Source organism: Equus asinus, chromosome 4 (assembly GCF_041296235.1).
Source record: "Equus asinus isolate D_3611 breed Donkey chromosome 4, EquAss-T2T_v2, whole genome shotgun sequence".
NCBI lineage: Eukaryota > Metazoa > Chordata > Mammalia > Perissodactyla > Equidae > Equus > Equus asinus.
The window spans coordinates 50,530,978-50,819,335 of NC_091793.1; the positions used below are offsets into that span (position 1 = coordinate 50,530,978).

The 288,358-nt window shown below is 37.4% G+C and overlaps 1 protein-coding gene across 1 annotated transcript; it reads right to left on the reverse strand.

The window, feature by feature from the left end:
- Window positions 1–2,514: 2,514 nt before the first annotated feature.
- On the reverse strand, window positions 2,515–208,336 carry OTOGL (otogelin like). The gene is made up of 61 exons (XM_070507248.1): window positions 208,212–208,336; window positions 207,409–207,550; window positions 151,277–151,457; window positions 146,291–146,388; window positions 145,251–145,290; window positions 144,234–144,282; window positions 139,615–139,681; window positions 137,895–137,993; window positions 136,175–136,329; window positions 124,709–124,830; window positions 121,429–121,634; window positions 116,453–116,580; window positions 115,989–116,095; window positions 112,243–112,349; window positions 111,900–112,025; window positions 110,275–110,383; window positions 109,121–109,167; window positions 108,577–108,722; window positions 107,339–107,462; window positions 105,545–105,722; window positions 102,306–102,430; window positions 99,067–99,276; window positions 96,602–96,767; window positions 95,256–95,330; window positions 92,841–92,893; window positions 91,121–91,283; window positions 86,874–86,981; window positions 85,984–86,122; window positions 72,405–72,539; window positions 67,250–67,399; window positions 64,919–65,038; window positions 62,079–62,195; window positions 61,038–61,194; window positions 60,419–60,445; window positions 55,780–55,947; window positions 53,780–54,058; window positions 51,686–51,803; window positions 47,160–47,239; window positions 46,811–46,852; window positions 43,112–43,185; window positions 39,187–39,364; window positions 38,778–38,920; window positions 38,512–38,535; window positions 38,327–38,419; window positions 36,058–36,247; window positions 33,126–33,340; window positions 27,852–27,993; window positions 26,125–26,310; window positions 24,499–24,711; window positions 23,933–24,037; window positions 23,450–23,557; window positions 21,968–22,069; window positions 21,392–21,496; window positions 21,266–21,306; window positions 15,206–15,269; window positions 13,918–14,096; window positions 13,356–13,460; window positions 11,030–11,149; window positions 9,594–9,639; window positions 5,082–5,161; window positions 2,515–4,419 (listed from the first exon to the last, which is right to left on the reverse strand). Coding segments are annotated over exons 3-61 (7,056 nt in total). The 5' UTR covers window positions 151,279–151,457; window positions 207,409–207,550; window positions 208,212–208,336; the 3' UTR covers window positions 2,515–4,218.
- Window positions 208,337–288,358: the final 80,022 nt, after the last annotated feature.

A 288,358-nucleotide genomic window follows, 5' to 3' on the forward strand; every position in this document is an offset into this window, starting at 1 on the left:
AATCCTAACCCACTTGTTGGGCTACAGACTCTCAGTCAGAGTCATGCTTCTTCTACATCTTGCAATCTTCTGAATCTACATGTTGTAACCACAAATGTTCTCAATAGGTTAATTTTAAGAAATTGTTGAGATATCTGGATTTCAATAGTTTTCTTTTCTGTATAATGTGAACATTAATCTTGACGCATCACATGGTAATTGATTGCTTAGAAAAAGCTCAGAAACCTTCTTTCCACTCCTATTAAAGGCCTCCATTCTGCTTTTAGGCATCAGAGACTCAAAGTACCATATCTGCCTCTTCTCCTTTCTAGCTTTCTTGAATGGAATAAATTAGTAATTAATTTAGAGTTATCTCTTGAAACTAACAGGAATGAGAGATTTTGTCTTAATAATTTAATTTTAAAAGATGGAACCAAAAATCTCAGATTACATTAATTATAATATTCTTAAAGATGGACCCTGGTGAGTTAAAGTTTGCAAAATTATTTGTCCTTACAGGACACACTGTAAAATCATCACTAAGAAAATGGACAAAGGAAAAATAGACAAAAGAAGAAATATAATAAGTATATGAAAAGGTTTGAATGCAGTGGCATACTCAGACATATTTGCTAATATATGAGCTGACATTTTCTGCTTATTATACCAACAAAGACTTTTATCTGTGACTAACTAGTGTTGATGATGATAAAGGATAAAAGAAACAAACTCTCATATACTTTTGGTGAGAGGAAAAAGCTGATTCAGCAGTTGTGGAAAACAAATTAGGCAATACACATGGAGATTCTTCAGGACAGAGTGGTTAAGTTCGTGTGCTCCAATTGGGCGGCCCAGGGTTTCCCTGGTTTGGATCCTGGGTGCGGACATGGCACTGCTCATCAAGCCATGCTGAGGCGGCATCCCACATAGCAGAACTAGAAGGACTCATATCTACAATATACAACTATGTACTGGGGCGAGGGGGTGCTTTGGGGAGAAGAAGAAGAAAAAACAAAAAAGATTGTCAACAGATATTAGCTCAGGTGCCAATCTTTAAAAAACAAATGTTGATGCCATTTGATCCTTCAATTCCACTTCATGCAGAAGGATTTAAGATGGGGACAATTAAAAACAAACTTAATATCCATCAATAGACTGGTGAAACAAGTTGTGATATTCACTTAATGGAATACTATGTAGCATATAAATTTCTACTGCAGAAAACCTTTTAAGAAAAAATTCTTAAAGAAATTAAAAATTATAAAAAATAATATAACCTAGAGATCATTCCACACCAATATACAAATTTCTCTTTCATTCTTTTTTTTAACAGTTGCATACTATTAAATTATATGGGTTAATATTTATTTCCTCAACTCTTGCCGGTTCCAGTCTTTTGCATTACAAACAGTGCTGATGAATAACCTTGCATAAGTGCCATTTTGTGTTTGCACAGTTATTTGTCTAGGGTATATATCCTAGATAACTTGGTCAAACCAAAAAGCACCTCTAAATTTTAGTAGACATTGAGAAAGCCTCAGTATTTCAACTATTTTGTGTCATCATCAATGACATATGAAAGTACCTGTTTTCCCAGAGCCTTAAAAAAATAAAAGTATAATTAGACTTCTGAATTGCTACTGAAATCAGAAAGTGTATTTCAGTGTAGATTGAATCTGAAATGTTTTTATTAAAATTATGCTTTATCTTTTCATTGTTAAAGGATTCACTAGTATTATTTCTTTTTCTTTGCACTAGCAGTGCAAGTCCTTGCCCATCTTTCTATTGAGTTGTCACTATTTTCCTCTTGGGATTTTTTAGGGGCTCTTTATACATAGGAAGATTAGCCTTTGTCAGTGACACATTGCAAATATTGTGCTTTGATTTTACATTTTTATTTTGACTCTATGACACTTTTTGTCTTGCAGAATGTTTGTCTGTTTTTAGTTTTCCTCTTGTTACATTTATCAATCTTTTCTGGATATTGAGCCAGAATTAGAATGGCTCTCACTGCTCTAAGGTTATAATGAATTTCTCACATATTTTATTTTAGAACTTCTACTTTCTTTCTTTTGTTGGACATTTAAATCTCTGATTCATTTAGTATCAATCCTGATGTCAATGGTTGTATGAATCCAAATTTCTCTTTGTCCAAGTTACTATCCAGTTGTCGCAACACCGTTTATGGAATGTCCATTTTGTACTCCTCTGCTGATTTGAGGAACATCTTTATCATGTACTACATTCCAAAAAGCTGTGGGCTCTCCTTCTGGACTTCCTCATAGGTGTGGGCATTTATCTAATGCCTACTTTCTCACTAGACTCTAAGTTGAGTTGCATGAGAGTGAGCACTGTGTCTGTTTCATTCTGCCGTGTCCTCAGAGCTTAGAACAGCACCTGACACATAGATGGTGCTCATAGGCATCTGTTGTAGTATTTGAGAGTGTTTGCGAAGTTCTAGGAGAATGTTTCCCTTTTTCCCAAAAATAGGTTTAAAGATGATTTAATATTTTCAATTTAATGACAAATATTTTACAGAGCCTGAAAGTAAAGAAGTGGGTGGCAGATAATATACAGTATTATGTGCCTCATGTGAGATACACAACAGTTTCTCTTAAGCAAAATGTTAATTTATTTTAACTGAAAACATTTAATTCAATCTATATGTTAACAGGAATCAAAGAATATCAAAAAGTGAATGCCTAAATGAAACACTTCTATTAAGCACAAATAAGATAAAATCAATTTTTATACACAGTAGACACTGGAACTTCATTGATGCAAGGTTCATTTCATTCTTTCATCCATTTCTGGGTATCCCTGTAGGTGCAAAATATCTAGTAAGTTGCCATTTTTCTGGTAAGCATGATTTTGAAAGGGAGCAAATCAGCTAGCTCAAATCTGAGCCTCGTCCATCAGGCCTGAGCATCTGCTTTTCAGTGCAACTTTGCTGTTCTCTTATTGATGTTTGACTTCATTTGATCCCCACAACAATCATATCATATAGAGCATTCTCTCCTTTTTACAGACAAGGAAACTCAGATAACTATGTACCATAAGTGGCAAAGAATTTGGGCATTTGCAAAGATCTCAGGATATATTTTTTGCAAATTTCAAAAATCTACTGTTTTTAAAAAGTGCAACATTCTGTTGTAGAATTATTAATACATTCAAATCATTTTATTTCATTCTTCATTGGCGAAGCAGCAGCATGAAAAGCAAAATAGCATGCAACTTCAATAGTATGCATATACATCTCAAAAATTAGACATTCATGAGACAGGGAATAGCTAACTAAATGTTAAATACTAAAAACATACTTAATAACAGTTTTAATGGTATAAAAAATAAAAGCCCAAGATATCCCTCTGCTATTTAGCAACTGATGCTACAGTTCCCCATTCCTTATTACTGGGATAACTATTATATGTATTTATATACATATGTATGTGTTGCATTTTTTCCTTCTTTTTAAAGGCATTGAATTTAAAATTCTTTCTTCTGTGCAAGGCATACTCTTCAAGAATAAAAGCTTCTGTGATAGACACTTTAATACACTGTTCAGAAGAAAAGAACTTGGGACTGGAATAAGAAAGACCTAGACTTAGCCCAGTTGTTAATGTGAATTCACTATATTGTTACACCAAATGAATTTGCACAAGTCACACAGCTTCTCTGGTTAACTGATACTCCTGCAAAATGAAGGGAATTTGCAATAACATCCCTAATATCCATTCAGGCTTTAAATAATCTAAAATCTTCTAATTCCTTGATCTGTCTCTAAGCACACCACTCTTTATGACTATCCAGATGCCAATTTTAAATGATTACATTTACCAAGCTGTAGAGATAAAAGAATATCTTAATTTGGATAGTTATAACAGACTTGGCAAATAAAAAAAAATAACTACTGAGTGAAACTGAAAGGAATTCTGCAAAATAACCTTCTAGTTGATGACAATATCCCAGGTCTGTGGCATGTAGCAATTATATACATAACAGCATTTCAGCTGAACAACTTAAAATCATTTGATTCTCCAAAATAGAGAAAATCAATAAATCTAATTTTTCCATGGAAATTGTATATATTTTGTACCAAGTGTTAAATTGCCATGTCCCAATAGTCTGAAAAATACATTATTATTAAACAGTATCAATCCACCCTGTGCCTAAATAATAGAGATAAAAGTTAACTCCATTCAATGTTATGATGTTGCACAGAGCTCCCGGAATCCAAGTTCAGTTCCACTGGCATGTGCAGTCGATGGGTTCCTGGAGAGTGTGCATGATTTCAGTGCCATTTCCAGAGCAGTACAGTGGCACAGTCAAGTTCCGCACTCCATTTTCACGACAACACTTGCAGAATCTTAGATGGCTCTCAATATTGATGTTATATATGGTAGCTGATGGGCATTTTCCATCACAAGATGCGACATTTATCTGTAAGGAGAGACAGTGAGGGAAAAAAGCTTAAAAATTTTAAAAACTGGCTATTTGATTCTACTAGGAAGTCAAATGAAAGCAAGACTTTCTGCCTTATCACTTACTCTCAAGCTTCTGTATTGCAGAGATGGCAAAAAAATACTAGGTTGTAACTTAGTAACTCAGATAAGTCAAAGAGATTCATGGTGATGCCTAACACAGCAATTCTGATGTAACTCAAGGTATGAAATAAGACACATAACTAAACAGGTGTATGGACTATATTAATCACCACCTAATGATTCTCTCTACCCTATATTATATCATGGCTCAAATAGACTATAGAATTAGATAGGTCATATTAAGGGGGTGAAGTTAGAACTAGGACTATTTTTGCTGAGTAAAATTGCATAGTCAGGAAATGTAGTCAAATGTATTTAAGCTTAATTTCCATCTCTCTGGATTGCAATTATCGTTCAGAATTGTTGATTATTTATGCTAAGAATAATTCACACTGTTTCACAAACAGAATATTTTAATATTAGAATGTGGGAACAATCTCAAAGTTAAATATTGTAAGTGTTGGCATTTCGTTGGCTTACAAACTTATTAGTGCCAAGATACACATACTTTTAAAAGACACGTGTGTTTTATGTAACAAATGATACTTTTCCACTTACAGAGCTTTGACTTATACAGTCCTGTCTCCTTATAATTGATTTAATGATCACTCTCTGGCATATTCTTTCTTCTCGTTTGCCTGATAAAATATAAAAAACATTTATTCATCAAAAGGCCCATTTCAAATTGTTTCTTAATTTAGTTAAACACATGAATATATTTAAAATAGAAAATTGATATATTTTTATAAAATATATTCCTATATCAAGATATACTAAAATGTTACTCTTACATATTTTATGTTCAATATTTATATTCACCTTCTAAATAGATTCTCTCTTATATTTTCTAGCTTTATACTCATCTCTTTAACTTATTGTCCTGGAATGATTGTCATAATTATAAACAAAAGTATTCCACACATGCAATAATGCTAACACCAACCTGTGTGTGGTGTATAGATAAATCGACAGACAAAATATATACTTAAAATTCTAAAAATATAAAATAATTTTTAGAATGAATCATGGCATGTAGAAGTAAATATACATATACATAATCAAGGCATCTGTACATATATTCATAAATCTATTTTAAAATTAAAAACTGATAGATTTAAAACCACATTATCGTCATGGATATTAATATAAAATCATGCATGAATGAAATTGAATTATTTATCAACTATGTCGAAACTTATGGATGAATCATATTACACTTGATTTTATGGCTCTGAAATGACCTCTTTGATTTCAGATGAAAACAGTTTGTATTAATTAATGTTACATTAATATGCCTCTGTGTGTGATGATTATCACTTGATAATACACCCAAGAATATATATTTAATGCTGTATGATAGTAGATGCAACCCCTGAATCAGGACGCAAAAGACCAAGGTTCTTCCTTCACTCTGTTACTAACTTGCTTCGTCACTTCAGGAAAGCCATTGAATCATTCTGCTGAGTTTCCTTGTTTGCAAAAGACTGGAATTAGATCTCCAATTTTCAAATGAGTTTAGCCACAAAAATCTTTATTTAAATAAATGCTTAAATGAATTCGCCACACGTAAAGTATATAAAAATTAAGCTACTCTGGATGAAGTGGAGATAAGTAGCAAAGATTGCCTGAAATTAAACTGTCCTTTGTCAAGGCCACCCATGACCTCCAAATTGCTAATTTCAAAGGTCACATCTCAGTTCTCATTCTACTTGACTTCTCAGCAGCATGTGACCCAGTCCATCACTCCCTCCTCCTTGGTAATGCTTTCCGCACTTAGCTTCCAGAGCACTCTTTGGTTTTCCTCCCATCTCATTTGTCGCTCCTCCTCCATCTCCTAAGCTTGTCCTTTCTCTTTTTCCTGACCTACCACTGTATTGTGGCCCAAAGCTCAGTGTTGGTGGCAGAGGGCAGTCTGTTTTGTACCTTATGATGCTTTCACTCCATGGTTCCTTCATTAGCCTTCTATTCTAATGTAAGTTTAAGAATAAAGAAATCATCTTTAACATGACCTATTAGGTGCCTTCCCTCTTTGTTCTATCACCTTTGTCCCCGTGCTATAGGCGCACTTGACTATTTCCTCCACTTTGAATACTCTTCACTCTTTCTGGCTGGCTTCCCAAGGACATTCACTCTCTGCTCAAATGACACCTCCTCACAGAGGCATTCTCTAACTACCCACTTAAATTAGCAACCCAGTTCCCCTCACTCTCCATCCCTTTTTTTCTGCACTGTTTTTCTTTATATCACTCATCACTGCCTGACATAATAGTATATATTTACATATTTATTGTTTCCTCCTTTTCTAGATAATATGCACTGTGCACGCAGATATTGTTTCATTCACTATTATAATCCCAGTGACTAAAAGAGTGTCTGGTACCTGAGAGGCACTCAATAAAAATCTGTTTAATTCATTTGATGAATGAAACTGGGACAGCATAAATTTATTGTTAGTTGGCCAAATCTGTTTGTACTAAGAATCATCTCCTATTCATTCCACAGAGACTTTATTGTAACAGATTTTGTTTAGCACAGCACCCACCATCCACATCTACAGTCTCTCTGATACAGCCTGGTCACCAGAAAGCAGACTGCAGGCAAGGGTTCTCTGACACCAAAGCAGAAATACATCACAAGTTCTTATATGTCCAATGAGAGAAACTGAGGTGGCTTGTTATTATTCCGCAACTTCAAAGAGCTTGGCAAAATTGAAAGATCCTGGGACCAGGCACTGGAGAGGCCTAAATCTATTACTGACTAGTGCGATCAACTTTTCTGAATCTTCATTTCCTCATCTGTAGGGGAAACCACACCTACCTCCCAGAACTGTGGTGAAGAATAATTGTAGTGCTGTCTGCAGTGGGCTTAATAGTGTTGATGTGTGGCAGGAAATGAATGGTAGCAATATGATCAGTCACACAGATCCTGTTCACCCTCAGATAACATAAATGTACTCACTTCTCTAGTAAGTAACATGGGGCTACAAATCCAAGGACTTCATATTGCAATATGATTCTATTCCTGTATCTCACACCTAAAGAAGAGTCTACACTTGAGGGAGCAGAAGGAAAGAGAAATGAGATCATAAAAATATAAGCTTGCTCAGATTCTGGAGCCTAAATTTCATTCCTTAAGTTCCTGATACAACGACTATTTGATACATATTAGTTTACATTTGATTCAGAGAATACTGAATAAAAAAATTGCTTATTTCTAATGAGCATAAAATTTTTAATTAGTTTGTGTCTGAGCTCTAGCAATTAAAAATGCACAAGTGCTTTTTTTTATACATTATATTACCCACAAAAGTCCCAAAAAGATAACTGTTATAGGTTGAATTGTGTCTTCCAAATATTCCTATGTACCTCAGAATGTGACCTTATTTGGAGACAGGGTCTTTTCAGAGGTAATCAAGTAAAACTGAGGTCATTAGGGTGGGCCCTAATCCAGTATAACTGACATCTTTATGACCGGAAATTTGGAAACAGATAAGTGGATCAAGAGAACACCAAGGGAACATGAAGACAGTCATCTACAAGCCAAGGAGAGAGGCCTGGAACACCCCTTCCCCCGCAGCCCTCCGAAGGAACCGACCCTGCCCACGTCTTTGTCCTAGACTTCCAACCTTCAGAACTGTGAGCCAATAAACATCCGTTCAGTCATCCAGTTTGTGGTACTTTGTTATGGCAGCCCCGACAAACTAATACAATAACAAATTAGACATCAAGCCATCTTACGTTGAACTTTTTTGTTTGTGATGGGTGTCTACGTATGTGTTGGATTTGTTTTTTTATAACTCATGTAAAGAAAATCTCTGTCATACTAGCCCTGCCAATGATCAACAGACATCAGTCAGCCTCTGTCCTCTCCCAAAACTTATCCTGGGGATGTTCCAGAGTATCATTAGTGCTTAAGAAGCAGGCTGTGCAATCAAGTCTGGAGTCGAATCCCATCCTTCACAAGAGGTATGACTCAGAGAGTTACTTACCCTCGCTAAGCTGAAAGTCAGGATGAATGCAGAACCTATTTCATTAGAATTTTGTGAGAAATAAACAGCCTATAGAAAACTTAGGATAGTTCCTGATTTATACGCTATTATGTTCAATAGTATATATTATAATTATGTTGTATCAATTTTTTAACATATTTTAATATTCTGTTCAATATGACTATCAGCTTTAAATACACAAGACCATTTTTACATATTTATGGGATTTAGTCCTTGATGAAAAAAGTTCAGAAATCTCACTTGAGAAGCCTAATAATTTGTATCTAAGAATCCAACCCTCCATTATGGCATTATTAACCTGAAGTGTATTGTACCCTTTTTTCCGAAAGCTTCTCTAAACAATTTTAAAATTATTATCTGTGCCAAATTTCCTAAAACTTCTATTTTTATTTTGACATAAATTCGTAAATACTTTAAAAAGAAAAAATGAAAATGGTTGCATGAATACCGCTCTATTCTATTTTAGTCCTTAAAATCATTAAAAATTACTGAGAAATAAACCTTATAATTCAAATTAATCTAAAATATAGTGCATGCACATAACTTTATCAAAATAAGTATGAGAAGTTTTATATGTAAGGTTTAAATACAATTCACTAAACTGGCATTTCTCAAATGTATTATACAGAATCATAGACTTGTTCAAAAAGGTTTGGAAACTACTGCACTCTACATCCTTATTGGAGTCACAGTGCCATTCTCATCAAAATCCACTTTGTGTAGTTCAGTGTGTTCCAAGCACGTTTGACCCTAGGGCACCTTTGAGCTTAAAACCTATTAATATTCTATTCTATACCCTTGGTAAATGCAACATTAAAGAAATTTCTAATACATAAGTTAAAATTCATCCTAATTAAAAACACTTTACTCATACTCCAGAAGATAAAGACTAAGTACAAAATAATCAACCACATGACACAAAAACATTTAAATAATATACATTATAGCATTTGCTTCCCTCCTTGCATCATAAGAACTGAATTTTATGAGAAAAATCATAATCACAGTGAGCAATTAAAATTAATCTATCAAATTAATAGATGTAATATGTCCTCACTTACAGATCTTGCAACAGCCTTCATTATAGAGCTTTACAATCCCTTCATTCTAGGAGGAGAGAAGGAATAAAGTCAAAAATCACAGAGTTCGTTTATTTCCTCAGACTAGAAATAGAAAACTAAATTTCTCAATATTTTTATTAAATACCACAAAGCCTTTATAGGAAAATGATTGGAATTTAACTATTTCTAATAAGAATTTCTTTGTTTTTAAAATTAGGAGCAGATATTTTGTTTAAAATTTTATTTATTCATTAGTAATATGAAAAGGAGCACAAAAAGATTAACTTACTTAAAAGAACACATTATAAATACCATAAAAAAATTTCTTACTAAAGCAAAGTACTAATAGGCACTCTAAATAGAGGCCATTATGTTTTTTAAACTCCTCAAAATAATCTAAACTATGCTATCAGACTAGACTGAGTTCCTGAAAATAACTGGAGTGCTAAAATGACATATCTTTTTCTGTAATATTTTATTATTCAAAAAAATTCTCCACTTCAGGATGACTCTTGCCAAAGACAAAATTAAGGAAATTTTGTTGATTATCTTTTGGAATTCTTACAATAAGTTGTTAATTGCTTTTAGTTACTTGCTAATTGCAATTCAAATAAAAGAATAATTTACTTTATAATAATGAATCTGTGAAATAAGACGATGCCTAAGATTCTTCCAGGAGATGGAATTCTATTACTTTAGTACATATGATATCTATCTAACCAGCCTGCTAGATAGCCATCGCCTGTAAAGGGGCACGTCTCGGAAAAAACAAAATCAATGAGACCATGCTATTTCTCTACACTCAAGAAAAACATTGCCTCACACAACAGAGCAAAGCTCAACTTTCATTAGGGATTATTATCTCCTAAATAATTAAAGCTACAAAGAATCTTTTTTAAAACTTGTTATCACTTTCAAAAATCTACTCTCTCAATGGACTCTTCTCTGAGAGAACAGGGAACTGGGAGAGCAAAACTAAAGGGTCAGTAATGCAGTGGCCTGTGCTCAGAGGAGCCAGGACAGGCTTCACTTAGGCCAGCATGCATCAAAATTGAATGCCATCATAAATCCGGCTGTGTGCTTAAGAAAGAGAAAATTGGCCAACCTCTGATTGATTAGTTTATTAATCTAAACTGAAAGAAAGACTAGGTCTGCTGATCAAATGAGTTTTCAATAATTCTTTGGTCTACATATTAAAAACCTAGAGATAACATAATATCCATTCAGGAAGAGTGAAAATTATAAGAAACACCATACATAACTCAAAATAGCAAACTGAGGGAATATAACAGAGCTTTTATACATCCATAAAAATAAAACATTCACCAAAATAAATAAGCTACAATGTCTGTATTTATGACCTTGGAAAGCATATTAATGTGTGTTTTCTAAATTATATTTAACACTAATTTTCTTAGATATAACAAAGTACAAACCATTTTGCACTCTGTCTCATTGAAAGGAGGACAGACCATACTGTAGTTCAGAATCATTGTCCCTTCATCCGTCTTCACACACTCGTACGTGGAGCAGTTATAATGCCAGGTACTCCCCTCCTAAAAGTAAACAAGAAAGTTGCTGTTTTGTTTATTAAAATCTGCTACATTTCTTAAGAAGAATATTTCCTATTCTACTGAATCAAAAGTCAAGTCAAGACGTAGAGAGTCTCCTGTGACATGAAATTTACATCCGGAAATGTCCCAAAATGTATCTAAAATGGTTAAAAATACATATGCATGTAATGTGTGTGTGTGTTTGGTTTCATACTAGAACTGAGATGTTAATGTGAAATAAAGCAACAGAAAGAAGCAAATAGGTATCTGTTTCTATTAAAAAATTAGCTATTTAATTTGGCCAAGTGTCAAAGGTCTTGCTCTAATATTTCCTCACTAATTATAAAACAACAAATCATATTACTTAATATGCCTCCCTTCTTGAGATTTGTTTATTCTTCCTTCCACTCCCTTATCAGCAACAAATTAAAAAGTCTTTGGATGATAGTGATTATTGACTTAGGGTTCTAGTTTTTATACCTTATGGTTATTTAAAAACCTATTCCTATTCTTCTAACAAATTTTTAAACATAATAACTGCTTATTTCATTCCTGACTTCAGAATTCTTATTTAGAAGTAAAGTCAGCTGAAAATAATTATTATGTAATTATTGGGCAGTAATTGTTGATCTATATTTTATTTTATAACTTGCATTTTTAAATGCTAGTCAAACCCTGGCTTGAAGATTCCTTAGGGACCAGTAAAGAATTTTGACAAACTTTTTTTCCCTAGATTCTGTTTTAACTTATGGATATCTTCAGGTATTCTATGAACTTCAATTGGAAATTATCTACAAGTCCAGGTCTAAAAGAAGATAAAATATTCAAATTCAAATAGTAATTCTAATATTCAATTCAAATAGTACCATAAAATTTATCTGAAATAAAAAATTAGTTGTACCATAGAAATTACATTTCTAGATAACTAAAGCTTATCTTTGAAAGAGCCAAGAGTTAATGATCCTGCTGTATATTTACCTATATTGCATACTTGCTGTGTTCTTAAAAAATATTCAGAACATAATTTAATTTTTTATTCAAATTTCAGGGATAATACTGAGAATACTAATTATATATGCCAATCGTTCCTGGATTGTTGACATCTATAGAGTTTATGTTGCCCTGTTACCAAAATCCCCAAATTACTGTATTTTTTCAAGTAGTCTCTGATTCCTTTTCTCTCACTGACACCTACACCTCCTCATCATTTTATGTTTCCTTTTTCAAGACTCTTTCTTTAGAAAATATATTACAAAACAGATAAATAATATCAACAAGACTGTTTAAATCAATAACACTACTTTGCACATAATGGTAAAACAATAGGCTATGGCACAAGAAGATAATTGTTCATCTTTCTTATTTAATAAAATGTACAGAATTGGAGATATCTGTTTTTCTTTGGGTATCTCAGCAATCCTATGTAATTAAGAATGTCAGAAATAAGACCTCCAGAAGATTAAACTGTTAATGGAAAAAAATTAAGCATAGCAAAATAAACTGGAACTACTTTCAGGTGATGTAAATTATAAACAGAATTTGTGACCCTCCTAAATCTGATGGCGTCACTAACAACTGCACTAATTATGAAGTTCTCTTCTCCTGTTCTAGGCAGGGAGTAGGTCAGTCTGCACACCTGTTAGAGTTATTATGAGATAATGAGAGAATTCTGAATAATTTTATTGTTTTTGATGGAAAGATGTGGTATAACAATGACTTTTAGAATCATATTTTTTTAAATTGTCAGATATTCTAAAACTTTTCTCTTATTTATCCACTTAAATCTTCAATATGTGAAATAATAAAGTGCTAACATCTTGGATTTCAGATTTCTATTAAAATGCTTCATTTCAAGTGAGTGGAAAAAAACCAATATTGTTCTTTCCATTTGTAATGATTAGAAATACGCATTTCTCAAAGCTCATTCCTCACATCTGGAAAAAAGTGAGGATCTATGATAAAATAAGTTTGAGAAATGAGTTAAACATGTTTCCTTACAACAGGAATTATCAGATACTTTAAAATGTGACAAATGTAACCGTGTCTTGTGTGTTGTCAGTATGCTGTATATGGGTGTGTTCATTGTATGTAGAACTCTATATGTTTGTGTGCATTTTTCAAACTTATTTGACTTAAGAACTTATTCTTAAAAAGTAGCACAGAGAGCTAACCTCCAAGCGATACATTTTAGGAAATAAGGAATTCATACCTCATATATAACTGATGTTCCATTTTCCCTTTGAAATTTGCAGGACACATTTTTGCAGGTACCACAACAGTCATAATCACTTGGAGATGGAGTGTATACCTGGTGCTGTGTATAATGATAATACATTAAATTAACCACACAACAATACTAATATTTTAATGAATTAGTTCTCGATGTGCTTCCCATATAACTATATGCTCTCTCAGAACACCTGGAAGCATTTCTAAGGTTGAATTTGAGGCACTTCAGATAATAGTTGACTTTATGTGGCTATATAGGAAGTGAAGCAAATGATATCCTTTACATCTACCAGCCAAGATTCATCAAGTAGGTGTAGCAACCTCAGGTCAAGCAAGCTGTAATAGTAAGACCCCTGAAGCTCAAGGTTATACACAGAAAAAGGAAAGTCTGCATTATATAGATATATTAGACATTAATAGATGACAGAAGAATGATTTGAGTATATATTCTTGACTTATGGAGTAGTCACTAGTTCAAATTCTATAGCTGCCATTTTAAGATCGATTAACTCTCACCAGAATGACTTATAAAGAATACTTACAATGTCACATTCTTTTGAACAATTCACCATTGTAAAATTCAGAGTGTGAAAGCCTGTATGGTTATCTTTTTCTTCCAGACACTCTATTGTATAACAAAAGTCTCCTTCCAAATACTTTATCATAGATTGGCCAGGATTCAATACTGATACTTCTTGAAATACGCACACATCATCCTTTTCTAAGAAAAAGAAATAGTCAACAAGAAAGTACTATACTGAGGATGTTATTAATCAATCACTGGAACTTTTATTTAAGTCTATGTTTTCATTATGATGTGGAAATTTTTCAAAACCAATGAAGATCTTCACCTTTATATGTTGTTAATAACTCAAGAGCTTACTTAATAATGAATGCAGCACATTTATTCCTTAACCTACAATAAGAAATTAATCTGTAAACTCAACTGCTGTTAAATGTTTGAACTTCCTCCAAAAGCTATACTTTATAGCAGATTCCAGAATTTTATACGTAAGAGATCATCAATCTACTTGCTGTTCCCTCTTCCGGAAACAAGACATGACCATTTTGGGGAGTGGATATAGATGGAGGCAAAATCGAAATCAGTAGTAGCAGGTCTCTTCATCATGGGACCGTGTGACATTTTATGGTTTTTAATTGTTATTTTGAGAGAAAAATTTCAACTTTATTGTCTTGCAAAATAAATAGTTATATAAATAATACTTCCTGATGAAGGTAGCTGATTTAATACGCTATCATACCCTTAAAGGTGGCATATTGAGGTGGGCTAGAATAGTGATGAAGAATTCAGCTCAGAGGCTCTTTGTGACTCACCAACACTGAATTTGGGCCTTATTTCATATAAAAATACATAAGTTTCAAGTTGTTGAATGAAAGTTTTATTTTTTATTAACCTACGAATACTTAATATGAAGATTTATTTCACAGAAAATTAACTCTGCACTTTGCAAAATTAACATCAATAATAATAAAACAATGAGCAAAAATCTCACTTTTAGATGTTGCCTACTTTTTAAAAATTAAATATTATTTAAATATATTAAAAAGAGCTCTAGTATGAACTTTAAATTCTGTCAAGCCTCTGAAAAAGTATTCATTTTTCTCTCCTATTATCAAATTTCTCAGAACATTTAGAGATATTACAAAAGAAGAAACTAAAAAATAATAGACATTTTTATACTCAAAAGCTGGTGAATGGCTTAAAATATGTAACACATCTCAAAGAAAATCATCTTTAATTTGTTAATTATCAACAACAGACACCAACAGTATTCACTATCATTTAAAAGTTACAAAAAGCATAGTTACCACAGAGATACTTCACACATCCACAATCACTCTGAAAGTTACGGTCTATTGTAGTAAATTCTCCCTATTAAAAAGATATTGTTATTATATGACAGATCGTATGGCTTATTATATGACAATTATAAAAAAAAATACACCATATAACATCTAATGAGTTCTCTACCACACAGCCAAACACATAGCACGGGCTTAATAAATATTTGACAATAAACAGGCTTGGATTAACCCAGTGGTTGTTTAATTAGCAGCCCATGGAAGACATTTACAATAAACAATGTGATCACGGATCACTCAGTCTCTTTAGACTTTAATTTCCTAATCTATTAAATGAGTGAAGGTGGATAAGATGATCTTTATGGTTTGTCCTAACTTTAAAACTATATTGTTTGATTCTGAGCTTCTAGTGGGCAATTTGAAATAAGAGAACACTTGCTAACCCTGGAAGCTTCACTTACTGGAAATGCTCTTGATCTGTTCTATAGAGCTGGTCCAGGGCTCTGGTGTCTGCGTGCAAGCAAGGCTACTACAGCATATAAAACAGGAGAAGAGTATAGCGCAGTGATCAATAGCACAGACTCAGGGATGGGAACGCCCATGTGCCAATCCTGGCTCTGCTACCTGCTTGCTGCGTGATCTAGGACAGGTTACTTAGCCAGTCCACTCCTCACTTCCCTCATTTGTAAAATGGCGATAATAATACTGCCTACCTCTTAGGAATGTTGAGAGAAATAAATGAGTCAATACATGTAAAGAGCTTACCAAAGGGCTGACACACAGAAAGTACTATATAACCTTTAGCTGTTAGCAAATTGTTGCCATGACCAGTGCTTAAACTTTGCCCAATTAGGAATAGTTTAGATTCGTCTCAAGAGTAGGATCAGGCTTAAAAGTTTCAAGAACTGCATTTTAAGCATCACTTTTCATGGCTGTATTTAACTTTCATATGACATTAGTAATAAAACCAATTTGATTCTTGACACAAAAAATGATTCAAATAAATTCATTGTAACATATAAAAGGCACTTTTCCCCATAAACTAATAATATCTTACTTTTTATAGTCTTTTATAAGGTGTAGTTTCATAAACATTAACTCATTTGATGTTTTATGACTTTTAGTCATTACACAGTCCCAATGGGATTCGAAATAAAGTGTTGTAGAAATATGGACTTAAAAAATAATAATAAATCAAGTTCTCCCACTGCACGCCTACTCCAAAAGATTAGATAAGGAGGTATCAGGCTCACACCAACCCTTTTAAGTCACTTAGCCACCTCTTCTTCAACAGTGAAAGCCACAATGCCCACTGTGTCCTCCCAAGCTTTAGTTTAAATATTCTATTCTCCCCATCTATACTCATTTCCTGTGAGATCTTATCCATATATCTAGTCATACTTTTATTCTTACTCAATTTCACCTAGAGGAAATATCTCCTTGATTCTTCTGCCAATACGACATCAAATATCGTGGTATTTTTTACTCTCAAGCACGCACTTCTCTCCTTTAAAGTCAGTAGCAAAATCACCTTAAGTTGTCTCCACTTTTGGGCTATTATGAATAGTGTTGCTATGAATATTCATATACAAGCTTTTGCATGGACATATGTTTTCATTTCCCATGGGTATATATCTAAGAGTGGAATTGCTGGGTCATATAGCAACTATATATTCAGCCTTTTAAGTAACTACCAGATTGTTTTTCAAAGCAGCTGTGCCATTTTACATTCCCACCAGCAGTGATGAGGGTTCTGATTTCTTTACATCATAGTCAACATATATTATTATCTGACTTTTTAGTGGGTGTGAAGTGCTATCTTACTGTAGTTCTGATTTTCATTTAACTAATAGTTAATGAAGTTAAGGATCTTTTCTGGTGCTATCGGCCATTGTATACCTTTACGTGGACAAATGTCTAGGTTTATCTATACAACAGAATATAATTTAATAGTAAATAGGGATGAAGTACTGATACATGCTATAACATGGATGAACCTTGAAAACTTTACGCTAAGTGAAAGGAATCACAGAAGACCACATATTATATGATACCATTTAAATGAAATATTCATAATAGGCAAATCTATAGAGATAAAAAGTAGGGTAGTGGGGCTGGCCCAGTGGCATAGTGGTTAAGTTCGTGTGCTCTGCTTTTGCAGCCCAGGGTTCACAGGTTCATATCCTGGGCACAGACCTACACACTGCTCATCAAGCCATGCTGTTGCAGCGTCCCATATACAAAATAGAGGAAGATTAGCATAGATGTTAGCTCAGGGACAATCTTCTTCAAGCAAAAAGAGAAAGATTGGCAACAGACGTTAGCTCAGGGCCAATCTTCCTCACAAAAAATAAAAATAAAAATAAAAAATAGTAGATTAGTGATTTCCCAGAGCTGGGGAGGTTGGAGGGAAATAAGGAGTGCCTGATAACAGGTACAGAGTTTCTTTCTGGGGTGATGAAATTATCCTAAAATTGATAGCATTGAGGGTTTCACAATTCTGTGAACATCATAAAAACCATTGACTTGTATACTTTAAGTGGCTGAATTGTATGGTATGTGTTATATTTCAATAAAGCTGTCATTAAAAAAGAAATACTGCAAAGGCCTGACATACACTCTTTACATTGAAATACATTTGTGGTCTGTGTGAATAAACCACATACGTGATTTTAAAAAGATGTATGTTCTTTTTATGTTTTATTTATTTATCTATTTTGAGGAAGATCAGCCCTGAGCTAACTACTGCCAGTCCTCCTCTTTTTTGCTGAGAAAGCCTGACCCTGAGCTAACATCCGTGCGCATCTTCCTTTACTTTATATGTGGGACGCCTACCACAGCATGGCATGCCAAGTGGTGCCATGTCCACACCCAGGATTCAAACCGGCGAACCCCGGGCCACCGAGAAGCGGACCATGCAAACTTAACCACTGCGCCCCCCGGCCGGCCCCAAGATGTATCTTCTTAAACACTGAAACTAGCATGTAGCCATCATTCAGAGTGAGGACTCAGGAATGATGGGTCAGGTCAGTGTGTAGAACCATGAATATTAAAACTAAATTATGATGCATGCGCGGTCACATATATTCAGGTAAGATGTTCAAGGATACTGAAGCTACTACTTATGTTTTTGTGCCAGCACAGTGCTAATACAGAATATAAGAGGCACTCAGTACATGTTTGTAACGTTGGGTAATGTCAAAGTTTGATTCAGAATTAATATTCAGACCTTGAAAGTTGAGCTGGAAATAAGCTAGATGGGCCAGCACCTAGAACAAATGTTGGGGAAGGAAAAGAACAAGGGAAAGGTAGAATGGTAGAAACTCACTAGAAGAAGAAAAAAAACAGGAAAAGGGAAGGACAGACAGGAATTAGTTGGTTGATTGGTGGTCAGGCCAAGACAAGCATTAAAGTTCCAAAAGAAAGCAGAGGTAAGGCAACAACCACATCATGGTAAAAGAGTGAACATAGAGGCTTCCACCCAAAGAAGCTTCAAAGGACCCAGAACACAGGAGGCACAAAATCCCATAGGAGGAAGGCCTAAGTTCATATTGCTGTGTTGGAAGTTACTGAAATGCCTCAAAATGCTGTGTTGCCAGGGGCGCTCTGAATGAGGCTGGGAACAAATGGAATCCCAGGGTCTCCACTCTGAGCTGCATCTCACGACATTAGAGCGTTTGTCCAAGGACCCAGTACTCTTGGACCCTTTGTGTGTGAGCCTTGTAACCTGAAAGAGTTTTTAGGTATCTCCCTCTCTCTGTCTCTCATACACACACCCACACATCCACATTTGTAAAATATATTACAAAGGGCCAAAGTCTTCTCTTTTGCTCTTGAATTCAACCTGTCTTGCTCCACCTCACTATACACAAGGTCCTCATTCATGAATGGCTGTGCTAGGCTCTTGTTGATCTCCTATCATCTAATGTTGTCATGCCCTTACCCTGCTACACAGGAATAGCAACATCTGCTCCCTCAAACATCATTTTCATCCAAAGTCCCATCCTATGCAGGAACCTTTCCATCTCCTATCATATTAAATCTGCACTGAGTTCCTCAGTGTAGGACTGTGCTTTTTAGGTGGCTGGTACCATGACCACACCTAATGGGTTTTCAACAAATGTTGGTTGAAAGAATAACTGAAAACAGTAAATGAGTAAATCAAATCTAAATTCCTCAGCTTTGCCTTTAAAGCCCTCCCCAACTCAACAGTCATTCATTGTTCCTCCTCTCTTTAGCTCTTTCTCAAGGAGAGAGAGTCCTGTCTGGACTAGTTCAACTCTTTTCATCTATTATTCTTAACCTATCACTTTCTTCCAAACTTTTCTTGATGCTCACCTTCCATAGAAAGTTCCATGATGATTTACACTTTCTGGTTAACTTTTGAGTATTGGGTTTATTTTTCAGTAATAATTATAGCTGGTAGATATAGAACCCTTTCTATGTGTCAGGTACTAACTATTTCATTTGTATTAATTTATTTCATTCCTATAATGTAAGTATTGTTATTATTTTTATATTACAGATGAGGAAAGCGAGACACAGCTAGAGAGAGGCAAGGCCAGGAATAGAAAGAAAGCAGTCTCCACCTGCTTCTGTTATTGTTTAAATTTATACTTGGCTGCACTTTGTAGGGGAAATGAAAGAGGTAAGGCACAGTTAAGAATAAATAAATACACACGAAATAGCCCTTGGTTTGAGTCCTGGAGATCTCAGCCAATCATTTACTCTCTCTAGGACTCAATTTTCTTACATATAAAATGAGTTAAAAATACCTACTTGGTGAAGATTCAACGAGATAAATATTAAACGTGCTGTGTAAACTGGGAAGGACTTGAGAAAAACACGCTATCATAATTCTACTCTTTTTGTTAAATGTGTATAAAGTGCACACAAAATAATCAAGTGAGACAATTTTTATGAAACTTATTTAAAAATTATAAACAAATCATAGATGATAACTCATCATAGAGTAAACATTGGATTAATGCTTTTTAAAATATAATTTAATTTATTTATTTGACATAAGAGCTGTGCATAATTAACGTATACGACTTGATGAAATTGGAGAAAAGTATACATCTATGAAACTATCAACACAGTTTATACCACAGACCTATCCATCACCTCCAAAAGTTTCCTCCCACTCTCATTTATTATTATTTTGTCATAAGAACACGATGTAATATCTACCCTCTTAGCAAATTTTTAATTATATGGTACAGTATTGTTAAGTATAGGCTCTATGCTGTGCAGTAGATCTCTAGGACTTATTGCATAACTGAAACTATGTACCCTACTTTTTAAACAAAACAATGCCATCCTGAGGGGTTCTATTACTTTAAAAAATGTCTCATTTATTCCCCAGAATATAGCTTTGACCTGGAGAGTCTGAATGAGCTCTCTAATGATACACATTGTTTAAGATGGAAAAGAAAAAAAAATGCCTTTTGAAAGAAAACTTATCTTCTCTGACATATAGGGCCAGGAATATGTTATGTTTCTCAAGTCTTATATCATGAAGGCAAATAATTCACGAAAATAAATTCTTGTAAAGCATCATGGACTGCACCTAATGGTTAAATAAGTGACATGTGAGTCATAATTATTATTTCTAAAAATTGAATCTTTGGAATGTCCTTAAGGTTTACATATTCATAGAGAACTCTTAAGAAGCTACCGACAGTTACATGTGTACTCCCCTCCTCCTCCACAGCAGATGTATTATTCATGCACTTTCTGAAATAATCACTGAGGGCACCTTTCAATATTGAGATAATATTTTTTTCAATGTTTTGTTTCATTTTAAGACCAATGAACTTAAGTAGATATAAAACTAGTAGATTTAGTCACCTGTAAAAAAAATAAGATATTGCACTTTCCTACCTCAAGTAAAATGTAAAAGGTTGGCTGCTCCCTAATACTAGAGCACATTACTTTCATCTACTTCAGCACCATTTAATGAAAATAATTCCATTAACTTTGAGAAGAATTCAGAAATGAGAGAGATAAAGGAAGAATAATCTGATTTAGATACGACAAGCCAATCAAAACATGTGTTCTCACCACTTCACAAGTTGGCATAACCAGGTTTTCACAGCTACATTCTAAAAGGCAAAAATCAGAATGTTTATATCGATCAGAATATATTAATTTATTGTAACAAAGCTTTAAAATTTGAAAATTAGTTACCACAATGCCACGTTGGACAACATTGACCAGAGACATTTTCTTTCGCAAGTTTCATATCTTCTGCACAGTCGAGCAGTGGCTTAGGACAAAGATTTGGCTCACAAACTAAATAGGAATATCACAAGGGTAAAGATTAACTTCATGTAATAGCCAGTTCTCCCTACCTACCATTTAGTTCACTGCCATTACTGATGTGGTGCATGGACTCACATCTTCCCAGAGCTGCCCCTCCCACCACCCAACTGCCACATGTTGATGAGGACAGAACTAACAACACATAAGAAGGTAAACAGTAGGAGAACTGGAACCGCTCATCAGATTAAGAGCCCTGTATGGAATCACCTGGATATCCAGAAATTCTAGGATGATGAAAAAGTCATAGCTAATCTATTTTTAGAAGGTAATAATATTCTTCAAGAAGTGCTCTTAGATGTATGAAAATATTACATATATTTAACATACATTTAATATATCAGAATTCAACTAAGGTCTGATATAACAGTACAACTAAGATGCACTGGGTTTCTTAAATATCAGATATACCTAAATATTTTAAATTAGTTAAAATATACTTACCACAGTAATACTGAGGACAACAGAAGTGTGTGGTATTAAGATCCACAGTGAGAAACTCCCCATCAGTACATAGTAGAATTGGTTCAGTACAGGATTCACAAACTAAAGGTAAAAAAAGGCCAGAAGTCACAGCCAAGCTAAAAACAAACTATTATCTCAAATTACTATACACTTATGAGATGAACATAAAATACATTATGTATAATAAAATAAGAAACAAGGAAAATAAGGCTTTAACAGACAGAACTTCTTATTTAGTCATAAAAACAACAGTATGCCTGAGCACATTGCTTTTGCTTTCCAAGCATACTGACATAGAAGAACGCCATCTTACCAGAAATACAAGGCATTAAGATTTCTGGAGTAACTAGTTCTTACTAGTATCAAAATTTCATTAATTAATTTATGTTTTCTTAATTCACTACTTTTGATTACTTCAATTAACGGACGAACAATGTAGTAGACACTTGTCTTCTAGAGCTGTTCAGCATTCCTCTGTCAACTTTGATAAAATCTCTGAGCAACCATGAGGAAAGCCCCACCTACACAGATTTGGAGTGACTGTTGCAGAGGTGCTTGATTCTCCCAGGCCTCTGTGTGGGAACAACCCATATTAGATGAATCAGAATCTCTCTCTATGGCATTTGAATCATCAACGGAAGCACTCCAGGATAGGAAATTCATCCATTGCTGACTCAATCATTAGTGACTCAACACCTAGAACAGCTGGTTTCTCGCCTTCCAGGGCTTGAAAGATCTGTTTCATCTTGATCCTGCAAAATCTTGATCCCCAAATCCTTCCAATAATTGATTGTGCTTAACCTAGCCAGAATCAATCAGTTTTTGCCACTTGTAGTCAAAAAACTTTGGTACCAAGCAATGTGTTCTGATTTTCCTAAGTACATCTAAAACCAATTAATCACCAAACAATCTTTGATATGATAATTCACTTGAAATGGAAAATAGAAAATTCTCTGTTTTCCAATGTCCAGTTCATTAGACAGAAAATATAGCTACATATACAGTCATCTCCCAGACACCCTTCATTTCTACTATTCTTTTTTGAGATCATCATAGCTCACACATGATATACAGGAGGAAAATTTTAAATAGGTCCTATAATGTTTTAGCAGAGTCCATTATTCTAGTTGATTCTTCAAGGAAAGCCAGGACTAAATTTTTCACCAAAAAAGAGCTAAGTGCTAGCCTTCTTAAAGAAAAAAAGCAACTTGATTATATTATTTTGATCATGTTTTGATTGATACATATAGTCTTTATTGATACGAGAAAGTAACACTAATTGTAATGATATGATGAGTCATTTAAAATGCTGTACTTTCTTTTCTATTGTTCTTATTCAGTGGAATTCCTATGAATATAACAGCAGAATATTGGTTACCATCAGTCCCATGAAATTCACATAAATAAGAGATTTTCCCTACATCCTTCCACTTTCAAGAAATCATCTCACAGAACACTCACCACAGACAGGAGAAAAACAGCAAGACTCATCCTCTTGAACTTGCATCGTGAATTGATCTTCTCTGCATTCTGGTATTGAAATAATGGGGCATTTGAATGGGTCACATTCTGCAGAAACACAAAGATACTTGAAAATTTGTATAGAGGGAGATGATAAAATAAATGAAGTAGTATGGTTTAGTTCTCTTTGAATATATGAATTTATATATAAAGCCTGCTATTTCCTATATATTTCTGCTAAGATTAAGATATTTGAAATGAGTTAATTATCTACATACACACATTTATATAATATATAAATTTAAAGTTTATATATATTTATAAAGAAATTGCAGGTTTACAAAAACTATCTTTAGGAAGACAACTCCACAAGCAGTCTTTTATAATAAATAATTTCCTTGTTGACACAAAGAATGAGAATCTAACCCACTACTCTGAATAGACAATGACTCTTGTGCTTATTTTCCCTAATTAGTTACTCACCGCATTGGTACTGCGGACAGCAAGAAAGAGGGCTGTGGCCAACGGTCAATTTTTGACTATCTGTACATGTTGGAATGGTAGTTTCACACAAGGTCATGTCACATCCTGGAAATAAGAAAAATAAGCATTAAAATATTAGTGAACATAACTAATATCTTGTGTTTCTAACTCAAAGCAGGGAAATGACTCCACTCTGCATGTTTTTATACTGCAATTAAACCCACTTAGCTCATGAAATAGGTCATATGTGAAAAGGCAGCAGATTTAAGGTTTATTATTGTCTTCCACCCTGGATTGCCAAAAGGCAAAGATTCCCAGATCCTTTATCTTGTATTACTGAATATTATTAATTGCTAATAGCCAGAGATTTGCGTGTGTGTTTGCAAAATCAACAAAACCATAATGAGGCAAAACTTGTTTTAAGAAAGTGCAAGTGACATTTATGGCAATACTTCTATTGTAACTTCAACTGTTATATTTTCTTTCTATACCAAGCATCACACACGCCCTGCTTTTTCGCAAAGAACATCCACGTGTTTTGTGGCTTTAACTGACTGCATACAAACCGCAAACTTCCTTTGAACAGCAGGTCCACACATCAATGGTGCCCAGGACAACTTCAGCTTCTCGTTCACAAATTGGAGAGGGCTCTTCATCACAGTCAGGTTCTATGGGAATAATGCTTCCATTCTCCAAGCATTTGTATAGGGCACATTCGTCAGTGCCCCCATTCCAAACCTCCCCAGCAGCGCGGGGTCGGTCTTCCCAATCAGTGCAGGCTTGAAAAGATCAACAATGTTATATCACCAACAAGCTGGGCACTAAAACAAATCAAGCTGTGATGGGTTGACGTCAGACCGTGACTTGGCCCAGTGACATCGATAACATGTTACGTATCTATTCTTTCTCAGATTCCTCTTTTCATTCATCAGCAACTAGCTTACATTGTTCTTTAATGAAATTTTAGATGTAGTCCACAGAAAATATTCTTGACTTCTACAACCATCTGTAAATTTGCATCTCCTCTCCTAAATAAGATGATTTTTTAATTATTTTTGATTCATTTTAAGTCATTAATACAATTTATTTAGCTTTGACAAACTCAGTAATGTAAATTTAGTTTAAAATATTAACTGATAAAAATGCTAAAAATTGGAAAACAAGTTAGTCCCTACCTCACATTAACTTTTTTGTCATAAGAAAATTCAAAACATTTCAGTTTCAAAATGTAAATGTGGTAAGTAAGCAATCAAGAAAAATATTTAGTGATTCTATTACTTTTATCATTAAAGTTTTACTTAGTGATATATAAGGCCCTCTGGTAGTTCTCTTAAGGAATAATCAAAATAAATGTAGTGGCCACCATATCCTCAGCCCCCAGTGAACTTCTCTTATATGGTGCTACTTACTGTGGCCAACCAGGCTCACAGGTCCCTAAAAACAAATACAAGCTTGCCTGTATATTCTCAAGTCTTCCACAACTCCTTCCTCCAATGGCAAATACAAACTTGTCTCTGAAACTATATATGCATTTCACTTCTACTTGCCTTTCCCTTTGTTAGCTAAGTCTCTTTTCTTCTGACGATAATAACGAGCCCTATGGCTGATAAAGTACTGTACTGCAATTTTCTACTTTTTTCATTGGCAACCACCATGGAGATAATGTGTCAGAATAAAATGGTTTGAAAATGAAAGTAGAAATATTAAATGTTTTCTCCCAGATGATGACACTATCTGCCATTTCTTGTCTGCTTATTTTTCTCTAGGCACTTGTGTGAAATGCTTTGTAATATTTATGTATTCCCACGCTAACCTTATGGGATAAGTACTACTATTTTCCCCATTTTATAGGTGCAAAACCTCAGGCTCATAGAGGTAAAGCTGAACCACTAGTACATGGAATAATTGGAATTTGAATTCAGCCCACATCCTACGCTCTTAATTCTTAATTTGTCATGCTCGTGTCCAGTTATTACAGGCATAGGTAGAGATTAAAACACATCATCATCATCAAAGTTCCTAATTTTGGTAACTTCAATTGAAATCATATTAAATTCAGACTACAAGTAAGCTTGTTTCCTTTCCAACACCTGGGTGAGCTTTGATCAATCTTTCTCAGCACATCTCTCCAAGACCTAAAAATGCGTTGTTTGCTGCATCCCTCAGAAGTCATTTTGTACTTCGTTGCTCACCACATTCTTTCTCTGGAATGCACTGAGTTGAATCTGGCCTGTGAAGGATGGTTCCGTTATTGCACACACAGTCTTCTCTTAAATTCATACATGAAGAGTGTCCATAGAACCATCTGTTCAGACATGTTCTTGCTTCACAAGTTGGCACACAGGGTTGATAGTCCTTCCCTTCTGGGCAACTCAGAGCTGTGAATAATACAGGGCAGAATTTGCTGATGATAAAAGTAACCCATTTGAATTCTAGTGAAAGGAAGAAATGTCAGGTTTTTTTCTGAAAATGAATTTTGCACATTTTAGTCTCTTCAAAGTCCATTTTTCATTTATTATGTAACCATAAATTAGAAATAAAACTATCAATGGGTATTTTTGAGCATCTTCCAGGCATCCAGCTAGTATAGTATTATGTTATGTTATAGTAGAAAAAGTTCACCTGATTTATATCAAATAAATACGACCAATCGGTAGCCCCAATCTAGTTGACACAAATATAGAGACAACCATGAAGAAGTTACTGTTCTGTGCAGAGAGAAGGGATATGACAGTCTACTCATAATAAGCACAGAAACACTCTTGAAATATGTAAATCAACCAGTTATAAAAAAGAAAAATGTCACATTTTTAGGTTTAATCCTTCACTGTCAAAAGAAACTACCATTGCTGAGCAGTTTCTCAATGCTGTTTTAGATAATTCTTGTGGATTTCCAGTAATCTTAGAAAGCTATGCAGTTAAAAAATGAACACACAGCTGTTGGGGGTGTAAACTGGTAAAATCTCAGTGGAGAACAATGTGACTGTCTCGTGAAATCGAAGCTGTCATACACTCTCTCTGAGTCAAGAGACCCCACTCTTGGACAGTGGTTACCTCTGCAGGAGGAGCAGAGGCAAGGCTGCAGGGGACACACCAGGAGCTGCTTTGCTTCTGAAGTGCACTCACGGAACTGGGGTTTGTGATATGTTATTCTTTATGCATTTGTTTTCTGGGGAAAATGAAAACTTTTATTTTATCTTGGGGCATTTTACTAACATTCATTTGTAAATCTTTGACCATTTAATCCACTTAATAATTCTTAACTTAAATTAACAATATTTTCTGTAAAATGTGCCCAGGATTGGTGACAGGTTTCATAAAATTTGTATGGAAGCATTACAACTTGATGAGAAAGTGTGAGCCTGAAAAATAAAAATGGGCAAAGAACACATACAAAAGAAAAAGGAAAAAGAGACATGTATTTGGAAAAATTTGGAAGCTGGAAATCAATCAAAGAAAGCCAGAAAAATCGGTTTCTAGGATGTGGATACTATGTCTGGAAAGGAGGAAAAGCAGGTAGAAAAATCTCCATCTCCACTTACTAAATGGATCAGGACAAACTGAGAAAAAGAGGCAGGTTGAATAGAGACAGACAAAACGTGTTGGAAGATACAGAATTAAAATCTCTCTTCAATCCTCTGTGATTTCTTCAATATTTCAATCTACCTTCCTAACTAATATTTTGTGGACTAGGTTTTCTTTGGGGAGAATTGAGGCCTCTTTACGTTTAGAACAGGATGAAAACAGAAGTTGCCCATGTGGGAGAGCTGACCTCTAACTTCTCAGTTATATTTACATGCATGTTATTCTTATGAAATTATTTTGTGACGAAAAGTGAAAAGAAAAAGGAAAGAAGGGAATGCAAAAAACAGAATATCATTCGATAGTTGGAAAACATTATTTGAAGTGTAGTACTCACGGCAGTAATCAGGTGTTCTCCACTGAAGGCAGATGTCAAACTTGCTGCACAGAGCTGCATATGCAGAAAGCGCGTCACACTCATAGTTCCAAAAATAGGTATAATTGATCCACATCTTTTCACAGAAGTCCTGTGGTGAAACCTAGAGATACATTTTGCCGTGGGATAAGTTATATTGTTTTCTTCCTCCAAAGACCCTAAGCTAGACTAAAACTATTTTCAAAACTTCACAATATTGGATGTCACCTCTGAATCTGAAATATTTTTAAACAAATTTTAGATAAGATAAATATTGTCTGTGTTAATCTGCATAAATCTATCTTATAAAGATGGAAAAGAAACAGAGCACATGATCTTTTATATAATAGATTTTTTATATAATAGATCTTTGATAAAGTTAGAAGCTCCTGAAGCATTCTGAAATAATACATGGCATTGTCCATTAAATGAGGTTATCTTTGCGTCTCAAAAACATGTGTATTAATATTGAATGTTGATCAAATAATTTATATAATTTGGCACATCTCAATTTAATTAGAGGCTCATTCCTTTTTCTACAGATTGTTTCATTTTGATCTAGAAATGCCTGAAATTTAAATAATTGTTACAAATAACTTGTAACAACATTGATTCCAATTTTTCTCTTCACTCATGCATTCAGCAAACATACTAAGCATTTACATTTGAATGCTAAATTCTGACACAGGTCGAAGTCTCCTTGGTTGAATCTCCTTAGTTTCCAAGCACTTCACTTTACAGGGATCACTTGCTATGGTCATCAAGAACTTCCTGTTTGTCAAATCCAGGGAACACTGATATTCTAAACCCTCTCAACCTCTCAGAGGCCTATGATGCCATGAACGCTCCCTGTTTCTTAAAACCCTCTCCTTTGACTTTGAGGGCACCATATTCTATTGCCTTTCCACCTGTACAGCGTTGTCTCCTCTTCCTGCCTCTCATTTTGGGTGATTCTCTGTTGAGAAACCACTTTCAATGGTTATGTCTACTCACTGCAAATGCTCTTCCTGGGCCCACCCCTGCCCGTAGTTTATACCACTGTCTTGGGCATTTAAATCTTCACCTTGTTTTCTTCATAAGTTGAATAGAGTTAATAAGAAACTTACTACTACTTAAGATTGCTGTGAGCTAATATATGGAAAGTGTACAGAACAGACTCTGGCACATCATCTGTTATATACTAATGATTCCCCTAACTTGATCTCTGGCCTCAACTTACATCCTCTGAGGTCCAGAATTATGTTTCTAAGTTTTTTCTGGACATTTTAATTTTGAAGTCCCACAAGACATAACTTGTCCAAAACAAACAAACAAAAAATTGTATACCTTCTCCACTTAACACACAAAAGCTGATTCCCCTGTATCCTCCATTCATCCATTCTTTTATACACACTTTCATAATTTATTGAGCACCTAACTACATATCAGGCAACATGCTATACATGAGGAGTACAAAGATGAATAAAACAGATCTGTTCTCTGCCTTATGGATCTCACAGTTTTAAAAGACTTTGAGTAGGATCAAGAGAAGCTGCCATGCTAACATGAATCGGAGGAGGGAAGTATTCCAGCAAGTATAAAAGTCCATTGATAGTAAAAACTTTGAAACGTTCAAAGAGTTGAAGGGAGGCTGGAATGCCTGGAGCTTAGAAGCAAGAAGAGTGTAGCACAAGGAGGAAGCTGGAGAAGCAGGCGAGACAGAGCGCAGAGGACCTTGTAGACCCTGATAAGAAGCTTGGAATGTATGCCAAGTATAAGTGCAAGACACTGAAGGGTTTTAGGTAGAGAAATGATACAATCCTATTTCCATCTTTAAAATATCAACTGCCTGCTCTCGGAGATTTGTAAATGAGGATGAAAATGAGAAGCCGGAAACCAATTGTGAGGTGAAGTCATTAGACCAGGTAAGAGGTGACTGTTGTTTGGATTAAGATGTTGGCAGTGGTGATGCAAAGAAGTGTACAGATATGGAATATATTTCGGAAGTAGAATCAACTGACTTGGTGATAGCTTGGAAGGGACAGATGGAGAATTAAAAAGGTATCAAGGATTTCTTGATCTTGATATGTATCCAGTTTAAGCCAGAAACTTGAAGTCTTCCACAATCATTCACTCTCCCTTAACGCTCACATCTGATCAGTCCTTAACCTGCCCCTTCTAAGTCCCAAATGTCTCCCTAATGCTGTCTCTCCTTTCTAGACACACAGCTACCTCTCCCACTCTCCTCTTGACCAACTCAAAGCAGATTTGCTTTAAAATAATTCAGCAGAGGCAGGGCCTAAGCAGAAGGAATAGGGAAGATAGATGAAAACAGAGAGTCTATTGATTATAGTGGAGACATAGGAATCCTTATAGTAGCCCCATCATATTTGCGAATGTAAACCTCACCAAAATAAAAGATTAAATAAACAAATAAAAAACTACCCAACAGCCTTCTACTTAGCCCCCCTGACAACCTGCCTCGTCCATCTTCTTCAGGCCTTCATACAGATCTATCAAGTAAACTGTCATGTCCTTCCCGTCTTTTAGTTTTTTTTCCCTTACAGTAGGACTTTCATCTTAAAAGCAGAAGGTAGAAGAGAAAATTTGTCCCTAGGTTGATTAGAGTTCAGCCCAAAGAAGTCACCATAAACTAGACTTTTCTTTGAAGTATTTTTTGAAGTCATGCAAGTTTTACATTCTGGTCCCTAATAGTCTGAATCTTTTAAATATAGTACTGTCTTAAGATTTGAGGCTTTGAGAGAAAAAGAAATACGTTCTACCTATCTCACTGACTAATGGGCAATGCTATTGCATTCGATCTCTCAGTATCCAATTTGAGGTAAATGGAAGAGATCTGACACCAACTAACAAGTCCAGCATCAAGAGAATACTATGCCTTCTCAGCCTTAGTTTTGCAATATCCAAGAACTTATATGCTTAGAAACATGCGATTAAAAAAAGACACTTCTTCCACTCTGCCAGAGTGATCACTGAATTGTGATGATGAGAAGGCAGCTAAAGAAGTTGTCTGACGATGTGTCTTCAGGATACTGTAAGTACAATCCTTACAAGCTTTGAAAGGGTTTCTCTTACTATCTCAAGGAAACCCTGATCTAAACACTTTGGGCAATTAGGAGTCTGAATACTAGGAGTTCTCACATTCAGTTATTCTTATCTTATTCTCAAACTTAATTTTCACTGTAGTATTTTTAAATATTCAGTCTTGAAGAAAAATACCTGCTAAATAACCCAACTTTGTGAGTTAATACTTTACCATTAAGGCTAAAATAATTCATTTGCATTATTTAGGTTTTACTTTTTATCTTCAGTTTCTGTGAGGAAAAATTATACTTTCAACTCTGACTGTAAAAAGCTTATAGCCAGTGCCTTCCCCAATTAAATTGGTTTATATCTATGTAGCCGACCAAGCGGTCAAATCAACTTTCTATTTGATTACACGTTTGTCAAAAGAGATATTTGAACTGAACATTTTGAAAAATTATAACATTTTTATCACAGCAATAAACTCCCTAAGAAAATACAGAAGCAAGACGTTCCTGGTAAAGAGAGTGAGGGATTTGATGAAAATCTTGATGGAAAACAAGCCTGACCTTCCAAATGTTTCTAAAACTAATCCTGAAGTAAGCTTCTGAGCCAAGACTACTTACTATCTACAAAAATAAAACAAACAAAAAATTCTGGCAATTGTCCTCAAACTCTGGATGATTGGTTTTTAGACATTCTCCTAGGAGTAGTTTTATGTAGTTGTTGATTTGAATTTTCCAACATAAGACACAACACAATTTGGGGCTCATTTGCATTTTCAGAATAAATACTACCCATATTTTAAGTAAGCATTAAGGTATCTACTGTATTTGTTAGATTGGCCACATGTGCTGGTGGCCAATTCCTCATGTATATCTGAGCTGGAGCGTTCCTTTCTTTTACCATCAAATTCACTGGGAAGATCCTAAGGGAAAAGCTGGGGCTGTCGCGGACTAGATGGTATCTTGTGTTGCCTCACATGCTTTGAATAGTCAAACTGAAAACTCCTGATTTAATCAACCCTTCCAAGTTGCCAGTTAAAAATGCAGTTTTCAAAAATCATTATGCTTTAAAAAGACAGTTTAAAATGACACTGAAATAAGTTTTAAAGTATTTGCTTTTTTTCCCATTTTTACATACATGCATTTAAAAATGTAAACATTTAGAGCAGATTTGCTTCCAAATCTCCAAGTAAAACTGAAACTCCAGAAAGATCCACCATTTTCAGCCCATGATGAAAGGCACCCTTTGCCTTTTCCGCCAGGGAACCGCAGGGCAGGCTGAGAACTATGGAGTCTACACGGAACGTCCTTCACCGGGACCCCTTCCTGCTGCAACAATTCCCTCCCTCTCCTGCCCAGACTCTTGCCCTCTGTATATCCTGCACTAAACTCTTTCGGTGTTTTCCTCACATGGCCTTTTACACCATACTTGCTCTTGCACATGTGATTTTCTCTGCCTAGGTCTCCCTTCCTCCCTCTTCTCTCTGGCAAACTCATCCTTCTAAGTAATTCAAATGCCTAAAACTCTGGGAAGTCTTCTCCAAACATGGGCTCCTATGCCCCTCCATATTGTATATTGTGATGTGTTTTTTCACATCTTCCCTTCCCACTAGACTCTGTAGGGCAAGAGGAGGGTCTTATTTATCTTTTTATCACAGGAGTGGAACAGTGCCTAGATGGTGCCAGATGCTCATTAACTTTGCATCAAATGATTCATGAAATGCTGTATTTGTCTGTCCTTTGTCCCTGATAACAGATCACTTTTTAATAACCTAGATTACTTAAAATATCTACTAGTCACCTAAAGTTAGAGAGTAATGAAGAACGATTAAATTGAATATGTGACAGGTTCTATACAAGTATCCACTTAAGAGGCCAGGCTCACAGAGAACTGATTAAACCGTCACTGTCATGGTTTCTATACTGGGTTATCAAGCGACACCGATCTCTTTCTCCAAGAAGCATTTATTCATAGGATGGAATTTCATTTTTCTTGAAAGCTGTAGATATACTTCTGAAAAAACATAGCGGAGAAAAAAATAATTAACCCTCCTGTCGCTGTAAGTCTATAGACAGTAACTGATTCTGAATTCCAAAGCACACTGACAGACTGTTGAGGATAACCATTCTCAGTAGAAGAACATCACGGCGAGAACAGGAATTTATTGGCTTTTACTCTCAACATGTCTAACATGATGGCTCTTATTTATGGTTGCTTTCGACTTACTTTATCGTGGCATGGAATGAAACCTTTTCTATTTAATAACTCAATGCAGTGGCTGCAATTGTGATCAGTACAATTCCTAACAGGTCTTCTCGTTGTTACTTCAAATGATTTCTCAATTTCCCAGCTCTCAATAAATAATTCTATGTCTTCCATATTCGTAATAATTGTGCCATTTTGCATCCTGAGGTCATCATCTGGATCTTCATTGCAAGTTCCTGGAAAGATATATCACATTTAGAGGGAAAAATTTTTCACTTAAGCCAAATGTAGGCAGCAGCAATAAATCATCTTAATAATTGATTTAAAATGAATGAATTATTTACTGAATGAGATGCTAAATTTATGCCCCTTGACTTTAACATTGATGAATTTTTAAAACTACGTATCTGATTCTTTGATAAAATAGCATGGAACTGTCTTAACCAGATAAGAAAGAAACCACGATCCTAGAAGTCAAAATATGTGAAAAGATCATAGAAGATGAAGAAAGAGAAGATTGATTCTGCTCCTACATTCTTCCACACTTACCTCTAATTTCTAATTTAAGACCTAGTTTTTAAGCTCGCCAAAATACTCCCCAGAATAGTGGACATTTGGTGATCGCCTCCCAAGCACCCATTCCCTCAGGAAAACCTTGCCTGAAAATGTTACATTTCTCTTTTTGGAAACTGTCCCTGCTCTGTCACCTAGAGCACCACACCACTCCAGGAGAGGGCCCTGATTGGCATAAAAGGTATCTTTACTCCTTTGCATTAACAATTGTTACAGGTAATCCAGGCATAAACCAGTCAGCTCATGGCAGTCACCTAGACACATAGATTCACTCAACAGTAGGACAAGCATTGCCAAACTCATAATCTGACCTAGGAAATCTAGCACATAGACAACCTCCCTTCTTTGGGATGACATAACCTATTGATGGCTTATGATGCTTTGATTTGCTACAGCCTCTAGTTTCCTTGAGGAAGGCTGGACTGAGGATGGAGCTTACACTTCTAGTGGACTGCAGAGCCAAGGGAATTACAGACAAATGGACCTAGCACCCTGATCATACCTTACCTAAATCCCACCCTACTTTAAGACATCGTATTTTTTAATTCCCAAGGTCCACAGCTGTAAAAGATATGAGTTAAAAACTTTTTGAAAATATCACATCTTAATCCTCAAGTAGTTATGTCAAGATCAATAAAGGCTGATGCTGCCTTAGTTGCCCCACCCTTGTACATTCAGGGGACTGAGTGCCGTGCAAAAGAACAAAAACAAAAACAAAACTCAAGTTAAGTGAGCTATACTGTAAAGCAGCTACTATTTTTTAAAGTCTAAACTCTTCTGGAGAAAGGTTAATTGCTAGCAAAATATGTTTTCATTGCAACTCCAGCCACCACCCCTGCAGACTTGACTGTGTTATCTAGAACGAGGTATCAATATTGACCTCCCATTCTGATATCCATGCTCAGTTCGGGTCATACTACAACTTTATTGGTCAGCACCCAGGCTAGTAGTCCCAACAGCACCCAGATTTCCCTTCAACAAACCTCCCCTCTCCTACTGGTCATGAAGTTTGGGGATAACTTTCGGTTAGCAGAATGGTGACCCTGGCCCCTTCTCTCCAGCGATTACTTAAGAATTCAGTTAGCAGAGTGTCTGTCTCCATAAAAGCATGAGCTGGCAGTAAAGGAGGAGAAAGGAAAAAAAGCACGAAAATCAAACAGAAATCATGGCATACAGAAGTGATAACTCAGAGGAGAAAATATGCATTCCCAAAGTCTCTTGTTTCTTACTCAATAGCAACTATTGAGTTATGATGAATACTTGATAGTGTGTATACAATAATAACTATTTCCACAATGATAACCTTAAGTCACCATAGAAGGTTGTGCTATGTTTAGCATACTTCAAACAGGCAAGGAAATATGTAAACCATTTTAGCCAAACTTTCCACTAAATGGGTTACATTTTTAAAAAAGAAGTTTGGGTATTTCACATAATTTGTTGAGGCCAAGGACACTCAGAAGGTGTCCACAAACTTTTGCTCAATTAATATTTAGTGAGGTGAAAATAGGTATCTTTGTACTAAGCTAACATTTATCGACTGTGTGTATTAAGCAACATGTTAAGTGTTTTACATTAACTTTCACATTCAATTCTAACAACAGTCTTGAAGGTAGATATTACTATTCCCGTTTGAAAGATGAGGAAACTGATGCGCACTTCAGAGCACAGAGCCAGAAAGGGGATAGCTCTGCTCAACGTTCCAGCAGACGGCAGAGCCAGTAGCATCCTTTTATTTCTTTATATACATAGACAGATTATTAATTCCTTTCCATTGGCTGATAACTATGCATCCATGTAACACAGTGTGGTATTAAACCTAAGCGTAAAGGCACATGGGAGTTTTACACTTAAGAACAAAACTGAGACCAATATTCAGAACATTGCGTTCCTTGTACATAACTTTCAAGATGACTGAACTTGAAATCAGGTTTTCCTTGATTTCAAACTTTAAAAAAATATAAGGAAGAAACAAAGTTGTCTTTTTAATCTTTCTATGCCTCATTTTTATCACTTATAAATTAATACTAGTGCCTACTTATTAAGGCTATTCTTAGAATTAGATGAGTTAAAAGTATGCAAAATAATACCTGATATTTCATTAATGCTTAATGAAGATGAGCTGGTGGGAATACAAACAGTACTATAGAAATCGTGGTAAGCCTATATTTATTTCCATAAAATACCCAAACTCAACTGTTATTTCTTGTTTTTTAGCCCATTGATTGAAAGCCATCGCTTCCTTTGGTATTCACATGGGGAACTGAAAGTTAACATCACTTCCCAAATCCAAAAACTAGGGCGAGATGGGCTAAAATGGTGTAATGTGAACAGGAAAAATGAAGTTAGAAGAAATCGAGATTTGAAGAGCTGTGCTCACCACAAAGTCCTTCTGTGTAGGATGACAAGTTAAATCGAAAGCCAAAATGAATGTCTGCAATGCCTGTGAGATGAGCCCACTTGATGATCAGTCCGGCTGGAGTAGTAATCACATACATGGAGCCAGAATCCTCTATGGACAGCTCTTCCTTTGAAAAGGGCAGAGGCACAACGACAGAATTCACTTCCACCTAAAATGACATAGCGCACTTATCAGCTAGAAAAACATTTATGCTTAAATACACACTCCTTAAAATTAGGTGAATTTGGTTTACTCCATTTCTTCTGATTTAATATAGACTAGTTTTTTTAATTTTTAAAAGTTTATTCTCTGTGGCTGCTGCAGCCTCTCCTAACTTCTAACTCTTTTATTGTTCCTTTGCTGTGTCGTGCTATATTCAGTATTTGTTATATTCAGCATTTATGTATTCAGTATTTATATACTGAATTTGTTATATTCAGTATTTGTTCTAAATTGTCCTTTATTTTCTTTAAAACTCTACTTTCTTCTATGTTACGTATTCTTTTCTGTTTCCCCAATACATGTTGATTATACCATTATCTCCTACGATGAATTTAAGATAATAAAGTCATTTTCAGGATGTTTTCTTTAATCGAGATTCTTTCTTTGATCTTCTAAATCAGTGTTTGTTTAACTGTAACATCCATAACCATCCTCTGTCAAGCTTGGGAAAGATTAAGATTCCCAGCAATTCTACCTCCTAGGTTTGGATTGCATTCTAGACTCTATAATTTTAGCACGTACTCTTGGCAAAACTAATGGAGGCAGTACAAGGCTTATAATTTGAAAAACAGTGCTTTAAATAATGACAATGACATGCAACCATGAGCTGTAACAAGCAGTAAATTTCTCAAAGTTATACCCGACCAACCATCCAATTTCTTATCTTTATATCTTTCTCATGGTGCTGCCCTTGGGCTGAAACCTCCTTCCTCTTTGCCTGGTTAATTTCTACTCATTCTTTAAGATTTATGTTAGGTGTCACCTCCTCCAAAAATACCTATTTGACCCTCCTAAAAACTGCATTAAATGACACTTATCTCTGTTTCCATGATATCTTGGTCATAACTCTGTCACCTCCTATTGCCTTTTAATTGGCAGATAATGGCACTTATGCTCCCCACAGGCAACTACAGGTTACTTGAGGTCAGGACCTGTGTCATCTTATCATGCAAACTCTCACAAAATGATTTTCTAAATTAATAAGTTTTTAACTGAATACATGACCAGTGATGAGTTTAGTTGAGGCCAAAAATAAGCCCTTTTGCCCAAATGCTCATAATAATAGCATTGACCAGGTTTGAGTTTAAATTTATTTCCCATCCACTTCCTGTTAATATATCAACCTCACCAAAATCAAAAGTTTAAACAAATACTATCATCCAAAAAAGTAAATCATTCACATATTTCATGTTTTACTTAAAATTAAACTTTCGAACACCTTACCATATTTTAGGCTCATTTTAATATTGTTTCCAGTCTAGAATCTATCTGTGCTAACAGATAGAATTATCTCCAGAAAGCATAGAATATCTCAGCCATTTTGAACAAAATCTTTGCACATTATTTTCTTACATTTTTGAGAGAACCATTTATATCTGAGTGAAGCATCCAGATTAAAACTTACTCTTATCTGGTAAACATACATTCCTTGGGTTAAAGGTTTTATTTGTAAACCCAAATGACTCCTTTCCAACTTTTTTTTTATAATGCACTGCTCTTCTTCAGTTTATTTCAATAAAGTTAAATATTCCTTCATTTTTTTGCTATTTTAGCTATCACTTACTCACTGAAAAATCTATGGCATCGATATTTCAAAACTGCTCCTTCCATCTGTTCTTCTCTCATTGGTCTCCTTTCTGGTATTCTTGGCAACTACACTTTTCAACCTTATGAACCCTCTTTTTCACATCCTCTCCACTTTGTCTAATTCGAAACACTAACGTTAACCGTGACACTAATAAGCCTGGCCGCTCACGATATCTGAGAGGGTTTTAACATATTTAACATGACCGTTACAGTTAACCTCACAAGGGGAGAAATATTTGCAACAGTTGGCACATTATGGAAGCAGGAATATAATATCACGACACGCATTTTTAGACTGTCTGTGAAAAGAAGGATGAGTCACAATAGCAACGAAACTCCACTAATAATGTTTAATTTTCTCTCTTTTTGGACATAATTGTACTTCTATAATTTCTTAATTTCTTCTAATGTGAGGATATTCTTAACTTTATATTCCTACCTTTCTTGCTGCCCGATTGACAAGTACTTTATGTACAGATGTTGTCAAATTTAACTTCTTAAAACAAAGTCCAGACATTCTTCCAGAGGAAGCCTTAGTTTGAAAAAAAGTTAAAACTTTATGGAGTTAAACATAATTTTAGCAATAAACAGAAGGAATTCACTAAACACTTTGCAAATACTCACTAGCTTTTTAAATGAGTTTCCATTCTGAAAAAAAGTAAACAGAAAGACACTTTTAAAAGAAATGTATTACTCGACTTTTAAAAACAGTATTTGGATAAATATTACATACTTCTAATACATTCGCATGAAACATTTTTGTTTTAAGTACTGAAAGATAAATCTCAGCGAGCTCTTGAGCCCCTTCTTGCTCTGAGAATATCTAACGTTGTAAGGTGTCTCAGCTATAGATTTATGAAGAAATGACGAAAGAGTGGATTATGACCTACCTGATTCATGGCACATTTTTCAATATGAGCAATTACAATTTCCCCAGGAATTCTGACTAAGATATAAGAAGCCATACTATATAAAGCAGCATTGTTGCCATCAAATGTGATAATGCTCAGCTCTGACAACATGGAACACCGACCTAAAAAAAATGGTCAAGAGTGGATTTAGTCTATTAACTAATTATTTGTATTTGCAGTAATAATTACACCGCTAAAAAAATCTTTTAAATTAGTGTTATTATGTTTGACAAGAAGCAACTCTAAAAGTTACATACTGGGAATGAAAATCATAAATCAAACGAAGAAAGCTCAACATCAACTTTGGCTTGATGAGGTGATCGGTTCAAAAAAACAAGCACCTCCCTCTGTTTGAAAATTGATTGCCATGTAAGAAATACACACTTACAAGGACATTCCCACTCAGGGCAGCAGATATCGCTGTTCACTTGAACGGGTCTTCCCCGGAAACCACAGTCAGGCATCACCAAGTCCTTCGGGCAATTGAGAGACCAGTTGAACAACTTCCATTCCATATTAAGGCATATATATTGGCTACAATTATAAACAGGATCAAATGGTTGAGGCTGTTAATAAAAAAAGAAAATTAGTGGGTTTTTTCCATTTTGAACTAATGCTTTCAATTATTTTTTAATTTCCCATTCACATTGGCTATAATGCACATTTTCTAAATATGAAAGTTTTTGAAAAATAAACAAAATTTCACTACAACTTTCTTTGATGTAACCTCTCTAAAATACTCGGTATGGACTCCATTGAAGCTTTACTGTAATATTGATCAGATTTCAGAATTGCCCATATGCTCAGACGTCTGAGCAAACTGAAATCTTGTCCTGAATTGTCTAGATCAGTGTTTTGGAAGCAGACTTATACTGTTGCAGTCAACCTTTCATATTATGTTGTTCAAAGCTAGTATATGATTTTAACTTCTGTTAATGTCAGTTAAAAAATTGCAACTTAATACAATTCGAATATTTCATTAGAAATTCATATGTGAGAACACTTTGACAGCACCTGTATAGAGTCATTATAAATTGATTTTTATATATAACTCACATACATCTAGATAAAATAAATAAGTGGTAGGTTTTTCACAGTTTATAAATTGCATTCTATTTAAATTATGGTAATAAGTATAGCAATGATAAACATTTATACAACTTATTATGTTCTAGACATTGTTCTAATTAACCCATTTCATTCCCACAACAACCCTCCACGGTGGGTACTACTATTTTCTCCTATTTCACAGAGGAGGAAATCAGGATGAAGGTCAAAGCAACGTGCCCACAGACCCATAGCTAGCAGGCAGCAGAGTCAAATTTAAGCTCAGACATTGCTACTCTGGAATCTGTGATCTTTTTGTCTTTTTAATTTCAATTTTATTTTTTCCAGTTTTGTTAAGATATAATTGACATAGATTACTGTATAAGTTTAAGGTATACAGCATAATGGTTTGACTTACATAAAAAAACGATTACTGCAATAAGTTTAGTTAGCATCTATCATCTGATATAGATACAATAAAAAGAAAAAGAAAAAAAAGAAATAAAAAGGTTTTTCCTTGTGGGGAGAACTCTTAGGACCTCTTCTCCTAACAACTTTCCTATATATCCCACAGCTGTGTTAACTATAGTCATGTTGCACATTACATCCCTAGTATTTCTTTATCTTGTAACTGGAAGTTTGTACCTTTTGGCTACCTCCCTTCACTTTCATCTCCCCCTACCACCCACCTCTGGTAACCGCAAATTTTCTCTCTTTTTCTATGTGTTTGGTTGTTTTATGGTTTGTTTTTTAGGTTCTACATAAAAGTGAGATTATACAGTACTTATCTTTCTCTGTCTGACATTTCATTTAGTATAATGTCCTCAAGTTTCATCCATGTTATTGCAAATGGCAAGATTTACTCATTTTTTATGGCCAAATAATTATCCATTGTGTGTGTATATACATATATGTCTTTATCCATTCATCTGTCGATGGACACCTAGGTTGTTGGATTCTGTGCTCTCTACCCCTGAACTATGCTGCACCTCAAGGGATGGAGGCAGAAAAATTAACATGAATTTAGCAGCTATTATATGCCATGCACTGATGAAGTAGCTTATTTCGTTTACTTCTCCTTAAATTTTGGGGCTCAGTTTCTATCATCTCAATGCTAGATGTGATTTAAAAAAAAACAAAGTGAAGGAAGGTTAAATAATTTTCTAAATGGTGAGACTATTAAGCAAGCACTTAGGAATTTAAGAGCCAAAGATAGGCAAATAATCAAGGTCAGTTTTCCAAAAGTTTCAGTGTAAAAGTTGCATCAACTGTCAGGTATCGATGTTGCTTTCCGTTTAACCAGAAAAATGAAAATAACTGAAGAAAACTAGAGCCCCTATAACAACATCTAAACCACCTAAAGGAATCTATACCTTCCACCCTACTGAAATGATCTTCAACAAGGTCACCGACGAACACTACATCACTAAATCCAGTGATCAAGTATAAGACCTCCCCTTACCTGACCTACTAATATACTCACTACAGCGTATTACTCCATCTTCCTTAAAGTCTTTTCTTTCCTTGCCTTCCAGATGACTCGCGATCTCCTGTTTTCTCCTATTTCACTGATTAACATCCTCTGCAAGTTCGTCTCTGTTTCTCAGTCTATTACAGTTGTAGTGGCCTCCTCTCTTTTCCGTCTGCACTCCTTGTGCGATCTCATCCAGCCTCATCACACTAAATACCACTTATGCACTGAGAATTCCCAAAACTTCCTCTTAGCTTGGCCTTTTCCCTAAACTCTATTTATGTCCACCAGATCTGTATATCCACAGCTTTTTGATGTCTAAGAGGAATCACAATCTTTACAGGGCAAAACCGAACTCTTGGTTATACCCACCCCAGACCCTCACTTCCCACAATTTCCCATCCTGCTTAATGCCAACTTTATCCTTCAGTCACTCAAGACAAAGTCTTAGAATCCTTGATGCCTCTCTTTCACTCACACTCCAATCTAATCCTTCAGCAAATTCTACGACCTCTACCTTCGAAATATATCCAGAATTCAGGCATTTCTCACCATCTCCACCGCTATCACCTGGTCCAGGCCACCCTCCTCTCGCCTAAATTCCTACAATAGCCTCCTAACTAGTTCTATTGTCTCTTTACACCTACTCTCAACACAGCAGCTAAAATGATCCTGAAACAAATCAGACCACATAATTCTTCTGCTCAAAAATATCCCTTTTCCACCTGTGTCATTTAGAATAAAATCCACAGCCTTTACAATCATCCACAAGGCCTTACATGATCTATTTCCCACAGTTTTATTCCTTCCTTACTTAATGGCCTCCTTATTATTCTTTTAAGATGTTAGGGACCTTCTCACCTCAGGGCCTTTGCACTTGCTGCTCCCTCTGCATGAAACCCTGTTGCCCTGGTTCTCTGCATCATTCTCTCTCAATGTCTTCAGATCTTTTGCTCTAAAGTCAATTTATCAGTGAGGATTTTCTAATCATCTCCTTGAAAATAGTTTTATTTTTCTTCTGAGCATCAAACTCTAGCATTTTATATAACTTAGTAATTTATTTTGCTTATTGGCTGTCATACAACCTTCACTAGAAAATAAACTCCATAAAGGCAGGAATTTTTGCCTGCTTTTATATTATTTTATCCATGGTATCTGAATAGTTTCCAGCCAGAAATGGTACTAAATAAATATTGACTAAATAAATAATCAGTTTCTCAGAACAAATGGCAAATTTGGAGTAAAGAGATATCTGCTCAAGTCTCAGCCAAGAAAATTACTAACTCAGGGGTTCAAAGACCTTACCTTTTTCACTTACCAATGTATCTTTGTCATCCTCAGAGTGCCTAGCATATAGTAGCTGCTTAATAAATATTTTTGAATGCTTGACTTATAGAGAATCACAGGTTGGATAATTTTTTATTATAAATAATTATTACTAAAGAATGACACAATTATTATTATTAAATTAATTATTTTATTAAATTAATAATCAAATTAATAAGTTGAATTATGCTTCATTATTATCATATTTTATTATTATTAAAGAATCACACTTAAGACTTCATTTGTATTTGTTTTTCTTAGTGTGACCAGAATCTAATTAATAGGAAATATCTGAATCAGTTAAGAAAATACAACTGTTAAAATGTCATGCTTATTTCTTAATATCTTTTGGCAAAGAAGGACTAGAAAGCATACAAAAGTAAGTTTAATAGCATTTGGATAGTGATACGGAAACTTGAACAAACACTATAAGGAAATGACAAAAGCTGAAGAGATGACCCAGTCATACCTCACATTCCACACCTGTTGTCGGTGTGAGCATGTCAAGCACCGTGAAGTCTGATGGGGTGGTCACTTCTGGACCTGTTAGAAGCGAAGACGTCCTTTCCATTAGCGGAATGGTATCTGTCATGTATGGAATTCACATGTGGTAGGAACCATGCTAAGAAATTTTATATGGATTATTTCACTTAATCCTTTCAAAAACCCTGTGAAGTAGATAATATACTATTGTCATTTTACAGATAAGCAGACTAAGGTGTAGAGGGGTAAGCTGGTAAGCATCGGAGGCAGAATTTGAATTCAGGAATTCTGATTCCAGAGCACTGGCTTTTAATCACCATTCTATAAACATCTTCATTATCTTGATGGTGTCAACACAATTGTTTCGACAATTGTTATGACAAATGATATCACTAAAGATTGCTCAGGACTTACAAATTTTGTTGCACTTTTTAAATAAGTAGTGAGGCTGATTCATTTCCCTTGATGAATCTCTAGAATATGCTCCTTTTAAGCAGACTAGACGGTGCTGCAGACGAGGTGGAGACCCCAGTTGGTGGATGTGGTGAAGGAGTGATCCACGGAAAGGGAAAATTCAACTGGTAAACACATTTGTAAGGCACCTTCCAGCTTTTTGTTAGTGCTAAAAGTATCTCTAAAATATCCAAAGTCTGAAGGACTCAAGAAGAGGCAAAATGAACGCCTGAAACTCTGTCTAGCTGTAATTGCAGTATCCATCATTGATACTGTTTAGGAATGACTGTCTTAGTTTCTGGTTGCTTCTGTAACAAATTAATACAATTTAGTGGCTTTAACCATCACTAAATTGTTATCTTGTGGTTTAGGGAGTCAGAAATCCTAAAACCAAGCAGGGCTGCTTCCTTCTGGATGCTCTACAGGAGAATCTGTTTCCTTGATTTTTCCAACTCGAATACTTTGGCTCATGGTCCTTCCTCTGTCTTCAAAGCCACAGCATAACATCTTCAACTCTCTCTCTCTTTCTCTCTCTCTGTTTATTCTGCGGTCATGTCACCTTCTCTGACTCTGACCCTCTTCTCTCTTATAAGGACCCTTGTTGTTACACTGAGCCCACATGGATAATCCAGGACAATTTCTCCACCTTATCATCCTCATTTCTGCAAAGTCCCTTTAGCATGTAAGTTCCCATATTCACAAATTCTGGGGATTAAGATGTGGACATCTTTGGAGGGAGACATTATTCAACCTACCGCAATGACATAAGAGAAAACTTTTACTTTTTTAGTTAAATAAATTCTATAAATAACCTTTTGTACTTATCTTATAGTTTCTAACTTACAGAATAAAGTAGAACAAAAATGCCCATTCCTTGGTCCTATGAGCAGTGTTCATGATATATTAGATACTGCATCTTCTAGAGAATATGATATTTTTATGGACTTAAATATCTTCATTCCAATCATCATAAATGTTTAAGCAAAGAAAAAGGAGACAAAGTTCTAGCCCAAAACAAGCACAGAGTCATGGAAAATTCTGACCACTGGGAGCTAAAGTGGTCTTAGCAGAAAAGGAGTACATTGTTTTCTCAAAATTGTCAAAAGGTTATAAGCATTGTGTGGGTGCAGAATTGTAACAGTCAAGCTGTTTTTATAACTATAACTTTGTAGTAAGTTTTGAAATTAGAAAGAGTGAGTCCTACAACTTTGTTCTTCTTTTTCAAGATTGTTTTGGCTATTCCAGCTTCCTCGCATTTCCATATGAATTTAGGGTCAATTTGTCAATTTCTGCCAGGAAGTAACTGGGATTTTGATAGGGATTGCATTAAATCTATAAATCAATTTGAGAATATTGTCACCTTAGCAATATTAACTCTGCCATGAACATGGGATGTCTTTCCATTTATTTTGATCTTTTTAATTCTTTCAATCATATTTTGTAGTTTTCATTGTATAAGCCCTATGCTTCTTTTGCTAAATATACTCCCAAAGATTTTATTCTTTTTTGATGCTATGGTAAATGGAATTGCTTTCTTCATTTCAATTTTAGATTGTTCATTGTTAGTAAATAGAAACACGATTGATTTTTGTACATTGGTCTTATATCGTGCAACTTTACTGATTTATTATTTGCTTATTTATTAGTGCTAACAGGTTTGAGTGGCATCCTTAGAATGATCTATAGACAACAGCACGTCATCTACAAATAAAAATTGCTTTACTTTCAGGGTAGTTTTCTTATTCCCGAGGGTCATGAAGTATAATCCATATTCCTTACATTTAGACTGTGGTGGTTTCAATAGTTTCAGATGTTTGAAATATATATTGAATATTGATTTGAGGGGATATCAGAGAATTCAAAGTAGACAGCAGCACTTAGAATTAACAGTCTATGCCCTAGATGTTAGGGTGTGCAGTGTTATTCAGGGAAAGGACCTCTAACCACTCCCAAAATATGCTTTAAACTGTTTTAAATTCACTGATGCCTAAAATTTCACAGCTGTAGAGTAATTCCTCATCTCTGCAAGGGTAACAACAATACCTCTCTCCTAGAGTTCTTATAAGGATAAAATGTATGTAGAGTGCTTAGCCCAATGCCTGGCATATAGTAAGTACTCCACAAATGGTAGCTAATAAGCGTGGTGGTAACAGTGATGGTTGTAGCGAGGCTATTTATTTTGATGATGTCTCAGGACTCATTAAAATCCTTCAATGATTCACCATTGCCTTCAGAATAAAAATCCAAGTTTCTTACCATGGACCCTTTGTGATCTGGCCTTTGATAATCTCTTCCACTCCATCTCTTCATGCAATTCCCTTCACACTACATGCCCGAGATGCACTGACCTGCTTGAAGTCCTTCTGTGTGACACATTCTTACTCAGTTCCAGGCTTTTGCACGTGCTTCCCCTTCTGGCTGGAAAACACTTCCTCCATCTCCCAGGCTACCCAACTCCTACCCTCTGTTCCCCATCTGAGATCACTTCCAAAATAAGCATAAGCCCTTCCTGTTCGCTGCCTGTGCTTGTCCCTATTGTAATATCACAATAGCCTATGGACTATCAGCTGTTTTAGGGTTGGGGCTATAACTTGCTCACCATTCTCCCTTCCTCTCCCTAATGGCAGGACAGGGCATAGCAGAGTTGACACACAATTAAAGCTTGTCAAATAAATTAAAGAATAAAAATCTGAACTTTTCTAAATTATAATCTCTGGAGAAATCATACATTAAGTTTTCCAAGCCTTGCTGCGAGTGGATTTATTAAATCCTTTCCTGAGGCAAGTTTCACAGTGAGGGAGGGAAGCGGGGTCATGAGCCCAGATGCCTACTACAGAAGCTGGAGCAGAACCCAGGAAGCAGGAGGGAAGCTCTCAGAGGATGACTTCATTTGTGTTAACACTCTTTAAAGTCAACTTAATCACTGTGAAAATTTAAGCAAGATTCAGTAAAGCCTAAATTCTAGGAGAAAATGTGAGAGGAGTTGTCATTATTTATACCAATTAAAATGGATAAAGGGGTGGACCAAATGCAGAAGCCATTCAGAAACTGTAGCTTGCTGAGCTGGTGAAGAGCTGCTTATGAAACCAAAGCAACTGCTGGGTTCTCTAGTAGATGGGATGGTACCAATACCAGCAGCTGCTACAAGTGTGCCAAGACTTAAATTACATAATGCTAATTTTAGTGACTAAAATTGTAACAATTCCTGTAAACATGGGTAGAGATGGCTTACCTGGTGGCACTACTGCTGGCTCTGTAGGAATCAGAGGTATGCCTACAAAGAAACACAGATACTCTCCCTTAATTTGTTTGCTTACAGTGACGCCCACATAGTTCACACAGGGATCTTCAGCTTCGAGGAAAATGTTTTGGGAAAGAGAATGAAGGAGGAATGTTAGAGGGAAGATTTACATGGTTTAGAAAGGAATTAGGAACCAAAAACTATGAAAAGGATGTTAAAGAAGAATCTCACGAAAGTTTATTATCTGTCTACAACTTCCATTTATAACCACTTGTCGTCAGAGAGAAAAAAATATTTGAGTTCCTCTTTTCAGAATAAATTAAATAAGATTCACACTTACAGTCTCCTGGATAAACACATTTGAGGGTGACTTCATCAAAGATCATATTTTTGGGGCAGTAAGGCAAGCATCCTTCAACCCTTCACATGAAAAAAAAATCAAAGTGAAAAAAGCTTAAAATAGAAAAGATACACTGCATTTAATACATGCAACTAAGATATATTTTTCCTAAAATTCTTCTCTTCTCCTTGTTAAGCACTAAGGAATGCTCCACTTACTACACTCCATTATGTGAACTCATTTTATGAAATCACAAGCTAGTGGATGATAAAAGGATATCATACATGATTAAGGCAGAATTTGAACTCAGAAAATTCAAATCATACACTTATGTTTGGGACACACTAAGCTCATGTTCAATAAACGAGTAGACATGTAGCAGAATCATTTAGTGTGGTTTTCATCTATAGTCATTGTACTGTTACTTCCCACTCCTGTGCTTCCCCACACTCAAGAAGGTAGACAAGCTCTTTGAATATCCTTGCCTTAAGGATGTTGGTGGAATAAAAACAGAATCTTCAGTGGCTCTCTCTGCCTATTGTTAAGGCCCAAAGTCACTGAAAACACATGAGGACCCTCAGGGTGGCAGAGATGGAGGCGGGACATGGTTTGTCTTTGACAACAAGGCGGGAGGAGTAGAGGCTGTAGTTCCTAAGAGCATCAGGACCTGTGCCCAAATTTGTGGCAGTGTCCCGGGAGAAGATGGCTGTTTACAAGCCTAAGGAGACCAGATTTCAAGCCCCAAGCCATCTGGTCTTTGTAAGGATATCCAGTTCTTGTGTGTGGCACAGAGGCAAAGCAAGAGTTCCAAATTTCAAGAAGTCATAGGCTTGGGTATCATGGGCCAAAGACAGGAGGGACCATCCTGAATGTTTTTCCCTTAAGGGTATTAAAGCCAAGATAATAACTGAGATTACACCTTTCTTCTTGTCCAATTGGTGCTCAGAGTCCAATTTATTCTTATTCAAAGGAAATAAATGTAATCCTTCATGTACAACCAATTATTAGACTCATACATACTAGAGAGAGTTGATGCACCATTCTCAACAATTTATGCGTTGTTATAAAAAGGCTTGCTTATCTGCCTCTCAAATACCCTAGTCAGCTATAAGAATATTTTTAATATTTTAAAACATTTCCAGGAGCTGGCCCCTTGGCCGAGTTGCTTAGTTCACGTGCTCTGTTTCAGTTGCCTGGGGTTTGCTGGTTCGGATCCTGGGCACGGACCTATGCACTGTTTATCAAGCCATGCTGTGGCAGCATCCCACATAGAAGAACTAGAATGACCTACAACTAGGAGATACAGCTGTATACTGGGGCTTTTGGAAGGGAAAAAAAAAAAGAGGAATATTGGCAACAGATGTTCACTCAGGGCCAATCTTCCTCACCAAAAAAAAACAAAAACAATGATGACAACAAAAAACAATTCCAGTTGCCTCATCTGTAAAGCAAGAATTTGGACTAAAAATATTCAAGGCCTCTTTCCAATACAGGATGGAAAGGAACTTGACACTAGAGTAAGTGTTGCCACCAGAGGCCGCTTGTTCATGGAAGGGCATCCAGACACTTTAAAAACCAAGAAAAGCTAATTTCCCTTTTAACATGAAACCCACTTAGTCACCTCTTGTATACTAACGATCTTTTTAAACATAAACAGCTCAGCCTATGTGACCAATTCTTTATTTCATAAAATGAACTTGAACCATAAAACTCTAACCAGTATATGATATTCCTGTTCTACTCTAAACTCTCAGGCAAAAAAGAGAAACTAGAGTTACTAGATTGCTGAAAAGACTAGGGCCAGTTGATTACCGTTAAGTTAAATAAACATCATTTTTATGAAGAATCATTAACTCAATTATTTGCAATTGTTTCATGTAAGTCAAAAGCACAGCCATCCTCTTAAAATATTTTCCAAAATCAGTAACTTATTCCCTTAAAATGACTCCATGGTCGCACATAGCAGGTTCCTGTTTATTTTGTCATACTGTTGGTAATCTACTCGACTTCTGACTGGCAAAACGGACGCAGAACGGTTCTTGTGATAGGTATAATATACAATAGGAATAACTCTATTTACATATGGGCTCTACAGCACGCTAGTTGGCATCTTTTCTCATAAAAGTTCTCATTTCCACTAGATATTTTTATTTTTAACACTTGCTATGTGCCAGAAACTGCAATCGTCTAGAACGAGGGTGGTGGTTCTGTTGGGGACTTGGAGGAGGGGTACAGGGCTTTGTTAAAGCCCCAGCTCAGTACTTGAGTGTCCCCTCAGGGCTTCAAGTATGAGGAGGAGCAATAATTAGGCGCCTGGGTGCAGGAGACGGGGAGAAGTAGAAAGGAGATAGTGATGAAGGCAGAGATGAAAAACAGCTTGGCGGGGTGAAATTCCATCCTGACGCTCTTCTCTGTGTCCTGACCATACCAAAAAGGAAACTTCGGGACAGCTACACACCAAACAATGGAGGCATTGAGAATCTGGATTCAACCACCTCCAAGACTGAGTACGCCACAGGAAGTAATAAACTAGCCAAATGCCACTTCAAAATATAACTCCATTTCCTCCCCAGCGCCGGGGCCAGTCATGCTCTCTGCTCTTCCTTCCTTCCTTTCCTTTCCTGCTCCTCACTAATGGGCCCAGTTTTTTCCCCCACTCCTAACGGCTACGTGAGGGAAAGGAGATAGGTGTGTGAGTGTGAGGGGTGCAAGTGAATGGTGAAGATATTTCCTTTCCAGAAAGAATCGGTTGTTCTTATTTTCAAGAAAATAAACAGAAATATCATTTCCTTCTCTCTGCTCCCACAGCACTTGTTACCCACCAGGGTGTAGTAGCTCAAACCCTGGCTCTGCCTACAAACTGTGTGACCTGGGGCAAACTGTGTAATGTCTCTGTGCCTCGGTTGATTTTCTCCTCTGAAATGGGAATAATGAGATTACCTATTCTATAGTCATGCTGTGAATACATAAACGTGGTAATGGTTGTTGTTATTCCTCTAGTCCTCTTTCCGCTGTATTGGCACTGTCTGCTTTTGTTTCTGTCTTCTTCCTAAAGACGCGGAGCTCCCTGAAAGAGGGGCTGCATCTCATTCGTTCACACTCCCAAGACCGTCTGTAATGCCAGTGTTTGTCGTAGAATAGAAGCTCATAAACGCCTAAAGTAAAATGACTCTTAAAAATATTCCCTCCTACTAATGTTCCATTCCTCTCCTCTTACAGCAAAACTCCTTTAAAAACAAAAAAAAAGCTGTTTACATTCTCTGCTTCATTTTGCCTCTTCTCATTCTCCAGATTGCCAAATTCAGTGAACATTTTTCAGTTTCAAATTTAAAATGCTCAAAACCAAACTCCTGACTTGTCCTCCAGACGGCTCCTCCCAACGTCGTCCTTACCCCCGTCAGCGGTAACTCAGCCCTTCCATTAAACTGAGTCGTTTGAATTTGCTTATATTTGACCAATTTTGACCACAAAAGTGGCAGTTTCATAGGGTCCTGAAACCTACAAATTGCTGAGACTCAAACTGGGGTCCTGAACTTCTCTTTCTCTCACAATTGATATTAAATCCATCAGCAGCCCGAGTGCAAAATATACCCCGAATCTGTTCACTTCTAACCTCCAGGGCTAGCAACCTCCTCAATCAATTCTCCTTCGTGTCTTATCTGTATTACCAACCAGTTCTGCCCTTGTGTTTCCCCTCCCCAACACTCAATACAAGAGCCAAAGTAAACTTTTTAAAACATAAGTCAGATCGTGTCGCTCTTGTGCTGAAAATACACCAGGACATTACTCAGAGAAAAAGACAAAGTCCTCACAATGGGCTACAAGGCCCCATATGATTTGCATACCACTATGATTCTCTAGTCTCATCTCCCACCTCTCTCAGTTTTGTTCACTTTGCTCCAAATACCTGGCCTTATTTATCCTCAAATACATTCCTACCCCAGGACCTTTGCACTGTTCTCAGATTGAAAGGCTCTTTCCCCAGATATCCAGTGGCCAGTTCCCTCCCTTCCTTCAGCTCTCTGAGCAGATGCCAGCTTGTCAGCATGTTTTTCCCTAACCAGCCTATATTAATTAGCAAACACACACACGGTTGTCTCCCCCAAGATGGTCTCCCCCATCTTCCTTTATTTTTCTCCATAATACATATCACCATCTAACAATATATTGCATTATATATTTACATTTTTATTTTATTCTCTGCCTCAATGCACCAAGATGTAAGCTACCTAAGGCCAGATAACTTCATCTGTTTTGTTCAGTACTATGTCCCTGGCAGCTAGAAGAATTCCTGGCACATAGCACATATAGCAGACTCTCAGTAACTACTGCTTGAATAAAATGAAATAAATTCATGAATGAGTATATGTGTGTGTGTGTGTGTGTATATATATATATACACATATATACACACATATATCAGATACAAATTATTCTTGAGAATGTTTTTTAATCTAAAAACATTCACTGAGGGCCAAATCTGCTAATGCTGGAATTTGCCAATTGAATAGTTAAACATGACTTACGGTGGAAGAAATTTACACGCTAGTGCTTCAGGGTCACTACACGTTTTAAAACAGGGAGTGGCACAAGGTTCATATCTCCATTCACACATCCTCCTGTAAGGCACTATTGCCTGGATTTCTGGGGAAAAAAATAAAGTTTAGATTATGTATATTTTTAATGTACAGCTTGAAAAATAGTGATTTACGATAGTAACTCTTCTAAAGTTTGACTCCTCTTTGACCATAATGCGTTGGGAAAGACAGGGCTGGTAAAAAAAAAAAAAAATGCCCTGTAATTGCTTTGTGATCAAAGCATTTCACGCTCAGGTTGAATATCTAAATGTTAGTCTATATTCCAAATATTTAAAAAAGCAAAGTGTTGGAGGAGGCAAAGGAAAATTCTCAATCTTCCTTTCTTTCTGTGTAGTGGGCTCTCATTGATCTGCATATCATAATAACACCAAACACCTGTTTGGAATTTTATATTTTGCAAAGTAATGTTTTGTCCGTTATTCTATTTTATCCTTGCAACAACCCTGTTGAGTAGATATTGTTTCCATTTTACAAATGAAGAACTTGAGGCTCAGAGAAGCAAGCGGCTTGCCGAGTTCAAGCAATTAGGAAAATGGCAAGCCCAAAGACATGTTTCCTGACATCAAACCTAGAGACAACACTCCATCTTTGTTCTTCTCAGAGAACTTAGCATATTGCCTTGTAGAAGGTAAGTATTTTTTTATGACAAAAAAATAAATGAATGGATTTTAATAATACATGTTTGCCGTTATCCAACCTCCCTTGACTGAAGATTTTTCTCCTTCAAACTCTGCTCATACCCTCCCCTTCTCACATCACAGATCAGTCCTCCTGCTGCAGTCCAAAACTATCTCTGAGGAGGAGAGCTCCATATGGGAGAACATTCAGGGGAAAGGTTATGTTTCTTGCAATCTGGATACAGAATTCAGTTCCAAGGTATGGGAAGGAAAATAAGACTTTCTGGAAGGTCTCTATGCATCTAAATAGTAGAATAAGTGCTAGTCCTGGGTTACTGGGATCATGAGTTCTGGGAGAAGATTAGTTCTAAGACTAGAGTAGACCCCTAGAGTTTCCAGATTTAGGAAGCCCGCAAAGATAAGCTTCTGAGACTCTGATGATGCCATTGACTGCAGTTGTTCAAAGCTCAGGTGGGGCCAGTAGGTCTGGTGCTAATGGAGCAGATTTCTAGATTGTAGGGGAAACAGAGGCTTGTGAAGTTCAACTCTGAAGGAAATTCAAGTAAAATTATCACATCTCTCTATAGAATGTTGTATAGACATGTCATTGACTCTTTTCTCATGAATATAGGAACCCTATTCAATAGACAAAAATTTGTGGCTCAATTTGAATTCTCTAAAATCCAGACTCTCTTGATTTATAGAAATTTATCCACAACAAAAAAGGCAAGTGACTAGCTCTCTTAGACTGATTTAGAGAGTTGGTTAGAATGAAACAATTTTTTTGGAGACCAAGGCAGATATCAAACTCCTAGGTTTTGAAAATAAAGCATAACTTTTACACACTGGATGAGGATCCTCTCTGAAATTCAGAAAATTCAATAGCTGTAGAACTATAAGGGTCCCTAGAAATAAGAACAGGCTTCTACTGAACCAGGGAAATCTAGAAGTCTGTGGAACCGGACACCCTACTATTCAAAAGACAGAGATAAATATGTTGTCTTTATCATTAAGAATCAGGTTACTGAGAAGTTGTCTTCTAGGAAACAAAAAGTACATGGAAACACTAGACACCCATGAGACATGGGTGAGCTCCAGTTCCAGAGTCCAGAAAGCACTGAGAGTAACAACTGGGGCAACAATTAAACATAACATTATTTAAGGCTGTTCTAAGCATTTTACCAATTAATTTATGTAACTCAATATCCTATAAAGTAGGTATTATTCTCTCATTTTACAGATGCGTAAACTGAAGGACAGAGAGGTTAAGAAACTCACTCAAGGAGTGTCATACAACTCTATCCACTTATACTCCATTAAGAATGACTTAAAAGTCAAAACCTGATAAATATTCTGCCATTATGTAAATTATCTATTCTCCTTTTGAATTATCTATTCAGCATACCTTCTATGCTGAAGCTACTTGAACGTTTAAATTCTTCAGAATCATCATATTTTGATGCTTTGATACTAGAATCTGTGAGTATGATGAAAAATCCTTTCTTGCTATATAGCTCAAATGCACTGTAACCAGGAATCCAGAGGCCCTGATGGTGGAAAAATGTGGCTCTCTGATGAAAGGCTGAATTTGCTTTCCACAGTTCCAGACTCAGAGTGTCATCATCATGGACATAGAGAAAGTAGTTTGGCCTTTCAGCAGATTCCAAGGAAACAAGTGCCAGTGCTGTAAAAGATAGAGCAGAGTGTTTGACAACCCCTGGGTTCTCTGGAGAAAGCAGATCGTCAACAGTGGGATTATAAAACTCATTTATAAAGTTGACAAAAATAGACCTGAGCAATTGCCATACATAATTAACACCAATCTCAACAATTTCAGAAATGAATTATAAGATTTCAAAGAAAAGGAAGTATTTTAATGAAATGAATAAGTGACAGCTCCAAAAAAAAATCAGTCTTTGATGAGTTCTATTTTTTAAATAATGTATCATGTCCTTGGGGAAAAAAAGAGATATCAACTTAGGACCCCAGAACGTATACTTTCATACAAGTAATTGAATGATGAATTGGATATATATTTGTACTTGTAGGCTTTAACATTTTCAAAGGCATGCAATCTACAAATGGCTAAGCCAGATGATAGAAAACAATAAGAGAATAGAGAAACAGATCAATTTAGGCATGGCACTGCATTTCAATATCACTGGGTTCTCAATGAGCAAATGATCTTGCAAGTGATTTTAGTGCATTAAGAAAAGACTATTTGCTCAACACAGTTGTCTATTCCCCAATAGATGATCAAATGGCTAACAAACAACTACAGAATTTAAGAAGTGTTATCCTTTTTTGTGATGTGCTTTAAATGTTTCCCTTATGTTTGTAAATCCCATGGTATAAAAATTTTTTAATTGAGATTTTTGGATTTAATTTCTTCGGCCTTAATTTCTTTAGGTCTTAGTTTCTTTAAATCCACTAGAATTTTTCTATTAAATGTATTAATTATTGTAAATCATACAATGAAGAACTCTCTCAAATCCAATATATTATTCCAAAGGCATTTATTGTGTCCTAAACTTGCAAGTCCCTCTGCTGACCACTGGAAGATGCAAATAAGAATAAAAGAAATCTTTATAAGAGAAAAAATATATAACACATAAATTAGAACTTCTGTGTGCAATAGGTGTTTTCACAGATTGAAAAGAACTAAAGGAGCTCTCTTTACAAGAAAGAAGCAATTTATTCTAACTAGAGAATCAGGAGATTTCTCAGAATAAGCGAAAGTTAAGTTGGATTCATTCATTCCAGAAATATTTCCTAAGCTTATACAACACACCATGCGTGGTTCTAAGGAGGGCTAGTAGAGTAACTCTGTAGCCTGAGCATATCAGATCAGAAGAGGACAACCACCACCAGTCAGAGCAGGTGCCAAGTGGATATGATCACTATAGATCTGCAGGTGCAAACCAGTAAGCATGGGCCAGACACCAGGAGAGACAAGGCCACAGAAGGATAACAGTCTCAACAACTGTCTAGACTCTGATTTATGCTCTTCATGTTTGACTTCTTTGATGTCAAATCACAGTTTTTTTTTTACTTTAATCTGGTGTTAAATTCCTTCAAATGTTAGCTATCAGTGGACTATTTTTCAAAAATTTCAAATTAAGTTCTGTGATTAATGCTGCGAAAATTTAAGCTGTGCTTTATTTGGGACCAAAAACTCAATCAAACAATGACAATTCTAACATCCATATGCCAATAGATACACAAAGAAATGATTTCATATACAAAAGAGATAGGAGGTACCAGTGTCTCACTTTATATCCTTTAGGGCCCCTAGAAAAATGCCATAAACATATTAGATCCCAAATTAATATTTAGTGGATGAATAAACGAAAAAAAGGTAAATGGAAAACTAAATTCTTATTTTCCATTGGAAATTATACTTACATGATGCTTTCTCTTTGAAAAGACCTGGAGTGATCATAAAACTAAAAAATAAATTGCCATGAATACTACTTCTTGGCAAAGAGAAAACGCTTTTACTGCTTATATTGGCCCCCAGAACAAGGCCACTCTGCCCATAACTTGCCAGCATGTAGGGTCCTTCTCCAAGCCCTATTTAAATACAAATAAGAGAATTATACATTGGCATAGGATTTTACATTTCAAGTTGTCATTTCAATGGAATGAATTTTAATAACAAAAGATACTTCAAAGATTATTGAACATTTAAACATTTGTCACTAGTAAAATAACTGAACTGTTTAAAAAATAATAATTATAATGATTTAGAATATATACATTATTTAAATTATGTAATTTAGAATATACATATATATATATACACACTCACATACAAATGCGTATATGTACATGTAACTCAGTGCCAGAGATGAGGTTGATTTAAGCTTTATGGACCTCATGTTTTCTCACCTAGATGAAAGAGTTTTTCTAACTAACCTTCTACTCTAATATTTCAAGATTCTACTTTCCTTTAGCAAACATAAATTTAACTCTATCAACGGGCAGATATTTTGACAGTCTTCTAAAAACCTTCTCTCCCTAGTAGGTTGTGTTACATGAAAACAGAATTCACAGACATGATATACAACATTCTACTGTTCTGGGAATTATTGAATTTCACCAGAGAGGCACATTTGTAAAAAAGAAAATAAGCTGAAGCGCAACAGAAATCGAAGATCTTTTTACTAACTCTGTCATTGTCCATGCTCTTAAATCGTTGCATACAAGGTAGGAAATATTTACTATAGTAAAATAGAACCAAACCTGAAATTCAATCAGAATAATTTTTCTGCAAACTTCATCTTATAAAGAGAAGTATATAAATTATAAACAAGTTGACTAATAGTAAAAAATTTTTATGAGTTAGATTTCATGATAATAAGGTCAGTTTACTTTCAACCCTATCTCTCTGCCATTTAATGTTCTTAATATAACAGAAATACTACAAACTTTGAAGTTTCTTCTAAATCATCAAAATTGTTACATAAGTATCAGCTGTAGACTTTTTACAGGTACATGTATATTTTTATGTTGTAAGTTATGTAAAATGCTAATATACATGTAGTAGTTGATATCATAAAAGATTAATCTGGTTGTTTTCAGTGAATTTCACTTCTCTTCTTTTCTTTAATTTTATCTCAAGGACAATTTTCCTTTCCCAGTCTACTTTTAACACAGAGGGAAATAAAAGTTCAAAGAAATCCAAGGAGTAGGTTTTTTCCCTTTCAGGATGAAGACACACCCTGAGAGAAAGGGAGAAGATTATTTGACTAAAGGGTCAAAAGCCTTTCAAGTAGAAAGGAGAACGAGAACCAAAATTTCCATCATGAGGCCCAGGAGAAGAGGCAGAGACTCATAGGATAAGTTATCTTGCAGTGTTGTCTCTTCTACTGACTCATCAGCTGGGACACCTCATTAGTGAACAGCTAGAGGCACTTCAAAGGAATGAGGAAAAGAGCTTTATCAGGGTCTTGGACACCTTGAGTAGAGATGGACACTTGAAAGAATTTTGCCCCTACACCAACAGGGAACTGAGCAGACACAGCGGGGAATTTCTCTATGAGCCAGGCAGCAGTGAGGTCCCCAACGCTGTTACAAATGTACACAACACACAGTGTTTCCCCATGAGCCCAAATCTACAACCACCAAAGAAAACTGTATCATTAGTCTCCACCACCTACTGCCTTGTCTTCTAGGAAAGACAAAAGGAACAAAGACTTCCAAAATGCAATTTACTTCAATTTATAAATATATCGATTTGTTTAAATATATAAATAAGTAGATAAATATGTAAATCATCATGAGATACAATTCAAAATGAAGAAGACATATATAAACTACAACTTGGAGGTTTGAAATGCCCTCACAAATATTCAGCATTAGAATAGGAGAAAGGAAACAGGCACCTAAACAGAATCTTCTCTCCCTACTGCACAAGCCCCTACTGCAGCAACCCTGAGACAATTGTTGTCTGAGAAATCCAATGGTATAAAAATCGAAAGCTTCTGAATTGACTCCCAGTTGATTGATATCTTGCGTCTGGATTACTTTCATGCATTTTCACCAGCAATTGACAGACAAAAGTCATTGACTTTATCATTAATTTTCTGCGGGAATAAGTATAATTTGACCATCTGCTAAAAGCAATCATTTCCTGCAGTGGTTGTTTAAACGCAGCATTAAGCATGTCCTACCTAATAAAATCACTCTGAACTTAAAACTTGCACAAGAATCCTTAGCAGGATATTGAAGTCTTTACTCACCTATGGCAATAACAATAAACTCTTTATATTTTTAGCAAATGTCGTAAAATGAATATGAAGACAATACATACAGTCTCTGTATTAAGGATTATTGAGATAATTTGTACTGTTACCTCTAAATTCTCCAACTCGTTTTTAATTTTCCTCCTACAGAATCACAATTATTTATGTCTGCATTAGTTTTAAATAATAAGTATTTCAATAACAGCGTCCAGTATGTAGTAAATAAAAGGAGAAATACGTCAGCTATGAATATCCAAAGAAGACTAGGTAAATTTACAATAGCTGTGAAATTATTTGGGATGAAAACAATTAAGAATAATAATTTAAAATAATTTTCTTTTCATTACTACTACCAACAATTTCCACAGTTCTATATTCTCTTTCAATCATCTACCTTCATTACATTATTTTTACAAACTCGTACTCTCCTTGGCAGATTGATGCTTTTCCGTATTACTGTGATTATAGGAAGTACATTCCCCGTCACTCCTCTGAGTCTATCAGTGCTTCCGGAAGGCCACGTGCCCTGTGTCCATCCTCTGAATATGACCAATGCAGTGTTACAAATGGAACTAGAAGAACTGGTTGGAAGACTCGTGTAACACATTAGAGACAAGAACCATAGCTAGAAGTGCACCAGACTTGTTGACAGAAAGGAAAATGCACTAAGTAGCAAGAGGTAGAAATTGAATATTCACAGAAAATTCTGCTTCTGGAAGGGACTGCAGAAGGAACACTGGAAAAGACAAGGCACAGATGGAGATTTTCACAGCAGAACTGTGTGAGGCAGGAATTCTTAAGTGAAGGAGTTATTCGAGCATTTTCTCAAATTGATGTCTGTGTGTGTTGTGTGGAGCACATGATAAAGATGTGTGGTGATCCTTCTTGGACCAGGATGTGCTAACCACACACTAGGCAGTGTAGCATAGAGTCAGGCCCCTTGATTCTGAACTCAGATTGTTTACGAAGTCCAGTTTACGACATTTAGGCTAGGTGACTTTGGCCAAGTTATTTTCTCCCTCTGTGCTTCAGTTTCCTCTTCTGTAAAGTGTTAATAACACTTATCGTAGTGGCATTTTTTGAAGCTTAAATTATATGGTATAAGTAAAGTAAGTAATATAATAAAAGTTATTGTTATTATTACTGTTATTAACATTAGGCAATCAGTCTCATTTTAAGCATGGAATTCAAAGGATTGATGTGGACTGTGTTTGGGTGTGTGTGTGAGTGTGTTTAAAACCCTAAGAAGGAAATATTTTTGGTTTAGATTTTCTTTAACTATCACAGAATGTTTTTAATGTTGAATTTTTTCCCCCATCAAACTTCCATAAATGTAATAAAACAACCGAAAACTCAAATGTCCATTTTCTTGTTAACTCATCATCTCTATTTCTCTAAAATTTTCTGGCCTTCTTTGGACATTTATAGCAAGCAGATTTCTCCCTGGCTCAATAAATTACCAAACATGCCTTGGGTGGGTTGCTTGGGTCTTTTTCAATGGCTCAGCTTTCCTATAACTATTACTCTAACTTGTCCATCATGGGTCCAGAGCTTGTCCAGTCACTGGCACTGGTCACCTTCCTGGATCATCATACCTGTCTGAAATTAGGTCTAAGTGGCTATGCCTTCCTCATTAAACAGGTTTGATGAAAAGGAGGCTCCAATTCTGCTGACTCTTGGCATTTTCACCGAGGATATAACCTCTGTCTTTTACATCTAGGCCTTAATTTTAGGCAGCACCTCCTCTTACACTTCTCATTGCAAATTTGGATGCTTGATGGGGCTAGGAGATTTCCATTACCATTACTAAAAAGATAAGCTCTCATTCCGACAGTATTTAAGTAATTATTTTTGCCTACAGAGAGAGGCAAATAAATTCTTTATATTATTATCATCACATTTATAATTTGTTTCTTTGATTTCTAAAAAGTAATAAAAGTTTTCATAACGTCTATATTTACATATAATGGTAAAAGTTATGCATTTGGTGTATCTTTCATCCTTTTTACCTAAAAAATTAGGTAACTTTACTCATTCATTCATTCATTTCATTCAAAAATTATTGAGGGACTCAGGTGCTGAGAACTTAGTTACACGTTCTTTTATTTTGCAGGGAATAAATTTTAATGCAAATACTTCGAAATTTAGACATATTTTAGCACGCAAAGGCTTTCATTTAGCTATATACCAAATTATGGACTAGTCATACTTTGTTCCCAGCAAAGTTGTTCAAAAACTTTCAATCTGAAGATACATTTAATAAAATACTATAGTGATAGTTTTTAAATGCCACATACCTTCATTGTAATATTCACAATCAAGTGCTAAAAGAAAAAAAAGAAATATTAAACTATATAATACTCTGACCACTTACCTAAATGTGTGTGATAAGGTCACATGTTTATCAATGACAGAGTGTAAGAACGCAGAGTGACATCATTATTTGGGAACTTCCTTTGAGCAAAGACAATTCTTTAAGAGTGTTGTGTTGTAACTAATGAAATTTCATAAGATCAATTTATAGGTATGACAACTGGAAGTGTTACAATCATAAGCTTCTCTTCAGATGACTTACCGTCTACACAAGTAAATGAAAAGTTTAAAGAGTTAAATCTGAAACCAAATTCAAAATGATGTTTTTAAAAATATGTTTCCTATAGTCAGGACAGTGAAACTTCACAGCCATAAGAAGAATGGAGTCATAAACAATTTCTCTGAGGATGGTTATCTTAAATTTTTCTTTTTACAAATCCTTTAGCTATACTACAATTTATCTCCATTGTGAAGAATATAAAATTTAGTCATCTTAAGAAAAGTCTATTTCCAAGAGTCCCATGGTGCTAGTTCTATGATAAGACAATTAATATAGATCTTCTTATAAGGTTGCCACCTATGATGGTCTAAGTGGGTACTCACAACAGATAGTAGATGACCTCCAGTGAACTGATACCCCTTCCTGACAGCACTTGTATGCATACGCTGCTACGTTCGTGCATAAACATTCACAATCCCCACCAAGATTACAGTTGCATGTGTCTTCATGGCAATTTTTGGCAAAAGAAGTAACATCAATCTGAAAATGAAGTGAAAGATGAAACAGTTTTGGTAAGTACTAGCTATAATTGATTAAAATTCAACCTTCTAAAAGAAAACTAACTGATAAGAGTTTCAACACTTGAAATTATCAGCTTAACACTGCCACCTAGAAAATTCTCAATATCTTCACCCTCTATATTGCTCAAAGGAGAAAGGAATTGATTAAGCCAATGTAAGCTCAAAGAGCTAGCAAAACATGTAAGGGTATTTACAAACCAATACAATTTCAGGATCTGCAATATAACAGATTAATATTTTGTAGATGTTCATTGTTTCCTTATTGGTATATTCACACAGAATTAAAGGAATGTTGTTACCAATTGTACTTTTACTTGATTTTTATGAATATCAAACTATTTTCTAAACTTCTATTGAGACCTAAAAGTTTTCTGTTAGAAAGGCATTTAGAAATTTAAATTTCTAAATAAATCACATCCCATCATGTGATGGGCTTCTAAACCCATTTTAACTGTGCCATTAGTAATACTTTTAAATTAAATTTTGGGTTGAGGAGAAGAATGCCTATTTGGCAATATTATCTGGAGAAAAACATTTACAACTTTGGTCAATCATTTATGGCTTTGATGATGTATGTAAAAATGCTTCATACACTAAAACAGATTATTACAAATATTCTGTACAAACGTATGTTGTTAAATAAGATGGATGAGGAAGAAAGTAAATCAACTAAATTCATCACTTCTACAGAAAAACAAACTACCAACTTTGTCCTCCTACCAATGGTTAGGCAGTACACCTGAAAAGCCAATGGCCAACTCAATTATTTGTCCTGTTCATCTCAATATTATAGATGCAGCAGTACCCACATGAATTTGGAAGTTTATTAAAGTATTCATTTACCACATTGTGGCAAGGAGCAAAAACATCACTGTACAAGATGGAGCACTCCTTCTTGGCATAAGGAAACTTGTTTTGATGTGCTTCACAGGGTTTAAATGATTCACTTGGGCTTTCACACTGTTGAGAAGATTAAGGGAGAAAAGAAAGTTTTCAAAGGAGTGATTTCTGAAGCTGAACCCAGAGTAACCTATCCTAACTTCGTCCATCACAGTCGCATCTAACATATTCTGCTTCTTTTAGACAGACTATACCTAAAGCACCTGCATTCAGCCAACTCAATGTTAATAGCATACATTACTTTTGAAAACAAGTAAACATACAATTAAAATCATGCAATATTAGAGAGAGAGAGCAGAGGTCAATAATTTTTAAGTTGTCTTAAATGTAGCATTTACGTGACTAAAAAACAAATTACATGAACAAACGATTTTCTTTCCTTTAATTTTCACCTCTTTCATTTCTTCACAAGCCATCCATTGAGGAGTTGTACATAGTCATGTGTCTACAGGCTCACCTCCCATACACTCAGCAATTTGCTCTCTGCCTCTTCTAATTCACCTCCCTGAAACCGCCCTGGCAGGGTCATCATGAGCTCTTCATTACTAAATATAAAAGCAGCTTGTCCAGTCTTCATCTCACTGGACCTTTCGCTACCTTTGATTCTGTTTGTTACTTTGCCCCTCTTAGACATCTCTCTCATTTGTTTTCAGTAGCACCATTTTCTGCTGGGTTTCCTCCTAATTTGTTGGCTGCCCTTCCCCATTCTCCTTCCCCCTCTCTTCTTTGCAAAGCTTGATCCTCAAACCTCTGTTTTTCTCGTTCTATACACTTCTCACGGCTTCAACAGCCTGAATATACTAGTCACTGCCAAATCCATATTTCCAGCCCAGGTCTCTTTCCTGAATCTCAAAACTGGACATTTCCACATAAACATCTCTTTCACTTCTCTGTCAACACATTCTACCCTGTACTTATCTCTACACCGTTGTCCTGTCCCCACTGTCCCCCACCCTGCCTTTGCCCTGCCTCAGGGAAGAGCACCAGCATCTACCCAATAAGCCAGGAAGGTAAGAGACTTTCTTGAATTCTCCAGATCCATCCTTCCTAACACAACCTTTCAACAGATGCTGATGATTTTAATCTTTTATGTCTCTCAAATTCATATAGTTTCCTAAGTCTCCACAGACCTAACATTGCCAGCTGGATTATAAGAGCCTCCTAACTAGCATAGGGGTTTAAGTCCAGATCCTGGCACTCCCACCTTGCAGCTCCATACTTTGCACTCCTGCCGTTCCCTATTTCAAAGAATCCCCCACCACCATATTGAACTTCTTGAAATTCCCATTAGGCACCATCCTACTCTAGTCTTCCTGACACCTTCTCAAGGCTGCTCGCTCCTTCCTTGCTATACTCTTTCCCATCATCTTCACTTTTCAAGCTCAATGGCACCTTCTTCAGGAACCTTCCTTTGACCATTATTAACTCCACATTGTGCTCACCTCTATCAAAGCCCCTATCTCATAATTTCCTTGTTAATTTTTCTACTTTATCTACTAACCTAGACTCTACATTCCTTAGCGACAAAGGCTGCATTTTAATCGTATTGTGTGTTCATATAACCTGGAAAACACTAAGTGCTAAATAAAACTTACTGAACAAAAAAATTTTATATTCGGATTTGTCCATGACACGGTATAAGAAAACATTTTTTAGTGAGTTTAAAATTCTTTAATTAGTCTAAATATTTAAGTATTATTATAAATTAACTTTTACTTAATTCATTTAAAAAGAGGCAAGTTTTTCTTCAAAAACTTCTAAATGTAACAGGATCTCTGATGGCTGTAATAAAAAGGATTTTGTTTCTCTCCATACAGTGGACATCTTATACAAGAAAAAATAAAATCTTCACACTCTTCAGCTTAGACCTAACTGAAATACGCTGCATAAATTTTACTGAATAGATGTTTGCCCCAGTACTCTTTTATTTTTTTGAAGAGATTTAGATATATTAAATAAATTAGACAAAGTAGTAAAGTAACTAACCAAATAGTAACCAATCAGGAAATTGTGGACACTCCTTTCAGTAGAAAGAAAAACAGGCTAAAAAAAGGTAGAAGATAGTAGAACCAATTTCCAATTTGACTCAATTTTCTGAGTTCATCATTTCTCACAGTGTGTCCCATAAAACACTCTTTCCTTGAAAACTAATACATGAAATATAGCTTCTGTGCCATTAAGTTTGGGAAATACTTCAAACACTCCCTCTCTTGGGTGCTTATGATGCTTCAAGAAATCCTTCAAAAAAGAAATATATCTAATAATTTATTCAAACTGCTCCCAAAGGTAGTTGACCACAAATCCACTCCCCACCTTTCCCCACGCCCCCACACACAGCCATGTTCCAGAGAACAAATTAAGAGTTAACAAGTTAAGAAATTCTGCCTTTATTTATTCCTTGCTTTGAGTTGGCAAAAGTTACATCATTCGAAACACAAACAGATTGATAAAGCATTTAGCTATGGAATGAAAAGTGTGAGATTAGAAGATGTGAATGTTGCCTCTGCTTCTTCCTAAATTTATAATATTAGACCCATCATTTAACCTTCCTGAGCCTCAATTTCTTCATCTATAATATGAGGAAATATCCTTCATATTGCAAGGTTGTCACAAGAATGATATGAGAAGATAAATGAGAAAGTGGTTTGTCAACTGTGAATTACTATACAAATATTACATAAAATAGTTTTACGTAAATAATTTTTCTTGTAAGAGTCATATGTTCCAGTGAATAAATATCAAAAAATATTTGTTTAGTTCTAAAACACATGTATTCAACTTACCTGTCCCAATGCCCAGCTATATCCAAATACCTGGGCATTTCTGACTTCTAAGTTATTAGATGTGGTCATATCATTTGAAGTACATTTGTCAAAGTTCCCACATAATCCTGAGAGTTTGTTCTAAAGTAAAAGAAAATTAACATGGAATATTCTATGCTCATTTTAACATTTAAGGACTCATGTTCATTAAAATTTTAAAATAGACATTTTGAGAATTTTCACAACCATTTAAAACATGTTTCAAGAAGGTGGAATTTCATACATATTTAATTAAGTTTAACAATTATTTCAAATTCTCAAAAATGTTTTATCATTCCCTAAATTTTATCTTTCCACCCTTACCAATGTCTTAGCACTGATACAACTAACAACATAAGTAACTTGGAAAAGTATAATACAAACACTACAGTATGTCTGTGTGTGTATATATATATGTAAATAAATTTTTAGTGATGAAAGATCTATCTCCTGACACGTTTAAGGTTTTATAACACTATATATGTTGAAACAATAAGAATAATTTAGTTTTCTCTACATCAGATTTGAAAAGCACAACATTCAAAACATAACTTTTAAAGAAAAAGTTAACTTTAATATTCACAAATCATGCAACCATGAGACACAATAATGGAAACCCAAGTTTTACCTAATTTTTGTAAAGATTGTTATGGGTTGTGAAATGCTTACCACAAGTGCCATATGGATTATTTACATCAACAATGTCCAATGCATTTTCTCAAATAATGTGAAAAACTTCATTCTTAGGGGAAGAAGGTAGACTAAGAGTACAGGAAAGAATGACCTTCTAAAAACAACGGAAATCCTCCTTAAAACTTTGAAATTAAACAAACTGAGCTCTCTCTTCATACTAGAGAATGGAATATAGCCTTTCTTGAATGGTGAAGTAGGCGGCCTGTGTTTCTGGCAAAGCTGACAATAACCCTAGTATTACAGCTGCCATGACCTCTGCTCTCAGCAGGCACAATATCTATGCAAAGACAGCATCCACTTCCACCACCGGTCACCCAAAGATTTAACGCAGCAGTAGGGGCCATGTATAAAAATAAATGGCTAATTTGTTTCCAAAAACTAGGGAAGGGAGGATAATGATGGAGAAGAGTAGAGAAAAATATTTAAAGAAGCATAGCAATGACAAAAGTATTTCATCTTCACCAAAGAAATGCAAGAAGCCAGCAAACACCTAGGAATAGATCTTTGGCCTTTATCTCACTTAGGGGAAAGAAAATGTCTTCAATATACAATTATATCTCAAATTTGCAATATATTAAAATCTTTTAAATGTGTATTTTTTCCATAGTTTTATGAGAACATGTTGTTACTATCCCGATTTTTCCCTTACTTGTGACAGATTATATCCACAGTCTCAATTTCAATTTCAGATAAACTGGATTTTTAAAATATATCAATGTTTTAAAAACAACTTTAAAATATTTAAGAAAATTTTAAACATTTAAAATAAACATATTTAATAATACTACAACATTTAATAGAAAAGAAGATTTTAAACAATTTAAAATACAAATTGCTGAAAATTGGAAACAATCCAGATTGAATCTTCAAGCATGAATAGATAAAACAAACTGGTACATCCACACAACAAAATGTTACTCAGCAGGATAAAGGAACAAACTATTAATTCAGTCAACAATAAGGATGAATCTTAAATGTATTTTGCCAAGTCAAAGAAGCCAGACCCAAAAGGCTGTATATTGCAGGATTCCATTTATATTATATTTTGAAAAGGCAAAACTATAGGGATGGAAAATGGATCACTGGTTGCCAGGGGTTGGAAGGTAGAGTTAGGAGGTGACAATAAAGGGGCGACATGGGAGAAATTTGGGAGTTGATAGATCTGTTCTATATAGAACTGTGGTGGTAGATACACAACTCCATGCATTTGTCAAAATCCATAGAACTGTAGATCATAAGAATAAATTTTTTACATTTAAAAAAATAATTTTACTATAGGTAAACTTTAAAAAATATCCAAAATGTGGAGGAAAAGATGGAATGTAGATTGTAACAAATGAATCTAAGTGTATTATAAACATATCACATGACCACACTGAAGGGGGTGGGAAGAAGGAAGCTGACCCAAGTAACTTTGGAAAACTGGATACTGAAAAGTTAAAGTCAAAGAGAACTGAACGCAACACTGTACCTGGTAGGTAAAGTTGTTCTACACTGGTGAATGAGTTAGTAATTCTGAAAATATAACCTAGTTCTTAAAGGAAAACATCAATCATTTTATTTCCATAAAACATCAAAAGGTAAATGTAATTTCACTTTTTGCATCTCATTTGGACCTACCTTCCACTGTGGTCCAACTTTGATATGAATGGTTGTCTTTGTATCCCAAAGAAGAGTGATATCTTCCCCTGGAAAGTACACTACTATGTAGTACCCTGCCTTCCAAAGCTGGTATGTAGGTTTATTTTCCAGAAAAAACCCTGATCGTTTCTTAAAAAACAACAACAAAATAAAGAAAAAAATGAATTCATCGTAAACATTAATTAAGTTAATAGCCACCAATAAATATCCACGTACTAGTATTTTTGCTTGGCCCTGTCTTTTATGAATTCTGTAGTAAAAGACAAAACAAATGCATAAAATAGGAAACACATAAAATTGGTAATGAGACACAAACTGGAGATGGGCTCAACACAGATAAAAGAGCAAAGAGGAAAAAGTGTTTGAACACGGAAAAGAGATAAACAGGGCGTGGACAGAGAAGACACAAAGGGTACATCTGCTGACTCAGAAATTCTATACTGATGATGAATAAATGATTTCTATGTAGGACGTTGCCTGCATAATTGAACAACAAAAGCACAAAGTGTGTGTGTGTGTGTGTGTTTGTGCATATATATACAGACATACACATACACACACATGCACACATATATACGTGGCGGGGGAGGAATGAACTGCCATCAAAGGGACAAAGGACTTAGGAAGGCTTCCTCAAGGGGTGGATTATGAACTGATCTGTACAAGGCCATACATCGGAAGGTATACGGGGCTGGAAAAGAGAATGGAGAAGAAATCACTCCAAACAAAAGGAATCACTTGAATAAATGCTTAAGGGGCAGGAAAGTCTAAGATTTGTTCAGGACTAAGGAGAGCACCAAAGGACAAGAGTATGGATTCCATGGCAAGCATAGTCTGAGATCCTTTGCAACCAAGACACCTGTATAGTCAAGGGCGGTTATTCCATGCGAAAAATATTCTCAATACTTTTGAATAGGAAAGTGACTGACCATGTTTGTAGATTAAAAGAAAATAATTTATGTGAAGAAAGTATAATAGTAGGGAGACTAGAGACGGAACCCATTGGGAAAATTTAGAGTCTCTTTAGCCTAAAATGAGGATGTCCAATATTCTTTATGAGCAGGGGCTAGTCTCTATAAAAGATTACACTGAGGGGGCTGGCCCCGTGGCCGAGTGGTTAAGTTCGCGCGCTCCGTTGCAGGCATCCCAGTGTTTCGTTGGTTCGAATCCTGGGCGCGGACATGGCACTGCTCGTCAGACCACGCTGAGGCAGCATCCCACATACCACAACTAGAAGAACCCACAACGAGAAATATATAACTATGTACCGGGGGGCTTTGGGGAGAAAAAGGAAAAAATAAAACCTTTAAAAAAAAAAAAGATTACACTGAGTTTGACACTGAAATTAACTCATATAACAACTTCAAAATTACATAGTTTTCAAAATTACATGGTTAAATCAAAGTAAGTAAAACAAATTTATCCAGAAGCAAAATAAAAATTGTGAAGAAAATATGAAATCGTTTGGTTATTTTTCTCCTCCAAGTAATAATAAAAGCATAGTTTGGAAACACTATATTGCAGTAGACATTTTTATAAAAGTACCACAGGGAAAATTAAATAAACTTAGTCATAGCCATGATAAGTTTTCGGTCTCCTAGAGCAAGGTCATATTTATAAGTGCTCAGCATATTGTATATGACAGTATATATTGTGTATAACTGTATATGTTATTAACAGATGCTACCTGACCTCAGTTCCTTCTACTCCAAAGTGCCAAGCTGGAGGTATGGGGCAAGGCCCTGGGTGCCTGTGAGGGTCTGCACCCAACCTGGGAGTTTCCTTGTGCCTTAGTGAGCAAGGCATTAAATGATAAAGAAAAAAACATCACTACAGGTCAAGAGAGACTGCAAAACAAAGGAAAAAATTGTTTTCCTGTTTTGGACTAGGGGCCCCGCATTTTCATTTTTCACTAGGTGCATGCAATGTGTAGCCTGTCCTGCCCCAAGTCACTCTCTGCCATAGAACCTATTTTTATTGTTTTGATTACATTTTTCAGTGCCTTTCTATTATCGGACCTGACTTTGGCTTTATTATCCATCTTTCCCCCATGTGAATGTTAGCTTCTTGAAAGATGTATTTTGTCAAGTTTATGGTGGCATCCTCAGCTTCTAGACCAAGGCACGACTCATATATTTTTAACACCTTCCTGCACTGGCCTGTTCACAGGTCTCACCTTCCAGCAACAATTAAGGCAAGTAAATGAAATATTTGTAGCTTCTAGCTCCTTTTAAATCCATGAAATATTCTTTCACGTATTTTTCTATTAAAGTTCCCTCAGATTGGTTGACTTACCACTAGAACACAAAATGAATTTTGGATAAAGCATCTTATGATCAGATTTCCTTCAGGTTGGTTTTGCATCAATTATCCTGATATAAAACATCTTTCCTATTTGCCTGTAGAGGTAAAATCCTTCATTTTTGTTAGACAGGGCAGTTTACGACAGGACAAATAATCCTTCTGGTCAAAAGGAGATGCTGTTCTCTTTTTTCTCAGATTAGGAAGTAAGGATGCTTCTCCTTAGAAGAGTGAGATATTATGAATTGCCCAATATAGACACCTCCACCTCAGATGAGAATCATAGCACTTTAAACAAACTCTAGCAATGTTAGAAAGAGAAGCTGTAACTGTGGAGAATTAAAGCATTTAAAATACAGCTTAAATAAATTCACAAAATGTTTATATCTTACATATTTGATAAAATTAGAAGTGCGCATTTATTAAGAAAAAAAGGTTTATTTTCTTTCCTTAAACAAGTAACCCATCTGCCATAAAATAAATGGTACTTATTTTCACTTTTCATGTTCAAGAACAAACACTAGCAGGGGATTTGTTAGGATCAAACTATTTTTATGACTTTTCATCTTCCTTCATACATCATGACCTCCGTGAAGGAGATTCTTCAGCATCTGCTTACAGGTGAAAATTGGAGTTGAAAGTTACACAGAGCTGTAATTACCACTTCAAAAATGTGTCCAACTGTTTTCATAAGAGCATTTACCATTTTCTCTTCAGTTTTTTCTTTTTTTTTGAATCACATCCCTATTCTTAGAGAGAACCTTCACCTCTAAAAGAATATCTGGCTGGTGGTTATACTAAACTGCAGCAATTAGTTCAAAAGGATGCCAAGGTGACTGCAGAAACTCTGTTTTGCCCAAAACTTGATCGCTGCCTGGTTGGTCTCAATGTTTCTGACTGAAATAAAAGGTATGTTCTAGAGCACTGGTTCTCAAACGTTAGTGTGCAGAAGAATTTGGGGTACCACTAAAAATCTTGATTTTCATTCTCAACCTCAGCCATTCTAATTACTGAGGTGGGGCGAAGAATCACCTCTTACAATAAATATTCCAGATTATTTTAATGGAGAAGTTTTTCACACCAAACTTTTAGAAACACTATTTTAAAATCTAAAAAAGAAAAAAAAGCCACTTTTCAAAGGCCCTATGTCAGATCATGTCACTTCTCATCTCCAAAATTTCTTACTTGTAAAATAAGTGCAAATATCTTACACCATTCAAGAGGCTCTGTGGTCTGGAATCAGCCTCCGTTCTACTGCCCTCGCCCCCACGCCCCCTGCCTTGAAGTCAGTCTGGACACTCCTCCCCGAATCTCACTGCCACGCCCTCCCTCCACTATCCCCATACTCTTCAACCAAACTCAACCACCCGCAGTTCTCCAAACATGCCATTTTACCTTTCAGTTCCGTTCCTTTCAACACGATCCTCCCTCCGTATTAAATGCCTCTCTACTCTCTCTTTTCATCTGGCTAATACCTACTCATCCTTTAAGACTCAGTTCAAATCATTTAATCTAGAGCATGTCTTCTGAGCCTTCCAAAATAAGGAAGGTGAAGAAGAAGAGGACAGACTTTTCTTGCAATTCATTCTTTCATTTAACCCTCATAGGAACTAATGAAGTCGATTCTGTAAACTTCCCAAATTGCCAGATGGGAAAGTTGCAGCTTGGAGAGGTTAAGCGTCTCGAGGGCCCGCCCAAAGTGACACAGCAAGAAGGTGACAGAACTGGGGTTCAAAGTCAGCATCGACTGCCTCCAAAGTCTGTGCTCTTCACAACTACCCCAAACATCCACGTTGGCTTAGGTCTTCTTCTCAGGGATTCCCATACCATCCTATACACACCCCTGCCATGGCACATCACACTGCACATCCTTATTTACTTGAATGTATTCCTCCCCTGAGTATAAGCTCCTTAAAGGCAAGCATAGTGTCTTTACATTGTGTTAGTTCCAATAATTAACATAGATTTTAGTACACAGTAGACATTATGAATAACGAATGAATGAAAGTTATTCATTGTTTCAAATTGGGCAGGCTCCAAAGATACAAGGATGAACAAAGGAGACAGCGGTCCCAATGGTCCAAATTCTCACAGAATTTGTAGAAAAATGGAGAAGATAGACAGCCACATAGGTAATTTCGCTCAAGTGTGATTCACGTATAACAGGGCACTTGATGGCATGAAGGAGGAGCTCCCTGAGAGAGATGAGATGAGACCTATCACATAGGAATAAGTCAAATGGAAAGACTGATCCAAGTGGAAGCAATGGCATTCATGAAGAACCAGAGGTGAGAGAAAGAACATAGAGCATGTGAAGAACTGAGAAAGGCTCCAACTTCTGGCACATGTCCTAAAAGCAGAAAGTGATGAGAGGTGAGTTAAGTAGGCAATGGGATTGATGAGTCCTTGAAAGGGCAATGGGAAGTCATTTGAAGGTTTTGAAGCACTAGACTGACAGAGGTTTGATTTTCATTTTAGAAAAATCACCTTGGCTGCAGTGTGGCAGGATGGATTAGAGAGGAGGAATGAAGACTGGAAACCAGGAGTCTAGATTGGAGGATGTTGAAGTAATCCAGGTAATAGGTGAGGGTGGCTAGGGCCAAAATGGTGACCATGGCAATGAAGACAAGAGGAAAGAACTGGCACATGGAGCAGTGGAGTGTGAAAAAGAGATAAGTCAAGCTTGACATACTGAAGCCACATAAAATGACAAAGAAAAAGAAATCTAAATCTTGTAATCATTTACAGAGAAAAGTACCCCAAATTGTTTCTATTTTATTTTCAGTATCCTTAGGACAAGTTAAAATGATCCTAAAAGAAATAATTCACTAACCTGTTTGTAAGGAGTATCATTCAGGTAAATTTCAGTGTCTCCAACTGAAATCAAAACACTTTTAGAACAAACAATGTCATTATCAAAGCATTTCTTGTTCTGGGCAATGACAGATATATCTGAATCATCTGCACTCTGAAATGTCAAAAATATTTTATTAATACAAATGCATAGTATTTATTATTTTTAGTTATTTGTTATTAACAAATCTTAAAGAAGACTGGGATTTACAATGGATTGCATTGAAATTGAAATACAACTTACCTCTAAAACAAAATCATTTTGCTCTAATAATGTGAAGAATTTTATTAAAATATACCAAGATAGCTAATCTGTAAATACTTATCTCTAATATCTCTGTTAAAATTTTGTTCTAACTAATCATTTTTCCCATTTTATTACTACAGCTCAAATTTCTCAATCAGTTTTTTTTCTAATAAATACCCAACAAACACATGACCCTCAGGGAAATTTTAAAATAATTATTTTCATTTCAGACATCTCTTGTTTTACTTTAAAAGAGTTTTCTGGCTAAATAATTATTTGCCGATAAGTTAAAATTGAAATAGAGGGGCCACCCTGTGGCTGAGTGGTTAAGTTTGCACTCTCCGCTTCGGTGGCCCAGGGTTTCGCTGGTTCGGATCCTGGGCGCAGACCTGGCACCGCTCTTCAGGTCATGTTGATGTGGCGTCCCACATGCCACAACCAGAAGTACTCACACCTAGGATATACAGCTATGTACCGGGGGGGCTTTGGGGAGAAGAAGAAGAAAAATAAAGATTGGCAACAGATGTTAGTGCAGGTGCCAATCTTTAAAAAAAAAAATTGAAATAGATACAAAACTTTGGTACACATTCGCAAATAAAATAGTGCATATCATGTGAGGGCTTCCTTTGAACTTCATGTATGTCGTCTCATGTAATTCTTATCATAATTTTTTGAATTAAGTAATACGTCCATTTTCAGATCAGGAAACAGAGGTTAAGGAGGATTAATTGATGTCCAAGAACACTTAGCTAAATAAGAGCAGAGACAGAGTTCAAAACCCTAGTTTTTTCTTATGCCATTTGTAGAGAAATTAGGAAGGGTCTAGCAATGGTTAAGGAGGAAAGTCAGTTGTAACTTATGTGGAATTCTTAGTTTCAGAGAATATCATTTAGCTGCACACACTCTACATCTAAGCCCCTCGCTTTCCTTTGACAACCCTCCACTCCACCCACCAAGAACACTCTCTAGAATCAGGGTTCTAATTTTGTGTCCAGTTTCATGATAAGTTTCTGTAGTTCTACATACACTGGAAATTCATTGTGAAATGTTGCTTTTGAGTATCTGTAATTTTTCTAGGAAGAAAGTCCACGTTTTTGGTCAAATTTTGAAGCAGTTCTTATCCCTTCAGAAGTTAAAGCCACTGCTCTAGGAGCCCTTCCACTAACTTGGAGAAGGTGAGAATTTTATCAGAAGGAAAATGACGTTTCTCTTTGAACTCAGTGTCCAATTTTCAAAGGCACACGTGTATTTCCTGAATCCTTTTCATTTTTAGGCATATGGACCAGTGTTTATCTTCATTGTGAGAAAATTCTTTAAATGTTTGGAAGTCATACAGGTCTTGATGGAAATTCTCCACACTTAGTTTTTCACATAACCAGTAATATGAACCCTAGCTCAATATACCTCTTGGCTTGGCCAAATTCTTCCCATCTTATTGGTAATTATTATAGCATAGTGCCTAGAGGGTAGGTTTTCGACGAATGATGTTGACAGAGTAATTAATGTGTCCCTCTGTGACCCATTTTTCCTTTCTTCATAGGAACTGAGAGCTTTTGCTTATTCTTAAACAATACTTTCACAAAGCATTGCCTAAATTTTGAAAAGGAGAATAATAAGGGTCATTAAGATGATTATGGCATTGTACTACTCAAAAAAAATAATGCTACATTTTTCTGCCTTTGTGAATGATTTTCAAAGAAGAAAAAAGTATAAAATTCAGGGTTTTGTTTTGCTCTTTCTCTCAGGGATAGTTATTTAGATTAAGAGAAGTGAAAAGTTGGCTTAAAGGCTTCTATTGCCATTACATTTCTATTACTATTAATTAAAGTGCCTCAATGTTTGCCTTATTCTTTATATTAAATCAGAAATGCCAAGAAATATTCTATATTGTATGGCCTGCCTTATAATATAATTTTATGTTGACACTAACTTGAAACAATATCAATTCCTAAGAGTCATGTTTCTACAATTTCCATTTCTAATGTATTTTAAGTTAATATTGGGTTTGGAGATAATGCTACACAGTTGCTAAGCAACATGGTAAGCAATAATTACAAAGCTAGAGGGAAAAGGTCAGCATCAATGTGCCACACGGATTCTTCAAACCCTTTATTCTCAGGTACTGAAAACATTGATAGAGAATATTCTCCCAAGTAATTCTGAAACATAAAATGTCAGCACCTCTCAACGTGGTATATTATTTTACTCTACATGTTTCAGTCTAATAACCTGCCACAGCCCCAGCCCCTTTTAAGGGGAACTAGCCCACACAAAGTTCCTGCTGATACAGTAGCTGTGGGCGGTCATGTTTTATATCCTATAGCTGACTGGACCCAAAGCAGCACATTCATTGATGGCCCAAGGAACTTGGAAAAAAGACAGCTCTAGCCAATTAAATATCTCTCAAATTTGAACCAGAAAACAGCGATTTTAAAAAGAAAAGCTTTGTAGTAAGACCTGAGGACGAATAGACAGAGATAGCTAGAAGGTCGAGTAGGGGCTGAAAAGGGGAGAGCAAGCTTAAGCTATGGAGGAAGCAGAACAATGACTGAACTGAAGCAAAGACAGAGAAGAAGTACAGAAAGGAGAGTTACACAAGCAAGCCCGAGCAAGTAGAGAGCAGAGCAGCCACACGGAGGTTGTCCAAGCTGCATGAACGACATCAGAGCATCCACGACTTCCTGCCACCCAGGAGGCGAAACCACACCCCTCAGTCATCACCTGTGTGAAGTGCACTGTCCTGTTCAGGCTTTTCCTCCAGATGTTATTGCCCTTAGGGTTTTCACGCAAATTACCACAGCACCCCCTACTGTTTGTTTCCTGAATAGCAAGCGCTTAACCAGAGTGCCAGAGAAGGAAAACCATCCTAAGGTGCTGGGTCACTAGGAAAGAAATCTACTTGAAAAACGCTGATAAGGAAGCGAGCTATAATGAGGTGAAATACTCCAGGACCAGTGCCTCCCCCTCCCGTGAGACTTCCCTATTTACTGTTTCTCTAATCAAAATCAGTTACATTCCCACCGCTGAGCTTTCGTTCCACCCAGTCTTCTAGCTTCCTGTATTAATGATTCCCCCAAATGTAAATCAATTGAGGGTAAAGCTAGTCTTAATAAGTGTACCTTTGACAGCTCCTAGTATAGAGGCATGAAGTGTAGACTTAATTAATTAAAAATAGAAATATAGAGAAACAATTACTGGAAAACCTATGCCAAAGTGCTATTGAAATGTGTTAGATTTTAATACATAGGGTCTATTATCTAAGTATGCAGACTATTACACTGCAAAGTAAATACTGCACTTTACTATCTAAGATTAGTAATGGAAATAAATCTTATGGATAAAAGATCACAATCATCTTGCTTAAAATTTCAAAGATAAAATATTTAAGAATTAACTTACATGGATAAAGTAGAAAATTATTTAAATACTAATTTCCTGAAAGGGCATTTAAAGAATTAATTCAATAAACTCCAAGATTTTCATCTTCTTATTCAAATAGATTTAAAAAATATGCCGAAGTATTCCACAAAGTTTTATTCATTTAATTTTATTTTAAAAATTAAATAAAATTAACATAGATTTCATTTCCATTTTAACTTTGGCAGTATTAATGTATCAGAATTGGAGGGTATTTTATCTGAGATTTTACCATATAATTTAATTTAATTTAATTTAATTTGAAACATTTCTAATTTTGCTGATATACAAATGTTTAGAAAACTATAAAAAACTGATTTGAGTTGAAAATATCCACTGCAATATAGACAAGATATATTATACTAAATATCAATAAACATCCAAGTCGCTGTCTTTCTGCCTCTAACTCCTTTGTCTTCAGCATGTTTGTGACATACACAATATAAGTGAAAACTGCATTGTTAGGGGAGGTCATGGAGAGGACATGACATCTGGTTGACCTGGAGGCTGGACCTGGACAATCAGAGACTCCCCACGCCCCACTCTGTCCTTGGAATGTATGTTCTGTCCACTATGCCCACAGCCAGAGCCATTTTCAAGGACTCAGCCTTGAAGAGATTGCGTTGGTGGGACGATCTGGATGGCATACATGACTGAACCCAGCTCAGGCCTCTAGATGAACTTTTAAGGTTCTGGCAGGTGAGTGTAGAGATCTACTCTCTTGTGGCTGCCCAAGACAAGCTTCCTATGTAAGCTCCCTGGCTCATTAAAACTGCCACCTATGCATCTGGAGTGACCTGCTCTCTCTTCCATCTCCACTTGCCCGCCCCATGCAGGGACCAGTTCAGATTTCATTTGGGAAGCTGTGGAGTTTGCAAGCCAACACGCACTCGGAAGACAAACCACATTAAGAATCTCATTTTTAGGGAACAACGATGATTGGATTAAAGACGGTTAATACATACAAACGATTCCTATTTGAAGAAAATTTTAAATTGGCTACCCATCTCCTGAATCTAAAACTTTCTGATAGTTTTACAGTAGTTTTTCTTCTATGAAACTAAGCTGGAAAAAGAGATTTGGAGACAATCAGAGTTGGTAAATAGGAAGTCAGTGAAGAACAACAAAATATTTTTTTAGGGAAAAAGGCTATCACCGATCACCTTTAGGATGGCCAAAGGAAGGAAAAGTAAGAGAAAGATAGTACATTTATCATCTTTTAAAAGAAATACTTATGTATCAATCTTAGAACGTTTTAGGGCCTCAATTTGTTCCTTAATTTTACTATTTCCTTTTTCATTTAATTATATTCCCTTAACATAATTTAATTTCTTATTTGACTAATTCCATCATCTCTTTCATAACTTCTAGAAAGTACAAAATATTTTTACTTTATGGGGAGTAACTTTTATTCAGAATGAAATCCTCATCTGATTTTTAAATGCTAGTTCTTTTTTTCTCTTTTTTTAATATTTTGCTGAGGTGCCACAATATTGTATAATTTGCATTTATTTTTATTTGACAGAGAAAGCTCTATTTCTATTAGGATCTTTATATTTGCCTGAATAGAGTGCAATGGATTTGTCTTGACTTCCTTTCCTCTCTGTTTTCATTTCCTATGGATAAATGAATAAATAAAACAGGATCTGTACCTTCAAGGTACTATGAGATCAGAAGCAAAAAGTTTTGTAGAGGACACAGGTGTGGAAACTCAGAACCTGTGAGCACTGGTGTTTTAAGATACTCTTGGGGAAAGGAGCCAGCAGAGGAAACTGAGGAATGGTCAGAGATGAAGGACCAGGAAAAGCAGTAGAATTACCTCAGAGAAAACCAGACAAGAACGACTTCAAGAAAAAAGAAAAACATTTAAAAGTTTAACTGGATTTTGCATTTAGGCCATCATTGACTTTGACAGCGGCATTTTTTATGAGTTTTGTGATTAGGTGATTAACAACTCTCCCTTACCAGCCCAAAGTTCAAAGGAGGCAAGACCCACATCTATTTTGCTCATCATTGTGCCCCCACTTCCCAGTCTAGGACCTGACCCACAGAAATCACACAAGGAATATTAATGTGGAAGATGATGCATGGTGGGGGAATTTGAGAGCAATGAAATTAGAAGAGTTTCAGTGGCTTAAGGAAAGCATGAAACATCTGAAATATCACCTGAAGAGAATGTTGAAAAACCTAACCGAGAACAAATTATAAGAAGAAAGCTAGAAGTGTTTGGGGTTTGTCACAGATTAAAGAAGTAGAGTTTGGCTCTGAATCTGGGAGTTGGAATATTATACTTCCCATTTTTGCTGGACACATCCAGTGTTCTCTTTTTCTTTGAGTTTATAGCACAAGTTAAGGTACTGTTTGGTTTCTCATCTCTTTTTTCTCTTAAACAAGTCAATTCAGGAAATACAGATATGATATTTGTCCTATATTTGCTTCAACACACTTAAAAAATAATGTGTTTTATAACTCCATCTGTGCATGTATTACTTTGATAACATTACAAAGGGCAAATGTTGAAGAAAAGGAAAAGATTGCTGAAAACATCCAAAAATAAAAGCGTATTCATTATAAAAAAACAATAATGTGTTATATTCCATGTGCTATTCATAGGAAAGGGTGAACAGCCTTGAAAATGAATAAAATATCAAAGAACCTGATTTTTAAAGTTTGACGAGCATCGACAAAGCTATAGTAAGCACTTATTCTGTACCTAAAACTAGGTTACATTTAAACTCCACAAGCCAGGGATGAAAAAGAAAAAGGACTTTAATATCTCTTCAAATGTGAAGGTCAAGTAACATTACACTTTTAACATAAAGGTGAGTAAGTTTTAACTTTTAAAAGTCCAGTTGACAAATAAAAGAGAAATTTTTATAAATTAGATTACTAGATCCTCCACAGGGCCCAAAGAAATAACAAGTTTCACCAGATAAAAATGTGTTACAAATCACAAAGATAAAGCCTGGAGTCTGTACTCAGAACGAGGAGAAAAGAGAGCTGCTTGACAAGGAAGAAAGAATTATATCTGCTATTCACAGAACTGCTACCTGCCGCTGGAAAAGCAGAAGGAAATGATGGTGCTGGCAGCCATTCTATCCTTCTCAAAGAAACGCTGATTCTTCCAGAAAAAAAGAAAGCTCTGCCACGGGAAGCTGGGCAGATGGAGTAAGCAAAAAGACATATTACTGAAGAAAATTTGAAACAGAAAAAATCCAACCATTGAGAAATTTACTATCTGGCATGATAATATTCAAAATTTCAAGAAAATTAGGTTGCATTGGTTGATCACTAATTTATCTGTTGTATGAAAAAACTATCTGCTCCATGGCCAAATAAAATGTTTCTTGGCTTATCAAGCATATGTTGGTCAAACCATCGTAACCATTGGACCTGGTTCTGGTTTTACTAATTTTGGTAAAAATGTCCTTTACAATATAATAAATAATTCATTAGTATAATTATAATTAATTATTAATAGTAAGTTTTCTTTTGCTTAATTACCAAATTAAATTCAGTAAAAGCTAAGTTCTGACATCCCTCGTTTGTAAGCACATTTTCTTTTTTAAAGAACATTATTATTATTTTTTTTAAAAAAGAGCACTTCTGCTTTGGCAGAAAAAAAGGCACATATAATTCTAGAACTTGAAATTCAGACTTTTAATATTCTTCATATCTTAATCTTACTATATGAACCCTAACGATAAATCTTAATCCAGGTGTTAAATCAGTGATCCAAATTTCATTGCTTACTAAAAGACTGAAAGAATATTTCCCATGATGTGTCTTGTCACACATAGGCAGGCATATCTTATTAAAATCTGAAATTGAACATGATGTATTCATTTTAACAGAAGGATGTAGTGGCAAATTAAAGTCATGATAGGAAATCAGGTTTATAAAGCCTAAAAGCCAAAGTTAATGGCTCTTGCCTACTAAATGGAATGGTACTGTTACATTGCAGCACTAATTAAAAAAAAGACTGTTACAATAGTTCAGCATCAAACACGAGAATATACTTTCATTCTGCCAGGAATCAGAGTTGAGGCAAATATTCTCTCAACGTACTTTCTGAACACTCATCACTTAAAAATACAGTGCTAAAGTGAAACCATCATTATTTGCAGATGACATGATTTTATATATAGAAAATCCTAAATAATCGACCAAAAAACTGTTAGAAATAATAAATGAATATGGTAAAGTTCCAGGATACAAAATCAACATACAAAAATCAGTTGCATTTCTATACACTAAAAACGTAGTACCAGAAAGAGAAATTAAGAATACAAACCCATTATAATTGCAACAAAAAGAATGAAAACCCTAGGAACAAACTTAACCAAAGAAGTGAAAGATCTGTACACTGAAAACTATAAAACATTGTTGAAAGAAGTAGAAGACACAAAGAGATGGAAAGATCATCTGCGTTCTTGGATTGGAAGCATTAACATAGTTATAATGTCCATACTTCCTAAGGCAATCTACAGATTCAGTGCAATCCGTATCAAAGTTCTAACAACACTTTTCACAGAAATAGAACAAAGAATCCTAAAATTTATGTGGAAAAACAAGACCCTGAATAGCCAAAGGGATCCTGAGAAAAAAGACCAAAGTTGGAGGTATCACACTCCTTAATTTCAAAATATACTACAAAACTATAGTAACCAAAACAGCATGGTACTGGCACAAAAACACACACACAGATCAATGGAATAGAATCAGCAGCCCGGAAATAAACCCACACATCTACAGACAGCTAATTTTCGAAAAGGAAGCCAAAAACATACAATGGAGAAAGGAAAATTTCTTCAATAAATGGTGATGGGAAAACTGGACAGCCACATGCAAAAGAATAAAAGTAGACCATTATCTTACACCATACACAAAATTCAACTCAAAATGGATTAAAGACTTCAAGGTAAGACCCATAACCATGAAACTTCTAGAAGAAAACATAGGCAATATCCTCTTCAACATTGGTCTTAGCAGCATATTTTCATGTATCATGTCTGACCAGGCAAGGGAAACAATAGAAAAAATAAACAAATGGGACTATATCAAACTAAACAGCTTTTGCACAGCAAAGGAAACCATGAACAAAACAAAAAACAACCTAACAATTGGGAGAAGATATTTGCAAACCATATATCTGAGAAGGGGTTAATATCCAAAATATAGACAGAATTCATACATCTCAACAACAAAAAAACTAACCACCCAATTTAAAAATGGGCAAAAGATCTGAACAGACATTTCTCCAAAGAAGATACACAGATGGCCAATAGACACACATGAAAAGATGTTCAATATCACTAACTATCAAGGAAATGCAAATCAAAACTACAATGAGATATCACCTCAGTCCTGTCAGAACGGCTATAACTAAGAAGACAGGAAACGGTAAATGTTGGAGAGGATGTGGAGGAAAGGGAACTCTCATACACTACTGGTGGGAGTACAAACTGGTGCAGCCACTATGGAAAACAGAATGGAGATTCCTCAAAAAATTAACAATAATGTTCCAGCTATTCCACAGCTGGGTATTTATCCAAAGGACATGAAAACAAGAATGCATAAAAGATATATGCACTCTTATGTTCAGTGCAACATTATTCACAATAGCCCAGACTTGGAAGCAACCTAGGTACCCATCAAGGGACGAATGGATAAAGAAGATGTGGTATATCTACACAATGGAATACTACTCAGCCATAAAAATCAATGAAAGCTGGCCACTTGTGACAACATGAGTGGACCCTGAAGGTATTATGCTAAGTGAAATAAGTCAGAAGGAGAAAGATGATCTCACTCATAAATAGAAGATATAAACAACAACAAACAAACACAAAAAGACAGAGATTGGATTGGTTATTACCAGAGGAGAAGAGGGGAGGGAGGAAGACAAAAGGGGTGATTAGGCAGGTGTGTATGGTGATGGACTGTAATTAGTCTTTAGGTGGTGAACATGATGTAATCCACACAGAAATCGACATGCATAACGATGTACACCTGAAATTTATATAATGTTATAAACCAATGTCACCACAATAAAATAAATAAATAATAAAAATACAATGGTAGATACTATGATTTTTCTACTGTGAAGGCAAATGAGGGGTTGAGGAAACGCCAGGCAGAACACAGATCAAATAAGTAGTTATTAAGAGTTCACCAAATGCCCAGTATTTTGCAAAACGATTTGGGAAGCAAAAAAGAAATGCTAGGCACGGTCCCTGCCTTCACAGCTTCAGAGTTTTCTTAGAGAAATTTGTCCTAATACAGACTACATGGAGTAGACATGTCTTTATTAACACAGGTAACATTTAATAGGCCATAAATATTGTTTCTTAAATGAATGAAAGATAATGCACGAGCAAGGATCATTGTCACACATAGGAAAATGTTTGTAAAGATGGCGCTACGTGAACAAGCTTTTAAATGCTTTTAGTAAATATTTTTAAACAACTTTTCTATACAAAAAATGAAAATAAACTTTGACATAACTTTTGTTTTACTACTTAAAGTGATACTATAAAAAGCATCTTTAACTAACATTAGTGATACAGTAGTCCCCTCTCATCCTTGGGGGATAAGTTCCAAGACCCCCAGGGGATGCCTGAAATAATGGATAGCATTGAGCCCTATCTATATTATGTTTTTTCTATACATATATACCTATGATAAAGTTTAATTTATAAATTAGGCAGTAAGAGGTTAACAACAATATCAAATATTAAAATATTAAAATAGAACAATTATACAATATAGTATAATAAAAGCTACTGTAGGTCTTAGCAACCTCAGCATACAATTTTTTTCCTTCCTTATTAAGTCAAGAACTTTCACCTTTTCACTTAAAGGAAGCACTTTACAGCTTCCCTTTGGCGTATCTGAATTGCCAAAGCAATTCTCTACTAAAATCAAAAGCACTATTCTTGTTCTTTGGGGGCATTGTTAAGTAAAATAAGGGTTACTTGAACCCAAGCACTGTGACACTTCAATAGTCAATCTGATAACTGAGATGGCTACTAAGTGTCTAACAGGTGGATAGTGCGTACAGAGTGGATATGCTGGACATAGGGATGATTCACAGCCTGGGTGGGTCGGAGCAAGAAAGCATGAGATTTCATCATGCAACTCAGAACAACAAGCAATTCAAAATTGTTTATTTCTGGAGTTTTACATTTACTAGTTTAAGACCCTGGTTGACTGTTGTTCCTCAGATAAGAGAGGATTACTGTATATGCAATAGGAACGTGTCATAATTGCCATGATATTATCAACAATACTTCCATTTTCTGGAGGTGACTTACAGTTTACTATTCAGAAGAAGAGGGAAATTTCAAAAATAATTATAATCAGTTTTTTTTGGTGGGGGGGGTTGTGAGGAAGATTGTCACTGAGCTAACATCTGTGCCAGTCTTCCTCTATTTTATGTGGGATACTGCCACAGCTTGGTTTGACAAGTGGTGTGTAGGTCCATGCCCAGGATCCAAAGCTTTGAATCTTGGGCCACCAAAGTGGAGTGTGCAAAATTAACCACTACACCACAAGACTGGCCCCTGAAATCAGTTTTTTAAATAAGAAAATACATCCTTGCTCCTCAAACCATGGGGCATGGACATGGAGCATTGGGGTAGCTTGCTAAAAATTTCAGAATCCAAGATCCTGCTTCGAACCCATGGAATCAGCATCTGGATTTTAACAAGATCTCCAGGTGATGTACATGCACCTAAGGGCTAAGAAGTGCTGCTCTACACACTTCATGTTGAGGGCGTGTATCTGCTTTTATAACAAACATTAGATGACTAATTAAGTGTGAGCTTGTGGTTTCTACCCTCTAGTAAAAACTATTAAAAAATTGAACATGTAATTTTTCGGCCTTTATAATGCATAATCGTGCTAGTCCCTATGAGGAGCCTATTAGAAGTGTAACATATAGTTCTGACATAAAATGATACACAATCTAGTGGACTACATATAAGACAATAGAATATAATGAACTGTTTACTTTTGATGTGATGACTGTAAATACAATAAGATGCAAGAACAGGACAGATAAATGTGAACTGGAAACATCACTTGGAGGGAGCAGAGGCAATCAGGTACAGAAAACACCCTAAGAAAAGACACAGAGGAGGAAGAGAGCTAACAGAGACCCTTGAAAGGTTATCATTGGAATTTTCACTCTATGGAGGCTGGTAATCAGGAGTTTCTGTAGTTCTTAAAAAGCAATGACATGATAAAATATGAGTTAATAGAATGAAAAAATGTATTATTGTAGGGATGAACTTGATTCAGAAAGACAACCTAGAAGTTGACGGTCAGAGCTGTACATGTTGATTTGGAACTCACCAGCCTGTAGGGATGGAAGAACACACCAAGCATTGGGACAAAAGAGCAGAGAGCCAAGAACAGACATCCCATTCAGTCAACATTCAGTGAACGTCCCAGCATGATGCTCCGTGTTGGTGAAACAATGATGGCTAGACTTGCTCCTTGCCCTCAAGGAGCCAACTCAGTCATCTATGGTCTGGGGCTTTTGAAAGAAGAAAAGGCGACGAAGAGACGAAGGAGGAACCAGAAGAGACATTGATGAGCTCCAGGAGCATAATATCCAGCAAGTCAAGGGAGGAGGGACCTTAAAGGAGTGTCAGAGGTGCTTAAATATCAAGGGAAATGAGGATTTGGTACAAAATCAGTCTGATACATTTTGAGAAAGAGGTATCAGTTTATGTAGTCAAATCTCGAAATCGTTATCTGCTTTTCCAAACTTCTCAATTTGCAACCTAAGCAATAGCTTTGTTTAGGTTTGGAAAATATAGATTTTACTGTTCATTTTTTATTTAGTAGAACTAATACAAAATAGAAATGTGTCTACTTTCTTGACATATTCTTAAAAAGCAAGATCATATGCAAACTTCTAATTACATAAAAGCCTTATCCAGAAAAAAACATGTATTCAAGAGACTCACAGGTTACCTTGTTGGAGGAAAAGATGTTATTTTGCTTATTCTTGTGCAGCTTCATTCTAAAGATTACATTTTTCATTCAGAAATTTAATTCTGGGGTCAGTGATGTCTAAATAAAATTTAGGTATACAGAAAACCCAAATGTATTATACGTGTGGGAAGTTTTAAGGATCTTATCAGGTATACAAAGTCCAGGATTTACCGAAGCATATCATCAAAATAGCATGTCTAGAATTGAGAATAATGTCTTTTGATTGCTACAACTGTAAACAATACATAGTCCAATACATGATTCAAAGTCTTATATTTGCATTCACCAGTATAAGCCAATAAAAAAATAAAAAGCATTGACATTTATTGAACAGTTACTGTTTATCAAGCACTATCTGAGAGTAAATATATATTTACTTATTTAATCCTATATATATTCCATCATTTAATATACGTTTATCTCACTTAATCCTAAGAACTAATTCAGGAGATAAGTACTGTTATTATACTCATTTTACAAATGAGAAAACAGAGGCACAGAAAGTTGAAGAATTAGCCCATCACTTACAACAATTAAACTTTAGAATGAGTCAAGGAAACCAGTTTAAAATTGCTATAACTTTTTTTTTTGAGGAAGACTGGCCCTGAGCTAACATCCGTGCCCATCTTTCTCTTTATATGTGGGACACCTGCCACAGCATGGCTTGATAAGTGGTGCATAGATGTGCCCCCGGGATCTGAACTGGCGAACGCGGCCGAAGCAGAGTGCACAAACAACTGCTAAACCACCAGGCCAGCCCCATAAAATTGCTATAACTTTTATAGATTTTATTAATGATATATTGATTTGATATACCATGGCCCAGCATACTTGTCTTTTTACATCATCTTTACACAATTGCAAATAAAAGTAAGTAATTGTGACATACCTTTATCAAAAATACCTGGCAATCACTGATAAAGTCATATTCCAGTCCATCAAAAGAATGATAATGCCGGTCCCCATATATTGTGCACACTGCCGGGCATGGATAATACGTGCAATTGAACATTCCTCGTCGACAAACACTATTAGAAAATAGCGCCAGTTATCTTTCTAAGAAACTCGGCTCTGATTAGTATTTTTTAAGCGGTATAGTGGAAGGTTTGTATTCAAGAGCATTCACTGAGCCAATAGGCCTTAAAAATATTGCCAATTTATTCTGATAACATTTATTACATTGACAAATTAGGCATATGTTTACCACTTTGTTTAAATAAACTATCAGACACCCCAACCAAGCTTAGAAATTGTGCCTGAGTCACACTGAAAACAGATGATGGAATGAAAAACTGAACACGGCCCTGCTGGTAGCCAGAAGACCACACTGTCATCTCCTATATTTGAGTAAATTTAAATACCGTAGACATGACGTTGTTCAAGAACTTAGAATCTTTACCCACATTTTAAGGCAATTATATTTCAATTTTATTTTATGGTAGTCTTCTGGCTTATTTCCAGACAGAAAACCTTCCATTAAATGTGACCTTCTCTGGGACATTTTTCACTTTCTTATGAACTTGAGATACTTTTTCTTATTAAATTTTCAAATTGTTATATTTCACACTTTTCTTCTGGGCTGAACAAATATGCATAAAAATAGTGATATGATGCCCCTGTAGATAGTAGCTTCCCACCGACTCTTGGATGCTTTTCAAATCTTCTTTACTCAGGCTTGGAATGTTTGTTTGCTGAAGGCAGTCACGTTAAGTAAATCCAAGATGACGGAAACTAATCATCTCTGAGGAAAAGTTTTACGAAATAAATGGATCTCGTTACCAGGTATAACACGGCGTAGCAATGACTTCTCCCGAGAGGTACTCCCAGTCTTTCCAGATGCACGGACAGCCTTCAGGAACATAGCACTTCCCTTTGTGCTCTGCCATTCTGCCAAAGGAAGAAGTAAATGCTACTGAGCGTGAACTACTCCTTTCAGTTTTAAAAAATCAGTAATCTTGTCGTATTCAAAACCATCTACATTTATTACAGCAGTCACAGGCATGTTCTATCTGACCTACAGAGGGGTTGAATCGCATCTTTCTCTCCCTTTTCCCCACACAGCACCTTGCGGATCACAGTAGGAAATAAATGCCGAGCAAATGTTTGGATGCGATATTTTAACCTTCTTGTTATCACTTGGTACAGTAAAAGGGATACAGAAGCTTAAATTTCTGGGTAAAGTGAGCTACTCTGAAAAAACATGTAAAGAGGAAGTGAGGGCCCTTTCTTCAATATTTGCTACTTCAGAGGAATGAGTCTGTGGGTCTAACAATTTATCCATAAAATAGTGAATTATGAGATGGTTAACATTTTCTGTTACAGGATAGAGAGAGTGATCAAAAGCTATTACAAGTGATTAAAGTGAAAATCATGAGAGTTGAGTTAAGATGTGTCTTGAATAAAAAACCATTATATCAAGTGTTTCACATTCTTTATTATTAGCATATCAAGTTTTGAATGCTGATTTCCTTTAAAGTGTTATTTCCTTCTTAAAATATTACCCCATAAGAAAGCGTCTTAAAATATCTCTGAATATAAAAATTAAAACAAAATCATTACTTATACTTTCAAGGAAGAATTAATTTTGGTGTGATGTCAAAATATTTTGAAATGATGATTAAATAAACACATTATATATAATATATATTTCAATACCCTTAATATAAATATATACATATATTTTTCAATATTCTTAAAATCTGTTCCCAAAAGTAGCTTTCATCAACAATAATAATATAACATTACTAATAAATATATAATAATTTATATAGCAATATAACCATAATATAATAAAATAATTTAAAATAAATAATAGATAATAAAATATTAACACTAAAATTCAAAAGTAGCTACCAAAAATAGATAAAATACATAAAGTCTTTTTCTGAATTTCTTTTAAAATATCATAATTCAAGGTTATTAAAATTAACATAGAAGTCAGGAATCCTGAATTCTTGCCCCGTCTCTCAGATGGCAATAATCACGTGTCCCTTTAGTGCTCTGCTTTCCTTCTTATAGCTCATCTAGCACAGTACTGTAACTCCTTATTCAATGCCTATGTTGTCCACTTGACTTTAAGCTCCACTTGGGCAGGTCATGATTATCTTGTTAACAGTTGTGTTCCGATGCCTAGCACATAGCACACACTCAATTGTTGGGTAAAGGTGAATTAACGAACCTATCTATATAAAAGATGCATCATCTCATTTAGATTTCTCTCTTTCAAACAAAAATGCCCTAGAGTCCGTAATTTCTCACCTCAGCCTTCCCAAACTTCCAGCCCCTTTCCCTGGGCATTGCATCTCTCCTCTGCCTGGAATACCCTTCTCCTCCCTTGCTCTGCCTGAAAGACTTCTTCTCATCATTTAAAACTCAATTTAATGCAGTCTTTTCAGTGTGATCCTTTATGTCCCACACTCCCTATACGTAGCAAGTTGCACAAACTTATATTGAACAATTCATCACAATGAACTGCAGGTACTTCATTAAATGTCTTACAGAGACAATTAAAACAATAACAAAAACTACTATTTTTGAGTGCTTCCTATAGCCCAGCCACTATGCCAACCACCTCAAATGCATCACTCACCCATCTAATCCTAGTGACTACCCCATAAGGTAGATCCTATTGTTATCGTATACATATATGTATTCTAGCACTTGCCATCCCTGTGGCTTAACACAATGTCCCAAACATCAGGCGCTTCATAAAAATTTGTTGTCCAACTGTTTGGATGAGCGATCCCTCACCTCAGTGACCCACAGTCCCTATATACCTGCCACAGTATGGTTTTAAGTGGTTATGCTGATGACTGATGAATTTTTCATAACTAATCAAAACTAGAAGAAGAAAGAAGAAAGCTGTGAGTCACTTTAAGTTACCTGCTTTAAACAGGTTTGGGCACTGGGGTAAGTAATAAAATAAACATTTATTGAGCATCTATCGTAAGCCTGGTGTACTGTATATACGCAACCATCCATGACATGGATACTCAATCTAGAAAGAGGAAGCTGAGACTCCAAGTGGTTAGTTAATTTGCCCTGAGGTACTTCAGCTAATAAGAAGGAGGGCCAGTATTTGAACCCACTTCTTTAGGACTCTTTCCACTACATTACTTTCCATTTCTTTAATCCACAGTGATTTCTAGGCCAAGGTATGTGGTTCTTTTACACTTGATGAACTGCACGCACTATGAGCAGCCCCATGAAAACAAGTGCTACTAGGCTTATTGTCCTAAAATAGGCCAGCCAAGGTCACATGGAAGACAATCCAAATCACATTATCATAAACATGGTAATATAGTAGAAACAGCTTTATAATAGAAAGCTCGGTATAATAAAATTATTTCCAAATTAGAGACCTCTTAGTCAATTCCAACTATATTTATTTCAATACAATGAGAGAAGGTGGGAGAAAATTTAAGTTTTTGTAATGAAATTTGACCAGTAAATAAATAAATCATTGTCGGACTAAAAGTCAAAGGTGACAGAAAAAAAGGTATTTTTTAAAAATAATAACATTGACCACAAGCATATGAAACAAAATTAGGATGTAGCTTTATCTAATCAGCCATGCATCCCTGAGTCATAATCCAATCAAATAAATCAAGCGATGATGTAGATTTCAATTATTTTACCATAATAAAGGTTTAATTTCCCTTGTCCTTTTTACTAAAATGTCTTCCTTGCTCATCTGCTCTATGGCCTGATTTCTACCTGCCTTTATTTTCCCATGAATCAGCTTGTTCTTTCAACCTCCTTCTACATCCTTACTTTCAAAAGAGATTGATACAGTCCTGAGTTACTTGGCTCTTTGACCTTTTCCAGATAGGGAGCGTTTAGACAAACTCGACTCCCCTGGGAAACAAACTACAAAACCTTGCTCTTCTTTGCTCTGGTTTATATGAATTGAGCCCAGGAATCCCTTTGTGTGAGTAGGTTCATCGAGGAAGAATGGGTGACCTGTTTCCCTTAGGTGCCCTCCCTCTGTGCACGGCCTCTATTCATTACAGAAGAGGGAGGGCCAGTGAGGCCAGGTTATATGTGTGCCTGCAAGGAAGCCACTAGCCACCAGACTCTGTATTTGCCTTTCACATGTACTAGGCATTCTTGCTACTAAAGGAAATTTACAAAGATAAGTGCAGGTTATGTTGTCATAAAATAGTGACCCATATTTATTGAGTGTAGGCACACACATACACACCACATCTCACAATGCTTAACTGAGGCTTTTTTAAAAATTATTTTTGGTGAGGAAGATTGTCCCTGAGCTAACATCTGTGCCAATCTTCCTCTATTTTGTATGTAGGACGCTGCCACAGCATGGCTTGATGAGAGATGTGTGGGTCTGCAGCCAGGAACCCTTGGCCACCGCCAAAGCAAACCTCACAAACTTAACCACTACACCTCTGGGCTGCCCCACTTAATTGAGGCTTTAGAGGAATTTGCAAAAAAAAATCACTCAGCTAACACAAGCAGAGCAAGGATTTGAACTCTGGTGTGTCCTGAAGTCAGAGCTCCTACCGTTACCCACTGCCCTATGGAGGCTGAATACATAATCTTCTGCAACATCCATGAGATAAAGCAGCTGGACCACTACTATAACTTAACATCAACAACTGTAACAGCACAACAGAATACACAAAAGTATGCACTTAATGTGTTTTGAGTGAAGAGTGGCTCACTATCACTTTCCCAAGATTGCCATGAATCAGGGAGTAAATGCCAAGGCCCTCCTGAAATGAGTTCTCTCCTTGATTCACTGTAGTACTTTAATAATATTGCACACGTAGCATATGTGTGACATTATTCAATCTCGTGATGTGTGATATGTAATCTCTCACATATATCATATGTGATATGTCACATGAGCATAGAAAATAATTACAATAATCTTCTAGTTATCAACCCAAAGTTAACCACTGTTGAGAACAACAATTTTAGCTACTTCTGTAAATCATGTTAAGTGCTTTTGTGTTTTCTATCAAATCCCAAGTGTTTGGAATTATCAAGAAAAAGAGGCTTACCCTGGAGCACAAACACAGCCACTTATACAGGGTGAGGATGGGGCGCAAGTGAAGTTCATGGCCAGGTTTGCACATGTCGTCTCACAATTCACACCACCAGCCGGCAGTTCAGGGTTAGGAAACCCACAGTCAAAATACTCTTTTCCTTCGGGGCAGACGTGAACTTCAAGGACAAGGCACAGACAAAATACCCTTAACTCTGCATTCGTTCCACGCACAAATAATCATGATGACACGCATTTGTCATCAAAACAGAATTCACCACAGCTTGTTTTACCAGTTATTATTAGAGGGTGCTCTTACTCTGCGATGTTTGGTTGTTGAGCCTACAAATCTTCCTCAGCCAGATTTCCCTTAGTCATCCAAATTTCCAAAACCTATTTCGAGTTTGAGAACCTTAACCGCCTTCCATAAGGCAATAACTGAACAATTAGTATATAATTTTATGAGGTCAAGAAACAGGGTATTTTGATTAATTAAAACATATATTTCAATTTTTGACAATACAGTATATTAAACTGTTACAAAGCCAGGTGTTTATAACGAACACACGATACTCGTGGATCCTGCTTCACCTGAGTAGTCATTTACATCAGTCCTCACTATACAGTAGAAGCGCAGAAATGGACAAAATTATAGGCAGGATAAGGGCTGTGTCTTCCTCCAGAAAGCCTTTGGGCTCAGAGGGATTAAATAATGTCCCTTATTGGGGCCAAAAGGATCAAATCTCGTGGATTCCTCTGGGAGAAGTCTGGTCCCGGGCTTCTCCTTCTTCACTTCCGAGCCACTCTGAAGCACACGGGACAAGACAGGCATAGCCCAGGAGCTCCTGAATACGTGTGTGGTCTATGAGCACACCCTGTAAAGAACCCCTAGGTGGCCTGAATCCTCACAAAGTAAGTCCAAGGCATGTAATTCAAAGCTAGTTTAATATAATAATATACACATGACTGTGCAAATAAGTAACAAAGCAATAGAACACAATTAGTTTTATTAGCCTACACTCTTCCCATCCATTAAAATCAAGGAAAGTAGTGTTGTTTATTATTTGCCTAGAATTTCTCCACAGTGATTAAAAGTTTGAGGCTTTTTGTATGGTTAAAATGAATAATATAAAGGGCCCCCTAATATATCGGATCTCCAGGAATGATATGCACATGTAAAATGATATTCTCATGAGAGATGGCAGTAGATGCCATTTTACATGTCACTTTTACATGGCTGCTAGTCCCAGAGCCTTTGTTATTCATAATGTTGCCGAGGACCCAGTGGCACTGGCATCAGCTTGGCCATCAACAGAAATGTCGAATCGCGGGCATCACCCCTGACCTACTGAAGCAAGGTGCCCAGGTGATTGCGGGTACGTTAAAATCTGAGAAGTGCTGGTCTGGAGCACAGTTTCTCCACGAGTGGGTTAAAGCAGGTGTCTGGATACCTGGGGTGGTTCTGGGGTAGGCAGCATTTAGGCAGCACCCCTGGGTTGATCAGCTCTGTCCCTAAACAGCCTTATATATTCATCCCAGACTGTCCTACAAGTATTATAATTCCCAATGTGAAAAAAAAGTAGGAACCAATGGAGCACAGTGTTGAGAAACATTCCCATGGCTTTATTCCAGCACATTGACAGGAGGGCTGTCATGGATTAATGACTTCAGGCAGAAGAGTGGGGGCAGGACTAGAGCCATATTCTCCCTAAGGAAAGCATCTGTCTAGATCTTACCAGTAGAGGGCGTTGCTGGTTCATCACATTTCACAGTTCCATTTGAACACTGGCTAGTGGAAGTAAACAAACAGTTAATGTATGAACCCATACCTCAGTTTTTTCTGTATTTCAAAAACAATATAACTTGCAAGAATTGATTGAGTGCATATACAAATGATATTTTTCCCACAGAATTTTTTACAAATAAGTTATTGGCTTACTTCCAATTTGAAGAGAGCTATTTTAGTTCAACACGTTTTTATCAAACACTTATATGTGGGGGACACTGTGATAGACATGGGGGATACAAAGACCAGGATTCACAGTCTTTACCCAAGTGCTTATTTTCTAGAAGGAGAGAAAGACATACAAATGAATAATTTATGCAATGTGACACATGTAACACAGAAATATGTTTAAGATTTAGAAGAAAAGCAGGAAAATTTTTACAAATCTGTTGGCAATTGACATTAGGGCAGTGAAAGAAGGTAAGGTGTGGAGAATTTTGAAGACTGGGTGGAGGTTATGGCACAGATGAAGTAGGAAGGCTGGAACACAGTGGAGAGCAAGCCGTACAGGGTGGGGCAGTGTCCTATCCAACAAAGTGCACTGTGGGAGGTGACAGGAGATACAGACGGCAAAGAGTCAAAGGCCAGCTCCTACTAAGATGCTAAGACTTTATCCCTTGGGTGATCCACGGAGGACCCTAAACAGAAAAGTGATATAGTTGGTTTGAATTCTGGGAACGTCATTCTGGCAGCAGTGTTGAAGATAGAGTGGAGTCACATCTTGCACCTTAAGTTCTAAAGTCAGGGCATAAGGTAAAAACCCAATACAGGCAAAATTAATCTTGAAAATCCCTTAAGAAGATAGGAAACAACAAACTGGTTCTCACTAACTCCAACATAAACAGTTTTTTCTCCAGCTTTGGACCAGATCATGTGCCCTGTATTTGAACCCAGATGAAGAAGCTGACGTGTAAGGACCACATCACATGAAAAATAGGCTCATGCATCATCTAACAGTAGGATGTCACTCAGAAGTGTGATTTGCTCACACCATGAATGGCAGAGAGGAACTGAGACAGAAGCTCAGGTCACAGATACAGGTCTTCAATATCATAATCATTCTGGGACACAAGGCTTTTTCAGAGGAATGGCAAAGGAGGTCGCTATATTAATGGAATTATTTTTCTCATTGAGGAAGGATAATTCCTTTGTTTTTGCCAAATTTACTTAAACAAATTCAATTATGTTAAATTCAAGAGGGTTGTGACATCTTGGTAGAATGGAAGAAGACAAAACTAGAGGCAAGAAGACTGGGTAGAGATGTCCAGGGAAGAGATGGTGAGAGACGTTAAGGCAGTGGGATGGAAAGGAGGGGTGGGTTTCAACGATCTGCAGAAAGTAAAATCCACAGTCATTGAGGGTTTATTGGCTCGGGGTGTTGAACAGGAGGAAGGGGTCAAAAATGACTCCCAGATTTCTGTCTTGGGAACTATGCTTGGTAGTCCAACCAACTAGAGAAAGATCCAAGAGCTGGTTGCCTTTGTATCTTGACTGAGAGGTAGAAGGTAAGAAGGGAGAGGGAGATAACAATAAAGGGAAACTGAGTGTAAACAATATCCTACCACGAATATGAAATAAGCTGCAAGCGAAGTAGGCAGTAGAGCAGGCACCGCAGAGCCAGGCTGCCTGGGACCGAATCCTGCTTCACTACCGAGTGGCTTAACTGCCTGTGCTCATGGTCCTCACCTCTAAACTGGGGACAAAGCTATGGTACTCATCTCTTATGGTTACAGTAATTGGTGCCAGGACAATAGAAGGTGCACAATAATGGTCACACATCACCATGGTTACTACTATCTACCATCTGTTATTACCTGTGCATCCTGTGGGGCAACTAAAAGTGGGAGCCTAGGAGTCAGATACAGATCCACGTGGACTGCTGCATGGACAAGGCTGCATTTTTAACAGACAGATAACAACCCGAATGAGTGTTATCCTGTGAATAAGTGTATATCACTAGGATCCATGTTCCCAGATAGGCAGTACACTGACTCCAGCATGTGACATGTCTACAACTGTTTTAGAATTAGAGTTTTTGAGCCAGTGGTTGAACAACTAAACAAAACTCCTGAGTAACAGGCAGTGTTTGAGCCCCCGTCTCAGCCCTGACTTCTATCTGAGAACCAGACTGATCCACGGGCTTCCCTTCTGCATGACACTTCAGTTCATAGCTCTTTTCTGCAGTTCTAAGTGCGAGACTTAGGCATTCCATGTCAAAACAGAATATATGTGTATGGCTTAAAAGGTTACATTAAGGTTACCCTTTTTTTTTTAAATTACAGAAGTCATATTTCAATTTATGGTTTTGCTTAGGAAATCATATTTGTACATGTTGTCAAGCACAATCACCATCAATGAAATCTACCATAAGCCCGAGGGTGTTGGGATGAGCTCCCCAGGTTGATAAACGCTGCCCCTATAATGACACCGGCAGTGAAATCTATAAGAAAAAAAAAAGATTAAATTAATAAAATAGGATTTTTTTTTTCTTGGCGAGGAAGACCTGCTCTGAGCCAACATCTGTTGCCAATCTTCCTCTTTTTTTCTTTTTTTTCACTTGAGCAAGATTCGCCCTGAACTAACATCTGTGCCAATCTTCCTCTCTATATTGTATGTGGGTCACTGCCACAGCATGGCTTGAAAGTGGAGTAGATCCATGCCCAGGATCTGAACCTACGAACCTGGGCTGCCAGAGTGGAGCATGCTGGACTAAACCACTATGCCACAGGGCCAACCTTGATATAAATGTTTTAAAATACAGTTAAATCAAGTGGACTCTATGCTCTGTATTGGTAATTTAAGGCACATTCTAAAGATGACATTATTCTATGAGACTGCTTGCAGCTCTGTGATACAAGTGGCAGAAACCATTTAAATGTGAAGTCTTGTGTAGTTTCAGAGTTTGTTTTCTAAATACAAAATCTATATTGTTTTTGTCACAAAACAGACCATGTTGTTCTAGTCATTAAAAAAGGTCCCTGGGGGCCAGCCCAGTGGCATGGTTGTTAAGTTCAGCTTGCTCCACTTTGGCGACCTGGGGTTCGTGTGTTCAGATCCCAGGTGTGGACCTACACTGCTCATCAAAGCTATGCTGTGGCAGCAATCCACATGCAAAATAGAGGAAGATTGGCACAGATATTAGCTCAGAGCCAATCTTCCTCACCAAGAAAAGAAAGAGAGAAAAAAACAGAAAAATAAAAAGGTCCCTGAACTCACTTCACAGGAACATAACTGATAAATTATTTAGCCCTATGTATAAGACAAAAGTCTTTATCTCATATGAGATTTGACAGACTTCTGAGTGCCGACAGACGTTACAATCCTGCCATTAAAATCTGCCACATAATGGTGAAACATAAACCTTGTTATTAGAAATAACTTCAGGATTAACCATCAGCTTCCTTAGCTCTTTCCGTAGCTATTTGTAAACACCTACAGGGTAAAACTGAATAAATCAAGGTAAAGACACTAAAAAATATTGAAGAAACAACTCATAAGCGGATCTTTGCATATATGCACACTTATTCTATGGAAAAAGTGACCATCCAATAGTGGAGAAAATTTATTTTTCCAAAAAGTGGTGCTGAGTCAATAAGATCAAAAAAAAACAATAAAAGAAAAGAAAGAAAGAAAACAAGGGTGAAGCCCATCTAACCTGTAAGAGAAAAAGAGATAAAAGCTGGATTCTGCCAACCCACTTCTGTGACTTACATGGGCACGCAGAAGCTGAGTGTGTCTTCGTAGTACCTGCCTTCAGGACAGTTGCAACCCTCGGCACAGTCGTCGCTGCACTGCTCCGGGGAGGAGAGAGAAGTGCAGGCGCGGCGACAAAAGGAGGCGCAGTGATGGTACAGCATGCCCTTCTGGCACACCACCCCTGAGGACGAAGGAGCATCCACTCAGAAAGATTTCCACAGGGTACAGAAGCATTTTATGCTGGGTTATAGGCCTACGATAGCCAGCGCTGGTGGTCTAGTGGCTAAGATTCACACCCTCACCACCACAGCCTGGGTTCATGTCCCGATCAGGGAACAGCACCACCAGTCTGTCAGTGTCACACTGGGAGCCTGCGTGTTGCTGTGATGCTGAAGGCTCTGTCACAGAGATTTGAAACACCAGCAGGGTCACGCATGGTGGACAGGCTTCAGGGGAGCCTCCAGACTAAGACAGCCTAGGAGAAGGACCTGGCCACCCAGTTCTAGAAAAGGCCATGAAAACCCGGTGAATAGCAGCTGAGCATCATCTGATAGAGCTCAGGAAGTGGAGAAGATGGCGCAAAAAGACCCGGCAGGGTTCCATGTGCTGAACATAGGGTCCCTAGGAGTTGGAAGGGACTCCACAGCACTAACAACAAAAATAGGTCTATGATAAACATAAATCACGAAAAAAAGATATCTTACATCAATAAACCTAGAACATTACAGAATCCTCTAACAGAAACAGATAAAGTAATTATTTGCCTCAATAGAAGTATAACAGAAGAATAAAATTTCTATTCTGAAACATTTCTGTGGACATTCCATAACGTTCTTTAACAGCCTGTACCATCATTTTTTTAATATTTAAGATATTTTATGTCTAAATAAACTTCCTGTTCTCGCATTTTAAATCTATTTACTGGTATATTGACATCACCTTCTTTATGACATTACGTAAACCTAAGTAAACTTTTAGTCTTCTGTAAATCAGACAAAACTTGACTTTATTGATCTATACTCATAGTTCTTGTTTCGTGCATTCTTAATGATGGTAATAGTTTTTTCTAAGTCCTTCCATTTCTCTTTAGACCAAACTGAACTGATTACAGTAGGCAAACTAAAATAATCTAAAAATACACTTGTACGAACACCTGGAAAATGCTGGATAAAACATTATTGAAATTATGTTAAATGTATAATTGACCGTGTGAGGAAAAAAATGGGGGAATGCAACCTCCCCAGATGCCAGATGTGAAGAGGAAAACAAAATCCAGAATTTTGATTAGAGGAAGAGAGGATGCATCCCAGTAACCCTGGACCTTACATTTAACTGGTGTGGGAATGGAAAATAAAAGTTGGTCCTTTACAATGCAGAGGATTGAGAGATCCTTAACTTGGACCCTCAGAAAAGCTCCATCCTCAGTTGGAAAGATGGACTACAGCAGAGATCAGCAAACTTTTTATGTCAAGGGCCAAATAGTGTATAGTTTCAGTTTTGCAGGCCGTACAGTCTTTGTCACAACTGCTCAACTCTGCCTTTGTGGCTCAAAAGCAGCCATAGGCAGTACACAAACATACGGGCAACAAACTTTATTTACAAAAACACAGGAAGTTCAAGGGTGTAGCTTGCCAACTCCTGGACTAGAAGAAATCTGCTCACGTACAAGAAGACGCCAGGAAAGCTTCTCTAACTCTGTGGGTCTGTGATGAAATAAGGAGTCCTCTGAGAAATCAAATCCCAGAGCTACATCCCATACAAGTTTGGTGTATGAATTTACATTACTTTTATAGTTACATTATTTTTGTCTTCGAAAGCCCAAGCTGAGAAGTTAACATCAGTACTGGCCAGTGATACTCCTGGAGTGATAGGAGAAAGGTTTCTGAAACCACTGAGGGGGTGGGCAGGTGGAGAGAGTAACGCTCGTGAAACTCAGGTCACAAAAGATTCTAACGTGGGGGAAGCCTTGTTAAAAATTAGGTTATAAAAATATTATAGGACACAAAAGAAAAGGAAACAATCTACTATGAATGAGAAGAAGAGACACCATAACCGTGAGGATTCCAGCCCCAAGAACTTGAGATAATAATTTCCTGTAGCATAACTTGCCCATTTAACTTTAAATCAACTGTGTCACTATATCACATAATGCTTTTCCACACTTTCCAATACTTAGATATGACATTTCTATCATAAGAATTTTTTCAGATTTTCTCTATTGCATATTTCAAACCATACAGTTACACTTTAATTTTGGTTATAATAAAAATAGTCAAAAGTTTTTGGTCTTATCCATCAAAGCTCCAAATTTAGGAAAGGAAGCATTTCATTTGTTTTTCATGTTTGCACATGATAATACTTCAAATAACTTAAGCCATATTGACCTTTCATTAAAAAAAATAAAAACAGTAACTACGAACACAAAATTCTCTAAAGCGTTATCTAATCGTCTTTATCTGTGCCATCGCCATCATACTCACCACAGAATGAAACCTGAGCTCTGAAGTCGATGGGAACACCACGCTGGCCACAGAGATGGGCATAGTGGGCAAGAGCATTGCACAGGCAGGTGCTCCCACACTTGCATGCATCATGGCGGCACAGCTGATGGTACAGTCCAGGGCTGATGTACACGTGGCAAGGAGCAAAGAGCTCTCGGTGGATAACATCACAGTGTGCTGCGTATCCAACTAACAGACAAAGAGCCCCATTAGCACCTCATTTACTAGTCTAGAGCTTACCTCTAAGTATCAAATTCCAGAACCATCCAAGCATTGTGCTTTCCTAGAAATACTCTGTATAGTATATTAGTTTCAATAAAAGCCAATGTTTCCAGCTTATCCTGATTTTGGTGGTTTGTTTTTACTTTGGGTAACATTGGTGACAGCACTTAATCCATGTTCAATAGTTTTTTAGCAAAAAAAAAAAAAAAAGGTATTGTGTTATACCTGAATAACCTGAGTAATGTGAGGGTTGATAGAAGTGGCCTCAATCGCTCCATTGCCTGAGGATCATCTTAGGAAATCATCTCAATTCTGCTGTAAAGAATTAGTGAGTATTGGGAGACATCTCCAGACACCCACTCACGATAAAAGTGGGGCCAGATTGTGGATGTTATGGCAACTCCCTGGAATACACAATTATCCAGGAAGGATTGGGAATCACCTCATTCCAACGGAGTCTCTGAGGTGAATGGTACTGTGGCAGATGCCACGTAAAGTCATTGAACACAGTGTCTGCACAAGGCATAATGCACAATGCACAATGTCTGGCAAATGTTAGGAGCTCAAAAATGTTTGATAAATGAATCTATGAATGCACAAAAAAATGAATAATGAATAGAAATTAGAGACTGGAACATATTCTAAAGGCCATAAGATATAACTACCAAGCAATTTTGGTGGTAGAAGTATAATCACTTCTTGAAATTTGTTGACTTTTCCCTTGAGAATGACTGATCAGATACAATTCTTTGTGGGAGTAACCAAGATTTTCAGAACAACTTAGATGCCGCCTTTTGAAAAAGGCTAGCCCTGTGACTCCTTGATGTAGTGGACGTGGGCTGCAATGATTCCCTCACAGATAAAATTTATCAGTCTTTGAGTTGTCATTGTCTTTGAGAGACTGGATGAACTGGCAGAGATCAAAATTACTTCACTACTAAGAAGTTATACTGAACTTATTTTGTTGAGTATTTTACATATATTTATTACTGGTAAGGAAACAGATGGTAATTATCTGAGTATTGTATTTTTGCATTGTTATGCATGTGTATATAAAATGAATGACTTAGACTATAACAGCATACTGTTGGCATGGGTACTCCTAATCCGCAGGAGCTCCTGAGCAAAGCAATACATCAGAGGGGTTTTACTCTGAGCCCGAAGGATTTATAAATCAAAAAATATCACTACTAGGGCCGGCCTGGTGGCACAGTGGTTAAGTGTGCATGTTCCGCTTCCGCAGCCTGGGGTTTGCCGGTTCGGATCCCGGGTGCGGACATGGCACTGCGTAACAAGCCATGCTGTGGTAGGCATCCCACATAAAAGTGGAGGAAGATGGGCACAGATATTAGCTCAGAGCCAGTGTTCCTCAGCAAAAAGAGGAGGATTGGCAGCAGATGGTAGCTCAGGGCTAGTCTTCCTCAAAAAATATATATATATATTACTACTGACATGAAGTAAAATGGGGGTCTCAAGAAAATCCTTGTGGAAAAATATCCTTCAGAATCCACATCAGAGTTATTGACTTTTACCTATTTATTTTCCTTTTTGGGGGGATCTTTCTGAATTTGCCTATTTGAATTTTTTTAAAAAATAGTTCGTGGCAAAGGTGAAGAAGGGTAATATGTGAAACATATGTCATAGAAGACATGAGATATGAGGCTAAAAGTGATTAAAAAAAAAGTATAACAAAATAGCATATTATAAAGGAGATCGTTAAAGAAAAGACCAGAAGGAAAATAAATCGATCAATTAGACTGTACTCCAACTTCTACATGTTATTAAAAAAATAAAGTTGCTGCAATATCAAGGAGGTAACCAAGAAAGTTTGAAACCAACTGAGCAAGGCTAATAGAAAGAGAATGAGTAGATCTATTAGTAGAAAGTTGAGGACAGAATAGGGGGAAAAGTATCATTAAATGGGAGTGAGAATAAACACATTATAGAATCATAGAAACCAAAAGACTTTAGTCTAGTCCCCTTGTTATAGATAGGAAAAATGACCAAAGAGGCTAGCAATCTTCCTCAACTTTAGAAGTTGGCTTAGGTAAAAAGGCACACTAAAAGCAAGATTATCTTGTGTTCTTTCCAGGACACCAAAGCTATAAATCAATAATAAGGACCATGTGAGAATCAACAGAATCCTCCCCAAAAAACCACTACAAAATCCAGAAATTGTACCGGCTTCTCAGGAGTACTCAATCAATATTAATAATGTATAAAAAATAACTACATAGAAACAGTAAACTAGGCAAAATAATTAAAAGAATAAACTAAAATTATAAAAGTATCTACTTAAGCACACACATTAATTATTTTCACAGAGATTTAAAAAAATAATAATAATATGTCATCTTTGAGCAGTGAAATAGCCTTTCACATGGTTTGCTCTGGCTTTAGTAAAAACAAAAACACAGCCAAAAATCTTGGCACGTGAGTTGCAGTGTCATTGCAAGTTGGAACTCTGGAGCATGACCATCTCAGATTGTTGCACACTTGATGGCACTAAACTTCCTTGGATCACTGGCTTCCTCCTCATGAAGGTATGTTCTGTTAGAAGGAACTCATAATATGACAGTAACAAACAGGAGAATCCACGTGAGCTGTTATGCTATGGAACTGAAGTCAAACATCCCCGGACTATAGCAGCATTATTAGAGTATTTCTAGAGATTTTCCTTTAGCATTTGAAAAATCTGAAATCTTCAAAATGCTAGTCCATCTTTTGGAAGAATTCAGGGATGTTTAAACCCCTAAAATAAGTAAATTTATGAATGTAAAGTGATAAATAGTTATTTTCTGGACTTCTTTTTAAAAGTAACCTAGATTACATAAAGAAACTTATGAAAAGGCATAATAGTAAAGAAAAATACAAAAGGAATGGAAGTGATTTTATCATAATGAAGAAAATCAGAATTTAAAATCACTCTCTAATTTTATAGGATTACAGTAATACACAGAACTTTCCCCTAAGTTTACATGCAGAAAGAGACTTACTGTTCTGTTGATTAATGTTACAGGGGTCCACAACAGGAACATGAAGAGGCGCAAAACAGGTGGAGGAAACTCTCCATGCGTTTGCATGAAGTTGTGGGGTACCTTCTATCATGCCTGATGGAGAACTGGAAAGCAAAGGTAATATTCATCTTAGTGTTTCCCATTCATTTCATTCGCTCATAGTCTTCAATGTTGAAAAGAGACAATATTACTTTTTTAATTTTACAAAGAATCAGAGCTTGAAATAGTCTATTTTAGAAATATGTATATGGTATTCACTTCCTGTTAATGAAGACTTTCTAATGTGTCGAATTGTGGACATGCATGGTTTTATTTAATAATTGTCTCAGCCTTGTGAAGAAAACATCATTATCTTCATTTTAGAGAGAAAGCAAAGAAGTTCAGAGAAATATTAGCACTAACAGCTGATAAGTGTCAGAGCCAACATTCAAATCCACTTTACACTGATTTGATGAAACATCACTCACACAACCAAAACATTAGTGTGTGTGTGGTTTAGGGCACATGGGGAGACGCAGAGGTGAGCAGCTCACGTGATCCTTTTCAGGGTAAAGATAAATGTCCCAAATGTCTGATTTAATAGTTCAGTTTCCGTTGTGAGGCCTGAAATACTGAGGTTCCATCGTAAAGCTGGGCAGACGAACCAAATGAAAAGTGAGAGACTGGTATAAAAGACACCCTTCATCCGAGTTTGCTCACTTCTTTAGTTCCCTCAGCAAACCAAAATGAGAGAGAAACATTGACCTTTCCCGAGACAAGCTTATAAACTACAACAATGTCCAAGAACTAAACACTAAAACGCCCCCTCCAGCAGCCATCAAGATTAATTAACTCATCGGCCAATGTTTAGTAAGTGACAATCCCTATTGGACACTGTGCCAGGCACTGTCAAAACTACTTAGAGAATCAGGGTGGACTAGGTCTCCCGAAGGAAGCTTTGGCCAAACAAAACCTGACTAATGCAAGCCCTCCCTGCGCTAATTGCTACACCATGGCCAAACAGTAGAGCAGGCTTTATCTCAGCTCTCTACGCGTCCTAATAAATTACCTACTTGGGCTACCATTTACCTCCATCACCATTAAGTATATGGGGTTTCTCACCACAATGACTGAGGCAGGAGGAAAAAAGGAAACTGTACAAGCCATTCCACAATGCCCAGCTCCTGACCCCACCCTTTCCCCTCTTCTTCCTTTTCCTATTCCACAAAATCAGACCATTCTAGAACTGTAAGGAATTATAACCAACACCTAATCCAAAAATCTCATTTTGGTGTTCAAATGAGAGCACCGAGACAAAGAAATTGCCGGAGCTGCACTAACTCTTCACATTCCTTCCCTCTCCTTCCCTCTCCACCCTACAAAAGACAAGGAAATACGTCAAGGGGATGGGTGTAGTCAGGGTTCCCCAGAGGAACTGACAGAGCTTGGCTCTCTTCTTTCATTTAGTTCACTTAGAACAATCAATACAAAAGAAATTACGAGCTAAAATATAGGTCCATTTATTTATTGCATTTCATTTTATAAAATAACTTTTCAGCTCACCATAGTTAACTTACTATAACAAGGGATACAAGATAAATTTTCGAGTAATTAATATTTTCCATTCCACTCTGTTTGCCGATTCGCATTAACCTTTGTGAAGTGAAGAATTTTAACTGCTTAGGCTGGAAAGCTAAACAATGTTCGAAAGTTATCTCTGACTCTGAAATATTATCCTGCACTGTTATCACGCCTGAATGTTTATACACGGAGGAGACTGGTGCCTCAGAAAGAGGCAGACAGATCTGCCATCTGTTAAACATTGACTGCTAACCCATTTTGACAAACAAGGAGGAGAAAGAAGGTTTAACATCTTTTCTGCACATCGTAGCCAAGTCACTTAACACAGTTTCTGTTTTGCAAACGTGATAGAGATACCAATATTCTGACCTACAAATAAATAAGACAAAAAGCCAAATAACCTAAAACCAAACTCAACACACAGGAGACAAGATAAAGAAAATTCTCTTTTGAAATTTTTAATTTTAAATGCCAGTTCTCCTTGCCTATTCAAATTCTCCTCTTGGTGCCCCATTAAAAGTTCTACCTGTGTCAAATTCGCCTGTCTATTGCATATAAGGTTCCATGCTTGTTCCTAAGAATACAAGGACTGATCCTCATTCTCCAAGCCCTTGTAGTTAAGTGGGAACCAGAGAGTTAAACGATGGATTTTTGTAGATAACACAGAGTTAGAATTAACTTTATCTGGTGGGATATGAACTCAGTTTTTGAAGCACATAATGTCTGAGTTGGGTTTAACAATAAACGAGGGTTCACAGAAAGATTAGGAGGGGGAAATAACCCCAAGAAGGAAGAGGAGCACATGCAGTAGTTCAAAAAGAAACAGCATGGTATTTGGAGAACTGCTTCTCCATGAAACATCCGCTGGCTGCCCAGCCCACACTGAGCCACTCAAAATTCCTGCTGTGCTTCTAGGCACCACCATACAGCTCAACACTTAACTTTTTGAAATTACCTCAGTATTTTTATATGTATTGTTGATCAGTACCTTGCTTAGTACTAATTGTTTCTTAAAGGTTTTTATCCCCTCCTCATCCACAATACAAGCTCCTTGAGGAAGAAAACCATGTAATACTCTTCAATTGCCCCTCAGTGCTCAGCACAGTAACAGGTGCTCAAAGCGTTTCTGCAAAATTATGCACAGCATCTTCTCACATGCAGGAGAGAGTGCTTTGTCAACACAAGGGGTACAAATGTACGGTATTGCTTTTCTTCCGGTGAAACACCATTTAAAGTATAATTTACTGTCATTAATGCCAAATGATACTAGGAATTTTTTAAAGGCAGTGAGTTTTCGGTAATGAAATCCTGTTAAGTTTAATCAGCGGCAGAGGAGAGAAGAACACGTGGTTAGTCTATGGGTTGGCCCACAGGCTCTGAGTCACGCTACCTAAATTCAAAGCCCAGCTCCACTGTATTTGAGCTAAGTGACTTTGAGCAATTGGTCACTTTGAGGCCTCAGTTAGTTTCTTTATCTATAAAACAGAGATACTGATCAGAGGATTGCTACAAAATTTAAATATGATGTTCCATCTAAAGCTCTTGGAACAGTGATGACTAAGCTACTATTAGTTAAGCAAACATTTTTTATGAAAGAATTTATATCCTCTAAATTAGTAGTCATTAAATTACGTTGGTGATACAGAAATCATACTTACAGAAAATCATCCCTTATGTTCCCATTAAAAGTGCCACACAGACCTAATGTTCTTCTTTTCCATGTACTAGTGAGCTGAATATAAATTCTTTCCCCATCTATAGCAAACAGAATCTTTAAACCAAATGTGGTTTTTAGAAGAATAAATAAGGATGACAGAGTTTGAATTTCAACAATGCCTGCAGGAAAAGAACACACATAAATCAATTTTAAGACTCGTAGGCAGTGTTCTGAAATGCTGGGGTGTAACAAAGACTTCTTCCAAGAGACTGGGCAGGGGAGGCAGCCTCCCAGTTCCCGGCCTGGTACTCCAGGGCCATTGGTTGCCACCTATGCCTGCTTTCTTCTCCCCATTTCCCTTCTGTTCCACCTTTCTGGGTCTTCAGCAGATCTTTTTAATAGTTTAGCAGGTCAATATGTTATTATCTGATCTCTTTTGCTTGAAGTGTGTGTGTGTGTGTGTGTGTGTGTGTGTGTTTGTGTAAATTTTTCCCCGAACTCGTCATCAGTCAATAAGGAAGTAGCACTTTCTTTAAAAATTCCCCATTCCCCTGAGCTTGTCAGCAAAGAGGAGGAGCACAGTACTTCAGAAGCACCATTTTATGAGACATCTTTAAAGACAAGAAACTTGGGTTCAAAACTGAACAAACGACTTTTGCCACCAGAAGAGTTGCTCTTCATGTTCCTCTATCTCTGGCACAATTTCTGCCATCAATCAGGCCACTAAAACCAGAAATCTCAGAATCCTTCTTTGATCACTTCATCCCCCTCATTGCCCTGCCCCAACCAACCTCAATCCAATCTATCACCAAGTTCAGACCACTTTCTTTTCTGAATAATTTTCAGTCTATCTTCTTCCCACCTCCCTGTCACTGCCCTGGATCAGTTGCTCCTCACTTCTTACACTGTTCTTCATGTCTCCTGTCTAGCACCTTTCAAAGCTACTTCTACACTGTTGTCTTAGTAGTCTACCAAAAAAAAAAATGACTCTTTGACAGTCATCTCATTAAAATTCGTTTATTTGGTTGAACCATATGAGATTGTCATCTTTGTACATGAAAATGGTTAAATAATGATAATTTCATATTCAATTTCATATCAAGTTCAACTTCCTTAGCAAGACACTGAGTAGGATAACCATGTAATTTGTAATGCAAACCGGGACATTTCTGAGAGTGAAAGAGAGTGCTATTCATAACCATGCTGGAACACAGGAGGAACAGGCCCCATCCCAGGAAAACCACAATGTACGATGCCCTGTATATAAGGGCTTCCCCAATCTCACCCCCACCTATTTACCTCTTCCCATCTCTGCACGTTCTCCACTTACCGTCTTCAGGCTGTAGCAATGCCAAACCAGGCATTGTTCCCCCTAAACATACTACACGGTTCTACGCCTCCTTGCTACGCACAGAATGTTTTCCCCATCTCCTTCATCCTGGAAATTGCTCAGCTTTCAATGCTCAATTAGACATCTCTTCCTTCAGAAAACTTTTCTGACCATACCTGCATACCTTCCCCAGTGTTAGGTGAGCCCCAAAGTCCCTATGCATATCTGAGTTTATCATATTTTATGCAAGTGGCTATTTACTTGTATTTCTCCCCTTCCAAACTCTGGGTCTCTTGAGATAAACACTTGGTCCCATAAACACAGTAGTCTCCACTATGTCTAGCTGAGGACTGGAGACATGTAGGTACTCAATAAATGCTAGGCTGGTCTTCAATGAAGAAGACTCCATTTGGGTTGTTGTTGTTTTTAATGAAAGAGAAGTACACCATTAGCATTTCTTCTTACCGTTCAGATTGAAGCCTTGGTTAGGACTGGTGAGGATTTGTCCTCCCCTACTAAGGGTCACTTGTTTGTTAAAGTCATCCTCCAGAATTAGAGTTATAGACTGAAGGCAGACCAAGCCAAGGTTCTGCATAAAAGTCAAATTATCAATTAAAGGAATGAGAGAGGAAGAGACATAGAATCAGACAGGGACAACGGGAGAGGGAATGAGAGAAAGAGAGGGAGAGAAAAGAGAAAGAGAATGGTAAATAAGAATTTCTGGTATATAGAAGGTTTGAGTATAAGTAATAAAATAAAGTAGTTACTACATCTTATTATCAATCTTATGTAGTCCTATTGCTAATAAAATATATTTTTATATACTATATTAAATATACCATATACATGCATACACTTTACATAGATAATTAAATAAAATTCTTTTCAATAAAGTGCCAATAATTATGTTTTCCATAGCACATGTTAAAATACCTCTCCAAATTCATTTGGGATATATTAGACATAAAAAAGTCCAATATAGAAAATAACAAACAGAATTAGGATTCTATGTATAAAGCTAATTCAGACTCTGACTTACTGCAAAGGAAAACAGTCAAACTGAAAAAAACACAAAGTAGCTCAGCATTTTGTCAGAAATAAACATTTTATCTTGGGATACATCTAGAAAATTAAAGATGTGGCAAAATTTTGACTACCTGATTTAGAGAGATGAATGAAAGATCTGGGTTTCTTTATTTACAAATTAATGATATGTTTATTTCAAGAAAAGATCCAAAATAAATATTCCAGTATGCTAAGGGATTCATCATATCTATTTAGAATGATATGAAACCTGTTCAATTCTTTCAAAAATCATCTCATTAGAATATTGGTTTTTGAAGTAACCAAAAATTTAGGCCCATTGTGCAATCTTGCATGAAATGTTACAAAAACTATGCATACAAATACCATTTTTTAAGAGAAAAATGCAATTATATATATAGTATTTGTCATACTTGTTTTCATATTTTAATATCTCTGAAATTAGGATACATTATATAATTAATGGTATAACATAGATTATCAACATTTTTCCTTTCTTTGTAATATGTAGAATAATAATGCATCTTAACAATCAATGGTGTCTCAGTTTTGAGGAAAACGACTATACCCATTCATGTTACCATTCTTAAACTAGATATGAAGTTTGAGTGAAAAAGGAAAAAAAGAACATTCCTTTGGTCACTTTGAGATGTTCTTACCTGCTCACAGTGAGCTTTCTGTAAAGTGATTGTGAATTTATCTTTTCCAGTTCCTTTCACAAGGATGTACTGGCACATTCCGATGAAAGAATAATGTCGACCATCAAAAGTTGTAAAATGAGAATCACCCACAACAGAGCATTGAACTACAAAAAAGAGAAAGAAGTTATGTTTATTTTTAAAAAGCAGGAAGTCAACTTAGGGAAAATATTCATGCATCAAAAAGAATAGCTAAAGCACTTAAAATTTACTAAATTTGACTAGTTTGACAAACATTAAGTTTTATAATTTAATTTAAAATTGATTAAATGATAGCTCTTCCGTATAATTTTGTTTTGCAATATTTATTTTATTTAATAAATTTTTACCAAAGTTCCCTGCTCAAAGCTATCATTTATTCAATTTTCCATTTATCCTCTGAATACTTGGATTTATAGACCATTGCCTCTCACATATGAGATGACCTCATAAAAATCAGTGCTGTCTTTCTTCCTGATTTAAAGAAAATTGAAACATTTTCTTTAAAAAAATTGTAAAAGATTACCTGGACAGTCATGCTCAGTGCAGTTCCAAACTCCACCAACACAGACACTAAATGAAATTATAAAAATATTAATAGACTACTACAGAGAAACTGTATTAATATTGCATCAATTTGTTGATTAATGTACCAAAATATATCATGTTTATAGATTCAGAATAATCTGACTTGCAAAACATCTCTACAAAGTTTCAATTAACTGATAAATTTGGGTTGGCCAGCACCTAAATTATTATTTGTTGTGTGTCATACATAAAAGTCATAAAGATGATACAAAAAGAGTCCAGAATAGTCAAGAGCAAAAATGCTAAGCAAACAGAGAACTTCTGGTTTTGTCCTTCTCTCGCTAAACTTCTCTCGCTTAAACTAAAAAGCTCACACACAAAAATAGTATTTACCTACATTATTAGAGAGATATACATAAAGAGTTAAGATTAATAAATTAACTCATCTACTAAAAATTCAGAAAATTGTTTTTGAGGATCATCAGACATTAAAGAAATAGTAAAGATATCCTCTTGTGTAAAATAAATTCTGCCTTCTATCATCAAAAAGACATGAGTTTTGGAGGACAGAAGCAGTCTTTGAAAGGCAGGAACTCAAATCAGTATCTAAGAAGAGGCTTAGTTACCCAACTGCATTTCAGTTATGTACACAGACTCCAAAGGGAAAGGAGCCTGATAACATTTAGACCTCTTCTTCTTTCCAGACTGCCCTGGAGGCATTTAATATTTGCCTCTAATAGTCTTAGTTAGCTAACTTACTAGGAAATTCTAAATGTCTCTAATGGTGGCCAAAAATTGGTGATATGGAGAGCCACTTTTTAAAGTATTCGGTAGAGAAGGTCAGGAGCACCATCAAGGTCTAGGGGTAAAATTATGTGCAAATTAATGGTTATGAATAACAAGAAAATGCAATGGACCCAGAACACTGATATAAGATTTTATGGAATTACCAAGGAAAGCGAGAAGAATTATGTCATAAAAAACACATAGATGCCCCCCATCTCCCATATAGACTTTAAATAAAATGCAAACTGTGTCTTGGAATTTTTGGAAGAAAATCAACAATAAGTATATTCCTTTAAATATATGTCATGGTAAAGTTGTCAACTAGCCAAGCACTCAGGAATAATTGGCGGTACATTGATCACATACCATTCAGTACATTCTTGTTCAATTTTTGAACCAACTGAATAAGCTAATCCATGAAAACTGCACGGGCAATTTTCCAAGGAGATGCAAGTCCCATTGTCCATTATGAGGCCTATTAAGGAAAAATATACATCAAATTCTCAAAAGAAATAATAAAGATTATACTCTTTGAATACAATAATTCAACCAACTTTTATTGAATATTTGCTCACACTAGGTACTGAAACACAAACTACTTTCAAGGAAGTTACCGATAGCCTGGTTTGGTCTCAATCAGCAGCTACCTCTGTTTGAGTGATTTTCAACTTTATCATCCCATGAGTTGCCATCAAGAACTCAAAGTTCATACAGAAGAAGGGCAACTCGTGCCTCCTTGCTTTTGAGGGAAGAAGGGAGGAAAGGAGGGAGAGAGTATATTCTTGATTTAATTGTTTATCTCAAAATGAGAGATTTGCACTATCATCATACAGATAATGAAGAGCCAGGCAGTGCCCCTCAAAGGACTGGTACCGTGGACCTGCATTTGTTACTTCTCTCTAATGAGTACAGGTGGTTGAGCCAGAATGTAAATCAACCGCATCACTAAGCACACTGTTTCATTCAGCGAACCTTCTTTTTTCAGAGTAAGACTTTCTAGGTGAAGGAAGCATTGATTTATATTCTGGTGCATGGATTTATATTCTAGTGCAAACTCCTTATCTCCTCATTGACTGGTAGCAAACAGTTCAGGCCTGGCACTGGTCCACAGATCATACTTTGAGTAGCACTGACAGAACAATGGACTGAGGTCAACAAGTCTTGTTCCAAGTAGTCCCTACTCACATTAAGTGTATAACAGTGGAAAATCACTTAACATCTCTGGGATTCTAGTTTTCTAATCTGTAAAAATAAAACCATTTGAGTAAATCCTCTTGTTCTTATAAATGTCTATCAGTATTGCAGAGTCATTCCTAAATTTAAATCCCATCTCCATCACTTGCTATGTTACTTCTAATTTCAAATATTAAAACTATATCAGGGGGTCAGCCTGGTGGCGCAGCAGTTAAGTTTGCACGTTCTGCTTCAGCGGCCTGGGGTTTGCCAGTTCAGATCCCGGGTGCGGTCCTATGCACTGCTTGTCAAGCCATGCTGTGGCAGGCGTCCCACATATAAAGTAGAAGAAGACGGGCACGGATGTTAGCTCAGGGTCAGTCTTCTTCAGCAAAAAGAGGAGGATTGGCAGCAGATGTTAGCTCAGGGCTAATCTTCCTCAAAAAAAAACTATATCAGGACTAAAATTTTGTCTTGCCAAATGTGCAGGCTTTTATTTTTCTGAACTTGTTTTCTTCTTTCAAAAATTAAAATATATAAATCATTAAATATCTTTAAATATTCAAGAGAGTAAAAGATTTGCCATGGGTAACTTCAGGACTCCAGATTCAACATTCCCCAGGAAATTTACAAAGTAATAAGCCTCGTATTAAAGAAAAGCAGTCATTTCTCCCAGTCACTTCAAGGACCAAATTCTGCAAGGGTAGAAAATTGCAACAGCCTTAATGTCCTGAAAGAAGACGTTATTATGTGATTCTCAGATCACTGGGTACTAGCTTCCATGAATGCAGACATAGTTTCTTTCATGAAGCACTTACCATCTGGGCAGTAACATCCATCAAGACAGTGGAGATTGCTCCCAAGACATTGTTTCTCAAACGTGCAGGTCGGTGGACAGCAACTGATACAGTCCCGATGGACAAAGCTGTCATCACATTTATCAGCTGAAACAGGCAAACAGAGGAGCTGTAAGTCAACATTATTCACCTCTCTTTCAAAAACATCAGTGTTTCAAAAAGTATGCAAGCTTACCAATGTTATTGCATCAATAACAAATCTTTACAATTCATGAGTTTTGAGTACTAGGTTAAGTTTGAGTACTAGGGTAAGCCTAAAATAGCAAAAGTCCACAAAAAGGGTTTGGAAAATAAGAAAACATACTGCATGCGGGAAAGTCATCTCTCCAGTCCTGAATAGGATAGCCAGCATGGGAACAGGCTCTAGCATACTCAGTGGCCGCTCGACAATAGGTATCATCATCATCAGTTCTGGAAAGTGGAAGGACAGAGCCAGAATCATACAGGAAATATTGACAGAAACCGTGCCTTTGAGTTCCTGATCCCAAGAAATGCTGAGTACATGGTGAATACTCCAATATTAATTGATGTCAGCACATACATAATATTATTTATTATGTACAATAATACAGAGAACACGTAGACACAGGATCCAACTAAAAGGGCCTGGGTAAATTGTCTTCACCAAAGTCTTCCAATAGTTTGGCCACTTTTCTTTTGAGCCAGGGGACTACCTATACTGAAAAAGATTTCTATTTTAATTATGACATTCTTCTCAGAATCCTTGTATGTATTTTTTTGCTCCCACACAAAGCATCCCAGACCTTTTGGAATTTAATAAATCCTATTATAACAGATAAAATTCTATCACAACAAAAGTATCAGATATGAAAATTATTTCCAAGACATCGTGCTCTTGATAGCCTACATACGGTAATTAACACCAACGCTAATAATCTGCAGCATTTGAAAGACTGAATAGATAGCATTTAAGTTAAGATTTAAAGGCAGATTTTTAATTCTTTCTAATTTAAATTACTAAAGCTGGTTACTTTTATAATATTGCCAAGAGCACATAATCTCTAATCGTTTTCTTAGGATCACCCTAGGAGCTCCCCCAAACAGAAGAGGTCTGCCAATTCCCAAGGCAGATTAACAAGACACCTAAAAAATAAGCAGGGCTTATAATAAGGTAGTGGGCTTGTTCTTTCAACCCAACTCAAATTCAAAATTGAATAGTTAAATATCTTACAAGATAATTACCTTAAGAATGTTGTATTTTGTGAATCTTAGCATTTTCATATCTTTATTGTAAGAGTCGCCTGTCTCAAATTGCACTTATCCTGTGCTACTGTAATTGGAGTCTTGCAGCTTATATAGTCCAATTAACTGAGCTTTAGAAGGAATAAAAGACTGAGCATGTAAACTTCAGAAGCTTGGAAAATATTCTAAACCTCCAAACAAGAAAAGTCTCTGAAAAACAGGGTAAGCTAAAATTGTTAAATTCCCGGAAAAACATTAAGTTTATGATTTATCTTAAAATATGTACCTTGTTTCCTACAATTAATGAAGGCTTTGAAAGTTAACAAAGTAACTGAATATTGTTTTCCCCACCCAATGCAACTGTTATTAAAATTGCTACCATTTATTAAGTTTCTCTGTTACCCTAGGAACTGTGCTGGGCACGTGACATATGTCATCACATGAAAACTCACAACAATCTGGCAACAAAGAATCCTCTTTTAGAGGAGAAAAAATGTAGGTCCAGTCCTGGGTGAAATACTGAGAGCAGTGAAAGACCAAGGCTGGAGGATTCTCGTTTCCATTTTATCGATGCCCACTTACTTGGTTGATAATGCCCTGCTCTGCCCCAAACCTGTCTCTCCACCTCAAACGTACCTATGAAGGTATCAGCAGATTTCCACTGTAAAAGGTATTTCTCTATCTTGCTATTTTTATTTGCTCTGGAGAAAGCAATTAGGTTTCAAAATCCAAAGCCTAAAGACATCAAAATCTCTAAAGACAACAATGTTAATTTCTGAATGATGATATTTCAGATGAAGTGAGTGTGGCAGAGACTGTTTCCTCCCCAGTTCCCTCTTCTTCTCATCAGTATTAGAACTCCCAAGTTGTTGCTGGGCGTATGGCTGCCCAGCCAAAGACGACATCTCCCAGCTGTCCTGGCGTGGAGGTGTGGCCACGTTTTTGTGTTCTGGCCAGAGGGTTAAAAATGGGAGTATGCATGAAACTTCCAGGCAACTTCCTCAAAAAAGCTGACAGCCCTGTATTTCCTTTTCTCCTTCCTAAGGGCTGAAATATGGACAAGGTAATGGTGAGCCAATCTTATCCATGAAATTGAGAATATCTTAGGTTCTAGGGGATGACATAGCAATAGTATCACTAGGTCATTGGAAAACTCATGGAGCCGACACACGGTACAGGTACGAACCCAGGACCTCTTACCAACTTGGACTTTGTATGAGATAAAAATAAGCATTCAATTTAATTTAAGCCATTGATACTTTGGCAACTGAAGCAGCCAAATAATATGCTAACCAATAAATGGAGAATGACTTTCCTGGATCTGCTAAATGGTACATCATATCAGCTTGCTTGAGAAGCAGGTGCTAAAGATGATGATGAGAAAGAAAGTGAAAATACTATTGGAAAATGGTCTAAGAATGAGTCATCAGGGAATAAAAGGACAATTTTCAATTCCTTATACGTGCTGAATACAGATTCCTTACAGGGATCCTCAAAAAAGAGACTGAGTGAAAGAACAGAGATATAACAATATAGCTCATAAATAAAAAATAAAACCAAATAGGGAACAGAGTGTTGCAAAATATAGAGCAAGGCCAGTATACAACATTCTAGGCAGACGAGTAGCTCTTTCATAACTCCTGCATTCGTTCATCAGTCCCTAAAGTTTAGAGACTATAGATATAAACAAATATAATTGCATTCTACTCAAAATTAACAAGAATCCCAAATAAGCTTATTTTAACATCTGGAAAATATCATTGTCTTCATTATTTTTCTAATAATCTCCATTTAATCAAAAAAGTAGTTACAAATAAGGCAATTTCATACTACCTCAACCTTTCCTCTTTGCTCTCAAATTTGATAACCTTAAACCTCTAAACGAGCTATCCAAGATGCCACTTAAGTGGTTTACTCAACCAAAAATTAGTCTAGTTTTTTACAACAAAGTTCCATGTGTCATTTAAACTTCTGGGGATTCTTAAAAAATTCAGATTAGTGAAAACTTCTTGAGAAATTCTTTAATGTTAAAGACGGCTAATCACACATTTGGTAAATTTTTGAAAAAAAATAGAAAGGTCTTCACTTCAATAAAGGGAAATTTATAGGAAGTTCTGCAATGATGAACATATTACGATGAGTTTCACTGAATTTGCTCCCTAAACAATCACCTAGTCTAGGTGTTCTCAACCTGGGAAAGAACGCAGGAGTCTGTCACATTGGAGGAGATAAATACTACACGTTTATTTTCACTAATCTCCAACTGAAATTTAGCATTTCCTTCCATTGTACATACAGTAACACATCACAATGTTCTTAGCAGTATCTGTGACTTTGTCATCAATACATCTCATTTTGCCTTGTTTTCATTTCTCATTATAATTGCTGCAGATATCTCAAAATATTGTTTACACTCATTGCTATGAAAAACTACAGTAGTCATTAGACCTGAAGTTCATATAAAAACACATATATCAGAAATTCACTTCTTTTACTACTTGGATAACTCTACTTCAATATAATACTTCCTTTGTAACCTCATGTATTTTATTTTGTGCATTTAAAAACATCATTTTGAAAAAGAGTCTATAGACATCTCTAGCCTCCCAAAAGGGATAAGCGGCACAAAAAATTTTTAAGAACTGCTATATTCGGTTCATGCTGCTTATATACAACACTTAGACTGTGCCTGTTATCCAGTAAGCTTCTTATAGCTGTTAGCACAGTTTGTTTTACACTTTCCATTATATTTTGTGAACTGCTGAGATGGCTAAGCTACAGGAGTGGTTTTTACTCTTCCTTGTGGATAAAGAAAATTTTATTGCAAATCCTAATCATGTCACTTACTTGCAAAGATCATTAACACAGCTGGCAATATATAAATATGGATCAATATATTCATGGCAGCTCAAAAAAGGAAACTGCAACAGTATCTGACACTTGAAGAAGATTGCCTGTGTAGAGAAAGATGGCCGTCACCAGAACATGTTTAACCGTGAGTGTACTCTCATTTTTTCTACTGATCTATTGGCAAAATTCTCTCTTCCTACTGGTAAAGAGAAGATAATTTATGCTTATAAATATAACCAACATTTTTCTAAATGTATGTTTTCATAATGAGTACTGTTTTTATGAAACGCATTACATTCACTATTTCTGAAATACCTTGATTATTCCTGTTGCAGTTACACTTCCTGAATTTAACATGTGAAATTACGTAGTGTTTGCACTAAAAATGCTTAACGTTTAATATACAATACAATATATGTGTATTATATCCAAGATGCCCCAATTTTTCACATCAAATTTACCTCAAATGCTGGCATTCCACTGGAGCATGGATTTGGAAAATCTGACTCTGTGGGTACACATTTGTTGTCATCTAGCGTTTGCACCAACCAACTATTTGCAAACATAGCAATGTCTTCTGTGTAGTCCTCTATGTCACAAACACACACACAAAAGTATGTGTCATAGCATCGCTTTCCACAAAGACACAGTTCATCAACATAAACTTTCTGGTCAAAAAGTTAAACTCAGTAGCTTTATAATTACCAATGATATTAGACTATAAAATTACTTTAGCATAATAAAAATAAATTGAACAAACTCTACGTACCAAATAAAAGTTAATATTGTTGGACAAGAAAAAGCAAATTTCACTGAAGCAACATGAGAAAGGATGGAAAGTAAGTGGTACAACATGCACATCAGTAAAGCTCTAATTAGCCTACAGCTTGTGCTGCAGAGAGGAGAAAAAATACGCAGAAAACTAAGTAAAAGTTTAGTGTGAAAATTTTCAGACAGTCCTGTCATTATATTTGACATCAGTCATAATCTTACTAAAATTGTAGTTCCGTTTTTGTGGTACTTCACAATAAAAAAAAAAATCTTTGTTAGGCCCTTGTGGAGATTTCAGAGGACAGTCACACAGACAAGGAAAGACTAGTAAAAACACCTGGAGAAGAGAAGACTAAGAAGTGAATCCATTTCATCTGAATATGATGAACAGTGTTTCTAAACATGCTCAGGAGAGATTGCTCAGAATCCTGATACCATCCCAGCACTTCTCAGAGGCAAGATTGAAGAGCTAATATGCGGGCAGCAACAGACAGAGAGTTGATGGTGAGCACTCTGGGCTCCCTAATCCAAATCAAGTCTAAATTGTCTCAGCACCTGGCCTGGGAACAAGTTCAGGGCCTGACATGAAAAGTAATCCTGCTCCACACTCAGGCAGAGGCTGAATCTGAAATCTCAAGGACTTAGCAGAACCAAACAGACGATATCTCGAAGATCCATCTGAGACAGTTAGCTTTGAGCTTCAGCCTGTGAGTTTTAGGCTCTCCACCACTTAGATTTACAGAGCCACAGGTCTACCATTGATGACGAGCTACTGCACCACTAGAATCAAAAATCTCAAGGCAAGCGTTTGGTCACTCGCTCTCCGATTCTTCAAGACGGAAAGACGTCTGCTTGCTCTTAGCAATTGGGAAGATTGTAGGAGTTCATCCATAAGAATGCTTTGTTCTCTTAGTGTAAAATCCCAAACTTTACTGTGGCCTGGACAGTAGAGACTTTTTTGATCTGGCCCCTGCCCTCCCCTGATTCCCCGCCTCCTCCACCCACTCCTCTCAACCCCGCCCCTCCTACATCTTCTACTCCCGTTCTCCCTTAGCCTACTCCATCACACTAGTTTTATACTGTTCTTCACCCAAGCTCATCCCACCTTGCTCTTGCACTTGCTCTTGCTCCTCCTTCAGAATCCCTCTTCCCTCCAATCCCTCCTCTGCTCCGGCCCTAACTTCATTTAGTCCTCTGTTCAATATGACCTCCTCAGAGAGCCTTCTCTGCCGCGTGATCTAAACTACCACCAACACACCCTGTTGTCTCTCTCTCTTAATCTCATTTCCCCACTGTCATTTTCATGGCTGCTACTGCTCGCAAAAATTATACTTTAATTTATCTTTTTATTTATTTTGTCTTCTTCTACATGAAGGGAGAGAGCTTGTCTAAGCTGTCTTATTGCTGTAGACCTGGTTTCGTATCTGGTATACAGTTGGTGCTCAAGATACATTAGCTAAATAAGTGAATGAATAAATACAAAAGAGTTTGCAGTATTTATTCAATAGATTATTAGACCTCTAGAGTTTTCACATTTGTCTGGCCCACTTCCTTATCTCTGATATTGTTGGAAATGTTACACGTTGGACCAAGCACGAGTCTGATCTAATGTACTTATTTTAAAAAGGAAAAACTGATGTTCCCTCTAAGTAGATTTATAGTCACATTTCATTTCAAAACAGTCATTTTTTAAAAGTCTGCAGAATCAAAAGCATTCCTAAAGGCCCACTTATTTCAATATTTATGCACAAATTTTAATGTAACTAAATAACCTGGGCAATCCACTAGAGTTCCCTTTAGTTCCAGCTTTAACCACATACTGTATTTAGCTATTTTTACTACACTGTGTTAAAAAAAGAATCACAAAAGTTGGTTACTATGAGCCTTTAAATCCATATGAATTGGTGGTCTGGGAGCCTGAAAAACTAAAATTAAAGTGTTTCATATGAAATATTGCCACAAATAGAGTGATTTATTGTCCGTATTGGGACACTTTTGAGAGTGAAAGGGAGGCACGATTAATTATCACGTGGGAGGAACAAGAGTAAACCAGACTTCTGGGCTGATGTGTAGCTAGCTGTAGACATGAATGATGGAACCAGAATCTCAAGTAGACAACACATTAAAATCTTTCTATATCCACAGAAATTCTGAAAATCCTCATTTGTTTGTGAAGTCATCCCCGAAGAATGAGTATGAATGCAGAGAGAAATACAATTTTAATCACTGTTAAGAGACTATGCATTCAATCAAACTACCTCACTGCCTCTAAAGATTTATCTAATCAGTAAAGTACAGGCTGAGTTTCAAGAAGGTACGAGGCTTCTTAAAGCTAAAGGTAATATGGCTCGTCTATAGACATTTTCTTGCATTATTACAGTATGGGAGAAAATCGGAGGACATGTTCTAGTCACATCCCTATAAATTATTGTAAGTTAGTTTTTTTATTACTCTGCGTAACACTGTGCACCATATAAAATTGAGAAGAAGCTGAAATCTCTCAGCTCAGGCAACTCCACATATTTTCCAGGGTGCTTCTTGCCTTCTGCCACCTCAGCCACAATGCAGTCCACTTGCCTCCTGCGTCTTCTCCCATTTATAATCTGCTAACAGTCTTTTGCATGCTGCCCCACATATCTCACTGTGAAATACCATTTTATGTTTCAGGTTATCAAACTCTGTCTGACTCTTAACTCAAATCCTGATCTGAGTCTCTCTGCCTCAAACAAGAGCAGATGCTATTTTCTATCCTGACCTCTACACCTCAGATGTCCCAGGGGAAGTTGCCCATAGCAGTCTTTTCCAACTTTAATACTGAGAATCAATTGAGGATTATTTTTTTCATGAAGCCTTAATATAGAAGAAAAAGAAATCAATAATTACCATCTGATTGTTCTGCTTGAGTCCAAAGCCCTCCTTCCTACTAAAGTCTCAAGATTCCAAGGTTGGGAACCCTCTCATTCTAAATACCCAAACGGATGCAGAACACCAATCAGTGATGATCTGGATACTGTACATTTGCATTGTGCTCACAGATTTTGAGCACTTCCACTTACATTTTTTCTCATTTGATCCTCACAGGCTGGGAAGACTCAGGGGCATTATAATCATCTCCATTTCACGTATGAAGAAACTGACTCCTTGGAGCCCCACTCTATCCTCTAGCTACTAGTAAACTAATCCTGATGACGCTTTATCCATCTGGGATAAAATGTTTGCATTTTAACAAGAGCCTCTTAAAGCAATGTCTTTAATCAAACATTTCCATGTTAGCTCCATTATAGGCTTATTGAGAACACTTGGAGATGATAAATTAGCTAAAATGTATTCAGTATTAACTATGTGCCAGGCACTTGTACTAAGTATTTTGCATGGATTACCTCATTTAATCCTTGCAACTCTATGAAGTATATATTTATTATATCATTAAATTCAGAAAGTTTCATAAGTGGCAAAGCAGAATTTGAATCCCACAGTCTGACTCCAGAACCCACACTCTAAGTAGGACTTTCACCGTCCCTTAAAACACAACATATGGGTGACTCTTCTTTCTTAATTTTATAATATAAAACAAAAAGCATTATATAGTGCTTTAAGATTAAAAGTCAGTTTCTCACACGTTTATCTAAGCATAGCATTGGGAGCCAGTCTGATATGTAATCCACCCTGACAGCACCATTTACAAGCTGTGTTACAATGGGCATGTCCCCTTGTGTCCTCATTATAAAATTAAGAAAATACCACCCATCTTACAGGATGTTGTAAGGATTTGGAATAACATAGCTATGTGCTCATATTAACTATTATTATAAATAGTATCTAGGTATATTATTATTATTACTGACAACACTGTGAATTCAGAATTATTTTAACCCTATTTTACAGCTGAAGAAACTAAGCATCAGTGACATTAAATGAGATGCCTCAAATTATATAACTTATAAGAGTTGGAACAAGATTCAATGCCAGGTCTGCTGGTACTAAGAAGAATAGTCCTCTTTCTGTGTACCTAAATCATGGTTGTGTCCTGTGACTCTCTTATTCTGTTGCCACTGCACACAAGTACCCAAATTGGAACAGACCCATTTTTAATAGCTCACCGAGATTAGTTTTATGACTTAGAATGTATAGATGAATGATATCTACATCATTATACGTGATAAAACTTTTCCAAGTTATTTTTCAACTTTTATAAATTATGTTCACATTTTATCATCTTTATAAAACTGTTATTTGACAGTCATTTAATTTATTCCGATCAAGACTGGATGCAAAATAACTTTTGGCCAAAAGTAGACAATTTTTTCCCAAATAGGTTTGAATGACTAAAATATAAGCCTAAGAAGGAGAGATGTTCACTGACGTTTGCTCACTGATGTATCACAAGCTCCTACAACAGTGCCTGACACAAAGTAAATGCTCAGTTAATATTTGGTATATGAGTAAATCCTGTATCTTAATTTGGCAAGTGTAAACTAGCTCATGGTTTTCAAGAATGACACAAAAATATCTTCCTATTTGTTTCACTTCAAATCACTAAAGCAGCCAAGTGACAGCTGCCAATCTTACTCAACATAGGACAAGTGGTGTCCTTGGGTACCAACAGCTTGATCAGTGAAGAAAGAACACCTCAGAAGTACCGACATGTCTCCTCTGCTCCACGTACCTTCTTGAATGACGAAATCATCAGATTGAATGCTATTGTAGTTTCCACATAAGCCACACGATTTCCCTTTATGCTTCTCAGACAATTTGAGGTAAATTCCAGATATTCCATCCCAAGCCAATGAAAAACCAAACGTTGTTTTCACCAGAATGTAGTCAGCTAGTTTCTCAATGGAAACTTGTCCAATTGTCTGAGGCAATGTTAGACTTGGAAAACAGAACAAAGGCAATCTAAGAATTATGATGAAGGATCAATTACAGATGATCTATTTCTTTCTGGAAGCAATTGGGCTAATTAAATTAAAGAGAATTATTACTCAAAATTATTGAATAAACTTTGCAGATTTCCCAAGCATCCATCCTATAGAAAATCTCAACTTTTTTTAATACAATATTGAAATAAAAAGACAACAAAAATGATACTCTTGTCTCTATACTGACTTAGATTTTACAATTACAATTGAATGATTCTTTCAACCAAACAAAAACACACTTCTGCTAAATAAATTTTTTAAAATCTGGAAAATAACATTGTTTATTTAGAATAATGAGAGCATAAATGTATTTATTTTTTATCTAGAGACTTCAAGATAATCTTAAAAAGCTGCTTAACTTTTTGAAGTAAAGACAAACAATGCTCAAAACATGTAAACATGTTTCTCAAGTTCCAATTCTGTTTAATTTTATTTTAAATTTGGCTGCAAAGAAATAGGAGCTTCTACCCCCAAAATGCCATCTTGGTATAAGTCATTGTTTTCCACAAGAAAAACATCTAGGCAGGATTAATTATAATTCATATTTTTAATGCTGCAAAGTACATTATTAGGAATATAAAATACTTTATCATACAGCATTGTATAGAGGTTATATCAATGATTTTTAAATTGGGTACAATTGGGCCTCTTTAAAAGGGTTACACTGAATATTTAAATCTTGATCCAATGTCTAGTCTTTCCACTTTTCACAAGCATGGACACATAAAAGGAGGCAGGTGGTATAAGAAAACTGAAGAAAACTAAACAATTGGACGTTTTAAAAGCACAGTGAGTCCCCTAGAATATTTTTCAAAGAACAATAGTCTCCTTCCATCCACAAGTATGACCAAAAAAGCAGGTGCTAATAATTAAAGAAATGGAAGGGGGGAAAAATCATTTTCACTAAAATAGCCGTGCTAAATGGAATTACAAACTGTAGAGGGAGTGCGAAGGTAGGTTAGTACGGACGTTCACAATTTCTCTCAAAAACTTCAAATTTATGAGTTCCGTCCCAAGAAGAGCATGGCTACACGGGACAAAGCTATAAAACTCAACGTGCTCATTAACGAAAGGAGAGTCTCCAAAGAAATAGCTCAAAATATCTGTCACTATTTACACAAACATGTTTGCAGATAATTTTTTACAGAGCATTTGCTATAAGAGTAGGAAAAGTAATTAAAAATTTACATTGGAGAATAAATAAGAAAACTCTAGTAATCTATTCTTATTAAAAATTACGAGGAATTCATAGTAAATTTATGGTAGAAGTCAGTATGACTAATATTGTTTGAATTTGCAAGTTTGTAGCAATGGGAAGTGAATTGTACGGAGATATAGATGTTCTATTGTAGTTTTTTTTTTGTTTTATCCTTGGTTATTTGGTCTCTTTCACAGTAAATTTGACTAAGTACACAATTTTTTTAAAACAAAAGGCACATAACTGTGATTATCCAGATGTCTATAACATAAAAGCATGCTAGTAGAGATGGGGGATAATTGTAAAAATTAAGTAATCCGCCACAAATTTAAGAACTCCCTGCAACCTATGCAGGAAACATTAATAATGCCATCTAAAATGAATTCACAGAGTAATGCTGAAAATTACTCATGGGTTCACCCAAACCCTTCACTTCATAGGAGAGAGAACTGAAGTCCAGAGAGGACCACAGGCAGAGACTCACACATTTGATTGCATTTTGGCAAACGTTTCTCTAGCCCCTCCTATGGGTTAGGCCCTAGGCCAGGTAGGGCATTACTATAAGCTGAATAATAAGAAAACCATCCTCTTTGTATCATACAAGTTGAAATCCTCAAAGAAATATTTTCTCAATTAAAATTTAAATATTATGTCCTAGATTTAACAAAGGTTTAATACTCTTGAAAATCTACTTGAATGACATTTTTGTTTTATAAAACATAATAATTTTTTTAAAGTGCCCGTGATGTTACCAAAAATCCCATATAAAGAGTTCTAAATTACTATTTAAATTCAGCTTCAAGAAACAAATATGTAAATGCATTATCTTCCCATTCAAATGGCTGAGCTTTCTCTTATAAGAAAATGAGAAGTACAGAACCCAATTAATTAAGAAAATAGGCCCCAGAGAAGCAGAGGGGCTGCTCGGGGCTGCCGGCGCCCGGCTCCCCTGGTGCTTCCTCCAACGCCCTTCTGCTGTCACCTGCTGCTCTCGAGGAATCTAAACTGAGAACAAAGCACATAGGTTGGTAAGACCATTGCGCTGGAAAGAATCATCTTGGTTCAAACACTTGCTGGTGAATTCTGAATGATGAAGGGAATGGTTCCATCCCACAATTTACTTTTCCTGGCATAACTCAGCCAAGAAATATTTAAAATTGAGTATCTCTGTAATCATTTAGATTGGAAGGTGGATTATTCCACAGTATTCTTAGTTTAAAATGTATAAAACTTTCTGAAAAATAAATAAACATCTTCTTCCCAAAATCTCTCAGGTCTTATTCTTGTTAGCTAGGAGGGCAGAAATGGGTTCCTCTCTGATGTATTCAAGAAGGCTGGTCTTTCATTGGCTCTGAATTTTTGTCAGAACACTAATGGAAAATCTCAAATGACATCCAAACTTCAGTCACATGGATTTGGAAAGGACCTCCAGAAGTTTAGTTTTATTTTTAAGTTTCTGCTTAAAAAAAAAAGAAAGAAGGAAAGAAAACATTTAAGAAAGTGGGCAAAAATAATTGAAGAGTCGAACTATGAAGATTTCTCTTATGAAGATTTCTTTTAAAAAAAGGTAAGATGATCTTATCTCCACCTGTGTAAACAGATTTGTCTCCTGCACAAACACTGGGAAGTTTAAGCTGGTGAGATTCCTGGCCACCTGGCTGGCCTTGGAGCCTCTTGACATTTTGATGTCTGGATGACACAACTTTAAGGTTGCTGTAGAAGAAGAAATCCTGTCTTCCCACTCTCCACAATTTGCTTCCAGTGTGAGATGTTTGGAAATTCTATTACTGCATGGTGTTGTTTTCATTATATCATTTATCATATCTTACCTGATTCCATCCTTTTTTATTTCATGCCCATAAATTCGAATTTCCTCTTGGTCTGAAAAGAACAAGCTGATTGACCGATAACAATAATACACTGAACCAAGGCACTTAGGACTATTATGAACCTTAAAAGGAGAAAAACAAAAGACAGCATAGGAACCAACAACAACATGTACGTATGCTTTCATTTAGTTACTAAATTCACAGTGTACATCTGTGGTTCTGTAGCACTGTTAGTCCCTAACGCTTTACAAAACTATAATTACATTTAGGATTTTCAAGAGAAAAAAAATATTTACCTCAAAAATTTAACAATAGAATTAACCTCATAACATACAAGTTAATTCAACATATTTTTTAAATGATCTGAATCTTTACATGGTGGATGTTAATATTCTAAAACTATATGGTATGTATTGGAAAAACTTAGTTCTGGTAGGAACACAGTAGAGCACCACAAAGAAATACACTTGTAATTTTCATGACCATAACCTGTTAGAGAATCATGAAATAGAGCTCCAAATGGTGTTCTACATAGAGCAGTATGCAAAGGTTGCAAAAGTGGCTATAACCTCACAAAAAATAAAATTTCACAGACACTTTAGGGAAGAGAGATTATTTCTCAAAAAATTGATGAGAAAATTACTTTACTAGTAAAAAGTAAAAAAAAAGCAAGGAAGAAAAGAAGACGAGAGAAGAGGAGGAAAAGAAGAAAGGAGGAGAGGAATGTTACATTCTCTTATTCTATTCCAAAATTAATTTCAAAAGGCCCAAAAAGTAAAATATACACAATGAAACCATAAAATAACTGAAAGAAAATATAGATAACTTATATAGAAGGAAAAGAACTTTCTAAGCATAAAGGTGATAAGAAAAATAGCCAATGATAAGATAGACCTTTAATACTGAAAGAATGTAATGTATATTAATTTAATGATTAATCAGCAAATTTTATTGATCACTTATTATGTACCAGGCACTGTTCTAGATTCTGAGGATGTAGCAGTCAACAAAACAGATAAAAATACCTGCCCTTATGAATCTTATATTCTATTAAAGGAAGACAGCTAGCAAAATATAACTAAATGTAGCTAAAATATATACTATGCAGATGACATGAAGGAGAAACATTAAGCAGAGAAAAGGGACAGAGAGTGTGTGTCAAGGTTTAGGGGACAATTTTAGATTGAGTGACCAAGAAAAGCCTCACAGAGAGGGGAAACTCTCTAGTAAAGATGAAGGAGGTGTAATAGCCAGTCAAATGGGTATGTAGAAGACCACTCTATGCACAGGGAATAAAAAATGCAAAAGCCTAAAATAGCAGTATGCCTAAAATGTTCTCAGCATCCAGGAATCCATGTACCTGACCCAAGGCAGGATAGCGGAGGATTTTTCTCTGGGGAAACAAAATTGAGAGAGGACAAGCAAATACTGCTATTTGGGGCTTATCTAATGTATCCAGAGGTTCCCTGTTGAGTCTCCCACCAAATAAGCAAGCCCCCATCCATATGTTCAAAGCTTCTAAAGAGCTTTTAGAGCCTAATTCTCAAATGTCACCAAAAATTCAAGGATCATTTGATAAAAGCCTGCAATGTGAGTGATAGACACCCAATAAATAAACAAAAGAAAGGAGATCAAAGGAATCAAAAAACATTCAGAAAAATAAGCTTCCAAAAATCCACAATTAATATCTTCAGAGAGAAAAGTGAGTAGATGCCATTCATGAGACAAAAATAAAATGCTGTTAAAAATAAAATTCAAGAAGACAATGATGTCAGCATCATGGCTGAGTGAGCTCTCCCCTTAGACTCTCCCCTCTCAGATATAATGAAAAGGACATTCATACACCAAAGAGGACGTTCACATGACACAAAAGTAGTCTGAGAGACCTACCCAGCCATATGTCTGAAGGTGGAGAGGCTGGATCCCCCAGAGGAAGTGGCAGGAGGTAAGGTGAATCTTCTCTTCCTCTCAACTGGCAGTGACCATGGGACTGTGTGCAGCTCTGAGAGGAAGGGGGGGAGGGACAGCCCTCCATGGGAACACCATTGCTCTCCAAGTTCCCTTACAGCCCATGGGAAAGCCCCACACAGAGGTAATTTAGCTATCACAGGGAGTCTTCATCAAGCTAGCACCCCAGAAGAGCAGATAGCAAGGGCCCAGTGAGAATGTCCCTGGAATCACACAGCCAAAAGAAAGCATGCCTCCACCCTCCTGGTGCTCCAGCTCAGCGGTCAGCCAGAGCACATACAGACAGAAAAGCAGTCAGCAGCTTGGGGGATCACACAGGCAAAAGAAGGCACCCCTCCTCCACCCAGGACTCCAGTCCAGCATTCGGCCAGAGCACTACACACAGGGAAAAGCAGTGAGCAGCTGGAGCAAGGGAGCTGCAGATCGTGGTGGGCTCAGAATACATAGCTCCTGACCACCACCCAGTGGCAGCAAGTGAAAGCTGTGACCAGATACTACCACTATGCAGGGACGCAAATCCATGCCATCTAGCAGTATGAAAAAATATATTAAACTCTCAGATAAGAAGGGAAATGAGAAGCACACAGAAATCAACCTTGAAGGCACAGAAATTTATAATCTAAATGACAGAGAATTCAAAATAGCTATCATAAAAAATTCAATGAGTTACAAGAAAATACAGAAAGACAGTTCAATGAAACCATGAACTTCTTCACAAAAGAGATTGAAACTATAAAGAAGAATCAATCAGAAATGTTGGAGATGAAAAACACAATGGATGAGATAAAGAAAAGTCTGAACTCCCTAAACAATAGAGCTAATATTATGGAGGACCAAATTAGCAATTTAGAGGACAGAAATATAGAAATGCTTCAGATGGAGGAGGAGAGAGAACTAAGACTAAAAGAAATGAAGAAATTCTCCAAGAAATATCCAACTCAACTAGGAAATGCAATATAGGATTATAGGCATTCCAGTTGGAGAAGAGAAGGAGAATGGAGCAGTAAACTTGTTCAAAGAAATAATAGTAGCAAACTCCCCAAACCTGGATAAGAAGCTGGAAATACAAGTGAAATAAGCCAATAGATTTCCTAACTATATCAATGTAAAAAGACCTTCTCCAAGGCATATAGTATTAAAGCTGGCAAAAGCCAATGACAAAGAAAAAATATGAAGGGCAGCAAGGCAGAAGAAAATAAGTAAGGCAGAAGAAAATAAAGTACTCCCTATCAGGCTTTCAGTGGATTTCTCAGTAGAAATCTCACAAGCTAGGAGAGAGCAGAATGATATATTCAAAATTCTGAAAGACAAAAATTTTCAGCCAGGAATACTCTAGCCAGTGAAAATATCCTTCAGATATGATGGAGAAATAAAAACTTTCCCAGATAAACAAAAGCTAAGGGAGTTCATCACCACAAGACCCCCATACAAGAAATTCTCAAGAATGCCCTCATACCTGAAAAAAAAAAATGGGAAAGGGGCTACAAAGCCCTGATCAAGGAGACAAATAGGCAGGCAAAACCAGAAAATTGAAGCTCTCTATCAGAACAGGTCAGTAAACACTTAATTATAACATTAAAGATAAAGAGAAGGAAAACATCAAAATAAATGTAATCTTTTCATTTTAACCACAAACTCACAACACAAGGTGGAATAAGATATGACAATAATAACTTAGAAGGGGAAGAGGAAAGGGATGGAATCAGCTTAGTCTAAGGAAGTCAGAAGCTATCAGAAAATGGACTATCTGATCTATGAGATTTTTTATACAAACCTAATGGTAATCACTAAACAAATAATTAGAGCAGAGACACAAATGATAAATAAGGAGAAAACTAAGAAAACCAGCATAGAAAATGACTAGTCTGAAATACACAGGGCAAGAAACAAAGGAAATGCAGAATAACCAGAAAATGAGCAGTAAGATGGGAGCATTAAGCCCTCATACATCAATAATCACTCTAAAGGTACATGGATTGAATTATCTAATCAAAATATACATAGTGGCAGGATGAATTAAAAAACAACACCCAACAACACACTGTCTCCAAAAAATACATCTCAACTCCAAAGACAAACACAGGCTCAGAGTGAAGGGATGGAAGATGATACTCCAAGCTAATAGCAAACAATAGAAAGCAGGCATTGCCACACTTAGATCAGACAAAGTAGACTTCAAGATAAAGCAGGTAAAGAGAGACAAAGAGGGGCAGTATACAATGATAAAAGAGACACTCCACCAAGAAGACATAATATTTATAAATATTTATGTACCTAACACAGGAGCACCAAAATACTTGAGGCAACTATTAACAAACCTAAAAGGAGATATTAACAACAACACAATAATAGTAGGAGACCTCAACATCCCACTTAAATCAATGGATAGATCATCAAGACAAAAAGTCAACATGGAAGTAGTGGAATTAAACAAAAAACTAGATCAGAAGGACTTTATGGATATATTTAGAATGCTCCATCCAAAAACAACAGAATACACATTCTTCTCAAGCGCACATGGAATATTCTAAAGCATAGACCATATGTTGGGAAACAAAGCAAGCCTCAATAAATTTAAGAAGATTGTAATCATATCAAGCATCTTTTGTGACCATAATGCTATGAAACTAGAAATCAACTACAAGAAAAAAGCTGGGAAAGGGACAAACATGTGGAGACTAAACAACATACTACAGAACATCCAATGGATCATTGAAGAAATTAAAGGAGGAGTCAAAAAATATCTGGAGACAAAAGAAAATGAAAAAAACCATACCAACTCATATGAGATGCAGTAAAATCAGTCCTAAGAGGAAAATTCACAGCAATTCAGGCCCACATTAACAAACAAGAAAAATCGCAAATAAGCAATCTTAAACTACACCTAACAGAATCAGAAAAAGAAGAACAAACAAAACCCAAACTCAGCAGAAGAAGGGAAATAATAAAAGTTAAGGCAGAAATAAATGAAATTGAACAAAAAAGAAAGTGTAAAGGATCAATGAAACAAAGAGCTGGTTCTTTGAGAAGAGAAACAAAATTGGCAAACTCTTGGCCAGGCACACTAAGAAAAGAAAGAGAGAAGGCTCAAATAAATGAAATCAGCAATGAAAGGGGAGAAATTACAATGGACACTACAGAAATACAAAAAATTATACGAGAATACTATGAAAGACTATATGCCAACTAATTGGATAATCTAGAAGAAATGGACAAATCCTTATACTCTTACAACCTTCCAAAACTGGAAGACATAGAGAATCTGAATAGATCAATTACACATAAAGAGATTGAAAAAGGAATCAAAAACCTCCCAAAAAATGAAAGTTCAGGAACAGACAATTTCTCTGGAGAATTCTACCAAAAATTCAAAGAAGATTTTCTACCTATCCTTCTCAAACTATTTCAAAAAATTGAGGAAGATGGGGCACTTCCTAACACATTCTACAAGGCCAACATCACCCTGATACCAAAGCCAGAGGAGGACAACGCAAAGAAGGAAAATTACAGGCCAATATTGCTGGTGAACATAGATGCAAAAATCCTCAACAAAATATTGACAAACCAAATACAGCAATACATTAAAAAGATCACACACCATGATCAAGTGGGATTTATACCGAGGTCACAGGGATGGTTCAACATCAGCAAATCAATCAATGTGATACACCACATTAACAAAATAAGGAATAAAAACTACATGATCATCTCAATAGATGCAGAGAAAGCATTTGACAAGATCCAACATCCATTTATGATAAAGACTCTCAATAAAATTGGTATAGAAGGAAAGCACTTCAACATAATAAAGGCCATATATGACAAACCCACAGCCAACATCATACTCAATGGGGACAAAATGAAAGCAATCCCTTTGAGAACAGGAATAAGACAAGCGTGCCCACCCTCAACACTCTTATTCAAAATAGTACTGGAGGTTTTGGCCAGAGCAATTAGGCAAGAAAAAGAAATAAAAAGAATTCAAATAGGCAATGAAGAAGTGAAATTCTCGCTGTTTGCAGATGACATGATTTTATATATAGAAAATATATAGCATGATACTGGTGCTAAAGCAGACACACAGCTCAATAGAACTGAACTGAAAGCCTAGAAATAACACCACACATCTATGGACAGCTAATCTTAGACAAAGGAGCTCAGCATGTACAATGGAGAAAAGGGAGTCTGTTCAATAATGGTGTTGGGAAAACTAGATAGCCACATGCAAAAGAAGGAAAGTAACCATTATCTTTTGCCACACACAAAAATAAAGTCAAAATGGATCAAAGGCTTGAAGGTAAGACCTGAAATCATAAAACTCCTAGAAGAAAATATAGGCAGTTCTTCTTTGACATTGGTCTTAAAAGGATCTTTTTGAATACCATGTCTACCCGGACAAGGGAGATATAGGAAAAAATAAACAAATAGGACTTCATCAGACTAAACACCTTCTGCAAGGTGAAGGAAACCAGGATCAAAATGAAAAGACAACCCACCAACTGGGAGAAATTATTTGCAAATCGTATATCCGACAAGGGGTTAATCGCCATAATATATAAAGAACTCACACAACTGAACAACAAAAAAACAAACAACCTGATCAAAAAGTGGGCAGAGGATATGAACAGACATTTTTCCAAAGAAGATATACAGATGGCGAACAGGAACGTGAAAAGGTGTTCAACATCACTAATCATCAGGGAAATCCAAATCAAAACTACAGTAAGATATCATCTTGCACCTGTTAGAATGGGTATAATCACCAAGACAAAAAATAAATGTTGGTGAGGTTGTGGAGAAAAGGGAACCCTCCTACACTCCTGGTGGGAATGCAAACTGGTACAGCCACTATGGAAAACAGTATGGAGATTTCTCAAAAAATTAAAAATGGAAACACCATATAACCCAGCTATCCTACTACTGGGTATTTACCAGTAGATTTACCAAAGAACTTGAAATCAACAATTCAAAGAGACTTATGCACGCCTATGCTCACTACAGCATTATTCACAATAGCCAAGATGTGGAAGCAACCCAAGTGCCCATCGACTGATGACTAGATAAAGAAGATGTGGTATATATATATACACAATGGAATACTACTCAGCCATAAAAAAGATAAAATCATCCCATTTACAACATGGATGGACCTTGAGGTTATTACATTAAGAGAAATAAACCAAACAGAGAAAGACACGGTATGATTTCACTCATATGTGGAAGATAAACAAACACACAGACAAAGAGAACAGTTTAGTGGCTACCAGGAGAAAGGGGTTTGGGGGGGGATGACACAAGAGATGAAGGGGCACATTTATATAATGACTGACAAATAATAATGTACAACTGAAATTTCACAATGTTATAAACTATAACAATCTGAAAAAAATGAAATTCAAGAAATAAAAGCAAATGACTGGATATTGACAATATGATAGGAGAAACTTATAACTGAAATAGAATGGTTGGAGGATAAATATCTGAGAGTTGGAAAGAAATCCCCCAAAATGTAGAACAAAAAATTAAAAAAGGGAAAAGAGAGATGAATCAACAAGAAAATTAAGGAATCAATTGCTCAGTTCAGCAGCTCAAATATCTGAATAACAGTATTTCTGAAAAAGAGGGAGGAAGAGAGGAAATTAATAAGCATTATTCCACTGTGCCGGCCCTGGGGTGTGGTGATTAAGTTCCACTTTGGTGGCCAGTGGTTCACGGGTTTGGATCCCGGGTGCAGATCTACACACTGCTCATAAAACCATGCTGTGGCAGCATCCCGCATACAAAATAGAGGAAGATTGGCACAGATGTTAGCTCTGAACCAATCTTCCTCACCAAAAAGAGAAAAGAAGAAGTATTATTCCAGAACTAAAGGATTTGTAAAGCTAGAAAGGGCCCATCAAGTACTTAGTACGGTGAAAAAAAAACACATAATTATAATATCTCAGAACTCTGGGGATAAAGAAAAGATCTAAAAGCTTCTGAAGAGAGAGAGAAAGAAAAAAAGGCTGTCTGCAAAATAATCAGAGATCACAAGGCATTGAATTTCAGAATTCTGAAAGTGATTTCCAAATTACAGTCAAGATTCAAAACTCTCCGTCAATACACTCCTTCTAGGAAAGTATCTTCCTTTTCCAGTAGCCAAGCACCGTCCACATGTTCAGAGCATCCAAAAAGCTTTTAGAGCCTATCTCTCAAGTATGAACAAAGTTCAAGGATCAAGAGACATTTCACAGGACCCAAGAAACAGGGGAACCAACACAGGAGAGAGAACAATGAAATTCTCCAGGAGGCTGGTGAAAAGAAATCCCATGGGAGGCTCAAAAGCAACCAGTGTCGACCAGAGTAGGAGAATGAATTGAGGAATGGACGTCTCAGAGTGGGAGAGAGAAACTGAGAGGTTGCCTAATGTATCTGCCACACTGAGAAGAGTGATATAGAGATGGGGAGTTTGGAGGTGAAAAAATAATGATTGGAGTGTAGAAAATGCAGCAAACAAAAAGTGGGATAACTTAACTCTATAAAAATGTACAAAGAAGAGAAATAAAATAACCTATTGGGCTCAGCTATAAACAATATTTATAGGAATATTGTTCAGATATGTACAATATGTAAATGACAATAATGTAAAAACCACATACAGTTTAACCCACAATGATGATAGTAACTCTATTAGGAGGAGGGAAGGAAAGAGAGAGAGTGTGTGTGTGTGTGTCTGTGTGTGTGTCTCTGTGTCTGTGTGTGTCTGTGTGTGTGTGTGTGTGTGTGTGAGTTAGGGACAGGAAGGATGATGTTGCTGAGAAGAGTCCCTATTTTCCATAGTAGGAAGTGAATGAACAAGACCTACCGTTGAAAAATAAAGAAATGATAGCATATTTTGACATGAAAGATAAAAGCCAGAAGAAACAGCTAAAAAAGTTAAAGTAACTGCCTTTGGGAAGCCAGATTTAAGCTGGAGTAGGGAGTGAAGGAAAGCGGGGACTATTTTTTTGCTTCATATGCTGTGATGAAATCTTTTAAACTATGTACATGTATTATTTTCACAAAGATAAAATTGAATTTAAAGAAGGAAAAACAATCAGGAGTATAAAAAAGGATATATGTATAAATATGTTTATTAAAATATTTTTTAAATATTGAAAATATTTTTAATCTATTTCTAAAACAGGTCATAACGAAATAATTTGAGTATTCTCTAAGTTGGAAAAAATACAGCAAACAAAATTTGTGTTCGGCAATACCTGACATGGAAGAAAGTTCTTGATACAATATTAGGTGAAAACATAGGATAGAAAATTATACATAGTATGATTTCAATATTATAAATGCGTATAAAGTCCAGAGGAAAAACTGCAGAATATGTGAAGCCATTAGCAAGGGAAACTCTTGACGTAATTCTAATATTATTTTTTAGTCTTCTCTGAATTTTTCAAATTTTCTAGAAAAGAAGTGAACTACTGCCATAATCAGGGGAAAGATGACATTTAAAATAAATGGATTTGTTGACTTCGAAGAAAATTCCACAAGCCAAAACAGGGCCAAGTAGAAACAACATCTTTGAACTCTGGAAGCACAGTTCAGCATTGTGTGCTATCTCAAAGGACAGATTATCTAGTTGACACCTTAATCCTCAAAAGGGTGAGCCACTGAACAAGAACGTTCAATGAGGGAGTCAGAAGGTGTTTGAGTGATAAGCCCAGTGACAGAGTGGAGGAGTAAAGGATAGTAGGTGACTGAGAACAGGAGCCCTGTCGTCCTCAAGACACATCCCACTAACTCCCCCACCTACAGAGACCTCTGAATTTGTATCCTTATGCCTCAGAAGTTAATTTTCAATAGACTTCATTTCCTTTCTGGGTCACAAGGATTTGTTGCTATCAAAAAGCTTCAGTGTCTTCTCCAAAGAAGATATAAGGATGGACAATAGACACATGAAAAGATGGTCATCACCACTAATCATCAGGGAAATGCAAATCAAAACTACACTAAGCTATCACCTTACACATGTTAGAATGACAAAAATATCCAAAACCAAGAGTGACAAATGTTGGAGAGGTTGTGGAGAAAAAGGAACCCTCATACACTGTTGGTGGGAATGCAAACTGGTGCAGCCACTATGGAAAACAGTATGGAGATTTCTCAAAAAGTTAAACATAGAAATACCTTATGACCCAGCCATCCCACTACTGGGTATCTATCCTAAGAACCTGAAATCAGCAATTCCAAAAGTCCCATGCACCCCTATGTTCATCGCAGCATTATTTACAACAGCCAAGATGTGGAACCAACCTAAGTGCCCAGCAACTGATGATTGGATAAAGAAGATATGGTATATATATATATATATACAATGGAATACTACTCAGCCATAAAAAAGGACAAAATCATCCCATTCGCAACAACTTGGCTGCACCTTGACAGTATTATGTTAAGTGAAATAAGCCAGACAGAGAAAGACAAACTCTGTATGACTCCACTCATAGGTGAAAGTTAACATATAGACAAAGAGAACTGATCAGTGGTTACCGGGGGAAAGTGGGGTGGGGGGAGGGCACAAAGGGTGAAGGGGTGTACCTACAACATGACTAACAATAATGTACAACTGAAATTTCACAAGGTTGTAAACTGTCATAATTTCAATAAAAAAAAGCTTGTGTCAATTTTTAATATTTGCCTCACCAAGGAGAAGAGGAAAATTCAGGCAACTCCGTTGTAATTTAGAAGGGAAAGAGAAAACAGATTCAAACAAACGAGGGCTAGGGGGAGTTTCAGCTTTTGAACAGGACAGCACAGCAGTTTCTTGATTGTGCTTTGAGATACCTGGAAATTCAGGGGAAGAGAGTAGGTAGGGAAAGAGGTCCCAGATTACCTTACTTCAACTAGAGCTACGCTGCAGCTTGCATTTGGGGGTGTCTCCTAAGAATCCTTTTGAGTCAAGAATCTGCAACTGAGAATTAACTCTCTGAGTTCAGTCATATAGTGTCAATGTAGCTCGCAATCAGCTCCCTCTCTCCACATCCTCTAGTCTGCGCTCATGTACTCCATTTCATAAAAGCCAATCTCTGGTTCATGCTGAGCGGTGCCGTTTTAAAAAATTAATACAGATGGGCATCACAGTGGAAGTGTCAAAGGAAGCACGTAAGAGTAATCTGGATGGTGCCTGAAACCACTCTTTCTTCAAAATGTTCAAATAAAACCCGAAGAATGGAGATATCAATTAGAGTTGATCCTAAGACACCCATGATATAGACATTTTGGCATTGCCTATAAGTCCCTCCCATATGGATCCAAACCCTTCTCCCAGTTCTAGGCCCCATCTCAATAGAACTATTCTCAATATAGCTGCAAATTTGGTCCATCCTATTAAAAACCAACCCCACTCCTTTTGCAGTCAGGGCCCTAAATATTTATGCTATGATTATTACATATTTTCCAGTACTTTAAAAATACAGACTTTGCAGAAATAATTTTTTAGGTTAATGATGCTCTAGGATCACCTACCCATACAGTGTACTGAGGCTCCAAATTACCACAGTCCTTTGCAAAAATGTAAGAACAGTTTCCTGGGAAATAGTAGTAGATGCCATCAAAAGTTTCAAAGTGGTACTGTCCCCAGGTTTTGCAAATCCCATCTCTGCCACTGCCCATGTTTGGCACTGGAAAGAAATAGGATAATATTTAGTAGAATAAAATAAATTACATCTGTGCCTGGCAAGGTTCAGTCATAGAAGGTGATTCTAATTTTCATTAAAATAAATATTTTCTTCTTCAGTGGTCAATATCACAGGAAGAAATCACTAACATAAAATTACTAGTTGCTCTCAAAACTAGTCAACTCCCCTGAAGATAAAACATGGTCTCCAAGTTGTTTTGAAGAAAGGATTTATGTTAGAAACTTCCTTAATTTTTGCTTCGTAAGGAAGACTCTGGAAGAAGGGCAGTAGGGAACACGATACAGTAAAAGGAGGTAATAGTGACAAAGAAAATATAATGGCTCAGAGAAGAAAGAAATCTCACCACTGAGTGTCCTAAAATTTGCACAGGCAGCATTACAGTGTCCCAGTCCTTGCAATTCTTTCAAAAATTTCTTAATATCCACAGAGAAAAATAATCATGACAAAAGAACTCATGTTTACATGCCTGGGACTTGGGGATGGGGAGCATTAGTCATCCAAAGTGTGCTGGAACTTAGGAATTCATGACCTCAAACTGGCCAGATTTCAAGCAATGTTTGCCTTAAGTCACACAACACATCTCCTGTTGTCTTCATGTCTCTCTCCTCCCTTGTGGATAGGTCTCTCTTCTATTTTGATTCTCTGGACCCTTCCATTTAGAATGATATGGAAATCAATAACTTTTTCTTAGCACTTAATATGTGTAAAATATTTTAATACCCTCTGTAGGGAGCATAAAGATAAGGCATAATCAGGGTATCTTTTTTTTTGTAAATTTTACTTAGATTTATTAGCTTCAGCGAACTTTGGCCTTTTCAGGAAAAAAATACAGAGTTCATTATTCAGGCAGCTTTCTCTGACAGCATGTTTTATCTCTGTTGCATATTTTCAGAGAATCTTGTACTTTCCTTGATAGCATACATTGTAAGTATAACGAATGTGTGTCTGCTGTGTGTTGGTAGCCTCCTCTAAACTGTAATCTCCAGGAGGGCAGGAACATGTCTACATCATTCACTACTGGATCCCCAGTGCCTAGCCTGAGATCTAGTAGATCTAGGAATACTTATTAAATAAATGAATATGTTTTGGTAATTATAGGATCCTTTCGTAGACACTGTGGATAAAAATATTTTAGAAGCCCCTCCCCTTGAAGAGCTCTCAATACTATTTCTATTTTATGTACAGAACATATAATTAATTCAAAGTTAAAGGGAATGAGTGACTCCAAATAGCAACTCTAATTTATAAAGTAAAAGACAAGCGAAAGAGAAACTGGTTTTAATGGGCTAGTACAACATAAAGTAGAAAAAAACTCTTGAAGAAATTGTGCTTGAGGAAACAATAGAGATGAGTGAGAAGGGAAATAGAGTGGGCATATCTATTTTCTTACATTGTTTCTACATCACCGGGAATGAATTGTGGCCACTTTAGGTAATATACAATATGATCGTTCCAACTCCCAATGGATGAACACTAATATAGCAAATTATGCCTTAATGTTCTCTTCGGCATCTCATAATTCTCTCGTAAGCATCCCTGAAACTCACCAATCTGGCACCTTGTCCCAAGCGCCTGAAATATTTGACAGTCACATGTACCAGTCTTAGAACAGAAAGCTCCGTTAAGGCATTCATGAGGACAAGAACCTGAGGGACAAAAAATAAATTATCTTCTGGCGTGCATCCGTTCTTATAAACATAATATGTCAAGATTTAGCTTGTACTAACTGTGACCACTACTAACTCAAACAGAACCCTGGGCCTTTTGCCTTTGATGAGCTAAAGAATTAAACTGGTCAAGTCTCTATCTAGTTCATTTCATTATGTGTGCAGTGAAACAAGAAAGACAGGCTTTCACATCTCAAACTACCCTGAGAGCAAAGGTTAGCCTCCTTCAAGCAATTGAAAGGTCAAGTTCCCATGTAAGGAATCCCTGTCCCAGATGATGAGAACCAGAAATACGCAAGCTGCAGATGATTCCGTTGATGGAGTTTGGCACCGGCTGCACGTCCGATAGACTCCTTCTCCAGGAGCAAGTGCTGTATTATAGAATACGTCCATCATTATTTCGAGGGATAAGGCAAAGTATAAAACTCAAAAGGAAACTCCATCTTCAAAGAGAATGATTAAACACTTCATTCGAAGTTTGTGTATTACTCCTCGGGCTTAATTACAAATGACGCATGCTTTCTGACCCATACATAATTTTAATGGGGCAGAAGACAAAGTCACAGCTGGTTGTCACCAAAAATATTCTTTCTTTCATGAAGAGAAAAATTGCCCCAAAGGATTATGTTGAAAAGAGGAAGCAAAAAACACTGAGCTCCTGAACAAGTTTTAAAAATGCAAATGAATCACAGTGAAAAATTTTCCTCTAATAAGGAGAGGACAAGAAGCTACTGGCAAAACTCATGCAGGAAGGATTTAAGTAACACAAGAGAACTATGGTGACGTCTTTGAGCGACTATAAAGTATTACTAAAGATTGGACCTCTCTGGAATATGTTAAGGTCGTGGAAGACATTTATCTAACTGTAATAATTTAATGATAGTTTTGCCAAAGACAAGGATTAGATAATGCTATTAACCTTCCACCTTAAGATCCATTGATCTAAAATATCTCTTTATGTTGCAAGACGTACAATTCTCTAAGGATATCCTACCTGAGGAAAAATGAATGGTTTCAACTTTAATTGTAAATGTAGGTCAGAAGTGATGCTTTACATAAACTTAAATACAGTTTTAAAATTTTATCTTAGATCACAATCTCACATTTTTCCAATGAATAAACATCTAAATATTTAGATAAACAAATATATCTCCTTCAAAACTTTATTGACAGCTCTGTTTATTCTCCTGAAAATAAGGATCAAGCAAAAACTCATCAAGAGCCTTGCTATTTTAAATGCAAAAAAAAACTCAAATTAAATTTCACACTACCATCAGCATTCTGCTTAATGGAAATGGGAAATTGGTAAGCAAAAATAAAGATGTGAAGGAATCAAAAAGCAAGTAATTGATACAGAAATAGGTTTCCGATACCCAGTGATATCTTTCCTGGTTATGTAGTTATCAGCTTTGTCTAAGTATTTAACCCTGCTTATTTTCAAATATAACTCAAATTTCTATATGAGCTGAACTTCAACTATCACTAATATTATCACCACCCTGGCTCAGGTTCCTCCATGTATGACATGAAGTCATAAAGACTTGACTCAATATATCCCCCAAAAGGAAAGCAAATACAAAACCATAGGTGCAGCACTGACCTTTTATTTTGCTCTCACCCCAATTAATACCTTCATGGAAAAAATATCTTGGAGAAGTTGCTTCAAACTTTGAAAGAAAGAAATAAGAATTCAAGAGGGTTAAATTATTGAATTCAAGCCAAACACGCAAATTAGAAAACCTGGAAAACAGCTACAAATACAGAAATTGGAAAGTGCTGACTCTATGTTTCCTTGGATTATTGAGGCAAAATCTCCATGAGGCAGAGAGGGGCTCCTGTGGTGTTGGAGTTAGAAGACCTGACTTCAAGGTTTGGTTTGGTTTTGCACATGACTTTGACAAGCTCTTTATCCCCTCTGACCTCAGTTCTTCTCCTGCCTCCCTACTCTACTTAGGAAAGAGCCTGACCTTTTCTAATCTAATCTTTGGATAAACTGACTGCTTTGCCTGCAGAAGTACTTGCAAGTGTAGATGGGTCTGGAGAAAACGCCTGGGCCTGAGGTACCAACAGACAGTCATGTCTCCCCTGCCTGCAGCCCCATCTGTGAAGACACCATCCACAGAAGCTTCTACTGCAGCAGCATGAGTGGGTCACCCTCAGTCCCCAAGGAATGGACACTTGAAGTTCATAGAACATTTAAATATATCCTTTTTACAGATCCCGAGGCACTACAGAGTAGGGTTAAGAGCATGAATTATGGAATCAAACAGACTTGGATTAGAGTCCTGATTCTACCGTTACTAATTCTGAAGTAAGTTTCCTAACCTCTTAGTGCCTCATTTTACTCTTCTGTAAAATGAGAACAATGGTACCTACTTCATTGTGCAGTTATGATAATAAATTAAAACAATGTAAACAAAGATTCCAGTATACTGCCTCAAACATAGAAAATTGACAATAAAAAGATTTATATTCACCTAAGCAACCCAGATAAAAACCTTAAGACTTTTAGAGGTCAATATAGCTTAGTTGCAAATAATTGTAGATTGCTAAAACTAATCAATTATGGATTTTTATTCCAACTCAATGCCAATTTAGTGTATGGTCTGATTCAATGTCCTTTCCAATAGCATTTTTCTAGTGTTCACCAGAAGAATACACACTGTCAAAATTTGCCACATGACTGTCCGGTTGAGCAGCAGATGATGTTAGAAACACTGGAAAGAGTGAAGGATTCAAAGAAACGGGAGGGGATGGAATGTGACTTCAATTAGAAAGTCCCATCTCGGCAGATTCTGCTCTCCTTCCCTCATGTAAAGTTTTCTTTCGGCATTTTCCATCCCACTACTTTTTCTTTTAACAGGCAAACCTGCCTCATGCTAAATAAAAGAACTCCCACACACTCTTCCCACTTGAAGACTCCTTTCTAAACTCCTTGCCCCACACTATGACTCGAAGTTCATTGTCTCCTGCTCTCATTCCTTGCAGCTTTTATCCTCACTGCACAATCTCCTCTTTTTGCCCTTGCCTCAGTCTTCAAACTTAGACTCACAACAATCTCTGACCTTGATTCCCCCAAGTCAGCAAGTCTCATTCTCTCTTCTGCCATGTTGCTTCCAACTTACTGACTCTAACACAGCCACCAATATTACTGGGCACCAAACTCTTCCTGCTCTGGCTCTGGTGAATCATCTCTGATACTCACTGAAAGTGTATAGTGACTTCAACTCTTCTTCATACAGTCTTATGACCTTAAGAAATTGTTTAACTTGCTCAGCCTCAGTTTCCCAATCTATAAAACGGAAAAACATTAGCTGCCTCAGAATTGTTATTAAATGAAATGGGATAAGTAAAGCACCAAGAATAGTGCCAGGCACATAATAAGGTTTGTAAACATGTTACCTGTTTTTATTATTAGGCAAAAACTGAACACATTGGGTAACACTAGACCAAGGCAAGAACATATATTTTGGGTTTTGCTCCATATCCTCTCATTCAACTCAGGCTACACCTTCATGGAAATTACAATGACTACCTAGCACACCAGCCTCCTGGTTACAACAGCATCCTAATAGCTACAGCTTTCTATGCATTATACACCAATATTTCACCAATGCTAAGGCATGACACACAGCTTTTATTTTTTTACCAAATCTAAACTCAGAATGTCATCTTACATTTATGATTGGGAGCACTTTTACTTTTCATGTCATATAAATGATGACAAATAATTGATGATGTCTTAGAGTCAATGAACAAGTTATACAGAAACGACTTCTTTACAGACCTACCTGCACTAGACATGGAGTTTCTAGATAACGAGCACTGTTACTCAAGGTTCTATTTCCAGCCTAATCCCTTGTATGTGGTCAACAAATATCAACTGAACTGAAAATAAACATTATTTGAAAGGGAATGATCTGCTTCCCAAGGCTGTTTAGAAGCATGGCTATGAAAGATTCTGTGGATGCCTCTCCCCACATCCTCTCGGCCCGCCTCAAAATTCACTGCATCTGGGTTTCTGTGCACATTGAGATCCTCCAACTTCAAGTACCAGATTCTTTCTCTATCTCTGCCTGAGGAGAGAGTCCAAGCAGGACACACCACAGAAGTGTCTTCCAGGGGATTTAAGGCCCCCCCAGGGGCCACCCTCAACCAATGAGAGCCATGAGCTGGTGGATAAGTACCCGAGCTTCCTCCATCCCTTGGAGAAACAATTCTAAAGCACAGTCTACACAGCTCCTCAGAGGGGCCCCAACAGGGCTGAGCCTGAGATGCCTAAAGCAGGAAGCCCCTCATTAACACATGCTGTATTGGATTTCTCCCTTCCTAGTCTCACCTTCCCCTTTCCTTCACTTGCGCAGCACATTCCAGATAAATTACCCATATCTAAGTCTATGTCTCAGCTCCTGCTTTCAGGGGAAGAATTTTTGAAATGCAGTACAAATGCAAAGAAATTCCACGCAGTGCATGCATTTAGTCACATAACGGATAAAAGAAGACAGCCTATTTTTCTTCCTTGATGATTTCATCTCTGCAGGAGATGAGAAGCACAGAGAAATACCACCTTTAGGTGAGAAATCACTGCAGCGTACAACGAAACCGTTGACAGAAGTGCGTCTACCCCTTCTTTGCTTATTGTTCATCTCATTGCCAACATATTTCTGAATCCTTACTTGCACAACTATCTATCCAGCAGTGTTCTGTCTTCCTAGAAGGGGGCAGTGGATCTGTGGACAAGAATGACCTTATAACAGATGAAATTTGGTCCTAAATGGTACAACTCATGATTATGACCTCCTTGTCCTTCTTTAACATTTCTTCTTTTAAAACTTTTTCAGATATTAAGTGATTTTGATGTACGTTCTCTAGCTATAGGAAATAGAAAGGCAACTGTTCTGTTGTTGATTCTCTCTAAAAAGGAAATCAAGACAAGGTAAGTGTGTTCCTCACTTATTAACAGATGGGAGGTATTAAGGTAACTCCCTTGGGGTAAATGATACAAATTCTAAAAACATCTAAAGAGACAATAGTATAACCCCATCCATAGGTCACTTCATGTGACAACTTTGGGGTAGATTTCACAGGTTCTTCAATCTAGTGGGTTCACCAGAATGCAGCTTTCTCAAAATGAGATTTTCTTCTGAGCCATGCTGATGTCCCTTTGTGGTTAATATGGTCTACCGGCAAACGTGTGAAATCACTTCACATAATGCATAAGTACTTAACTACACAAAACACTCTTTTAAGAAAAAAAGTATTTCCATTCCTTAGACAATCCTTTACCCATTCTAATACAAAAAAAAGTTCTCTACTCTTGATAAGAATAAATTAATTCTGTCTTCTAAATTGTCACAACAGCATATCAATTCTGGTTCGCTTCCCTTTAATTAACACCACAAAATACACAAATTCAGGCATCCATCAGAAAATGCTAGTAGGGATTGACTGCAATTCAGCATTCAACAAAGACTTCTTTGAATATATAAGCTATTTGCTATATAAATACTCAAATCATATTACTTCCCAAAGAAATGACTTTATTAAGTTAAGATTCTCTATTTTACTGTCCATCTTTTATAGAGAAATATTACTAAAAACCCACCCATTTGAACATTCCAACCATTGTTTGAGATACAGCAATTATGTTATCTAATATCCTTTAGGATGTTGGAACCCAGGTAAAAAGTTCTTCTCAAATTCAGTGCTACCCCACCCCACCAAAGAGAAGGTTTTCTCTCCAGAAGTGCCTGTAATTGAGATTGATCAGACAATCGAAAAGCCCTCAGTCAGGACACCCGGACGCCTCTGATGCCCTTTTGCAGTACTTAACTCAGATCATTTGTACCTTTTTCTGTCCACGTTTGGTTGTATTTGTTCTGTTGTCATTGTTCTCACTGATAGTGTGCTTAACTTTTAAACTAATCAAAATTTTCTGGCAAGTAGATGACACTAAGTCTCCCACAAATGCTGTGAGCCTATCAGTAGGTAAGAAGAGCAAAAATGCACTTGACCTCAAACAAGTAAATGTGAACTAAGCATGAATTTGAGGGTCACAGAAAAGCACTGGAGAAGTTACTTCGCCTCTTACTCCTCCTTCATGTTTTGTTTTTAGCATTTTATTCCCCTCCACAAAGCTCTCATTGTTGAAGTGATAGGAGAGGCCCAAAGCAGAAGGTATTATTCTCTGCCTCTCTCTCTATCCGAGGCATAACCTACCTGTGCTGCTAAAAGAGCTCTTTTCTGCCGATTTTCATTAAACCCTTTTCTGGAAGAAAACAAAAAGAACTTGTATAGTCAAAGGCCTCTAGGCAACCTGAACTAGCCTTTCCCAAGGGAGAGCTGGTGTTTTCCTCCTGATTTCCATCACTTTATCAAAGAAGTCTTTCTTGGTTTCACATTTAAAAGGTCCCCCTCCCCCTTTTGGAGGGGTTAGATTTGGGTGGTGGCGCTGTCTCGGTTTACAAAACTTGGGAATGTCCCCAAATCTCTCTGGTCTCTGATGTAAACTGAATTTTAGGAAGAAACTTCAAGATAGAGAAATAAACAAAATAGTGTAACATTGTAGCGCCAGCACACACGATATTTTCTCTCCACATGACTTTATAAAACTGAGGAGGTAAGTATTTGCCAAGCACACCTTCACTTTTTTCAAACATAATACTTAATTCTCTCCCTCTGCATGTCATAAAGGGCAGACTAACATCAATGTGAGCAAGCACATCAAACTGTGATTTGCCAAAATCAAAAGGCGAATAGATTTGCTTTTCATTAAGCAGATCGGTTTAGTCCAAAAAAGGATTTTCATTATTTACTGCTACAACTGTTTTATTCTTTTTATCATTGAAAACTGTTTTACTCTATGTTAAGAACACAGCACATTTCATCAACCATGTATATTAATAATAACGGTATAAAAGGGGAAAATACTGCATATAACTTCTTTACAAATCTTTGACCTGAAAATAATGTTTCCTCAGTATCTACGGTCATTGGACACCACCGAGAGCTCCTCTTGTAATTGGAAGGAAAGGAAATATTCTGCTTCATAGATAAGGAACTGAAGGCACAATCATTTTTAATTTGTGGAAATGTTTTAAAGAACTACATCTCATGCCCTTATTTTGTAAAATATTTCAGTTATTTTTTTTAAAAGCAGATACAGTTTCCTGCTGAGCTTTGCTTGTTCCCGTTAACTTTATGGTTTAGAGGAGAGAAAAAACAAAAAATACTCACTTTGATAATCCCGTCAAGATGGATGATGCACAAATATATCCTGCCAAGAGAAATATATGTATAAGAATGAAAAAGAAGTTGCCCAAACATCTTGGTCACATATTCTGGCTATTAATAGATCATTTTAACCTAAATTCTAAAACTTAGATTGAGTTTTGCTGTTAGTTATTTTGCACTTTCTGGAGGATTTTGACCAGCAAATTCACTGTGAGACATCAGAGTGATGGGCAATCCAGAAAGAATGGGCAGTGAACCTAGCTTTACACAGAACCATGATCCAGTGGGGCAAGCACTAGACTTGGAGTCAGAGATCCAAGTTTTAGTCCTGGTCCTACCACTTAGTAAATGCTACCGAACATATCACAAATAGCAGCACTGGGCAACTTGATCTCCAAAGTCCCTCCAGCTCTCAACGTTCTGTGACATTTTCTCCTTGAAGTTGCAGTCACTATTAGGATTGGAAGACAGCGGCTATGACTCCTCCAGTCTTTTACACTCAACTAATTTCCCCCACTTCCCCTACAAGCTCTAAAATATGCAGTCCTTTTCAGGGATTGAAAACTAGCAACTGAATGTAAATAAACGCTTTCCCCATAAAAATATTTTATAAAAGTTAATTTATAAATAAAATTGCTATGAAAATAATCAAAAATCAATTCTTAGTCCCAAATATCAAAGATCTTATAACGTCTTTTTACTATTCTTTGGGTTGATGACATGAAGACAGTTTTACTCAATTTCTCTCTATTTATTACAAAATTTCAAATGTTAAGCTACCCAGACAACTATGCATATCAACAGTTGCATATCAGAATAAAAGCATGATTTTAACATTTAAAAAAGAGCCAAAAAATGAAACTAAAAGTTCCAAGTTATCTACATTATTAAGAATCTTCAAAATATGATCTGGGTATCATTTAGTATATATCCACTCTAATGACTTCAAAGTACTTTACAGTATAACAGGAAATTGTTCCTATCAGTTACAAGAGACATTAAAATGCAATAAAATAAGGTGAAAATTGAATATCAGTTCTTACCTTGTATTAAAAACAGCAGTATATGAAGCAAGAATATACTCCAAGGTATCATTAAATTGAGTTTTCTCACAATGTTCATTTCAGTGTAGCCTTTCTCCCTGAAATGTAACCAGATTGTTGGTCTTTACTATGATGGCATCTTAGGAGTTTGCGTTTTTGTAGAGGACTCAAATTCTTATAAGTAAAGCTTTGTAATAAAGTAATTCAAAAAGGAACTCCAGGCTTTCTGACTACATACAGCATCTGAGCTTTACACCTCGCAGGCGCCTCCTTGGCTGAGTCTCATTAGTGATGCGCAGGAGCTTCTTGCCTGAGCCGGTGTGAGTTACACCCTACCCACCTCCTGCACATCACATGCCTCTTAAGCCTATATTACCTTTCATAATTTCTAAAGACAGCAGCATCAAACACAAAACTGTTGATATCTCCTGATCTCATGAGACAACCATTATTCCAATTGTTGATCTATTCTCGGTTTTATTCATAAAATAATTACTGTCCTTGGGGGAAAAAAAGGTGAAATAAAATTCTATCAACTATTCCTCAAATGTATAGATGTTCTCATAAATTTTTCTTTAAGAATGTAAAAATTAAGAATTTAAGATCTTAATCCTTTTTCACTGCCTGCATGATTGCTAATTCCATGAGCCAAAAGATGTTTGCCTATAAATTCACATTTTAGCCATAAAAGCACACACAAACTTCACTAAAATTGTAAGTAGATATGTGCCTATGTATACACACACACACACACACACATGCTTGCATGTGTACACTCATTTTAAAGTTTTGATAGATGGGTTTAAATAATTTAAGTATAGTACGTGTTTAATAAATATTTATTGAAAAGTTATAATTCTAAACAGATAAGCTTAGTTATTTATAGTTACATCTTAATATTGGTCCAAAAATATTTACCTACTAGCCACAATCAAAACTATAAAACATTCTAGATACTTAAGAAGATGTTACTACAGAATAAATTTAAAAGTTAAGCTTAAAATTTGTTTAGAGAACCATAATTTTCTTACAAATAAATTTTAAAGTTAAGCCCAGCAATTTGGCTTATGCAGAATGCTTATTGATTTTTTCTGGAAAGGGAGGAAATGTATACGACCAATATACATTACTGAGTCTCTCCTTAATTTACAATAATTTCTCTTGGCTTCAAAATTTCCCATATAAGTCAACCTAAAACATGAAGAATCTATAAATCATGCTTTAGGACTATATTTTTCCCAATCCAGCAATTTAAAATTTTTCACAAGTGGCACACATATGGAAAAATCCCAAATGAAAACCAAAGTTAAATTTTGTGGTTCAAAAAAATAAACATTTTGATAATACACATAGCTATTTCTAAACCCTGCCAGAACTTGGTGAGAAAGGATTAGTAAACAGCAATATAAAGGCATGTGAAAAGCATTTTATTTCTAATATAAACTTAGATATTTTATGTACTTAATTCAAATGTAATAACTCTGAACTTTTCATCTCAAATTTCATACAATATTTTTAAACTTTTGATTTAAAAACATTACAGCCATTTTTAGTGGTTAAAGTTAAAAATTCCAAGGCTATACCATCTGGCATTTTTATTACTGTTTTTCTGTTTTGAACTACATGCATTTAAAAACTGTAAGTTGTTTTGTCTGGTAAAGAAAATAGAAGTTACACAGGAATTCTCAGGCTGACCATTCTTCTACAGACAGAGGTTTAGTGTATGCCTTCTTTCTGTTCCTCCTCCATCCAGGCTCGTAGGAGGTAAGAGATTAGTAAAGGAGAATGAACAATGGCAAAGAAAACAATAACAGAAGTCCTAAATTCTTTTTCAACCAATCACATTATGAACTCATTACATTGAATGGTAGGCTGCATGAAAATGGGCAAAATAGACTTCCATGAATAGCTACAATAGAACAGAGAATTTAGATGAAAGATTAGACCCAGAGCTACATAAAAAGGAATTTATGACTACTGCTACATGTAGTTATTACTGTCAAAATTTAGCTGACAGCTTTTATGTTTCATTCTACCCTTTGACAAAGGAACTTTGGCAAAAAGTGAGCCAGCTTGTGAAAAGAGATTAAGTTCATAGGAAGTCCGAGGAGACTACATAATGCATGAAATCAACAGTTCCCTTTCTGCTACAAGAACACTGCACATTTTCCCACATGGAATATGATCTTTAGAAAGTTGACACCTGACAGCCTACTGGCCTCAACACACCACATTAAAACAACTGACAAGAATGGGAAAATGTTGCCCTTATAGTTTACACGTCAATGATTCTAAAAAAGGTGGGAGAGGGAACATTTCTAATGAAATTCATCATCTTTGAGAAAAATTAATCTTTTTGATGATTTATATAACACTCATTTTTCATTAACTGAGATCAACTAGAAAGTAGATAACGTTTGATTCCCGTCATATCACATTCTACTAGTGAAATGCAATTATTCCTCACTTACTTTACTAAACCTAACACATTTCAGCTTCAATGATTTTATCCAGAATTTTTACCACTGAGCAAGCGAAAAGAATCCTATATCTTTGACATGATTTTAGCCACTCTTAATTTAACTGTCTCATTATAAGAGAGTTTTGCAGCATTCTATTTATGCTTTCAGGAGGTGTGTTGCTGGGCAATCTCTGGGATGTTTCACATAATTTAATTTACAAAAGGCATTTATTTTAGCTTTTCTGAATAAAGATATGATTACGTGTCATAAGCGATATCCGTGATTGTCATGATTTCAGTTTAAAGCTCATCCTTAGAAGTTAACGTGTTATATTTTATACGGACATTAATTTTTCAAGTTTCTAGAGTGCCATTGATTGGCAATATCTAACTGGTATCTTCAAAGAAGTAATGTTCCTACAATGAAAGCTTCCTCTTGTCAACATTTTAGTATCAAATTCAAGACACAATACCAGTATTTCCTGCAGTTCTCTTCCTGCTCTAAACTACCATAGCACCGTGCATTTACACTATATAGTGCAATATCTAATGCACTAGATAGATAACATTATAAATTACGTTGGTTTTTCATGTTTTCAATTCCACTTTATATCTTCAATCATGCTAGATGTATTTATTTTAGAATTGCTGAGACGATGTTATTTGAGTTTCTCGGGAGGAGGAGAGTGCTAGCTCTGTTGTTTGTTGTTTGCTTCTCACACTTAGGGTGGATTACCTCATGAGTTTCATAATTTTGAAATTTGGGTCCATGTCTAGTAGGGCGTTTTCTACGGGAATCCTTTACTGCCAGGGTTGAAGAGATGCCCCTCCAAAACAGATTTTTGCCTCTATTTCTTCCAATTGCTCCAAGGAACTTCATGTTAATTTTTCAGTTGAGGGTTCCCAGGCTACAAACTATAAACTCAAATCCCAAACCCAAAGTGAAGGAAGGCCAAGTCTACTTCCTGCTGTGTTTTTGGCCTCAGTTGATATCCCTTACATCCTTGTGAACTCACTCAACCAATTAAAAGAATGACTATTTTATTTTATTCAGCATTTCCATGTATTCTATATCTGGCAAATCTTTAGATTCTCTAATCTGCCATATTGCCAAAAACAGAAACACCAACTAGAAATAATATATGCTTTTATTTTCCAGGCTGCTACTTTATAAATTTGCAATTTACTTTCTCAGATGAATTACAAACTTGTACTATGGAGCTATCTATGATTCACAGGTAAACTCTTACCTAATTTAACTCTTCTGCTAATTTTATCCAAGCTATTCAAAACAACTATAAATTTGTAAACAAGGCATATCAAAACGTCTCATATTTGGATCAAATTACTTAAAATATGAAGAAAATCCTGTCAAATTCCTATATTCCACGGTTGAATGACTTCATATAATGCCAAGATTCTAACTCTGATATCGGACAGCTTGACTTATAACAATAGCCACTGCAACGGCTATGGAGTGGCAAATAGCAGATTGTCATCTTCTGCCTTCCCAAAACTGGCAAGGTTGATACAGAAAAGCTGCCTTTGGAGACATGGCATCATTGTGGTTTTCAGCAGAGCACCAATCAGTATAAAAACATCACTTAGAAGAAACTAAGCTCTTCATTGTGATTTGAGAGTCACATAAAGGTCAGATCAGCCCCCAAAAATGTTCCTCCGTTATCTTGACATGACCTCTTCCCGAGCTCCCAGCCTGAATTAGTCTTACTGAGTTACTTGCAAAATTGTTATCATTATCTCCCCAAAGCTGCAGTGAAAACACTCTAGTTCCCTTGGAAGGTTTTTTCAGTCTTCTCTTCTAACAAGCTAAGTTTATCAGCTCTACTTTAGAATACCGTAGTGGTTCTCAAAGTCCGTGTGCAAAAATCACCTAGGGAGCGTGTTAGAAGCACAGATTCCCAAACCCACCTCCATTACATCCTGTGTTTTCTGATTTTTGAGTCTAAGGGGATTATGCATCTGGATTATGCTAGAGAATCTAGCTTTAGAGAAATTAAATACCAAGCTAATTCTTTCTGGCAGTAAAAAGGAATGCAAATGAAACACAAATATGGGAGCACCTAAAAATCTCATTGGAGGGGAAAGAAGAAGCAGCTGGAAAAATTAAGTGGAGTTGTTGAAGGCCAGCCTCACTACCAGCTGGTGAGTAGTTTCTTGTTTGGGAAGAGGAAGTAGGTGTGCTTGTGAATTGGCCTACTCTTTCCATGCTTCTCATGCAAAGAAACTCCTCCCAGAGGCCTCACAGCCTCTGCTCCACTGGCAACACATCTTGATGAGTCTCTCTATGATAGGTGGGATAACAGACTTCCCAAAGACATCCATGTCCTAATTCCCAGAACCTGTGAATTTTACCTGACATGGCAAAAAAGACTTTACAGATGTAATGAAGTTAACAGTTCCTTTAAGTTAATTCCCTGTGGGTCCAATGTAATCACAAGTCCTTCTAAGTGACAGAGGGAGTCAGAGGGATCAGAATGAAAGAGATAGGAAACTAACATACTCACATTCTCTGGCCACCAGGAATAAGCACTTGATGCTAAGCAAAATAAAATATGGTGGTCCTGGGGCCAGCGCAGTAGTGTAGTGGTTAAGTTCATGCATTCTCCCTTGGCAGCCATGGATTAACAGGTTTGGATCCTGGGCGCAGACTTAGAACTGTTCCTCAAGCCATGCTGTGGCAGCATCCTACATAAAATAGAGGAAAATTGACACAGATGTAAGCTAAGGGCCAATCTTCCTCACACACACACAAAAGAAAAACAGGTGGTCCTACAACTGATCCAATTCTCTTTCTCAGGTATTGAAATATAAATAACAGAGATAAAAGTCACATGTCATAAGGTTGTGGGCCCTAGACCTTTGTAGTCACATAGAATTAGAGATGGCAGCTATTTTTCAGTTGTGTGCATGCTGTTAAACAAACAAAGAAAGCTATTCTACAAGAAGTAAGAAAATGGAGCAGATGTTCAGAAGGAAGCAAAGAAACAAATGATGGAGAGGATGCTTCACCACAATCTCGTTTCCATGACTACACCAATCCAATAACTTTTTTTATTCGTATTAACTTGATTAGAATTTTATTCCTTGACATGCAATAAGCCATGACTGAGACAGAAGGACTGAGAAAAAGGAGGATGACTGTGACGGTTATCCTCTGTGTCAACACGACAGGGCCACAGGGTGCCCAGATATTTGGTTAAACATTATTCTTAGTGCCCTGGTAGGAAGTTTCTGGATGAGATTAACATTTGAATTGGTAGACTGAGAAAAGCAAATTGCCCTCCCCAATGTGAGTGGGATTCATCGAATCCACTGAAGGACTCAACAGAACAAAAAGGTAAGGAAGGGAGAATTCATTGTCCTTGTCTGCCTGTCTTCAAACTGGGACATCAGTCTTCTCCTGCCTTCATGCTTGGACTTAGACAGGAACTATACCATCAGCCCTCCTGGGTCTCAGCTTGCAGACTGCAGGACTTGCAGTGGCCTGGGTTAACTCCTCCGTGTGGATGACTCCAAGGGCTGCCCTCCACAGGTCAAGCTCATATATTTGATCTTGTAAAGTTAATGAGCCAAGGACTCAAGGAGACTTGGACGAGGGCTCTCAGTCATTGACAAATATCTCTTCCTTTGTATTCTGAATTCAAGTTGCAATTACAACAGTTTTGAAGATGAAGAAAAAGGAAGACTACACAGAGCAATGGATAAATCACAGGTCGTATCTTCACAGAGAAAGGCAGAACATTGACCATCTCCTCCCTACCTTTCCTTGTTTCCCAAGAGTCACTTTTACCTGTGGAAACATGGAACTGAAGCTGGGCACTAGTTCACGTCTCAGGAAATTGCACTCTTGCTCTCAACTACCGCTTGGCACTTAGCATTTAACTAACTTACATTGCCATTTATCTTTTATGAGTCTGCCTGTCACTTCTACTAGATTAGTAGGTGATTGAGAGCTGTGATCCTGACTTACACATCTTTGTGTGTCTCACAGGCCCTCAAACAGTGTTGGATATAAACTAATGCTTAACGAGTACTGTTATTGCTGATGGTAATAATGACGTTGATAAGCATCTCCCTTTCCTGATATGTTTATAGAGGTTGGTGGGTGGATTGGAGGGTGGGGTGGCGTGTGATAGGAAATGAGGCTAGAAAAGGAAGCAAAGTCCAGATCATGGAAAGCCTTACGTTTCAGGCTTAAATAAAGCGAACTTGCTCCTGGAGGCAATTGAGATCCATTAGAAGTTCTAGTGACCATTTTCTTAAAAAGCTCTCTGATAACAAGATGCTACATGAAGTTGAATTCAACATTTCAGAATCCAACAACTGGCTTACTTCCTGGTTTGAGTTTGATTGCTTCCATCTTCACACAAATATCTCCCAAAGAACTCTCCTTTTCATATAGATGAGACAACAGAAACCCCCAGACGCAGGCAGAGGGAAAAAAATAAGAGATAATGAAAATCATAAATAATTATTAATATAAGTTCTGGGGCATTTACTATGAGTAAGCACTATATTAGGTAGTATGAAGATAAAACATATATAAATCATCTCTTCAACTAATTTTGTGAGCACTATAATTCTAGGCAGAAGAAATAAGGAAATGAATATGATAGCCTCTCTCCTCAAAGATTATAGTCCACAGAGGTAAACAACATTACAAATAATCATAAAATTCATTATTTAATTGCAATTGTGGTGTGTGTGCTTAAAGTAAGTAGAAGATGCCCCGAGAGAGTCTTGCAGGAAAGGGGCGTGTCAGGAACGACTTCTAAGGAAAGGTTCCTTTTAAATTGAGGACTGGAGTTGGCCAGAGAGAACCAAAATTTTACCAGGTAGAGAAAACAGCTTGTGTAGATGCCTTGAGAGGAAGAAGCTTGGTAGGTTAGAAGAAATAAAGGGCTTAGTGGGGCTGGAGCAGAGTGAGCCAGGGAGAGAATGGTGCAAGGCTGGGATGGGGAGCAGCAACGTGAGGCCATTCAAGTGCTTCCGGCCATTGTAAGAATTCTGGACTTCACTCCAGGAAGAACAGAAGCTAGTGGAGAGTTTGGAGCAAAGGAGTAACATGCACATGATTTTATATGTATATGTTAGTGTGTGTGTGGGTATACACACATACGTATGTGTGTACAAATGCACACACATGATATACATACAGATAAATGCACACATATGCTTATTATAAATTATGTATATTTTATTTATCTATTTGTTTGTTTTAAGATCACTCTGTAATCAAGGAAAACAAAGGTAAATTCAGGAAAACAGCCATAGGAGATGACTATAGTCTGGTTTAGAGACGATAGTAATTTGGACTAGGATGGAAGATGTGGGAGTTGAGAAAAGAAACTAATTCAGGAAACATTTTGTAGCTAGAGTAACAGAATTTGTTAGTTAATCAGACATTGGGCCTGAGAAGAAAGAGGATGTAAAGGATGATGTTATCTGGCACGATTAATCGAGTGGATGGTGAGGTCATTTACTGAGATAGGAAACACCAGAGAAAGAGCAAGTTTGCACCAATGTGAAGTCTATAGAGAGCAGTTTTGTTTGTTTACTTAAAAGGATACAGGTAATTATTTAAAAGCTGGTAAGGACACCACAGAGAGGGAGATATTGAAAACACAGCGATAGAGGTTACTCAACAGAGAACATTTCTTGAGCAGTAGGAGAGCCTTCTCTGAAGGAGCATATAACCCAGAAGGTGAGAGAAGTTAAATGTATGCAATGGGGATAATACTTTAAATATATAAATATTTTTGCTCTTTTGCAATTTCATGTGTATGTCCTTCTCCCAAGTTAGAATGAGGCATGCATCTGCCTTGGGGATTCAGGTTATTTCAGCCAGGAAATGAGGAGGAAAAAAGAAAATATAAAATTCAGGTTCAAACATACAAAACAGGATTTGTTTGTGTGCAAAAAGACAATAACTTTAAAAGCCAAGTTTTTGCAAGAAAAAAGAAGATTTTCTATACTATTTATCTCCCCCTAAAATATATCAAGGGCAGGACTGAGGGACTGGATCGTAGAGTTTTATATGATGGAGTTCGCAGAGAGGTTAGAGGAGGAAGTCGTTAAATCCCATCTCTCACAGCCGGAGGGACTATGGGGAGGAGAACGGATTGGAGGCCGGAAGGAAGGTGGCTCCGCAGCAGCCAGGCTAAGGGAAGGAGCAGAGTGTTGACAAGCAAAGGGAGGACCTGAGTCTAGCTCTCCTGCGCAGCCCTCAGTGCCACTTGGCAGGTGAGACCACATGCCTCCACGGGACACTGTGGAAGGCGATTAAGGGTCTGACCTCAGAGCTGCAAGAGGGCCGCCATCTTTAGAAAGAACCACCTTGGAAGCAGAAGTCTGCAGGTCAGACTGTGTGGCCAGGGATTCACAGATGGAGTTCAGAGGGTTCCACAAAGCCAGTGCGAGCTGAAATAGAGCCCAGAATCATCAGAGAAATAACCAGATGAACAAAGCAGGAGTTACAGCAGCTTCCATCAGCAGTTGCTAACATCAGCAGGACACTAGGGATAAGACCAATTGTACAGCAGAGGTCGCTAGCCCAAGCAGAAGCCCAGACCAGCCCCTTGTGGCAGAGACCACACTCCTGCAGAGAACACTGTACAGACCTAAGAGCCAGCCTCCCAAAGACACACAAGGACAAGTGAGCCATTCCCCACCCCTAGATGAGGCGGAAGGGACTGGAATTCTGAAGGACATTTCTCTAAGCCATCCAAACAAAGCAGTGGATAGTGGTGATACATTCATCCACAGAAAAAATAGAGAACTTAATTGTTCATTGCACATCTGACTGTGGTGTTGGTAAATCTGAGGCCCCACTACATTTATAAATAACGACATTATTACCTTGACTGTGATAGATGCCACGTGAAGTGGGAAGCTGAAAAGCTATAGCATTTTAGAAGACAGAACTGAGATGTGCCGGGGACAATTGCATTTACTACATCCTGTGAAAGACCAGAGGAGAGAAAATAAGCAATGGATAGGGAAAGAGGGGCTGCAGCCCAGTGCTCACAGACACAGCAAGGCCCCTACTCCCCATCTCATCCACACACATCCCCTGCACACCAAACACCAGGGGCAACTCGGGAATCCACCTCCAGATCCCACCTCACTCGTTAGTGGAGAAAGAGCCAGATTGAGCTCCCATTATTTAAGAGACTGGAACCAAACCTTCAAGAATGGCCTTTTGTGCACTCAGACTGGCCAGAGCAGGCATGAACAGGCATGAAAATGGTGTGAGATGCCACAATTCTCAAGAATATCCTTTTTTGTTGTTGTTATATCCAGTAATGTGCTGATAAATGCTTAACAACCAGCTCAGAGGAAAGGGGAGGGCCCTGATTTACAGCCTTTGCGGATTTCCATGGTGTAAATACTCCCACCATGATCAATTTGAGCTACCAATGTGACTTCATAAAATTCCTGCAAATTTACTCATTGGCTTTCAAGAGCCAGTAGGAGATGGCCCCAGCACACCACTGTGACCCAGTTAAAGAGCCATGAGAGGGCATTGTCTATACCAAAATCTAATTTTTTTCATTTATTTATTTTTAGATTTACATCATAATATATTTCTAATCCTGTGTAGATTACATCATGTTCACCACCCCAAAACTAATCATAGTCCATCCCCTCACATGTGAGCTTAATCACCCCTTTTGCCCTCCATGCTCCCCCCTTCCCCTATGGTAGCCACCAATCCAATCTCTGTTGCTATGTGTTTGTTTGTCGTTGTTTTTATCTTCTACTTATGAGTGAGACCATATGGTATTTGACTTTCTCTCTCTGACTTATTTCGCTCAGCATAGTACCCTCAAGGTCCATCCATGTTGTCACAAATGGCCAGATTTCATCACTTCTTATGGCTGAGTAGTAGTCTATCATGTATAAATACCACATCCTCTTTATCCATTCATCTTGATGGGCACCTAGGTTGCTTCCAAATCTTGGCTATTGTGTATCATGCTGCAATGAACATAGGGGTGCAAGTATCTTTATGCCTTTGTGTTTTCAATTTCTTTGGATAAATACCCAGCAGTGGGATAGCTGGATCATATTCAAAATCTAATTTGAATGGACCTCACCAACTGGTGAGTTTTTACCTGCACTTCTACTAATTAGCACACGTTGTGAGCCTCCAAAGGTTTAAGAAGTCAAATATTAGTTTGAATTAAATTGCATAGATTTCATTTTTATTTAAGCTAGCTTATATCCAGGAAATTGATTTCCCTTTCACCTGAGCTTATATCTTATAGGGTAATTTTTTTTCAATTGCGCTATGACTTCACCAGAAACAAGACCCTTGTAACAAGTACAGAAAAGCCCTCTGCTGGCTCCCTTTTGAAAGTCAACATGCATGCTCTCAGGCTCTGGAGCTTTCGTTTCCCTGAGTTGCCAAGCTGAGCCAAACTGCAAGTTCTGCCTTAAAATGCCATTAAGATAAGAATGGCCTAACTGTTTCTACTAGATTTCATTGTTAAAACATGAGACTCGTCAGTGTATAAATCATATCAAACCACATTATTCAAAAGATTAGTTATAACAGCCTGAAGAACCTTTTATAAACATCAAACTCCTTTTTTAAAAGTTATATTCTGAGATATAGAAAGGAGAGTGAGTGTCTACTTGCTGGCTGCATTAAAAGAAATTACATTAAAAAGAAAAATGAGGTTTTTGTAACACATTTTCTAAACAGCAGGGTTAAGCCAGATGATTTTGAGAAGGCATTTGATTGGGGGAAAAAATTTTAAAGGCCTGATTATTTCACTGTTATTTTAGTCTGACTCACATAATTCTGTTGCTTGTTACTTATACTGCTTTACCATTTTGGAGAATTTTTCCTCATTTCTAGTAGGAAAACAAGCAACAGTTTTATTCATTTTATATAACATTTAAGATTTAGGCAAAAACCTGAGCAAAATAAATCAGTATTACTTTTCTCATCAGAAAAAATAAATGTAAATGCTATACTAAATATAATTTTAGAGTACTCTCTGGTATAATACTATATAAGGGAAAACTTTTCTTATTTAGGCAACAAATATTTATTATAATGTTGTCACATTATTCTTAGTAGAATTCAAAATTTGTCATTGCTCAAAAGATCCAGAACATAGTACTCTGATTATGTTTCTGGTCAGGGCAACTAGAAAAGAGTAGTTTTATTTTTTCTATATGAATCAGTCTTAAGTTACTCTTGGTGACTTAAGGTGACTCTGTTGGGTGATTTAATTTGCGATAAGAAGATCTGGCTTCATTGTCAGGTGGATGGTAGCTGGTGGATTCACTTAAGGTTCTTTAGTTGCAAGTATCAGAAACTTACTCTGGCCAACTTAGGCAAAAGGACAATTATCAGAAGGTTGTTGGAGATTTTATGGAACTAATAGGAAGACTGAAGAATCATGTTTAGGTTTTGCAGTATATACATATACCAAATCATTACATTAAACTTATACAATGTTATACATCAATTATATCTCAATAAAGCTGGGGAAAAAAATTATGCTTAGTAAAATGAATATTAGATTATCACCTAAGACAAGTGAATTCCAATTGTTTCATATTTCCTTACAAAAACTCTGCTTAAGATTTGAAGTCCCCTGAGTGTCTGATTGGGTCACATTCCTCACCTTTGGCTATCCAGAAGGTGTTTCAAGGGACACCTCGGCTGCCATTACTAGCTTTCCAAACTTCCATACACTTGGGGGAATATAATTCGCAAAAGAAAATCAGTGTTGTTAGGAAGAGGAAATAGATGCTAGACAGCTAAAACAATAAAGCTTTGCTACACTGCTTATTGAATTTTGTCTGTGCCATCACTAACTCCATCAATATAAGAGAAAGACAACTACTTCTCTGGGTCTCAGTTTCTTGTTTTGTAAAACGAGGAGACTCCATTAGTTGACTTCAGATTTCCTTTCTATATTTCACATTCACCTTTACTCCTTAGGCAAACAGTGAAGCTCCCTTTGGAAAATGCGTCCATCTAGACAAAGGGACCTCTCCGAGCCCGTGTAGTTGTCAGTCCTCACCATCCCTCCCTCTCAGTTATGCTCAAGTCTTCAGAGGACATCTGCAGCTTTCTGGCACTCGCACTTGTCCAAGTCTCCAGAACGCAGTGGATCTCACTTGGAGGATTTAAAAGTCAAGTACATTTTACTCCAGCACACGTGAGGATGAGTTCTGTTGTCTGAAAAACAACATTTCCTTTACTGAAGAGTAGATGTTCCAGGAAATACATGCCAAAGTTAAGAATAAGATTCTTTAAATTATTTCTGCTTAAAATGAAGTTCTGAAGTTCCTTTCATAAAAATAAGACTTATTTATCTTAACAAAGAAAAGGCCTGGTGCTCCATCTAGAGGACGTTCTGTATTTTCCGGATGAAGGGGCTTGGAGGGACCCTTAGTGACGCCCAGTCCTCTACGTCTTGCTGTGCTCATCTCACCGACGAATCCCATACCGCGCAACGGGGTGGCCATTTCCCTTATCTCCCAATTTCAACTACTTGCTGAATAATAACTTTCTTTTTTACTCATGAAATATTTGGGTACATACTATGTACTCACTGTGCTTACTTTTGGGAGTCTCATGATTAAAACAATTTAAACATAATTTCTAACAACCACTTACAAGTTTATTATCATTTTCATCAACTATCAGAAGCTTTTCTTTTTAATTTGACAGATATTTCCCCTAATTTAAAATATAATAATACATTGGACAAAAATATACATGTCCTTTTTCCCTTAGAATTATACAGCACTTTCCTTCAAAAAGACCTGCCCTTTAAGAGAATGTACAATTTTTATTTTTAGTGACAAGAGTTTCAGTTGGGTAATGCTTCACAGAACGTTGGAGAAACTTCCTTTTTTTGTAAAATCCAGGATCTTATTTTAGTGAAAGCAATGTTTGCAGCATGGCAATTCACTTTTAACCAAATGGAGCACACACATAGCCTCTATTTTCCCATAAAATTCTGTGAGAAAGTAAGGTCATATGGTGAAGCAAAAAAGGAGGGACTAGAAATAAGGATCTGGGAGAGAATCCTGGGAGGGGTTGGCTGGCTGATCTTGGCCTGTGGCCATCTCTGTCAGGGCAGTGTAGCTAACCACGGCGGGACAAGCAGCCTGGGCCCTCGTGTTACTGCACTGGCTTTGTTAGAGGTAGAAAGCAACGACACAGCAAGGTCTGTGAGAACGGAAGCATCACTGAGCAAAAAGTTTTACTCTGGGGTCTGACTTGTTACAGGGGTCTCATCAAAAAGTTCACCAGGTCCTCAGGGTATCCAAGAGAGAAAAAACAATGTTTCAGAACTTCCAAGACACACAGGCCAGGGAAGTAGATTTTCCCATAGAAGGAAAGAGCGAGGGGGAGCGGACTCAGTCTCCTTACCTCTTTTACAAACAATTTGCTACATATTCTCGAAAATAAATTGTGGTCCTTCTAAGGGATGGCTAATGTAATAATTTATGCAGAGAGATGAGTTTCTTGAAAGCAAATCTGGACGAAATTTTATTTTAGAATTCCTTCATTGAAATGGAAACCTTGTTTAAGCACACTATAGTATTTAAAGCCGGTACAGCAGTCCCTGTACCCTCTCTTGCCATGTGAACAGAGACCAGGATAATTTGGTCAGTGTCTCAGAGCTAGTGAGTAGCAGAGCTGGGAACCTCCCAGCGGCTGACTCTGTGCCATCATTCCTCCACAACTATTACAATGTAGTCATTATAAAACTACTTTAACACCAAAGCCCTTACAGAACCACTTGCTGATAAAATCTTAATATCTCATCTCACTAAGAGGTCAACTGTTGGGATGCAGCATTCTTATTTTGAAGGAGAAATGACAGAACAAAACTTTATAAATTGTAACCAAATTTGGTTCTTTTGAGTAAATTTGAATATATTAAGAAACGCAGTAAAGCGTTTTTAAAAATTCACTTAGTGCTTCCCTGCCTTGTTCCAAAACAGTATGTGGGCAGTATCCAATTATTTTAAAGTCATAATATAAAAACAAATTTAAGGATGTGGTATGGCCAGGGTGGATCTGTCCTAGAAGGTAAAGAGAGAGTGGCCTCCCACCCAGGGATGAAACTACCCTTGTCTCCGCCCAGCCCCCTCCCTGATGCTCTAAGAACTGGCCTGCCCAAGGTGGGGAGATGGCTTCCTCTGTGCACTGCGGCCTCACCAAGGCCCGCACCTCACCAGCCTGGGAAAAGCCTGAAGGATACAGTAAAGAAAGAACTATTTTTAAAAAGGGGCCACTAAGAATACTAACACTAAACGAAACTTGGATTGATTCTCAAACTGAGGAGCAACGGTTCGCTTTCCCCATGGTTTTGGCAAAAGATAAAGTCATGAATAGATTCTTCCCAAACTACGAATATTAATTTGATGCCAGTGATAACCTGGATGCCCAAAAGGAAAAGTAGACATCAGCTTTAATTATTTTTTATGCTTCTTTGAATTTCCTTTTATAACTTCTAAGCATTAAAATATTCTAAAAATAGCACTAATTGAAGCATGTATTTTACTGGACTGGGGAGGCTCTTCGGTGGGTCACTTAAGATTCGAGACACGTCCTGCTCCTAAATAAATAGCTCAGCAAATATCAGTGTGCCATCGAGCAGCCTAATAAGTCACATCCAAATGTAATTTCAGTGACAATACTTGCTATTAATGCCATTATGTGCCAAAATAAATCATAAAAACAACAGCATTGTCAGATGCCCAAATTACAAAGACAGAGTCTATAATGTTTCAACCTGCTATAAAAACAGTGCTAGAGGAGCTGTGGCCAGCCCATCAAGAGGCCTGTCAACCTGCATCCCCTACTTCCGATCACCCAAGCTACACTGAAGGTCTAGTCAAACCTCAGGGAGTAGTAGAATCCAGATTTGGTGAGTCTTTCTATTATAGTCAGCTAGTTTCTATCTCTACTGAGCCTCTTCCCACATTTCTATCTGATTGTTTAGCTTCACCTAAAATTATTTCTAAGCAAAGAGGACCACCCTGGCAGAAAGATAGGAATCCATAGGCTTGCTGTCCTTGTGGAATAATGTGGTCCAGGTGCATCAAATAGTGGTTCCCAAACCCAGCCTGCATATTTAGAATTCGCTTGGAGAGCCCCAACCGGACGAATGAAATGCTGCTTTCTGGGTGTGGGACCCAGGCGTTAGTATTTTGTTTTTTAGGCTCCCCAAGCTATTCTAACGCAGCTTTGTGGATGGAGACACTCTCTGGCGAGCATTCAATGATACTGACTTTTGCAATCGATCCCTTTTGGTCATCCAAACAAACATATTCCAGTTTTAGAAGCCACCTAGAAATTTACTTCTTCCAAGAAATGAATTAACACTAAACAATTTTTGCTAAAGGGGGCAGGAGAGGTTAAAGGAAAAGCAAGAGCAGAAGAAAGCCAATTTCATTCTTATGAGACTTAACCAATTTCCCAGCTGCTGGGTCTTGTTTGGTCAATTGGTCAAAATTGGATTCTCTTTGTTTTACTAAGAAGCATGCTTGCTATCTATGCTTCAAAGAAAATAAACATTAAAGTTGAAGACAGTGTTGAGTAAAAAGATTATTCAACTGGGACTCACAAAAATCTGGATCACGTTTAGCAGTTAATAGTTGTGGGACATGGGACCTTGAACTTCTCACTCTATGTCTCATTTTCCCATCAGAAAAATGGAATGATATACTTCTTTCTTCCAAACTCTTTATTAATCTCAGTATCTATTTGTGATCAATTGATCAAAATATCTTAAAGGATGCATTGTTCTTCACATTGCCAAAAGTGGTGGTAGACTTTTTCCCTATGTACTTATATGATATTAGATTAGAGAGATCAAATTATAAAATCCTTAGAAGATTAAAAACAAATAAAATAATTAAAGCAGAGCTGTGGGAAAGCTTTACTCAGACTAAAGTACTGAAAGGTCTGTGAAGGATCGATTGTTTATGATCCTGTTCTCTGGAGACTAAAATTCTTTGGATACACCAGATGGTTTTATTTATACAGCAAAAGTTCAGCTCTAGTGAGGTGCTGCTTGCAAATTCACACACAAATAAAAGAAACTGTATTTATGGATGTGTACATATCCTTGCTAGCAAGAGGGATTTTCCTTTGTTTCTTATGGACCTTTGAGCAAAGTTTATATTTACAATGTTAAGGAGAAGGCACACCATATTGAAAAGGAACAGCAGTCTCCCAATATAGTAAGGTAATCCACAGAACCTAAAATTTCACACAGGAAAGTTGCAGACTTTTGTGGATCTCCTCTATCCAAATGTGGGGCAAATCTAATTTAATTCCCTCTTTGATGTTCATATACAATCTTATCTTCTCAAATAGCATTACTGAAAATGAAAAAGAAACTCCAACCCTCTTCCCATCGGAGTATTTCAAGCTGCATCCTGTGTCCACTCCTGGCACTGAGTCAGTCTTGTCAGCCCAATTTAGAGCACGTGGCCGTGATCCAACTCATTGTGGCTGTTTGTGGTCCCTGGATCAGGTTTCAAAAAAGAAGGGGCAGCAATCCGGTGACCTTCTCAAGATAGTAGAGAGCAACTCTAGTCATGACTGACACCTGATCTTTCTGCTAACATTAGCTCGTAATCAAAGATAGTGCCAAGATTGCATCAGACGCCAGCCTACAAACCTTTCCATCCTCCTCCAAGAGGTGTGGAGCATCCTGTCACCCGCTGAGTTTCGGTTTTGGAATGCCTTTCCCTTTCAGATCCAAGGAAGTTTGGTTTTATTGACATTTGAGATAAAGCCCAAGGCCTGCCTTAATTGAGCTTTCCTGTTATTTTTACAGTGCATGCTTATTACTATTCACTGTCTTCATACCTGGTGAGGTTCAATGTGATTCATAACAAAGAATGGTTATAAAGCTCTAAAATGAACAACCCTAGACATTCATATCATAATCAAGAGACCTCATTCACTTGGGATCTTTTTCTGTGCATCTCTCATCCTGCCATCCTTTCTTAAAACTGTGACCACCACTCTTCCTGGGCTCTGAGTCATCTTCCCTCTCTACTTCTGCTGGATCTTCAAGAATGGCTGAGGTGGAGTCCCAAACTGGGAACCCAGCAAGATCTACAGAAGTACGCTGTACCTCCTAGACCAGGCCCCATTATTTCTTACTTGACCAAGTACCCAGTCTCAGTGTGAAGGAATGACCTTGCCACTTGCCTCAGTAGCCCTTAAATCAGGAAGCTGCCCTTAACCTTACGGGGGCTTTAGGGGCTACTAGTTCTTTGCTCATCCTAGCTTTTACATAAAAGTCTGTGTTGAGGCCTGAAGATTTTTGGAGCTCTGGAAATGTTCAAAGTAACTGTTGGCTTTATTCCAGCTCTGAGTTTACACATAATATATGATTTGAATCAGTAGAGATCCAAGTTTTCTATACAGAATTTTATCTTCTTTTCATCTCCCTAAACAAACAATCTTTGAAGCTAGATAAAATGAGAAAAGAGGATGGAATTATTTCACCCTGCCTTGTTTGTTTCCATGAGGGTTCTAACCAAAAGGAAAAGATGAGTCATCCAGCATCATTCCCTATTTGGTGGTTTGAACTCTGGGCTATTTTAACCAAAAGAGGGCAGCACTCCATGAGTTTTGAATTCACAGAAGGAAAAACTCCAGTTTTTATTTGAACTCTTTACCTTAAGCAAGGCACGCACCCTGTGTGGCATGGAATACAGTGACGAATAAGACACAGCTGTAAACATGCTGGAACTGGGGAAGAAGAAAGCACCAGGGTAGCAGTTAGAACATAGCTATGTGTTGAGAAGTAGTGAAAGATAAACCTGGAAATAAAGAATGAGATTAGATTGTGAGGGTCCCTTGACTATCAAGCTTTTGTCCTTTATTTGAAATGAAATGGGGAGCCTCCCAAAGTTTTTGAGCAAGTGGGTAATAGGATTAGAACCCTGTTTGGGGAAGATACATCTGATAGGGATGTATTGGATAGATTGAGATGGGGTGAGACAAATGGCAGAGGGAAAAACAACAGATAGGAAAATAATACAAAGGGCATCCAAGAAGTGACAAAGATCTAAACCAGAAGGACAGTGGTGAGAATGGACCAGTGAGAGCTGATGGGAAAGGCACTGCAAAGGAGGAAAGAATGTTTTTATGGAGTAGACATAGGGAGAAAGGAACCAAGATAAACTCTAAATTTTACATATAAGAGTTGGACACATGGTAGAACCTTTAACCAAAATTAGGAAGACAGGAGAAAAGACTTTTTCAAAACATTTTCCCTTAGGGAAGAGTGAAACATTACTATGTTGCCAAGATGCAAGGGGTGCATGGTGAAATACAGGAACAACATGACCCCAGGGACGATTCTGGAAAGAAGAAGTAGCCCAAAATGTTCATTTGAATATCTGGCCCACTTGTATATAACAGTGTTGGACCTTTTTGCCTATGTTTCTATGTTCTATTCACTTTATATGACTCTCCTTATTTGCCCTTTTATTTTAATCTCTTTATATCTGTATCCTATGGTAGTGGCACCTCAAATCCTTTTGTGAATGAACTGGGATAAGAATCAATTAATCAATCCTCATTACTTCATTTTTCTACACACACTGCAAGGACACAGGCATCTGCAGCGAGCTCATAGGCTCCTTATGTGAAACACATACCACTAACATTTACTGAGAACTAATGTGCTTGGCACCAAACTAAAAGCTTTGTACACATCACTTCATTTAATCCTATGATTCATAAAACAATTTTATGAGGTCATTCCATTATCCCATTTTACATATGAGGAGATTGACACAATGAAGTTAATTATAATATAGCAAGTAAGAGGCCGAGCTCGCACTATAACCAGGCAGTCCCACCTCAGAGTCAATGTCCCTGAACTACCCTGACCCACTGCCTCTCTGAGCAGATTGTCCTTATCATTGTGTCATCCCTATTCTCCCAGTTTCCTGTATGTTCCCTGTTCCACTTTAGGATGTCACTTTCTCATGTTGAAAGAACATTGGCCTCCAGAGCCAGTGTCTTCAACCAGGAAGCTTGGTTGGCTCTATGTATAGAGTATGAATTAGCAGGCTTAAGAAAAAGCACACTACTTCGTTTTTCTAAAATTGAATTAAGTCTGTCTCTGGGCCTCACAGATCAGGGTAAATAAGTGATAGCCCGATACCAGTCATTTGGGAGACTCAGTTCCTCCTTCTATGAAATCATACAAGAATCCTGGACTTACAAGATGTCAGAAAAAATAAAACAGAGAGGCCAAGGACTCATGCTTACTTTTGGCTCTCTCAGCCATCCAATTTGCCTGAAATTAAGCATTACGCATGGCCATGTCTTTTACAACTGCCCATGTGTTGATAACTACCACGTCTATAGCTTCAACCCACTTTCTTGTCTTGAGCTCCAGATCAATATATGTAATTGCTTGTAGCTAAGTCCACAAACACTACAAATTGAGCACGTCTAAAACTAAACTAAACTCATTTTTTCCTAATATACCCCTCCAACCACCATCCTGTTTCCTTTTCTATTTCCCATTTTAGGGGATGACATAATTACCCACGTGGTTTCCCAAGACCAAAAATAACTGGAGCCATCTTAAGAGTCCCACTTCTTTGAATCTTACATCTAGAATTTCAAGTCTGAGGAACCATAGATCACCAAACCCTAGGATTATACCGTCTTAAATTGTTGATGGTCACCTTTCTAGATAGATAGATAGATGATAGACAGAGAGATATATGTATACACACATACATACATATGTAGAAAGAGATACATAAGTATACACACATACAGATTTTATTACTGCATTAGTAAGACTGTCATCTCCAATTTGAGCTGTTGCGCTAATAACTTAATTGATCTCTCCAAGGCCATCATATGTGTTTGCACTCTGCACAATCACCACACTTGAGATTGCTGATGAAAGCACCATTTTCATTATAGGCATTATAAATTTACATATTTTTTACAAAAATTTTCTCACTTCACAGTAAAATGTCTGTTTTAAGGTAATCAGTGATGTGAATATTTTCCAACAAATAAAGTACCTTGAAAAAGTGTACCCTTTTCTAATTTGCATAAAAGTTCCACATAGGCTAACAGTAGCCTTGGGTCTCCCTGCTTCTAGATGTTTCCTCCAAGCCATTCATGAGCTGCTGCATAGTGATCTTTCCAAATGCAAACTTTATCATGATTTTCCTTCAGTGGAGTACAAAAATCTTCATTATCTGCTTCAACCTACCTGCCAAGGTGAACTTTATGCTTCAACCATCCTGAGCTTTGTCACAATTACTCATAGGCATCATTGCACATCTCTGTGCATGCAATTCTTTCAGCTTATAACACCAAGCCACCCGACTCCACCCCATTCTACCTGGAAAACATCTAACCTTCCCTCCAGACCAGTTCAAGCATTTCCTTCTCTTTGAAGCCTTCTCTTCTCCACCCTAGACAAGATGATTGCACTCTTTTTTTGTGCCTTCAACCTACCTCTACGTCAACTGATCACTCTGTAATACAATTATCTGTAATACAATTATTTATTTTTTTGATCTCTTATAATAAATCAAGAACTCCTTGGTTTAGTATAACCGTGTATTATTTAACTTTTCCTATAGTGATGCAAATTGGCATAAAGGGAATTCTGTGGTCAAACAACTGGCTCACTGGCCCTGCTGCCTGCTGTCTAGCATGCTCTTTGAGCTATGCTGCAGCCCACTGGAAAGCCTGCACTTTGAGCTGTGCTGCTTTGTGCTGCATTTGCTGAGTCCTACTGAGCATCTGTCATAGATTTAACTGATCTAAGTAGGAAGTTTTGATAACTAACACTTAGGGAGAGGAGTATGGAATTGGGGCCTTGGGTCATGTGTCTTGGATAGACTTATCTGTGTATCTCAGATTGAATCATGCGTCCAATTCCAGCATAAACTGTGACTGACACTAAGCTCAGGAGAGTAATTCTGACCCTGTTGACTATTGGTTGTATGTCTCAATCAGGCATTCACCCTAATTCTATAGAGAGCTCAAGAGAAAGGCTGATACTCTGTTGAATATACAGGCTCACTTACACTGTATTCAGACCACTTATGTTGGTCACCTATGTGAGGAAGAGTAGTTACCATGCAGCATGCTGCTTTCGCACTCCTAAAAGCAGACGGCTCATTAGGAGTGCCTTTGCTGATGCTATTGCTTAAGCCTCTATTGCCAGAAAATCCTGATCCTTGGGGCTCTACAGAAAACATCTATGGCAGTCCCATGGCACAACCAAGGTGTTAATTCAAAGTCAGTGTAAACCTGGAGTCCTTAAACCCTATAAAGGAACCATTGCCATGAGGAGGCCCCTAATCCTGCTGACACTGATTAGAGACTCTTTAGAGGAAGAAACTTAAAATATGAGCAGGATAGAGAAGAGAATCCCCTACTCCCACTACAGTATATGTAATAACCACCAAAAAAACAAAAACCGAAAAACAAACGAAAAAACTTAGATATGGGGGAGAGGAAACAAAAAACTGGACAGAGGTATGTGATTTGACCTAATTGGAAATCCAAAACCCCAAACTAAAGGAATTTATACAATAAAAAGATAAGAGTTCTGATTGGCTTTTGGACCTCTACAACAGAAGACCTACTTTAACACCTGCTGAAATGTATGAATTGGCAAACTGTCATGACCTTAATCAATACTGGAATTCAAACATGAGATAGCACTAAATTTGAACAAGGGACCCCTTATATTCTGGGGAGAAAGTTTTACTAAACATAAAATAGAGGACAAATTCATATGCCCCACTTTAACCACCAGAAAAATTGCCTTGCCTAAATTCCTCATAGTCACGGCACACTGATGACATCCTTCTCCAAGGAGATTCCCTTGACACATTCATTCAGGACATGCAAATACTTACAAAGGAGCTCAAATAATAAGGATGGGCTATTGATGCATACATTGTACAAGGTCACAGCCCCTTGGTTAAATTCCTGAAAATTAGTGGGTAAGCCAAGGGCCACTCCAGCCCTGACAAGCTCAACATCTTTTAGGCCTTCTTGGGTTCTGAAAGCAACATATTCCTCATTTTAAAAAATTTTAAGCCTATTTATTCTGTTTCTCAAAAATTCACCCACCTTGAATGCAGCTCCCCACAACAAAAGACTCTAGAATCTTTCCAAAATGCAATACCATAGCACTTTCCTTAGTGTTCTCCCAAAGACCCCTCCATTGTAGACGCTTTAGCAACCTCTAATGGAGTCTATGGACCATCCATGATGGCTATAAGTTGCCGTGGACTTCTGGTGTTAGAAACTGCCTTCCTCAGCCACACTAGATTGCCCCATTAGAATGGCAATCACCATCTGCATACTGGGTCATCCTGGAAACAAAGGTTCTTAAGGCCTTGACCGTGACCCTCCATACTCAGCTTCCCGTTATGACTTGAGTTATGGAAGCAGCACCTTGCAAGCTCAGCAAGGCCACCAAGTCCTCCTTGCTTAAACAGAAATGGTATCCACAGGATGGAAGTAAACCCAGCCTTCTGGTATATCTCCCTTGCAGAAGAGCTTGTCCTCAGTCCCTCACTAGATACCACAGTTCTAGAGGAAGTCACACCTCTCAAAGATCCCTTGGCTACCTGAGGAGCCCCTTGGGAACAAGTGAGTGAACAACAAAGATAGTTTGTATATTTTATGAGCAGTAGTGCCACCAACACATGATGGATGCTCACTGGAGAGCTGCTGCTTTAACTAGGATGCCCCAAATCATAGATGGGACTTAAGGGTCAACACAGTCCAAAACTTCATGCACTAGATGCCCTGGCCAACTGCTGGCACAATTTGCACATTTTTACAAACTCTTGAACCAATGTCATTGGTCTGTCCATCTAGTCCAGCAACAACAATTCCTTACTCAAGGTTACTTTTTTTAGAGTAAAGAACTCTGGGCATCTCTTGCCTCATAGATACCCAAAGTACAAATCAAGATCTCGCACGTCTTTTGCACATACTAAAGCTACAATATGAGGACTCACTAAAACACTCCTTATCCACTTCAGAGTTCCAGACTTTAATGAAAGTAAGCAAGACACTCATTTCCTTTCTCAAAATACGCAATGCTGGGTTCTTGAAAAAGGCATTTAATGAAGCTTTTACCTCCCCTACTGGCCTCAGGCTACAGGGTTTATAGAATGTCTAATGACTGACTTAAACTCAAATTCAATTAAATGAAACATGGCACATTTCAGTCATCCGTCAAATAACAGGAGTGAGTTGTAATTAACAGTCTGATTCCATTTTTGATGTTTGACTGTTGAAAGCTTTCAAGCCTCATCACTCCAGCTTCCCCTTCTGTCCCACATGTGGGCAAGTTGATAAGAGAGCTCTCTCCTTTTGCTTCAGCAGGAAGTTCAAACCATGTAACCCTGCCCCAGAGAGTTGTTACTTTACCCCAGCCCCACCCCCTAATCACAATAAAAGCCAAGTCAGTTTCTTTGTCCCTGATCTCTCAAGCTATTTTCAGATCTGCCTGGGAGCCTGTCTTGCTCTGCTTAGAAAGCCTCACTGCATGAGTAGTAAACCTTTTCACATCTACAATAATTTCTACATTCTACCTCAGGTCTCTACTGGGATGGGGGTCTTACCTGAAACTTTCACCTCAAAAGCAATAGTTAAAATAAAAAGAGTCATAATTTCCATACTAGAGAGAAGCAGCTTTCAAAATATGAATGTACAAATGCAAAAAGATAAGGGTAGCAGGAAGATTTAAAAAGTAATATTACTTCTGCTGCCAACAAAGTTGGACCAGATTTAACTTCCCAATTGAAACAACTAAAAACTTGTGCAAAACATGAGAAACAATGGACACCAATATTGGACACACTGGACAATGATCGCTGAGGAAGGGGAAATAGTATGGTGAGCACTCCAATTGCCCAGTTTGCTGCTCGCATAGAGAGGGAGATTCCAGGCAATGTCTGGTAATCTCTCTGAGTTGAGGAGATAGGCTGAGAGATGGGGAGGCCAAGGCAGATAGAGTTTGCAAAGCAGAGTACTGAAGAAGGGAGAGCTGCACAGAGAGAGCTCCCCCTTAAATGTTCAGCTGAGTATTTGTTAGTGGATGCCTGTAAATATAAACTGCCTGATGCTGGCAAAAACAAAAACCACCAGAAAGGAACTGAGAGGACAATCTCCAAAAACTCACATAGGGCTAGGAATAGTTCATGTTTCCACCAGACATAGTGGAAAAGCTTGTAATTTATAGGGCATTGGGTAAAGTACTCCGAAGAGTATTACCTCGGTAGTGGAACAAATTAACCCTAGACTAAATGTTGCTCTGATTCAACCTAACAAAGCTTAAAAGCAACCTCAAAAGGACACATATAATGTATGTAAGACCTGTACACTAAAAACTTCAAAACATTGCTGCAAAAACATCAAGGAAGATCTAAATAAATAGAGACATATACCATATTCATGGATCAGATGACTCGATATTGTTGAAATGTCATTTTTCCCCAAATTGATCTATAGATTAAATGCAATCCCCAACAAAATCCCAACACACTTTTTTGTAAAAATTCAAAGGATAGAGAATCACCAAAACAACTTCGATAAAGAAGAATGGAGTTGAGGCATTTATCCTTTTGGTTTCAAGACTTATTATAAAGTTACAATAACTAACACAGTGTGGTATTAGTGTAAAGATAGACAATGAGATCAGTAAAATGAAACAGAATACAGAAATAGACTGGTACATATATGATCAATTCGTTTCTAACAAAGGTGCCAAGGCAATTCAACGGGGAGATGATAATCATCTGAACAAATGGTGTTGGAACAATTGGATAGCCACATGATTAAGAAATGCACCTCAACCTTTACTTCACAACATAAACAAAAATTAGCTTGAAATGAGTCGCAGACCTTAAATTAAGAGCTAACATTTTTAGAAGAAAACTTAAGAGAAGATCATCATGTTGGATTTTGCAAAGATTTCTTAAATATAATGCAAAAGACACAAACTATAAAATCATTACATCTTATTAAATTTTAAAACTTTTACTCTTCAAAAAAATATTGAGAGAAAACATTTGAAAAACATATTTCTGAAAAACGACTTTTATCTAGAATATATAAACAGTTCTTATAATTCAATAAGAAAAACAACCAAGTCAAAAGATGAGCTAAACAACTGAACAGACTCTTATGGATGGCAAATAAGCAAATGAAAAAATTCTCAGCATCATTAGCCATTAGGGAAATGCAGATTAACGTTAAAACGACTGATCGTACCAATTGTTGGCAACGACGGACAACAACTGAAATTCTCATACACGGCTAGTAGAAGAGTAAAATGGGACAAAAACTTTGGAAAATACTTTGACAAATTCTTAAAAAGTTAAATGTATATCTACTATATGACCCAACAGTTCCATTCCCAGGCTTTTATCCAAAAGAAATGAAAGCATCTATCCACACAAAAACTTATACTGAAATGTCTATAGATGATTTATTTGTAATAACCAGACACTGAAAACAACCCAAATTTCCATCAGTAGATGACCAGATCAACAAATTGAGGCATATCCATGTAATAGAATACTGCTCAGCAATAAAAGGAAAAACAATTGAAAGTGCAAGAACATGGATAGATGTCAAAAAAAAAGTACGCTAAATGAAAGAAATCAGACAAAAAAGAGAGCATACTGTGTGTAGTTCATTTTTGTAAAATTCTAGAAAATACAAACGAATTTATAGTGACAAAAAGCAGATCAGTAGTTCCTTAGGGAAGGGGTAGGGAGTCTTCAAGTGGGTAGGAGAGAGTGATTATAAAAAGGCGCAAGAAAACATTTGGAGATGATGGAAATGTTCATTATTCTGTTTGTAATAATGCTTTGATAGGTGTATACGTATGTTAAAATTTATCAAATTGTACACTTTAAATACGTGTAGTTTAATGCATATCAATTTTATCTCAATAAAACTTTTTTAAAATGATACCAGACCCTGGCGGAAGGTATTGTAGAAGCGAAATGGGGCTTCAGCAAATGCAGTGCAGTCTGAAAACATCTGCATCTCGGACTATGAATATTCCTGTTAGAAGATAAACACTAGTCGTTCAGCTTTGGACAAAAATTATAGCAGAGTAGAAAACTGGGACTGCTACTTTCTTTTCTAGCTAAAATGTTCTTATCTCCTCAAATAAAGAATGGTCAGTAATTGTAGATATTGTAATTAGTCACCTACAAGCCTATATTTACTATTTAAAAGACCTATCTTTAAATTATTATAGCTTTATTTTGTGTCTTCAAAATCAGCCTCAATTCTTCCCAAGTCTTATTTTAAAGAACTCCATTCAGTCATTGTGAAAACAGATGTCTATATCTGAGTAGTCGCAATGAAACTTCAGTCTTTGTCTTGGTATAGACAAGGGCTATTCCTGACTGAACAAGCCAGGAGACCAGTCACCCTAGTATCAGTGCTGTCACTAGCCCCCAGACAAGGACCATACCTGAAGTGGAGTTGCCGAGCCACCCAGTCTGACGCAGGTGACAAAAGAAGAGTGCAACGTGAGAAAACTTAGAGGCAGAACCTGAGGACGCATGGAAAGAAAGATTTGCTTTCTGAGGTGAAGGACTACAAGTTCCTCTGCATAAAAATGCGAAGCATGCCTATTTCCTTCAGCTCCGTAATCTCTCTAAAGAGTCTTAATCGGAGAGGCCTCTAACCGAACAAGACAATGCTCGAGGTTACTTCAGTAAATCCTCTTGGACCAACACTGGTTTACTCTTAGAGACATAGTTCAATACATTTTCCTGAGTAAGAAGCTTTTGTTTTGAATAATATAATTTTATCAGTTGTTTTAATATGCCAATATTATTTTCAACTTGTATTCATCTAAGAGCTTCATACCTAAGGATAAGAAATTTGTATCTAACACTTTGAAGATAGATGTCTTCTGAAAGCCTTCATTTTCATATATAGATATTAAATTAAGCATTACATCACTTAATTCTACTACATAGATCTATGTCTGTGACTCAGATACTTCCACATTTTTTGTTTCCATTGAGAATGCATTCGGAGAATGGAAGACAGACTTACCAACTTTGTGGAAAACTGTTCTGTTGTTCTTTCATGTCTTCTTCTATGTTCTTCTATGCATTTGGAGCCAAATTTGTATTTTTAATAAGAGATCCTTCTTTGTTCTTTGCCTCAACAGATTGGCAAATATTGATTAATTTTTCTTCATTTTGAAAACTTTTCCAAGTATTCTACGTGTGTTTGTTTGCTTGCTTTTTTACCACGTCTGAATTTTCTTCATCCTTAGCATTAACTGAAGATGAACTACAAGTCCAGTGCCATGGTAAGTAATGATAGGTGGGCAACACATGGATAAAAAAGATTAATTAATCTATACCCTCAAGGAGTATTCTAATCTAGTGGATGTATGTATACAAATAAATCACATGTGATGAAGTGTCTTTCTTTCTTCTCACTGAAATCAATGGGAAGCTGAAAAGAAACACAGAAATTTGGAAAGGTAACTAAACATAGTATCTTCCAAGATTAAGCTAACAGAGCTGGGAGATACGTAAAAGAGAGGTTATGAATCTTATAAGGTAGAGATTGATAAGAGCTTAACCTGAATAGTATAAGATGACTTTTAAAAATGCTCAGGGAAGTCAGAAAAAATAAGATAGGAAAAAGCAAGCAAGTCAATTCTAGGAGGCATTCCCAATGTCCTCCCACTCCCCTCCTGACCTGCAGCACTGGCAGCACCCATCTCCCCAGAGCCAGCCCACGAGAAGACCAATGACTCCCATTGCCAAATCTTCACCTGTATGATTTGAAAGATATAAAGGCAAGGGCCTTGGTAACCGCTGGGAGAAGAGCTGTGACTCGGAACAGGAGGAAAACAGAGACTTGGAGGTGGACAAGAGAAGTGAGAAAAAGACAAAAACATGATGTGTTGGAGGGAAGAGCACTGGTAGAGGAAGAAAGAGAAGGAGAATTACAGACAGAAGATGGATTTTTATTTGGTACATGGGGATGAGTTAGACTACGGGGTACAACATGTAACTTTTCACAAACATGCCCAAGGTGTACGCTCTAGATTTTTATCACTAGAAGCATTGATCAAAGAACTGTTTGAACATTCTTCAGGATTCTGTGTTTATGTTTAGCTGGCAAAGAAGAGTCAGTAGATGCCGCCTCCACCACAACGACAGACCTCGGTACATTGAGCACCTGTAGGAGTAATAGAGTACAGAAAGAAATCATTCAGGGAAATACCACAATCAGAGAATTTGCAAAACTGTCTCCTCTGACCATTGTTTGCCTTACCCAGAGTTAAGCTACCAATGCTCTTTTGGGCCCAAAGAAAAAGAGTTATAGTTGGAAATTACTATAAAGCAATAGTTATTAAATCACATAAGAGAAGCATAATATACTTTGGGAGCTCAAAGACGGAGAAATCCCTTCTCATTATGGTGATCAGGGAAAGCCTCATGAAGAATATGACATTTGAGGAGGATAAGACTGACAGATTGAACTAGGAAAAAAGGCATTCCTAGTAAAGGAGACAGCAAAAGCAGAAAATCACACAAGTGTGGCTAGAACACAAGATACATGAGGGAAGTCTTAGAAGATGAGGCAGCAAAGATAGAATTAGAAAATATTCTGGACTAAATAAAACAAAGCTTGTGAGATGCAACCAAAGCAGTTCTTAGAGAAAAACTTACAGCATTAAATGCTTATCTTAAAAAGAAGAAAGGTCTAATTTCTGCCATAAGAGACTAGAAGAGCAAACTAAATCCAAAGCAAGCAGAAGAAAGGAAATAAAGATAAGAGCAGAAAGCAATAAAGATGAAAAAAGAAAAACAATAGAGATATTTATAGAACCAAAAGACAATTCTTCAAAAAGATCAATAAAATTGATAAACCACTAACCAAATTGACAAAGAATAAAAGAAACACAAATTATTAATGTAAATAATGAACTAATAAGTCACTACAGCCCCCACTGACCTTGAAAGGATAATAAAGGAATACTATGAGCAAGTCTATGCTCCAAAATTGGTTAGGTAAAATGGGCCAACTTTTTGAAATAGGCAGTCTACTAAAACTAACTCAAAAAGAAACAGATAACCTGGATAGTCATATATCTATTAAAGAAATCAAATTCAAAAAATTCCAACAAAGCAAATTCCAAGCCCAAATGGTTTCACTGGTAAATTCTACCAAATTTTTGAGGAATAAATACCACCAATGCTACACAATCTTTTCCAGAAAGAAAGAAGTGGAGATCACACTTTCAAACTAACTTTAGTAGGCCAGCATTACTCTGATACCAAAGTACAAGGAAATAAAACTAGAGAACAATACTCCTCATGATTTAGACACAAAAATCTTCAAGAAAACATTAGCAAATTGAATCTAGCAACGTTTTAAAAAGATAACACATCATTACTGAGTGGGGTTTAGCCTGGGAATGAAATGCTGGTTCAACATTCAAAAATCAATGTAATGTTGGGGCTGGCCCCGTGGCTGAGTGGTTAAGTTCGCGCGCTCCACAGACATGGCACTGCTCATCAGACCGTGCTGAGGCAGCGTCCCACATACCACAACTAGAAGGACCCACAACGAAGAATATATAACTATGTACCAGGGGGCTTTGGGGAGAAAAAGGAAAAAAGAAAAAAAATCAATGTAATGCATCATCATAACATACTAAAGAAGAAAGACTACGTGATCATATCAATAAATACAGAAAAGGCTTTGACAAAATTCAAAATTTATTCATGATTTTAAAAAAGCCTTAAAAAGTAAGAATAGAAAGAAACTTCCTTAACCTGATAAAGAGAATCTACAAAATACCAACAAAAAATATAATATTTAATGGTGAAAAACTGAATGTGTTCCCTTTAAGATAAGAACGAGGCAAGGATGCCTGCTCTCACCGTTCCTTTTCAACATTCCTGGAAGTTCTAGCCATAAAAATAAAGCAAGAGAATGAAGAGCAAAAGGCATTCTGTTTGGAAAGGAAGAGGTAAAACCATCTCTATTCACGGATGAAGTGATTTTCTATGTAAAAAAGCCCAAGGTATATTCAAAAAAGCTCCTGGAACTAAGAAGTGAATTTAGCAGGATTACAGGATACAATATCAATATAAAAGTTCATTTGTGTTTCTATATACTATGAATGTACAGTTGAAAACAAATTTAAAAAGTGCTCTTTACAGCAACTCCAGAGAGAATTAAATACTGAGATGAAAATCTGACAAAATATACACATGATATATATGCTGAAAATTTCAAAACACTGGTGAAAGAAATAGAAGAAGACCTAAGAAAACGAAGACATACACAGTATTCATGGATTAGAAGACAGAATATCGTTAAGACATTAATACTCCCCTAATTGATCTGTAGATTTAATGAAACCACAATTAAAACCCAGAAGAAGTATGATTCTTCTTCCCAGAAGATATAAATGAACTGATCCTAAAATTTATGTGGAAAAGTAAAAGAACTAGAATAACCCAAACAATTCAAAGCCAAAGGAAGATCAAAGTTGGACAACTCACAGCACCTGATTTTTCAGACTTGCTATAAAACTACAGTGATCAAAACAGGGTCGTATAGGGGCTGGCCCAGTGGCACAGTAGTTAAATTCGCATGTTCTGCTTCGGTGGACCGGGATTTGCTGGTTCGGATGCCAGGTGCGGACCCACGCACCACTTGTCAAGCCATGCTGTGGCAGGCGTCCCACATATAAAGTAGAGGAGGATGGGCACGGATGTTAGCTCAAGGCCAGTATTCCTCAGCAAGAAAGTAGGACTGGTGGCGATGTTAGCTCAGGGCTAATCTTCCTCAAAAAAAAAAAAAAACAGAAAAACAAAACAAGGTGGTATAGGTGATAGGACAAAGATCATTGGAACAGAATAGAGAATCCGAAAGAACATAGATACAAACATAGTCAGCGCTTGGCAATGGTGCAAAAGCAATTCAATTTTTTTCCAACAAATGGCACAAGAACAATTGGACATCCACATGCAAAAAAAAAAAAAAAGACCTTAACCTATACTTTATGCTTTATACAAAAAATAACTCAAAATGGATCATAGACCTAAATGTAAAATGTAAAACTATAAAATTATGAAAGAAAACACAAGACAGAAGGGGAAGGAAGCAAAGGATGATGACAGAACCCTCATTAACAAGTGCTACAGACACATATTCATTTTTCTAATTGCTTAGAGAAGGTTCTATTCACCACACTAGAGAAGGGTTTCTCAGTAAATCTTCCTCTGTCCACTGAAGTACAAGATAAGGTACTTGGCACTGAGGTTCATGACAAAGATCCACTATTAGGATCACGCTCCGAAAAATCTATTAAAGTATACCCTCCAAGTTGGCCGGGAGTCACTGGCAAAATAAAGTTCCTTCTTACCTCCCAAGGTAACTCATGTTTTTCCAGGATAGACTTAATATAGCCCTCACATCATTCTTTTTAACTTCATAGTTTTATAGCTGTGACTCTTGTTGATGACATGGTGCAAACTGATCAGGCACACTAAATGCCATCAGCAGCTGAGCTCTATCATTTTCATATCTTAATTCCCTAGTTCGGTTACTCTGAGACCCCTCTTCAAAAAAATTAGCATGATTTAATTAATGGAACACGACATAACCCTGGTTGACCTAGGTTTAGACAAATTGTCCTCCAAGGCCGATTACTAAATTAGGTAAATCAATGTTTACTCTTTACAGACTACATTTAAAAAAAAAAACTCTCAGAGTCAAAGGCTGTTGCTAAGTCAACAAATAAAAAAAAGACAGTAGAATGAGTTGAACATTTATGTAGTGGAGGAGCTTTCTCCTTATTAGGGTTGAAAAGAGTTTGTAAAGGATTATGAGAGGCGAGAGGCGATTCTCAACTGATGGGAGATACTTTCAATTGCTCAGGCTTTTTGCACTTATTTCGCTGCTTTTTTTTTTCACTAGGTGGTGACATGCTAAACAAAATAAACTCTGAGGTTTCCTGCTGTTGATTTTTTGAGAACAAGGAAAGCAATGTTCATCAGATAAGGCATTATGCGGTGGAGGTGTCAAGTTGCACTTCACCATCATTTTATAGCTTAACTAGAAACAAGCAAAATATTAAAAAGCAAAATATAAGATAATGAAATTTTCAAAAAAAATCATATTACTCCAAATACAATATCTATCTTTATTCCTTTTATTTAGGTTTTCAATATTCCTTATCCTCTTCAAGGAAATTGACTCATAGTTTATGGCCATGGTTCAAGTCTCACCCCCTCCACGTGGTCCTCTACAGGAGGGGATCTTCCAAAAATCAAATCTGATTATACGACTCTTCATTTTTTAAAAAAGACTTCCAGACCAGCCCCATGGCCCAGTGGTTGAGTTCGGCATGCTCTGCTTCAGCAGCCCAGGTTTCGTTCCTGGCCACAGACCTACACCACTTGTCAGCCATCCTGTGGCGGTGACCCACATACAAAATAGAGAAGGATTGGAAACTGATGTTAGCTCAGGGCAAATATTCCTCAGGAAAAAAAAAAAAAGACTTCCAATGATTCTTCTGAAAAATCAAAACCAGAATTTCTATCCTATTACTAGCCACTTCACAATCCATGGTAGCCTCATCTTTTGACAGTTCCCACCTCCCCACCATTGCCACAAACTCACACCCTTCGTTCTACCAAGACTGAATTGTCACGTTTCACAGGAACAGTTACACCTTTTCAAACTCCATGACTGTTACCAGAGAAAGGACTAGAGTAAGAAGGGTAAGCCACCCACTCAAGCACGAAGTTTAAAGGGGCACAAAAAACTCCAGAATCAAGGCAAAGACTTTAATGCAATATTTTTAAAAATCTAAATCAATGCAAAAAAATTCATAATAAACAAAATAACATTTTAAATAAAGATAACATCAGTTATCCCTGCCTGAAATTCATCATCTTAGAAAGTCTTACTTATATTCAAAGACTAACACAGATGTCACCTCTCAGAGGGGATTCTCCTGCATTGCCGGAGAGGGGCACTTTCCTCTGCCCTCCAACTCTGCCACTATCTACATCTCCTCCAATTGGTTATGGACTTATCTCTCCACATATGTGCCTTTTCCAATGAGTTGGGAAACTTTTAAACCATCTCTGTATGCCAGTGATTAATACGTATTAGGAGTTCCACAAATACCTGCTTTATGGATAAATAGGTCAATTACAGTAAGTAGAAAGTGAGACACAAAATTTGGAATCAGAGACAGAAATTTCAATTCCACCTCCACAATCCATGTATTTATCAATTTGGTGATGATGGATATATCTCTGAGCTTCAATTTCCCCATCTTTGGAATGGAAATGACATTACTTCCATAGGACTTTTGTAAGCTAGGTACTTATTCAATTTTTTTGAAAGAGAGGTCAAATAAAGAGAATAGACATTTATTCACTCATTTGAAATGAAGAAAGTGAACATAGAGAAAGAGGAACGTGGTTTATTTACCAAGCTAAAAACAAGTACATGTTTGAAAACAGAGGCAGGAAAAGCATCAAGTACACTGTTTGAGGAAATGCAAGTGGTTCAGCATGGTTCCATGGAAATAGCGGCTGAACATCAGAGGACAAGACAGGAAGTAGAGTAGGCAGAGCCCTGACTCTGGGTGAGGCCCTTGTCTGATATTCCATCTGGGAATATGTGGCAGAACTGAGTTAACCTTTAATTAATAGAATGAGTTTCTGCCAAAATTGTAAATGGGGTTCATGAGCTAAGTTGAGCTTGGCTATGGAGAAAAAAAGTTAAATTAAACCATCATATATTCAAGTTTGTGAACTCTTGTCTATTTCAAATGCACCAAAGAATAAGATGTTAAGAGCAATGTATAGTAGGGACAAGCAAAGAGAAATCAGTTCTTGAGATATTGGGGAAGTAGCATACATAAGATTTGGCAACAGGCTGCAAGGGGGAAGGGAGGTTATTGAGAGTGAGGTATTTAGATTAAAATTATAAGTCATGAGAAAGTATGATGCACAAATAGAAACACTAGCATTTTAAATTTTTCTCATATAAAATGGGCACCAAATTATCTGGCCTTAGTGCTGGTCTCTTTCCTCAAAACACCAGTTCATAGTTCTGTGTCTAAACATTGGTTAGATTTCAGATGTTGTCTTTCTTGTCTTCCTGCACATGGCAGGTAAACAAAGAAGAAAGAAAGAAAGAAAGAGAGAAAGAGAGAAAGAGAGGAGAAAGAGAGGAAGAGAGAAAGAGAGAAAGAAAGGAAGGAAGGAAGGAAGAAGGGAGGGAGGGAGGGAGGGAGGGAGGGAGGGAAGGAAGGAAGGAAGGAAGACCAATATACTCCACAGTACACTGTATCTTCTACATCTCAGAGAAGACAAATGGCTCTGATAAAAACATTTTCCAAACAAAAGGGCAAATATATGAAAATATATTTAAAAAAATAGTATATCAGTAATCCAGCAAAGCTTGCATTTGGAAAGAAATCGCAATACCACAACCAGTCTCTCAATTCACATGTTGACTGTACTCTAGGAAAGTGTATCAGTCAGGGTCTTGACCGAATGCAAGTGGCATAATCAGAAGGACCAACTGAAGAAGCTTTAATGAAGGGGCTATCTACAAAGGTATAGGTGGATTAAGGAAACCACCAAGTGCTGATGAAGCACCACAGGACTGGCAACACTGGGAAGCTGTTACGACATCTAGGCCTAAAGCAGCAAGAAAGGGAGCAGCTACCAGAGCTCAGGAAAGCTGGGGCTGTAGCTCTAGGAGAGGGCTGCCAGACAGAAGCTGTGACTTTTAGTGATGTAGCCACTGACAATTGTCAGGCCTGCAGGGCAGGAACCAAACTCTTACTTTCCAGTCTCTGACCTCCTGCTGGTGTGTCCCGTTGATGGAACTCAAATGGAAGCCAGCAGGAAATAGAGCTCAGCTGACAGTGTTCACAGAGGGCAGCCTGAGACACAGTGTAGGGGAGACAGTGGAGGTTATTTAGGGTGGAGCCAAATGGAGAATATCCAGCCCCCTGTTAGCAGAAACACTTCATCATCCATCTCTCCACACATCTCACCACCACGATCTCCTCACCTCTGCTCGGTATCAGACATAATGCTTTTCACATGCTTGGCCTTCAATAAATGAATTAAAAAATTTTAATGAATAAATAATAATGGCATCTCATCCTTAGCAAGAATTGGAATAAGCAGTGAGAATAAATCAGAAAACAAGAAAGCAGCAAAGCACGTCTAACCTCAGCCTCCTTGGGTCCTCTTTCCATTTTCACAAATCTCTAAAGAATCCTAGAAGGAAAGGTACCAGATGGAAGCGAGAGCAGAAATATTCTTTCACGTTTTTTGAGGACCCACCTGGGACAGGCCCTTTTCTCTAGTATCCCACACAGGGAGGAAGCACCATTGTGAGATCATTTCCTATATTTGTCCATATTGACACCATCTCTCCATTTTGTTTTATCCCTTCTACCCTTGGAATACCCTCTCCATTCCTTACCATTAATCTTCATTGAATATCCTCTTCAGACAAAGAAATTGTTTCCTTTATTCTGTTCCTCCTCTACATTAGGGCACACTATCATTATGTATTCATTTGCTTTTTCTTTATAATGGTTTTCTTGTTTTTTGGGTATGTATAACCTGAAATAGGACTCTGAAGGAGAAAAGAGAAAGGATCTAATATAAATTCAGAATAGAGTCCTTGAAAAATGTTTTATAAATGCCATCTCTTTATTCTTCACAATTATCTACCAATCCAGATAGTTTATCTCTGCTTTTAGATGAAGAAACCGAGGACAGCCAATTTTCTCAAAGCTATGCAGTGAATCCAAGATTTCACGTACCATATACTTGGCAAAAAATAAAATAAAATAAAACCAGCACACGTCGCAGACTCTATTTCCCATTCCCCATCATTCCTCACTTGTGGTAGATTAATGGCCCCAATTCTTCATAACCTCACCCTCATGTCCATGACCTTTGCCACGTCACTTCACCTCTCATTAAAGAGGGGGAATGTACCCCACCCCTTCACCTTGAGCTCAGCCCTTTGACTTCACCAAAGGAATATTAGCAGCATGACATAACCCAAATTTGAGAAAGAGCTTGCACAATTGGGCTTGCTCTCTTGCTCCTGTGACGTTGCCATGAGAACATACCCAAGTTGGCCCACTGGTGCCGGGAGAACAATGAGAGACACAGAGAGCAAAATCAAAACACCCCAGCCAAGTCCAGCCTAGACCAGCCCAAACACTCTCAACGGAGCCGCCCTCCAAGTCCAGCTGAGAGCAGCCAACCCTCAGCTGACCTGCAGATCTGCACAATAGATGACTGTTTAAGATACAGCAACAACACCAAAAACTTTGATTTTAAAATGCCTGCTCTTCCACTACACCACATTATTCTTAGGCTTGATGCTAACTTGATCCCATGATCTCAAAAACATTGATCTCTTTGAACTTCAATTCTCCACTGTGAAAGGAGGAACTAAACTTCTCTTAAAGGGCCTCCAAAGTCTCTAAGTTACAATGCTCAATGATCTGATTCTAATTTTATGTAGAGGGGATTCCATCATTCCATTCTTTGTTTCCTCTTCCTTACTCTTCTCCCCAAATAATAATGCAATGGTGTGTAACAGAACATCACTTGCTCATTAGTTTATTCATTCATTTGGCAAACTTACTATGTGCTGGGTATAAGACGAGGTCCTGTCATCATAAACTTATAATTAAGTAAATAAAAGTTAATTAGGACAAATGCTTAAATAAAATGAAAGGACAGTGGGGCCTCTATATCCGCAGATTCCACATCCGTGGATTCAACCTATCAAGGTTCGAAAGGCCTACCGTGATTGTGTCTGTACGGAATATGTACAGACTTTTTTCTTGCCATTATTCTCTAAATGTTACAGTATAGCAGGTATTTACATAGCATTTACATTGTTTTAGGTATTATTAGTAATCTAGAGATTATTTAAAGTGTACGGGAGGATGTGTGTAAGTTATATGCAAATACTATGGCATTTTATATAATGGACTTGAGCATCCACAGATTTTGGTATCCTTGGGGGCCCTGGAACCAATCCCCCAGTGGATACAAGGAGACAACTACACCTCTCTTGAAAATTTTTACATCGTAAAGTTACTGCTTTTACGCATAGGTAGACAATTATGATGTATCCAGGCTCTAATTTTTTGGAAAGAATATATTTAAAAATAAAGAGGGCTCGGTGAACAAATAATCATCTTTCAATGGATTATCAGTTGTCCTCCTTGAAAGACCTGTCTATGCCAGGATACCAGCCAGGAGGTCCATCACATTGCTCAGCAGCTAGCTCTCTATCCAGTTCTCTCAAGACACTCCATAACCTTTCTCTGTGTTGTAGTGAGGCCCAGAGATGCATTAATTATGGGGACACACCTTATGATGAGGTGTTATGATGGATTGAATTGTGTTCCGCAAAAAGGATACATTGGAGTCCTAGCTCCCAGTACCTCAGAATGTGATCTTATTTGCAGAGAGCATCTTTAAGAGATAATCAAGTTAAAACGAAGTCATAAAGTTGGGCTCTAATCCAATATGACTGACGTCCTTTTAAAGGGGGAAATTTGGACACAGAGAGAGAGACATTCATAGAGGGGAGACAATGTGAAGAGACAAGGGATGACAGCCATCTGCAAGCCAAGGAGAGAGGTCTGGAACAAATTTTTCCCTCACAGACCTCAAAAGGAATCAACCCTGCTGACACCTTGATTCAGGACTTCTAGCCTCCAAAACCATGAGACAATAACCTTCTGTTGTTTAAGGCACTCAATCTGAGGTATTTTGTTAAGGCAACTCTAGCAAACGAATACAGGTATCTTCTTGTACACCTACCACAGCTAATCCCACACTGGCCACAAAGAGACCCACTTAATAGAGAGGAACTAATGGTAAATTTGAAAACTGGGTTTGCCTTTAAGCAAAACGCAGTAATTAGGGAAGTGCATCTGTTTCTATGACACCACAATTTCAGTAGTACTTGAGCAGCGATAGAACTACGACTGTGGTTTTGTGACTGACATTTCACAAAGGAAGGGAATAAATGTCTATTTAATAAGCTACTTTTGAAGAATAAGAATTTTCATATCACCTTAGAAGGATAATTCCAAATTCACAAGAACTCAAAATCACACAAATAGCTTTGGAATTTTTTTTTCTGTAATTGTGTGTTCATTGAATTTGTCATTCTGGAACTGTGGCATATGCTCTGGAGAAGAGAATTGTTGATATGAAAATAGAAATTTCTGGTGTTAGTTGGTATTAGTTAAAGGATATTTATTTAAATTCTAGCATTGGCAAGGCTTTTGTTTTGAAGAGCTTTACCAAAGCAAATCTATCAGTCCTGAAGTCAGATTTCGATATGTTAATTTCAAATGAAGAACATACTCGAAATTCCTTTACCCACAACCTCATGACTCCATAAATGGCTATAGCAAAGTTGATATTTACTTGCCATCTTCATAAACATCCAATCATTTCCAGATGGCTCTAATATTTGAGTCTCTCAATATGTCATAACTTTAACATACCATCTTCCCCACAAACTTCCTCCTCCTCCTTCCTTGCGCATTTCTGCTAATGGTAGCACTATTCTTTCAATTGTCCGGGCAAGAACTTAATTATTCTAGATACCCTTCTGTATTAGTCATGGTTCTCCAGAGAAACAGAACCAATAGGATATGGAGAGATACATAGAAAGAGATTTATTATGAGGGATTTCCTCATGCAATTATAGAGACGAAGATCCCACAGTCTGCCATCTGCAAACTGGAGGCTCAGAAAAGCCAGTGGTGTAGTTTCAGTCCAAACCTGAAGGGCTGAGAACCAAATGAGCAGGTAAGTCCCAGCCTAAGTCCGAGGGCCCGAGGACCAGGAGCACTAACGTCCGAGGGCAGGAGAAGATGGATACTCTAGTTCTACCAGAGAGCCAATTTGCCCTTCCTTGGGCTCTTTGTTCTATTCAGGCCCTCAGTGGATTGGATGGTGCCCACCCTCATTGCTGAGGGTGATCTTCTGTATTCAGTCTACTAATTCAAATGCTAGTCTCTTCTGGAAACATCCTCACACACACACCCAGAAATAATGTTTTACCAGCTATCTGGACATCCCTTTGCCAAGTCAAGTTGATACGTAAAATTAACCATCACACTTTCTCTTCTCCCATATCCAGCCAGGTAACAAGTTCTGTAGATTCTATATTTATACTTTGCTTGGCATGCCACTACCTCATTTCAACTGCACTTATCCTATCGAAGCAAACTGTTAAATGTATCTCCATCTCCAAACGTTTTCTTTATGCCAGCCCACCTAGTTTAATGTCCTTTAAGCACAAGGCCATTTAAGTTACTCTTCTGATTAAAATTCTTCAATGGTTCTCTATTTCTTAACAATAAAATCCAATATTTGGGGTGCTGGCCCCGTGGCCAAGTGGTTAAAGTTCCTCATACTCTGCTTCGGTGGCCCAGTTTTGTAGGTTTGGATCCTGGGAGTGGATTAGCCATGCTGTGGAAGCATCCCACATACAAAAAATGGAGGAAGATTGGCACAGATGTTAGCTCAGGGATGATCTTCCTCAAGCAAAAACAAAAAAAGAGGAAGTCTGGCAACCGGTGTTAGCTCAGGGCAAATCTTTCTCACCAAAAAAAAAAAAAAGAAAATCATCCAACATTTGAAGATTTTTTTATGATTTATATCCCACTTATTCTCTCTTCTTTATCTCCTCCTACTCCTACTTACTATTTTCTACATTTACTTCATTTTTTCATTTTTTCCACACTTTTCTTTATAACTTTCTTTTTACTCAGAATGCCCCTACCTACCTCCTCTTTCCATCATTCTACCAATTCTTCCAGGCCTATTTTAAAGATGACTTTTTCTTTTTCTGAAATCTGATATAGCCACACAATCCACTGTTCCAAACCCTTGAGTCCAATGGATTTTTGAATTCAGAATCTTTTGGAGTTTATACAGAGAATATGTGCACAGTCCATTTATTATATAACATCCCCGGCAGAGCCTGATCAGCCTCTCAAGATCAAACACATCAATTTTTATGCAATAAAACATTAAAAAATCACACTAAGTGGGATAAATAAATACTATAGATAGTTTCATGTCAGTTCAAGTCGGAGTTTGCAATCAACTCAGTTTGACACAAACTTATTTCTGCAAAACACAAATTTTCAGAGCTTTATAGATTTTGGAATTGCAGAAATGAGTTTGTGAACCTATGGGGTTTTCTTCCCATACTTAAAATGCTTACTGATTTACTAATTTCTACTTGGTTTATATTTGTTTATACCTATATAGAAGGAGAACTTATTACTGGCCAGGTACTATACTAAATATTTTGCATACATGCATCAATAAAGAACCTACCATGGAAACAGAAGCCACTTTAAGAATTTGCAACAGAGAAATTAATTGAGAGAATTGGTCACACAAGTGACTGGAAGAACTGACAGCCAACCAGGGAAGAGCGAGGTAAGCCAGAGGGCAGCAATAGTGAGAAGCTCCTGTCACCCCCAGAGTGGAGAGACAAAAGGAGGAGGTGATGTTGCAGGAGCCCAGAGGTTAGGGACACCTGAAGGAAGTAGGAAGCAAGGTGGGTCTGTCCAGCAGGAGCTGGTGCCATTGAGGAGACATAGCTGCTGCCCGAGAATATCCCCAAAGCAGAGAGGAAGGGGAAAGCTGCCCTGACTTCTCCCTTCTTCCCACCTCCTTAATCTTCCACCCACCTGCGGTCTGTTGACACAGGAGCCTGGGGAACGCAGCCTGCAGGAGTCAGCCCCTCTGTGATCCAAAGTGGAGCTGGGGAACGGCAAGGAATGGATCTGAGCACAAACAATCCCAAGACCAGCCTGAGCCAGACCAATCCCAACACTACATTCCTTAACTCTTACACCTCTGTAAGGAGGGCACTATTATTATCTTTTACAAATAAAGGGGCTGAAGTAAAAAGAGGTTAAGAACTTGTACAGCTAGTTAGCAGGGGAACCACAAGGCCAAGTCCTAGATCAAGAGCCTCCTAAACATCACGATGTCCTGGAACCTAGTAGATGCTCAGGATGTTTGCTTATTGAGCACTTCCTAGGTACAGTGTGGAGATACCAATATGAACCCAACCCCAAAGAGAAAACACGGTTCAACTCAACACTATTCAGCTCAACCAATATTTCAGAGAGCAGAAAAAAACAACAGTTGACCCTGCATTATTGTGACAGTAGTTCCAATTAACAGGGCATTCATAAACTCTGTGTCCATGCTACACTTAGACACAAGGTTGACTCCGTAGTCCGGGTGAGGAAAGGTCAAACAAGCCCTGCTCTGATCCCTGAGGTCTGAATTCCTTCTCTTTCCAATAAAAAGGGGGAAGGAAGAAAGCCACTGAGAAAAATAACTGAGAGAAAATAGACAAACTCATTTCTTGAGCTGGATAATCTTTATAATGAAAAAGATAAAATAGAATGGAACCTTGTTACTGCACGGCCCACCATTACATGGAGTTGCTAGAACATACACTCCTACCCTGTGGTCCTAAGGTTAAAAGATATGCAAATATGATGGAAGTGCATTATGGCTGTTGTTATCTTCATCCCAGCAACAGCTGGGGGGCCCCTAATTCAACTAATATTAAAAATACCCAACTGTGTGGGGCTGGCCTGGTGGCGCAGCGGTTAAGTTCGCACGTTCTGCTTCTCAGCGGCCCGGGGTTCGCTGGTTCGGATCCCGGGTGCGGACATGGCGCTGCTTGGCAGCCATGCTGTGGTAGGCGTCCCACGTATAAACTAGAGGAAGATGGGCACGGATGTTAGCTCAAAGCCAGGCTTCCTCAGCAAAAAGAGGAGGACTGGCAGTAGTTAGCTGAGGGCTAATCTTCCTCCAAAAAAAAAAAAAAAGAAAAGAAAAAGACCCAACTGTGATTCTTTCTTTTCTTCCCATTCTGCCCCACATGTCCTCTGTCTTCCCCTGACGTTTAAGTGCCACAGAAAGGTAGAGCAGGGAGCAGAAATCCAGCTTTCCTCTACAAGTCAGTGTTATTTAAAGAGAAAAAAATTTAGAACTTCTATAGCTGCAAAACTACATTACCTGAATTGCTGCATTTTTACAACTATCAGTAAAAATGCCTTTCACCTATATATTACTTTTCTCTTAGAAAATATCTCCGTTGTTAAAAACTCCAGCAAAATTCTTTTCTGATTCTGGTAGTTTTGCAGGTTGACTGGAAAGTATGATTTATATAATTTATATAAAAGTATGATTTGTATAAAAATGTGAAAAAATATTTATATGATTTATATAAAAAATATGACATATAAAAGAACTTAAATCTGTGTACTTAAAAGTTTTGACCCAGAGCCATTCCCTCCTTCTACAAAAACTCTAGGGAACTATTTCTAGTTTAGCAGGACAGAAAAGAAATAAGTAAATACTTTCCTGTAACCCTTATTTGAAAACTATCATTCCTACTTAGAATAAGTTAATAAAACATCGTCTCTTAAATTACCTGAAAGAAGAAACTAGACTAATTGGAGGATAAACGTGAGGATAAACGTTAGAAACGACGTCCTCGCCTGCCCTCTGACGGCACCGTCTCAGCCTACGACAGCCTTTCATTGAAGCCTCAATTGTGCCCAGAACCGTGGGCGTATTTCTGCTTTTCTGCACTCAAGAGTAGACTAATTTTCCTAAGCAGTGTTGTTCATCAACTGTGTTATGGGTTTGGGGTATTGCTCTGTGATTTTATTTCTCAAACTAGTGGTGTTAATTTATTGAAATCCTGAACAGGCAGGCTGCTAAGTCTATAAGGATTCCTGTGGAGACACCAGGTATTAGTTGAGCTTTCTGGAAATCTATGAAAAACAATTTGAAAAGTTAAAAACATAATCATCTCATAATGACTTAACACTGGATACTCAAGGAGCATTTGTGAATTAATTTTTTTTAAATAAAGACAAATCGATGACAAAGGGTGGGTTTTTGTAACAGGGAATTGGATTTGTTACCTGTCCTCAAACTCAAGGAGCACTCAGGGGTCATCTGTGACTGTAAATTGCCTTCGACCCACAGACTCCTTTACTCCTGAGTTCCTTCAGGACGCTTGGATGAGTGCCCTCTCGTTCCAGCTATTTATTTGCATCTACTTTGTCCTTAGGTTTAGAACATACCGTGCCTTTGTCACTATTTGTTCCAGTACCTCTGACCTTTCAGCTTCAAGTTGGAATCTGGGAGGGAAAATCTTCTTAGCATCTTCCTTAGCAAAGAATGAAGCACAAAGTTAATTGGGCCTCTGCTTTTTTTTTGTTTTCCCTCGTTCCTAATGGCCTTTTTCTCTTCATCACCAAACTGCCTGTGTTTGATTGGGCTCTGACAGAACTGAGAAGTAAGGAAATCTATTTTCTACGTTCTTTGCTACCAAACTCCAAGCCCCAAGAGCCATTACCCTTTACCACACCCCACCTGTCAGTGCTGCTCTCTGACAAGGAGCCTAGCACACTCAGACCAGGTGACCATGGTCCTTCCTGCCTGATAAAAAAACAGGCTAATTTCACAAATTCTCACTGAGAGTGGGAATCAGACCAAGACTGCAGTGCCAGGTGACTCGGACACGGAATGTGCTATTCTTGGTGAGTGAAAAGGAGGGACGTGGGAAACTCGGATTGGAGCCTCAGATCCATCACAAAGGGGATTTGGGGGACAAGTTATTTGATCTCTCTGACCTTAATTTCCTTATCTGAAAAATAAGAATGGCAATAATAATGACCATATATGGTTGTAAAGAGAACTAAATATGGTAATATCTGTGAAAAGTGCCTTTAAAGTGAATCGCAAGGTGTTAGAAAGTTAATGTTTAGATATTTCTGTTGGATTCTATAAGGCACAGAAATCATGATGTTCTTTAGATTAGTGGTAATTTTTCAATGTCTTCCAAGTGGAAGAGCCATTCACAATAATATTAGTGACCAGTTAACCACTTCCAGCGTTATTTCCTCCACTCTGGAGCATTTACAATCCACAGGAAGTCCATCAAGAGGAGAGAGCAAACACTCAAAGGCCCAAGTCCATGCTCCAGAACAGCGATACCAATTCAGATATGAATCAATGGCCGTGCTCTCACAGCTTTCTCTTTGGATAGGATTCTTCTTTTAATGTCTCTAGATAAACTGATATTTTAAATCTTAGAGAAATATTGAGATGGTTTGTTCTGGCCTACTCTGTATCACCAGAATTTTGAAGTTAACCTTGTTGTGATACCTGTTATCTATTATTTCATCCACATACAATTCCAGAATTAAATAATTGAACATTATTTTGTCTTTTTTCTTTGTAATTTCTTTAAAATACACATACAAAACAAAGCATAATTTTCCAGAAACAGCTTTTTAACAGTAAAAAAATAAAACACCTCTATTTACACTAGCTTTCTATGCCTTTCTCTTTCTAGACTTAATCTGAGGTACAGACGTGGGCTTCAGAGAATCCACACACTTCCCTAAATTAAATAAAATTGTTGTGTGTGGGTGTGTCTTTCTGGAGAAAGGGTCCCTACTCTTCAGTGGTGATTCATGACTCAACCAGGGTGAAGAATGACTGCTTTGTGTGGCCCAAGACCGAAAACCAATCACAATGGATGTCTGTGAACTTAGGACGTACTTTTGAGTTTTCTTTTATCTACCACAAGGCTGCAGGTCTTTTCTCCAGTAATTGTAGTATTTGTTTGCTGCCTTAGAAACAGCAAAAAGCCAAGGACTGTTACATCACTCGCTGCCCAGATGAAAGAATGCAAATAGATGAGTCCTAAATGTTACTGTTTGATCTCCCAGCCTGCCGGGGTATCTCTCTGGAGTTTTCTTTGCAGGGCAATTTGGAAGCTTCTTTTGAACAGCTTCATTTTTTCATTTTTATTGGATAAGAAATTACTCTACATTCTGTTTAGCAAGGAACACATTATTCTGCCATAGCTGCATAGAAAGAGAAGCATTTTCAAAATGAATATCACATAGAGGAGAGATATACTCCTTGAAAGAAGTTTGGCTCAGTAAGATAAACAGAAAAAAATATTCTGGAGAGATTTATAGGGAACAATGACCTTTTGTCATGCAGGATTCTCCACTTGAGAGAGAGCAAACTCCTTTCTACAGTTATTGACATTCATTTTTTAGTTTGCATCAGACGTTACATTAAGAGAGAGACAAAATGTCAGAGCATTGTGGATGCCTCTGAATACCCAGAAGAAAGGCACACATCTCTCTGAGTTTAAATTAGCCCCTTCTAGAGTACCATTAACCCCTTCAGATGAAAGAACCTCCAGATATAGATAGTACACCTGAATATCATACTACATGAGCAGTTCACTCTCTGATACAATCAGAATCACTATGCTATAAATAAAAAGGTGACTGATGTGTAATTTTGATCACATAAGTACTGCCCATGTTCTGCCTTCTTCATGCCTTCAAGAGCAAGCAACACACTCAAACATGATCAACCTGAGTCAAACCAAGCTCCTCTTCGGCTCCAAAAATCTCTAAGGTAAATTTCTGATAAACAGTATCCCTCAATTTGAGTTTCTCCCAACCACCAACAAAGCTAGAATCTTATGTGGGGAACTATACACAACGCTCCAGGACTCCAGGAAGCAGAGGACAAACAATGAAGAATGAAGGAAATGAAGGCTGGTAAGGGAAGGAGAGAAAGAACACTTGTTCAACTAACAGGAGAGAAGGGGTGTGTCTATCGGCAGAGATCACTTTAAACACAGACAAGACAAGCCCTGACCTCTGGCTGTGATTTGAGGTATTCTAGAAAAGCTTTCGCCATTCATCTTCCCTCCAGCCCCACCTCAACGCCAATCCAAATTCCAGTCCACAATCCCTTACTGGAAACCCAAAAGGCCAGCTATAATTTGGAATTCTGAATTTTTTGAACTTCATAAAATTAATAGAGTGCCTTTCCTTATTTTATGTGACATTCCATTGTGGCATCTGAGGTAGCACCCCTTATTAAGTACATTACTATTTCTGCCACAAAAATGTATGAATATTCACCCTAAATGTGAAAACAAAGACTGTAAATAGCCTTATGTCAATTCACGTCTGGTTCATGCCCAATTAGGTCAGGTCAACCTTTGTCACCAAATTATTTTCCCAAGGTGGAAAACTGCTATGTTAATTCATCCTAAGTGGTCTTTCCTAGCTCTCACATCTATGCCTTCCTATAAAAATCTCTACCTGCTTGAGTGGTCCCAAGTTCTCAAGATTTAATTTTAATATTTGAATAAAAATGAGTCAAGTTCCCATCCATCGTGGAGGGGGATCTTCTCATTCTGCCACCCTGTCGTACCTCCAAATCTTCTTGGATTTGTCCTTTCTGCTCAGTTCCCATCTCACTCACATCTGGCTTCTGATGCTGTTTGATTTTCTCTGCTTTATGTGACCCAGCTATAGAACACAGCCCCTCTTCCTTTGAGTGTCCAATGCAACCAAAGCAAACTAGGGGTGGAGAGGAGACGGATACAGGAGATGTCAAAGCTGTAGATTGAATGAGACTTGGCTTTACTAGGCTGTCGGAAATGAGGGAGAAACATTGCATTCCTGGCTTGAGTGAATGCTTAAGGAATAGTACTTCCTGCCAATATGGATTCAAAGAATTTTTACGGAAAATATCCTACATTTTATATCAGAATATTACTGACAATATAAAAATAATGAGAAGGGGTTACCTCTTGACACAACAGAAAATGAATGAGAATTTTTCATTTAAGAACCCTCATCCATTCCTACCACTTGGAACTTTAACTGCTTGTCTCTTCACAGGACTCTAGACTCTGGCCATGAGGCCGGGGCACCTCTCTCTCCATCTGTGCTGCTCAATACAGTAACCACTAGCCATATGTGGCCACTGAGCTCCTGAAATTTGGCTAGGCCAAACTGGGATATGCTTTCAATGTAAACATACTACTAAAATTAATTTCACTCGTTTCTTTTTAATTTTTTAATATAGCCACTAGAAAATTTTAAATTATATATATGACTCAGATTATGTTTTTATTGGACAGTGCTTGCTGATCTGTCTTTCTCATATCTTCCTCCCTCTCAAGAGTCTCTCTCTCCCTCCCTCTTGGTCTTCTTTCAGAAACTCAGGAGTTCTCCCACTCAGTATACTAAGCAAGAATACAGACCCCTCCTGATCTCAGACAATCCTATCTTGGCCAAGCCCACATGGGACAAAGGGAGGAGAGAGGGAGGAGGGAATGGGAGAATGGTTTACCATTTCATTTTCGAGTGGCTACTAGGGTACTTTGTTAAATATCGTCTGTCTTATCCAAAGACAAACTCTGCTGCTGACCTTAAAATATAAAAATATTTTTTCTACTATAAACATATAGGGAAAAACATATTTCTCAATCACTAACTTTGAAGACTTTAGGTAGAATATGATCATCCTGAAATTCTTGACTTTACGTCCCTTTGTTGAACTGACACGAAAAATATTGAATGGTGGCTGATTCTTTATTTAAGTCTTAAAGATTCCAGGAACATGACTGGGAAGGAAAGAAAAAAGAGATGAACGCCCTTTAGGGAGATTTCATCTGGGGCATGGCAAGACCTGATGAAACAAACCTGCCTGCCATTAGAGAATGCCTCTTTACTGACTCGGTGAATATTGAGCACCTCCTAGGGTTGAGCAGTGTGGGGGCTGAGCAATAGACGCTCAGACTACTCAAGCTCTCTGGAGGCAGTATTCTTCTCCTCTGGATACCAAGTGCCAATAAATAAGCGCCTATATTTCCATACCTGAGCATTGTCACCTTCTGATGATAGATCTTGATGGTTAAAAAATGAATCATTGGGGTCAGCCCATTGGCTCAGCGGTTAAGTTCGAACGTTCCACTTCGGTGGCCCAGGGTTTGCCGGTTCGGATGCTGGGTGCAGACCTACGCACCGCTTGTCAAGCCATGCTGTGGTAGGCATCACACATTAAATAGAGGAAGATGGGCATGGATGTTAGCTCAGGACCAGTCTTCCTCAGCAAAAAGAGGAGGATTGGCAGCAGATGTCAACTCAGGGCTAATCTTCCTTAAAAAAAAAAGTCATTAATATTCATTTTTCCATTAGAGGAAAAAAACAAAGATAAGATACTATAGATGTTAAAATTCCACAAATTAGGCTAAAAGACACGGAAAGAAGAAAGATCATTCCACGGCTTACTTTTACTTTTATACTAATAAAAAATATCTTGTTTTTTTTCCCTTGAGATCACCAACCTACCTTATCAATCTAAGAACTAAGGAAATGTGACAGAGTAGAATTACCCACTCCTTCCTTTAAAAAGAAGAAGAATAAAAAGATAATCAAGTTCTAATAAACATCTGCAAGAGCTATAGAAATATCACTTGTTCTTTACGACGCTTGGAGAGCAAGTTACTTTTTATTAACAATTATCAGGATTTAATTTAATCTTTGTACACCATTTTCCTGAAGTTAAATTTAGTAAGTTAAGGTAAACTTAAAGAAGTTATTCCAAATATGTTAATTTATTTCACAAACGTGAAGAAAAATCACCTAATTACTAAAATCACTGAAATCCTTGTATACTCCTAGAGATGCCAGTTCTTGTCTCTTAATTAGTTGGAATTTCACATTATTTAGATATTTTAAAAGCTCACAATTCACATTTAATAAATAGTACAGATAATAGCTGACACCATCTATTTACTATGAAGTAGGCCCCATTCCAAGCACACTACATATGCTGACTTATTCAATCCTCATGACAACATGAAGAGGTAAATGTTATTATTATCCACATTCTACCAATGAGGAAACTGAAGCACAGAGAGATTAAAGAACTTGCTCGAGGTCACCAGGCCATTAGTGGCAGAGCCTGGGTGACCCCAACCTAGTTAGTCTGACTCCGGAGGCCTCACTTTTTAACATTGTGCTCTACTTCGTAACAAAATAATAACAGCAAATGACACCTGATGTGGTTATTTGTTTAATTAATGATGGTAAGACCATCTGAAGACTTACATCTTCTGACAAAACTGAGCACAAATAGTTAATAAAGCAGACATCAAAATCAATCTGCCTCAAAACTAAACTCCAGGTACAGTCATTTAAAATGATCCATATAAACCAGTAATTTACCTCTGAACATAGTAAGCAGTTGCATTGACCCTAAAGCTAAAGTAAAGAGAATTATTGGTAAAGCTGAAAAACAAGTCAAAAAATGTGATACAGTTGCTGCACAGAGACCAGTCTGTGGTAGTCTGAAGTCACATGAGAAATGATGCAGACCGAAAATGCCAGTAATGGAGGAATGAAGAAAAGGAGACAGGGGAGGTAGATGGAACTTGAGTGGATGGGACTTGCTTGCTGATTGGATGTAATGAGAGAAGGATGCAGTAGTTGAGCTTGTTGCTCAGGGACCAGGCTTGAATGATGGTAAGAGAATGATGATGCCTGCCATTCATTAGCACAGGAGACAGGGAAGGAAAGGCAGGTTTGAGCGGATAGGAAATGAATTCAGTTTAGGAAATGTTTGGCTTACAGTGTGAGTGGAACACCAGATGAAATGTCCTGGAAATGGCTGGAAAGATGGGTCTGAGCTCAGGAGAGAGATCTAAGTTGGAGACAGAGTAGCTGTAGGCACACTACCCCTAGGCATAGTGTTTCTCAAGGCAGCCTTCCTAAGGTGATTTTGTTTAAATTCTTCTAATCTTCACTAAGTGTCTACTATACCTATGGCACTGTGATAGGTCCTGTAGGAACTCAAGACAGCCTTGCAGTATATAAATATATATATATATATATACAGATTTTTTTAAGATTTTATTTTTCCTTTTTCTCCCCAAAGCCCCCACGCACATAGCTGTATATTTTCCTTAGTTGTGGGTCCTTCTAGTTGTGACATGTGGGACACCGCCTCAACGTGGCCTGATGAGTGGTGCCACGTCCGCGCCCAGGATCCAAACCGGCGAAACCCTGGGCCACTGAAGTGGAGCACACGAACTTAACCACTCGGCCAGGGGGCCGGCCTCCTTTTAAGTATATTTTAATTTTAGACTCACTCAAAGAATTGTATTGGAACAGAGAGAGAAAACAAACTCAAAATCAAAGCAGAATATGACAAGAATTATAAAAGAAACACAAAACCTTCTAGTGGATCAAATAAAGCACATTATTGGGGAGGATATGAGGGATATTTAAGGAGGGAAGTGGCATTTGACCAAGGCAAGATAAAAAAAGACAAGACAGATGAAGCTGTGGCATGGAGATAGAAGGAACCACTGCGAAAGTCAAGGCTTAGCTGCAGGGGACAGAATCCATATTGGCTTCTTTAAACAGAAAGGGATTGCTATAATTCCCAGGTATTAAAAGGTTTACAGAGTAAATGGGAGATCTGGGCAAAGTCCAAGAAAAATTCCCAAGTTCCCACTGCGGAAATGGGCTTCCAAGACCACTGCTTCACCTGCCACAATCAGAGCTGTCACTTCCAAGGCCAGCTCCAATGCCACCCACCTCCACAGCTATCTGCACCAGCAAGCAGATGCTTCTTCCTCTTCCTCTCTTCCCTGCATAATTCAGGTCCAAATTCCAGTCCCACGTGAGTACATCTGACCAACTAGACCTAAATCATATCTGGCACCCTCGCTATAAAGAAGTCTGGGTGACGGGGTTTTTAGCTTTCCAGTCTCTTCAGGACAAAAGGACACACTGAAAGGAAACTGGTAAAGATAATGGATAAGACCATTTATGTCTCTGCCACACTGGACATGTTCAGAGACTTGTGATCAGGCTAGGGAACAACATCCATCCACCAAGTCATTTATTCATTCACCCAGAAAACATTTCAGTGTTAACCATGTGCCAGTAATTGATATTAGTTTTACGTTTCTATTTTCACTCCAGCTTCTAGTCCCTGAGAACACATCAATCCACTGTTCAACTGCAGTCTGTTATTGTACTCTTGTCATTTTCTACTCTAAAAAAAAGACTATATTTTCTTGACATTTTCTTTTATTACTTAAAAATGCTAATTTAGCTGTCGGCTTTCCATGTTGGAATCGTTTGATTACTAAAGTAGTTGATATTCTTATCTTGCATCTGGTAGCAAAAGCTCTCATAGCCAGAGTTTGAAATATAGGAGATGATAAAAATCCCTCACCTTTGCCATTCCTGCTCATCTGGAGAACATATGTTCTCACCTCCATTTAATAATCATCATTATTTAATAACAGTAATAATGAGGAGGAAGGAGATGAGAAGAATGATAACCCTAACGACTATGTACTGCTTGCCATGAGCCAAGCACTGTGCCAAACACTCAACTTAGATTATTTCATTTAATTATTTTTTTGAGGTAACATTGGTTTACAACATCATGTAAATTTTAGATATACGTCATTATATTTCAATTTCTGTGAAGACTACATCATGTTCACCACCCAAAGTCTAATTGCCATCCATCACCATACACGTGTGCTCTTTTACCCCTTTCACCCTCGCCCTTTCCCTCTGGTAACCATCAATCTATTGTCTGTGTCTATGTGTTCATGTGTTGTTGTTTTTATCTTTCACATATGATCAAAATCATATGGTATTTGGCTTTGTCCGTCCGACTTATTTCACTTAGCAGAATGCCCTCAAGGTCAATCCAAGTTGTCACAAGTAGAAAGATTTCATCTTTTTTATGGCTGAGTAGTATTCCATTGTGTACATATACCACATCTTCTTTATCCATTCATCCACTGATGGGTGCTTAGGTTTTTTCCAAGTCTTGGCTATTGTGAATAATACTGTGTTGAACATAGAGGTGCATATGTCTTTTCAAATTAGTGTTTCCATGTGCTTTGGATAAATACCCAGAAGTATCATTTAATTCTTATAACAACTTTATTAGAGAGGGTCCACAATGATCACTCTTTTACAGATGAGGAAGCTAAGAATACAAAAGAATAAGTAAATAATCCTATCAACCAATGGATAGTTTTAACCAAGTGTAATTAGACTTGTAAGCCGTTCTTTCTAACATAAATAAAGGAGCCCTTGCCCAAAGGCAAGATTCAGTGAGAATCCCTGTACCCTATAAGGAATTCAGACATTTTGATTCACAGTAAGCCATTCCACATCTGTATAATTGAGTGTGTGGTTTTCTAGAAAAGTGGTATCTAACTTGACTCTACCCTCTTTGAGAAGGAAATTCTAACCCTAAATTTTTTTAAGCCATAGTACTCCATTGTACTAACATCAGAACATGTGGGACTCTTTATTTTTCCATTGGGCCTATTTTAGTCTCTCTATCTAAAAGATTGGAAGACACCAAAATGATACTTCTTCCCAAAGAACAGAAATACAGACTAGAACTCCATTTTTTATCAATGTAAACCAGGTCTGATTCCAGACTCTGAATTTTAATGGCAACGTCTCTGGTCATCACAGCAACACCCCCAGAAAATAAGTTATGTTCCTCAGGCCTGGATTCCAGTGATTATCCTGGCATGAGATCATGACGTTAACAAACTTGGAAACATGAGACAAGAGTGCCCAGCACAGAATCCCAGCTTGCTGTTAAGTTGTGATGTGGCTTTAAATAAGCCATTTAACTTCTTCCCCACTTGCTTCCTCATCTGTAAAATCAGGATTAAAAATAAATTCTCGGAATTTGGTCAACATTAATTAGTGTTTTGAAAGCATGTTAAAGTCTGAGCACTGAGTAGAATGATGTTAAAACATCCAAATCAGTGTCCTGATGTGGCCTGCATCAAATATCTAACTTGGCAAGAGACTTTGGTCAATTCCATTTCTCACAAGTTCATCAAAGTACTGTCTAGCCAGGTTAAAGTGATCCATTTGAAACACCACAACAATGTCTTTCATTATGTAAACACAAAAATAAGTATTCACAATTGAATATGCCAGAAGCATATAGAACTAGACGGTAATTGAATTTTCAGTAAAATATCAATTTTACTGTCTAGAAATTCCTTCATAACATGAAATTACAGTAAATTGGACAGCTACAATTGACTTAACAGTATACAATTGGAGTGATTAAACATTTCCTGTCGATTATATTTTAAATAATTCTGTCTTGTTGCCCTAAGGGAAAATAACCCTTTTGCATTAATAAGATGTCATTTCTGAAACTGACCAAAATTGTGCATTTTTTTCCAGTGAGTGGGAGCACTAATCCAGCCAACAAATACTTAAATTAGCCAAGCAATATTCCCAGTATTGGGAGTGTGATAATTAACAAAACATATGAAAATCCCTATCCTTGTGAAGCTTACATTCTAGTAGAATGGGAAGAGAGACAAAAAAGTACGAGATAAACATAAATAAATCAAATACATAGTATGTCAGACACTGATAAATGCTGTTGAAAAAATAGAACAGGAGAAAAATTACAGGAAACAATGAGATATCTGGAAGGGTTAGAGTAGGGTGAAGATAGCAATTGTAAACAAGGTGGTCAGAAAAGGCCTTCCTGGTTGGGGACATTTGAACAAAGACCGTAGCTTTGTTTGTTTGTGGCTGTCTGGAGAAAATACATTCCAGGTAGAGGGGAAAGCAAGTCCAAAAGCCTGAGGCATTCCTGGATGTTTGAAAACAAGCAAAGAAGCTAGGATGGAAGGAGCCGAGAGATCTAGGAACGAAGCGGTAAAAGAGGTCAAAAATATATCATGCAGTTACCACGTGAGGTCAAAAAGGTATCACATTATACTGTACGTGGAGAATAAATTGTGTGAGGTGACAGGGAGACCTGGTGGGAGGCCACTATACTAATCCAGGGGAAGGGGATGCTGGCTGGGACCAGAATAATGGTGATAAAGGGGATTGGACTCTCAATATGTTTTAGATGTAAAGTTAAAAGGATTTACCAAGCAATTTACGTAGGAGGTGAAAGAAAGAGAAAAGAAGGATGCTGTTAAGATTTTTAGACTGAGTATCCAAGATAGAATTGCCATCAAGAGAGATGGGAAAGACTTCAAGAAGGGCATGTTTCGGGAGAAGCAGGAGTTTCTTTTCAGGAAGGTTTAATTTGAAAACATTACTAAACATCCAAACTGAGACATAGAGTAGACACCGGATATACAAGATTTGAATTCAAGGGAGAAGACCAGGCTAAAGAAACAAATTCTAGCCTCATCAAAATATATAGAGAGAATGTTTAAAGTTATGAGGCTCTATGAGATTGCATGAGAGTGAGAAGAGCAAAAAAGTGATCAAATAATTCAGAACTATTGTTTTGCCAAAAGTAAATATTTAACAGGGTCGGCCCTGTGGCCTCGGTATTGAGTTCCACATGCTCCACTCCTGTGGCCTGGGTTTGGTTCCAGGGCATGGACCCATACCACTCCTCGGTGGCCATGCTGGGATGGCGGCTCACATACAAAATACAGGAAGATTGGCACAGGTGTTAGCGCAGGGTGAATCTTTCTTGGCAAAAAAAAAAAAAAAAAAAAACCAATATCCATATCTTCAGAAAAGTTTCAGATATCATTCAGCCTTCAAATCATTTGAGTAGACCAGGAAATCTCAAACCTGACACTGAATTAAGGTGATACTGGATTGCCAGTGCCCCCAGGAACTCGGTAGAAACCATCAGACTCCTTTATAGAGAAATGTAATATATATATGTAGGCCACAAATTATTTCTACAATCAGTTTTCAAATGTAATGTCTGATGCACAGTCAAAGATAACCAGGCACACAAGGAGATATGGCAGAAACAGCAGACAACAGAAAGAACCACAGAGCCTCCAGATATTAAAATTTCCAAAATTAGATTTTAAGACAACCATGCTTACTTTATTCATGGAAAGCAGACAACTGGAAACTATTTAAAAAATCATAGCAAATTTGAAAAGAGCGAAAAATATAATTACCAAAATTCAGAAATCATGAAGGATTTAAGAGCAAATTATATCTGGCTGAAGAGAGAACTAGGAAACTGGAAAAGATCAGAAAGAAATACCCAGGAAAAAAAAAAATCAAAGCCTATGCTAAGAGGACTCGAGCACACCCTGAAGTCTAGCACACATATTGGATTTCCAAAAACAAGGGGACAGAGCAATATCTGAAGAGATGATAGCTAATAATTTTCCAAAACTAATGAAATATATCAATTCAAAGAATGAAGAAGATCAATAAGTTCTAAGCAAAACGAGCAAAAAATAAAGAGAATATTTTCATTGACTAAACCCTGGAGAGCTTCAATATTTAGAAGTTAGGGACATCAACAGATAAATAGATACAGGGGAGATGTTTGATATATACAATGGAATATTATTCAGCCATGAGAAAGAAGGAAATCCTGGAGGGACCTTGAGGGCATTATGCTTAATGAGATAAGCCAGACAGAGAGCAGGATATCTCATATGACATCGCTTGTATGCGGAATCTAAAAAAGTTGCACTCATGGAAACGGAGTGTAGAATGGTGGTTACCAGAGGCTGAGGAGTGGGGGAATTGGGGAGATGTTAAAGTCCATAGGAAAATGAGAACACGTCAGTTGAGAGAAAGATAGCAGCTTTCTAAAGAAGGTAGCATTTGAGATGGACATCGAAGGATGGATAGGATTTCAGTAAATTGAGATAAATTACTTATCTGGATTTTATTTGGAGCATAATATGAAACCATTGAACGTTTTAGAACAGGAAGATTAACCTGATGTGGTACTAAAACAAGTTGAGAGGAAAAGAAACCAAAGGTTGGAGGACTTCTTTCAGCGGCCTATAGCAATAGTCCAGGTGAGTAACGAAAGAAATAGGATGGTAGCATTGAGAATGGAAGGGAAGGAAAGAATGGAAACCTGATTGTATCAGTCAGCTATTGCTGCCATAATGCTATTTAACAAACCACACTGGAATTCTGTGACTCTAAAGCACAATATTTTTTCTCGATCACACATCTGTGCACTGTCTAGGGGTTGGCTGATCTAGTCTGGGCTGGACTAGCCTTAGGTCTAAGCGGTAAGTTGGGTCCATGGCTGCTCCATGTGCCTCTCGTCCTCCTTGGACTGGTGGGATATGAAGAAATGAGAGAAATGCAAAATATTTTTCCTTGGGTAACAACAAATAAAGAAAAGGAAAAAAATGATAAACCAGTTGAAAAGTTGTTGAACTAGGCTGTGGAGATACGAAGGACAGGTGATCACAGATTCTGTGAAGCTACGTTAAACTTTAAGTAAATTCCATGTGTAAGTATCTCTAATAAGTATCTCAAAATGAAGAATTTAAAAATTCAGGAGAGACGTAATGATATTTCATTGATTTAGAAGACACTCTTTCATTCACATACTCAGTAAACATTGATTAAACACTTCCTATATATTAGGCGTTAACATAAGCACTTACACCAAAATAAGGAAGATATTGAGCCTTTTTTGAGGAGTCCACAGTCCAGAAGAAAAGGCAGACTTGCAAATAAATAATTACAATGTAATCGACAATACAGACAAGTAGAAAACACTGCTGTAACACAGAAGATAAAGAATAATTAAGTTTGATTTGGGGTGGCGGGATAGGAGGTACATGGAATTCTTGAAAGACTGCTCTGTGTGATGGAAGTATGTGTGTAGAGTGATTGAAGTCGAGCTGAAGAGCAAAGACATTCCTAGAAGAGGAATCATCAGGAGAAAAGTGAAAAAAAAGAAAAAAAAATGAAAGAGAGTTTATGTTCCAAAATCAATACTGGGGGCTCGGAGAGGACTGGTGATAAAGTTGGTAAGGTAGGAAAGATCCAGCTTGTAGAGGTCAGAGCAGCTAATATTTGACCTTTATCTGGGAAATAATGAAGAAGCAATAATGGATTTTAAGCATGGGGATTGATATCTATGTTATGCCCAAGTTGAACTTATCTAGAGAGTCATCCTTGATTCTCTTTTCTCACTCAGCCTCACTGCCATCCAATCAATCACCACATCCGAAAGATTTTAATTCCTATGGGTTTCTTAAGTCTGCATCCTCCTCTCCATCTCTATAGCTACCAAACAGTTCAGATTCTTTCTACGCTATTTTTATAAATAGCCCTTCAGTTGCTGTATTAATAATCTATTGCTGCATAATAAATTATCCCAAAACTTATAAGTTTAAAACAACAATAAACAGAATTTCTTTAGTTCAGGAAACATCAAAGTATTTTTGTTGTTGTTGCCATTGCTTAAGATTACCCCTGGGTTCAGAATGCCCTTTTCCTCTAGCATCCATGCTCAGCCCTACCTTCATCTTCCTCCCTAAATTATATTCTACTCATCTTTCAAGACTCATTTCAAGAGTTATTTTGCCCAGGAAGTCTATGTTGAGTCTCTCCTCCAACTCCTGATCCAGATTCTTATCCTTTTCTTAGTGCTTCCTTAATACTGTGCATATACTTTTATCATTTAACATATGACATTCTATAATAATTGTCCAATTATACAACTGTCTCCTCTGCCAAACAGGGAAAATTTTGAGGCTTTAAGCCTTGTTACATTCTTACAAGTATTCATAGAACAAAGTATCTGAAAAACAGTAGACACTCAATAAATGTTTGTTGAATGAATCACTGACTAGATTTGCATGTTGGAAAGATTATTTTGATAGAGATAAAAATATATGTGCGCTAGAAGCTGGAGAAAACGGGGTCAGGGAAACCAGTTAAGAGGTCATCTAGATACTTCGGCTGAAAGATAAGTAAGTCAGTGATGAAAAAGTAATAAGGACAGATTTAAGGATAGATTTAAGGGATGTTTATGAAGTGGAATCAAAGAACTAGGTGACAAATTGTGGAGGAGGAGGGGATGAAAGTCTCAGTGGAAAGACGATGGTTGATCAGTAGAAGAAAGCCCACCAAGAAGAAGATAGATTGAGAAGAAATATCCAAAGAAATTAGTACAGCTCCTGGGATAGAGTAAGTGCTCAACAATTGTTTGCTGGTTTTCCCTTTCTTTTTTAATTATCAATGTGCAGTGGGGGTGGGGGAGGGAGAAGGGAGAGAAGGAGGAGAAAAGGGAAGAAGAGGTTCAGGTGAAAGACAGAAGAAGAAATGAAGAAAGGAAACCTTTTTTATTAAGCAAATTTTAAATACAAAAGCAAGATCCTAGTGATAAACATTGGATTAGGGTAGTTTTCCTTAAAACTACAAGAAAAAGAAGTAAATAAAACCTAATTTTGGCAATTTAAATGAGTTTAGTCACTTTACTTGTATTTTAAACTCAAAGATCAGAATAAAGGAACTGAATTAAAGAGTCAAGTAAAATGCACTTTGTTATAATTGCAACATGAGGGAGGCGAAAAGAAAGGGAAAGTAACTATTCATCTTGCCCTTTCTGACTCATTTCCCTCTTGAAAATGAGAAAAAACATTCATCAATCCTAACATTATCTTCAAAATCACCCCCATAATGTTCAATTTGCTTCACATGCAGGTGAGAGAAGCAGGGCAGGAAGCCTTCATTCGTTTGGAATACAAACCTGGTCCTGAAAATCGTGGTGGCTGACATGATCAGCAGACAATCTTCACGTTTCAGAGAAGACAGGATGAACATCTAACTTGTATGTGACACCTCTTGAGCATCTGGGCAGATTTTCAACAAATCCAGGGCAAGGTTGAGAGATGTAGAATCATGATTGATATTTTGACATCCTTATTGATACTCCCGCAAAAGTTGGAAGAGAAGGCAACGTAAAGCCACTGACTAAATCATTTAGCTCCTCTGGCAAAGGGTACGAAGTGGTGGAGATGAATCTTGCCTGCGTGGATTACATTTTGTTTCTCATTCTGTTTCCCCTCCAGAGGATAAAAATTGTCCGGGACACCGGGAAAGTAAACAAGAGGGCTATTCTGGAATATGATAACTGGCATTCACATAGGTACCCTCTACATGTATTTCTGTTTTCTTTAAATTTATGTGAGACCTCATTCAAGAAGAGCAGCCTACAAGAATACACCAGATATACGAATTAAAAACAGATATCTGAGGAGTCACCTGGTGGCATGGTTGTTAGCTCACACACTCCACTTTGGGAGCCCTGGGATTGCAGGCCTGGATCCCTGGCACGGATCTACACACTGCTCATCAAGCCATGCTGTGGCGGCATCCCATATACAAAGTAGAGGAAGACTGGCACAGATGTTAGCTCAGGGACCACCTTCCTCAAGCAAAAAAAGAAAGATTGGCAACAGATGTTAGCTCAGGGCCAAAATTCCAGACCAGAAAAAAAAAGAAAGAAATTGGAAAATATAAGAAAAATTACAAATAAAATTTAAATGGTGACATAGAATACAATATGCATACTGTTCAACATGACTTATACAGGTGTAGAGCCACACAAAAATATAGACAGTGAGAGAGAATATAAGTTAGCAGTTCTCAAACTTTAATGTAGATCAGAATCATCAGAATCTTTTTGGTCCACCTCCAGAGTTTCTGATTCAGCAGGTCTGTGATGGGACCTGAGAATTTGCATTTCAAAGAAGTTTTCAGGCAATACTGAGAAACTGGGGCAGTTAATGATGAAGGAGATGAAATGTTTATTGAAATTATATGTTCCTTCAAGTCTTATTCTTCCTATTTAAGCAATGCAACATATTAAAAGGGTTTTGGAACCAGGCTGAAATAGTTTCGAGTTCCAGTTCCACAGTTATCTGCTGTGAAACTTTGGGAAAGTTACTAAACTTGTCTAATGAACAGTATCTTCATCTGTAAAACATGCAAAATAATGCCATCTCCCTCACATGGTCATGATGAGGATTAAATCAAATAATGTATGGAAATCACTTCATTTCATGCATGGCACATAACAAAGCTAAATAAATGCCAGCTGTTATTATCATTAGTATTACAAGAGAAAATATTCTGCATGGTACCTAACACACAGTAAATGTGCAGTGGATGCCAGTTTCCCTGTCCTGGTTCATCCCATATTAAATGAAATAAAACATGAAGCTGATTCTCACTGACACCATTCCCTGGAAATGAAACAGTTGGTCAATATCATCCTCTAAAATAAAATTACTTAGTACATGCTGTGTGCAAAGGCCTTTTTTGAGTGCTAGGATACAGAGATAAGGTTCTGGTCTTTAAGGTCTTTTCATCTTCTTAAGGAAAAAGGATATATAGAAATGGTGTTAACTGTTGGGTACTACACACCAAATTAGTGGCTGAGGAAAAAAATGTCTTAAGGAGGAACAGCGGCCACTTTGACCTGGGGTATGTAGGAACAACTCACAGAGGAGGCAGATAGTGGGAATTTGTGATTTGGGGGCTCTCCAGCATCTCACCTTCCTTTTCCTAACAATATTCCATTCTCCCTTTTGGGAAACCCCCACTGTGCATGTTGTTGGTTGGAGCTACTCATCTCCACAAACAATGGAAGCAGATCCCTTTTACAAACTGGACGAAATAAATGGACATATAACTTAGTCTGGACCATGTGGATGCTCTGTCAGGTCTTGAATTCTGAGGGGGATGCAAGGATAAAGCATAGGTGGAGGTCAAGGTCATAGCAGCGGTAGTAGCAGTGACAGAGTCCTTACCAGGCTCCTCTTGCGGTGAGATGCTTGCTGTGTCTCTTGCTTCTTGATCTTCCCAGTTTCCTTGGTTTGAGCCATCTCAATTCTTATCTTCCAGCTTCCTGTGGATTCTGTGAATTCATCTAGAAAATTTCAACTGCCCACCCTGTTTTGGTGGGGAGGGCAGGAGAGGGTTTAAGTTAGCCAGTGTTCAATTTCATTGTTTTGAACCGAGAACTAACCGATAGCAGATAAAACATGCATGAATTTTAAAGGAAAGGTAGAATTCATGAAAGCAGAGAAGAAAGATTATGGCATGATAGACAGGGAAAATAGCAGAGATGTAGGAATGAGCTGGGGAACAATTATTAGATTCATCTGGTTAAAGCAATAGGTTCATATAAAGGAATTCATGGAAGAACTACCCTCCAGCAGATCAGCCTAGGAAATCCTTAGCTTCTCTCTTTAGACTCTTCCTAAGCCCATTCCACACAACTTTACTCCTCAGGCAAAAATCACAACAGAAACCATAGAACTCAGCTTGGCCACTCTCCCCTCATCCTCACATCATCTCTAGCAGTGTAAGAAACAAAATTTTCTCACTCTAGTCCATTGACTGGCTATTTCCTTTGATCACCAGCCATAACATCTACCCTCATGTGTCCCAGACTGCCCTGTTCTTTCTGCTTTAAAGCCCCTAATATTCCTCAACACATTTCTGCATTGGCTCCATTTCAACCTCCAACCCTTCCAATTGTGTTTGACTGCACGGCCCTGACCTCTAGCCCATGCAATCCAACTCCAAACTTCAAACTAAATTGGCTTACCTCAGCATCTCCATCCAAGACAACCACTGATGCGTTTTCTCTGCATCTTCACTGGAAGCATTTGTCTGGTTTTAAGAGAAATATATCATCAGAACAGATGCATTCGCAACTGGCTTGAATCCAGCCACTTCCAAGCACACAGCATGATGGAGTGACTTATTCAAGAAAAAAGCATTTTGGGGAAAAAATCTGGCAGTAGCTTAGTAACGGTTGGAATGAGGAAAAAACTGAATACAAAGAGGCCAGTTAAGAAGAACAAGCATGACATAGGACTTGGACAAGGGTGATAACAGTGGGATTTGGAAGGAAAAAAGGAGATAGAATATTACAAAGGAAAAATAGACAAGACTTAGTAGAAAAAAGGATGGAGATGAACCAAAAATAACTTCATGATTTTAAGCCATAACCAAAATAGAGAAATTGAGAGTATCTGTTGGTTTTGATAATCAGTTTTACATAGTGTCACAGAAGTTAGGAGAACAAAGGAGGAGTCTCAAGGCAATGAGGGCAGTCGACAAGGCAACTGTTATAGGAAGGTCCAAAAAATGGGTCACTTTAAAAAAGTCTTTAGATATGTTTCCTAAAGGGTTGCTGGAGACCGGGAAGAAAATTTCAGGTGAGTGGAGGGGCTGAATTCAGACCACAAGGAAATAAAGAAGGACTAGGCAGGAAATAGAGGTAACCAATACAAAATATTTTAGGGATGTTTGCAAGTGAAAGAAAAGCAAAAAAAATGAGGTAATGATTCAAGATATCAAAGTTGAGGGAGGGTCATCCTACCCCCACTGGAAAGCTGTAAAGAAACTGTAAAATGGTCTTTTCTACTAGTGTTGTGAGTCAAGATTTTTAACCTTAAAAGTCAATGTATTCTAAAAGGAACTGACAGTTTCTTGCTGTTAACACCTGTTGGCTTGGCAGGTTATGACTTAATAGTTGATTACATAGACCATGTCTCAGAACCGTAGAAAAATATACTTAAAACACACAACAAAAGACCGAGGTAGTGACAAGTCTTATTCACACCTTTCTATTCTCTAAATGAACTTGGTTCTGTATGATGTGCAAGGAAGGAGCAGAGAAAAGGAGTTTTAATTCAAAGTTTACACTCACTCTTCCAAGAGCATGTTTAAAACTAATTGTTTTATAAAGTCCAGAGTGCAAGCAAGGACTCGAACTGCAGAGTAACTACATGAATTTCTGCATTTGGAAACTTGGTCTTTCCAAGTCATAGAAATGAAAACAAAGCATATATGAAAAATTGCTGTCCTGCTCTTATTTGAGTGTTTGCATACTGTTCCCCATAAAGGAGCAGAACCCCAGTGGCAGACTTGTGCATACTCAGAAAGGTAAAAGATAGCATCTTGGGAATGAGGCTGGAGAAATGTGACTCATCCCTTTTGTTCCTTGCCAAGCTTACCTTGACATTTACTTCTATAAACATAGTCAGCAAAGACTATGCAAAGAAATTATTTTCTGAACCTACATCTGGATTTTTTCTCTGCTGCCACATCTCAACCAGCTAGGAGAGTTTCCGCTCTTCCATTCAATAATCCTGCTGATAATTGGCAATGCAATCTACCTTGTACTGTACCTTGCTTCAGACTTCCTCCTTGCCTCCTAATCTCATCTTATCTTTGCCTTAGTCTTGTGAAAGAATATGGACAATTATTTTTTCCTTCCACTGATTATCAAGGTATGTCATGATGGTCATGCAAAGGGAAAACAGAAGCACTTAAAATTATTTTGATGTTAAGTGACAGTGCATTTATTTCTTGTTTTTTTAATACATTGGAATGTTATCCTAGCACTCAGTTCAGAAGGTAGAAGTGTGCAGACATATATCAATCTTAAAATGTGATCTCAAGTACGTTTTAGCTACCTACACAACTGAAAGGAAAAGAATGTTTTGTTTTCAATCTAACTAAAATGATTCAAATGAGATCATTCGAGCCTCAGATGAACTTTTGGCTTGAATTATTTATATGAGCTGTATGATGATTTTGCATTTATCTCTTTCTTATGTTTACAAAATCATGTTGTGGGTACATGGGTACAAAATGTAAGTGTGTGTTACCCCATATACTCTGTGCGTTTCTTGCATTCTTATTCCTCAGCAACTCAGGCACAGCTCCAACTACTGGAACTCAGTACAAACTGTTCCTGTTGAAGATTACTGAGCAGGGAAGGACTGGTCACTAGTCCTACGTAAACCCACAGGGAACCTCCCACCATGGATATGTACTGTCCTAACATCTTCATAATGTCAGCTAAGTTCCCTCAGCCTAAATACTGAATTATAAATTAGACCATCTACATGATACAAAATAACGAGTTTTAGTGTCTATTATTCTATTACCTTGGTTAATTCAGAAAACAACAAAATCATTCAAGCTGCTGCTGTGAGTTTTACCTGGACCAGTTGAATTCTTTGTGTTGTGTCGATTCTCCCCTCTAGGGAGGGATCAGAGGCTTCTCCAAGGATGAGGAGACTGTTGCAGATATTAACGTCTACACCTGTAGAGTGCTAGAGTCAAGAGTTTCTCTGCCAGAATATCTGATGCAGGAGCTTAAGCAACAAGAGTCTGATTTACAGGGAGGCATAGGAGTCTCATCCTAAAGCTGCATACACACAGAAATCATCCTGTTTTTGTTTACATTAAGTGTTTACTTGAGATGGCTTTAGAAGTGATCATGAGTTGGTTCCTAAGCCAAAGATTTGCTAAAAGGAGGTTTAGTGTAGAGTATTCACAAGAACAACTGTCATAAGGGAGTAGGGAAGCAGGACAGGGCAGAGGGAGAAGCTGAACTGCAATGCAGCTGCAACAGAGGCCTCAGCCCGTCCCACAGAGTTCTCTGAAGCTGGAGTGCCTCCTCAGATCTGACCTGAAGTGAAGCGAGCAGCTGAGCTTTTGTGCCCGCTCCCACTCCATACCCCGCCTCCACCTCTATCAAGTGGTCATAGGAATATGCTGCCCCCAGGAATAGGACGGAAACTTGGGCAGCCAAAAGAGTTTCCTGAGGAAGGAATCACTTGTGAACCCTCAGTAGCCAACACTTCTGGCCCCTGAAGGCATGAGTGTCTTGGTGCTGAAGGCAAGATCTGCAGAATGAAACACAGCATCCACAACAGGGTAGATAACAGAGATTGTGGGGATTCAAAGGCCATTCCCTTTTCTTTTCTTTTCTTTTCTTTTTGTGAGAAGTTTGGCCCTGAGCTAACCTCTGTTGCCAATCTTCCTCTTTTTGCTTGAGGAAAATTGTTGCTGAGCTAACATCTGTGCCAATCTTCCTCTGTTTTATGTGGGATGCCACCACAGCATGGCTTGACGAATGGTGCTATGTCCACACCTGGGATCTGAACCTGTGAACCCCAGGCCGAAAAGCGGAGTATGCAAACTTAACCACTATGCCACCGGGTAGCCTGCAGTTCCTTTTTCTTAAAACCAAATAATCCTTTGTTCTGCCACTGCCTGTGGACCCCAGAGTCCAAGGACAAATTTGCAAAGATAGGAGATTTTTAGAGTTTGTGTTTTTATATTGACAGCAATCTTTGAACAATTCATCTTAGCCTATGGTAAATGTAAAACTTCTCTTTTGCAGCAACAGTTCAAATTGAAAGACATTTCCACAGAATGAAACCTTAGTTTCTTAAATCTGTATTTCTCAAACTGGCATTTTTTGAGAGATCTTTAGAAGAGAGGGGATCCTAAGAATATTTTTTGCAAGGAGTTTGTGCATTATCCAAGTATAAGAAACACTAGGAGTCGCAGGACTATCTGGGCTCCAGAATCAGATAGAGTTGGGTTGAAATCCCTCATGTGCTTCTGCTTACTAACTGTGACCTCATGGAAGTCATTAAATTTTTTTAATCCTTTATGCCATCACTTGTAAAAGTGCCTACTCACAAGGCTGTTGTGAAGATTAAACAAAATAATCCAGCAAGGATTCAGCATAGTGCCTGGCATATTTAAAATACTAAAAAAATGGTACCTATTGTCATTTATATCACTAAATCTTGCAGTTGTTTTGATATAACCTGGCACATTTTTTTTTTTTTGCGTTACCCAAAAAAAAGGCGGTAATAAGAAAACAATTAGATGTCTATCACCACAACTTTTCCATCCTAGATTGGCTAAATGTGGTGGTGACATAAGCAAATTAAAGACACAAGCTCAAGGAAAACCAGTATTTCTAAACTCTTGGCTGCTCCAAGAAAAAACAAAAATGGGTAAAAAGTCTGAAGAGGCTCATTTAACATGATCAAAAGCACTGAAGTATTCTTCATAAGAGAAGACTAAAACTGTTTTAAAAAGAAAACAAGCAAACAAAAATCAACTTCGGTCTCTGAAGAGAACTGGCGAAAGGAAATATTAAGTCTACAAAGTCATGAATCAGGGAGTTTTAGACATATATTAGGCATTCAATAGATATTCTTTGAATTGAATTGCATCATGCAAATAGAGTGAACACGACCTTGTTTACTAAATGGCATCTTAAAATGGAAAAATTTAATGAAGACCTAAATGTACCAAAAATATGTTAAGGGTTGAAAATATAAAGATAAATAAAACATAATTTCCACCTTTCAGAGCTCAATGTTTGGGTGATGAGACTGACACATCAACAAATCAGAACAACACAGTGATGCGGCACATAAGGAGCCCCAGGAAGGGCCACTAACTCAGATGGAAGGGGTCAAGCTGAGGGTCTCAGACATTTCCCTGTAATCAGTGGTGAGACAACAGAGTCTTATAAGCAGAGAGGTGACATTATTTGAATTTGTTATTTTGGAAAATTAATTTCATTAATTATTCTTAATGTTTTTATTTATCAGCTATTGCCAGGTACTGTCTTGGTGAAAAAAATAGACAACCTCTGCCATCCATGTTATAACACTAGCAGCAGACTGCAGGATGAACTGAAGCCAGATGAACCACATGGCAAAGAGACTAGCTAAGAAGCTGGTGCGTTTATCCTGTGGAAGAATGAGGAAGAGAAGAGAAGAGATTCGAGAGACAGTCGGGGGAGAGTGCAGCATTCTTTACAGAACTCAGAATCACATTTCATTTGCCTTAGGAAGATGCACCCCCCAATGCCCTGTGATCCTAATTCTAAAATCTTGGATTCTGTGGCCGTCAGCTGGGTGAAAAGGTCAGTCCCTTGATGCTGTTTCCTCTTTTCTTCCCACTGTCTTTTCTGGAGTATAAACAATCATGCTCCTCACATTCCCATCAGATAGGAAATTGTGACTCCAGGGAAATGGGCCAGCACTAGCCAGCTTCCTCTTTAGAAGCAGGCCTCTTCTTGATAAATAAAATTCTATTTACTTTGAAACAAGAAACCTTGTTTAATACCCATTATCAATGTCAAAAAGCAATCTTATTCCTTTTCTTACAACGGCCAAAAAAACAGATCTAAGATTAAACGCTTCTTAAGGCAAGAGTTTTAAGACCTCTCTCAGTCAGAATCTGGCTGATAAAAATGACTTTTCCAGGTTACTATTTTTAGCCTTCATCTTTTTCCTACCAAAATATGTTCTCACTAGTACAAAATGTCAGCTTAGATATAATAAGAGTCATTTCTCCCCAATTTTATTAGTAAAAATAACTCCACCCAAATAAAGCAAATGATACCTGAGTGTTTGAAATGGCGTCAATTAAACAATATTTCATATTACTCTAAAGAGCTGTGGTAGAAATTTCCTGGGTCAGCTATTGTTTACTGTATTTTGTAAATGTAATTGAATTTTGAGTTTGTTTATAATGAAATATTTTTGGCACATGAGATTCGATGTCCCCTTCACCTTCCTAAGTCATCAGAGTAAGAAAGAAATCATTCCTTCTGACCCCCTCTCAATCCTGCCAGATTGTCCAAACCAGCAAATACTGTAGTTTACTGTCTCTGCAAAATCGTCAGCATCAATCTGTCTCAATCGTGCCTCACAGCCTGATGGCAGCTGAGAAAGACCTTTCTACAGTCTTGCACAATCAAGGAGCTCAATCTAGGAGTACAGAACGTGGGTATCTTAGCGGCATACTTACCCTCAATTTCCCTTATCTGAGCCTGCCAAGTTCACTTCTTCCCTGCCTTGGGCTAAGCTCTTAAACTAGACAGCAACTCGGGGAGTTCCTGTGGCTCTGATAATAGAGCAAACCGCCCCCCCCCACCCCCGCCGGACACACACCCCTCTTTAAAGGAAGGTTAAAAATAGCCCAAATAAGAAGTGAAGAACACCCAGGCAAAAAGACTGGTGGTGATAGAAACAACAGTCCTGATGGTACTGCCCAGGCTTCCTGAAGGAGACAATTTTAAAGACGTGCTTTGAAGGAAGGGGAATATTTTGAACAACAGCAGTAGCAGGAAGGGCATTTAAGATTGAGGGAAACATGAGCATGGAATCAAATCAAGAAAGTACAGTGTGTCCAAGAAAACCTGTGAAATCCAATTTGGCTGCAAATGAGTGCATGGATACTAGTAAAACACAACCAAGTAGATAAGGCAGGTTTAATTAATTTATGGATTTTTCTAGATCCTTTGGAAAGAAGGTTAAATTTAATTTGGTAGACTCTTGGAAGCAGTTGATATTATGAAGAAGAAAAAACATTATCAGATGCTTTAGGAACATTATTTTGGCAAGTAATGTTCAGAGTGAACAAGAGAAAGAAGAGGCAGGAAGTATGGAAAACATCAGGTGGCTACTTCAGGCAAAATATACTCAGAGCCTGAGTTAAAGCAATAGCATAGGGAGTGGAAATGACATAAAAGATTCAAGAGCCATTGTAGAGTTAGATTCTACATGACTAGGCTTCTAACTGTGATTGCAGAGTAAGAAGAAGCGGGAGTCATCGATGACTCCAAGGTCTCAAACCTAAATTCATTGAACAATTCAAATGCCATTAACGGTAAAAGCAGAGTTAGAAAAAGAACTTGTTTTGGAGAACACAATGTGTTATACTACACATATGCATTTTTTAAGCCACCCATAGATAATTACTATTGCCTTTGTTTTAAAGGTGGTGATTAAGATGGTAACCAAGATGCAGAGGTAAAAGGGATTATGTCAGATACATCTTATGCGCCACCAAGATACTCTCAACCCCATTTGTTTCTGGGGTCCTTGTTCAATTGGTCCACTTGAGAGCCTTCACTTTGATGACCAACTCTATATTGGCTCCACCAGGTTTACCCAATAGCACCTGACCATTCATGCCAATGGATGCATCTTTCATCTCCTGTCCCAGGGTTTCCCCATTGCCACTGAGGCATAAGACCCTGCCTCACTTGCTCAGGGCACACATACGCACAATCAAAGTGCAGGGAAGCTAACACTTTACGGAGCAATCCTTTGAGCAATGGGAGACAAGAGCTGATGGCTAATATCCTCTTCCCAAGATAGACCATCCAGAGCAGTAATTTATTTTTAGTTTTTAAAGATTGGCACCTGACCTTAACATCTGTTGCCAATCTTCTTTTTTTTTTCCTTCTTCTTCTCCCCAAAGCCCCCCAGTACATAGTTGTAAATTCTGGTTGTAGTTCCCTCTGGTTGTGCTATGAGGGACACGAACTCAGCATGGCCTGACGAGCGGTGCCATGTGCACGCCCAGGATCCAAACCAAGGACACCCTGGGCCGCGGAAGCAGAGCACGCGAACTTAACCACTTGGCCATGGGGGGGGCCCCCCAGAGCAGTAATTTAGTATGGCTTATTGGCAGGAGATCCTTCAAGAGTGAATAATCAGTTGCATTTGATACCAAGTGATACCAAGGCCAGCTCAGAATACATCCTCATTTGGTTCTCACTCCTTCTCTGCCTCATTCTCCTTTTCACCCACACCAGCTTCTCTGTATTCCCTAATAAAATTTACATAAGATTTTGCCTCAGGCTTTGTTTTCTGGGCAACGCAGTCTAAGAGAATAGCTAAGCCTTAACAAAGACTGGTTGGTTGTATATTTTAGAAGTATTTTTGGCCATTGAGATTGATGTGGTCGTCAGTAGCATTCCAGTTCTCCTTCTAGGCACCTGGTAGATTTGCACTTCTCTCATCCCTTGAGATTGGGAGTGGCCAACCATGTGTTTCTCTGTCCAATAATGAAATGTGAATTGAAAAAATGCAGGTCAACTTGAGTTTTAACAGCTTGAAAAGGCAGTGTGTAGTTTTCTATGTCCCCATAGAATAATGAAGTCCTCTTAAATCCAAATTTGTTTAAACATCCTTTTAAAAGATCATATAAATCAACAAAGATACTAAATGAAACTTCTCACAGTGCATGTTTACAGAATATCTCAGAGAGAAAAAAGCAAAATACCATGGACTTAAAATTGCATGATAAAGCAAATGAATAAATATCTCATTGTTTGGGGAATCGGAGTTCTCACTGAGGGAGAAAGAAGATGGAATGGAATGGCTGAGGTTAAAGAACTCTATGTTGCTTAATTTAAAATAGAACTGTCCATATGAATTCATTTTTTATTTTAATATGTTTCTAGTTGTGACCTCGGCAGGGTCCTAGAAGCAACAGCCTAGTAGCAATGAAAACGCTTAGTGTTAGATTTTTGTTTCTGAACACCATTCCACACCCAGTCTCTTTAAAAAAATTAATGGTTCCAGATCTAGGGCAGAGAGAGCACAAGATGAGCCTGAAGCATTTTATTGTGTCATAAAGCAGAGGGGGGCTCAAAAACTGATAGAGACAAGTCAGAAGGACACAAGAGCTATCCTAAAGCTAAATTTGGGATAATTTCAGCATCAGAAAGAATAATGATGATAATGAATTATAAAAAAAAAAAGGGGAATCCATGTGATGTGTCCAAAGTGATGCCAAAGAAAGAAGGGTGAGAGAAAGCGTCTTCATAGAAGAATGCCAACTAATAAATGCAGAATGAATGTTAGAATTAGAAAACCATCTTTGTGCAGCCACCAAAGTAATAACTGATTTAAGTAAGAATCAGCAGTGGATGCTAAAACCATTGGTTGAAATTTTGTTGAGATACAGAATATTTACATATTCTCATATTTCTCATGTAGATTGCTATGCATTGCAAAGAGAAAAAAAGTAATTTAACAATGGGAAAATCTAGCAAATGGCACTTTAGCCAAGTGATAAGATTTCACATTACCAATTATAGGACAACCTGGCAATATGTGTGCATCCTGAGATGATTCACAGTGCTTGGAATAATTTGTGTTAAGAAAACTAGCTATGATGAGCCGGCCCTGACAGCCTAGGAGCTAAAGTTCCCTGCACTCCGCTTCAGCAGCTGGGGTTTGGTTCCTGGGTGCACACCACTCATCTGTCAGTGGCCATGCTGTGGTGGTGGCTCACATAGAAGAACCAGAAGAACTTACAACCATACACAACTATGTACTTGGACTTTGGTGAGGAAAACAGGAAGAAAAGTGGAGGAGGATTGGCAGCAGATGTTAGCTTAGGGCGAATCTTCCCCTGCAAAACAAAAGAAAACTAGATATGATTTCATTCACTTGCCATTACAAAAAAAAAATTATTCAGAATCATTGCAGAATAATAAATCAGAATTGCTGTAAAGTTCAAATCACATAATGTATCTGCAAGGGAAGCATCAATTTGCCAAAATCAAATTTTCTAAAGCCAGTTCACTGCAAGTCAATTGGCTAAATGACTAAATCTTAAAAGTCCATTTGCCAACTTCCCAATAGTAGCAATTTACAAAAGTTTTGTTTCTTTTAACTATTTGAACATTTCACTTAATTTGAGATAATTGTTATAGCAGAAATAGAAAACTAATACAGTCAACACTGCACAGCTTACACTCTACAGGCTACACCCAAGCTGCCCTCTGATCACAGACACTTGAGCAAGCCCAGCCAATATGAGGCAGATGTTAAACCATCCTATTATAAATTGCTGTAATATTTATAAACAGTTAAAAGACACATAATTTTGGTAAATTGAAACACTTGGTAAATTTGTCAAATTGGTAGCAACACTATTTTTAGCAAGTTCACTGAATTTGAATTCACTGAAGTAAAACAAAATGCTCCCAAAACGTAAGTTATTATTTTCACGATAGTGCTAATAAGTGTTGCCATTCAGTTTACTACTGAATCAATTAAACTAAGTAGAAAGATAGAAACTACAAATAAAAGAGTATAGTGCTCACAGTCACATTGCCTTTGGTACAGGAATGATTAATCAAATATAGCCAAAGTAGCCATAAAATATGGACCAATTCAATCCAAAGCATTGCACATAATTGAGTACTGGTGAGGGAGGGAGGATAGCATTGTCTGCATGTGTGTACATGTGCATATGCACATATGTGTGTGTTTCACAAGACGGCTGCAAAAACCTGCATGTCCTGTAGAATATGTGTCAGTTGCCTGAAAATCTAAGAGTGGGCATTAGCTTAGGAAATACATGGAGAAGAAGAGAGAGAAGGAATTACTAAAAATATATGGAGAAAAGATAAGGAAGGGAAAATAAAGGTGGACACTCAGTCTCTGGAGAACTAAAACAAACACAAAGGTGATTGGCCAATCCATTGGGAAATAAACCTAAAGCAGATTATCAGTTTGGTGACATGAGACTCTAGACATTGTCTGTGAAGACCATGAAGATGCAATGGCATCAGCAAGAAGTGGTTCCTGGTAACGTAAAGGCCATTCTGTCCCAAAAGAAGACAGGAAGAAGGGATGATTTCATGAGAAGATGGAGCTGCCAAGAACTGAAGAATCTTCCTTCATCGTCTCATGAGTAAATTTTGCCACACAGAGACACAGACCGATGGCATCTGAATATAACGGCTGAGGCCGCATGGCCTTGGAGCCAGCAAATGTTTTCATCAATAACCCCAGCAGTTGTGATTTGCATCCATTCATCTTTGTGGATCTTGGAATGATTCCCTTTTATTTTAAATGATGAGATAAGATATTTTGTCTTACAGTTAACTCTGAACACACCCCACAAATAGTCTGCTCATGTTTTGATGGAAATGTTTTTATCTGCAAATGATTACTGTTCTTTTTCCCATTACCTTTTGGAACCAAGCCATTGTGGTTTCCACTGGGTGCACCCTCATGTATTGACAGCAAAGTTCCAGCGCTTCATAAACTTTTCCATAAACCACCTTCAGAAGTGGTTATTTAAATGCAGTCATGCCTGGGATATCAATTTACCACTTCTTATCCAAAGTCATAAATTCTGGAAAAGAGGGGTGTGGGGGGTGGGGACAAGATTTGGAGAATAGGAAGGAAAATTGTATTACCAATTTTCACTTTTTGTGTTAACATTGAGGTTCACAATAGTTGCAATTTCTAATATAAATTCAAACATTTATATAGCCTGGGCTAAAAACATAAATATTTTACTCTTCAGATGGAAAAAGTCTTAAACAGAACAATTTGGATACTGTCTAAAAACAATGATAATATTCAGCGCAAAGGTAAAATCTGTGGGATATCTTGAAATAACATCTTCTGAATTGATATCACTACTTCCATTTCTTTCAGGAATTTAGCTGGTATATGAGAAAACTTCCCAAAATAGCTAGCTGCGTGACCTTAGACAAGTAACCTAACTTCTCTGTAAAATGAAGGATGAACTCTAGAATGTCTTTTGCCTCCAGCATTTTATGACTGAGTGATAATTAAATTTATTTTGATGTGACTTCCTCTCCACAGATGTTTTAAGCCTGCAGTTACGTCTATTGCATATGTTCCTAGAATAGTTCTAAATAAATTTTACCCAAAGACAGGAAGTTTCTAATTTAGTTACAACTGTTTTTTCTCAGCATATTTTCTTAAGTTTAGCATTTATTTTCTAACATTTTTTTGGTTCATAATTTAAAAATTTATGAATTCACTAGGTTTTTTGAAAGACTGATGATGCACAGTTATTACTAAAGCTTTTGGGTGACATAATCTATAGACACCTAAAATAATGCCTTGCACTTGAGACATGCTTTACCAGGCAGCTCCCCTCCTCCTCCACCCACGACCCTGCTCTCATCCCCCAACCAAGCCACGTCTTCTTGAAGGAATAAAGAAGGCAATGAAGAATCAAGACACTGTGTCCATTTTATTATTAAGTGTATCCTTGGCCCTAACTAGTCACCAGAGTTGGGTCTTTCCCCAAAAGCTCAATGCCACAAATAGCACAGAATATGCCCCTCTTGGCATCTCTGATTTACTTGGTCTTGGCTGGGGCCCAAGTATCAATTTGTTGGAGCTCCCAGGTGATTCTAATGAGCAGCAAGTGCTAAGAAATGGAAAGGCTTGAGGCTCGTGGCTTTTCTAAGCACTCCCGTATAGAGTCCGGGTCGGGGGAGAGCTGTGGGTTTGGGACGTTTCTTAGTGGGTAGTGATTGGCCTTGAGCTTCAGCATGGTGTATCTGTCTTTGTGCCCCATTTAAAGGAGGTTAGTTACCATGATAGCAAAAGGATGAAATTATAAATATTCAACAAGTATTTATTGCATGCACATGTAACATAGGAACTGTTTATCTTATAAAATAATCCTATCTTATAGTGTCCTTCCCACCAGAAGAAGACATTATATGTAGCATTCAGAAGGTTATTAACATCAGCCACGTGACACTGATTCCCAAACCATCTGGGTAACTGTGCAAGTCACATGGGAAGTTTTTTAAAAAGTCAGAATCCTGGTTCCACCACAAATCTACTGAATTTGGATATTCAAGTGCTTCTCTTATCTCCTCTATTATAAGCTGCTTTCAGAGTAGGTTCTTTGCCTCATACAGCTCTGTATCCTTCACAGCACGTAGCAGATGCCTCATACCTGATAGCATTTAGTTAATAATTTTCATCTTAAAATGGATGTGAGTACCGGGAATTCTCACCTTTAGATCCCAAAATCAGTAGATGATTAGAATAAATCAATAGGGAAAGTATTAAGTTATTTCATATATGAACCGAATTCAAATTCAAAACCTCTGCCAGGAAAAGTTAATCATATTTGAAATAATACTAATGAATATACAGAAGCAAGACAAAGTTATCAGTAATCAGGTGCCTAGAATATAATATTATCTTGTAAGTAGTTACATAATTATAAGCCTTTCTTTTTTTTCAATTATTGCATGACAGTTTACAAAGGTGGGGCCATTTTAAATACATAATAACTTTCCCATATTGTTCAACTATTACTGATGTCTAAATGGAGAAAGTCATTCAATAAATATTTATTGAATGCCAAAAGTGTGCAAGGAATTCTGACGGATAGCAAGTATTCAGCACTGACAAGCTTTCATGGGGTTTACATTTTAGTACACAAGATAGCTAATTAATTATTTTTGACTACATTTTAAATGAATATTAAAGAGAAATACAGAGTAGTGTGAACATAGGTAGATTCAATTCAGACTTAGGGTCAAGGAAGTGACATCTGAGCTGAGTTCTGAAGAATTAATAGGAATTAACTATGGGAAGAGAAGAGAGAACATTCTGGCATGGGAATAGCAAGTAAGAAGACCCTACAGCGAGAAGGTGTATGAAGCCTACAAGAAAACAAAAGAAAGCCCTTGTGCCAGAGTTCAGAGAACAAAGTGCAAGTAGTAAGAGACACTCTGGGGAGGCAGTCAGTTAGTAGGACTTTATTAGAATTAAAATTTTTGTGTTTACCTCGAGCAATGGGAAACCAGATGAAGACTGAAGCCAGGAATCGCACAGGCAGACTTGCGTTTTCAAACCACCCTGAGTGCAGTGAGGAGAATGGATGCAATTGAGAGTGCGAGGAAATGAAGAAGAGACCGTCAAGAAGGCTATTCAAGTAGTTAAGGTCAAAGAGATTGTGTCTCCAACTAAAGAGGTTACAGTGGAGATGACGAGAAGTAGGTCGATTCAAGAAGATTTACAGAGTAAAGTCAACAGGACTTGGAGACTGATTGAACATGGGAGTAAAGGAAGGAATAAAAGCTGATCTCCAGGCCTCTAGTTTCCATCAATGAGCAACCACATTCCAGGGCACCTCACACAAGGAAGACAAGAAGAGGTCTGGCCTTGGGGAAGAGGTAATAGGGCCATTTGGGTAATAATAAAGCAAGCAATCATATAGCAACAGCTCTGCACCCGGCACTGTTCTAGGTGCAATTTATATATATTATTCTCCCTAAGTCTCATAGCAAGTCAGTGTGATAGGTTCTATACAGCTCCCAGGTTATCAACTAGGAGACGGAGGAACAGGGAAGTTAGGCAAGCTGCTCAGTCACACAGCTAGTAAGTGGCAGAGTTCCTCAACCACAATATTCAACAGCCTACCTGTGTTGAGGTTGAGGTGTTGAGGAGGCATCAACCAGCGGCATTGGAAGAGGTCATCGAGAGGACGTGACTGCCAGTTGACCTGTGAGCTGGGCTGGGACAATCGGAGGCCCCTTACCCGCAACTCCGTCCTTGGAATGTACCTTCTGTCCACCATTCCCATAGCCGGAGCCATTTCAAGGACGCAGCCTTCAGAGAGTAAGGTGTTGTTGAGACCATCTGGACTGAATACATGGTTGAACCCAGTTAAAGTCTTTATATAAATTTCTAAGATTCTGGCGGGCAGGTGCGGAGATCTACTCGTCCTGCAGCTGCCCAAGACAAGGCTCGTATTAAAGTTCCCTTGCTTGTTAAACCTGCCACCTACCAATCTGGAGCGGCCTGTCTCTCTTCAGTCTCTCTTTGCTCTCATGTTCGGAGGCCAGTTTGCAAACCAGCAAGCAGATTCATAGGTCTGGAATTAACTGAGTCTGGATTGAATACGTTGTTACAGAAGAGAAATAAGGTCGTGTTGCAGTTAAAGAATACTACTTGATTTCAGCTGATCCTTGAAGACCAAATACTTTTTTTCCGGAATAAAAAATTTGAAGAAGCAGATTAATTTTGGAGGCCTTCCCAAAGGATTTGCTGTTTAGTCACACTGAGGATCTCAACACCCCACCATTCTACATGGAACAGTTTCCCCCTTTATGTGAATCATGTGGGACTCAGATAAGCATGGATTCTAACTGCAGGTTTCCCTTATAACTAGTTCTGTGCCCTTGGAAAAGCTGCTTTACCAGTGTGAGACTCAGTGTCTTCGTCTATTAAATGGGGATGTTTTCTTAAAAAACTGCTTTCACACTTATGATTAGATGGCATAACATATATATAGGACCAGGCACTTTTTTTAAAGCTGTGCCCCCTTACACTCTCTCACCACATGGCCTCCTGGTGAATATGTTGTAGCAAGGCTATAACGTAATTACTTTTCTTATTTTACTATAATTGAATTATGACGCAGTTGTAAGAGAGCATAGACTGTAAAAGAAGAGTGAAAACAGTCTCCATCTGGCCTTATATTTTTGACGATCACCCAAGAGCCTTAACACCAGAAGGGAAGATATCACTGGGAAGGGGTGGCGAGAAGGAAAAAGTTCCAAAATGAGGAGGTGTATGCCTACCTTGATTCTTGCACTAAAATATTCAAAGTATTTGGAATTCTTTGTGTTGAGAAAAGTGGATATGTATTCCACCCACTTCCCACCACAAAAGGAACTTAGAGGCATTCAGCCTGTACTGACTTGTACCACGCCGTTTTATTTGAACTCTTGTGGAAACACCAACCTTTCACGTAGGAGGAGCAAGTAGGATTTGTTCAAAGAAAGAGCAAGAGATTCTGCAGGAACTTTTTAAGTGCTTTTAAAGCAAATATTTGACCCACAGCAAGACACTCACTTTTTAAAATTGAGGCTTTCCGTTTTACCATTCACTGAATGTTTATTCATGAGCATGCAGGAATTACAAAATTTTCGTCAAGCTCTTATGTAATGCTTGATCAGTGCCAACTATGAACCTAGTGCTATAGGAAGATAAATGTACAGAAAATCGAATAATTCCTGAATGTCAAGGAGTTTCCATGCTGGGGTGGGGAGCTAAAAAAAGTTGCCTTGGCAACTGAGTTTTTTTGCTAATGTGTTATTATTTTCTCCATTTGAAATAGGAAACAGCCACCGAGGGAAAAAGTGAAAGTAGAGGAACTGGAAAAACAAAAGTAGGAAAGGATTTATTCATCTTAGCACAATGACTACAGCCAGACTGAATCATTCTTCTTTTGCATAAACATTCTAGAGTTGTAAGAATGGCTGACACCCCCAACACTAGCTTGAAGGAAAAAGAAAAGAAGTTAGCTTCTGTAAAACAGTGAGCTTGCTATTAGTTTTCCATAACACCTGAGCACAGGTTAATACAGTGAATTCAGTCAAATCATTTCCAGCAGTTTGAAAAACAAAGTGTTTTTAAAAGCTGAAATCAACTATGTAGGTCTATATGGGCCTTCATTACTAATAAGCTTAGTATAAACTATATTTTTAAAGTAACAATAGTTGCTACCAATAGCGCAGCTAAAACCCTTGAGTTCTTGGACAAACTTTGAGGGTGTCACCCTGTCAACTATAGGTAGACGGGATCCCTACTTTCCAGGCTCTGGGGAAGCAGGGGGACTTAGCTCAAGAGAAAAAGTAAGTTGGCAGGAGCCATGTGTGTAATTAACCCTTTCAGAACTGACTTCTGATTAACGAATTATTCCCATCAATGTATTAGCAACAGCAGCAATGGCCTCAGAGCACGGGTTCACAAACGGACCCATCAGAATCACCAGTTTCCTTTCTGGAAGGTGATTGGAACCAAACCACTGGTCCTTCTGATTGAGTGGGCATCCAGGGGCTCTTGGATTTATCAAAGGCAGGCTTATCCGAAAGAATTTCCCTATCCTGCAGAAAAATAAAGGTCATTCTTAAGTTATTGATTTTAATTATAATTGTTAAGTGTTTTCTACCCCGTAGCCAGTGTTGCACGATATATTGTAAAGACTTCATAAATCTCCCATTTCCATTAAACCATTATGAGTAGAGCAGGCAAATACCATGAATTCTAGGTTTGCTCTCTTATGACCACTTCAGCCTCTGTCCTCCGTGACTTATCTGGGACACACTGGCTGTGGCTTTATCCCTTACAGGTTGTATTTCTAGAGCGCCTTTATCTGAAGGTCTGAGAGCCCTACAAGAAAAATATCCTTATACACTTTCTACAGAAAAGGAAAAGAGCAGTGGTGAATCACTTAAAATACCAAACAGTGGGCATAAATCACTCAGTACCTCATCCCCTTTTTGCTGATGTAAAGTCCATTTCCATGGAAACAGGGATTAGAAATAGCAACCTATGAGAAACACTGCGTTTATTGGAGCACATGGAAGTTTTAGTTTGGTTTTCAGCCAAATCTTGAAAAAGCAAATCTTTGACTAATATCTACATGCTATTTTTATCACTTTTGAGACGCAATGTTTGAATTACGGATTAAGGGGAAATCATCTTTTTCCACTTAAAGACAATTAAAAACAACATAAAGTAATTTTGGGATTGGATGTCTCTCCTTGGTTGTCCCCTCAGTCTTTTCTTTCTGCTGTGCATAATGGAGGTGTATGATACCAAAATAATAACCATAATCTGTCCTGATTTACAGATTTGATTGCAGGTGGGACCCAGGGTTTTTAATTGATATCTACCCCCAAATAGGAAATCTCCAGACTGTTTTCTTTCACAAACAAAAGAAGTGTACCTTAAATAGGGAGAGATGCCTAACAATACTTTTTTCTCTAAATTAAATGCTTCCCTGTGTTTGATTATTAAACTGCTTCTTTAATCAACAGGAAATTGTAAAGCTCCAAGCTTCAGCTTGGGAGACAGCATGGTCTCCTAGAGTTAGCAGTCGACCTGTGGTCAGGAAGGTAAGCATGGAACTGACACTAGACCCCAAGACGGGCTGGAATTTCTCCACACCCATCTCACTCACTTTTATTTGTTCATCCTGTAAGGCCTACCTCAAAACTCACTTCTTCTATGAAGCCAGTCCTCCCGGTTCACGGTATACGTTATTCACAGATTCAATATTTGCAAATTCAACTCCTGGCTAAAATCTGTTTGTAACCCCCAAGTCAGTACTTACGTTGCTTTCGCGGTGATTCATGGACATGCGCAGAGCAGCACATTCCTAGCTGAGGTCAAACAAGGCAACCTTCTTGTGTCAGCTCTCACATTATAAACAAGTGTCCTTTCGGTCATCTATTTAATGCCACGGTTTTTGCATTTTTGTGCTTTTCATTGATGGTTTCACTGCTTATAATGGGCCCCAAGCACAGTGCTGAAGTGCTGTCTAATATTCCTAAGCATAAGAAAGCTGGCATGTCTCACAGAGAAAATACGTGTAGCAGATAACCTTCATTCAGATGCAGTAAACTCACAGGGCTATTGGCTGTGAGGTCAATGTTAGTGAATCCACAATATATATTAAACAGCGTGTCTTTAAACAGAAACACACACAGAACAAGATTACGTATTGACTAGTTGCTGAAAATGTTGTGACCAGGAACTTAACCCTGCATTTCACCTAAGAGCAATGCTTAATTACTGAATCAATTAGCTTCATGCTCCCTAAATCAGTCTTCAGAGCAACTTTATGGAACACAACACCGCAAATAACGAGAATTCATTGGAGCTTAAACTCACATTGCCCTCATTTTAAACGTACTTCCACCTCCTAATTAGCCCCTTCTTATACATGGCCTTAGACTCTAATTGTTGATATTCTACTGTGTAGCTCTTTTGTATATATTTTTAGATAAATAATAATAATAATGTCATCAGCTCTCAGTGATTGAGCTCGCACTCTGAGACACACAGGGTACGAGAGCTTTATAAACATTATCCCATTTGTGGGTGACACATCTCCCAAATTAGATGGCAAGCTCTTTCAGTCAGGAACCTCATCATTTTTTACCACATAAGACTGTCTAGTACAGAGACAGGCCCATAAAACTTGCTGAAAAATCGTGGTTATGCTGTTTTTATTCTTGTCACACATTTCCTTAGATGAATATTTTTGAAAAGTGACTTTATTCAAGTAAATTTTCAGTTATGGCTAATAAATAAATTATAATAACTATGTTTCTCGTTTCTATGATATATTGAGCACTTACGATTTTTCAAACACTGTGTTTAGTGCCTTATGTACATCATCTCATGTTAATCATTAAAACCACCCTACAGAATAATTGATACGAGAAAGTTTAAGTAACTTTCCAAAGTCACAGTTCCGAAGGGAGGGAATTGGATTCAAAGGTAGAGGTTCTTACCCATTTCAAGTATTTTCCCTCTTAAAATCAGAAAGCTTCTTAAATTTCCTGTAGAAGACCAGTTATAATAATAACTAAAACTTAAGTGCTTACTCTGAGCCAAATGCTGTCTAAGCAACTTGCAGAGAACAATTCATCGAAGCCTCACAGCCACCTTGTGAAATCAGTGGTATCTTCCTTTCACAGGTAAAGACACTGAGCCCTGAGGAAGCAAAGTAACTTGCCCAATGTCACCCACCTAGAGAGAAAGCAGCAAAGCCAGGACTCAGACACGAAGCATTTCGTCTCCAGACCCGGGCTCTCCACCATTTCACAATGCTGCTTTCAACCCTTCGGGGTACTTTCTCAATCTGTTGCTATATGATGGTGAGAGGCAACTCTGAATTTATTAAAGATAAAAGTAAGTTTATATCTTTTTAATTTTAAAATCAGCCATATAGTTTTGAAAAATAAGAGTAAGTGAATATGGGAGATATGTTGCTTATTCTCCGGGCGTGTGACCAACCACAGTCCTGGCCCCTCCACTGCTGGCTGAGATGTGCTTCAGACTGAACAGAATTTGCCAGAACCAGAACCAGAACCAGAACAGCTGACCACAGTCATTGCCACTGCACGATTCTGGGGTCAGACAGGCCCAAGCTTAACTCTCAACTCCCCCATTTACTAGCTATGGGCTGTTAGACAACTATATCACCTTCCTGAGTCTCATTTTTCCACCCCGTCCTCAAAATGACTATAGTACTGTCTAACCCACAGACTTGTTGATATATAAAGAACAAATGGAGGTTCCTTACCCCCAGGAAACCCTACTCCTCTTCCACTAGAACAGAGCACTTAGAGGTCAACGCCAGCTCAGGTCAGGGAAGAGCTCACCCTCTGGGCCCTGCGATTTGGACTGCTGGCTACTGTCATAGCCACATTTCCACAGAATTAGGGAAAGCAAGCATCACCCAGAAAACTAGGGCCAAGAGCCCAATGAGGTATCATACTGTGGTGGCTAAGCGCCTAATTTTGGAATTAAGACAACTGAGTTTTTAATCCAAAACATAGTTCTGGCTGTCTTTCTGGCCTTGTGTAAATTAGATAATTGACTGATCCTTCTATTTTTTTGAGGCGGGGCAGGTTGAAAAATAAGGTTGCTGAATGATTGTTAGGTGGATGCTTCTCCAGTCATGGGACACAGTAGGAGTTCGAGGTAGGTGGCTGTGTTGCCAGTGGTTGTGTGTCTGCCATTGCCTGGATTCCGTCCGCTTTCACCTTGAACAGGGAAGCAGGTGCATCTCCACCCTCAACCTCTCTCAGTGGACTGTCAGGACCGCTGGGCAGCAGGACGTCCACAGGTGATCTGTGCTTGAGGAAAGCTATGCTCTGTGTCCCTTCCGCCTCTGTTCCCTGGTCCTCCCCAGCCATGGGAACTCCTTCTTCTCCTTCCTATCTTTGTAACTCCACTCCTTTCACACCTTCCTCTCTCCAGTTGCATCTACTTGCCTCTGCTCCTTTCCCCCAACCTCATGTCTAATATTTGGAGGTGAAAATATGGCTCTGTAAGCAAGTAGAAAAATCCTTCTGTCTCACACTTAGGCTAGAGGCATCTCTGAGTGTTTGTTTCCGCTTCTATTCTAAACAGGGGGGTACTCTCAGGGCACCAGAGAGAGAGTGAAGAAGAATAGGATTACAGCAAGTAGATAGCCCGTCTACACTTACGTACGTGTTTATGTGTACACACATATGATGTATTGAGGTATTTATGTGCATACACATAGACATTATACGTGTTGTATACTTATAAACATTTAAGTATATATTGATTACATTTGTATTATACATATATTCATTCATTCAATCACATATATTCTCTAAGAGTCTGCTATGTCCTGGCCATAATTCTAGATGCTGGGATACATTCTAATGGGAAGAACAGATAGTAAGCAAGGCAACAAATAATTGAATCTTTTTATTTACTTGTTTGTTGTTTCTCCCACAAGAATAAATAATATGACATATGGATAATATATAAATTATTTTTATAGGAAGATAATATGATGGTGTGTTGACCATGTCCCCCACAGAAAAAAATAGTAACAGCTAATACGTAATGCTAACTAAGGAGTTCAACAGTATTTTAAGTACTTGATATACATTAATTAATTTAATATTCACAATGACACTCTGAAGGAAGTACTATCATTCTCCCCAATTTAGAGATGAGAATGCTAGAGTACAGAGAGGGTATATGACTTGCCCAAGGTCGTACACCTAGAGAGAAGCAGAGGCAAGATTCTAGTCCAGACATGCTGGCTCCAGAATCTGCATTACTAACTGCTGTGCTACATAGCCTCTCCTGATGTAAAAATAATTGAATATATTCATATACAGACACATATATTTATTTTATGTGTATATATTTACATATGTTTCTAAATGTTTGAAATAATATAATTTAAAGTAAATATAAGAGCTTTGAAGAAAAATAGGGAGATAAATGATAGAGAGCTCTATATTAAGCATATATAACAATAATAGGATCTCAGGGCTGGCCCCGTGGTGAGTGGTTGGGTTCGCGCACTCCGCTGCAGGTGGCCCAGTGTTTCATTGGTTCGAGTCCTGGGCATGGACATGGCACTGCTCGTCGAGCCACACTGAGGTGGTGTCCCAGGTGCCACAGCTGGAGGCACCCACAACGAAGAATATGCAACTGTGTACCGGGGGGCTTTGGGGAGAAAATGGAAAAAAATAAAATCTTTAAAAAAAAAAAAGAATAATAGGATCTCTAAAAGAACAGATGCATAGTTATGTGAAGAACTATACGACTTGGATGAGACACTATACTCTTTCCACTCTGAGGTCTCTTTACCTTGAGCCTGTTCCTTTTCCTATGTTTGCTATTTCAGTTAAGCATATTACCATCCACCAAATGCACAATATATCTAATCATATATTTAAGTACCAGAAAAATGACTACCTCGAGGTGAAAACTTCCATTATGTTTGACCTCTTCTGTATGCTCACTCTAATGGTGCCTACAGAACCCACACAGGCCAGCCAGGATTTGGACTTCCTTCTTATTGGTAGGAATTTGGATGTAATCAAGTGTCCTTAACTTTGGAGAGGGTGTCCCAGCATGACCCTGACCACTAAACCTTTAAAAATTTTATTGATGTGGGAGCCCCTGAATCTTTATAAGGTTTACCTCTCACCCTCTGGAAGGCACAAGTTGTTTTAAGGCCTCCAGAGTACTTCCCAGTTTTTGTTCATCTAGTCTAATTAGCTTGCTCATTTAACTGAATTAGCTTGATGCCATCAATATGGTGGGCCATGAAGGTGTTTTTGCAGAATGTCCAGATGGTCCAGTTCCCTTTGGACCATGTTGTAAGAAAGGGCTAGAGAGTAAAGATAGCCCTGGGGAAAGACCATAAATCTATCCTGTTGTCTGCCACAAGTGAATGTAAACTGTTTCTTATCCTCCTTCCCAATAGAGATGGAATAGAACGTATCCACAGGTGTATGACCAGATACTATGCACCTGAATTGTGTTAATCTGCTCCATCTGAGACACCACATCTGGCACAGCAACAGCAATTGGGGCTACTTCTTAGTTGTGTTTGCAGTAATCCACAACAATTTTTCAGGATCCGTCCGAGTTTTCAAAGGCCAGACTGGTGAATTAAATGAAGACATGATGGGGACCCTAATCTGTGCATCCTTTGGATCTTTAAGAATGGACTTAATGTCTGCCATCCCATCCCCCTGATGACAGTGCTTACCCCAGAAGCCAAGGAACCAATTCGTGGCTTCTGCCAACTTTCAAGTATTTGTATTCCATTTATACATTTAAGTACCAGGGGAATGACTATCAAGCAGATTCATGGACATAGTGGATTCATTATGAGCTGAACCTAAGCCACAATTTCATTTGTTACCTGCTCCCCATATACACTACTCTACTGAGAACCCAGGATAATTCCTCAGCTCCGTGAGCATCAGTGTCAACTGGGACCTATGTTCAACAATTCAACAGCCCTTGAAATGGTTTGCATCTTCTCCTTTCTCCAGTATAGAATTACCCAAATAAATGGCCATAGGTCTCTTTAGGGATGGACTGGAGGAATCTTTGCAAGATACTTTTGCCATTGTGTGTAGAGTCCATTCTCATGAGGACCCAGACTCTCCTTCAATCAAGGGATTGCAGGTGTGAAAATTGGGTCAAGTCCAGAAACTGACTCTTTTTTTTGAGGCAGCTGTCCTCTGCTTCTGATCATCCTTCATTTCTTTTGATTGTATAGGTTGGAAAATACCACTGTTGGATGTCCATCTATCTTGACCCAAGGATGCTCTATTCTATAATCATCTGCCTGCCCTTTCACTCAAGACCTCTTTTCCTCGATATTGAACCTCACCAAAGCCAACTGCTTGTTTTAGTCAGTGTTCTCCAGAGAAACAGAACCAATAGGAGAGATATAGATATATAAAAGATTTATTATAGGAATTGGCTCACATGGTTATGGAAGCCAAGAAGTCCCACGATCTGCCATCTGCAAGCTGGAGAAGGAGGAATGTTGATGCTGTAATCCAGTCCAAGTCCAAAGGCCTAAGAACTAGAGGAGCTGGCAATATAACTCCCAGTCCAAAGCCAAAGGCCTGAGAAGGAGGGGATGAGGGGTAGCATTGCTTTAAGTCCCCGAGTCCAAAGGCCCAAGAACCAGGAACTCCAATGTCCAGGGGCAAGAAAACACAGCTATCCCAGCTCAAGAAGAAAGAAAATTCACCCTTCCTTCACCTTTTTTTCTATTTGGGCCCCCAACAGATTGGATGACGCCCAGCCACACTGGTGAGGGCAAATTCTCTTTACTTAGTTTACTGATTCAAAATGCTAACCTCTTCCAGGAACACCCTCACAGACACCCAGAAATAATGTTTCATCTGCTCTCTGGACATACCTTACCCCAGTCAAGTTGACACATAAAATTAACCATCACATTCTTTCCATGACCTACTACCTGTGCCATACATTAAGGTCAGAGTTTTCTCCATGCCTAGCCCCTACACTGTCCTTCCAGAACGTTCCCACTCATTAGGTGATGAAAATTCCCTTCCAAAGGCCCACTCCTTGACTGAGTGGTTAAAGTTCTGCACACTCCGCTTTAGGCCCAGGTTCGCAGATTTGGATCTCAGGTGTGGACCTACTCCACTCATCAGCCATGCTGTGGAGACATCCCACATACAAAATAGAAGAAGACTGGCACAGATATTAGCTCAGGGTGAATCTTCCTCAAAAAAAAATTCCCTTTCAAGCCTCTCCCAGTCTGCCTTGTGTCGCTACCGTCAATGTTTCCACTCTGCCGCAATTCAACATCCATGCTTCTCTGTACGTTGCCTCCCCTCCAGTCAGTATTTTTCCTTTTTGATCCAGATGGATATTGTCCTATGTGTGAGGACAATAGGACAGGGACAATGGGAAGAGGTCTTTGATTTTTTTCTCTTTTCATGGTATATTTTTGCCTCTACATTTAACTTAGCTCAAGTGGACATTGAGAGAGTGCTCTTAAAAAGAATAGTCTATTCTTGGTTCCTCTCTTCCTCTCCTCTTTCTTTAACTCCTGGGACCTGGCTGCCACAGATATCACTCCCCTGTCAAAGGCCACCACTAATCACTCACCAAATCTAATGATATTTTTGGCATCTTTCTTTTCTCCCCCTCTGGCTAGTAGTTGACTCCATCACCCACATTCTTTTTAAAACCTTCCTCTTCTCGCTCTCTCTCTGACTTGCTGGTACCCCAGACACAAACTGCCAAAATCCACTTGCCCTGAACCACTCCTTGCCTTATTCATTGATTCTACAAACATTTCTTGAGTACTGATCATGCACCAAGTACTGTGCTAGGCACTTTGGAAATATTAATGAGCAAAAACAGACACAATCTATCTTTTAGACTGCACTGTGGACAAAGCAGACATTAAACAAATAAATGCATTAATAATTGTGCCAACTACTTTGAAAAACAGGTACGTGATACCCTACAACAAAAGGAAAAACTCAGAAATTAGAGAAAACTTTCTTGAGGAAAGAACCCTTGAGCAGAGATCTGAAGGATGCATTGGTGTTAAGTAAAGGATGAAGAGAGGGAAAAGCATTCCTAGCAAAGATGACAGCTTTCACAAAATCCAAGGGCAGGAGGGAACATAGTGAGTACAAAGACACATTGAAAGACCAAGGGATACTGTAATATGAGTTTGAGATGGAAATGTAGATTATGAGTATACTATTAATGATCTTGTAGGCCATGGTTATAAGTTTTCACTCAGTTCTAAAAGCAATAGAAAGAGACCAAATAGTTTTAAGGATGGGATGGATCATTCTGAATGCATTCTGAGTAATAAATTGGAGGAAGCCAGAGTGACTGAAGACAGATCAATTAAGAAACTCTATCATAAATCCAAGATTTAAGTGATGCTAGCTCAAGCTAGGGTAATGACACTGGAGATAGATGAAAAAATAAACAGTTTTAAGAGATATTTGGGAGGTAAGGTTTGCAAGACTTGAAGATCGGTTATAGGAAGGGAAAACTAAGGAGGCAAGAAAGATACCTAGATTTCTGGCTTGTCTTAATGGGTTGGAGGAAGGTATCATTCCAAATATGGATCAAAAGGAAAGGATTAGGATTGAAGGAAGGAGATTGTGTTTACTGTTAGACATATTGATTTTAAGGTGCCTTTGAGGATTATCAAATTGTCAATTACATAAACATGTTTAGAAGGCAGAGAATTGATCTGGGCTGGAGATGAAAATTTGAGAATCACCTGCTTAGAGATAGTAATTTAGACGTGGGTGTGAGAAGAGAATGTAGACTGAGCAGACGGAAGAGGAGAAAGGCTAGGACCAAGCCTCAAGGAACTCCAGCGCTTAGTGATCTGGCTATTCACTCACTGTTCAAGGGACAAAGATAGAAAAGTACCTTTAAAAAACTTTCTAGTTGGAACAAACCAGCATCGTTTTTTATTATATCATATACTAAGAGAGACACAGCAATTTTTGTACTGCTGTTGCTTAAAATCCATTACCTAAATCATTAGGAAACATCAAACAGACCCAAATTGAAGGACATTTTGCAAAGTAATTGGCTTGTACTCTGCAAAAATGTTAAGATCAAGAAAAATAAAGATTGAAGAAACGGTTACAAATTAAAGAAAATTAAGTAATATGACAAGTATACACAATACATGATGCTGGATTGGATCCTTCATTGGGAAAATATAGCTACAAAAGACATTTATGAAGCAATTAAGTATTATTTGAACATAGACTGTGAATTAAATAACATTGTTGTATCAATACTCAAACTTCTGATTTTGAGAATTGTAGTGTGATTATGTGGAAGAAAGTCCTTGTTCTTAAGAAATACAATTATTTCAGGGCAAATAAACACAACATCCCTAATTTACTCTCCATTGATTCAGAAAAAAATTACACATAAGTAGATAATAGATAGATAGAAAAAGAGAATAACTCAAAAAACTGAGCAAAATACAAATAATTGATGGATCTGGATAAAGGATATATGGGAGTTTCTCATACTATTCTTACAAGTCTTCTGTAAGTTTGAAATTATATCAAAATAAAAAGTTACCCAAAAAAATCCTGGAAAATAAAACACATTTTATTTCCAAAGGAAGAGAAGAAGAAGAAAAGAACAGGACTGCAAAAAGAGAGAAAAAAACAACCAGAGGAAAACCAGAAGATTGTTCTGGCCCAGAAGCTAAGAAAATAAAATATCTCAAGGAGAGTCAGCAGTATTAAATCTACTGAAAGATGAAGCCAGCTAAGGACTGAAGATGTCTTTTAGAGTAGGGACATGGGCATTATCAGTGATTGTAACTATAGCTGTTTTGGTGGAATTACAGAATGGAAGCCAGATTAGAGTGGGTTAAGAAGTAAATGAGCCATAATGAGATGCCACTTCATACCCAGTAGGACGAGTAATATCAAAAAGAACGAACAATAATGTGTTGGCAAAGAGGCAGAGAAATTGGAATACTTATACGTTGCTACTGGGATTGTAAAATGATGTAGCCACTTTGGAAAACATTTTGCTGTTAGTTCCTCAAAATGTTAAATGTAGAGTTACCATATGACCCAATTATGTAATTCTATTCCTAGGTATCTACACAAAAGAGATGAACATATGTTCACACAAAAACTTGTATATGAATGTTCATAGAAACATTACTCGTAATAGCCAAAAACAATTCAAATGTCCATCAACCAATAAGTGGATAAACAAAATGTGGTATATCCACACAGTAGAATACTATTCAACCAAAAAAGAGATGAAGTACTGATACATACAATAATAGAGATGAACCTTGAAAACATTATTCTAATTGAAAGAACCCAGACACAGAGAACACATATTGTATGATACCATTTACATAGTGTGTCCAGAATAAGAAAATCCGTAGAGAGAGAAGATATATTAGTCATTTCCAGGAACTGTAGGGAGAGAGGAATGGAGAAGTGACAGCTAATTAATACAGGGGTTCTTTCTGAGGTGATGAAAATATTCCAAAATTGATTGTAATGATTGTTGCACAACTCTGAATATACTAAAAAACACTGAATTTTACATTTTAAAGAGGTGAATTTTATACTGTGTGAATTATATCTCAGCAAAGCTGTTTAATTAATTTAAAAAGATGATTAATTAGAGGCCTTACATTTCTGAATCAATAAATGTTTTTTAAATCTTCTCTTTGTATTAAACCCCCCAAAAGTGAATTGGAGATGAAGAAATAGAGAAAACTAAATTAGATATTCTTATGAACTTGTCTCTGAAGATATGAGCTGTGAAGGGTAATGCTGAAGGGTAGTAAAGAGACAAATGCCTCTGTAGAATCTTAACATGAGAAAGGCCATAGAGGACAGTAAACAGCTCTGTTCAAACAGGCCCTCACTGTGAATGTGCACCTAGTGATATGGACAAGAACTGAATAATGTTTTCAATTTTCCCAAGATTGCTCTTTTTTAAACTAATAATCATCTTTTTATCCTTTATAGCATTAGAAAGTGCACTATGAACTCACAGATTTTGAGAACCGTGGGACCAGTCTTGCCCGGCCACAATGCCCCCCAGAGATATGGCATTTCTGATCCTGTCTCACCCTGCACCCGGGACGTTTCACCCTACAAGGCCAATTCTAAGACTCTGGAATGACAACTGTCACCGGTTCTGGATTTCCAGTCCTGGTTTCCAACTACCTGTAAGGTAACAAGACTTACTATTCACCTTTTTGTTACTGCCAATGTTCACTTGCAGCTTCTCCTTCGACGCTGCATTTTGTTCTCCAAAATGAAATTCCTCTGTCCACAGCCCAGGAGTGGGGATAACTTCTGATCCCATGCCCCACTCCCCACAATCTCTGTCCTATCTTAGTTAACTGATCATTCCAAGATGAAGCCCATGATCTATCAATGACATTCCTATGCTAACTTACTTCAGCTCAGAAACTCTGCTATCCTGGACTCCTCTCTCGTTTTTCACAATCGATCAGTGAATCAATCACTGTGACAGACTTTTCTTCGTTTGCCAGCAGTCAGATGCCCTCCACTACCAGGTACATAGAACTGCTGCATTCCTCGACCCTGTGAAGCTATTCCTTATGTCAATAAGATGATAGCACAAGTCATTGTCCAATGGAAGGATTTAATTGCCAGTGTCTGACTTCTAGCTCATTTGTCTCCTGTCACAGTGATCATAAAAGTATTTGTTGATATGGATGAGTCATAAGATCAAAGAATCCTGTCATACTGAGCCAACACATGAGGACAAGAGTCACCTAAACCTACAAAATGCTTAAACAAGAAATACACTTAACGCTATGTAAAGCACTTGAGACTTTAGGTTTGCTTGTTAAGGAGGCACAACTTGGCTTATCCTGACTGATATGGTCAGGATAAGTTCTTTCTAACTGAATATATACAAGTATATTTATTGCATCTGTCAGTGATGATGAAAAACTGGAAACAACTCCAACATTATCAAGAAAGGATTAGTTAAACAAATTATAGTTCAATGGAATAATGTGCAGCCACTGGGAGAAAACATGCAATGACACTGAAAGATGTCCAAAATATACTTTTAAGATGAAAAAAAGTCCATTGCAAAGTAACACATATGTGGTTCCATTTTTTGTAAAAAGAAAATGTATATCCATACATACATATAATGTAAGTACAATATGTACATGTAACTATGGATGTAAACTGTGTTCTATTCATATTACTATATGCAGGAGAAACTCTGTAAGAATATTTTACAAACTAAAATAAAAGTACAGGACATTTTTGATCTTCAATATGTTTCTGTTTTACTGGAATTTTTTTTACAAGGATCATAGTTTACTTTTATAAGCAAAAAAAATTTGTAATGTTTTTAATATGACATTCATGTCTTGCCCTCCTTTCTCTCTCATGACCTTCAAGAGTTGACACATCTCCCATAGGTTTAAAAAAAACTCTAAGTAAAAAGATACAGTACTTTGTTTGGGATTTTTTTTCTTTTCATTCCATTTTGTTTAAAAATACATATTCTCCAGCAGAGAATGGATGTGATGTTCTACTTGTTTATTTCCATCCCTGAATTCTATGAGACAACTCAGAATTACTTTGTTGACAGATTATATTCAATGCTTTCAACGCCACGTTATGCAGTTGTTTGGTTGATCTTCTTGATAATTCTTATTTGCTGGACTGTAGGAAATACATGCATTCCATGTTTGCTTTTGGCATCCAACACTGCAATGTTTCTGGTTAATGTTTTAATTCAGCAATAACTCAGGCAAAGGAAGAATTCACCACACAGCTGATAGTTCAAAGTCCAAAATTATTTTTTTAAATGTGAAATTTTAACATTTAGAATAGATTTATTAGAGAACAATTGTTTCATTTAATTCTCTGTGTAACTTTAATTTGCCAAATTTATGTAGTAGTTCTCTTTTATTAAGAATTAGTAGACTCTAGTGCTGTGAATTTAGTAAATAGGAGAAATGAATGCCATTTCACATATTTCATTAGCAATGACGTTTTCAGTACTTCAATATAAAAAATAATGTATGGGGGTCTTATTTATTATTTAAACTACTAACCATGTAAGAAATGCAAACTGAGAAGAGGGTCATTAATGAGACAGAAAAAATATTTTACTTGTCTATATTGGTCCCCCTGATGAAATATTTTAGGAAACTTCTCAGCCCAGAGTCACAAAAACAAGCTCAGTAGTCAGATTGTTTGGGTTCAGATTCTAGCTCTGCCTTTTCCTGGTCACGTGACTTCGGGCAATCTACTCTACCTCTCTATCTGCAAAATGGGCATAGTAATAGTATCTAATCACAGGGTTATGGTGAGGATTAAATGAGAAAATCCAGATAGAATAGTTAGCATGGTGCCTGTCATTTGGCAACAACTCAATAAATGTTGGATGCTGTAGTAAGTACTATTGATAATGACATTGATATTGAAATTGCTACAGCTTTTTGTTATATGTTGATTGTTTTATGGGGCCTTATCAGAAATATTTCTCTTAGTGGTAGCATCTATTAAGCAATAAACTAAAAATATTAATTAAAAGTCTAATTTTCTGATAAAATTTTTCTTTTCTGCCTTTCTCACTTAAATAAAGTCTACCATGATCCTAATAAAAAATCAAGACACTAATATCTTGCTAAATGTTTGAGAGATAGTACTAAAGATTCGTTTTACTTAGTAAATTTGAATTTACTCTTGGTTTCCTGTAGAAATGTAATAACAGGGGTCAAAATTGAACAAGATAAATCAGAACCTTAGTAAGTGTTTAAAATTCTTAAGGATTATGATGCCTGTATTACCTTGAGATAGCAAGCATTTCCTTTTTAAACTAGTATAATCTTATATTAGTAGATTTGTGGTAATTTAGATAACCACATTAGCTCTTAGGTATCCATAATCAGCAGCATTCTTTCCAGGAAACCCATTTCACACGTTTCTTTTCTTCAAAGTGCATTCTTTCCCTGCTCCAATCATACCTTAATAATTGTCAGTTATGTTTTTATAAATGTCAACAAATTAAGTTTAAAGGACATCTATAGTCTCTGAGGGAAAAATTTTATAAATCATTGTTTCTCAAACTGGTGCTTGGGAGATTTTTCTAGGGTCTGAGGGTGCCCTGTGGATTTTTTCCTCAATGTCATGTGTTTAGCTTCAATTTATAATAACACAATTAAAAAGAGATTGTGGAACATTTGAATGATCTTATAACTGAATACAGCCCCTCAATTTAGTGCCTGTATTTAAGACTACACTGTTAACAACGAGGACTGCTTTAACTGCCACTGCTTAGTGAGGAAAGAACAGAGGTTGGCGTAATACCCAAATAATGAATCTGTGCCAAGTGAAGACCAAATGACATCATGGCAGGCTGTACAAGGGTTTCTTTATGGTCCAACTGGTAAAAAATGGGGGCACATTTGAGTCATCATAAAAGATGTTATATTATAAACAAATCAAGCTCAAAAGATCCTATCCTTTAATCATCAGTATTCATGTAACATGTGACAATTTCCTCTCAGCAAAACCTCCTCCTTCACATTGTTACTGTCACACATTTATATTTTATTGGCTTTATAGTTTTGCACATTTGTGTTAGCTTTACGGTCATGTAAGAACATAGCATTGGGAGTTTAAACCTAGCTTAATGTTTATATGTATTTAAATAAAATAATAAAAATAAATTGTCAACACTGGGCTGTCCTTAGAATATGTTTTGAAATGCTCTTATAAAGCTTTCTAATTTCTGTAGCTGTATATATTTTCATTATTTCATTTGTATTGGCCTTTAAAAAGTCTTTTTCAAATATTTTTCCTACTCAACTTTTCTATAAAATGCTGAAAATATTCAGTATTCTCTATGATAATAATAACTAACACTCATAGTGTTTATAATATGCCAAGCACTGTTCAAATTGCTTTTCTTGTGTTAACTCATTTATTCATCCCAGCAATCCTTTGAAGTAAGTTATCCCCATTGCACGGATGAAGAAACTGAGATAAGGTAACAATAAGAAACCTGCTCAAGTTCATACAGCCAGTAAGTGGCAGACCAGGGGATTCAAACCCAGGTATTCTGCCTACAGAGCCCGTGAGCCGACCACTGCGTTATACTGTCTCTGTAACCCATAGCATTTATAATCTAGGACTCCCCCGAAATGCCTCAAATATTAAAAATCACTTCCTCACAATTTTACCTTTTAATAAAATGTAAGGTAGGACAACACATTTGGTTATTCCTATTAAAATTCCATTAGTCTTACTTTTCAGGAATAATTTCCTTCCAACTTCCTAGCATTTTCCTAAAATTGTTCCCTGAAAGTAAAATTACCTCTTATTTTTTAAATGACCGCTTATTTGAGCCCTTCCTCGCTTCAAAAATGTCCATCCATAGTGCCCTGAGACGCTGAGTCCAAAACACTCCAAACCTAAAAAGAGTTAAAGTTTAAGGGATTTCAGAGTCAATGATAAGTAGTTTAATTAAAAGATGAGATTGAATGGAGAGAAAGTGCCAGCACCGAGTGTATTAGACATTTAATAAATACACACTTTTACACATGCTCATTGGTTTGGAGGAATTTCTGGTGACAAGGAGATTCCGAATCATTACAAAGAAGATTTGGAGCACCACACATGTAGCTAATACGGCGACTGTCAGTCAGGATCACGTCAGGAAGAGGAGAGCACGCTCAAACTAGGCGATCTGTAGAGAGTTTAATCAAGGGAGTCTTTCCAAGGGAGTGGATGGTGCCCAGGGAAAGCACAAGGGACAGTGCAATCAGTCCTACGTCTGAAGGTGTGGGGAGGGAGCAGACCCAAAAGGACAGAGTCTTGTGGAGGGAGACACCTGACGGAAGTCCCAGCCTTTGATGGAAGCAACGCCTAGCCTGTGGAGACCCTCCGGGAGGCCATGAGGGAATAAACACCTGACCTCCCTCCCCTCTCTCCATGCTACTCTTGCTGGGCCTCCCATTGGCCAAACCGAAACACAAGCCAGGACACTAAATAGCGCATGCTTTCAAGCTCCTAGGGCGCAGAGAGTGCAGAAGAGGAGACGGTGGATCTGGAGGGGCAGACAGAAACATCCAGTACCCACTCTGGAGTTGATGCAAATATTGTATATGTAATCATCACCCCAAGCTGATTTGTCTCCAAATAGTTTTTCTCTAAAGGACTCCATACCTAGAAATTTTCTTTAATTTCACTTGGCCAAAAAAGGGTTTTTTCCCATCATTAACTCCTTTAAGTCTTTACCCAAGCAAATTTTCACCCTTACGGGGAAAATTTTCCAGGCCGTGCAGTCTAAAATTACAAATCCTCAATACATTTTTTTCCCTTCTATTTTATTCACTTCTGTATCTCTAGTGCTTAGGATAGTGCCTGGGGCCAAAATAGGTTCTCAAATGCTTTATTATGTAGTTAATTGTTTACTGCCTGCGTGACCTTGGATAAACTAACTTCTCTGTGCATCAATTTTCTCACCTTAAAATGAGGATAATAAATAACTATAAGTTTGTGATGGTGATTAAATGAATTAAAATATGGAAAGTGCTTAGAAAGCGCCTGGCATATAATAAACATATGAATGTTTGCAACTATCTTACTGAGAGCTACCGAATTAGAATTTTTTATCTATGTTTGAAGATATTTAAAAGTACAAATGGCTAATTTGTCTCAAAGAAAATAAAAACTTAAGTTTTATTGATTCTAGTATTTTCTTCCTGATGTTTTAGTTGAACCTAATATTAAAATACACATATGATGTATTCATAGCACATATACAAAGTTGAATGTTAAACATGAATTTTTCAATATGCACTCAAATTTGTGTCGTCTTAGGCAGGATGGAAACTAACAAATAAAGCAAATAGGAAGAAAGTCTGCTTTCCTTTCTTTACAGATGTAAGGAAAGCAGAAATTTGTCAAGTAGTGTCTGTCTCTAGCAATTATAATTATTTAAGCAAATTTGACTTTTGATAATGTCCTCTGTCACTGTTTAAAAATAAGTGATAATCACAGATAGGGAGAACAGATTACTGGTTACCAGAGGAGAAAGGGGTGGGGGGAGGACAAAAGGGGTAAAGGGACACATACGTATAGTGACGGATAAAAACTAGAGTACTGGCTGTGAACACAATAGAGAAACTGAAATATAACAATGTACACCTGAAATTTACACAATGTTGTAAGCCAATATGACCTCAATAAAATAATATTAATTAATTAATAATAAAAATAAGTGATAATGGCCATAGTTACATATTTTCTTAATGTGTTCTTCTTTAGAATTAAACTTCATTTATACTGTTAAAAACCTATAAAATTTCAAATGCAATCCAAAAAGATACAGTTTTGCAAAATTAATGGCCTGTTTTCTCAACGAAAAATACTATTAGCTAAACTTAACATGGTTTGTCTAATGTTCATGAATTAAAAGTTTTAACCACTGCAGAGTTATAAGAAATTTAATATGGAGAGTACGCTTATATTAATGCTGAAGTCTTACCTTTTTATCTTTTTATGAACACTTACAGATGATTAACACATATATAAGAAAAGCACAAAAAAATTGTCTCTTTTTCAAGGGTTCCAGAATTTCTTTTGTGGCAAATTACGTATATCTCTAAAAGTTTAAATGTTATCTTGACATATTAAAAATAAAATACATTGTTTAGTTAAATAAAGTATTTGAGTATTATCAGCCGAGGATAACAAAACACCATCACTGTTCTTAGAAATATTTGTGTAAATATATACACTTCAGTAGAGTGAATATGTTTCTTCTCCTCAGAGAGAGATGAACTGACAAAAATTTTACAATAACAGTATTTCCAGTATTCATTCAAAAAAGTAACTTGAAATAGCTACTTATAGCTGAATTCACAACATTTCCCAAAGACTGAATAATCATTGTTTTTTAATTCCAGTAAATCATAGAACTTTCTTCTTTTCTTTTGGATATGGTAAATTTACAACAAATTGACATTTTATTGTGGGTTTCTTTTCCTTTTCTTCTCTTTTTCTTGCCAGTAAGTATAGTTACAATTAATAAAACAAATTGATAAAATTATTGTAACATTAGCATCTGTAAGGACCTTTTCTTATAGCCTCTTTTCATTTCTCCTGTTTCTACCACTGTTTCTCAATTTTATTATCACGACAGAAACAAACTGTAAGAACCATTAGTTGAATCAGGATACACTTAGAACACTGGGTACCCTTATATAGGGTTTCTATCAACTATGTCCAATTTAATCCTGCCGTAAGATCACTCATCATGCATGCATTCATTCATTCATTCTTCACAAAGCACTGTTCCAGGTGTGGGAGATCCACAATGAATAGGACAGACATCGTACCTGACATTCTTGCTGCCATGCCTTCTTCCTTCCCTGCTGTCTCAATGAAAGTAATAATCATCATCACTTATTGAGCACTCATTAGGTAAATTTCACAGTGGTGTGTTTTTAATAGAATTATCTATTTAATTCTTATAACCTGACCTGGCAGATAGGAGACAGTAGAGTACAGTGCAGTTCAACTTCCAGCTCTACCATTTGCCAGCTGTGTTCCTTGGGCAAGGAACTTACCCTAACTAGGCCTCAATTTCTTTACTGGTAAAGTTGGGGTAATAACAGCATCTTCCCTTTATCTGTAAATCAGGAATCATAATAGTACCTAGCAAAAGAATTTTTTTCAATATTAAATTAGCAAATGTATGTAAAGTACATAGAATAGTGCTTGGCTCAATAAATGTGAGCCATTATTACAGTTGCTGTTTTACCAATGAGGAAACCAATACACGTGAGTTATCTTATGTCTTAAGTCAGGAGACCGAGCCAGGAATTCTAAACCCCAGCCTAACTCTGTGGATATACAAGTGAGGTTTTAATTGTACCAATTACCAATTTGCAGCAAATTTTGCCCTCTCAGGAAAATCAAAATATAAAAGGAAGAAAATACTGCCCTCTGAATGAAGCCAAAGAAGCTCTTCTAACCTAGCCAGAGGAATTAGGCAAGAGAAAGAAATAAAAGTTATCCAAATTGGAAAAGAAGAAGTAAAACTCTTAATATTTGCAGATTATATGATTTTATATACAGAAAACCCAAAAGAAGCCATTAAAAAACAATTAGAAATAATAAACAAATACAGTAAAGTTGCAGGGTTCAAAATCAACATACAAAAATCACTTGTGTTTCTACACACTAACAATAAACTAGCAAAAAGAGAAATCAAGAATACAATCCCATTTACATTCACAACAAAAAGAATAAAATACCTAGAAATAAATTTAACCAAGGAAGTGAAAGACCTATACACTTAAAACTATAAGACATTGTTGAAAGGAATTGAAGAAAACACAAAGAAAAGTGAAGATATTCCATGCTCATGGGTTGGAAGAATTAAGATAGTTAAAATGTCCATATTACCTAAAGCAATCTACAGATTCAGTGGAATCCCTATCAAAATCCCCATGACATTTTTCACAAAAATAGAACAAAGGATCCTCAAATTTGTATGGAACAATAAAAGACCTCAAATAGCCAAAGCAATCCTGAGGAAAAAGAACAAAGCTGGAGCTATCACACTCCCTGATTTCAAAATATGCTACAAAACTATGGTAATCAAAACAGCAGAGTTCTGGCAGAAAAACACACACAAATCACCGGAACAGAATTAAAAGCCCAGGAATAAACCCACACATCTATGGACAGCTAATCTTTGACATAGAAGCCAAGAACATACAATGGGAAAAGGAAAGTCTCTTCAACAAATGGTGTTGGGAAAATTGGACAGCCACATGTGAAAGAATGAAAGTAGACCACTTATCTTACACCACACACAAAAATTAACTCAAAATGGATTAAAAACTTGAATGTAAGATGTGAAACTGTAAAACTCCTAGAAGAAAACATAGGCACTACAATCTTTGACATTGATCTTAGCAGTATCTTTTTTAATGTCTCCCCAGGCAAGGGAAACAAAGAAAGAAATAAAGAAATGGTACATCAGACTAAAAAGCTTCTGCACAGCAAAGGAAATCATCAACAAAATGATGAGACAACCCACTGACTGGGAGAAGATATTTGCAAATCATATATCTGATAAGGGGTTAGTACACAAAATATACAAAGAATTCATACAACTCTACAGCAAAAAACCAAACAACTCAATTAAAAAATGGGCAGAGCATCTGAACATCTTTCCAAAGAAACACAGGTGGCCAATAGGTACATGAAAAGGTGTTCAGCATCACTAATTAGGGAAATGTAAATCAAAACTACAATGAGATATCACCTCATACCCATCAGAATGGCAGTTATTAAAAAGACAAGCAATAACAAATGTTGGCGAGGATGTGAAGAAAAGGCAACCCTCATGCTCCATTGGTGGAAATGTAAATTGGTGCAGCTACTATGGAAAACAGTATGGGCATTCCTCAAAAAATCAAAAATAGAACTACAATATGATCCAGCTATTCCACTACTGGGAATTTATCCAAAGAACATGAAATCAATAATTCAAAAGCATTCATGCACCCCTGTGTTCATCACAGCATTATTCACAATAGCCAAGACATGGAAACAACTTAAGTGTCTAACGATGGATGAATGGATAAATAAAATGTGGTGTGCATATGTATACACTCTATATATACATACTATACATATATATGGCATTCCACTGTGTGTGTGTGTGTGTGTGTGTATATATATGTATATACATGGTGGAATACTACTCAGCCATAAAAAAGATGAAATCTTGCTATTTGTGACAACATGGATGGCCCTTGAGAGCATTAAGCTAAGCAAAATCAGTTAGAGAGAGAAAATAAATACTCATTGGTGGAAGATACACAAATAAACAAACAAACAAACACATAGATACTGAGAACAAATTGGTGGTCACCAGAGAGGAAGGGGGTGGGGAAAGGGTGAAGGGGGTAGAGGGGCACATTTGTACGTGATGGTTGGCGATTAGACTTTTGATGGTGAACATGATACAGTCTATACAGAAGTTGAAATATAATGATGTACACTTGAAATTTAAACACTGTTATAAACAAATTTTACCTCAATTAAAAAAAATAAGCCAGACACAGAAAGACAAATACTGTATGATATCACTTATATATGGAATCTACAAAAAGTCAAACTCACTGAAGCAGTGAGTAAAATGATGTTTGCCAGGGCTGGGGAATAGGGGAGATGGAAAGACGTTGGTCAAAGAATACAAAGTTTCTGTTATGCAAGATGAATGAGTTCTAATCATCTAATGTACAGCATGGCGACTGTATCTATTACTGTATTGTACACTTGAAATTTACTAAGAATGTAGATATTAATTGTTCTCACCACAAAAAAAATTATAACTGTGAGGTGATGGAAATATTAATTTGCTTGATTGCGGTAATAATTTCACCATGCATACATATGTTAAAATATCACATTGTACACCTTAAATATATACTTTTTTCTTTTTGGTGATGAAGATTGGATCTGAGCTAACATCTGTTGCCAGTCTTCCTCTTTTTGCTAGAGGAAGATTGTCGCTGAGCTAATGTCTGTACCCATCTTCCTCAATTTCATATGTGGGTCACCACCACAGCATGGCTTGATGAGTGGTGTGTAGGTCCATGCCCAGGATCCGAACCCAAGAACCCTGGGCGACCAAAGTGGAGTGCGCAAACTTAACCACTATGCCACCAGACCAGCTCCCTACAATTTTTATCTGTCAATTATATTTCAACAAAACTGGAAAAAATTAAAATTAAAAAAAGACGCTCTTGTAAGCCCTCTAGTTTTTTTTAGTACAACAGTAGAAGGAGATGTTGAAGATTTTCAAATAACTTATTGAAAGGAGGAGAGGGAATGAAAATGACAGAACATTTACAGTTATAACAGAAGTAAACAATACAGTGTCAAGAAATTCCTTTTATTTGCTATTTACTCACTCATCAGAACACAGGTACTATTAGACACCTGTCACAACATACAAAAGGAAAATAAACTTCATGGGGCTGATGATCAGACACAAGTAATTCGATCTAGACCAAAACAAACACTGTCAAAGCGTAACTCTTGCTTTTTTGCCAGTATGGTAGCATTGAGCCAGTATTTTAGCATTTTAAGAAACCTAATCAGTCACATTTTAAGTCCATTTATGAAGTTTCTTACTTCTTAGCAGTTTGTAGAATCACAGTAAATGTGAGTATTAAGCTTAGTTTTAAAAGGTGAACAGTGACTTCACTTTTAGAGACTTATTTTTAAACATAATTTATATAGAAAAATAATTCATGGAACTCTGAATGTTGACTGACACTGTATTACATCAAAATACCTATATATTAAGTTAAAGCATTCATTCTCAACAAAAGATTATTTTTTCCTGAGGGTTTAAAGATCATAAACTATGTATTTTTAGAGTAATTACTTAGAAACTGCTTAATATTACATATCCATTAAATAAGTCCTGGAGATCTAATGCACAGTATAGTTAATACAGACAATGATGCTGTATTATAATCATCAACTTCTAAGAGACTAGATCTTCATTATTTTCACCACAAAAAAAGAAATGATAATTACATGATGCAATAGACATGCTAACTATCGCTACAATGGCAATCACGTTAAAATATACATGTGTCAAATTGGCACATTATACACCTTAAACTTACACAGTGTTATATGTCAAATATATTTCAATTAAAAAATATATTACGTATCTATATATTTATTTTTTTATTTACAGGGAGTCTCATGGAAGAATAACAAAATATGGATGATTTTTTCCCTGCCTTGCCGAAGACAACAGTGGGAATGGATGCCATGGCAAGTGTGGTCATCACTTGACAAAACGGGTAGAAGAGACAGCTGGAGCATATGAGTGATGCAAACAAGAAGTAAGTGTCAGTCAGCCAAACACATGAGGATATTATTCGGGGCATTTTTGCTTGCATATGTTCACATAACATTTCAGCTGGGTAATGCTAGGCTGTAACTTATGCATATCTGTGGGATAGAGGAATCTCTCGAAGAATGAAGAGAGACTTTATTCAAAAGTGTACAGTGGAAGATTAGTCCTCACAATGGGCTTCCTTTACAGAAAACCACTGGGTTAGCAGTATGTATTCCATCACACATGATTTCCTAGGGTTTGATTCAGCTGGTCCAAGTAGCAATAACAATTAGAGCACTGTGCAACAATAATTGCTTGCTGTGGCACTAATCATTTGCTGTGGCAGTAATTGAAGCAAAATCCGCCCCCTCCCCCAGGAAAAATCTTTAAGCAAAAGTATGTGACTATGATATCTTTGACTACCATGTCCATGAACAGTGCTTCAGCACGGGCAAAGGAAAGGTAGCCACACTTGGAGCAACATAACAAGGTAGCAACTTCTAGGTGAGGTGCCCATAGCATTTGGATAAAGAGAACAAAGAACATTTGCAAAGCATTTCACTCAGACCAAGATTCTACTTTGGAGGTGAATGAACGAGATAAAAATTTCAATCAATATAATAATAAATTTTGAGCCTAGGATGAATAAAAGTATCCTCCATACATACAAAAATAAATTCTGAGTGAAGGGTACATGTAGGGGATATGATCAACAAACAAAGGAAATGTTTCTATTCTACTGGGAAGATAATGGGCTGATTTGAGTCATATAGGAACTGAAGTAGTCAATTATGAAGATAAAATCACTTGGGAAAATCATTTGTCAGTGTCTACTAAACCAACATAGGCACGCCCCATGCCCCAGAAATTCTCCTCCTGGATATATAGCCAACGATAATGCATATAATGTCCATCAAAAGACTTATACAAGAATATTTATAGTATCAGTATTTGTTACGGAAAAAGAAATGCAGGAAACAACCCAAAGGTCCGTTCAAGAGTAGAATGGATAAATAGTGGTATATCTACACAATGAAGTACTAAAATGTAATAATGAAATCAATGAATGAGTTTTTCTTACACACAACTTAATGAATTCATCTTGCATCTATCCTCTATGATTCCATGATCCATCTATATGAAGTTGACGAGCAACTAAAATATCTAGGGTGTTGGACGTCTGGATGTTGGTTACCCTTTATGGGAGTGTTGAACTGATATGATGGGGCTTCTGGAATGCTGGGAACAATCTGCTTTTTAAACTGTTTGCTGGTTACACAGATGTGTTCGCTTAGTGAAAGTTCATCAAGCTATTCATTTTTGTTTGCATATTATACTTCATTGAAAAATTTACTTAAAATAATACAAAGCAGACTCTGGATTGCAGTCCTGACTCCATGTCTTACAAGATGCATGATCTTAAGCAAGTTACATAACCTCTCTTAGTCTCAACTTTCCGATTTGTAAAGCATGGATAATAATAGAGCCTATCTCAAGGAATATTTATAATTACATAAGCTAACGGGCCTGGCACCAGTAAGTGTTTAATAAATTAGTGCATGTCATGAGGCAGGCTGATCCCTTAGTGGTGTGCGATAGAAGAAAATAAGCTGAGAGCTAAAAGGAGCATCACTGGAGAGAAAGCTCACGGCAGATAAGATAAGGAAGAAGACCATTTCAAAGCAAGAGCCATCAACAATGTCAAGCGCTGCAGACAGTGAAAGGAAGATAAGGATAGAAAAGATTTGGCAATATGGAAGTCGTTGGTGACCTTTATCTGACCAGGTTGAACCAAGTTAGGGGCAGAAGTCAGACTGTAGTGAGCTAAAGCACAAAGGAGAGATGAAAAATGGAGATATCTAAGTAACTCTTTCAAGAAGTGTGGCTGTGAAGGAAAAAAATTTTTTAAAGAGTCATAAGTGTGGAGGAATATGAAATTGAGAAGATCATTTTTAATGGGAGAGACTACATATGAAGAACCACTAGAGAGAGATTGATAAGGCAGGAGACAGGAAGATCAGCAGAGCGAGGTCCACAAGGAGGTGAAGAAATTGGAAACCAAAGCACAAGACAGAGTTTATCTTGAACAGAAGGAAGGACATCTCTTCCTGTGTGCCAGGAGGAAAAGAAGACAGGCTGAGTGTAGATGCGGAGCCATGGGTGGGCAGGGAGACATTCTCACCAGATGGTTTCAATTTTCTCAGTGAGGTAAAAGGCAACATCGCCTACTGAGAGTGAAGGTAGAACTGGTAGGATAGACGGTACAATGAGATTTTTAAAAATAAAGTAAAAATAAAATTACTGAGGACAATGGGAGAGACTCTAACTAGAGATACAAAAACATATTGCCGAGCGGTGTTGAGGTCTCAACTCTGCTGTGAACAACGACTGTTTCATGGCACCAGCCTACAAGCTCACGTAATCTTCAGCAGTACTTTGCATCTCTGAGCTATTCTTACAATGACTCTATAATTATTTTTATGATCCCAGGTGTATGGAGATGACAGATGGTTGAACTGATCCACTTACGAGTTTTTGCAAGGTTGGTACAAGGGAAAGATTCATGGTTTCAAATGACAGAAACTCAACTCAAACTAGCTTAAAACCATAAGAAAAGTGATTAGGCTACACAACTGGAAATTTCCAAGTATGGCTGGTTCCGGGGGTTAGTCACTGTCATTGACATTGTTTTTCTGCATTTCTTGACTCTGCTTTTCCTCTGTTGTCTTTTTCAGGCAAATTCTTTCTTATTGTCGGCAAAGGAGAACACTTGAATCTTAATCTATTGTTACAGTGGCTATCCACCCCCAAAAAGAGAGCACATCTTTCCCATTAGCTTCAGAAATCATTACAGGAAAGATTCCTATTATATCTTCTTGGATCACAGGCCTATCTCTAAATCAATAATTGTGGCCCAGGAAACGGAATACTCTGATTGGCTACCCCTGGAGCTGGTGGGTGGGGTGAGTTCCACTCAAACCACATTGGACTAACAGTGTAGGAGGGAGTCCTCTAAAAGGAAGAGATGCAGGGCTGGCAAAACAGAATAAAAGGAAAAACTCAAAAGCATATCATTTGTCCTCTTTCATTTTACTTTCCAAATGTTTCCTCTGCACTCAGACAAAACATTGTCTTTTAATGCCCAGACCGAACCTTATACTTTTTATATTTTTGAATACCCAAACTTAATCTTATAGATTTGACTTTCTCCTCTACATAACCTCATAATTCTGTTCCTTGCTTTTCATCCCCTATTCATCTACATTCAAAACACTTGTTAATCTTCACTTCCTTAAATCCTTCATTGACCAAGATTCAACACTTTAAAAGCAAAGCCATTTTTACTTTTTCAATGAATTCAATTTAATCGATTTATTAATCACTCCCAAAATGGTGATGAGTATCAAAATTCATTTTCAAAATATCTCCTTATATTTAAGGACGTGGAATGAAGTAAAATGTGCAGATATTCTACTCACATATGTTATTCCACACATATTTCAGTGAAGATATATTGGCAGTCTCAATTTAATTGACATTAAACTTAGGAGTTAATACAAATTGGATCTTATCACCTTCTGCTTAGAATCCTTTAATATTTTCCATTGGTCCAAAAGGAAAAACCAAACACCTTAACATGGCACATGGAGCCCAGGATGGTCCAACTCCTGCTGCCCCCTCATCATGTCATACCCCCTCTCATGCTCCCTCCACTGGAGCCTCATGGTCTTCCTTCAGTCCTTCCTACATACCAGGCAACAAACAAACACAGAGCTGTCACATAGGCTCTAATTTTCACCTGGAAAGTTTTTCTTTTTTTATCCTTCAGAGCTCAGCTCAAAGTTCCCATCTTCAGAGAAGGAGAAGCCTTCCCTGACCTCCCTGACCACATCATCCCACCCATTCAATTAATTTCAGATTTTCATAGCACTGTCCTGGGTACCTCTTCTTGACGTCTCTTGACGCAGTTGTAGCTTTACAGTTGTTTGTGTGATCACTTCATGATAGTCTGTCATACTTGCTGCATTATAAATGCCAAGAACTATAGGACTGCCTAATTTTGCTCTCTGTTGTATCCCTGCTAGCCAATACTTTGCCTTGCACATTGTTGATACTCAAGAAAATGAATACATATTGAGTGAACCAGTCAATTTATTTAATAAATTCTTGATACAAAAAAAAAAATAAGCTCTTTCAGTTGATCCCTTGGCTTCCCAAGAAAGAATGAAGAGTACAAGATAAACTAAAAGAATTTTTACTAAGTTCAGGATTTCACTTTGAGGGTAAAAAAAATTATAAGTACATATTTACTGACATTTATTTTCTAAACATTGGTTGTTTGTATATGTTTAACTATATTTTTGGCCAAGCCATTTTTCAAGAGACAAAATGCTAAGTGATATGCTCATCTTCTTTCCACTATCACCAGGGAGCTGTTCATGATACAAAAACAAAAATTCATGCATAATGAAAGTGTTAGACCTTGGTCACTGCTTAGCATTGTCTAATTATATGCAGTTTGGTGTCTGATAGCAGATGCTGTATGTATCTTGGCATCAACATTATTGTTTACATATTACTGATTCTCCATGAAAAATATCTCTTCACTTTGTATCCTAGAGGACTCATTATCTCTCCAGGGGCAGAAGGAGATTTATATATAAAAATTGCTAATAGCCCTCTTTGCAAAATTAAAAATGTTGGCCAACTCCTTCTTTGGTAGCTGTCCAATTTGCATAATTGCATTTGCCTCTCAAATTTCCCCTGAAGCTTCAGTTGAATAAGGTGTTCTTTTGTATTTGCATTTTGAAAAGACTTAGAGTTGTGTTACATTAAACAGCTGCAGTCTCAGACCTGGCTGATATTAGTGAACTCGTGTTGGCAAATCACTTTGAGAATTTTCCAATCAAAGAAAAGCCATTAGTACTTGCGTGCTTTTGTGAGCAAAATGTTTAGATTTTGTTCAATGTCGGTTAGCTGCGCTGAACATTCTTAAGGTAACTTTCCAACAGCCCTGCTCAATCAGAGTTAATAGCACATTCATTAGGACTTGCTTGCTAAGGATTGTGCATAGAATGGCACTACGCATAACAGTCAGGGAAGAGAAGTATGGGTAGGTTTTATTCCTCTTGTATCCACCAAAGACTGTGATCTAATGTCACCTAATCTCTTAGTGTAAATAAACCAGAAGTCTGAACTAGAGAAGAGCCTATCAGTCTCCAAGACCTGTTATACTCATAGGCACCATCTGAGAAGGCAACCACATGTAACTCCTAAGGTAAGATTGCCTGAGGTTGGTCGAATGTGATTAAACAACACAGACCTCAGCCAATTTCCCACCACCCCGCAGAAGCAACAATTAGACTGAACCAAGAGCCTCCTAGGTAGCCTGGAACAAAAATGTTGCATGATGGACTCCACATTGGATGGTGGCTAATAATCCTAACAAGTGCTCTGGATTAGGACAGTTCATTCATTCAACAAGTATATATTGAAAACATACTCTGAGTCAGGCAGTGCACCAAGTGCTGTGGACACTGAAGAATGGACAGTGGTTTTCAGTGGTTTCCTGTACTCATGGAGCTTACTAATGGGGAAGTTAAATATTAGTCAAATAATCACACGAATAACTACACATTTACATTCTAACACATGTGCTACAAAGAAATAAAACAGAATGCTACGAGAGCCTGACCAATAAGGGAGGCTCAAGGAAGGCTTACCTGAAAAAATGAAGCTTGAGCTGAGATACGGGGGACAACTAGAGCTAACGAGCTGAAGAATGGGAGAGGAGTATGGCTAGCACAGAGAACAATATTGTAAGGACTCTTGTGAGCACATTAGAGAAACTAAAAAAATAAATAATAAATCATTACCACTGGAATTCAGGGACTGAGGAAAAGAGTAGAGTGAGGTCAGGCTGAAGACATGATAGCAGCTAAACCACAGAAGGCCGTGAGGGCGATATTTATTATTTTGGGCTCTATCTGAAACAACAATGTTAAGTCCCTGAAGGGATGAGTGTTGGGCATAGAAAGGAGGTACCACTCAAAATTATATTTGAAAATATTGCTCTGGCTGCAATACAATAAACTAATGAAAGACGTAGAGTGGATATGGGGATACCAAATAGAATGATTTTGCAGAAGTTCAGGCTAGAGAATATAGTAGTGTGAGCTAGAGTAGTGGCATAGAAAAGGAGAGAAGTGAATGGGTTCACGGGATATTTAGGAGATAAATTTGACAAGATTCATTATGAGGTTTAGACACGTTGAACTAGAGAACTCTTTGAGACACCCAACTAGAGATATTGAATAGGCAATTGAGTGTATGGTTCAGGAACTCAGAGGTCTAATCTGGAAGTCTAAATTCCCGGGAATCAATAGCCAACTGATGAAAATTGAGCCATGGATATGGGAAATACTATCTAAAGAGAGAATATGTGACAGACAGAGATGAACCACTCACATTTCCCAACAGACATCTTCCAGCTCTCAGCTCCTTCAGAGTCTGCCTCGGCTGAGAGAACCTCCTCACAGAACCTCATGCCTTTTCTAGAGCCCCCATATCTGGTGAATGAGTAAGGCAGGAGTGTGAAGGCTCAGCCACTTCAATCCAATGATGGATGAGTCCTTGATTCAGAATGCCCCCCTGGGTAGGCCAAAGATTTGTTGGGACTGCATCAAAGTTCAGCTTCTTGCTCACATCTTCTCCTTCCTCACACAGGTGTTGATTCATAATAAACATCTTGTACCCCAAACTCTATCACAACAACATCTGATCTAGAGAACCAAACCTGTAACAGAACATAAAATGGAAAGAGGAAAGCACTTAGAACCAGCCAACCAGAGAAGGGTAAATCTGCAATGTAACAAAGAAGGAAATGCTAGAAAGTGAGAAGGAAAACCTGGATAGCATGGTGTCTTGGGAGCCAAAATAAACACATGTTTCAAGAAACAAAAAATGGGCAAGAGGGCTGAGAGATCACAAAAAATTACTGGAAAATATCCATTAGATTTAAATCATGGAGGTCACTGGTGACCTCTTCCACAGTTGATTTGGTGCAGTGCCAGAAAAAACTGCCACACTGGAGAGGGTTGAAAAGTGAGTTAGAGGTTAGAAAATGGACTCACCAAATAATGAAAGCTGTCTAGAAAATTTAGATTTAAATAAATTGGAAAGATAGAAAGGAGTAGGAGGAGGGAACGTGGGAATCAAGAAAGGATCGTTTTAAGATGGAAGAGACATGAACAGGTGTAAATGTAATCGGAAATAATCCAATTGAGAAAGATGCTGAATAAATAGCAGAGGGGAGGTGGACAGAGGGAATTTATAATGTAAGATTCCTGAGAAGGCATGAGGGGATGAGATCCAAAACACAGCTGGCGAGAATAGTCTTAAATGAGAAGAATACTTCCCATACTAAAACAGGAGGAAGAGAGAACATGGGTACAGATGGAACTGTATGAATTTGGTAGCAGGAAGCTGAGGGAGTTCCCATCTGATGCCTTCTATTTTCTTCAAGAAGTAGGAGGTGAAGTCATCTGCTGAGAATGAGGAGGAGTTAGGAATATTTGAGGTTTGAGGAGAATGTTTAAAACAATTGTTGTAGAGACGGGGAGAGAATTTACCAGGGAAACATGGAAGAATTGGCAGGCTTCAACGGCCCAATGCATTGGCAGCAATCCGCCCTATTGGGTGACTTTTTGTGGCAGTGTCAGGCTGTTCAGTTATAGGCATAGAGAAGGTATATATATGCATTCCTCCAGAGTTGGGCTTTTGTTAGGTAAATGAAAAAAAAAATTGAGAGACAAAGGGACAAGGGAGTTGAGAGTATTATTAGAAGTTTATTCAAATAATGATTATGGGATCTAAACCAAATAATGGTGATGAAAGGATAAAGAAAGATGAGAATGTGGGACCTGGATTGAGAGAAATTAAAGGGGTTAGCTCGTTAGAGCAATACTTCTCCAGATGTGAGGATCTTGTTAATATACAGAATCTGATTTGAGTCTGGAGTGGAGACCTGAGATTCTGCGTTTCTGACAAGTTCCCAGTTAATGCTGATACTGCTGGTCTGAGTAAACAGACATTGAGTAGTAAGGATTAGAAGTTCAAATAAGGTCAAAAGTAGCTTTGAATTTAAGAATGAGAGTGAGAGAGAGAGATCATAAGAAGGTAGAAGAAATAGGAAAAAAGTGAACAATGGATCAGAAAAAGAGTGAAGCAGAAACAAGGGAAAACTGCAGTATTAGATTTGAGATGAGCAATGGATGCCCACTTCTGAGGGTGGGCAAATGACTACGTCACCAAAGATGCTGTTGGATTACTCGAGATACATTGGCTGAACGCTGAACAGTGATAAAGAGGATTCCATGAAGGACACACTGAACAGCTGCTAAGGAAGCTCCCTCTGTGGCTGTTCGTCCCCTCACTTCTTTACAAAATATCCCCATTCACAAGAAATTATCTGAGTATCTCTGTCCTGGCCACCTGAGCAAGTCTAACTAAAGGAGATGCCTTGCTGGTCCTGGTCAGCGAGGTTGTGGTTCAGTGTGGGAGGGACACCCATACTACAACGAGAGAGGCAGAAAAGGCAGGACTGGTTTTTAAGAACAACTCTATTGCAGCTGGAATTTTAAGATAAACTTCCAACATCTCAGAGTCCCAGAAAACAAGGTAGGCCAATTTGTAAGATGATTAAAAAAAGAACCATGGAGTATTTTGGGCTTTAAACATATGTGAACAGTAAGGAAGGGAAAAGGAAATTGTTAGAACTTCTAGAAAGAAATATCTTACTGTGACTTGAGACTTAAATCTAGGCGGCTCAGATGGGATTATCTAACCTTAGGCTCAGGTGATATAAATGAGCCCACAAAATCCATTTTTCTATCCCTTCCTGTGAACCAAACCTTCCCAAGAAATTGTAACTTGCCTTCTAGTTCCTGAGTAAGCAGCTAAAGATTTCCTCAAATGCTGAGTGTAATCAACATAGGAGTTGTATTCAAACAACAAAAAAATAATAAAAATGATCAATGAAAACCACCTTTGTAATTCAAAGTGAACTGAACCAACTCCAGCTTAGAGAAAAAAACAAAGTTGGATTAAACAAATATTGATAATATCTAATTTTACCGTTAAACTTTAATTGTGCCTAATAGTGATTTTCTTTAAATCTTGTCCCACGTAATGATGCCTCCTTGGAAACGCAGTGATTAAATATTAGTAAATGTTTGTTTTGAAGAAAGAGTTCTAACTTTTATGTAAGAAAACAACAATTGAACAGAAAAACAGGATACAATCATAACTTCAAAACCATACCTTCAGAAATTAAACCTTCTGGAACACAGGAAGCCCCCTCACCCAGACACAGGTAAGTAATAAGTGTATACAAGGAAAAGCATCACTGTTTTCTGGCAGAGTATTCAGGAAGTAGCAAGCAGCATTATATAAACTGCCCTTGCAAATCTGAAATCTGTAATGAGAGGGAAAACAGCACAAACACACGAGGATTTATTTGCTGTTCAACAGTAGCTTCATCGCATTAACCTAAATACGTAAGAAATAACAGTCACGTCTGACACCATGACCCACTGGCAGAGCAAACATGGAGAGCCATAGGTTTTTCTGACACTCTGAAAATCACATAAACTGGGCAAATGCGCATTTCATGGTTACTCTTGTACAAACATGGACATTTTTGGACAGAAGTCACTATTTAGTATAAACCAGAAATTTATACTTCAAGAAGCACAACAATGCTTGAACCCAGCCACAGATTATCCTGGGAAGAATATCTCTGGTAGTTGGCCAAAGGAGCTGATTATCTAAATTCTTGCACACGTGAAAAATCTGATTCTTATAACTACTCAGTTCAATTTACGAAGAAAAGCTCGTCAGCATCATCAAATGAGTCAGCTCTTTCTTGAATTAGAGATCTTACCTCATCAGAAGAGTAGCCACATGACGTTCTCAGGGCTGTGTAACTCAGTGTGTAATGGTGTCACTCAATTCCAGGGCATTCCCTGATAAAAACTTTTATCCAAGAAGAAATTATTCAAGGGAAGAAGCCTGGCCTAAAAGGGAAAATTGCAGGTTTCATAGGTTTGGAAATTTGGGGCCTGAGGAAATAGGAGAAAAATCTTACACTAGGAAGAAAAAACATAGAATGCTCTCATTCTCTCTCTCTCCCCGTTTCTTGTAACTATTCAAAATAAGGACTATGTTTTTGGCTTTGGTGACTTTTATTTTTTAACCTCTTAATAAATTACCTGATGCATTAGCTCATCACGTACCCAAAATAGGGATCACAAATTAAAATACCTACAGCAGTAAGGCAGATAAAGCAAAGGAGTGAAGTCATTTCTGTAAAGTTTAAGAAAATATGCAGTGGTGAGAACTTGGCAACTTGTAAAGTACATGACCCACGGAAGGGTCTGAGTATTTACTTACCTCCACTCGGTCGTTACAGGCAGAAATGCAGGCCGAGTGTTGCCAGATGTTACACATTTTCAAGATAAACTGTAAATCGGATTTTTTATGTACTGTCTCCTGGATTTTAAATTTGGCAACAATGAGAACATTGTTCCGAAACGTTTAGGGACTTCTAAGCAAGATGGTCCAGTGAGTTCACAAATTACCACGCCCTCTCTGTTCCAAACCCTCAGCCATGATTGGAAACGTATAAAAAGATAAAAGCATTATGACATTAGCTGGGCACTAACGTTGAGAGAGATATCTCCACTGAAACAGAACAGAAAGGCAGTGCAGTGAGCAAGGCTCAGGCAGCTGAGGAGCCAGAACCAGGCCACTGCATGACGCTGCAGCTGGGGTGGGACTACCATAAACACGTGGGAGGTTTACAAAACAGTTCAATTGCTGCTAGGGGCTGTGGTTTATTAGGAAGTGTTGGACCTGAAAAAGTAGCAGAAAGGAACTGATCCAAAGACTCCGTAGCTCCGTAAATACATCTGCACTATCCCAAATATTACCACGAACCAGGAGCCACAAAACAAAACAACTCTGGGGATTTGTTAGATGCTGTCTACCAAACCAGGATGATAATACCTTAATTACCCAAACTTTTTCATTAATGGACTCAATTATTTGCTCAACAACTACTTATTGAGCAGCATGACATGCCAGGCAGGTAGGTGCTGGAGAAAAATGAGTGAACAAAACAAAGTTCCTGCATGATGAGGTTGCATTCTGATTGCAGACGAAGGGGTGGTGTGGGAAATAGATCAGAAATAAACAAAAGAATATAGAATATGTTGCAGAGTAAAAGTACTAGGAAGAAAAAATAAAGTAAGGAGGAAGAAGAGCACCAAAGTGGAAGGAATGATGCTATTTTATAGCGTGCCAGAGAAGACCTAGTGAGGAGGTGATATTCAAGGGAGCCAGCCAGATAGATATGCAGAGGACAGGTGTCACAGGCAGATGGCGCAGGAATTCCAAAGGCTTTAAGGCAGGGGCATGCACAGTATGTTCAAGGAGCAGCAAGGAATGGAGGGAGCAAGAAGAGTGGTAAGAGCAGAAGTCAGCATTGTAGAAGAAGTCCAGATCACACAGAACCTTCTAGGCCATTTTAAAGTCTTTGACTTTTACTCCCAGTAAGGTGAGAGACGAGTAGGGGAAGGTGAGGAGAAAGGAGATGTGATGTGACTTATATAGTGAAAAAATCACTATGGCAGCCTTGTTGAGAAAAGACTGGAATGAAATGTGAAGAGCATGGAAAGAGGCAAAGAAACAAATTAGAAGCCTATTCAACTAATCCAGGCCAGAGATGCTGATGGCTTGGACCCAGGTGGAAGCAGTAGAGGTGGTGAGAAGTGGTTAAAATCTGAACATATGTTGAAGATATAGATAAGAGGATTGCTATTAGATCAAATGGGGAGTATGAAAGAAAGAGGAAAATCAAAAATGACTCCAGATGTTTTGGCCTCTGTAGCTAGAAGAAGGATAGCGCCATTTACTGAGATTGGAAAGTATGTGGAGAGGTCAGGTTTGAGGTTGTAAGTTGGGTGAGAATCAGAGTTGGAGGTTTAGGACATGTGAAGCTTGTGGAATATAGAAGATATCCAAGTGGAAATTTCAAGTAGGAGTCCAAAGGGAGATGTCCAGGCTGTGGATAAAAATTCAGGAGTGATCAGTGGAATCATGAAACTTAAATTCATGAGCTTATAGGAGATTAGGAAAAGAGAGCACGTAGATTTATCAGCCAGTCCAAATTGCACACTCCAACCACACAATCTGAGGAGAGTTTGACAAAGGATCTGTTTAAAGGGTGTGGCAGAGTTTAGGGTAAAGAATAACAGATAAGGCACTACCTCAACAGCAGGAAACCTAAAGGGATGAGGGGAGGGAGGAGTCACTGGGAACACAGAGGGGGTGGCTGAATGGAGAGGGCCCCCTGATGACAGCTGGAACCTTTAGTCAATGGAGGCAGCAGAGCAGTTAAGAAGCGAGAGGAATAAATACCCCAAGTCCACTCCCTCCCCGTCCTCCAACAGGAAGGCCAGGGCAAGAGAATCTGTTGATAGAGTGCACTCACATCACCTCTCAGGGCACTAATCAAAGAGGAGAAGGGGAAGAGGCAAATGTGGAGAGGCAGATACAAGATATTTGGCCCAACAGACAAAGAAGAAAAGAGGCTCAAGAACTGAGTCCTGGGGAATTCCAATTTCAAAGATTGAGCAGATAAGGCATTTAGTAGGCATAATTGTAAGATGGCCCCTATGATCTCCTCCCCTTGGTGTTCATGCCCTGTATAATCCCCACTCCTTGAGTGTGGGCAAGACCTGTGACTTGTTTCTAGCCAGTAGAATATGGCCTGGGTGAAGGGACTTTGAGATGTAATTAAGGTCCCAAATCAGTTTGTTTTGAATTAATCAAAAAAGATATTATCCTCATGGGTCTGACTTAATCAGGTGAAAAATCCTAAAATAAAGCAGGCTGGGCTCTCCTTGAGGTCAGAGACTCTCATTATGGTCTTGATGAAGTAAGCAGCCTTGATGGGGACGCCCATATGGCAAGGTATTATGAGTGGCCTCTAGGACGTGAGCACAGTCTATAACTGACAGCCAGCAAAAAGCCACGAACCTCAATAATACTGCCAAAAAAGTGGCACGCCAGAAGTAAATTAAAAAAATATTTCAAGAAGAGATTTATCAGCTTTTCAAGTGCTTCTGATAGTTCATGAAGGTGACAATAGAGAGCTGATCACCAGAATTTAACAAAATGAAACTAACTGGTGGCTTTAGCAGGTAAATGAGGACAAAAGCCTGATTAAAATGGATCCAAGAGAGGATGAAGGGAAAAGAAGTGAGCTGGTGACCATAAGCAAATTTTTCAATAACTTTGGTTCGTGTGGAACAAAGATACATGGCAGCAGCTGGGGAAGAATGTGGGATAAGGAAGGGTGATTTCACAATAAGAGATATGGCATCACTTTTCAATGCTCACTGGAGTTCTCGAATAGAGAGGAAAAAATTACAGATGTAGGGAAGAGAGAGAGAATTTGCTGGAATTATGTGCTTAAATAGGCAAGAGTGGATAGGAATTAGTGCAAAAGTGGAATTAGACCTGGGAAGAAACAAGGACAGTTCATAAATAACAATAAGAGAGAAGTCAGATTATTTGGGTTCAGATATCAAAATAAAGACAGTGTAAGAACAGAAAAATAAAGAACAATCTCACTCATAAACATTTATGCAAATATCTTAAGTTAAATACTAAAAAGTTAAATTCAACCATGTGCTTTTTAACATTTTTGAGGAGATATAACACACATATCATAAAATTCACCCTTTTTAAGTGTACAGTTCGTGGGTTTTAGTATATTCACAAAGTTGTGCAACCTTTACAACTTCCAGAACATTTCCATCATCCCAGTAAGAAATTCCATATCCATCAGCAGTCACTCCCAGCCCCTGGAAACCAACTGATCTACTTTCTGTGTATATGGATTTGCCTGTTCCATACATGTAAAATAAATGAAATTATATGATATTGATCTTTTGTGACTGTCTTCTCTCACTTAGCATAATGTTTTCAAGGTTCGTCCATGTTGTAGCAAGTATCAGTACTTCATTCCTCTTTATTGCTGAATAATATTCCATTGTATGAATATACCACAGTTTGTTTATTCATTCATCAGTTGATGAACATTTGGATCGTTTACATTTGGGGGCTACTATAAATAATGCTGCTTTGAATATCTGTGAACAAGTCTTTGTGTGGACATATGTTTTCAATGTCTATATACCTAGGAGTAAAATTGCTGGATCAGATAGTAACTCTTACCTATAAAACTTTTTGAGAAACTGCCAAACTCTTTTACAAAGAAGCTGCACCATTTGACTTTCCCTCTAGAAAGGTATGAGTGTTCAAGTTTCTCTATATCCTCATCAACACTTGTTATTGCCCATCTTTTTTATTATAGCCGTCCTAGGGGGTGTGAAATGGTATCTCATAGTGGTTTTGATTTGTGTTTCTCTAATGACTAATGATTCTTAGCATCTTTTGATCTGCTTATTGGCCATTTGTATATCTTCTTTAGAGAAATGCCTATTAAAATCTTTTGCCCATATTTTAATTGAGCTGTTTATCTTTTTATTGTTGATTTGTAAAAGTTCTTCATGTATTCTGAATACTAATCGTTTATCAGATATATGACTTACAAATATTTTCTCCCTTTCCGTGATTCATCTTATTACTTTGTTAATAATTTCCTTTACAGCTCAAAGGTTTTTAAGTTGAGCCACTTCATTTTTTTCTTTTGCTGCTTTTGCTTTTGGTGTCATATCTAAGAAACCATTGCCTAATTCAAAGTCAAAAGATTTATTTATATATTTTACTCTATGAGTTTTATGACTTTAGCTATTACATTTAGGTCATTGATCCATTTTTCAGTTAATTTTTATATATGTCGTAAGGTAGGGTTCCAGTATCATTCTTTTACATGTAGATATCCTGTTGTCACAGCACTGTCTGTTGAAAAGACTATTTTTCTTTGTTGAGCTGCCTTGACATCCTTGTCAAAAATCAATTGATCTTAAATGGGAGGGTTTATTTCTAGATTTTCAATTCCATTCTATCGATCAATATGTCTATCTCTATGCCAGTACCACATTGCCTTGATTACTATAGCTTTGTAGTAAATTTTGAAATCAGGAAATGTAAGTCCTCCTTGTTCTTTTTCAAGATTGGTTTGGCCAGTCTGGGACCCTTGCATTTACAGATAATTTTAGAATTAGCCTGTCAATTTCTTTTAAAAAGTCAGCTGGAATTTTGGTAGGGATTGTATTGAATCTGTAGATCAGTTTGGAGAGTATTCCCATCTTAATAATAAGTCTTCCAATCCATGAGCAAGAGATATCTTTCTGTATATTTAGACTTCCTTAATTTCTTTCAAAAATTTTTTGTAGTGTTCAGCATATAAGTATTGCACTACTTTTGTTACCTTTATTCCAAATATTTTATTCTTTTTGATGCTATTGTAATGGAATTATTTTTTAAATTTTCTTTTTAATTGTTCTTTGCTTGTATATAGAAATACAATTGATTTTTGTATATTGATCTTATACCCTGCAACCTTGTTGAATTTGCTTATTAGCTCTAATGGTTTTTTTGTAGATTCCTTAGGATTTCTGTAAACAATATCATGTCATCTGCGAGTATAATTTTATCTTTTCTTTTCCAGTCTGGATGCCTTTTATTTCTTTTTCTTGCTTAATTGTCCTGGCTAGAAGCTCCAGTACAATATCGAATAGAAGCAAACCATGTATTTTTCAAAATGTATAATCAAATATGACTTATCTCAGGAACTTAAAGGCTATTCAATATAATAACATAAAGTAATATATTGAATGAGAAATTACAAAAGATCATCTCAGTATATTTACATAAAGAACACTTACATCGTGCTTGCTAGGTGTCAGATAGTTTTAAGCACTTTGCAAGCATTAACTCATTGAATCTTTACAACAACCCTCTGATTAGGTGCTGTCATCTCCCATATAACACACGAGGAAATCAAGCCAGAGTGAATTTGTCCAGTAAAGCACAGCAGTAACTGACAAAGCTAAAATTTAAACCCAGACAGATTGGTCCGGAGTCCTAACTCTTAACCATTTGGAATGCTGACTCATATATACAGTTATTCATCAAGTGGCTTAATGATGAAATTTGAGAAGCTTTCTTTTAAATGTCGGGAAAAAGACAAGGATGCCAGCTATCACTACTTCCACTGAGCATTTTAGTGTAAGTTCCAGCAAATACAAGCCAATAAAATTTTTTGGCATAATAATTGGAAAGGAAGAGACCTAACTGTCATTATTTATGGAAAATACAGTTGTCTGCACAGAAAATTGAACTGCCTCTAAATTCAGCCATTACAATTCAAAGAGAGTCAGCAGATTTATGGATAAAAGAGCGACATACAAAAATTGATGGCATATTGCTAAATACAAGTTATAATCCATTATATAATAAAACAGAAGAAAATATTCCATTTAAAACAAATACTTTAAGATATCTAAGAATGGATGTCAAAAAGGTGGGGGGAATGAAGTGTTTGAGAAAAAAGAAAGTAGACTGATATGACTACAGTGTGTGGTTTCTGCAGTGAGAGTTCAGAGAAGGGACATGGTCAGATCAAAGAGGCTTGAATATACACTTCATAGAAAGTTTTTGAGCAAGGAAATGGCAAGACTAATGTAATAATTAGGGAAATTTAGTCTGACACTAGTTAAATGGAATCAATTGGTCTAAGCAGCCCAGAAAATATGGTGCTGGTGTTCAGTTGTAACCACCTCATCATGTAGAGATTTTTACAACCAGGCCATTCCCAGTGAAGAGCAATATACTGCCACGGGCCCAAAGACAAGGCAAGCCAGTATTTTAGCTCTGACTCTGTTTTTCCTGTACAGTAAAACTGAAAAGCAGAAAATACTGCTGTAGTGCTGCTGGTCAGACAAACTCTGTTTGACCCTCATATTTTCAATATGAGGCCAAATGACGGAATCTTGAGTCATCCAGTGGCCTGGTTGATGACCAGGTCTTCTATTTAATGACTAATTTTGGCATTTAGAAAAAAGACTAAAAATATAACTGTGGTCATAGGCAAAATTCATCATAGGCACATGAGCATAGGCACGACTTTCTGGAGTTTTCCTCTGCCTCCCTCATCACTGTCTCCTCCTCTGGTTCCTATTCTTCTGCTCTTCTCTCAATATCAGTTGCCCACAATCCTCAGCCCTCTTGTCCTCTCCCAGTATTCTCCCAGAGCAATGTCATGTATCCCCATTTCTCTATTTCATTTATATAGCAACATTTGATATATGAATAGATTACTATATATATATATGGATTAATATATATATGTATGTGTATTACCATGTGCCAAGCACTGTTGTTAAGTATTTGTAAATATTAACTCATCTGTTCCTCATAACAACCACTTGAGGTAAATACTATTATTCTACCCATTGTCCACATGAGGATGCCAAGCCATGGGCTGGTTAAGAAAGTGGCAAAACTAGAATTTGAACCAAGGCAGACCATGCCCTAAGCCACTGTGCTGCATATACTCTCGTGACTTCAATCTGTCACTTGTCTGTGGATGCCTCCCTAATACAGATCATTAAATCAGAACTTTCTGTATTCAGTGTCATATTTCTAATGACTACCTTACATCTGTACCTGAACTTTCCACAAACAGCTCAAAATCAGTGGGCTCAATTTCTCTCCTCGCTTTTCTTTCATGCTGTACATTCTGTGTTCGGGTCCCCATCAATTTCCTCTTATAACAACCTCCTAACAGATGGCGTAACTACCCCAGCAGCTCTCAAAGGATGATCCAAGACCATCTAGGAGTTTCTGAGCCCCTTTCCAGGGGTCCACAAGGTCAAAATTATGTTCATAATAACACTAAGATGTTAATTTGTCTTTTCACTGTGTTGACATTTGCGCTAATGGTGCAAAAACAATGGCAGTACAACTGCTGGCAACTTAGCATGAATAAGGTAGTCACAGTAAACTATACCAGAATACAGTTGCATTCTTCACCACCGTTACTTAGGAAGATCTTTGACGAAGCAGTAAAAATTACTGATTTTTCAAAATCTTGACTCTCCAGTACATTCTTTTACTCTGTGAAATGAAATGGAAAGTACACATAAAGTGTTTCTGACATGTTGAAATGATGCTTGTCTCAAAGAAAAGCGATTACATAAATGTTTGAGTTGCAAGCTGACTTTTCAAAACACTTTTAAGTGGAATATTAGAAAAGTATAATATTTATCCTAATTAGGATATTAGAAAAAAGAATTTTGGAAAACTTGTATCTGATACTGTGATTCTAATTGTTTCCCAATACTTAAAAATTTTTCTGCTGAGATCAGTGATGATATTAACAAATGTGATTTTTTTATATTGTTTGTTTAAATGTGTCAGCATTTGGAAGATCTCCATAACTTAGGCAGCCAATATTTTTCAGATGACCAATATACAATGTCACAAAATCATACATGGGTAAAAGCTTCACTCAAAATGCAAGATAGACCAATGGTTTTTAATGCAACATAGTAAAAAGCATGGTTTCAGATTCTACATTGCAACTAAGCTTTATGAAACTACCACTTATTGAGTTTTGATTTATTATCCAAGAATATCGGGTACCCTAAGCTTAGAGTTCCTCAGCAATGGTACAAACCCACTGCATTCAGAGCATCCACCTGGGCCCCTCTGCATCCCACCCCCAACCAGGGGGCATAGGGAGTCAGGAAAACTGTTGCAAACATGAAGCACATGCTGCTTGCTGTGCCCTGAGTAATGACTCCAGAATTTCACGTCTTCTGCTGGCATCCACGGCACTGTAGCAGGCTAATTGGTTAACTTGTCCGTGAGGTAAAATCTCAGACTCCTCACAGTTCTTGACATACAATCAGTCATGAGGAAATCTTTTAACTAAGTGAAGTGATGGGGTGAGGCAGTGCTGGGAACAGATTACAGTGATTATGATAGAGATGGTCTAAGGAAGACCATTATCTATAGGTAACAGATAGGCAGCCACTGAAAGTGTTTAGCATGAATAAAACATGACAAAAGTGTTACTTTAATAAAATTAATCTAACAGTGGCATGCCAACTGGCAATGTAGAGCTGGAACGAGACCCAAATGTCTACAGTTGCAACAATTCCCGCTTACTGAGTGCTTATCGTGAAGAAGGCACTGTGATAAGGATTCTAGTTAATCCCCATTACAACTGATGATATTGTACTTGCCATGTGAACAACTTTAAACCCAGGAACACACTAAACATGGCTAACAACCTTACAAGGTAAATACTACTATTACCACCATTTGATAAAAAGGAAACTAAGATGTCTAAAGATTAAGTAACTTGTCCAAGGTTATAACAACCACAAACAAGTAAATGGTGGAGGTAGAATTTGACCCTAAGAAGTCTTCCCGCAGGAGACTATGTTCTTACACATTATCCTATACTACCCCTTAGGTAGGACATGTACAATCATTATCCCCATTATACAGCCATGTAAAGAAGTGTAGCAAAATTAAGTTGCTCACCCAAAGTCATAAAGCCAGGAAGTGGTGAAATCAGGAGTACTCTGCTAAATATAAAAAGAGAGAGACTATGTGGTCAATTAGATAAATTCAATTTTTAGACTTACTTTGGTTCTTTTCAACTAATCCTTTTGTGACTCTCATTTAAAAGGGATTCCTTTGGAGATTGTTATGGAAAAGGGCCTAACTCAGACTTGAACGGGAGCCACAGTCATTATGCTCGTGACCAAAATAGGCAAATAGGCAAAAGCAATGGGATTATCATTACAGGATGGCATCACTTAACTTAGGACTCTTTGAGAGCGACAGGAACCCAATTCAATATTTTTTTTCTTTTTTTTTTGAGGAAGATTAACCCTGAGCTAACATCTGCTGCCAATCCTCCTCTTTTTGCTGAAGAAGATTGGCCCTGAGCTAACATCTGTGCCCATCTTCCTCTACTTTATATGTGGGATACCTACCACAGCATGGCTTGCCAAGTGGTGCCATGTCCACACCCGGGACCCGAACCGGTGAACCCCGGGCCGCCAAAGTGGAATGTGCGAATTTAACCTCTGCACCACTGGGCCGGCCCCATGAACCCAATTCAAAACTCAATGTTTTGAGCAACAACCAGAACCAGGGCCTCACTCTCCCCCTTTCTCTCTTTGATATCTATGCTTCTCTCTGACCAACGACATCATTCTCACAATCAGATTTTCTCCATGAAGTTGGAACTATGTCCATTACCATTTCCAAGTTCACATCTTACTAGTTTCACCACTAAAAAGAGGAAGAAACTTTCCCCAATTCCAGTTCAAAAAATACCCAAGAGAGGAAAGAGAGCCAGCCATTTATCCTGGCTCGAGTCATTCTCCTACTTTATGACCAATCCTTGTGAGCAATAGGGTGATATGCTGGAATAACCCAATCACCTCTCCATCCCTGGGTGGGGCAGCTGGTGGTGTGCAAAGAGCAAGTCAGGAAACAGTGATCAATAGTCCCTTCGACAAGCATGTGATTGTAATTGAAGAGCTATCCCCAAAAGAAGCAGGCAGAGAAGGGGGACCATGGTCTCAGACAACCAGGAGCAGTAGATTTGCACAATATCCAAACAAGGACTCTTCCCATTGGGCTTCAGCACCCTTTACATTTGAAACACATTTTGGAATTCAGTACCTAATCAATTCAGTACAAGGCCAGGTGTCATTGCTCTATTCGTGGATATCTTGATTTCCCCAAGGAGACGACATCTCCTTGTGGAAGGGGACTGAGCTCACACAGGGTATTTTCACACACTGAGTAAATTCCTGTTGAAACAATGTCCAGCCAACCCTCATTGCCACACTATAATCCTGCAAATCTTTCTTTGGTTTATGGCAGCCATAGTTTTAGGGAGTCATTGTTTGAAATTCTTCCTCTTTGATTCACAGCTGGCACAAAGCTTTTGCTCCCAGGGAGATGGTCCCCACATCACTTTGTCTTCATAGCACTAACAGCTCAATGTAGTTGAATTAAATGCCCATTGATTTCTGACTCTGTAATGGTGCTTAACACATTCCAGGTTTTTTAATGTTTATATTACCCTCTTACCATGGCCAGTTTTTAAACTTAAAATAGTGTCTACTATTTTTAAGCACTTGGTTTGGTGTTTTTATACATCTTAGCTAATTCAACCAAGATAGTATTTACACACACATGCACACTCACACACTGTTAAGATGATTGAAGAAGCTGAGGTCTAGAGAGGTTAAGGGATGTACCTAAGCTCGTGGCCCCTGTATGTTGTGTGGCCAGAGTTCCCAATCAGATCTGTCTGACTTCCAAGGCTGCCTTACGGCACTATTTGACTAGAAAATTACATCCACTCACCTCCCTAACTGGGGCACGGTTAATATTTCTTTGCAGAACATTAGTGCACAGTCAGTCCAAGCAGGAATGTTCGCCTCCTAACACAGTGACACTTTCCCTCCACACACACATCCAGCCTGGAGTTTCCAGACAGTCATAATCCTGTTCACATTAAGCTGGCTGTTTAGAGAAGTCCTCATCTTGAACCCTTTGGGCTGTCAAGAACAGGGACAAATTTGTGTTCTCACGGTACGCAGATGATTTTCTAAACTTATCTTCAGGAACAAAACCATAATAAAGATTTTGGATGATGGGGGAAAAACTCTTTTTTGATTTTGTTTATTTTCTTGTACCAAAGAGATTTTACTCACATATTCTAAAAACTTCATTTGAAGAAGAAATCAAACCAGAAAAAAAAGAAAGACGTGAGCGATAGTCTCCTGCTAGCTGACAGCCTGAGCACATCACTTATGTGTCAACACTTCTCCTTCTGTAGCCATGTCGGCACAGTCACCAAGAAAGGCAAAAGAGAAAACCTTCACTGAGCCGTGTGAGCCCACAGGCACGACTGACGAGGACGGCCAGACAGCGTCAGGCAGCAGGGTCCGTGTAGCAAAAAAGGAGCCGTGTGGTCTAACACAAAACTCTGTTTTTATTTCACTAAAATGAGTACAGAATCATGTGAGATACAACACATTTATTACCAAAAGGGAAGATGTTTCTCCTTTCTTAATTATAGAATAAGTTGAACAGAAGATGTTTCTCCTTTCTTAATTATAGAATAAGTTGAACAAACATGATCTGAATCCAAGAAGATTATATCACGGAGAGAAATGATTCCCTAAATTTTCCTCTGGGACTAAAGGTACCTAAGGAGTTTGAACAATGCATTTGGCGGGGGTGGGGCGTCCTTTCTTTTCTTTTCTGAGAGAAGTTGGAATATGTCAGCTAATGTCATTGACATATCTTGATACTTCTGAGGAAGAGGATATAGAAACAAAAGGCAAGGAAGTAAATTTCATTTGGCGTTCTCTTGACTTTCCCAGCTGGCTGAAAAAGTATTCTTCCTAATGAATTGCAGACAGTTCACAGCCTAACTGTAATGGAAGGAAAACCCTGTGAGAACTTAAAGAAATGTACAGACAGTAATACATGCGTGATGATTTTCATACTGAATCCATGTATACTCCTTTATCTGAATACTCAAGTCCATAGAATAACATGCTATTGTGTGTCTGCTGTATATAAACACATATACTCTAATAACTTTAATAATAACTTTATGTTATTTTTACACTTATGTTATTCTGTTATTTATTTTTATGTTTTTTGAAAGGAGAGAATTTATTTATCTTATGTATGGTTTTGGGTTTGAGATATACACGTGTGTGTTTGTAAGCCATGCTTTAAAAGAAAACGTTCATGTATCCACACAACAACACATAGGAAATACAATGAAAGAAAATCCCACTGTAATAGCAACAATAAAAGGTAAATTCCATGGTGCTGGCCCAGTGGCATAGCTGTTAAGTTCACACACTCTAGCAGTTAAGTTCACACGCTCTGCTTTGGCAGCCTGGGCTTCTCAGGATGGGATCCCAAGCACGGACCTACCACTACTCATCAAGCCACACTGTAGCAGCATCCCACATAAAATAGAGGAAGTTTGACACAGATGTTAACTCAACGACAATCTTCCTCAAGCAAAAAGAGGAGGGTTGGCAAAAGATGTTAGCTCAGGGCCAATCTTCCTCACACACACACACGCACAAAAAGATAAATTCCAAGGAATAAGCTAGCACAAATTTTTCAAGGTCTGTATGAAGAACTTTTTTAAAATGTTGATAAAGGGGACCAAAGAGGACTTGGACAGCTGGAAAGGCACATGATGTTCTTGGATAGGAGCACACAGTGTAATAAGAATGCCAAATTTCTCTATAATTTAGAAATTAACATGACCTTATTAAAATAACTATAGGTTTTTTTCAACTGGGCCAGCTAATTCAAAATCAAATGAACACGAAAGAACAGTTACGATAATTCTGGGAAAAAAAGATATAAAGTGGAAGAAATATTAGATATTTAAAACATATTATAAAGCTACAATAATTGAAACAATCTGTACCTGCACATGACTGGACAGACAGATCAATGGAACACTATGAAAAGTCCAGAATTAGAGCCAAATACATACCAGAGTTTAGTGTATAATGAAAGTGGCGTGACAAATTGTGAGGAAAAGATGGGTTAATAAATAGTGTTGGGGAACTGGGTCGTCACTTGGAAAACAAGTTTATTCTATCAGTAGCGCCTTTGCAAAAATAAATTTCAGATGGATAAATTATTAAAATGTAAAAAATAAAATTAAAAAGTTGTACAAGTGGTTTTCTAAAAATATGATCTTAGAGTATGGGACACTTTCTAAGTATGACTCAAGACCTAAAAGCATAATAGAATAAATAAATACAACTAAAAGAAGCTAAAAATTGCTACATAGCAAAAACTATTTTAAGCAAAATGAAAAGACAAATGACAGACATGGGAAATATATTTTCAACAAGTATTGCAAAGGGATGTGTTAAGGGCTTGCCCAACTCAAATAGCAAAGCCATCACCCAATAGAAATAAAATAGGAAGGAGTACAAATAAAGAGCTCACAGAAAAGGATATAAAAATGAAAGAAATGCAAATAAATTTCACATTGAAACATCGTTTTTCACCTACCAGATAGGCAAAGATCCCAAAGTTTTATTGCGTACTGTGTTGGGAAGTGCTTTGGGAACAGGCTGTATCATGCGTGTTGACAGGAGTGGGTATTGATAAAACCTCTTGGAGTATAATTCACCAGTGTCTACCAAAGCTACAAATATGCATACTCCTTAGCCTAACAAAGATGATCCTGCAGAGTGACTCACACATATGTATGGAATATAAAAGCAGAAGATCATACATTGCAGCTTTTATTTTAATAGCAAACTTGGAAACAGCTTAATATCCTGCAGTAGGGCTGCAAAGTCGAAGTTGGTACATGTGTCTCACCACGCTTACTTCATACCACTCCCAACAAAAAGAAAAATGCAAAACACAGGCACACCATGTTTATGGGGATCCAGAGTCCCTGTTGCCAAGGCAGTTTAGGTTTATGCTTATTGTCCTGGAATTCCATTCAACTAAACCATCTTTTATTCTCAAAAGTTCCCTTGTCTACGATAAATAATTTGGTCCCCCTAAGTATAATTCTTGGGATGACAGAAGGGAGTGGGGTGAGGTATGGAGCAGAATATGAGTTGGATGGAGGGAAAAAGAAGGAAAGGCAACTTGATGCTTCCCAGGCAAGCTGGTACCGGTCGACTCTCCTCCTCTTCACCTCATCGACCCCCTAAGTCTCTGGACCCACACAGTGTGAGTGCAAATCCTGGCTCCACTACTCACAAGCTCTGTGATCTTGGCAAATTCCTTACTCTCTTTCTGCCTCAGCTTCCTCATCTATCAAATAGGGATACATTATATCTATAAAATAGGGATAAAATAGTACCGTTTCATAGGGTTATTATGAGGATTAGAAGAGCTAATGTATGCACAGCACTTAGAACAGTGTCTGACGCCTACAAAGCACTGCAGTTGTGTCACTGTCACTGCAATCCCCAGTGTTTCTGCGTGGCTGCCACATCTAGACCTTGACAAGGGCAACACACAGAAAGACTTAACCTCTAAAAGAAATCACAATTAAGATCTACATATAAACTAGAATGATTAATGCAACAATTTTTCATTGAGCACTTATATTTAAGGCTCCAAGCTGAATTCGAAGAGAATAAAATTACATAAAACACAGTAGGAAACTATGATGAGTTGGTATATAGCCCATATGCATAAGATAACGCTCTTTGTTTTATTATAAGATTTACTGATTTTACCGCCATTAAATTCAGCCGAAAACAAATGGTCTAGTTTCTGATAAATTTGTTAATCTTTTGATTATCTGGCAGTCTTAATAAAACTTCAAAACAGAATTTAAAAACTATTACTATAGAGGGGCTGGCCCCGTGGCCGAGTGGTTAAGTTCGCGCGCTCTGCTGCAGGCGGCCCAGTGTTTCGTTGGTTCCAATCCTGGGTGCGGACATGGCACTGCTCATCAGACCACGCTGAGGCAGCGTCCCACATGCCACAACTAGAAGAACCCACAACGAAGAATACACAACTATGTACCGGGGGGCTTTGGGGAGAAAAAGGAAAAAATAAAATCTTTAAAAAAAAAAAAACTATTACTATAGACCAAGTAGCTAATATTGAACAATAAATGAGCACTTCAATGTACTCTTGTAGTCAAGAACTAGACCTTTGGAACAAAAACAGGCTCAGGTTTGAAACTGGTTCTGCCACTTTCCATGTGTGACCTTGGGCAAAATACGTAAACTTTCTATCCATTAGCTTTTTAGATTTAGGAAGAGTGATTCCAGCTACCTCCTTCAAGTATGGTTATGAAGATTAAATGTAAGGCCTTTATCTAGTGCTTAGCACATAATAAATGCTCAACAAATATTGGTTGGCATCACTATTTTTATTTCTCTGAATTTAAGTAAACAGCACTTATTTTCCCATCCATATTACATCTCCTCTACCTGATTTGTCTCCATTTATATCCAAGCAAATGAGATGAAAGATAGTTTGCTCTCGTTAGAATATTCAATATTTTTAAAAATATATTTTTAAAAAAGCGACTTGCTGATATTTCTTGTAGCAGGAGAATAAACTAACCCCCTCCAGGGAGTTCCATAGCCCTCTTTCTGTGTAGGGGATTTCTAGATTTCCTATTTAGGCAAGGCCCTGATGTAGAAGACATAGCTTTCGATAATCCTGCTCTGATGACCCAGCACAAGTGACAGAGCTCCGAGGACTCCAGCCTCCTCTGGCACAAAGCTGTGTCTGCAGGATGAGGACCCAGTTAGTGGGAATTCACCCATAAAAGACAACGTTGAACTACTTCTTTCTTCAGCGCACATCTGTAGCACCAAAGCTTTTCAGCTCTGTGCCATCTCGATTACAAGTGCTTTCTAAGCCAAAAGAAAGTTGTGCTAAGTTATCTATGTGTATAGGCATTGGATTTGTCATTTTAGAGTACTGATATCAAAATCAACTTAAAATTATTTGAAAATTTAAAAAGAAAAGAATTTGATGAATTACTGATATAATTGCTAAAGTAAATCTTGGGAATTTTAATGTGACATGCTCTAATCGGAAAAAAGCATGTTTGAGAGCTAAAAAGATTAACCGAGAGCTGAACTCGGAGCAGGTATTTTTAGGAATCTTTGGTAACGTTTTAATGTCAGTTAGCTTAAGAAACAAAGTAAAGTGTTTGTTTCTCATAGTTGCTAGGAAACATATTGGATTTCATTTGGTCTCCGGTCATTTTAAATAACAGTACCATGATTGTAATAATAAAACAGTATTACCTTTTTCTCAATTTAATGTCAAAATACTTAAGAACAGTTGGCTTTAATGAAGTCATTACTACTTAACAGATTTTCGTTGCTTTCCATATCCTTATTCCAGAATCCTGGAGCTATATACTGTACTCTTAAAAGAATATCTTATGTTCCCATTGTGCATTAGGCTATATTTCTGTTTTAGATTAGAAATTTACATAGAATTCAAGATACTGAACTTTCTTCCCTTTTCTCTGAGTTTCTACATACTTCTATCAACATATTCCCGAATCATCAAATATTGTCTTTAAAAAGACAAGGAGTAGCAAGTATGTTACAGAGATTTTTACTCAAAATAGTTAAAATGTTGCTATTGAAGCGGGATAAACTTCAGATATTTAAAAAACACACACACGTACAAGACCCAATCGAGCTGGAAATATTAGGTGTTCCTCTTAATGAGTTTTTGTGAATTTTTAACATAGATGATATTTTTGTTTTCTTATAAAGTTAATATACTTTTTAATTATTTTTTTAAAATCAGATGATACCAAAAAGTACATAAGGAAAAATGACATCCCCCTTCCTACCCGTCCTCAATTGCAATCCTGCTCCCCAGGAATAATGGCTGCTGACACCTTCTTGTGACTGTATGTTTTTAAATTCTGCTTGAAAACTGATGTTCTAGATTTTGACACCCAGGTCATCTATTGTTGGAACTTGAGTGTTCTCTTTTTTTACCACCCAACCCAGAGTTTAAAAAAAAGAGCAATTTTTCCAGAAAAAACTGCATCCCTGGACCCAAACCTTTCCCTTCTGGCTCTTCTCTGGCAGTACTGCTTTCTCCCTGTTCCATTTCTGGCAAACATACGTGCACAGTCCAAGGACCCAGTGAACTTGCCATGATGGATGGGAATTTCTGGGTGTACATTTTTAAAAAGTTAATGTTTCTAAAGTGGTTTCCCAGTACTTAGCGTGGTCCAAGTTTTAAGTACCAAACATCCTCTCTCCCCCTTCCTTTCCCACTCTCCTTCTCCGTCCGATTATTTCTATTAACTTTTTAAAAATTTTTATTATTTATTCTCGTTATAGGTCACATAAAGGCTGGAGGAATGGAATAGCCTGGGCCCCTTAGAGGTACAGGAAACCCACTCTCGCTACCTGTGCAAGCTAAAGCTGCACTAATGAATCATTACTAAGAGCACTTCTCTCTCTCTCTCCCCCTCTCTCTCACACACACACACAAACACACACACACGCACACTCACACACCTCTTAAGTCAAAAGGCTTTTTCTTTAGGTCCTGTGCTCCTCCAGGTTCCAGTTTTCTGGATAGTCTAAACAATTTCCATCCTCCAGCCCTAGGACGATCTGCTGATCTTAGACCCATTTTTGGTATCTGGAAGATTAGCTTCCTTCCTGTTTAGGCCTGGTTTGTTCTATAATGGGAATTTTGTATTCTCTCTTTCGCTCGCTCTCTCCCTAGCTCATAAATACATACACATTTGGAACCTCTACCACAGCTGTTTTTCCAAACTGTTCCTCAGCAACCACACTCTGAATTAAAAGCATCCTGGGAAGCCAGCTTACTGCTTGTTGTCGGCACAGCTCCAGGTGCTCGCCCAGCTCGTGCCCTCTTCCTGAGGGCTGCCTCACCTCTCCGCAGTCTCAGCAGTTACATCACACGACCTCATTCCTCCTTGGCCAGCAGCTGATGGGATCACAGCTGGCATCTGATCCTTGTGCTGGGCCCATCAGACTCTCGCACAGGAGAACATGAACCGAGAGTCCAAGAAACCGGGAGCCAGCTAGAGCAAAAAAGATACATAGGATCAGGACCTAGGGTGGCCATTTGGGTGTAAATGTGCTGATGAGGAAGCAGAAAGAACCAGATTTCAGAGAAAAAAAGCAAAATAACAGATATTCCGAAATGTGCAGAGACATGAAGCCACGTGACAAGAGAAAGCAAAGACAAGACAAGAATACAAGAGAGAACAAATCTTTCTTAATTATTGACAACTTCTCATTTCTTCATGAAGCAATGGGTGTATTTTCCGACTCTGAATCCTTTAAGATATCCAAGAAGTCTTATAATAAACTTACCTTGCTTTAAACTAACTTAACAGCAACTTTATATCTTATAACCAAAAGAAATCCCTGATTATGATCTTGCTTACTCTCTTACCTTCTCATTTTTTTCTTTCCTTCCTGGGTTTTCACTGACCTAAAGGATAATGTATCTGGATATTTTCTCTTAATCTCTGAATTATGCCCAGAGACTGCATGGCAGATAGTCAATAAACGTTGATAGACTTTCCCAGCTTCAGAACACAAACGGTGGGCTCAACACCACAATAGAGTAGAAGCTTCCACTCCTCAGTGTGAAATTCAAGGCACGGCATCAGATTCTTTACACTCATCACTCTTTTCTTTTTTGTTTTCCTGTTAGAAGTATTGAAGCTACTTTCTGTCCTAAAACTACCTGAGGAAGAAATAACTTTAAAACACAAAATCAAAAAAGACAACATTTAGATGGAGGATTCAACATCAAAAAATGACTTTTCAGCATGATGGAACAGTTCTCAGGGTTAAGAGAAGGATTTTTAAATACTAAGGACCCTTCAGTATATCTGAGGGAAGGTGTCAGAAGAGAGAGAAAGGCTGAAGATATATGTAATTATACATACAATTGCAACTACTTATTCACCCTGAAATCTGCAGAATAAGTACACCTTATTTAATCAAGACATGTGTGGTATTTTATAGCCAAAAATTAAACGATAAAACCAGAAACATAAGCCTGTCGAATAAAGACTATCATTTTCTTTTGCCTATAACATTAATTTTTTAGGTGCATAAGTACTATTAGTAGAATCTAAATGTGTTGTATAAACATAAAATAATTGATTATTTTTATTACTATTATAGTCCATATAAATATTTGAGCTCAATTAATATTTTCTGAGATACTCATAGAAGATTGGCAATATAGGGAATTAGTCATCAACTCTTTTCTCATAGCAAGTGTTCAAAGAGAGAGTTATTGGTCCCTTTTACAGATGAGGAAATAGGAGTCTGAAAACTATACAGAATAATGCTACCCAAGGACACAAGGCTAACATACTAAAGAGTCAGGTTTGTAACCCCAGTTTATCTGGTCCCAATAAACTCTCTACTACACCAAGTCCATATAATTCTCTTTTTTTTTTTTTTTTTTTGAGGTCTTCCTCTATTTCGTATGTGGGTTGCTTGCCACAGCATGGCTTGATAAGCAGTAAGTAGGTCCGCTCCCAGGATCTGAACCTGTGAACCCCGGGCTGCCAAAGTAGAGCACAAAAACTTAACCACTACGCCACCGGGTTGGCCCCCATATATTTCATTTTTAAATGTAATATACAGACTTAAAGAAGTCCAATTTCCCATTAGAGTGCTCACAAAAAGTGGGCAAGAAATGAAAAAAGCAAGAAATCTTGGTGCTGCTGGAGCCAAAGAGGCAACATAGCAGTAAGAATTATGGAATGAGTTCTGTGCAGTAGGGGAGAACTTCGACATTTCTTTGCCCCCACCTCAAAGCCAAGGCAGAGTAGAAAAATCTCTCCCACTTCATTAGCATATCAGAGGACACGCAGAGCAAGCAGGCTGGCAAGGAGAAATGCACCTCAGCCATTCCCAGAGGACGGAGCAACTGTGAGAGGCATTGCAGGAGCCCGTGTTCCTCTGAAATCTCTGGGGAACAGGAATCCTGCGCAGCAGCCCTTGGCACAGTGCCTGGCACATATCAGGGGCTCAGTATATCCTGTGGATGAATGAACTTTGACCTCTGGAAGTTTCAGTAACTGCACAGATGCTGACAGTCCTAAGCAGGAAAAGAGTTGAAGAAACACAATTGATGCTGACTACAGTTAAAAGGATGATATCTGAGCAAGTGCTGGTGGAAAGACTTATAGATAATCCTCTGTAAGTGGGGAGGCTCCCAACAGTGCAACGTAACCATTGGGGCACAAATGGAAGATGAATTAGCATGGAACAAGAGGAGAGTCAGTGAATGACAGAGAATCAGGGGAATAAATTTAGAAAAGAATACAGAAAAAAAATAAATAATACATTTCCCTTAGTGCCACCTCCACAAGGATTTTGCCAGTATTCTAGTGGGAAGGGTTGGAAGTTAATGCTGTGAATACATGGTATATCATATGACAACAATAATGATCATACACACTAAGAATGATAGCATAATAATACAGCCAAATTTTATTGAGGACTGAATAGAGTACTCTAAGTGAATTCATTCATTCAAACTTTGAATTTTGACGACTTGGTTAGGTGGCTACTATTATTATCCCCATTTTTGCAAATAAAGAAACAAATTCAGGAAGCAATGCAATTTCCTCAAAATGAAAAAGTTATCACATGATAAAGCCAAGTTTCTAGCTCAAGCTTTACAGGACGTTAGAGTCATCACCACTGAGCCACAGCACTCTTAGCTGATGTGAACTGTTCATCTGTTCTTCAACGTGGTTTCAGTCATTCCCAATCCACTGTATTGTCATTATAAAGTTCTGAGTTTAAAATAATGAACTCCTTTCAGGTGTTGCTATAGGTCATATCTGGATCCAAGTTGGCTCCACCTGACACTTGTCGACTGATATGGTAGCCAGAACTTCTGTCCACTCCCTACCTTTAACCTCTCAGAATCTGCCCCTCAACCACGACCACAGGACATGAATACAAATCACAGGCAAGAAGTCATTGCCTTTGAAGTACCCTTAAAAATCATTCTAGACCTACTTCCGGTCCTCTCTCATTGCCTCTGATGACTATATCTCACTTTCAATTCATACTCGCTTAAACTTTTCTAGGCTCATGAGTCTTTTTAAAAAGGACAGACAAGTAGATACATAGATACATAGACAGATACATAAATACATAGATAGATACATAGATAAACAACCTGTGTAGTTTTTTGACTATCTTCTCAGCTTTAGCAACTGGACCTTTGGCTCATGGACTTGAGTTAGCAGTTAAGTTTTAATTCTGTGCACACTTCTGGTTTTGTTATAATCACTAATTCCACATGTTTTGGCTGGTTTGGTTCAGTTTCATCTTTCCTGACTTTCTGTCCACGTATGATCCCTTCTCCCATGTAGCCAGCAGTTTAGGCAATTTTCAACAAAGAACAACAAGAGTGTCAAAATGTTTAACTTTGGCGTTTGTAGGACCTGGGCTTTATAACTTCAAAAGTAGCTAAATAAAGGGCTCAGGGCATAAACATATGCTATAAATAATATCTTGGTGAGATCATATTATCAGTTAGAGGCAGTGTTTATGGCTTTCATTGGAAATCGCATCTGAGAAAGAGAATAAATCAGAGAATGGAAGAAAAGAATGTGGAGTCTGGGTCTCTCCAGGGGTCCTGTGCCCTGATATTACCCACAGACCAAATCCAGAATTTGAGGCAGGGGAGTAGGGGAGATGGAAAATGAGCAAGGCTTGGAGTTGCCTTTCTCTTATGATACTCAAGAAAATAGGGAGACTCTGAGATTCCAGGGCTCAGGAAAGCGTACGACCAGTGGAGTAGTATTGGCTGCAGGGAACGTATAGAGAGAGACAGGCTCAGACAGCTCATAGAGGTCCTATAGGCCCTAGAGGGAACGACTAGCAACCAAAAGCTTCTCCTTCACACTCAACCATAAGCAAAGACAGTTCAGCAGCAACCCTTAAGGACCGATGAACAGGACCAGAGAGACAATGTCCATCTCAGCACATTCCTGGGTGAATTGGTCAAAATACTCCAGGCAAGATATAAAATCTTCATACTACTAAATTGGTACTCTATGAACAGTGCTGGAAATTGGCCACAAGATTGGGGAAGAATGAGATGAAACCCTGAAATGACTGAGATAATGTTTCAGCCACTCTGTCTAACTCATGCTCAAAATAGATATTAATTTCAATCACAGAAAAATTATACAAGGTATGTTTCTTACACACATGTGTTTGTGAGCTGATACTGCCACCCTGTTATAACTCAGCTTGTCCATTCACACCTTTATGAACTGTGATTACTTTGGGCCACTATTCCTTCTACCCAACTCCTGGATTTAACATGCGTGCACTGCTTCACCACAAATTCAAGAGAAACCAATCAATACTATTAGTCTTCATTCTTTGAGTCTTCCTGAAAACCTGGTATCCAAAAATGCCCTCCTATCCTGTACCAGGTTTAATATTAAGAATGCATTCTAAAGAAAAATGAGCGTTTATTTAACTGCCAAATATCAAAAATATTTGCATAGTTCTGCATCATTGAGCTATAGCCATTATTTGCATTTTAAATGTATAGGAAACAAGATATGCACAGGTTAAGAAAGTTTTCTGTCGTTACAAAGGTCAAAACTTTCAAGATGCAGATTTTTGTTTTTTCAAGATTTACTTTTATGGATACATGGTACACCCAGACCGGAGGAAGGTTAATTAAGGCAGCATTCTGGAAAAGGTTAACTCAATTTACTACATACAAGGTGGAATCAGAGAGCAGGGCACGCCTAGAGTGGGCCCGGGGGGATTAGGATGGCCTTGTTCAAAGCTGTGAGGCTAGGCTGGATTACCAAAAGCCAACGGATTGTCTAACATAGGAATTAAGGTCAAACACACACACCAAATCCAAGCTTCTAATCCACACACCAAAGCCTAGGGGCCAAGGGGGTGATCCTACAACAAGACAAGCTGACACAGCTAAGAGCCGAGAGAGGAATAGTGCCAGTCAGATTGGATCAGGGCCCACTCTAAAGGCCTCCTTTTAACCTAATCTCCACTTTAAAAGTCGCGTTTCCTAATACAGTCACGTTCTGAAGCACTGGGGGTTAGGGCTTCAAGATAGGAATTCGGGGGGACACTATTCAACCTATAACCTTTGTCTTCTCTAAGATTAGACTAACAGTAATAAAAGCAGAGGGAAAAAAACATAGTCTCCTAGGAAAGAGATTTTCCTAAGGTTGATAAAGTGTTTTAGGAAGCTGGACAGAATCTTTGGGGTTAAGGGTCTCCTATAGAATACATGGAAACATTGTATCACCTCATTTGAACTACACCAGTCTATGCAGCTGCCTAAGAAACCTTAGAACCATAAAATGCTTTCTATCTTGGCACCATCTTTATCATTTAAAATCAAGTTTACTTTGAACACTGTACATTATGGAATCCAGCATGTGCTTCATAATACAAACTCTCCTTAGCATCCTTTTGTCTCTCAGCCTGTGCTCCCATTCTTGCATTCATTTTTGCCCTGGGCCCCAATTCCCAGGAGTGGGGGCTACTTTTTCTAAAACATATGTGCTCTTCCTAGGGACTAATAAAGGCCGCTTGATAAAAAATGCACTCTTTCAGATTCTCTGCCTGCTCGTCAATTTATGATGTCTTCAAGGCCAAATTCTTGTCACTGACCCCACTGCAGAGAAGGTCGGCCTCAGGGAGAGGTTCCACGCACCCAGAGAGGTCATGACCAGACCGTGGCTCCACATTCACTCTTCTACACTTTAGAACAACGCACTGGTGCCACAGGGCACCAGTATAGTCAAAGCTTTGTTAGCAGGCAGATTCATTCTGTGTAAAACCATTCACTGGAGACTAATAGTTCACTTCTTTTTTCCTTCAAAAAGTTTTTTTCATTGCTTCTGATAGAAAAGCCACTAAATAATTATTTTTTAAGTTTTTGATGACTTAGTGTTTCATGCTACTAAATGACTATAAACCATCAGAATACATGCTGATATTACATAAAGAATCCATACTCTGAAGGCATAGTCATTCAAAACGTAAATAAATAAAGGATTTACCAGGCATCTGACTTTCTACATAGTAAATAGAAATTTAACTTTGTAATTCTCTGTAGTCCCTGCATTTTTGATAAACTACATGACGAACATAATTTGCTTTTCTCATGTTAACCATGCTTCAGAAAAGTGGACTATGTGGGTATAATATCAATATATTGGGGCATTGTCAACTCTGCTGCAAAGGAGTGATACTGTACGCATTTAAGGCCAGTATCCAAATATTCTGGGAAGCTGAACCACATAAATACAGAAGAACAGCCTCACATTTTACACTAGTCACTACATAGTTGGGAAACTATGCATCAGTTAAACAAAGAAATTAAACACATAGGGCCTGCGACATTTAAATATTTAAGTGCCATATTTTAAACAAATCATGTTATTGTAGGCCAGAGGATTTCCAAGGCAAAAAGTAAAGTCTGAACCTTTTATAGAACACCTTTTTTTTCCTTGAGATTTTGAACTTCACACAATAATGCTTTTCATTTCTGTACTTTCTCCAAATGTTTTCAACTTCTTAGAGGCTACATTGTTTTGTAAGAATAAACCGTAGATTTTCCAAAGAGCCTCTCTCTCTCCCACTAAGCTGCCCTGAGGGAGTTAGAGCCTCTGCACACCACTTATTTTCATTTTCCTCACCCAAAAATGATCAAATAAGGACTGTTTCCCCGACAACATTTCTAGGGCAAGAGGCTCTGACAAGTGCAGCCTTTATCACCACAAACATCTCTTCTCTTTCCTGCGCTGGCACGTCCAAAGAAAAAGATTATTTAACACACACCGTGTTGGAATCAGGGCTCCAACAATCACAAAGACGCACAAGGTGAACATACAGTTTTAAGCCATTGGAAAGCGGATACGTTGAGCTCTCTGGAATTCTGCCACTAACAATTGGGAAGGCTCAACACGTGCCACAGGATCAGTGCAATCTCTTTTCAGAATCTGCCCCTCTTACCACCAAAATAGACATGTGTTGGCTGCACAATTCTCAGCATCCTGGTTCAAATAAGGATACTGCATATTACATATTCTTTACTATTTTGAAGTTGCCATGGCAGAGAAGAGAAAAGATATTTTTGTTGATGGAATGTCTCTTAACAGAGCTCCTTATTTTGAACTTCCTGACTTTCTGACGCAGTTTTCAGATCTACTTTTAAATACTTCCCTGACTTTCTTTTTTTAAAAAATTATTTGAAACAATCAACATTCCAGCATCCCAGAAAGAGTAGAAGACACATTATTAAATGTGCAAATAGGCAGACAATCGAGATTTAAAGATACGGAGTTCAGATGAAAAGGATGGATAATCTGTGAGAATTTTAATGAGCTCTTTAACTTTCAGTCCAACTCCTCCAGTCTTTTCTCAGCTTCCATTTCGCTTTTTCTTTCCATTAACTTTTGTCTTCTAGTTACTCAGTGCTGCCTTATCATTTAAAAACAGAATTAGTGTATCAGATTAGATTAGTTTATGCAGTAATTTAAAAGAGAATCTTAATGGCTTAAAATAATGGTCTTTTTTTCCATACACTGGATATCCTTTGTGGATCAGCTGGGGACTTTGCTCTGTGTTATCCTCCTCTGGGAATCAGGTTTATGGAGTAGCTTCCTTCTAGAACAGAGGCCAACAAACTACAGCCTGCAGACCAAATCTGGCCTGCTGCCTGATTTTGTATAGGAGCTAAAAATAGTTTTTACATTTTTTAAGAGTTTAAATAATTTTTTTAAAGAATAATATTTCCCAGCATATGAAAATTACATGAAATTTACATTTCAGTGTCCATAAACAAAATGTTACTGGAGTGTAGCCATGCTCATTCATTTATGTATTGCCTATGGTTGTTTTTGTCCTACAACAACACAGCTGAGTAGTTGCAACAGAGACCACGTGGCCTACAAAGTAAAATATTTATTATCTGCTCCTTTACAGAAAAATTTTGCCAACCCTTAAACTAGAGCATGGCTAGTCACCACGGCAGATGGTAAAAGGAAGAACGGCAAATCGTGCACTGACTCTTAGGACCTCCACCCAGAAGTGACACACAGACTTCTGCTCAGTTTGCATTATCTGCAGCAAATCACACGGCTACTCTGAATTTCAGCAAAGGAGTTTTCCCACCATTTGCCCAGGGGAAGAAGCAAAAATATTTTGATGACCAGCACTGATAATTATCACAATTAAGAAAAATAAATGAGAAAATATTAGTTACATGGTAAATAGATTCTCTATTTTACAAATAATCTGCTGGTGGTCCTAGAAAAGATGGCACATTAACAAGAGCTTCTGGCTACCTCTCCTGAAACCAAACTCTGAAGGTGCCACAGAAATGAGATGGAGGGTGAAGAATCTCGGAACATTGCGCCAAAAATACGGGAAGCCATTAGGGATAGATGTCAGGGCCTGGTGTGACTAGGAGAAGGGGGGGAGGGTAAGATAGACGCCAAATGCGGAAGACTGAGATGCAGTAACAGGGGAAGCTCTAGTGGTGCCTGTTTATTTGCTAAAATGTCATGGCTCATCTCTTTGCTAAAGCAAAACAAATCCAGCCCAGAACCAACAGAATGGGGGAGAATAGCATCAGGGTTACTCAGGAGCTCAGCTGGGGTCAGGATGAAAAACTACAAGTACAAGCAGGCTGGATCTCATTCTGAGCATTCCCTTCACTTCTTTCTTCACTCTTTTTCCTAGCCCTCTACCCGCATCCACCACAGTTTATAATTACAGCTGAGGAAGACAGCTCCTTAAGATCGATGCCCAGAGAAGAGTCACTGGAATGGAACGCCTGATGGGAGATGGGGAGGGAGAAAGGATCACAGGAACGAACGGGGTCCCAGCCCAGACATTCTCCACTCTGGAGGTCATCTCCCCTCCCCCACTTGGAAGAGTATAATCTAGGCCTTTTAAAATTAGACAAAATACGAGAAATAAATACAAACAACTGCAAATACAACACAGGTTGAAAAGATATGTAAACAATTATATGCCAACAAATATGGAAACTAGATGAAATTAGTAAATTTAATTTAAAACTAAAATGTAAATTGAAAGCTCAAATAAATAAATATCCATTAAATAAATTGAAATACTGTAGTCCCCCCTTGTCCACAGTATAGCTTTCCACAGTTGTAGTTAATCACCGTCAACCACAGTCCCAAAATATTAAATGGAAAATTCCAGAAATAAACAATTCATAATTTTAAATTGTGCACCATCCTGAACAGCATGATGAAATCTCGTGCCATCCTGCTCTGTCCCGCCTGGGACGTGAATCATCCCTTTGTCCAGAGGATCCACGCTGTACACACTACCTGCCCATTAGTCACTTAGTAGCTGTTTCAGTTATCAGATCACGTATCACAGTGTTTGTGTTCAAGTAACACTTATTTTACTTAACAATGTCCCCAAAGTGCAAGAGTAGTGATGCTGGCAATTCAGAAAAACCATAAAGTGCTTCCTTTAAGTAAAAAGATGAAAGTTCTTGACTTAATAAGGAAAGAAAAAAGATCATATGCTGAGGTTGCTAAGCTCTACAGTAATTTGTTTGTTTGTTTGTTTCTTTATTTATTTATTTTGGTGAAGAAGATTGGCCCTGAGCTAACATCTGTTGCCAATCCTCCTCTATTTACTAGAGGAAGGTTGTCCCTGAGCTAACATCTGGGCCATTCTTCCTCTGTTTTTTACACGTGGGACACCACCACAGCATAGTTTGATGAGCAGTGTATGGATCTGTGCCCAGGATCCGAACCTGTGAATCCTGGGCTGCCAAAGTAGAGCACATGAACTCAACCACTATGTCACTGGGCCAGCCACTCTACAGTAACTTTTATTGCAGTATATTGTTATAATTATTCTATTTTATTATTAGTTATTGTTGTTAATCTCTTACTGCGCCTAATTTTTAAATTAAAGTTTATCATGTGTGTATATGTGCGTATAGGAATAAACATAGTATATATGGGGTTCGGTACTGTGTGTGGTTCCAGGTATCCACTGGGTGTCTTAAAACATATCCCCCACGTATAAGGGGATACTCCTTTTTATTAATCAAGGACCTCCTCAAAAACCACCCGAGAAAAGCTCCATCTGCAAATGATTTTACATGTGTATTCTCCAAGAATTTCATGTAAGAAATAATCTTTTCCTTACACAAACCATTTCAAAGAATTACAAAAAAAGAACCCTAACTCATTATTGCAAATCCAAATAAGAAAAGAATACCAAAAAGTAATAATATTAATTTGAGTAGATCCAAAAAGAAAACGCATTTGATAAATTTAACACACACGTGCAGGAAAAGCTAAGAACACTAGAAGTAGAACTTCATTAATTTGATAAAGGCTATCTACAAAACAATTAAACCAAACATTACAGTTAATGATGAAATTTTAGATAAATTTCCTTAGGATCCAGAACAAGGCAAGGAATAGTGCTATCTCTGCTACTATTCAATATAGTGCTGGAGGCCCTGTCAACAAAATAAGCCAAGAAAAAATAGAAATAAGGATTATAAAATAAAAAAGACACAGTTAGAATGGATTAAAAAGCAACAACTATGTGCTACCTATAAAAGACAACTTTAAAGATAGATGAAAGTAATTGAATGGAAAAGATATATCATGCAATTAGCAAGCAAAAGAAGGCTAGAGGGACATTGATATCTGTTCAAATAGACTTCAGGACAAAGGCCATTATCGGAAAGAGAGACATTTCATAACAATTAAAAGCTCAGTCATCAAGACTACATCGTAATCATAAACATATATGCACCTAATAATAGAGCTTCCAAGATCATGAAATAAAAGTTGACAAAATTAAATGGAGATATATACAAAGCCACTAGCAGAGATTTTAACACCCCTTGATAGAATTGATAGAATAACTGGACAAACTCAGTAAAAACATAGAAGAATTAAACAACAGTATCAACTTGCTTAACCTAAAGATGTTTTTGCAATACGTCATCCAGCAAGAGCAGAAAACACATGTTTTTCAAGTGCACATAGAACACTGACCAAAATAGCACATATTCCTGGCTCTAAAATAAGACTTAATAAATTTAAAGGATTGAAATCCTAAACAGAATTTGTTCTCTGATCATAAGGGACATAATTTAGAAATCAGTAATAAATAAAATATCAAAAATGCTGAAAATTTAGAAAGTAGATGCATACTTTAAAATAACAAGTGTTAATGAAGGAATAACAAAGGAAATAAGAAAACATTTCAAAAATAATGTCAATAAAAATACAACATTTCAAATTTTGTGGGTTTTCAAACTGAATATCAAAGAAAATACAACATATCAAAATTTGTGCTTAAAGGAAAATTCATAGCTTTAAATGCTTATG

Excerpts from the sequence above, each read along its gene's own strand:
- OTOGL (XM_070507248.1), bottom strand. Across the intron at positions 139,682-144,233 it reads GAGCTCTTTTAGCAGCACAG|TTTGAAGCAACTTCTCCAAG; the intron begins GTAGGTTATGCC and ends TTTCTTTCAAAG. Across the intron at positions 24,038-24,498 it reads CTGTTCAAAGGAAGTTTGCG|GATGTGACATGACCTTGTGT; the intron begins GTTTGTATGCAG and ends TCTTATTTCCAG.